Source organism: Thermothielavioides terrestris, chromosome 1 (genome assembly GCF_000226115.1).
Source record: "Thermothielavioides terrestris NRRL 8126 chromosome 1, complete sequence".
NCBI classification, from domain to species: domain Eukaryota; kingdom Fungi; phylum Ascomycota; class Sordariomycetes; order Sordariales; family Chaetomiaceae; genus Thermothielavioides; species Thermothielavioides terrestris.
In genome coordinates, this window is record NC_016457.1 from 8,047,323 (window position 1) to 8,302,903 (window position 255,581).

General features: G+C 57.9%; 76 protein-coding genes across 76 annotated transcripts; 40 read left to right on the top strand and 36 right to left on the bottom strand.

The window, feature by feature from the left end:
• Positions 1–1,618: 1,618 nt before the first annotated feature.
• Positions 1,619–1,909, top strand: THITE_2038798 (uncharacterized protein; the record flags this gene model as incomplete). Its single annotated transcript, XM_003650563.1, has 1 exon — positions 1,619–1,909. A coding segment is annotated over one exon (291 nt), but the record flags the coding sequence as incomplete, so codon positions are not given.
• Positions 1,910–9,289: 7,380 nt separating this feature from the next.
• THITE_2110249 (uncharacterized protein) lies at positions 9,290–11,460 on the top strand. Its single transcript, XM_003650564.1, has 2 exons — positions 9,290–9,632; positions 9,715–11,460. The coding sequence occupies exons 1-2, from the start codon at positions 9,534–9,536 to the stop codon at positions 11,053–11,055; spliced, it is 1,440 nt and encodes a 479-aa protein (XP_003650612.1). The 5' UTR covers positions 9,290–9,533; the 3' UTR covers positions 11,056–11,460.
• A 738-nt stretch (positions 11,461–12,198) lies between these two features.
• Positions 12,199–14,293, top strand: THITE_2042642 (uncharacterized protein; the record flags this gene model as incomplete). Its single annotated transcript, XM_003650565.1, has 5 exons — positions 12,199–12,384; positions 12,473–12,606; positions 12,717–13,639; positions 13,729–14,156; positions 14,252–14,293. 5 exons carry the CDS (start codon positions 12,199–12,201, stop codon positions 14,291–14,293), a joined length of 1,713 nt encoding a protein of 570 aa, XP_003650613.1.
• Positions 14,294–14,671: 378 nt separating this feature from the next.
• On the bottom strand, positions 14,672–15,930 carry THITE_2110252 (uncharacterized protein). Its single transcript, XM_003650566.1, has one exon. The coding sequence runs from the start codon at positions 15,917–15,919 to the stop codon at positions 15,734–15,736; it is 186 nt and encodes a 61-aa protein (XP_003650614.1). The 5' UTR covers positions 15,920–15,930; the 3' UTR covers positions 14,672–15,733.
• Positions 15,931–17,997: 2,067 nt separating this feature from the next.
• On the top strand, positions 17,998–19,416 carry THITE_2110255 (uncharacterized protein). Its single transcript, XM_003650567.1, has 5 exons — positions 17,998–18,034; positions 18,367–18,683; positions 18,737–18,812; positions 18,884–19,310; positions 19,378–19,416. The coding sequence occupies exons 2-5, from the start codon at positions 18,433–18,435 to the stop codon at positions 19,392–19,394; spliced, it is 771 nt and encodes a 256-aa protein (XP_003650615.1). The 5' UTR covers positions 17,998–18,034; positions 18,367–18,432; the 3' UTR covers positions 19,395–19,416.
• Positions 19,417–20,318: 902 nt separating this feature from the next.
• On the bottom strand, positions 20,319–22,192 carry THITE_2110260 (uncharacterized protein). Its single transcript, XM_003650568.1, has one exon. It carries the CDS (start codon positions 21,994–21,996, stop codon positions 20,470–20,472), a length of 1,527 nt encoding a protein of 508 aa, XP_003650616.1. The 5' UTR covers positions 21,997–22,192; the 3' UTR covers positions 20,319–20,469.
• A 952-nt stretch (positions 22,193–23,144) lies between these two features.
• Positions 23,145–25,948, top strand: THITE_2110261 (uncharacterized protein). The gene has a single exon (XM_003650569.1). It carries the CDS (start codon positions 23,253–23,255, stop codon positions 25,707–25,709), a length of 2,457 nt encoding a protein of 818 aa, XP_003650617.1. The 5' UTR covers positions 23,145–23,252; the 3' UTR covers positions 25,710–25,948.
• A 1,946-nt stretch (positions 25,949–27,894) lies between these two features.
• On the top strand, positions 27,895–30,138 carry THITE_2110263 (uncharacterized protein). The gene has a single exon (XM_003650570.1). The coding sequence runs from the start codon at positions 28,039–28,041 to the stop codon at positions 29,548–29,550; it is 1,512 nt and encodes a 503-aa protein (XP_003650618.1). The 5' UTR covers positions 27,895–28,038; the 3' UTR covers positions 29,551–30,138.
• Positions 30,139–30,379: 241 nt separating this feature from the next.
• Positions 30,380–31,729, top strand: THITE_2153539 (uncharacterized protein; the record flags this gene model as incomplete). The annotated part of the gene is made up of 2 exons (XM_003650571.1): positions 30,380–30,384; positions 30,460–31,729. 2 exons carry the CDS (start codon positions 30,380–30,382, stop codon positions 31,727–31,729), a joined length of 1,275 nt encoding a protein of 424 aa, XP_003650619.1.
• A 203-nt stretch (positions 31,730–31,932) lies between these two features.
• On the top strand, positions 31,933–33,320 carry THITE_2110264 (uncharacterized protein). Its single transcript, XM_003650572.1, has 2 exons — positions 31,933–32,324; positions 32,457–33,320. The coding sequence occupies exons 1-2, from the start codon at positions 32,171–32,173 to the stop codon at positions 33,248–33,250; spliced, it is 948 nt and encodes a 315-aa protein (XP_003650620.1). The 5' UTR covers positions 31,933–32,170; the 3' UTR covers positions 33,251–33,320.
• On the bottom strand, positions 33,321–34,828 carry THITE_2110267 (uncharacterized protein). The gene is made up of 4 exons (XM_003650573.1): positions 34,310–34,828; positions 34,038–34,236; positions 33,850–33,970; positions 33,321–33,784 (listed from the first exon to the last, which is right to left on the bottom strand). The coding sequence occupies exons 1-4, from the start codon at positions 34,601–34,603 to the stop codon at positions 33,391–33,393; spliced, it is 1,008 nt and encodes a 335-aa protein (XP_003650621.1). The 5' UTR covers positions 34,604–34,828; the 3' UTR covers positions 33,321–33,390.
• Positions 34,829–35,494: 666 nt separating this feature from the next.
• Positions 35,495–37,428, top strand: THITE_2110271 (uncharacterized protein). The gene is made up of 4 exons (XM_003650574.1): positions 35,495–35,726; positions 35,792–35,984; positions 36,049–36,190; positions 36,244–37,428. Exons 1-4 carry the CDS (start codon positions 35,574–35,576, stop codon positions 37,022–37,024), a joined length of 1,269 nt encoding a protein of 422 aa, XP_003650622.1. The 5' UTR covers positions 35,495–35,573; the 3' UTR covers positions 37,025–37,428.
• Positions 37,429–37,496: 68 nt separating this feature from the next.
• THITE_2110273 (uncharacterized protein) lies at positions 37,497–41,523 on the bottom strand. Its single transcript, XM_003650575.1, has 2 exons — positions 41,375–41,523; positions 37,497–41,303 (listed from the first exon to the last, which is right to left on the bottom strand). The coding sequence occupies exons 1-2, from the start codon at positions 41,377–41,379 to the stop codon at positions 37,832–37,834; spliced, it is 3,477 nt and encodes a 1,158-aa protein (XP_003650623.1). The 5' UTR covers positions 41,380–41,523; the 3' UTR covers positions 37,497–37,831.
• Positions 41,524–43,231: 1,708 nt separating this feature from the next.
• Positions 43,232–44,041, top strand: THITE_2126654 (uncharacterized protein; the record flags this gene model as incomplete). Its single annotated transcript, XM_003650576.1, has 4 exons — positions 43,232–43,403; positions 43,499–43,721; positions 43,810–43,877; positions 43,956–44,041. The coding sequence occupies 4 exons, from the start codon at positions 43,232–43,234 to the stop codon at positions 44,039–44,041; spliced, it is 549 nt and encodes a 182-aa protein (XP_003650624.1).
• Positions 44,042–44,661: 620 nt separating this feature from the next.
• On the bottom strand, positions 44,662–46,450 carry THITE_2042889 (uncharacterized protein; the record flags this gene model as incomplete). The annotated part of the gene is made up of 4 exons (XM_003650577.1): positions 44,662–44,824; positions 44,902–45,369; positions 45,438–46,161; positions 46,243–46,450. 4 exons carry the CDS (start codon positions 46,448–46,450, stop codon positions 44,662–44,664), a joined length of 1,563 nt encoding a protein of 520 aa, XP_003650625.1.
• Positions 46,451–46,962: 512 nt separating this feature from the next.
• THITE_123682 (uncharacterized protein) lies at positions 46,963–49,024 on the bottom strand (the record flags this gene model as incomplete). Its single annotated transcript, XM_003650578.1, has 3 exons — positions 46,963–48,649; positions 48,750–48,784; positions 48,845–49,024. The coding sequence occupies 3 exons, from the start codon at positions 49,022–49,024 to the stop codon at positions 46,963–46,965; spliced, it is 1,902 nt and encodes a 633-aa protein (XP_003650626.1).
• Positions 49,025–49,289: 265 nt separating this feature from the next.
• On the top strand, positions 49,290–52,076 carry THITE_2110280 (uncharacterized protein). Its single transcript, XM_003650579.1, has 4 exons — positions 49,290–49,474; positions 49,547–50,031; positions 50,088–51,856; positions 51,917–52,076. The coding sequence occupies exons 2-4, from the start codon at positions 49,707–49,709 to the stop codon at positions 51,974–51,976; spliced, it is 2,154 nt and encodes a 717-aa protein (XP_003650627.1). The 5' UTR covers positions 49,290–49,474; positions 49,547–49,706; the 3' UTR covers positions 51,977–52,076.
• Positions 52,077–52,385: 309 nt separating this feature from the next.
• Positions 52,386–54,313, top strand: THITE_2110283 (uncharacterized protein). The gene is made up of 4 exons (XM_003650580.1): positions 52,386–52,881; positions 52,976–53,537; positions 53,611–53,633; positions 53,700–54,313. Exons 1-4 carry the CDS (start codon positions 52,800–52,802, stop codon positions 53,930–53,932), a joined length of 900 nt encoding a protein of 299 aa, XP_003650628.1. The 5' UTR covers positions 52,386–52,799; the 3' UTR covers positions 53,933–54,313.
• A 1,089-nt stretch (positions 54,314–55,402) lies between these two features.
• THITE_2110286 (uncharacterized protein) lies at positions 55,403–56,150 on the bottom strand (the record flags this gene model as incomplete). Its single annotated transcript, XM_003650581.1, has 2 exons — positions 56,115–56,150; positions 55,403–56,050 (listed from the first exon to the last, which is right to left on the bottom strand). Coding segments are annotated over exons 1-2 (369 nt in total), but the record flags the coding sequence as incomplete, so codon positions are not given.
• Positions 56,151–59,372: 3,222 nt separating this feature from the next.
• Positions 59,373–61,106, top strand: THITE_2110289 (uncharacterized protein). Its single transcript, XM_003650582.1, has 2 exons — positions 59,373–59,467; positions 59,954–61,106. Exon 2 carries the CDS (start codon positions 60,076–60,078, stop codon positions 61,036–61,038), a length of 963 nt encoding a protein of 320 aa, XP_003650630.1. The 5' UTR covers positions 59,373–59,467; positions 59,954–60,075; the 3' UTR covers positions 61,039–61,106.
• A 511-nt stretch (positions 61,107–61,617) lies between these two features.
• THITE_2110294 (uncharacterized protein) lies at positions 61,618–65,973 on the top strand. Its single transcript, XM_003650583.1, has 9 exons — positions 61,618–61,762; positions 61,976–62,083; positions 62,182–62,357; positions 62,423–62,549; positions 62,613–63,205; positions 63,269–63,700; positions 63,768–64,018; positions 64,083–64,781; positions 64,843–65,973. The coding sequence occupies exons 1-9, from the start codon at positions 61,742–61,744 to the stop codon at positions 65,943–65,945; spliced, it is 3,510 nt and encodes a 1,169-aa protein (XP_003650631.1). The 5' UTR covers positions 61,618–61,741; the 3' UTR covers positions 65,946–65,973.
• Positions 65,974–66,561: 588 nt separating this feature from the next.
• THITE_2110299 (uncharacterized protein) lies at positions 66,562–67,853 on the bottom strand. The gene is made up of 2 exons (XM_003650584.1): positions 67,156–67,853; positions 66,562–67,066 (listed from the first exon to the last, which is right to left on the bottom strand). The coding sequence occupies exons 1-2, from the start codon at positions 67,820–67,822 to the stop codon at positions 66,915–66,917; spliced, it is 819 nt and encodes a 272-aa protein (XP_003650632.1). The 5' UTR covers positions 67,823–67,853; the 3' UTR covers positions 66,562–66,914.
• A 1,041-nt stretch (positions 67,854–68,894) lies between these two features.
• THITE_2110300 (uncharacterized protein) lies at positions 68,895–71,273 on the bottom strand. Its single transcript, XM_003650585.1, has one exon. The coding sequence runs from the start codon at positions 71,122–71,124 to the stop codon at positions 68,968–68,970; it is 2,157 nt and encodes a 718-aa protein (XP_003650633.1). The 5' UTR covers positions 71,125–71,273; the 3' UTR covers positions 68,895–68,967.
• A 532-nt stretch (positions 71,274–71,805) lies between these two features.
• On the bottom strand, positions 71,806–79,275 carry THITE_2094470 (uncharacterized protein; the record flags this gene model as incomplete). The annotated part of the gene is made up of 4 exons (XM_003650586.1): positions 71,806–73,763; positions 73,897–77,597; positions 77,702–77,833; positions 79,215–79,275. 4 exons carry the CDS (start codon positions 79,273–79,275, stop codon positions 72,129–72,131), a joined length of 5,529 nt encoding a protein of 1,842 aa, XP_003650634.1. The 3' UTR covers positions 71,806–72,128.
• A 15-nt stretch (positions 79,276–79,290) lies between these two features.
• On the top strand, positions 79,291–80,688 carry THITE_2110303 (uncharacterized protein). Its single transcript, XM_003650587.1, has 3 exons — positions 79,291–79,700; positions 79,764–80,096; positions 80,154–80,688. The coding sequence occupies exons 1-3, from the start codon at positions 79,449–79,451 to the stop codon at positions 80,439–80,441; spliced, it is 873 nt and encodes a 290-aa protein (XP_003650635.1). The 5' UTR covers positions 79,291–79,448; the 3' UTR covers positions 80,442–80,688.
• A 93-nt stretch (positions 80,689–80,781) lies between these two features.
• THITE_2110305 (uncharacterized protein) lies at positions 80,782–83,406 on the bottom strand. The gene is made up of 4 exons (XM_003650588.1): positions 82,882–83,406; positions 82,719–82,788; positions 82,398–82,618; positions 80,782–82,338 (listed from the first exon to the last, which is right to left on the bottom strand). Exons 1-4 carry the CDS (start codon positions 82,952–82,954, stop codon positions 80,936–80,938), a joined length of 1,767 nt encoding a protein of 588 aa, XP_003650636.1. The 5' UTR covers positions 82,955–83,406; the 3' UTR covers positions 80,782–80,935.
• Positions 83,407–83,602: 196 nt separating this feature from the next.
• Positions 83,603–87,859, bottom strand: THITE_135612 (uncharacterized protein; the record flags this gene model as incomplete). Its single annotated transcript, XM_003650589.1, has 3 exons — positions 86,767–87,859; positions 84,128–86,618; positions 83,603–83,636 (listed from the first exon to the last, which is right to left on the bottom strand). Exons 1-3 carry the CDS (start codon positions 87,443–87,445, stop codon positions 83,603–83,605), a joined length of 3,204 nt encoding a protein of 1,067 aa, XP_003650637.1. The 5' UTR covers positions 87,446–87,859.
• A 174-nt stretch (positions 87,860–88,033) lies between these two features.
• Positions 88,034–88,818, top strand: THITE_2110309 (uncharacterized protein). Its single transcript, XM_003650590.1, has 6 exons — positions 88,034–88,181; positions 88,241–88,309; positions 88,366–88,458; positions 88,515–88,518; positions 88,589–88,683; positions 88,735–88,818. Exons 2-6 carry the CDS (start codon positions 88,262–88,264, stop codon positions 88,753–88,755), a joined length of 261 nt encoding a protein of 86 aa, XP_003650638.1. The 5' UTR covers positions 88,034–88,181; positions 88,241–88,261; the 3' UTR covers positions 88,756–88,818.
• On the bottom strand, positions 88,819–90,266 carry THITE_2110311 (uncharacterized protein). Its single transcript, XM_003650591.1, has one exon. It carries the CDS (start codon positions 90,087–90,089, stop codon positions 88,881–88,883), a length of 1,209 nt encoding a protein of 402 aa, XP_003650639.1. The 5' UTR covers positions 90,090–90,266; the 3' UTR covers positions 88,819–88,880.
• Positions 90,267–90,319: 53 nt separating this feature from the next.
• On the top strand, positions 90,320–91,694 carry THITE_2110312 (60S ribosomal protein L8). Its single transcript, XM_003650592.1, has 4 exons — positions 90,320–90,505; positions 90,754–90,827; positions 90,890–91,400; positions 91,459–91,694. The coding sequence occupies exons 1-4, from the start codon at positions 90,503–90,505 to the stop codon at positions 91,657–91,659; spliced, it is 789 nt and encodes a 262-aa protein (XP_003650640.1). The 5' UTR covers positions 90,320–90,502; the 3' UTR covers positions 91,660–91,694.
• An 800-nt stretch (positions 91,695–92,494) lies between these two features.
• THITE_2110318 (uncharacterized protein) lies at positions 92,495–94,016 on the top strand. Its single transcript, XM_003650593.1, has 3 exons — positions 92,495–93,019; positions 93,109–93,219; positions 93,327–94,016. The coding sequence occupies exons 1-3, from the start codon at positions 93,007–93,009 to the stop codon at positions 93,911–93,913; spliced, it is 711 nt and encodes a 236-aa protein (XP_003650641.1). The 5' UTR covers positions 92,495–93,006; the 3' UTR covers positions 93,914–94,016.
• Positions 94,017–95,038: 1,022 nt separating this feature from the next.
• THITE_2040194 (uncharacterized protein) lies at positions 95,039–96,506 on the top strand (the record flags this gene model as incomplete). Its single annotated transcript, XM_003650594.1, has 3 exons — positions 95,039–95,273; positions 95,349–96,231; positions 96,293–96,506. 3 exons carry the CDS (start codon positions 95,039–95,041, stop codon positions 96,504–96,506), a joined length of 1,332 nt encoding a protein of 443 aa, XP_003650642.1.
• A 737-nt stretch (positions 96,507–97,243) lies between these two features.
• THITE_2110323 (uncharacterized protein) lies at positions 97,244–99,528 on the bottom strand. Its single transcript, XM_003650595.1, has 3 exons — positions 99,418–99,528; positions 99,252–99,357; positions 97,244–99,199 (listed from the first exon to the last, which is right to left on the bottom strand). Exons 1-3 carry the CDS (start codon positions 99,479–99,481, stop codon positions 97,600–97,602), a joined length of 1,770 nt encoding a protein of 589 aa, XP_003650643.1. The 5' UTR covers positions 99,482–99,528; the 3' UTR covers positions 97,244–97,599.
• A 410-nt stretch (positions 99,529–99,938) lies between these two features.
• Positions 99,939–101,132, top strand: THITE_2110324 (uncharacterized protein). The gene is made up of 2 exons (XM_003650596.1): positions 99,939–100,132; positions 100,194–101,132. Exons 1-2 carry the CDS (start codon positions 100,067–100,069, stop codon positions 101,040–101,042), a joined length of 915 nt encoding a protein of 304 aa, XP_003650644.1. The 5' UTR covers positions 99,939–100,066; the 3' UTR covers positions 101,043–101,132.
• A 167-nt stretch (positions 101,133–101,299) lies between these two features.
• On the bottom strand, positions 101,300–102,830 carry THITE_2110325 (uncharacterized protein). Its single transcript, XM_003650597.1, has 3 exons — positions 102,585–102,830; positions 101,708–102,524; positions 101,300–101,643 (listed from the first exon to the last, which is right to left on the bottom strand). Exons 1-3 carry the CDS (start codon positions 102,627–102,629, stop codon positions 101,558–101,560), a joined length of 948 nt encoding a protein of 315 aa, XP_003650645.1. The 5' UTR covers positions 102,630–102,830; the 3' UTR covers positions 101,300–101,557.
• Positions 102,831–104,315: 1,485 nt separating this feature from the next.
• On the top strand, positions 104,316–106,271 carry THITE_123702 (uncharacterized protein; the record flags this gene model as incomplete). Its single annotated transcript, XM_003650598.1, has 1 exon — positions 104,316–106,271. The coding sequence occupies one exon, from the start codon at positions 104,316–104,318 to the stop codon at positions 106,269–106,271; it is 1,956 nt and encodes a 651-aa protein (XP_003650646.1).
• Positions 106,272–107,326: 1,055 nt separating this feature from the next.
• On the bottom strand, positions 107,327–109,164 carry THITE_2110329 (uncharacterized protein). Its single transcript, XM_003650599.1, has 3 exons — positions 108,927–109,164; positions 108,728–108,819; positions 107,327–108,642 (listed from the first exon to the last, which is right to left on the bottom strand). Exons 1-3 carry the CDS (start codon positions 108,931–108,933, stop codon positions 107,482–107,484), a joined length of 1,260 nt encoding a protein of 419 aa, XP_003650647.1. The 5' UTR covers positions 108,934–109,164; the 3' UTR covers positions 107,327–107,481.
• A 371-nt stretch (positions 109,165–109,535) lies between these two features.
• On the bottom strand, positions 109,536–111,511 carry THITE_2110333 (uncharacterized protein). Its single transcript, XM_003650600.1, has 3 exons — positions 110,895–111,511; positions 110,028–110,809; positions 109,536–109,941 (listed from the first exon to the last, which is right to left on the bottom strand). Exons 1-3 carry the CDS (start codon positions 111,014–111,016, stop codon positions 109,808–109,810), a joined length of 1,038 nt encoding a protein of 345 aa, XP_003650648.1. The 5' UTR covers positions 111,017–111,511; the 3' UTR covers positions 109,536–109,807.
• A 1,632-nt stretch (positions 111,512–113,143) lies between these two features.
• THITE_2037683 (uncharacterized protein) lies at positions 113,144–115,079 on the bottom strand (the record flags this gene model as incomplete). Its single annotated transcript, XM_003650601.1, has 2 exons — positions 113,144–113,918; positions 113,983–115,079. The coding sequence occupies 2 exons, from the start codon at positions 115,077–115,079 to the stop codon at positions 113,144–113,146; spliced, it is 1,872 nt and encodes a 623-aa protein (XP_003650649.1).
• Positions 115,080–115,428: 349 nt separating this feature from the next.
• Positions 115,429–117,155, top strand: THITE_2040964 (uncharacterized protein; the record flags this gene model as incomplete). The annotated part of the gene is made up of 3 exons (XM_003650602.1): positions 115,429–115,757; positions 115,824–116,956; positions 117,013–117,155. The coding sequence occupies 3 exons, from the start codon at positions 115,429–115,431 to the stop codon at positions 117,153–117,155; spliced, it is 1,605 nt and encodes a 534-aa protein (XP_003650650.1).
• A 961-nt stretch (positions 117,156–118,116) lies between these two features.
• Positions 118,117–120,436, top strand: THITE_2110337 (uncharacterized protein). Its single transcript, XM_003650603.1, has 6 exons — positions 118,117–118,521; positions 118,667–118,797; positions 118,898–119,036; positions 119,107–119,232; positions 119,292–119,549; positions 119,615–120,436. The coding sequence occupies exons 1-6, from the start codon at positions 118,375–118,377 to the stop codon at positions 120,320–120,322; spliced, it is 1,509 nt and encodes a 502-aa protein (XP_003650651.1). The 5' UTR covers positions 118,117–118,374; the 3' UTR covers positions 120,323–120,436.
• Position 120,437: 1 nt separating this feature from the next.
• Positions 120,438–122,432, bottom strand: THITE_2110340 (uncharacterized protein). The gene is made up of 2 exons (XM_003650604.1): positions 122,132–122,432; positions 120,438–122,063 (listed from the first exon to the last, which is right to left on the bottom strand). The coding sequence occupies exons 1-2, from the start codon at positions 122,260–122,262 to the stop codon at positions 120,710–120,712; spliced, it is 1,485 nt and encodes a 494-aa protein (XP_003650652.1). The 5' UTR covers positions 122,263–122,432; the 3' UTR covers positions 120,438–120,709.
• A 1,552-nt stretch (positions 122,433–123,984) lies between these two features.
• THITE_2110343 (uncharacterized protein) lies at positions 123,985–125,090 on the bottom strand. The gene is made up of 2 exons (XM_003650605.1): positions 124,441–125,090; positions 123,985–124,342 (listed from the first exon to the last, which is right to left on the bottom strand). Exons 1-2 carry the CDS (start codon positions 124,989–124,991, stop codon positions 124,180–124,182), a joined length of 714 nt encoding a protein of 237 aa, XP_003650653.1. The 5' UTR covers positions 124,992–125,090; the 3' UTR covers positions 123,985–124,179.
• Positions 125,091–125,482: 392 nt separating this feature from the next.
• Positions 125,483–127,124, bottom strand: THITE_2110349 (uncharacterized protein). The gene is made up of 5 exons (XM_003650606.1): positions 126,890–127,124; positions 126,746–126,771; positions 126,613–126,686; positions 126,196–126,501; positions 125,483–126,136 (listed from the first exon to the last, which is right to left on the bottom strand). The coding sequence occupies exons 1-5, from the start codon at positions 126,930–126,932 to the stop codon at positions 125,593–125,595; spliced, it is 993 nt and encodes a 330-aa protein (XP_003650654.1). The 5' UTR covers positions 126,933–127,124; the 3' UTR covers positions 125,483–125,592.
• A 3,120-nt stretch (positions 127,125–130,244) lies between these two features.
• On the top strand, positions 130,245–131,235 carry THITE_62987 (uncharacterized protein; the record flags this gene model as incomplete). Its single annotated transcript, XM_003650607.1, has 3 exons — positions 130,245–130,763; positions 130,851–130,910; positions 131,049–131,235. Coding segments are annotated over exons 1-3 (279 nt in total), but the record flags the coding sequence as incomplete, so codon positions are not given.
• Positions 131,236–131,285: 50 nt separating this feature from the next.
• On the bottom strand, positions 131,286–132,167 carry THITE_127646 (uncharacterized protein; the record flags this gene model as incomplete). Its single annotated transcript, XM_003650608.1, has 1 exon — positions 131,286–132,167. A coding segment is annotated over exon 1 (388 nt), but the record flags the coding sequence as incomplete, so codon positions are not given.
• A 1,495-nt stretch (positions 132,168–133,662) lies between these two features.
• THITE_2110353 (uncharacterized protein) lies at positions 133,663–134,989 on the top strand. The gene is made up of 2 exons (XM_003650609.1): positions 133,663–134,303; positions 134,358–134,989. The coding sequence occupies exons 1-2, from the start codon at positions 133,890–133,892 to the stop codon at positions 134,802–134,804; spliced, it is 861 nt and encodes a 286-aa protein (XP_003650657.1). The 5' UTR covers positions 133,663–133,889; the 3' UTR covers positions 134,805–134,989.
• A 1,247-nt stretch (positions 134,990–136,236) lies between these two features.
• THITE_2110357 (uncharacterized protein) lies at positions 136,237–138,763 on the top strand. The gene is made up of 3 exons (XM_003650610.1): positions 136,237–137,448; positions 137,520–138,396; positions 138,477–138,763. Exons 1-3 carry the CDS (start codon positions 136,341–136,343, stop codon positions 138,649–138,651), a joined length of 2,160 nt encoding a protein of 719 aa, XP_003650658.1. The 5' UTR covers positions 136,237–136,340; the 3' UTR covers positions 138,652–138,763.
• Positions 138,764–141,145: 2,382 nt separating this feature from the next.
• Positions 141,146–143,528, top strand: THITE_2110359 (uncharacterized protein). The gene is made up of 3 exons (XM_003650611.1): positions 141,146–141,953; positions 142,016–142,463; positions 142,559–143,528. Exons 1-3 carry the CDS (start codon positions 141,407–141,409, stop codon positions 143,382–143,384), a joined length of 1,821 nt encoding a protein of 606 aa, XP_003650659.1. The 5' UTR covers positions 141,146–141,406; the 3' UTR covers positions 143,385–143,528.
• An 839-nt stretch (positions 143,529–144,367) lies between these two features.
• Positions 144,368–147,715, bottom strand: THITE_2110364 (uncharacterized protein). The gene is made up of 3 exons (XM_003650612.1): positions 147,433–147,715; positions 144,910–147,100; positions 144,368–144,852 (listed from the first exon to the last, which is right to left on the bottom strand). Exons 2-3 carry the CDS (start codon positions 147,078–147,080, stop codon positions 144,690–144,692), a joined length of 2,334 nt encoding a protein of 777 aa, XP_003650660.1. The 5' UTR covers positions 147,081–147,100; positions 147,433–147,715; the 3' UTR covers positions 144,368–144,689.
• Positions 147,716–155,732: 8,017 nt separating this feature from the next.
• On the top strand, positions 155,733–159,670 carry THITE_2110366 (uncharacterized protein). Its single transcript, XM_003650613.1, has 4 exons — positions 155,733–156,337; positions 156,397–156,608; positions 156,703–157,144; positions 157,198–159,670. Exons 1-4 carry the CDS (start codon positions 155,844–155,846, stop codon positions 159,536–159,538), a joined length of 3,489 nt encoding a protein of 1,162 aa, XP_003650661.1. The 5' UTR covers positions 155,733–155,843; the 3' UTR covers positions 159,539–159,670.
• On the bottom strand, positions 159,670–162,378 carry THITE_2110369 (glycoside hydrolase family 92 protein). The gene is made up of 5 exons (XM_003650614.1): positions 162,362–162,378; positions 161,330–162,299; positions 161,154–161,266; positions 160,943–161,095; positions 159,670–160,862 (listed from the first exon to the last, which is right to left on the bottom strand). Exons 2-5 carry the CDS (start codon positions 162,295–162,297, stop codon positions 159,802–159,804), a joined length of 2,295 nt encoding a protein of 764 aa, XP_003650662.1. The 5' UTR covers positions 162,298–162,299; positions 162,362–162,378; the 3' UTR covers positions 159,670–159,801.
• A 1,753-nt stretch (positions 162,379–164,131) lies between these two features.
• On the bottom strand, positions 164,132–165,096 carry THITE_2110372 (uncharacterized protein). The gene has a single exon (XM_003650615.1). The coding sequence runs from the start codon at positions 164,846–164,848 to the stop codon at positions 164,219–164,221; it is 630 nt and encodes a 209-aa protein (XP_003650663.1). The 5' UTR covers positions 164,849–165,096; the 3' UTR covers positions 164,132–164,218.
• Positions 165,097–166,784: 1,688 nt separating this feature from the next.
• Positions 166,785–171,644, bottom strand: THITE_115927 (uncharacterized protein; the record flags this gene model as incomplete). Its single annotated transcript, XM_003650616.1, has 6 exons — positions 166,785–167,455; positions 167,577–167,843; positions 168,153–169,935; positions 169,987–170,882; positions 171,101–171,125; positions 171,414–171,644. 6 exons carry the CDS (start codon positions 171,642–171,644, stop codon positions 166,785–166,787), a joined length of 3,873 nt encoding a protein of 1,290 aa, XP_003650664.1.
• Positions 171,645–172,179: 535 nt separating this feature from the next.
• On the bottom strand, positions 172,180–174,072 carry THITE_2110373 (uncharacterized protein). Its single transcript, XM_003650617.1, has 2 exons — positions 173,555–174,072; positions 172,180–173,484 (listed from the first exon to the last, which is right to left on the bottom strand). Exons 1-2 carry the CDS (start codon positions 173,926–173,928, stop codon positions 172,353–172,355), a joined length of 1,506 nt encoding a protein of 501 aa, XP_003650665.1. The 5' UTR covers positions 173,929–174,072; the 3' UTR covers positions 172,180–172,352.
• A 2,746-nt stretch (positions 174,073–176,818) lies between these two features.
• Positions 176,819–178,390, top strand: THITE_2042204 (uncharacterized protein; the record flags this gene model as incomplete). The annotated part of the gene is made up of 5 exons (XM_003650618.1): positions 176,819–176,894; positions 176,970–177,112; positions 177,167–178,071; positions 178,150–178,277; positions 178,356–178,390. The coding sequence occupies 5 exons, from the start codon at positions 176,819–176,821 to the stop codon at positions 178,388–178,390; spliced, it is 1,287 nt and encodes a 428-aa protein (XP_003650666.1).
• A 1,183-nt stretch (positions 178,391–179,573) lies between these two features.
• Positions 179,574–181,051, bottom strand: THITE_2142258 (uncharacterized protein; the record flags this gene model as incomplete). Its single annotated transcript, XM_003650619.1, has 2 exons — positions 179,574–180,053; positions 180,137–181,051. The coding sequence occupies 2 exons, from the start codon at positions 181,049–181,051 to the stop codon at positions 179,574–179,576; spliced, it is 1,395 nt and encodes a 464-aa protein (XP_003650667.1).
• Positions 181,052–182,078: 1,027 nt separating this feature from the next.
• Positions 182,079–183,140, top strand: THITE_2142259 (uncharacterized protein; the record flags this gene model as incomplete). The annotated part of the gene is made up of 2 exons (XM_003650620.1): positions 182,079–182,556; positions 182,821–183,140. The coding sequence occupies 2 exons, from the start codon at positions 182,079–182,081 to the stop codon at positions 183,138–183,140; spliced, it is 798 nt and encodes a 265-aa protein (XP_003650668.1).
• A 645-nt stretch (positions 183,141–183,785) lies between these two features.
• THITE_48562 (uncharacterized protein) lies at positions 183,786–189,263 on the bottom strand (the record flags this gene model as incomplete). The annotated part of the gene is made up of 6 exons (XM_003650621.1): positions 183,786–183,917; positions 183,978–184,928; positions 184,998–186,263; positions 187,326–188,022; positions 188,090–188,505; positions 188,601–189,263. The coding sequence occupies 6 exons, from the start codon at positions 189,261–189,263 to the stop codon at positions 183,786–183,788; spliced, it is 4,125 nt and encodes a 1,374-aa protein (XP_003650669.1).
• Positions 189,264–189,650: 387 nt separating this feature from the next.
• On the bottom strand, positions 189,651–191,552 carry THITE_2110382 (uncharacterized protein). Its single transcript, XM_003650622.1, has 6 exons — positions 191,473–191,552; positions 191,350–191,419; positions 191,259–191,287; positions 190,768–191,204; positions 190,427–190,703; positions 189,651–190,362 (listed from the first exon to the last, which is right to left on the bottom strand). Exons 2-6 carry the CDS (start codon positions 191,394–191,396, stop codon positions 190,187–190,189), a joined length of 966 nt encoding a protein of 321 aa, XP_003650670.1. The 5' UTR covers positions 191,397–191,419; positions 191,473–191,552; the 3' UTR covers positions 189,651–190,186.
• Positions 191,553–192,071: 519 nt separating this feature from the next.
• Positions 192,072–195,450, bottom strand: THITE_2110384 (uncharacterized protein). The gene is made up of 4 exons (XM_003650623.1): positions 194,920–195,450; positions 194,623–194,849; positions 193,893–194,562; positions 192,072–193,824 (listed from the first exon to the last, which is right to left on the bottom strand). Exons 1-4 carry the CDS (start codon positions 195,183–195,185, stop codon positions 192,498–192,500), a joined length of 2,490 nt encoding a protein of 829 aa, XP_003650671.1. The 5' UTR covers positions 195,186–195,450; the 3' UTR covers positions 192,072–192,497.
• Positions 195,451–196,004: 554 nt separating this feature from the next.
• Positions 196,005–198,514, top strand: THITE_2110388 (uncharacterized protein). The gene has a single exon (XM_003650624.1). The coding sequence runs from the start codon at positions 196,139–196,141 to the stop codon at positions 198,407–198,409; it is 2,271 nt and encodes a 756-aa protein (XP_003650672.1). The 5' UTR covers positions 196,005–196,138; the 3' UTR covers positions 198,410–198,514.
• Positions 198,515–199,613: 1,099 nt separating this feature from the next.
• THITE_2110392 (uncharacterized protein) lies at positions 199,614–204,314 on the top strand. The gene is made up of 4 exons (XM_003650625.1): positions 199,614–199,917; positions 200,166–203,828; positions 203,917–204,028; positions 204,199–204,314. The coding sequence occupies exons 2-4, from the start codon at positions 200,232–200,234 to the stop codon at positions 204,204–204,206; spliced, it is 3,717 nt and encodes a 1,238-aa protein (XP_003650673.1). The 5' UTR covers positions 199,614–199,917; positions 200,166–200,231; the 3' UTR covers positions 204,207–204,314.
• Positions 204,315–204,342: 28 nt separating this feature from the next.
• Positions 204,343–204,985, top strand: THITE_127653 (uncharacterized protein). The gene has a single exon (XM_003650626.1). The coding sequence runs from the start codon at positions 204,422–204,424 to the stop codon at positions 204,893–204,895; it is 474 nt and encodes a 157-aa protein (XP_003650674.1). The 5' UTR covers positions 204,343–204,421; the 3' UTR covers positions 204,896–204,985.
• A 785-nt stretch (positions 204,986–205,770) lies between these two features.
• THITE_2037048 (uncharacterized protein) lies at positions 205,771–208,460 on the top strand (the record flags this gene model as incomplete). The annotated part of the gene is made up of 4 exons (XM_003650627.1): positions 205,771–206,483; positions 206,544–206,984; positions 207,043–207,632; positions 207,688–208,460. The coding sequence occupies 4 exons, from the start codon at positions 205,771–205,773 to the stop codon at positions 208,458–208,460; spliced, it is 2,517 nt and encodes an 838-aa protein (XP_003650675.1).
• Positions 208,461–211,202: 2,742 nt separating this feature from the next.
• Positions 211,203–213,982, bottom strand: THITE_2110400 (uncharacterized protein). Its single transcript, XM_003650628.1, has 3 exons — positions 213,149–213,982; positions 212,675–212,833; positions 211,203–212,606 (listed from the first exon to the last, which is right to left on the bottom strand). Exons 2-3 carry the CDS (start codon positions 212,766–212,768, stop codon positions 211,504–211,506), a joined length of 1,197 nt encoding a protein of 398 aa, XP_003650676.1. The 5' UTR covers positions 212,769–212,833; positions 213,149–213,982; the 3' UTR covers positions 211,203–211,503.
• A 5,114-nt stretch (positions 213,983–219,096) lies between these two features.
• On the top strand, positions 219,097–219,441 carry THITE_2085839 (uncharacterized protein; the record flags this gene model as incomplete). The annotated part of the gene is made up of 1 exon (XM_003650629.1): positions 219,097–219,441. One exon carries the CDS (start codon positions 219,097–219,099, stop codon positions 219,439–219,441), a length of 345 nt encoding a protein of 114 aa, XP_003650677.1.
• A 2,044-nt stretch (positions 219,442–221,485) lies between these two features.
• THITE_2110402 (uncharacterized protein) lies at positions 221,486–223,593 on the top strand. The gene is made up of 3 exons (XM_003650630.1): positions 221,486–222,018; positions 222,096–222,162; positions 222,238–223,593. Exons 1-3 carry the CDS (start codon positions 221,957–221,959, stop codon positions 223,390–223,392), a joined length of 1,284 nt encoding a protein of 427 aa, XP_003650678.1. The 5' UTR covers positions 221,486–221,956; the 3' UTR covers positions 223,393–223,593.
• A 180-nt stretch (positions 223,594–223,773) lies between these two features.
• THITE_2085841 (uncharacterized protein) lies at positions 223,774–224,219 on the bottom strand (the record flags this gene model as incomplete). Its single annotated transcript, XM_003650631.1, has 2 exons — positions 223,774–223,887; positions 223,956–224,219. 2 exons carry the CDS (start codon positions 224,217–224,219, stop codon positions 223,774–223,776), a joined length of 378 nt encoding a protein of 125 aa, XP_003650679.1.
• A 2,349-nt stretch (positions 224,220–226,568) lies between these two features.
• Positions 226,569–227,888, top strand: THITE_2110405 (uncharacterized protein). The gene is made up of 3 exons (XM_003650632.1): positions 226,569–226,792; positions 227,077–227,424; positions 227,512–227,888. Exons 1-3 carry the CDS (start codon positions 226,780–226,782, stop codon positions 227,604–227,606), a joined length of 456 nt encoding a protein of 151 aa, XP_003650680.1. The 5' UTR covers positions 226,569–226,779; the 3' UTR covers positions 227,607–227,888.
• A 166-nt stretch (positions 227,889–228,054) lies between these two features.
• Positions 228,055–229,636, bottom strand: THITE_123729 (uncharacterized protein; the record flags this gene model as incomplete). The annotated part of the gene is made up of 7 exons (XM_003650633.1): positions 228,055–228,123; positions 228,209–228,424; positions 228,469–228,514; positions 228,573–228,793; positions 228,935–229,104; positions 229,171–229,459; positions 229,541–229,636. 7 exons carry the CDS (start codon positions 229,634–229,636, stop codon positions 228,055–228,057), a joined length of 1,107 nt encoding a protein of 368 aa, XP_003650681.1.
• Positions 229,637–231,373: 1,737 nt separating this feature from the next.
• On the top strand, positions 231,374–232,862 carry THITE_2110409 (uncharacterized protein). Its single transcript, XM_003650634.1, has one exon. It carries the CDS (start codon positions 231,775–231,777, stop codon positions 232,786–232,788), a length of 1,014 nt encoding a protein of 337 aa, XP_003650682.1. The 5' UTR covers positions 231,374–231,774; the 3' UTR covers positions 232,789–232,862.
• A 73-nt stretch (positions 232,863–232,935) lies between these two features.
• On the bottom strand, positions 232,936–236,156 carry THITE_2040561 (glycoside hydrolase family 55 protein; the record flags this gene model as incomplete). Its single annotated transcript, XM_003650635.1, has 7 exons — positions 232,936–233,453; positions 233,526–233,593; positions 233,660–234,656; positions 234,740–235,229; positions 235,293–235,366; positions 235,440–235,511; positions 236,081–236,156. Coding segments are annotated over 7 exons (2,295 nt in total), but the record flags the coding sequence as incomplete, so codon positions are not given.
• Positions 236,157–240,714: 4,558 nt separating this feature from the next.
• Positions 240,715–244,185, top strand: THITE_2110415 (uncharacterized protein). The gene is made up of 5 exons (XM_003650636.1): positions 240,715–240,928; positions 241,004–241,099; positions 241,411–242,595; positions 242,658–243,601; positions 243,680–244,185. Exons 1-5 carry the CDS (start codon positions 240,810–240,812, stop codon positions 244,090–244,092), a joined length of 2,757 nt encoding a protein of 918 aa, XP_003650684.1. The 5' UTR covers positions 240,715–240,809; the 3' UTR covers positions 244,093–244,185.
• Positions 244,186–244,831: 646 nt separating this feature from the next.
• THITE_2110418 (uncharacterized protein) lies at positions 244,832–248,050 on the bottom strand. Its single transcript, XM_003650637.1, has 6 exons — positions 247,907–248,050; positions 247,675–247,835; positions 246,824–247,606; positions 246,694–246,766; positions 246,420–246,635; positions 244,832–246,353 (listed from the first exon to the last, which is right to left on the bottom strand). Exons 1-6 carry the CDS (start codon positions 247,947–247,949, stop codon positions 245,239–245,241), a joined length of 2,391 nt encoding a protein of 796 aa, XP_003650685.1. The 5' UTR covers positions 247,950–248,050; the 3' UTR covers positions 244,832–245,238.
• Positions 248,051–250,870: 2,820 nt separating this feature from the next.
• THITE_2034396 (uncharacterized protein) lies at positions 250,871–251,062 on the top strand (the record flags this gene model as incomplete). Its single annotated transcript, XM_003650638.1, has 1 exon — positions 250,871–251,062. A coding segment is annotated over one exon (192 nt), but the record flags the coding sequence as incomplete, so codon positions are not given.
• Positions 251,063–255,581: the final 4,519 nt, after the last annotated feature.

The window sequence follows — 255,581 nt, forward strand, 5'->3', positions numbered from 1 at the left end:
TGCTACTAGCCTAGCTCTCCTTAAGTTTATTTAGTCTGCCTAGGTAGTAGATAAGCTGCTCGCTAACCTCCTATTAAGAGTCGACTTCCTAGATCTATATTAGGCCTCTATCGATTATAGTACGAAGATTGCTAGCCTATATAGTATCTTAGGAGGATTCGATATACTATTCGCTATATATACCTAGACGTTCCTCTATATATATAAAGTCAAGACTATATACGCTGTTACTTTATAGTCTAAGTAGGAAGTGTTTATCGCTATAGAATATAAGCCTCTTCTAATAGATTAGTCTATAATATTTAACGTTTACTATCCTGCTATACTAAATGCTATTGTTAACGCTAAGACCCCTAAAGTAGTAGCTCTTAAGAACCTAACTAAGGGAGTTCTTATTATTCTAAAGCGCTATCCTATTAGCTATATTAAAGATATTGATAATAGTAGTTACTTCGCTTGTTTATAGGAGATAGCCTTTATAGCATTGACTATAGCGACTGCCTTAATAGCGATATCTACTGCTATAAACCTCGGTTTAGTTCAAACTGCTGTTTAGTACACTAGCCCTAGCGTATCAACTGTATTCGATATATATAGCTTAGTTTATATTATTCTAAGAGACTCTACGCGACTTGCAAATGATGTTTTGTCCTAGACCCTATTATTTTTATAAGATTCGCTAGAGCTATCGACGCTTTATAGCGATATAGTGTATTAGCTAACTACTTTATCCGAATCTAGACCTATATTATACTAATTGGTGTATCCACTAGGCTAGCCTACCTAGCCTATATTGTACCAACCGATCTAAGATTCTAGTATTAAAGGCTATACCAATGGGTATAATCCAAGCTCTAAGCTTGTGTGCCTAAATTTTACCAATAGGTGCAATACGCCTCCTACGCTAGAGACCAATAGTTATACTGATAGGTGTAATTCTAGCCTAGAATTCTAGTCTAATGACTATAAGCCAGTAGTACTAGAGAAACACTCGACTCTAGGCCTTAAAATACCTACCGACTTACTAGAGATACTCACTTTAGAGGGCGTATATATATATACCTAAGATCGTAAGCTGGTATAGCGATTTATTAATATTGTTAAGCGTTATCCCTGCCTATAGAAAGATGAGGGCTAGATTGTCTAGGATAAAGAGGATATAATATAAGTACCTCTTATAGAAGGCTAGTAGCATTAGAAGATCTATATCCGCTAATACCCTCTAAGCGTTTACGATTATAAAGTTCTTAACGCTACTTTCGACGAACTATATCGACAAAAGCGCTTTGAGTAGGCTATAAAGGCTACTCCTTTTATATACCTAGTTTTCGTTGTTTAGTATACCTCTTGTAGTAAAATCAAAGGCTATATAGTTATCGATTTACATGCTTTTAACAAGGTTATAGTACCTAACAACTATCCTTTGCTACTATAGTTGGACATTATTATATGCCTATAAGGTAAGAAGTTTATTACTACGATCAACGCTATATCCTTCTTCTACTAATTTGATATATATCCTCTATATTGCAATTGCTTTACCCTAATTAGCCTTTGTAGATTGGAATAGCCGAAAGTATATCTGATAGGCTACTGCAATACTCCTATATATATCTAGCGCTTTATAGATCAGTTGCTTCGCCTTTACGCCTCTTTCGCCTATATATTTATCAACGATATTATTATCTTTAGCGATACTATAGATAAGTATACTAAGTACCTAGAAACTATCTTTAGCTTGTTCAAGAAGAAGAATATCTCTATTGTACTAGCTAAGTTATATATTGTATACCCTAGCGTAGAGCTACTTAGTTTCTATATCGATAGATTTAGACTAATTAATATAGAGTACTATATCGCTACCTTTAGGAACTTCGCCTTTCTAAATAACTTGAAGGCTCTAGAGTAGTATATTAGTATATTAGGATTTCTATACTATTTAATCCTATACTATATATAGCTTATCGAGCCTCTCTAGAATTATAAAACTGCTTTGTTTACAAAAGGCTAAGCTACTAGCTAGATATAAAATAGAAACCCTAGTAAGCGTGCTACCTATTGCGCTAAGACCTCCTTCGAACCTATACCTACTAAGAAAGCCTCCTTCGAAGCTATTTAGAATACTATCTATAAGCTAGACCTAACTATCTTAGTCTACTTCGACCCTAATAAGACTCTTTTCTTATAAATCGATAGATGTCTAGAGTATAGCTTTAGCGTTATAGTGTTCTACCTCGCTAATGGTTATAAGTAGAAGCCTAGGACTGTTATCTCGTCGACTTAGGTTTGGCCTATTATATTCCTAAGCTAGTACCTTACGAAGGAGGAACTCTAGTATAGGCCTTCCGAATAGGAAGTTGCTTACCTTGTTTAGGTAGTTAAGAAGCTATATACTATAATCTATTCGTTATATAAGCCTATCGTCGTCCTTATAGATTATACTTCTATAAAAGGTATTGTCAACTAGACTATTTTAGATATATCATCTACTAAGTAAGCTAATCGTAGGCTTATTAACGCCTCTATTTACCTCTTATAGTATAACTTGGAGATCTATCACCTTTTAGGCTGCTTAAACCTAGTACTTGATCTGTTTAGCCGTTTAAAAGCTCTATAGGATAATTTGAACTATAAGAATAGCTTCGGTAACAACGATATAGTCCTTAACAATATCTAGTTCGCCTTTATAAAAACGAAGCTAGATAACAACCTCAAGCTCGCTTTATAGCTATATACTCTTATAACGCTAAGTACGCTACTATTATTAAAGATCTTACTATCGAATTAGCTATTAAAGGCAATAGTAAGGTTTTCTTTTAGCCTAGCCTCCTATTTATCCTTATAGATAGCCTTCTCTATAACATTTGACCTAATGGATTACGCTTACTCTATATACCTTACAATATAATTTAGACTATCTTAGAAGCTACCTATAATAAGAAGCACCACTTTAGCATTGAGCGAATGTTATACGACTTACAAGGTATATCAATAGCCTATAAAACCTATAACATTAAGAAGTATATTAAACTATACCTAAAATACTAAGTTAATACGATAGATCGTTGCTCTGAACTAGGCAACTATTAACCGATTCGACTATCTAATACTTTGCTAATATATATTATTACTATCGATTTTATTCTAGGCCTACTAAAGGTCTTAGCTACTAGTTCGCCTTGGTAGCTCCTAAACTACGACTACTTCGATAGCTTGCTTATAGTATTTTATAAGTTATTGAAGTATACCTTCTTTATTTTAGGTAATTCTAGCTATTTAGCTTAAGAATAGAGGTATATTCTAATTTGCTAACTGCTTCTTAGCGACTAAGGTATACCTATTGCAATTATCTCCAACTATAATTATAAGTTTACTTCTAACCTTTAGTAAAGCATTTAGAAGGCTTTAGGCACTAAATTGCTAATAATAATATTCTACTACCTATAAGTGGATAGCCTTTTAGAGTATAAGAACTAGACTATAGAAATTACAATCTACTTCTATATATTTAAACACTTTAAAGGCAATTAGCTAGATGTTATTATACCTCTATAATAGTACCTTAACAACGCTTATATTAAAGCTATTAAATCTTTGTCTTATAAGCAACTCTTTAGCTTTAAGCTTCTTAGACCGCTAGAAGCTCTTACCAATTAGGCTACTACTAAGCCAGCTACTATTCTAGCTTTGTAAAATACTTTGCGTTAAGATGCTTAATTGAGTATAGACTTCGTAGTAATATACGCTAAGCGCTATTATAATAGTAAACATTGTAATATTGAGTTCAATATAGGCGACAAGGTTTATTTACGTCTATACTATAGTTACTATCTCCTAGGTAACCTGCCCTAGAAGTATTTATAATAGTACGCTAGGCCTTTTCTAATCAAGCGTTGCGTTAGGCGCTTAGTATATAAACTAGATCTCCTAGCTAATATAGGTATCTACCTAGTTATTTTTATTGCTTACCTTCGCCTAGCCCTTTAGGAAGAGAATCTATTTGGCTATAATACGCTGCCTCCTAGCCTAATTGTCGACTCTCAATCAGACTGCTCCTCTAATAACAACGAATTAGGTAATAAATATAAGGTTGATATAATCCTTGACTATAAGGTTATATACAAAGGCCTTAAATATCTAATTAAATGGACTGGCTATAGCTAAGAAGAGAGCGTTTAAAAGACTATATACGAGCTACGCTATATATAGCGCCTAATTAACGAATACTAGGCTTGCAAAGGCGATTATCTAGATCGCCTAGTCTCTTAGGAAGAGCCTCCTACACCTGATCAAGCACCTCAACTAGCCTATAAGCGCGGCTAGCCTTACAAGAACCCTGTTCTCGCCAACGATAATAAGATACGAAAGAAGTCAGTTGATCGCTATCTAGATCAATCTGGTACTGCGCTTCCAGCCCTACGTCGTAGTACTCGATTGAAGGGTATTTGACAATATAGAGGATCTAGATAGGTAAGGCAATGAGGGCATTACTATTTTTTCCTATAGGCCTAGACTTGATATAGGGTAGGAGGAATAGGGGGGTTATATAACCTATATATCTATATACGTAGATTAGATAAGAGTGCTCTACGCCCTGCGTTGTAGACTTTGCAACGCTAGGCCCATTTGGGCAGGCGGTGTATATATATATGTTCTGCCTTGCAGGCATATATTTCTTAGCGTACCACCGCCTAGATCTTCGATCTACCATCATTATCAATCTACATCTTGTTATTCTACGCATCTATAGCACTTCTCTACATCAATACACTTATATATAACCTCGTTATTAGAATATACCTTAATGCTCTAATTGGCTTTAGCCTATATAGAGCCGAACCACTTCTTAATTAAGGCGTCTAGCAAGCTATCAACAATAGCCTTCCCTTGTTTAATCTAGCTCGCCTACTCGCCTATCTCTTAAACAGTGATAGGAAGGTAGATGTTATCGCTATTCGCCTAGTAACAAAACTAGAGCTATATATCTATATCTTTACAGTAGTTACAATAGTATATACCTAGGCTATAGCGCTATTTCTCGCTTAGTTAGTGGAAATACGCCTTATCTAGCTCCTAGGGGTTATATTCTTATACCTCGTTTAGCATTGTATTTATAGGCGTCTTATATATTATTGTCAACCTCCTATTCTAGCTAATAGGCGTAGCTAATATAGCAAAGTGTATAGATTGACTAGCATTGGCTAGTACTATAGCGTTGTAATCGAATAGCTAACAAGTGGGTATAGGCGTAGAAGGCAAGGGCGTAGAAGCCGCTAAGGATCTTGCCTACGATAGTTTAGTAAATTCAAATTTATACTAGATATTAATAGAATAGTCCTTCGCTAGTTAGCTTAGCAACGCCTTTATTAGCCGATTAGTAGCAATGAACATTAGGTATATTGATAGATAATCCGCTCTCCTAGAATTCGACTAAACCTTCGAGTTAGCTCTTGAACTAAGGTAGGCTATAGCACTAGCTACGACGGTAGTATATATAAGTTCTATTTCAATTCTACTTTGTTGAACATTGCTAACAACTTCGTTGTATAGACTGTATATAGTATTTTAGATCTTTAGCCTTAAATCGTTGCTAATCCTCCTTTTATCGACCTCGCTTTGTTTAATATATTCTATAGCTACTTTACAATAATAGTTCTACTTCTATAGGAGTAGTAGTAGCGTTTAAAGACCTTAATAAAAAGGTATAGGAAAGAATCTAACGATATAAACGATATTAACGACGATAATACTAGGTAAAGTAGGTCTATTAGAGAGCGTATTACTTTAATAGCGAGGCGATTATAAAATATAAGCTAGTAGTATAGCATCTAATATAGGCAAGCGAGAGTAGCCTTTAGTTCAAGCCTATAATTATATTAGCAATAGCTATATATTTAGCAATTAAGAATATACTAGTAGTAGCGATAAAGCGAATATATTGATATTAGTATCCTTCTTTTATAAGCGACTTTAAAAGTATTCTACAATATCGATATTAGTATCCTCTTTTTATAAGTAGCCTTAGGTATACTCTATAGTATTAGAACCTTTCTTTAAATTAGCTATCTTAATTAGTTTAGATAGCAGTAGCTAGAAACACTATACTTAACGATCTAGTCAACCCTAGGATATAGAACGCGATTTCAAATGTACTAGGGGCTTTAAACAAAAGCTAGACTTCGATTAAAGGCATAAGCGAATAGTAGATATACCTATTTTACAAGACTTCGACATATTATACGCCTAGCGACGTTAGATCAGTGGTTTAGACGTAGAAGGTTCAGTAGAGGTAGCGACTAGGGCAGTAGCAAGGGTAGTAGTAGGAGCTTTAGTAGTAGCGGCGATAGTGGCTTTAGCGGTATAGCGCAATACGATCTTGATCCGCTTATTGCCGGTAGACGTTGCTACGGCTAAGGCGGTGGTAGTAGCAGCTTTAGTAGTACAGTACGATACGATCTTGATCTACCTAGCGGCTTTAAGGGGTTTAGAAGGTTTAAAAGCTTTGTAAGCTAGGTAGATACTATAGCGAGAAAGATCTAGTACCTTACTTCCTTATATAGGTATACGACTATACTTTGAAGGTATTATCGAGAATCGTACTAGGCTATATAGAGGGTAAACGCAATAGATTATATACTGTAGATCGCCTAGGCGCCTAAGAATAGAAGTAGGAGGTCGTAGAATAGGCTTAGCAACGCTAGGCTAGCTAAGAGGCATCGAGGGTATAATACTAAGGAATTCTATAGCGGCGCCTTCGTTGGTAGTTCTAGCAACATATCTATAGCTTTAGGAAGCCTAGAAGATGGCGGTAAGCCTTTAAATTGCGTAGAAAGGCTAGGAATAAGTCGGTGGCTAGGGTTTAGGGGTAAGTGCTAGCTCGTAGCACCCAAGATCTAATTGAACGCTAGCTAACTAAGCTAGAATACGCTATAGAGCTTCAATAAGTATATAAAAACACTAGAAAATGGCCATTTGGGCCGTTTTTTTGCAATATCTACAGCTTCAATACTGATGGCGATGATAGCACTGCGTTGTATACTGCGGCAAACTGGGTGTGCGGTGTAGCCATTTGGACCCACTTTCGCCTGGTGCTTGCAAACGACAACGAGTTATTCCGGGCCTCGCTCGAGTGCTAAGCGGTTCCGACGATGGCTTGGACACGGCTAGACGGATCTGGCCATTCATGCGGCTTCACCGTAGGTTAACTATGGGACTTCGAAAAACTCGATGTTTTCGCCGATTCGAGCTCTCCGCGCCTCCACGCCGAGTAAAAATGCGCGCCGAAACAACCACTTCTTGACAAGGGTGCAATAAGACAAGGTTTATTTATTAGCCGCCAAAGTGGTTAGGTAACGTTCTTTCATTCCATACCCACCCAACGGTTTACATGCGATTCGTAGCCAGCCCTAGTCCTTGGGAAGGCATGCAAAAAGAACGAACGCTTCGCTGCAATTTGGAGCTCCACCCAACCAGCTAGCTACAAGGAGGAGCAGGCGGCCCGAGCCATCGCTAGCCGTAGCCGAGTCCGAGCCAGGAAAAGACCGAGCGAGGTCGGAGTCTCCGGCGGCATGCGCCATACTGTAAGTAAGGGGCCTTTGCTGCGGCCGGTCGTCAGCTCCAGGGAGCGTTAACGGGTTACAGGTGGCTCTGTCGGCGGCTGCGCTTCACACTTACTGGAGAAGACCGAGGAGTGTGGCAGAGCCACACGGTCTTGTTGATGAATAGATGATCATTTTCGTTTCGGAGCTGCAAGGGGACAGAGGAAACTGGATGACTTACATCAAGCCCCGTGACGACAGAATAGCCGCTTGGAGGGACTTATGTCAATGAATTGGAATCCACAGAATCAACCAAACGGGGCACAGAATCCGGCGTTAGTGCTGTTCGTTGCCTTTCACTGGGCAGTTTGTATGTCTGATCAATGAGTGTTTGGAGGCCAGCGGCCAGGTATCCGTCACCACAAGGGGATCCGTCAGTAGGAAAAACATCGCATCCCTCTATAATAGTTGCCCAGCAACTTCGGCAGCTGGCTAGGGGCTGGTCTCCTGTGCTTGATTCAGCTGCCACAAAAGAAGCTTCTTTGCGCCCGCTTTAGAGTTGCGGTAAACCAAATTAGATGGACACGGACTACTAATTGAGGCCTCCATTAAAGCTCTTGATGTGTACTATATCGCGGCACAGTGAGAAATGATTCCGATAACAATGATACGTGACCACAGTAGGGGATTTTGAAGGAGATGTGTGCTCGCCGGAGACAGAAGGCATCTGGCATCTATAGGATGTTCTTTGCATCGCAAGACACCCGAGACTCAGTGTGCAAAAACATTTCAAACAATCGAAACAATTATATCAAGGAGCAAAACATCTGTATGTAAGATACAATAGGGTTTCTGGCTTACTGAATCAGTTAGGGTAGAAAACGATTGCTATCTTCTTTCCCCTCATACTGTCCGAGTTGACGGAGGGCACACACCTCGGTGAAGCGATTGAATCCGGGGCATACGGTCCCCCTGGGGTTATGGCTAAAGAGGTCCCGCCAAGACTAATTTCGGAGACTGCCGCTTACAAGTATTTACAATCGCCACGGGGTAAGCAGGGCCGCGACGGGGCCTCGACGACTTCGAGCAACATCAACAACGAACAATCGCAAAGACTCGTTGCAACAACTTTACGAAACCTCAACCAAATCGAAAAAAAAGAAAACGAAGTTAACCCTCACCCTAACCTTGACCCTTACCCTAACTATAACCCTCACCCTAACCAGCGGGGGGCTAGCGCCGCCCCCCGTACCCCCAGCGAACTAACCCGTGGCTAACCCGTGGCGATAGTGCAAACCCCTTGGCGGTCTTGGCGGGGTACTGACGCTGTAAAAACATTGCCGACAATTGGCCGAAATTAGTCTTGGCGGGACCTCTTTAGCCATCAGCCCCCCTGGGCCCGCTCACATAAGGTAACCAAGGCGCACCTGTCGCCGCATTAGTAATTGGCACTCTCCGCCCAACGGTCATCCCTTGTATTCCGTACTCATTTTCGACCTTCTCGTTCCTCTTCCCTATGATCACCCTCCATCTTCCTAAAGACGCCGCCGTCCCATGACCGCCCCGTCTTAAATTTTATATGGTCCTTCGTACGACACATTCGCCTCTCTTTGCAGCAATCTACCTCGCGCTCTGCTATTTCATGTCTTGCTGTTGGCAACTTGACTAACGATCATCAAATGCTCGAGGAACGGAACGCTGAAGAGGCAAAAGGAAGTCGAAGGAGTGTGAATTCGGACTTGGAGAGAGCCGTGGGCTGAGCGGGACCAAGGAGGGATTGTTTCGTTACTGCCCCCAACGCAGTGACGAAAACCAGCGAGTCAACCAGCAGCAGTTACTCGCTCTCAATTCCCATTTTCCGAACCTCTAGCACGACAACCATCGGAGGTTTCGAGGCACTGCCGCTTCGAGGTCCGCTTGATTGCACGCTTCGGCGGACTGGCCATGTTCATCACGTTACGAAATTCAGCCGGCCGGGATGAAGCTGGCGGCGGGATGGAGCAAGTTGCGCGACGCAACGCAGGTCCTGGAGTTTCCAGAGACCGCGCCCATCTCGCCCGCCGCCCGGCTTGTGTCGCCTGCCAGACCAAGAAGGTAGAGGTGCCCCTACTGCCCCAGTTTGCGCACCGAACCGCCTCCCGATCAGCTAACCGTCGCCTCCTCGGCACCTTCCTAGCTCCGGTGCACTGGCAGTCTCCGCAGATGTGACCGGTGCCGTGCCAGGGGGGTCGAATGCGTGCCCGCGCCGAGTTCCCGACGCAAGCGCTCGTCGCAGCCGAGCAGCTCGTCAAGGCCCGCCTTGGAAAAGCTTGGCGATGCGCCTCCCGAGCTGGTTGACCCTGTGCGATCATCCCATTCTGGCGATGTGTTTCCAGCGGACGGGTCAGATCTCCGTTCATCCAAGCCGCCTCAGCCGCCCGGCAGCACCGCCCTGGGGACCTCTGCCGGTGCTGATCTGCTTGGCGGCGATTCCTTCGGCTGTGGGTTCGCATTGGAGGATCCGGGTGACGAGGACTGGGCAGCGGGCCACACGGATACCGCGCCGGTGGGCGTGGCCGACCGCCTCCACATTGAGGGGGATGAGCTTGTCGAGGCTCAATCCGGCATAGGCATCACCAACAGCGGAGGCCGCGACATACATCAGCTGAACGAGTCACCCGAGGACGCCTTGGGCTCCTCCACATCCACTGCTGCAGCCCAATCTAGTGCGCTCTCGGGCGTGACGCCTCCGCCGAATGCAAACCGAACCAGTTCAGCGTCATGCTCCTGCCTAGGCGACCTGGTCCGCGTCGTGCAGCAGCTCGACGACGACGAGTTCCGCCTCAAGACCATGTCACTGGACCAGGTGCTGCAGCTGCAGAAGTGGCTCGTCTTCCAGTGCTGCAGGCCCCTCGACTGCCCGGACTGTCTCGATCTCCCCACCGTCCACACGGTGCAGCTCATCATCTGCGAGCGGCTGACTGAGATGTTCGAATGCATCCATCTGCGCATTAAGAGGACGGGCGCCATCTTGAGCGGACGCCTGCCGAGCAGCGACCCCAGCAGCGCCCAACCAACGCCGTCTCCGGACTCGCATACTGCTTCTGCTTCCGCATTGTCTGACCATTCCCACGACCCCGTTCCGCCCGTTCCACCACCGCCGCCACCACCATCAGCCTCGGCAGCGGCGGCGCGGGCGGCGTTTGGCTCCAAGCCCCTGCCAGCCCAGCTCTTCTGCGGTCTGTCCGGGCGCGCAGCCAACAGGGCCCTGTGCAGCCCGCTGATGTTCTCGGACGAGCTGCGGGCCCAGTACTCGGACGAGGAGCAGGCGCACATGATCCGCGTGCTCCTGAGGCTGCAGGTCAAGTACTTCCAGAAACTGCTGCTGCGAGTCGAGAGCACGCGCCAGGTCGCGGAGAGCCGAGCGCGCCGGTCGAGGGTGCAGTCCATGATGGCGCGCCTCGCCCAGGCGGCCGCGGATATCGAGGTCGCCTTGCGCGTCGTCTTTCAGGCCTTGTCCGCCGGCGGCGGGCAGTAGCTGATTACCTAGCGGGAGAGGAGGTCTGAGCCGTCAATTTGTTGGTAAATCGGTAACTAACTAATTCCAATATCTGTACCGCCGAGCAGTAGTCCCGGCGCCCTCACTTTCCTCCTTCACAGCATCCCGGCGGCGAATTCCAGATCGCACCACAAATCAAGCACCTTAAACAGTACATGGCGACACAATGAGAGCTCAGCCCCATCTGGCACCCCCTCTCCTGGCCTGAAAGGGGAACGCAGGCACTGTGCAGGACATTCTCAGGTCACCAACGTCTTCAACCCCGGGTCACCTCGAACAAAACACTGCCGAAAACGTCAACACAACAGCTGGCCGGAATAGGAAACATCAGGTATGCTCGAAGAGTGCACCCTGATTACGAATACATTCAAACTTCCAGGGACTCCGAAAGTGGAAATTCTCTCGGAGATCCAATCTTGGTTAGCGCGGTGACTGAATGACTCTCTGAATTATCAACTCATGAAGCTTCAACTGTTCCCAAATAGGAAATCCTCAAGAACAAACATGAGGGTCATCCTGCCTGCCTTCTCGGGCCGTCCTGGATGTCGTGGGGGCACCACCTTCAAGCGGGTACTGTGCGTGGCCTTCTCTAAACGCTGCTTGTTTGATGTAAGCAATGATTGCCCATTTGGGAAGTTGTATTGGCGCAAACTCCTCTGCCAGGAGGTTACTTGGACGTCGACCTTACATGCCTTGGGTAAGGTATTCTCGCTCACGAACCGATGCTCAGAACCGATTATCAAGCCTAATTTGCCAGGGAAGTTGAGCATTGAGGCAGACGAGATATGAGAGGCTTTATGTAATCCGAACTTGTCCCATTGCCAGATTCGCCGAGTGCTACCCCTGATCTGTGCTGTTTCTTAAAGACACGCACTCATGGTTATAGACTGATTGCACGTCTCGAGAGTCTCACGTCGGCTAGATCGCCTCTGGCACCAGGATTTCAGATCAGCAACCCAAGTGCCGACCCTTTTTCTTTTCACAGGCCTTCTCATACCAGCCCAGTCTCCATTCCCCTTCTAACCGAATCATCTTCCGCCTATCCAAGGTACCGTCTTCGACAGAAACAAACTCCTCGCTCCAAGAGAATCTCTCCCTCCCCCCGTGTCCGCCCGCCAAGCCATGTCATCCGGAGCGACGTCCATCACGGAGAAGAAGCCCGCCGATCCCGCGGTCGACGAGCTCTTCGCAGTAAACGGCCGCGGCTTGGATTCCAACCTTGAAGCCGCCAACCTGCCAGCAGACACGGGGAATGCGACAGCCGAAACGGAACCAGACGCATCCCCGAGGAAAATTCACGGCGTTCTGGTGAGGCTTACCGTGAAGACACGAGTGACACGTGCATTCGTGGTCGTTGAACAGTGCCTCTTGCTGACCTTGACCGACACTCACGCAGTGGGCTCTGGTTGTTCTGGCTATCTTGTCCAGCATTTTCCTGTATTCCCTCGACAACACCGTCGTGGCCGACATCACGCCGACCGCGGTCAATACGTTCGGCGATGTGCTGAAGCTGCCATGGCTGTCCGTCGGGTATGTTTCCCCCTTCGCTTCTCGCTTCTGCGTTTTTCAGTTCTCCTTGTTTGCTATCACCATCCCCTTCCCTGATCCACATGGATAACCTTGCCCACCGTCAACAACAGGTTTCTGCTCGGCGGCACCGGGGTCGTGCTCCCGTTTGGCAAGCTGTACGCCTTGTTCGACGCCAAATGGCTGTACATCCTCTCGTCCGCGCTCTTCAACGTCGGCTCGGCCCTCTGCGGCGCCGCGCCCAACATGGACGCCCTCATCGTCGGCCGCGTGCTCGCCGGCATGGGCGGCAACGGCATGTACCTCGGCGTCATGACGCTGCTGTCCGTCAACACCTCCGACCGCGAGCGGCCGGGCTACCTCAGCTTCGTCGGCTTGGTCTGGGGCTTCGGCACCGTCCTGGGCCCCGTCATCGGCGGTGCCTTCGTCGAATCGTCCGCCACCTGGCGGTGGGCTTTCTACATCAACCTCTGCGTTGCCGGTCTGTTCGCCCCCGTGTATCTTTTTCTGATCCCGTCCTTCAAGCCGCGCCGGGGCACCAAGTCTCTGGCGCTGGTGCGCGAATTTGACATCGCGGGAACTATCCTGAGCATAGGGGCTATCACGTCTTTGATTATGGCCACCAACCTCGGCGGCGCGCTGTATGCCTGGGACAGCGGGCAGATCATCGCCCTCTTCGTCGTCTCGTTCGTCCTCTTCATCGTTTTCGGGCTCCAACAGACCTATGCCATCTTCACGAGCCCCGCCACGCGCCTCTTCCCCGTTCAGTTCATGCGCAACTGGAACGCGGTGCTCCTTTTCTGTCTCGCCGCCGCAGTCAACACGGCCGGGTTTGTCCCGATATATTACGTCCCGCTGTACTTCCAGTTTACCAGAGGCGACAGTGCCATCACTGCCGCAGTCCGGCTGCTCCCGCTGATCTTCGTTCTGAGCGCCACAATCCTCGCCAATGGCCACCTCATGTCGCGTTTCAGCTACTTCCAGCCGTGGTATATCTTCGGAAGCGTCCTCGCCTTGATCGGAGGCGTGCTCTTGTGTAATTATTGCCCCAAGCAGACGCCATCTCACTTTCCCCAAATGCTCTCCCTCCCTCTATGGACGGAGCTGACCAGCTTGCCCTGACAGCCCGTATCACCACCCAAACGCCGGCGGGCCAAATCTACGGCTTCGAGATCCTGGTGGGCATCGGCACCGGCTGCTTCATCCAGGCCGGCTACGCGGTCATCCAGGCGGTCACGCCGGCCGCGGAGATGGCGTACGCCATCAGTTTCATGATGCTGGCGCAGCTGGCCGGGATCGCGCTGGGGCTCGCCATCGCCGGCGCCGTCTTCGTCAACCGCGCGGTCGCCAACCTGGCCGCCGTCCTGCCGCCCGGCGCCTCGCGCGAGCAGCTCCAGCTCGCCGTCTCCGGCACCAGCGGCGCTTACCTCCGCTCGCTGTCGCCGGCCCTGCGCGCGGCCGCCACCGACGCCATCGTCGAGGCCCTCCGTAAGGTTTTCATCCCTGTCTACGTCGCTGCCGCGTTCTGCCTGCTGCTTTCTGTCTTGTTTACGGTGAGTGATCTCTCCACCTCTCTCTCTCTCGCTCGAAAGGAGCTTGCCCGCTGTATTGTTAGAATATGCCTATTAACGAACTCGGTCGACGGCAGCAACGGAAAATGTTCAAGGATATCGCGGCCATCGCGGCGTAAGGCTTAGGGAGCATAACCGCCTCTGTCGCGTATCTTCAGGAGGATCCTGATGGGAAGGCAATAAAGAAGGTAAAAAGCTTTGGATGCCGACAATACAACGCAAATTTCTTTGTCGACGAGTTTCAACTGAGTCCAGATACACACCCTCGACTCCTCAACTGTGTTAGTATCAGATATCTTTGCAAATCAGCTCAGTACAGCATCAGGACACCGTGGGTCTCTCTGCCAACGTAACTGCTTAGCGGTTGAGAGACCTGGAAAGAGGGGAGAGAGGTGAATGTCGACGCTGGACCCCCGATACTTGGCTGGCGTCGAGACGAACTTCTCCAGCGGAATAACCGAGGCTGGCAGCTGGGAGCTTGATTAGCCTGCAGTTTGGCTGGTTGTATGCGAGCAGAGGCCGATCACGGTCGAAACAGTAGGGTGGGATGACGGCATAATAGAGAAGGAAGCGTCCAGACCTCAACGATACGCCAACGGCATGACGTCTAATGGAAGTTTCGAGTTGTTGCAATTGACTGTTCCGAGTACTCTGTGCTCGTCGTTGCTCCAAAGCACCCAGCAGACTCCCGCTTTGATTGCATCAATGCCCAATAGCAGTTTTCTACTCTAGCAGGCCGATCGATTGAATAGCGATAAAACGCACGGGCCTTGAAAAATTAAGTCAGGTAAACTAACGGGGGGTAGGGGGAACTATCCATAACCTCCAGCCTCCATCCTCCATCGCTGTCAACCCACCCCTGAATTAACAGATTCGACATCAGTAGGCTCATCGCCCTCAATATAAGTTTGGGGAGTGATTGGCCATTTCGCTACAAATATTGCACGGTGTTGAGCTTCAGTAGCCGGGAGGGTGTCATTCGACGCCGCCTGGCAAGCAATGCAGGCAGTCACGGGGGCGCGAGCGACGCGGGAACGCGACTTAACACCAAGGACGCGATATCTGGATCTATTGCCGTATTCGGATGAACTGGATGTCTTGGCATGCAGGCAAGTCTGGGTTTGCAACTGTACGCAGTACATAGTGTACACGGGCTTGCTAGTTGATATGTCTGGTGGGCCGTGTACCAGATTTTGGTTCAAGTCAAAGGTCGCGGTCAAAGGGCCTGACTTGCCTGGCTGCCTTGGTGGGCAGTCCGCTGGGCATCTTTGGAGCCCCGACGAGTGTACACTAGCCACCCGTTTTAAGCGCCGGGATATTTTGTGCCCAATAGGCCGCGGCAGTTTGGCTTTTTCATGCAAGCTTGCCGTGCTCTTCTCAGCTGGTTGGTCGGCAGGGGCCGCATGTCGAGAAGCGGCAGGTTGGTTGGCCTGCCATTTGACAAAAAAGGCCCAGGCGGCGCATTGGGCAGGAACAAACACAAGTAATCCCAACTGCAATCGGACGGCGGCGATGGGAAAGCCACACGGAAGGAACTTGTCTCCGGCTTCTTCCAGCGGCTAGCCGCGGAGCTCGTCCTTCAGACCAGATTTCAGGTTTGCCGCGAGGAAAGGCAGAACGCGGGAAGGGAGGGTGCAAGATGACTCACAGGCGAGGCTGGCGACTGAAGGCGGGAAGCTCGGGCGTTGCGGTTGGACAGGCTCGAGCCACACGGGCCACAGAGCTGCACGGGGCAACAATGCCATTTCCGCCCCTGCCCGGTACCGGTACATGACCGAGAGCGGCGCCAGAGGCCCCTTTTTGCCCCTGACAAACTCGTCAAGGTTGCCTCGCACCCGGCCCGAGAGACAACAGCATGCCAGAGGAGAGGAAGAGGCGCTCTCCGTGCTTCTGCTGCGATGACGGCGACGGGTCACCCCTGCTTACACGCCCGCCGACAATCGGGATGGTCGACGAGCTAGGTTCACAGGTCAAACAGCGCAGTTGAGGCAAGGCCGGGGACGGGTGTTGTTGCTTCCGCCACCTTTCCATGAAGCTTTGTTGGGGCCCCAAACACGTCGAGCGCCAGAACGAGGCTGTGTCCGGCATCGAGCACGATTTTCGAGCCGCCACAGGAATTCGCATCAATCGTAACTAGATTCCTGCTCTTGTCGGCGTTTTTGCAGAACGTCAACACCGGACATGTGTGTTTTGTTGTCGAAACATCCTTCGCAGTGTTGGTTTCCCAGCTGCGGCATCGGAATGCAGAATGAAGTGTGGAAGCCAGCCGCCTCAGGCGCGCATCAGTGCCGTGAGATGACGCGTCATTCCGACACAAGTGGCATAACATCGTGGCTAGAATATCGTGGACGAGGTCGCACTTTTTGAAGTAGGCTTCGGCTCGCTGTGCAACAGCAGTAGGGGAAGAGCTTCAAGTACGAGACTCGAGATGTTGTAGGCATGAGCTGGCACATGAAAACGATTGCAATGCGGCGACGTGGTTCGGTCGCTGGTCGTGGAAACAGTTTTATCATTTATTCAGTCTCGCCGTAGTGTAGTTATCGTTGAGCTGTGAACCTCGTCCGGTGCGTCCGGTGGACAGGTAGCATCGCTTGACTCGGAGTGGCGATCGCAATCCAACGACAAGTACAGCGTGGTATGGGAAGCGCAAACTCGCAGACTCGCAGCGAAAACCCATTCCGTTGGCGCTACACAGCAGTTGGTTCAGTGAGTGCGAGATAGCTTTTCTCTTCTTCGAAAACTGGAAGGCGGTCGGAGATGTAGTGTTCCGTTTGACGCTTTGGGCTTTCCAACAGCTCCCATTTCAGGAGCAAAGGGGGAGGGAAGCGTTTCAGGAGCGTGGCAACGGGCAAGGCAAGTTTGATCGAGAACGCGGATGGTTGGCTGGTGGGGTTCGGAGATCCAACAAGCTGGCCGCTTGCGTCTGCGCCGAGGTACCTGTACTTTTGGGCTGCTGCATGGATCACCCCTATGAGGACGGACGCGCCTGAGGTGGCTCTGGTTGGCCAAGCACAAGATAAAATTTCAGTCTCCGGGTTTCTGATTGGCCGCAGGCCAGCTTGCAACACATGAAAGACCAAGGGACCCACCGCCACATGATTAGCGTCGCTGCCTGAGGCGTGATTGCGCAATCCTGTGAAAATTATAAGAAGATGGTCGCCCCCCTCATTTGTTTTGAGGTCCCATTTTATGGAAGTCCCGACCGGCCGTTGCTTCCTGCGTCCGGCCACCACTTGCCCCCACACACACCCCCCCCTTCACCTCCATCGTCCTCACCCGGATCTGATCTCCACTTCTGACCGCGACATCATCGTCGGCCGTTGCAGTCATCTGCTTGACCGTCAACGGTTTTTCCTCAGCTGGTATCTGCGTCGTGTGGGCGCACCTCTCATTTAGAGTCGAAGTTAATCTGTCGACAGACGGGCGATCGTTCCCTCGTTTCTGGACTAGGGCTTGCCGCTCCTCCCGTCATTCGTGGCGCCCTTTGACCTCCAACGAACCCGGCGCCTGTCACCGTCGACTCATTAGTCGTCGAGGGCAATAAAAGATATCCGTTTGCACAAGTCACAGTGCACCTTGCTGTTCCATCCCGAACGATAAACCGTCCTGCCGTGCGTTGAAAGTGAGGGCAGTCGTCGCCTGCCCCGTGTGCCGTCGCATACCGTCTCAACCTTGAGCGAGCGGTGCTGTCGCCATTGCCGACGTCGACGAGACACCATCAGCACGTTGGTCTCACTGACAGCGCTTGCTGGAGAAATCCGATCAGGTCGTTGATCGAGAGATCACGACCACCTGGGAAGGTTCTCGCCGGTGGACAGCAGCCAAGGGGGACACATTCATTTGTTCTTCTCCCATATCCGGTATGCTCTCTCTTTCAAGTCTTTTCCATTTCTGCACACCCCGAGTGTTCGATTTCACGAGAGCGAGAATGGCTTTGTGTTCTCATGGCACGTGATCACGGACCATCACCGCCTCGAAAGATCAACACGCCGATAAGACCACGAACACGCCGATAAGACCACCCTCACCGATAAGCTGATAAATCAACTGGGGCACGATTTGTTTTGCTTACCCCTCCACCGATTTTCCATCGAGAATCTGAAATCTCCATCGCTACTTTGCGAGTGCATTTTGTTGTGCCTGTCGGCCAATTCGTTCTTGAGCCTCGATCTAACAGCTTGTCTGTCTGCAGCTCTGTTCGCGAACGCAAGAAAAAAACAAAAATCCCACAGTCGAGTCGCTTCGTCGACGTCTCAAGATGGAAGGCATCCACACTCACCCTTCCAACGCTGCGCAGGCCAAGGCCTTCACTGCGCCTGGCTCGCTGTCGTTCCCTGGCGGTGCCAATGAGATTGCGAGCACTACGGTGCCGACCAACGGTCCTGTGACCAACGGTGTTCCGCAGCAGGGCGTTCAACCCGCAAACGGTACTGGGGTGACTCCCGCGACCCCCGCTGCGACGCCTGGAGCTGGCCCTGCGGGGCCGAGTGGCATCACTCCCACGCTCCAGTAGGGAACCTCTCGAGTACTTGCGCACTGGGGCTGTGGGCTGACCCGTTCAGGAACATTGTCGCGACAGTCAACTTGGACTGCCGCCTTGACCTGAAGACGATTGCGCTGCATGCTCGCAATGCCGAGGTATGTGAGACTGTCGCTCGGGGTTTCTGTTCCCAATTTTGTCTTCGGCAGGCAACGCTGACATGACACAGTACAATCCCAAGCGTTTCGCTGCTGTCATCATGCGTATTCGCGAGCCCAAGACGACGGCCCTCATTTTTGCGAGCGGCAAGATGGTCGTGACTGGCGCCAAGTCGGAAGACGACTCCAAGCTTGCGTCGCGCAAGTACGCTCGCATCATCCAGAAGCTTGGCTTCAATGCCAAGTTTACCGACTTTAAGATCCAGAACATTGTCGGCTCCTGCGACATCAAGTTCCCGATCCGTCTGGAGGGTCTTGCTTCGAAGCACCACAACTTCAGCTCGTACGAGCCCGAGCTCTTCCCTGGACTTATCTACCGCATGATCAAGCCGAAGATCGTCCTCCTCATCTTTGTGAGCGGCAAGATCGTCCTGACGGGCGCCAAAGTTCGCGAGGAGATCTACCAGGCGTTTGAGATGATCTACCCCGTGCTGCAAGGTTTGTCGAAATACTTGTTGCATTTGTGTGTGCCGATTCGCCAGAGATGCTAACCACGGCTTTCCAGACTTCCGCAAGATTTGAGCTCTGCACTCGGCCAGCCTGAGGGGATCACTCCGCCCACCTCTCACCCAGAATTATCCGATTTCGGAATGTTAACGACTTGTACACTACACGCAACCCCCACCGGCCATGATTTCACGACAAAAGTCATTCCGACACACAAAAAAATATCCCGACCGGCATTGCACTCCAGCAAAGACTCGGAAGCTGGTGCCTCGGTCACCTGTATCATTTCGCGATGTGTTTCTCCGGTTTCATCACAGCATTGCACCGGCGTTCGGAAGGGTGGAGCGGAACATTAAACCAGGGTTTCCCGCGTTTCTCGCCTTTTGTTCCTTTTTCTCGCGGATGCGAGGCTGGCGCGCGCCTCGGGAAGTTACCCCATAGAGAGATTGCGCATCACGGCAGGTTGCGAGAAGCAACGTTTTTGCTGCCGTCTTAATGAGCCTGGCGGTTAACCGATCATTCGGTGCCGACCCTGCGGCCAAAGTGGGGATTCGACTGGGAATGGGGCGATGCAAGATGGGACAGGCGGTTATCACAGGCGGTTATCGTGGGAGATAACCGCATGCATGATTTTGAGTGGAGTTGGGATGGAAATTGTGAATCTGCGACTGCTCGCATTGGGGGAGATTCGGGATGCTTTCCGTCTTCTAGAAGAAAGCATCACCACCGACTTGCGGCAGACTTTCGCAGGGAAGGGTATCTGTCTGGGTTACAAAATCACACGGCACCTGCCGTGGGTACGGGGGTGTTCGAAACCTCGGTGGAGGTTGCGATGGCTTAAAGCTTAGCTGCTCAACGCCGAGCTCTCCCTCTTATTGCCAGCTTCCCGAAGCGGCTTACACACGGCGCCAGCTGGTGTCGGCGTGTGGGTCGGTCGTTGGGGGAATGGCGCTTCTTTCAGAGGAGACTCACTGCGTTCTTAGTCGTGGTTTTTGCTGCCATCGATTAACACCTCATTGATCAGAACCTGGCTGTACTGCCCCGTGAATTTTGTGGGTGTCGTGGTGTCGTGTGCGTGCTTGTTCCTTCTGCTCCCCGCGTTCTCCCCACTCGCCGTCTTTCCGGCTCTGGAATCGCAATGCCCACCGTGTCAGTCGTGAGCCGGCACCTCCTTCGGGGACTTGGCCAGCTCGTCAGCCAGCACGAGTCCCGGCGTGCCTCCTCTGCTCCCATCTTCCGTGACCACCGTCGACCACGCCAGAGAATCAGACCCAGACCCAGACCCAGCCGCTGACGCTGACGCTGACGCCGCCTTCCAGGCCCACTTGGCGCGGAACTCGGGCGGGCAGGCGCCCGCGATGCAGTCGGCGATCTTGTCGCCGATGACCGGCAGGAACTTGAACGCGTGCCCGCTGTCGCCCGTCGCCACGAACAGCCCGCGCCAGCCCGGGTGGTAGTCGATCAGGAAGTCGCCCGTCGCCGTGTCCGAGTACCAGCACAGGCGCGTCCGGCGGAAGGGCCGCGAGCACAGCGCCGGCCACGGGATCATCTCGCGCAGCGCCCGGCGCAGGTCAGCCGCGCCTTCGGCGGGGATCGAGAGGTTGCTGTCTATCAGGGATGTGCGCGGGAGGGATACGGTGGGGTTTGCTGGTGGTGGGTGCGTGGGCGAGAGCGGCAGCGGCGGGTGCGGGAGCGTGACCGGGTTGATGTAGCCGTAGGCGTGACGGGCGATCTTGAGCACGCGGTCCGTCGGCGGGATGATGAAGAGCCCCGTGGAGAGGTTCAGCACGACGGGCATGTTGGCGAGCTTCTCCTGCTCGGCTTCCGTGATGTCAATGTACCCCAGCACCTGGCCCGTGGCGACCGCCTGCCCGCCCAGGTCAACCAGCCCGCCGGTCCACGCGCCTGCGGCGACGATCACGAGGTCGGCGGACAGGACGCGGCCGTCGGAGAGCTTGGCACCGGTGACGGTGGTCTCGTCGTGCTCGAGCGAGACCACGGTGCCGGCGACGAAGTCCACGCGTCTGGTCTGCTGCACCTGGTCGAGGAGCCATGCCATCGAGGCGGTCGCGTCCGCCCAGCCGCTGTTCTTGTTGATGTAACCCCACGACCCGGAACTGCCTCCTGTCCCCAGCGCAGCGCGGATGGCGTCGGGATCGGGCAGCTCTTGGACGCGGGCAGCGAGCTCGGGGTTCTTTGCTGCCAGAGACGAGACATTGGCCCAGCTCATGCGAACGTAGTCCAGGCCGGTCAGCTTGGGTTTCGAACCCTCGCCCGCTGGGGCGGCGGCGGCGGGGGGCTCAGGCGGCGTAGCGTCGCCTACCAGGAGCAGCCCGGTCTCGTTGTAGCGGCCTTGGGCACCGAGGCTGGCGGGTGTGTCTTGCTTGCGCCATTCCGCCTGGGCCTCGTCGGCCAGGGCAGCGTAGGCTGGATCAGCGTAGTCGGCCCTGACGATGCGACTGGTGTCGACGCTCGCGGCGTCGGGCGAAGGAAACGCGCCGGGCTGGGAAGGGTCGGACCTGTCGACGACGGTTATTGAGCACCGCGCAAAGACATGGCGCCGGGCGAGGGCCAGGGCGGTGCTGAGCCCAAAGACGCCCGAGCCAACGATGAGGATTGAGGAAGGGGGCGAGAAGGGCGACGCTGAGGGAGGAAGAGAAGTAGACGAAGAAGCCATCTGAGAAGCGGCCGGCCGAAGAGACAAAGATAATTAAGGCAGCTGACGGTATTTAATTAAACACCGTTTCAGACGCGGGGCGGTACTGGGCGATCTAACCAGGGGATGGCCCCCTGTTGGCCGCGGCAGGCTGTCACCCAGATTAGTTTCTCGCTGCGAGTGTCTTCCAGCCTCGTGTGATTGCGGGTTTCTCCTGTTCCCGGACGCTTGTCGAGGAAAGACAGGACACACGTTGGCGTCGGGGGTCAACTGGGGTGTTCAAGAAATATGTGTAGTGTGAGTTGTGGAGAAGCTCTTGCCCTTGAGAAGCAGGGAATGGTAAACGGGCATCTTCGGCTCGGCTCCGTGTCGGTGCCAGGGCGGGGAAGGGCGCGGTTGTCAAACGGCAACGGATGAGAATAGGGACGGAAAAAGGGGGTCCTCTTCAGCTGCGAGTTGGAAAAAGGGACAATGCCACGTTAGTTGCACGGACTGTCTTCAAAGCTCGGGTTCGCCAACTGTGGACGTCTTTCAGTGATGGAGAATGTGAGAGAGCCCCTTACACAGTAACCATCCTTTGTTGAGGGCGCCGTGCGGCATCTTTTGAAGCATCCGGTGTCCGGCGATGATCAGGCTCCCCACTCCGCACCTCTGACACAGATCAACGGGTTTCTGTTCGCTGGGCCTCACAAGCAGTAACGCGGCCAGATTACGGATCACACTTGGTGCTGCTATTGATGATGGTAAGGTAGCTCACATGCTGTGTGGACCTTTGTGGCTGGCAGTTGTTCAACGTTGGCTCAATTTGACGGCGGGGGAGTTCCCGGCCTGCTTTTGACACAGTTGTCTACCACAGTAACGGGCCGTTATTTGTTCCAGCATTCCGTAAACCAGATTGTCGACGCACTGGAATGGACGCTGCAGCGATGGTGAAATGACTGGAACAAGTTTCCGTCGTGATGATGCGAAGTACGGAATACATAGGTCGTTACCGTTACGCTGGGATGGGCACTCCACCGCAGTGCGTAAGTTACGTATGAAGTTACTGTGTCAGTCTTCCACACTGTGTGCGGATAAATCCATAATGTATCGTGTAATTGCTTGGTTACTTCGTAAGATGGTAAGTTTGCGCACGGATCATGCAATCCCCCAGCCGGAAGTCAGACCCACATCCAACCAGCGACGGAAGTACACAGTCTGGAATGCAGAGCACGCGGCCACCCCAAGAACGAACGCGAGCCTCATCATGCGCAACCGACATCAGCGCGGGAGCCGAGATGTCGTCGATCAAGAAGATTGCCGAATTTCCTGACGTCGAAGCGAAGCTGCAGAAGCCCAGCAAGCAATCGGCATTCGAGCGGCAGAAGGCCGAGGCCGAGGCGAAGCGCCGACGAGAGGCTGCCGAGACCGCCGCCGTTTACGAAGACTTTGTCAAGAGCTTTGCCCATGATGAGGACGACGATTTCTTCCAGGGAGGGGGAGCAAAGCAGCCGCAGTCCCGATTCGGCGCCGGCCCGCCAGAGAGGCCTTCCTTAGGCGGCGGTCCGCCGTTGGGAGGCGGCGCGGGCAAGCGGCACTTCGGCGTCCCTTCGGGCGCCCCGCTGAAAAGCGGCCCCGGGAGCCTAGGGCCGGCGCCGTCATCGTTTGGGAAGAAGAGATCGTACGATGGCTTTCAGCGCGACACCGACGAGGGGCGCGGCAGACCGGGTTTCGGAGACCGTGACTCTGGCTCCTTGCCCGTCTCCAAGGCGTTCGAAGTCAGCGACGACGAGGGAGATGCCACGGTCGCCGACCGAGCCGAAGAGAAGGCGGCATCAAAACCGACTCTGCGCCTGGCAAACTTACCGCCCGGTACCTCGCCAGCTGTGATCAAAGCCCTGATTCCACCCAACCTGACGGTCGAGAATGTCAAGATCGTGCCGCCTTCGGGTCCCTGCGGTACCGAGCGGAAATCGATTGCCGCAATTGTCACCTTATCCAAAGAGACCCCGGCCGCCGACATCGACAATGCCGTGAGCGCTTTGCAGAACCGTTATCTCGGTTTCGGCTTCTTCTTGTCCCTGCACCGGCACCTTTCCTCTGCCGCCATCACGTCCGGTCTCACCGCTCTTCCCTCCTCCTCGACCGTGTCACATCCGTTTGGCGCCAAGAGAGTGGAAGAAGGGCCAGGAAAGGCCGGCCCACATTCCATCGGTCATGGACGCGCGTATGCACCGCCATCGTCGTACGGGCCTCCCCTCGGCGGTCCCCTCAACCGAGCCGGCATTCTCCACGTCCCTGTTCGCGCCCCGCGGGATATCAAGCAGCTGCGCATGATCCATAAGGTTATTGAAGCTGTGCTGGAGCACGGGCCCGAGTTCGAAGCGCTTCTCATGTCGCGCCCTGACGTCCAGCGAGACGAGAAGTGGGCGTGGATCTGGGATGCCCGCAGTGAGGGCGGGATCTGGTATCGGTGGAGGCTCTGGGAAATCGTAACAGGTTTGCAGTCAACTCGGGGCAGGCCTGCATATTTTCCTCTCTTTGAGGGCAGCCATGCTTGGAAAGCCCCTGAACGACGGCTGGCTTACGAATACATTACCGAAGTCGACGAGTTCATATCTGACTCCGACTACGACTCTTCTGACGACGACGAGTTCGAGGAAGAACAGGCCCGTCAAAACGATGGAATCGACCAGGAAGACACATTCCTAAATCCCATCGAGAAGTTCAAGCTGGCTCACCTGCTGGCTCGGCTACCGACGACGTTGTCCCGGATCAGAAAAGGGGACATTGCGCGAGTGGCGGCATTTGCCATCACGCATGCTAGCCGCGGGGCCGACGAGATCGTCGACATGATTGCCTCCAACATTGAGCACCCGTTTGCCTATTCTCCAGCGAACCCGGAGTTCCGACAAGGAGCAAAGGCAAAAGAGGGTAGAGAGGAGGACTCCCGCGATGCCTCGCCGGCGGCGGAGGACAAAGTGGCTTCCGACGCGCCTGATATGAGCGCGGCGCGGCTCCTCGGTCTGTACGTGGTCAGTGACATCTTGTCCTCGTCAGCCACCAGCGGCATCCGCCATGCCTGGCGCTACCGGCAGCTGTTCGAGACGGCGCTCAAACGCCGCAAGACATTCGAAATGCTGGGCTTGATGGCGGAAAAGCTGAACTGGGGCCGGCTCCGCGCGGAGAAATGGAAGCGCAGCGTCGGGCTTGTTCTGAGCCTGTGGGAAGGGTGGTGTGTGTTCCCCGCTGAGACCCACGAGTTCTTTGTCAACAGTTTCGAGAATCCGCCTTCGCTCAAAAAGGAGGCCCAAGACGCAGGACCGGAAAAGAAGGCGGGGCGTTGGAAAACTGTCGACGCCGGCGCGAGCGATGCCGGCAACGGCAGCGGCTTCTTACCGGTCTCGACGAAACCTGCCGCGGATTACGACTCTGCAGACGATTATGTCGAGGACATTATGTACACCGACGAGACCGACGGAGAGCTACACCCTGATCGTCTGCAATACCTTCCCGACTTGGACGAGGCCTTCTCGGACCTTGACCTCGATGGCGAACCAGATGATGGCCCCAACGGGGCGCCAACCACACCCCCGACACCACAAACGGAGGAGGCGGCTGCGTCGCACGCAGCCAAGAGCGAGATCAAATCCATTGGAGGCTTTCAGATGTCGGCGTCTAAGCCAGCGCCGGCGAGAAAACGGATGCGCGCCATGGACATGTTTGCGGATTCGGATTCGGACGGGGGCACATAGGGACATCCGGTGGAGACACTATTACCTCCTCTGCGCTGCACACATAGGATAAAACTGGCGACCAGCAGATGGCTGAAAGTTCCATCGGCCACTCGCGTCGAAACTGGGAAACCGCGCTGGTGAAGAGGGAGGAGGTCGGGGTCGGCAATGCCACCCACCCAGCCCGCTCAACCTCGCTTCATGCGTGCCATGCCACCCCCTCTCCACGTTGCTGCACGGCTCCCAGGAGACGCCGCGGCTGCATCGTCCCATCCGCGGACTGGGGTGCGGGGATGCGACATCAAGCCGGCAGTCATTGTGATCGGCTCGGCGCTATCGGTTTGCCAACATCCCGTCGTGAGCGATACAATGACACACTTTAATGCCGCGAATACCATATCATGAACTCTGTGTGATCCCCATTCGAGAAAGGCCTTTCTCTACCTGACCGAATCTCGAAATGAACGTTGGCTTGACCACACCGCAAACCCTACCGTACCTAGTTACCTATGCTAGTGTAGGTCACCGGCGATTCTCGCATCTCCAGTGGTCGGGAGTACTCGTCGTCGTGACTCACGCAGAGAATATCTACGCGTGCCAAAGTTCCGTACGCTGGGGTCAGTCCATCATCCAAGCACTTTGTGCTGGTAAACTCCACGCAGCACAAACACGACGTGATATTTTGGTGACATGCAGCCTGCTTACCTAAGGCAAGGACCGGAGCGCGGCATGGATCCGGTACGCCGGGCGGTTTTCTTGGACAACGGGCCATTCGACCAATAGAAACTTGCTCAGTTTTCCTCCAAAAACGCCGGGTCCCACACCTTCCTGCTCCTGCATCCGCATGCGTGCCGTCGCACAGGGCCATTTGGTCAAGACCGAACCAGGAAAAGGGACCCTTGACCCTGGACGAGGAAGGCATCACACAGACACACTCACGTTGATTGACTGGCAAAGCAGGAGCGAGGCTCACCTCACCCCGCGGTCGACCCGAAGGCGGCAGGGGAGCTGCTGCCGTCAGCAAGAATCTCACGTCTAACGTTCACTGAGTCGCCTGATCTCATGCGGAGGTCTGACGGTCAGAAACTCTCTCTTTCTCCACCCCGTGCCTCTCTCCCTGGCGAGAAGTTGGTCTGTCGCAACACAACACACGCCGCCGCCGCGGCTTCGGCCTACATACGAAAGCAAGTCCCGATCGAATTGGTTTTGCTCGGATTATTACGGCACTGCAACATCGGCCCGGTCCGCTGTCCTGCCTCGGTGTTTACACTAGGGTTGCTTGCTTCCTGCCCTGCTTGCTGCCTCGGAGCCTTCAGCCCCGAGCTCCTTCCAAGGCGGCCCTGGGCCGGCAGAACCTGATCTCGGATCTGTTGGTCGCTGTTTGTCTCTCTGTCATTCAGCTGCCTCTGCGCGCTTCACGACGAACAAGAGCTCGCACTGCCGTGGCCGGACCCTCTGCCATTTCCAACGGCTAGGATCGACTGTTGGCTCTGACGGCCTCAGTGCTGTTGGCGCACTGAGCCCGCCAACTCTCTCCTATTTGTGAGATTTCCTCCCTCGACTCAACTTTTCTCACACGAGTTGCCTTGGAGCTCTCTGTCCGTCGACCCCTCGACAACCTACCGGATACCGCATTACAATTCGCAAGCGCTGCTCGTGGACCGCCTCAAAAGCCCTTCGATTTCAGTGAGGCGTTTTCTTGTAACGCGGGCCAGACTCTCGGCCATTTGAGCCGCACGTGGGCGCATGCACGCTATATCTGGAAAACTTGCTCAATTTGCTCCCACTTGAACCCCGGGTGTGTCTCGGCCTGGCAGGATCGAACGGCCGCTTGCACCAGGCCGACGCCGATCGCCTCGCTTCCGCGTGTCCAGGACCCTCGCCGCGCACAGAATTGGTATGCTCCTGAACCTTCACGGTCATACCAGCTTTGCGAAGAAGCCACGGGACGGTTTGCCCAGACGCCCCGAGCATCCGGCTGGACCGCAGAACCTCTCGCTTCGTCCACGGCAGATGCGTGCAGAGGGTGGCGTCTATTTTGAGCCTTCAAGATGCCTATCATAAACGGCCAGAAGATGGCCTGGTACGTCTCTTCTTTCGCATCCTCTGCTCTTCACCACACCCCCCACCATCCTTGTATCCTTCGCCCTCTTCTCTGCTCCGTTCTCTGCTTCTTCTATCACCCATGCATTGAAGTATCATGCCACTGCTTTGTGCAACACGAACGCATCAACACACTGTGTTCGTAGCCACTGCGCGGCGCGACCCTCGCTGACGCTCTCGGCACCGCAGCGCGCCATGCATCCGTGGCCACCGGTCTACAAAATGTAACCACTTCTACGAGCGAGTGATGGTTCCTGTTCGGAAACCTGGACGACCCCTCAGCACCTGTCCCTGCCCTCCCGGACGACCATGCGCCTGCGGCGGCGTACGAGTCGCGATTCCAAAGAAGCAGAAGTGTGGATGTGGCGCTGAAGCCGTGGGTGAGCCTGAGGAGCGCAACAAAGGGTACTCTCCGGCTGAGACCCCGACGTCGCCGTCGCGGCCATCGTTCCGAGTGTCCAAGTCGAATGGCTCAAGGGCGAGCAGCAGGAAGCAGTCCTTCGACCCCGCCAACCTCGAGAGGATGGATCCGAGATCGATCAACCTAATCACGGCGCCGACCAGCAGCGGAATCGCGAACGGCATGGAAATGGCGGGTGGTGCAAACTTCCAAGCCCCCCACACGGATTTCGCCGCTTTCAGCCCTGGCCTAGGAGCCATCCCGGCTGGATCCGGCGGCACTTATGGGCCTCCGCAGAACCCCAGCTACCGGCCGCCGTTACCGTACAATCTGGGGTTTCAGTACTCCCCGCCGAACCAGCTTCCGCATGGACTTAAGATGGAGGATGGCGGTTTGTTCTCGGCTTCGAATGGGAGCTTCGGTGCGGCGATGCCGCCGCCGCCTTTCATCAATGGTAATCATACATCGACGGCTATCGGCAACCAACAACAGCCGGCAGTACCGAATCAGGCGACGCTGCGACAGACCAACGGTGCCGCGCAAGGGGGCTCGTGTTGTTGTGGCAGCAAAACGCAAGAAGGACCTTCGGTTCCAGCTCCGAATAAGGTCTCGGTATCCACGCAGGGATACGGGCAGTCATACCTGCCGCAGCTATCTGGAGAAAGTAATAGCAATGGTAGCAGCAACGGAAACGGCGGCGGCGGTAGCAGCTGCTGTAGCAGCAAAGCACAGGAACCGCTGCCGAACACCAGCAACAACCTGCCAACTTCCCAACAAGGATTTGGTCAAACGTTTCTACCACCGTTCCAATTTCCAACCGTGTTCACATACCCCGGCGACTACGGTTCTTGGCAGCACCCGATCGACCCTGTGATATGGCAGCAGGTGGCATCACAGACCGGCATGCCGCCGAACCCGGCGATTGCCCCCGCGGCCAATGAGGACACGGCCGGCAACGCCGGCACAAGCCACGAGTGCGGATGCGGCGAAGGATGCCAATGCGTCGGCTGTCTGGCCCACCCGTTCAACGCCCAGATGTTCCAGTACGTTAACAACGCCTACAGCGACAGCAACGGCAGCAGCCCCAGATCCGTGGACGCGAATGGGGCCGGGCAACAACAGGCGCCGTCTGCGGCGGGAGCGGCGGGCGGACAGGACTCGCCCGTGGAAGCGCCCACGCCGGCGGCCAGCGAAGGGTCGCCTCGCGGCGAGGAGCAGTCGCTGTCCACGATGGACTACTTCTTTGTCAACCTGCCTATTTCAGGTCTCTGCGGGGGCAGTATGGAGTCGTGCCTGTGCGGCGACAGCTGTGACTGTCCTGGATGTCTGGTTCACAACGTACCTGTCCGCCAGGGGTAGGCGGGTACTTTCTGGCGTCTGCGCGGGCGCGCGCGCGTGTTTGTCGATGATAATGGAGTAGAAGGGCGCATTGCGAAGACGATACATTTCTTACGGATTCCAGGTGCGGGTGAAGGAAAGGGTATGGCCGGATGGAGGTGTGCTATCATCAGAAGTCTGATGGGTTGCAAAAGATTATGGCTACTATTCCTTGGGCGGCTGCTTGTCGAACCTCAGATGCGCATTTGAGCATGAGATACCCATGGATTGCAATGGATTGCATGGCGATGGTTAGCGTTATTGCCCTTCACAGGGCAGTGTTGCCGGGCTTGCTGGGGCGGCGACGTGTGTTTGGCAGCAAAGTCTACAGAATAGCCCTTTAAGATTAACCAAGCTCCATGATTGACGAGAGTCTGCTCGAGTGGCTGCTGATATTGAGGTTGTGCGCGATCGCCAGGCACTTCTTTGTGAAGGACTTGGCATGTTGGTGGTTCAGGTGTGGGAGCCTCGGCGTCCTCGGCGTCCTCGGCATGCCTGAAACGGAGGCGGAACGGAGGCTAAAACGGACGCATTCCTTGTCGTTTCGCGCTAACAGCGCACGGTGCTTGGCTCGCCAACATTTCGCGGAGGGTTTTGGCTGGTCAGGGTTCCACCGTAACAGAATTCAACAGGCCGCACCGGCGGGACTCGACAAGAGCGCCGCACCTAAACGGTTATAAGAGAGACAACGAGTGGAGGACGCCAGACTTTCTAGTTCCATGAGGGCTTGTTTGTTTGAAGGTCGGTGTTGATCTTGGCGACAGCGGAGAAGTTGCAGCGCACTTGTTTGCACGGTGCAAAGGCAAGGGCCATGCCGCTATCGCCGTCATCAGCAGATCTTCATGTCGAACCCGGGCCAAAGAGTCGTTCGGGGTCGGGAAGGTTGGCTAGGGAGAGGGTCAGCTCCAGGTCGCGGTCCCCGCCGCTGGAGAGGCCAGATGGGGAAGGCTGTCCGGATGACAAGAGGAACCGGTGGCGGGGCAGGGATGCTGACGGGGAGACCACGAGACGACGGGATATGGGGCGAGATGGTTCGAGCGGGCATGAACGACCTCCGAAACGTCGTCGCCATGACCGAGATGATCGTGGGCGTGAGGGAGAACCAGCAGGTTCAGCTTCGCCGAGAGAGGATAAAGACAGGACTGAGTCCTTTCGGCGCCACCACCACCACCGACACCATCACCGACATCGCCACGCCGAGAAGCGAGATTCTACCGAGAGGACGGCTCCCGCCAAGGAGCTGCCTTTTGGCGCCCGTCAGCTCTCGCGCAGCGACCTGGTCGCGTTCAGGCCGCTGTTCGCCTACTACCTGGATCTGCAGAAGCAGCTGGACATCGACTCGCTCGACGAGACAGAGCTCCGCGGCCGCTGGAAGAGCTTCATGGGCAAATGGAACCGGGCCGAGCTGGCCGAGGGGTGGTATGACCCGGAGATCTTCCAGCACGCCGTCCGCGACTACGGGGATGCCGGCAACAGCGGTCGAGATGGCATGCCCCTCCCGCGCGCCTCAAGTGACCATCCCAAGCCGTCTGTCCCACGCTCCGATCCGCCCTCCACCACGGACCAAGAAGACAACAGCGACGATGACTACGGCCCCCCGCCTCCTCCGCCCGCCGGCCACCACCACCCCACGCCATCCCGGTCCACCCCGGCCCGAAGCACCTCCTCCCGACCGGCGGGCCCGTCCATCCCCACGCAGACGGACCTCGCCCTGCGCGACGAGGCGCTCGCAGCCGAGCGCGCAGCCGCGCTGGCCGACCTCCGCCTCGCGCGGCGCGCCCGCCGCCGCGAGGCGCAGGCGCTGCTGGAGGAGGCGCTGCCGCCGCGGGCCGACGCCGGCACGCGCGAGCGGCGGCTGGAGAAGCGGGCGGCGCTCAACGAGGCGCTGCGCGCGTTCCGCGAGCGGTCGCCCACGGGCGGCGGCGGCGAGGTCGACGACGGGACACTCATGGGCGGCGGCGACGCGCCGCCCGAGGAGGAGTACAGGGCGCTGGTGCGGGCGAGGGAGGAGAGGCGCCGGGAGAGGATCAGTCGGCGCGAGGAGGCCGAGAGGGCGCGCCGCGCCGAGAGGGAGGAGAGGGTCAGGGAGTATCGCGAGCGCGAGGAGAGGGTGGTGGCCGGGCTGAGGGAGTTGGCGAGGAGCCGGTTTGGAGTGCAGTAGGTGTCACAGGTGCCGGGGTTGGCTGGTGACCGAGGGGTTGTGCGCCTGGTTTGGATGGATAGGTCTCTGGGTGCATTCTCCGAAGGATCATCAACGTCTTGATTGCATAGCAAAACCAACCTGGACACTTAGAAAGTAGAGTACTCTCTGCCAACTTGGAGTCTCGCAGTGAAGCCACTAAGCTCGCTCAGCTTGCATTTGCATTTTCAGTGACTGGCCAGTCCCCAATGCCAAAAAGCATTGTACGTCAACGTTTACTGCAGTTTACAAGTCGGGAGGTTCGCTGGTGTGTTGCTGGCCGCAGAAAAATTTCCACACGCACTGCGGGTTCCACTCACACCCAACGGATCTCATTCAAACCAAAATCCAAGTTCATCTTTCATCTAACGCTGAGAACTCAATCCTTCCTTCCAAACTACTCACTCTAGACGAACCGGCATAATGGACCCCTCCCAGAACCACGACCCAGAACCCGACGACACCAACCTCAATCTCTTCGACGAGCCCCCCGATTACTACCCGCCGACCCCACCGCCGACAACCCAGACCTACACCACCCTGGCCGGCGACACCATCACGCTGCACCTCGTCGGCCGTAAGTCGTTCAACGCATCCATCAATCAGCCAGACCCCTACCAATCCCAACCCAACCCCCCCAAGTCCCTCCAACCCACAATACAAACCCAAGATAGTTTACTTAACATGCCTTGTGAGGGATATAAACAAGACTCCCCCCTGGAAGCACACCACCTCTGGAACGGCGCGCGGGTAGTGGCGGCGCACTTCGAGGCGGACCCGGCGCTCGTGCGCGGGCGCACGGTGCTCGAGCTGGGCGCGGGCGCGGGCCTGCCCAGCATCGTGGCGGCGGCGCTCGGCGCCCGCCGCGTCGTCGTCACGGACTACCCGGACCCGGACCTGGTGGCAAACATGTGGCGCAACGCGCGCGGCGCGCGGGCGCTGTTCCCCCCTCGTGTCGGCGGCGGTGGCGGCGGGGCCGGGCGCGGTAGCGGGGGGGAGAAGGGTGCTAGGGAAGGGGGGAAGGAGGAGGGGGAGGAGGGCGACGACGATGACGAGGATAGAGAGTTGCCCATCGTCGCGGAGGGTTTGGTGTGGGGCGCGGATCCAGGGCGGGTGCTGCGGCACTTGGACGGGTACGGGGACGGGGACGGGGAGGAGAAAGAAAAGGGGTTTGATGGGTTTGATGTGTTGGTTCTGGCGGACCTGCTGTTCCGGCACTCGGAGCACGGGAACATGCTGCGCACGGTGCGGCAGACGCTCAAGAAGAGCAGGGACAGCAAGGCGTTTGTGGTGTTTACGAGCTATCGGCCGTGGCTGCAGCACAAGGATCTGGCATTCTTCGACCTGGCGAGGGAGCAGGGGTTCGTGGTCGAGAAGGTGCTGGAGAAGAAGATGGACCGGCCCTTGTTCGAGAAGGATCCCGGTGACGAGGAGATACTCAAGACGGTCACCGGGTGGGTGCTGAGGTGGCCCGAGGAAGTGTGCGAGGGAGTCGGCAGTTAGAAGGGAGGGGGGGAGGCAGTCGACCGACGCGCATACATGGAGGGACGGTTGGCGAGCACGGAATTGTTATTATTAGGTGTCATTACACATCATAAAAGGGTAGGAGTAAACAGAAGCAGCCTCGTGCTTGCCGGGCGTCATCATGGCAGCGCATGATGTACGCTCGGCGGCCTGCTCGAGTACACTGGCGGCTCTTCTGGTGCCCGCCATCCGTCCGACACCAAGTAATTAGCGAGGCCAACAGACGAGACCGTCTCCATTGACGCCCGGCTTCCCGGGTTTGGGGCTGCTGCAACTTCGTCGGCCACACAGCCCAGATGCCCCCGAGCCAGCTCAGGGGCGAAAGGGTAGTGGTAAGGGGGCGGCGGCGAGTGTCGCCTCTGAGGGGTCGCTTGCGGACTGGGGTCATCAACAGCAGCACGCCGCGCCGTCCCTCGCTCCACGTCAGAAGCCTGTTCGACCTTCGCGAATACCGAAGGCGATGGCCGCCTCGCACGCCAGGCCGTGATAACGGCCGTCAGCATGGATGAGAGACTAATTCGAACTTGTAAGCAGGGCGGTCCAGCGAGTTCGGCAGGCGGTGAGGTGGGGATACACACATGACGAGCCCGCCAAGGCCAAATACCACATCCAGTGAGTGACAGACGGCCCTGTGTCTGGCCATGCCGTGAGGGAAGGGAGGTTCTTTCCCGAAGCTAAGCATGGCATGTGTAATCGAATCTGAGCGGTGTTAGTGGAACGGCGGCACAGCCAGAGCCCGGGAGACTGGGCCGCTGCCACGACGTACCATCACGTGGAGGAGGCCTATGGCAGTAGTGTTCGTGGGCACCGTCGAGCTGGACCATGATGTTGAGTAAGGCCACCATGGCACAGCCGTCGCCGAACAGGGTCGCCAAGCCCCGGAACGGCCATCTGGCGGGCCGCAACAGCCGGAGCAGGCACGGGACTGCGAGAGCGAAAGCGTGGTAGATTAAGATCACAGAAGCCTGGGACGGCGAGTTAGACAGGTCTTTCTTTGCCCTGTCACACGTTCCTCTGATCCGGGTCAACCAGTCGCACCTGCATGCGCGCCCAACGCATCATCCGCCTCGCGGAGTGCATCTCGCCCGGTGAGCGCGGCCACGGCCCATCCTCGTGGAAGTAGCTCGATCTCTGGAAGGCTTGCAGCGAGTGGTAGGCAAAGACAAAGTAGGCGAATTGGAGGAGCCTCAGAACGGTCGAGGCGATGGCAGACCAGTCCCGCCGGTTCCGAACAGGTTTCTCGTTGATGGCCCCGCTGGTCTCAGCAGCGCCGTCGACGTCGCTCCCGGCGCGCCGCGAGCAGATGCCGGAAACCAGCACGCATCTGCGCATTTCGACACCTCCGCGATGTCTGTCACGGGCAAACACGGGACTTGGTGTGGTGATGTTGGACAGCAGGAGCAGCAATGGCGGTCGTGTTGGCAGCAGCTGGGCGTTGCGGATGCCGGATCAGGCAGCTAAGTGATGGGATAAAAGAAACTCAGCACTTGTCCCTGGCTGCCCGTTGGGCTAAGGTACATAGTTCACTGTATGTACACTACGGTAGCCAATCGCTGCAAACATGCGGTTTCCTGTTGGGGCTGAGCATCCCCCCTGGCCGGGAGCCAGGCACTTTCATTTGCTCCCTGGCTGCCCGGCAATTGCCGATGACGCGTCCTCTCGTGTTAGTGCAGGGGGCTTGTGCCAGAACCGGCAAGCGCACGCCTTCCCATCAAGCTTGGTGGACTTTCCCCTCGAGGCTGGCTTTCTGTCTCGTCCTGGAAAAGCAGGCGCTGTCGAGTGACGGCTCTGAAACACAAACACGCTTCATTCCTTCGCCGTTTGTGTCCGTGGAACCGCTGTGGTAAGCTTTTACGCTTGGATCTAGCCGCCGATCGGGCCAGGAACGCCGTCACCAATGGAAGGCCCCACTCGGCCCGGCGCCGTGAGGGCACCGCCCCGCTCGTTAAGCTTCCCCTCCATGTGTTGCCCCGAGGATCCGATTGGGACCGGCTGGGCCGTGTTGACCGCCCTGGATAAACTGCCGCCCTCGAGGGGCACAGCACAGCACCCAGCGCGGTACACAGCCACAGCCTTCCAGGCTTGTGTCTCTCAATCAGCCCTGCCTGTGCTCATCATGAACTTGCTTGACCGTCCGTCGTGACTGTTGTTGTGTGTTGTTGTTTTCTCATCTCGGCCATCCATGAATTGACGCTGCCTCCGACACTCCCCAGCAATTGCAATTACTTGCAACTGCTTTGCGCTGTCTTCCAAGCGGAAGTCGGCTGCGGCGGCCTCGGCGCCCCCCCAAAAACCGCCGACGATGGGCTGGGAGCTGTCGACATGGCTGGCGCTCGCCCGCGCGTTCCAGCTGCTGGGCTCGCTGGCCGCGACCGTCATGCACGGCTACCTGACTATCCACGTCTACGTCAACAGAGACGGTCTCTCGGCGCACATGGTGGTCCTTGAGTTGCTGGTACAGAATGCCTGCTCTTCGGTCAAGACTCCTCTCTCCCTTCGTTCTGTCTGACTGCATGCCAGGCCTGCCTCCTGCTCGGCTACTCGACGCTAGCCATCGCGCTCCAGCACACCGGCCAGCGGTCCAGCAAGACCCCCTGGCTCACCGGCTTCGCCGTCTGCGACGTGTTGGTGTGCGCTGTGCTGCTCGGCATCATCTCGACACTTGCCCATGCTGGCCTTCCCGTCCACTGCGGCGGCATGACGCGGTCGAACTGTCCGTAGCCGCCTCGGCCTTGAGCGATTTGTTTGTGGAGCTAGACACTTACACATGCCCGCAGACCTACCGGGTGACAGACCCAATTTCCCCTCCTATGGCTACACCACGATCCGGTTCAGTGATGAGAGCCCCGGCCAGCGCGGTGAGCTCGACTACCTCTGCGGCTTGGACCGCTCATACTATGTCATCGCGAACACCCTGATGTCTGTGTCCCTCCCTCGCTCTTAGCGGCGCCGACTTATTAACCCCTCGACAGCTTCACCTACATCTTCACCATCACCGTGACTGTGCTTCGGGCACTGGAGAAGCGCTACACTAAGACCACTCGGGTCAACGAGCTGCTCGAATCGCTCGAGCGAGCTGAGGAGATCAGCCTCAAAGTCATGGAATCCCCGTCCCGGGCTCTCGACGAGCCCCCCAGGCCGAACCTCCCACCACCGGAAGCCCCCAGCGAGGGCATCCTCACGCGCAACCCCTCCCTCCGCAGCAACTTGACCGCCGCAACCGTCTCGGCATCCTCGCATGCCGGACCCCACGCCGCCACCTCCATCCCCCGCCGCCCGGTCCCGCCTCCGCAATCGCGCCGACCACGACCCTCCATCCCCCCATCCCCCGCCTCGCCGCCCGTACCCGAGATACCCTTCGTTCCCGTGCCCTTAGACGACGAAGACCCAGCAGAAGCCGCGCTAGTTGCAGACGGCATGCAGCACCAGCGTCCGCACCAGCATCAACCCCCCTATTACCAGCACCACCACCACCACTCCTCCTCCTCGTCGCATTCCCCCCCGCGGATGCTGCTGCCCATCCTATCCGAAGAGGTGCACCGGCAGTCCGACGCCGACGCGGACGCCGAAGCGGACGCCAACGCGGCGCTCGTCTCGGATGGCATGCGTCCGTCCGAGCCCACTCTGCCGCCCTACCGGCCCGGCAACCGCCGCATGTCCGGCCACGCGGCCGAGAGCAACGAGATGCGGCTGAGCGAGTACATCAAGGGGCAGACGAGGGCGCAGGCGCTGAAGGATTCGGGGAGGTATTAGACGAGGGTCGGTTGGTCTTTTTCTTTCTCAGTCTCTGGTGCGAGCGAGGTTGGGTTGTGGGTGGGCAGAAAGGGCAGGAATAAGGGGAATGTTTTTGGGTATTTCCTTTTTCTTTTCCCCTCTTACACCGTCTACTTTTCCTTCATCCCTTCTTGTTTATTGTTATCTGCGAGGCGGGGTCACGATGATATACGATACCATTTTTTCTGGCGTTTGGGAAGGAGGAAAATGGGAAGGAGGCCAAGGTGGTTATGGACGGGTTTGAATGAGATATCCCACCGTGGACTGTGATTTCAGTTTATATCGGCTGGTCAGAATCGCTAGCCATGTCGTGGTGGCATGGGAAATTTTTTTGTCATGGTTGCTGTAGTGTCTATTCCTTAATTCAACACTTGGACCACATCCACTTTCTTCCCCCCTTCCTTCCGTTCTGCAGCCTCATATACCAGCCGCGAACCAACCCTACCACCAGCTCCCGCCAGAAGCCCGCGTGGCTTAATGGCAGGAGTACGGTCAGCGCCAGTTTTCTGGCCGATACGGTTTCACATCCACAGTACTCGGTGAGGCTGGCACAGCGTAGTAAACACACCGCGTGTATAGATAGCGGGTTCTCATCAAGACATCATAGGTACCCAGACAACAAGGAAATGCCGAATCGTTGCCCAACCCTAGCAACCCAAACCCCATTAAGTTCCACCGAGTCCCATAATCCCAACCCTTTCCTTTACCCTCCTCCAAGCCAAAACAAACAAACAGACAAACTCACAATCACCCAGCAGGTAACCCCATCCGAACAGGACAGACAACTCACCAGCGCCGCCCGTACACCTCATGCTCCTTCCTCTGCCGCCCCGTCCCGCGCCTGGCCATCGCGGCCATGGCCCCGACATCGCCCACGACCACCGAATTCTGAGCCAAGCCATACGGATCGTCATACACGGCGCGCCCGCCGGCACCGCCGTCGGTGCGCGCGTCGTGCTTGAACAGCTCCAAGATCTCCTGCAGGCCGAGCTTGAGCTGGTCCTTGCCCCTGCGGCGGGCGGTGCCGGCCTCGATGGCGGCGTCGGCGAGCTTGCGCTTCTTGTCCTGCAGCTCGAGGATGCGGGCCTCGACGGTGTTGGCGACGGTGAGCTTGTAGACGACGACGTCGACCGTCTGGGTCAGCCGGTGGACCCGGTCGATGGCCTGCTCCTCGACGAAGGGGTTCCAGAAGGGCTCGACGATGACGACGCGCGTGGCCGCCGTCAGGTTGAGCCCCAGCGAGCCGCACTTGAGCGAGCAGAGCAGCACGCGCGTGTGCGGGTCGCCGCGCAGCGCGCGCAGCGCCGCCTCGCGCGCGTCCGCCGCCATCTTGCCGTCGTACCGCACCGCCTTGAGGCCCGGCTGCGCCCGCAGGAAGGGCTCGATCAGGTCTAGCATCGAGGTGAACTGCGAGAAGACGATGAACTTGTGCTCCGCGGCTTCCTTGCGCAGGATGGACAGGAGTTCGCGGATTTTGGCCGAGGCCACGATGCTGGTGCTTCCGCCCGTGCTGGCCCTAGCGCGCTTATTTCTTGATGAAGACTTGGCTGTCCCGCGGCCGTTGTGGCGCTTGACGGGCAAGTCATCATCATCTTCTGAGTCGGAGTCGAGACTCGAGAGCAGTTCGGACTCGGAGATGCTGTCATCTTCGTCCTCGCCCGAGGAATCTGCATCGCTGGCGGCCGCCGGCTCGGAGACGACTTGCGAGCGGAGCTTAGACACTGACACAAACGTCTCGTCGTCCGAGTCGGCGTCGGGGTCTAGCTCGGGCTGGTCCTCTTCCGGCACGTCTTCGTCCTTGACGATGAAGCTGTCGAGCTGGCTTCCATCCTCCTCTTCGTCAGACGAGCGCTCCGAATCCTCAGAAGCGATGTCTTCTCCCTCGCCTTCCGCGTTCTCGTCTTCCTCGCCGCCAGCCTTGCCAAGACGCAGAGGCCCGCGTTCGTCCTCGGGGACCAGCCAGCTGCCCTGCGCCTCTTCTTCCTCCTCGTCATCACTATCCGTAATGATCTTGCGACCTCGGGGTTTCCGCTTGTCCATCTTTACAATCTTGATCTCTTCTTCCACGACGCTCACTCTCTTCCCCTTGCTTTTCGACTTCTTCCGGTCCGTGCTATCGTTGTATACTTTCTCCAAGCTCTCGATACACGCGGTGCACCTTACATGCCCGGCAGCCACCTCCGCCTTAGTCAGATCGTTGAGGCACATCTCACATTGCTTCGTCTGGATGCCCATGCCTCCAAAGGCATCGGCCAGGTCATCCAAGTCGTCTGCCGCGCTTGCCTTGGGCTGCACAGCTGTGTCCGCCGCCAGGGCGTCCCTGTCCTTGTCGAGCTTCGCCTCGGACAGCCGCGGGTGGTTGCACGCCTGGCGCAGCCGCAGGAGCAACACGAGGGCGTTGGCGTAGTTGACCTTGCTCTTCTTCATCATCTTCTCGAGACTCCGGTCGGCGCGCGCCTCGAGCTCGTCGTAGAACTTGCGCTCGGCGGGCGAGAACTGCGTCTCCACGGTGACGACCTTGCGCTGGGTGACCTTGAACGCGGGGGTCGGTGCCTCGGTCTCTTCGCGACCCTCCGCCTTGGCCTTCGCGGCGGCCGCGGCCAGTGCCTTTTTGCCGCCGGCCACCAAGGCGCCTTCTTCCTTGAGGATGTCCTTGGTCCGCCGCTTCATGAAGCAGCGGAGGAGAGTGTGAAGCCGCCGGATGGCGATGTGGCCCTTGCCGCTCTTCATCGGGCCGTCTATGTTCGCCCGCCACTCAGCTAGGTCATCGTACGGCGGTATCCGGAGGAAATGGACGAGAGACTGGAGCTCATCGAGATTGTTTTGCATCGGCGTGCCGGTAAGACACCAGCGGTACTCGGCGCGGAGAGCGCAGCAGGCCTTGGTGCTCTTGGTGTTGCGGTTCTTGATGGTATGGGCCTCGTCCAGGATGACACGGAACCAGTGGATGCCGAAACAGCCCGCCTGGGGTGCATTTGTGGGGTCCGGATTGCTGTTTCCATGCTCGGATACCAATGTCTGATAGGTGGTGATGACCACATCGTGCTTGGCGAGGACCTTGGGATCCTTGGTCCGTTGGGGACCGTGATGGACGCAAACCTTCAGCTCATGACTCTTAGCCACCTTCTCCTTGATCTCGGTCTCCCATTGGCGGATGAGCGCCAGCGGTGCCACCACCAGCGTCGCGTTCGTGACTTGGTCGAAGTGCTTCTTCCACCCTTCGTCTTCCGGACCAGGCATCGGATTGCTGACGATCAGCGAGATGCTCTGCAGCGTCTTTCCGAGACCCATGTCATCGGCCAAGATGCCACCCTTGGTGACTTTCCCTCTCTTGTGGGTACTGACCTCGCGGCCCCGCATCCATTTTACTCCCTCGACTTGGTGTGGCAGAAGCTTAACTTTGATGCCTTCCAGGGTGCCATCCTCGATCGTCTCGGCTTTTGATTCGCCACCCCCAGGTTTGTCCTTGCCGTCCCCGTCTTTTTCCTCCTCTTCGTCATCCTCCATACTGCCCTCGAGCAAGGCTTTCAAATCCGCCGATGCCTTGGCAGGATCCGTGTAGAACACCGTATCCCCGTATGCCGATCCCGACGGCTGGCTGTATTGGTAGGCTGGCTGGGCGTCCTCGCTGAGCGAGCTAAACATGGGCAATGCTGGCGCTTTCCTGGACTCGGCCTTGGGTTTCAACGGACCTGAACTCCTATACATATCGCTGTGGAACTCGGGCCGGGTCTTGCGCTGAATGAACATGGAGTTGGTATCGTCTTTACGCGGGCCGAATCGCGCGGCCAGCTTTGTCGGGTGGCCAAAGCTGGGTTTCGGCGTGGCGGCGGCGGGGGTTCTGATGACGGGAATCGGGCTGTCTGTCAAGTCGACCACGTCGCCGTTTGGCCTGCCATCTGGCCTCGACGGCGTCTGGGCGGCGGGGCCAAGGGACAGGTTGGCCGCCTGGGAGCTGAGGATCTCGAGGTCGTCATCGCTGAATGATTCCTTGCGTAGGCGGGCCATGGTGTCTGACACCGGGCGGCGTGCCGGTCGGACTTGAGGGGCTTTGGGAGCTTCTGGGGCTTTCGCGGCAACCGACTTTGAATAACTGATGGTAGTGGCCTGGACCAGGTCGTAGAAACTCTGTCTCAGATCAGCTCGCGATTTGCGCGGCTTTGTTTCAATTCGTTCCTCTTTTCGTTCAGAGTCGGCTGCTTTGTCGCGCGACGCGAGACTGTTCTGCGGCTGGACTGCAAACTGGGAGCCTGGCTTTCTGCAGCGGAGATGTCAGTTCTCCCTGCCGCAGCGGGATGGTGATGATGGTTATGGCAGAAGGCTGCATACTTCATCTACGACACTCCCAAGCGGTGCGCACGGTTGCCCAAGCTGTGTGCGTCCAGAACGCGTGCAGGACCCGTGGTTGAGACGTTGTATCGGCAGATGCCTGCAGCCCGCTGCCCGCTGCCTTGCCTGCTGCCTGCCGCCTGTCCACTCAGTGTTTACGAAAGTGACGAAAACGAGACCCGGCTCCGAGGCAACCATTCCGCAAGACCCCACTTGCCTACCCTAACCCTGACTCTTCAAACCGGCACTACCACATACGGTTAGGTAGTTTACAGTTACAGTTACTCCACTGACACTGTCTGCCAATCCCCTGAAGCACTTCCAGGTTCCCCTGCCTCACAGTTTGACACTCTCACATGGACCTGCAGGGGCTACCTCCGTACTTCCATACTCCGTCGCTTGACGGGACGCATAACTCCCGGTTGATTTTGATCATGATCGAGTTCAGGTAGCGTAGGTGGTAAGAGCAGATGCGCTACCGTCCCTAAATCTACTTGGTTAAGTGTCAACGAGCACTGGTGGCACCTCTCGTGTTAAGTCCTGGCTCGCCTGGTATGTATTGAGCTGCCCATGCCTACCTTACCTAGTAACAGTCACCGACGGGGCACTCCGAACCTTGCCGGTACCTTTCGTGCAACTCAAGGACCCTTGGGCGGGCTCAACCTGGTGCGGGTTGATCTCGACCAAGCTGACGAGCGGCTGTAACTTTCAGTTTCACAGTCCGGTGCAACTGCAAGATCTAGAATTTAGGCGCACTCAACCTGCCCCCCGGGTTGTCCGGGTCCCTTATTCCGTAGGCTTGAGACGCTTCTAACGGGGGAACACGAGAGGCTCCCATGTCGCCTCGTCTAGCAAGGCCGGGGTCATTGAGGTCTTTCTTGGTTCCATTCCAGCGACAGACAGGTAATAAAGAAATCCAAGTTTGCCTCGGGAAGCTTCTCCAGCCGCTTTCACTCAGAGCTCTTCCGACACCCTTCCACAACGCTTCGGCCATAACACCCCTGCCTAGTCGTAACCGACAGGCCCAATTCTCAATGTGCCCCTGGAAACATAGAAACATTCGCTTCCCAGGGAAATCGAAAGACGCCATTCACAACCCTCCAGCGAAATCTTCCCCCGGACCGTAGTCAGTCTGTCAGTCTTGGTAACGGCCTGCTGACTGCAATGCCGGATGGACGAATCGCTTGTTGCATGCATTACAGGCTTGGAGCGGCCCAGAATGCCCAAGCGTGCAAATTGCGGACATGTTTGCTCGAGCTCGAAGTGTACAAACAGCGTCCCGCCGCTTGCTCGGTTCAAAGGTGCCAAGTAAGGCCTTGTTTGCTGTCAACTGCGGTGTGCTTGCGCCCCCTTTTCGTCTGGTCAGTGTTTCGTGCCTCAATCAAAGAGATTCGAATTCCAGCTCTCTATGATTGGAGCTTTGGTTTTCTGCGGCCTCTCAGCCTGTGCTTCCAATCATGTGGTAACCTTTTCTTTCTTTTCTTAGCCATATCATGCACGCCTATCTATTTTTCTTCAACTCCTGGAGCCGTCAAAGACCATGACATTGCCAGCCTCATCAGGGAGCCCATGCCCTCTTTGTAAACCCGGGGTACACTACACCACTTGAACATGGTCCAATTATCCGGCTTCTCCCACTTGGTCATCCCGGAGCACGACACCGGTGAGAGCGAGGGGGCAGCTGACGAGTCTTGCGCTCCCCAGGGCAGCGTCCGGAATGGAGCATAAAGCAGCTCGAGCCCGCCAGCTTGGGTAACTAAATGGGGCTGTGCTCTGTGTCCTCGAGCACTCGTTACTCACAGGGCAATTCTCTCCTCCTGGAGCCTCACGCTTTCTGCCGCTCGTTTTGTGTACGCAATGGCCAGGAGATTCCTTCTCTCGTTACTCATCGGGATCGTGTCCCTCGGCATGACCCTGGCGGCTCCCACCGTGTATCCGGAAGTGATTCCCGGCCCCGGCCTGCCGACGCTCGCCGAACTGAACCTGACCACGGCCCAGCTCTACGAGCTTGGGAGGCCCAATACTACAGGTAACGAACGCCTTGTACCCCGTCCGCCAACCACTTTGTCCCCCTCTTACTATTAGCTCTCTCTAACTCGCGGCTTCGCTCAACAACAACAACAGCCCTGCTGCGGCACGGCGTGACGCTGAGTCCGCGGTGGGAGGGCAGATGCGGGCCGGAAGACGGGGCGTACGCTAAAGTGGACGACGTCATCGCATGCTTTCACTACCTGCTGAGCCTGGACACGAGGCCCTGCAGGTCGATACACTATCCCAATAACAACAGGCTCTGCCAGGCAGGCGGGGCCCAGATCTTTGTTTTCACCACCAATATCAAGCACGCCGAGTCTTACTGGCAAGTTCAACTTCTTTATTTTCTGTCCTTAGAAGTGGACCGGCGTGATTTCTAACAATTCCGGTACCCCCCCGAACAGCTCGGATGTTGCCCGGGGCGCCCTCTGGGTCATCGACCACTGCACCCGTCCGGACATGACCAGCGCTGGTACGTTTCACCCAACATCTTCTGCGCTTCGAGCTGGGCTGGACCATTGACCATTGACGGGCTCGAATGGGGAAACAGGATGGCAAGCCGCCTATGGCAATGGCTTTCTCATTGTCAATGTAGCCAACCTAGGTTGGTTCAATGACCCGGACTGGACGAGATAGGGGAACCTCCATAATACTGGGACGAGCTTGAGTTGGCTTTTTTTTTTTTTTTTTTTTTTTTTTTTTTTTTTTTTTTTTTTTTTTTTTTTTTTTTTTTTTTTTTTTTTTTTTTTTTTTTGCTTCCCGTTGTGGCTCAGCGGGGTGCGTCCGGTCGACCTGAGCTGCGGAACAGGAGCGAAGCAGGGCATCGAGCCTGATCATATCTATTCAATGTAACAATACTGGCCCTTTTTAGAATTCGTTCATACCGGCCAACAGAGTTCGAGGGCTCACTTGCTCCCACAGGTAAAGGCATGGAACCAACTCACTCCGCATGGGAGGTGGGAGGTGTCCAGCAGAAGATGGCGTCGCTGCCAGCCCTCGATTTGGTTCTTCCATAACAGCTGCAGCAGGGAGATGAACACAAAGGTAACCAGCGGCAGCAACGCGCTGACCCCTGACCAAGGTATCGAGAACATGAACGCCGCACCCCACAGCGTTTTTGATGTGATTAGTTCGTCCTTCGCCTCAGCCCAACTGCGCTGAGGGCAGGTTCCTGGAACCGCCACTTCGGATTGGCCTGGTACACACGAAGAGGGTGTTCGCACATGCGAACGGCAAAGCCCCATGCCGGCACACCGTCATAGGACGTACCTGAAGTACGGGTTCTGCATGTCTGTCAGGTCCTGGAAGGCCAGCTTCGCCCGCTCTGCCTCGTCCTCCTGGCCGGCCGCCTTCTTCTTCCTGTTTGCCGCCGCCAGGACGGCGTAGAGAGTTGCCGACGCGATGATGCAGATCAGGTAGCTGCCGTCCATTGTTAAGCAAGGTCCTCATTTGGGTAGTTAATGAGCAAAGAGGAAACACGAGTAGCAACAACATACCAGATGATCAGGCCGAGCCACAGCTCCGGGTAATGCTGCGGCCGCGTCTGCGACTTGACAAGCTGGGGACCGACGATGTTGCCCACGCAGTAGGCGGCGAAGATGGTGGCCGCCATGAGGCTCTTCTTGGTGTGGCCCGCCACGTTCGACATGCCGACCGTGATGATGAGACTCACGGTGCCGCCAAAGAAGCCGGTGATGGAGTAGCCGACCACCGGCGCGGCGGCTCGGTAGGTCCACTCGCTCTTCCAGATGATGGCGCAGCCCGCGATGACGGGCAGGCACGTCAGGATGAGCATGATGAGGCGGATGTTGGGGACCTTGGAGCCCAGATAGCCCGTGGCGAGGATGACGAGGAAGCAGAGGCCGCCGAGCGGGAACTGGAACAGGATCGAGTCCAACGTGCTCCAGCCGAAGGTCGACACGATGAGCGGCCCGAATCCGCTGACGGCGCCGTTCATGGTATACCTGCCGATGCGTCAATCACGATACGGGTGCGACAGCAAGGGGGGAGCAGCAAGGAAACCAAGACGCACGCGGAAGCCATCATGACGAAGATCAAATAGAACTTGGCATCCAACAACGACTCCTTCACCTGCGCCATCTTGATCCTGGAGCAGCGCACGCCGGTCTGGCTGTACCGCAGCCTCTCGACGGCGGCAAATTTCTCCTCGGTAGTCAGAAACCAGGCGGTGACGGGCGAGCTCGGCACGGCAAAGCAGCACAGGCCAAACAGCACGGTCAGGGCGCCGGCCAGCAGGTAGATGTACTGCCAGCTGTGCAGGCGGCCGCCGGAGATCTGGGCGAAGCCGTAGTTGAGCGCGCCGCCGACGATGGTGAACAGGCCGGTGCTGCTGAACCACCAGCTCTGGCGCAGGGCCTGCTCCCGCTGGCTGTAGTAGCCGGCGACGATGCACATGAAGCCCGTCGGCACGACGCTCTCGACGAAGCCGAGGAAGAAGCGCTGCGCGTACAGGCCGCGGTACGACGTCACCGCCGCCGTGAGCATGCAGACAGCGCCCCAGAGCACGACGACGGCGCCCAGCACGCGGCCCATGTCGAAGCGCTGCAGCGCGAACGACATGGGGTACAGGCCGGCGAGCATGCCGAAGTAGAAGATGGACGTCGCCCAGGAGAGGCGCGAGCTGTCGACCGACGGCGGGGTCGTCGAGGTGTCGGTGACGGTGAGCTGCAGGTCGGCGGTCATGCCGAAGAGGACGGCCGAGCCGAGGATGGCCTTGTCGTAGTAGACGATGCCGTCTGCGGGAGGCGGTCAGCCAGCGAGTTCACGGACTTGTTCCGTCGGAACATGGGGTTATTTATTTATTTATCAGGACGCACAGCCAAAGATCATGGCGGGAATGAGGAACCAGTCAATCTTGCGGACGGCCCGTGCAACAACCACGGGGTCAATGGCATGCTCTTGCTCCCCGACCATGGCCATGGCCTCGTCCTTTGCGGACACGCTGCTGCTCTCATGGTCGTCGCTGGTGCGCGCAGCCGCAACCGCTTCCGGATCTTGGCCCGCGGCTGGCTTCTTCTCGCTCATGGTGACACTTGACTGGGGCAGCGAGCAACAGAATCGCCAACTTCCTCTTGCGGTGTATTATTGGTCCTTTGCGCAACATCATTGAGGAGATTCTGAGCAGCTATCAATGCAAGAAAAATTCCCAGTACCGCCTACGCTATTCGATTTTAGCTCGAGAATATTCTCATTCGTTGCCAGGGGTTATCCCGCGGGAGTTGGGGGCTTCCATGGGGGTTCCGTGGGATGTCGACAGCAAGGAAGCCGGTTTCGCGGGCCCGGCTATTAACGGAAACTCCACCACCTGTTCCCTTATTTGGCGCAGTGTGGAGATGCTGTTGTTATCACGTTTCCGTCTCTATGGACCTCTCTCAACACTGAGCACCTCCGCGGATAGCCCAAAAGGGTAACGAGACTGCGTGAGTTTGCACCTCGACTGACCGGAAAGGACACCTCGACACCCAAAGCTTGATGATGAGCACAGATTGGACGCGATTCTTCACATGCAACACTGCAGTTATCTTCGCCTCCACTACCTACTCTCCGCTCTGTCTCGGAGGGGTATTATCAGTGTATGGGTCGAACCCCATGCGCCGTTTCGCCTCGGTCCTCACCCGCCACTGTGCCTCGCCCTGCAGCCCTGTCGTCGACGTCTCGTCCAAGAAGAATGTCAGGATGTGATCCGGGACTGCCAGGTGGGATGTCTGCTGGAACTCTTGCAGGCTTGTGAGCCGTATGAGCATCTCCAGCAGGGAGAGGGATGAGGTGATGGACCCGAAGGGCGATCTCGTGACGTAGGATCCGGCTGCCTGCTCGTTCGGTTGCTGTGGTCGATGTTCAGCTGGCTGGCTCGCGAGGCGTCTGGCAGGGCTACCTGCCCCGATGGAGACGCGCCGGATTTGGGAGATGAGCTTGGAGTCGAGACTGTCGTGCGACACTTGAGGATCGTGAGTCAGCGTATCGGGGCCGCCTCCACTTCCGGCTTCGTTTTCTTCGCTGCCATCCTCTTCATCATCGTCCGCATCGTCGTCCTCAGCGTAAACCTCCAGCGCAAGCCACTCGGGATCCAGGGGCGGAGGCAGACGTGTCCCTTGCAGTCCGCCCATACTGCCAGGGGACTCCGCAGAGCGTTCCGTCTCCTCCCATAACTGCCGGTCAACGCTATCCTGGTCACCGGCCCGAGAAGACTCGGAGTCATCATCCGTGTCAGTCTTTGGTTCGCTTGCCTCCTCTGCCCCAGGCTCGTCGAACCACTCCTGCCGCATTTCCACCGGCGACTTGGCGTTGCTGTCCCTCTTCAGCAATAGGACCGGGTTGCTGTCCCTCTCGTCGTTGCTTCCAATGTTCAGGATTCGCCCGGTGTCCGTGTAGAAGATCTTGGAAATCTGGTATATTGGGATGGACTCCCGAATGCCAGCCATAGGCATGTCATCATACGGCTTGGGCGTGCACCCGTCTCCGTCATGGAGCCTTCCATCATCCAAGTCCTCAATGATCTCCAGGTGGTACGAGTACCCGTCTGACTGTCCGAGAAAAGGTGAAGTCCTGTTTCCAGAGACAGCTCTGGCGACGCCTGAACCGCTCACGCTGCTTGGGCGGTATCCGTGAGTAGCATCAAAACCCCAGTCTACAGGTATACGGCAAAGTCGGACTCGACATTTGTGCATCACCTCCTGCCATATCGGCTTCCGTTCTCCTTCCCCAAGGCCGTAGGGACCTTCGCTGTGGCTTCCGTCCTCTGAGCCGGCGGGAGCCAACGTGGAGGCGTCCCGTGCAGCAGGACCGGACGCAGCTGGTGGGGAGTGGCCGAGGAACAGCATGTAGAGTGATAACGTAAATGACGGCCCAACCTGCATGGGCGCGCCGGGATTCATGACGAAGTGGGCATCCGCAAAGGACAGCAGGGCACTAGCCTGCATCATCCGCGAAGGCGAGATGCCGGTGGTCAGAGTTGTCGACATCTTCTCGCCCGAGGCAGTGATGGCAAGTTGGAGCAGGGGAATGTCCCTGTCAATACGCCGTAGCAGGTTCTTAATGTCGCTGATGATGAGCAACAGTTCAGCGTGGTGTGCCTCCGACACTCGGCCCCTGCGGCCGGCGTCACGCGCACCCTCACCAACAGAGGCCGCATTGTCCAGCCGCTTCCCCAGGCGAACAATCTCACGATGGAGGGACTTGGCGAGTGGCGCCGCTGATTCCAGGAATACATTTCCCCGGCCTGACCTGCAGCTGCGTCAGTCTTTGCTGCCCGCCTCAGCTCTTACTCATTCTGGAGGGTGATGCAGAGGTAGGCATGTAGGCATGTAGGCATGTTGGCACGTACTTGAACTGGATCAGATCGAGTGCGGGTGAGATAATCTGGGGCGGACTCGGATTTAGCCGACGCAGTGACTGATGGGATTGTTGGGCGTAACCGACCTTTACTTTGTGGTCGAGAAGCTGCTGCAGCTCCTTGAGCTCAGTGCGGACCCTCTGGTCGTTGACCGACTTCAACAGCCGGGAGCATTGCTGCACCGCATATCTGGAGGTGAGTGCGATTCCCGATCTGACGGCGTAGTTGAAAGTCTGGACTCCAAGGGTTTGCAAGAATAAGTCCATATTCTCTCCATGAGTCCATGATGATGGCTGCGGGTGGACTGGCAGACCGATGTAAACAACCTAAGATGGATGACAGGTTGGGTAGGTGGTCCAGTGCTTCAGGGCAACGTGTTGGCGTCAGGTCTCAGTCAGGCACAATGAGGGATCCGTACAGTAAGCGTTACCTCCTGCTAGTCAACTACGCACTGTGCTTCAGGCGGTGACAGCAAGCTCAGGCAAATTCCTCTTCCACTGGCGCCCCCGCCAAAACCCGAGGAGGGGCAGACAGTGTGACCCATGATCGCTCACCGTAGGTGGACCAAAGCCCTTCTGTTCCCCGCCACGGGCTCGCAAATGGTGGGGCAGATGCCAAATCTTCCTTGATTCCCTTCTGACGGTTTCCTCATTGCCGTCGCTGAGAGAGGTCACGTTGAGCCATAAAGCTCCCTAACTGCCTAGAGGTATTCATCGGTAAGCACAATAGTATCAACGTATTTTTTTCTGCTTGACTACTGCGTCTCTGACATAGATTTCGCGACACAGTTGTCCCCTCTCGACTAATTCGCCCCGCCATAGCCCACACCGAGTGTCGTCCTTCGGGCTTGTCGCAGGAGTCTGGCCCGTCGACCTTGTTTCGTCGCACGTGCGGGAAAACACCAGACCATATTCGCCAGATAAGCTCCGCGACGCGCCGCCAAGGAAGATGTCAAACGTTCAGGATTCGTGGGAGGACGACCCGACTGCCCAGGACGAGAACCTGGCGCGCCAGACCCAGCAGCAAATGAATCTTGGCGCCCAGCGGGGTTTCCGCCCCGGCGCCGCTGCCTTCCAACCCACAGCACAGGCTTTCCAGCCAGGCCAGGCATACGGCGGTGGCGGCTACGGACAGTATCAGCAGCCCTATTACGGCGGCCAGGGATACTATCCCCAGTACGGCGGCGGCGGCGGCGCTCAGCATGGTTTTGGGCAATATGGCCAGCAGGGCTACGGCGCCGTCTACGGCCAGGCCGGTTACAATCAAGGATACGGTACGGTTGCATAGTTTATCTCGAGGTTGCGGGACAAAGGCTCATTCTGCCACTAGGTCAGTGGCAGGGATATCAACAGCAGCAGCAGCAGTTCCAGCAACCCCAACAGAACCAGGCCCAGCAACAGGCCCCCAAGCCGGCACCGACCATTGCGAAACGGCCGACTGATGCTCCGGCAACCGCGGATGCGCCGAAACCCGCCGTAGCGAAGGAGGGCGGCGCAAAGGTGTTGAGCATCGGTGGTGACGCTAAGCCGAAGGCCAAGGTCTTGTCGATTGGCACGACGGCCCCTGCCAAGGAGGAGCCCAAGAAGGAGGAGCCGAAAAAGGAGGAGACCAAGAAAGAAGAGGCGAAGAAAGAGGGCACGGCGGAAGCTGCTGCCAAGGTCACGGCAGCCAAGGCTATCGAGAAGACGGATGCCAAAGCGGCCAGCGGCAAGACCTCGCCTACTCCATCCTCGGGCCGGTCCAGTCCATCCCGGGGAGCCTCCAAGGGCGCCACCCGCGACGCCGATACCGTCGAGAAGGAACAGGCAGCGGACGTGGACGAAGAGACGCTCAAGGAGATCTACGGCAAGGAACACGTCAACATCATCTTCATCGGCCATGTCGACGCCGGCAAGAGTACTCTCGGCGGCGCCATTCTCTACGTCACGGGCATGGTTGACCAGCGGACATTGGACAAGTACAAGAAGGAGGCGAAGGATCTGGGCCGTGAGACCTGGTATCTGTCGTGGGCTCTCGACTTGACCAACGAGGAGCGTGCCAAGGGCAAGACGGTCGAGGTTGGCCGTGGCTTCTTCGAGACGGAGAAGCGGAGATACAGCATCCTTGACGCACCTGGGCACAAGACGTACGTCCCGAACATGATCGGCGGCGCTTCGCAGGCGGATGTCGGCGTCCTGGTCATCAGCGCGCGGAAGGGCGAGTACGAGACCGGCTTCGAGAAGGGCGGGCAGACCCGGGAGCACGCCATGTTGGCGAAGACCCAGGGTGTGAACAAGCTGGTCGTGGTCATCAACAAGATGGACGACCCGACCGTCAACTGGTCCAAGGAACGCTATATCGAGTGCACGACGAAGCTCCAGCAGTTCTTGAAGGGCACCGGATACAACCTTAAGACGGACGTCTTCTTCATGCCCATCGCAGCGCAACAAACTCTGGGCATCAAGGAGCGGGTGCCCAAGGACATATGCCCGTGGTACGATGGCCCGTCGCTCCTCGAGTACCTCGACAGCATGCAGGCCCTGGAGCGCAAGGTCAACGCGCCGTTCATGATGGCTGTTGCCGGCAAATACCGTGACATGGGCACCATGATCGAAGGCAAGATCGAGGCCGGCGTCGTCAAGAAGGGCATGAGCCTGATCATGATGCCGAACAAGCAGAGCGTCGAGGTGGCGGCGGCCTACGGCGAGACGGAAGACGAAGTGCCCATCGCCCAGTGCGGCGACCAGGTCCGGCTCCGTCTCCGCGGCATCGAAGAGGAAGAGATCCTGCCGGGCTTCGTCCTCTGCTCACCCAAGCGCCTCGTGCACAACGTGTCCAAGTTCGAGGCGCAGATCCGCATCCTGGACCTGAAGAGCATCCTCACGGCCGGCTTCAACTGCGTCCTGCACGTCCACGCGGCCATCGAGGAAGTCACGTTTGCTGCGCTGCTCCACAAGCTGCAGAAAGGCACCAACAGGAAGAGCAAGCTCCCTCCCTCGCACGCCAAGAGGGGCGACAGCATCATCGCAATCTTGGAGGTGACGGGCGGCGCCGGGTCCGTGTGCGTGGAGAGATTCGAGGACTACCCCCAGATGGGCCGTTTCACCCTGCGTGACCAAGTAAGCTGCCCCTTCTGTCAATTTTGGTTCTGCAACTGGTTTGCTAACTCGGACCGCAAGGGACAAACCATCGCCATCGGGAAGATCACCAAGCTCATCCACGACACCAACTCGGCTTAAGATGGACGAATTGGTCAGGGTTAGAATTTAGCATTGAGTATAGTTCGAAGTTACGATGATATAGAGTTTTACCCGTTTGGCGATTTGTTTCGAACAGAAAGTTGCCGCTGTCTTGGAAAGGGACTTCTGCATCCCGGATCTGCAACTGCTCTAGTCATCCGGTCGCTGATCTAGCGAGTTGCGCTGCGCGAGACGGCAAGATGGCTATGTGGACTTGCCAGACAGCTTCCCCTTGCAGCTGGCTTGCTCATTGCTGTGAAGCCTCGCTATACCGAGTTGAATGGAAAGGGAAAACATCGGTTTTCCTGGTTATAACAGTTGGCCATTGGCGATGGCCTCCAAGCGGGGCAATTACAAACAGTCACAAGGCGGGGCAGGCCGCCATCGGTCACGAATACCGTCAGCTCCCAACCAGAACAGGAAGGAGAGAAAGGACTTTGTGCTGTGCAAGCCCAGACAATGCCCAGCCTAGGATACAGAAAATTGTTTGACAGAGAATTAGCCAATTCGCTGCGGAGGTTTAGCCATAGAAAAGCCCCCGTTCTCTTTTTCATAATGTTAGCTGTTGGTCCCCAAGAGGGAGTTGCGAGTTTCCAATCCCTATCCCCCTCTGCTAGCTTCCATGAACCCCACCTGTTCAAATCAACCTCTCCTCCTCAGATTCCCAGAGTTGCCAAATCAGTACATAGTAACGGCAGCGTATGGGTTTCTTTACTTGTTAGGAATTCATTGTCCTGTCATATTACAAACCTGTTTCGTTGGACCAAGGAAAAAAGAAAATTCCTGAAAGTATCTACCCCCAACTCCACGCCAGATCCGAAAGATGGCGGCCCCGGCACCGGTCAACGTGGAAGCGCTCTTCTCTGTCAAGGGCATGGTCGCCCTCATAACGGGGGGAGGCACCGGTGAGTATAATGCTTCGTCCATGAAAATCACTAGTGACCTACCGGCAACATATCAGCGGTCATCAGCTTACGTGCCCCCCTTCCAAAAACAAAGGGATCGGCCTCATGATGGCGCGGGCCCTCGCCGATGCCGGCGCCGCGCGCGTGTACATCGTCGGGCGGCGCGTGGACGTGCTGCAGGCGGCGGCGGCGTCGATCAACCGGCCGTCGGTGGTCGTGCCGCTGTACTGCGACGTCACGTCCAAGGTCAGCCTGGAGAGCATCGTGTCGGTGGTCGAGACGGACGCCGGCCTGCTCAACCTGCTGGTGTGCAACGCCGGGGTCGGCGGCCCGCAGGTGCGCGCTCCCGTGCCGGGCGAGACCACGCTCGAGGAGTGGCGCGAGATGCAGATGGCCGGCAGCTTCGAGGACTTCACCAACACCTTCCGCGTCAACAGCACCAGCGTCTGGTTCACCGCCATGGCCTTCCTCAAGCTGCTGGACGCCGGCAACCGGAAGGGCAACCTGCCCGGCGTCAGCAGCCAGATCGTCGTGACGAGCTCGATTGCGGGGTTCAACAAGGCCGCGCCGGGCGGCTGGGCGTATGGCCCGAGCAAGGCGGCGGCGACGCACATCGCCAAGATGTTGAGCGTCGTGTTGCCTACTTGGGGGATTCGGTGAGAACTCCGTGCTCTCTCGTGTTGGTTACCCCAGAATTTGCTAACACGGGGGGGGGTTATCTCATGGAAGGGCGAACTGTATCTGCCCTGGCCGTAAGTGCTTCTTCTCCCGGTTACTCGACCTGGCGTGATCTTGGCTGATTGGCGTGATCTTTTCAGTGTTCCCGAGCGAGATGGCTGCCCCCATCGTCGAGGCCGCAGGGGGGTCCATGACCGGCTCCAGCGTGATCCCACTGGACAAGAATGTCGTCCCACTGGGCCGCATGGGCGACGAGGTCGACATGGCGGGCCAGATTCTGTATCTTGCCTCAAGGGCCGGCGCCTACCTGAACGGAAATACGATTGTAGTGGATGGTGGGCGGTTAGGGAAGTTTCCGAGCGCGGGATACTGACGGAGGAATACAAAGCTACACTGTCGGACAGATCCTGCATAATTGCAAGCCATCCATCGCCGCGTTCGTCCCGTCACCGCTCTGGACCGGAGCCTGGCTTGGAGATTGACCGCCCCAACGGTTTCACCACCGTCTGCTTCCTCCGATTTTGTTGGCATGTGGTTGCTGCTCTTATCTTTCAACTCTTTTCACCGGGCCTCGATCCACTCATGTCCTGAATAGGCTCGTTCCATTGGTGGAAAAAAGAAGGGAAAGAAAGAAAGAAAAAGAGAAGCAGACGCACCGGAGCGTGTTTGGGGCGCTCCGCGGCGGCTTCACGTCTCTAGATCCTCGACCGGAAAGTCGCGGCGGAGCATTTACGGTTTCTTGTGTGGCTACCGGTGGTCTGGAATCACGTTCTTTGTTGCTCTGTTATTGACGGACTTGGTGTTTACCCTGGAAGGGGCAGAGATCTTGGCGGCGGGTTACCGCTGCGTGGGCGCCCTGCACATGTAACTAACCCCAGTACGGAGACATGGGGATGACGGCCTAAATTTACATGACGTCAGTTATGAGCATGGTCCATGCGGTGTGCTAGGAACGCTGGGCGGCTTCGAGACAGAAATTTGGATCGTTCGCAAAAGAGGCTTGAGGTTCATGTGTAAGATTGTCCGAGGAGTTGCTTACAAGGACAGCAGCTTCCGATATTCGGCTTAGGTGGACAGCACAAGTTGGTAACTTGGAACGAGGGCTAGCCAGAGCACTCAGTTCTCCCGGATGGCCGTTCCTGTTAACGTCGCCCACACCTATGTCGGTTGCCCACGGATCCCGGCCACCAAACTGTCCCTAATCCAGTAAGCCAATTTCCATACAAAATTCAGGGGCAAGCTACAACACTAGAACAAGCATCATATACGAAGACGGCCCAAAACAGCTCAAAATTGAAGCTATTCGCAAGCTAGTAATTGTAGGCCAACTACTAGAAGATGGTGGTTTCGAAGCCCAGTGCCGGAAGCTCCTTATTAACCTTCTTTGCAAAGCCTACAACGCCCTGGATAGCTGCCTAGAATGCCTTCGCCTTCGCTACCTCATCTTCTATCTCCTACCTCTGCTATAGTTGCTCTCGAATAGCTATAACTATTAGTATATAGGCCTCGCCGAAGTGCTTCTTTATAGCCTTTTTCCTTCTTTCTAGCCTCTTCTTGACGAGAGCTTGGTTTAGCCTATTTAGTGTATTGTAGCTAGCTTGTAGAGTTAGATATTCCTCCTTCAACTGAATGATCTTCTATTTAAGCAGTGTAGTGTAAACCTTTAGGACCTTCTCTATAAGACTATCAATCTTCGAAGCTATAGCTCTAGTAGCTTCGATGCCTATAGACCGCCTAGAACTGTTAGTAAAGCTTATAAATAGGGGGGTCTTGTTACACGAACAAAGTGGGTGCTACCCGACCTCGTCAGCCAAGGTAGCGGAGCACTCAAACCAAGCAGGAGCTTCGGAGGAGTGCAAGATGGATGTATTGCAAGAGTGTAGAATGCGGGCAAGTGCCTACCTAAATACAGGAGTGTGGTGGCCTGTGCGTAAGGTGGCCTGTGCACTGTTGCGGGGCCCAGTGCTGTTGTGGGGCCTAGTGGGCCCAGTGGGCCCACACTTGCGCAGTTGGCTACAGGTGGCCACAGGTGACCCACAACTGCGTGTAACAATTGCCCCCCCTACGAACAAACAGAAAAGCTGTCCTCAGCTTGCAAGTCCATTGTATCTTGCACCTCAACCATCCAACCATTCAACCATTCAATCCACCTGTCGGGTTCCTTGATCGGGGCAACTGGCCGGTCGGGTTCTTTGATCGGGGCGACTGGTCGGGGCGGTTGATTGGAGCGATTGATCGGTCGGAGGTTGGAACGGTCGGAAGGATGGGAGCCGGGCCGGGGCGACGAGGTCTTGGAAAGTGGTCGCGATTGACAGTTGGAAGGATGGGAGCCGGGCCGGGGCGACGAGGTCTTGGAAAAAGTGGTCGCGATTGACGTGGTCTTTGGGAGCCGAGCCGGGGCGGCGACGAAGTGTTGAAGGTCGCGATTGACGTTGTTGCCCTGGATACCGACCTCCAGGTTAGGTCTCAGGAGCTCGAGGGCTTCGCAATACTTGGAGACCACCCAAGTAAGCAAAACCACAAGTGCTTCCTGGCAGGGCACTCGGGGCACCTGCGCCCGCATGTGGTTGCCTAAGCCACATGACGCGGTACTGCTCGGGCACGCTGTTGATGAACACTGGCTCCCTCACAAAGGAGTCTTATGGTTCATCGCACAGGTTCGAGTCCAGTAGTGGGCACCACTTGTTACACGAACAAAGTGGGTTGCTACCCAGCCTCGTCAGCCAAGGTAGCGGAGCACTCAAACCAAGCAGGAGCTTCGGAGGAGTGCAAGATGGATGTATTGCAAGAGTGTAGAATGCGGGCAAGTGCCTACCTAAATACAGGAGTGTGGTGGCCTGTGCGTAAGGTGGCCTGTGCACTGTTGCGGGGCCCAGTGCTGTTGTGGGGCCTAGTGGGCCCAGTGGGCCCACACTTGCGCAGTTGGCTACAGGTGGCCACAGGTGACCCACAACTGCGTGTAACAGGTCTTTAGGCGATAGTATACTAGGATTTTATTAGGGTTGAACAGTATTAATCTAGCTCCCCTCTATATACTAGTGATATTCTTATAAATCGTTTTATATACCTATAGGTAGATGATTAAGAACTGGAAGTTGTTGATCTAGGAGGCATCGAACAGAGCGTTTTATATAACCAATTAGCGATATCTCTATATTAGAGAACTAAAGACCCCTATATCAAGGGGCTATAGTTTATAGGTTAAATATAGTAGTAGGCAAAGCGGTATAATCTTGTTAGATTTATAATACTCAACGAACTATAGCGAAATATATAATATATAGCCGTTAAGGATCAATAGCCAGTATATATCTATAGTTCAAGGGCGGGTGTATATGTCGAAGTACTAGATCTATTCGAAGGCGATACTATAGTCTGTCTAGCTATTAGGAGAGACCTAGATGACTACGTCGTTGTCAAGGTTAGAAGGAATCTAGGCCTATTGAATATAAGTGCCTTCGAAGATAACGAAAGGTAGTAAGACGAAGCCATTGGCTAAGATATATTTGATGATCAACACCTAGTCGTAGTTGCTTAGCTAAATCGAATATAGTACTTCCTTACAGTATAGAACGATCACTATAGCATTGTCCCTAATCCCTTTTATATAGCCTTTTTTATCTATGTTATAGATATCGTTGTCGGCGATGCTATATACTAGGCGAGTGATCTAGAAGAGGTTAAACCACTAGGTAGCCGTCTAATGGTCTAGAGCATCCTTCCTCAACTGATCTAATACGTAGGAGTAGCGTATTCAAAGATCTAGATGCTAGGAAAGGAAGTTGTAGTACTAGTTCTTACCTAGAGGTTTATTATCGCCCTTAGTATATAACAGTTGTATACCTAGATGTTCAATGGCCAAGATAGACATCGGCTAGCCCTAGGCATCTAACTAGTAGATAGCCTTAACGACTGAGTCCTCCTTAGCAAGTGTAAGGCGTTGTAAGTGCTAGGCAACGGCCTAGTAGTTCGAAGTATAGCCACTAAAGCGGTCGGTAAGTGTAGAATGTAGGATATTAAAGAGTAGGGCGGCTTGTCGAAGGCTATAGACTTCCTTGGCTTAGAACGCTTCGATTGCAAGGCGAATTCGATCTTCTTTGCTAGGTTGGTTAACCATCTTCCTAACGTATCTGGAAAACAACAAACTAGCAAGATTGATCAAGGTTTAGTCGAAAAATAGGCTGGCGATATTGTTGTTGTAGTGTTCTGAACCATAGGAAATTGGTGGTTTGTGTGGCTGGCCGGTATCTGTGGGCAACCGACATGGGTGTGGGCGACGTTAGTTATCGATAGACCCGAAGAGCGTAGCATTGACCCCGCAATACTGCAGCTGTGGTCGGCAGCACGGTAGTGGGAATGGCCTCGGACCCACTCGGCACGCAGGGCCAGGGCATGTAAGTCGAAGGGACCGCAACCCAGTGAGATACAGATGGAGCTCGTCCTAGTCCTAAGGTACCTGATGCATATCCCATATTCTAAGCGGCTTTTATCATGGCAATCACGAGAAGATCTTCGTTGAAGCAGACAAGGTTGCTTGGCAGCCCGCTGTTGTGAGACCGCGCGACGCAGGCGATTGGCGGGGTACCTAGGCAGGCCGCATCGGTGCCGGCGCAAAATCTGGGCACCCACGGATATGGCATCGGGCTGGCAGAAGGGCTGCGATTCTGGCTTGCAGAAACTCTCCAGCCCACGTCTGCAGATGGTTGGTTGGCCATTGATCACAGGGAAGGAGGGGTAGATCCCGTTGGCAAGGACAGGAACCGCTCCCCTCCTTCCAGCTGTCACCCACCTTCCCCTCACATCCTTCATATGCTGTCCTCGGCTCCCTTCGATGTTCCAGCCGCCTCGCCAGCCGCCTCGTCCGAGGTATTCAACATGTTCTTTTGTGTGGAAAACACAGGGAAAAGACGGAGTCGTCGGAAAACATCTTCGCATATTTGCGCAAGCCGGACTGACGGGCCTGGGCAAGGAAGCTAAGGATCTCGTCGTCTTGTGAAGCAATGTGAACATGCCAGAACAACTACAATCTCAATGCCTTAAACCCCGCTCGGGAGATGTATGCAACTGCATTCAACCAGACGTGGACGACAGGGCCGTTTCCTACGCGAGGGGCGGCCCGGATGAGATGGGAGCCTGGGAGCTGTCTTAACCGATCCATTGACGGGAATGTTGTGTTAGCAAGCCCAACGCGGGGTTGGAGAGCACATCTACCGAGACATAGCGCCTCAGGACGGCCAAGCGCCCCAATGTGCAAGTTCGTACTTTCCCGTTGCGCAGGTGCACCTGTCGACAAGGACACTGGGGGCGAGCCCTGCTATGTTTAGCAGGTTAACACACTTGAACATTGGAGATGAGGAGTCGCCACCCCTCCCTTCGTCCTGTGACACGACCCTCACGCACCAGAGACGAACCGATCCGTGCTACCTAGGGCACATGCCATAAATACACAAGCATCCATCTTCGCTGGAGCTGGTGCCCCTTTCACATTCGGATCTTCGCTGACCTCGGTTCTAGGCTAGCATAGCTGGCCCCGACTTTTTGTTCGTTTCAGTGTTCCTTTTCATTTCCTCCGAGACACTTCTCCTTTCTCCTCTTAGACAGCACGTCTCTCCTAACAATACAAAAATAGAATCGGACAACTGGAATCCCGACTTCCTTTCCACCGTTCTCTTCCTACGTTGCGCACGGCCCGCGGTTATCTCGCGAGGTGCTTTCGAATGTGGGAGCACGCGACCCCGCACTGACCTGTCACTGTTGTAAGAATCACGTTAACTCTAGCGCCAGCGCTCGACGAAGCTACCGCCGACGCGAGACGCCAAACCTGGCCTCAAGACACTTTTGTGTGCACGCAAGCGAATCACTTCCCAGGGATTCATTCGGTCGTCTCACAACTGGGTTTCTAGAGAAGGCAGGTGTTGTGCCCCATTCCAGAATGGACCAAGATGGCGAATGCTTGCCGTTCCCGTTCCCGCCCGCGGCCCCAGGCTGGGGAGCTCCACAGGTGGAGCGCCGGACGGCCGAAGCGGCTTCCCAGTGCCCCATTGGGACCTCCACATCCCGCCGCGCTGCAGCCGGAGCTCCCTGCGTTTCCCGAGCTCTGCCCCAATCCGAGCTCCCAACTTGTTCCCAGTCCCCGATTCCAGCCGACTGCGTCGGCCAGACCCCTGCCGACCAATGCCGGAGATCTCGCCTTGGCGTCGTCACTACGCCATGGACCCTGGCACGCTCTCTGACCCCTGGCTCTGACGGCATCCGGGGTCGGTTGAGCGCTCTCCAGCCGGAAAGTTGGATATGGCTTGGCTTCATAGGACCCTTGACCAGAGAAACAGCACCCACCTTACAAGAGCCGACGGAGCAGCGAGCATTGGGCTAACTCCTCGTTCGCGGCATGCAGGTGCGAGATTCGGCGTGTCGAGGACTAAATTTTGGATATAAAGTTGGGGCCTAGTGAACGACCGAGCTGGTCAGCAGTCCCCTTCCGTCGTCGGTATATTTAGCGCAACCCGTGCATCAAGTATGTCCAACCCGGTCAAGCAGGCGGCTGAAGCAGCGCGGTCTAGGGGAAGCGAAGTGATGGGTACGGCCAAGACAGTCAAGAGCGACAGCGTCGCCGTTGCCAATGACTTCCTCCACACGCCATTCATGCGGGCGGCCCTGCCCTTCATCAACGGCGGAATCAGCGGCATGGTGGCCACCACGGTGGTCCAGCCTGTCGACATGATCAAGGTCCGCATCCAGCTCGCGGGCGAGGGCAAGGCAGGTGGACCGAAGCCGACGCCACTATCCGTCACGCGCGAGATCTTGGCCAGCGGCAAGGCGCTCGATCTGTACACCGGCCTGTCGGCGGGTCTGCTCCGGCAAGCCGTGTACACCACGGCCCGCCTCGGGTTCTTCGATACCTTCATGGGCTCGCTGACGTCCCGCGCCAAGGCGAAAGGGCAGAGCGTGGGCTTCGCCGAGCGGGCCACGGCGGGTCTCGCGGCAGGCGGCCTCGCCGCTATGATCGGCAACCCGGCAGACCTCGCGTTGATCCGCATGCAGAGCGACGGGCTCAAGCCGATTGCCGAGCGCAAGAACTACAAGTCGGTCATTGACGCGCTCGTGTCCATCGCCAAGAGTGAGGGCGTCGGAGCGCTGTGGGCGGGGGCGACGCCGACGGTGGTGCGCGCCATGGCGCTGAACTTCGGCCAGCTGGCCTTCTTCAGCGAGGCGAAGGCGCAGCTGAAGGCGCGGACGACGTGGTCGACCAACGCGCAGACCCTCAGCGCCAGCGCCATCGCCGGCTTCTTCGCCTCCTTCTTCTCGCTGCCGTTCGACTTCGTCAAGACGCGGCTGCAGAAGCAGCAGAAGGGCCCCGACGGGAAGCTGCCCTACGCCGGCACGGCAGACTGCTTCGCCAAGGTGGCGAAACAGGAGGGCCTGATGCGATTCTATCGCGGTTTCGGCACGTACTATGTGCGCATTGCGCCGCATGCGTAGGTGGCCCCCGGAGAACTGTGTTTTGCTGGTGGACGCCCGTTGTTTGCTGACAGATCCTCCTCCCCTCTGTAGGATGGTGACCCTAATTGTGGCGGACTACCTGGGATGGTTGACGAAGTAGACTGTGGGCTGTCGAGTTGGATTTCTTTTTGGCCGTGTTCTCTTTCGGGTTGAGTTGTCATCCCAGTTGCATAAGGGTGTTCTGGTAAGGGTTGGTTCTGGTCGTTTCACAGTCAGTATTACCTCGGCGTCTGAAGCGGCAAGGCATTCAGAAAGCCTGCGCGCTCGCGCTCAGTGTTGGTTGTTTTTTTGCATCCAATTTTTGTGTTTCTGCATTCTGTTTCCTGCACCTCTTCATCGTTAGTCCTGAGAGCGGCGCCGTGGTTGGTGAAGAGAGCGCAGCCTCGGGAAAATTGGACGAGTCTCAAATTGTGCTTTGTCTGGCCCTGATTGGGTTCACCGCTGGTGCTGGTGCTTCGGCGCCTCGTCGGCAGATAATTGATCCGTATTCCGCCGAACGGTCTGGGAGCCAACCAAACAACCAAGTCGGGCACCTAAGCTGCAAGGCTGAAGTGGGTTCCAAGTTGCACTGCGAACACCGGAAAGTAGCCCCACCGATTCTGGAGTCGACCACGGTGAAACTATCAGTTTGAGACAACTATATTCCCCTCGTCACCGTTGAAGATGTGCTTGGGAACTGGCCATGGATGCGGACTGGGACGAGGCAAGTTGGTCTATTTTTTTTTTTACCGTATCCCCGGAGCAAAGTGGGGTTGCGACCGTCGATGGCAGCGCCGGGGAGCAGCCGTGGTCGCAAGTCGAACGTACCCCGCGATGCTGAACCCTGCATCCTGTGTGCCGCCCACAGCCCGAATGCCCTCGTGCCCTCGTCGCCGTGACGTGTCTTCTTGACTGACCGCGCAATGATTCCGAACAGGTCACCCGCATCGCCTTCCCGGCGCCCGGAACCAATGACTATCCCAGACCGGCGACCACCCTCGCCTTCGACACCATCGCCGAGCTGCTATGGGCAGGAAACGACCGGGTACGTCGTCTGTTGTCTGAGGGCGCGCTTGTGTCTGCGCATACCTGCGATGCTCTGTTCTCTGTGTCCCTGTGTCTCGGCGTGTCTGACGATACCAGGGCCGCGTGGCCTCGTTCTACGGCCGCGACCTCCAACGATACACTGCCTTCAAGATTCAGCCGCCTTCCGAAGGTCCCGTCCGCCAGTTCCTCTTCCATGACAAGGGCGTCATAGCCCTCGGCACTCGGAGCGTTCACATGGCGATGCGGAGGGGCCCGGCTCTGTGGAATATCCGGTATGGCTGCCGCTGGACGGAGCAGTTGGACCAGCGCGTTCGAGTCGCTTACTGCGCCCCCACAGTCACGAAGACATGAAGGATCTGCAATGCATGACTTTTACCTCCAAGGGCGCCTCCGAAATCATCGTCGCCGGCTGGCAGGACACTATGTTCGTCATTGACGTCGTCAAGGGAGAGATTGTCAAGACCGTGCGTTCTACCAGGAGTCTCGTCCTCTCTCTCATCGGGCGTTCTGCTCACATACGGGCACAGGTCCCCACCGAACATCACTACACCATCATGAAGAAGAGCAAGTATATATGCGCCGCCACACGATCCGGCTGCGTTGACCTGCTCGACCCCGTCACCTTCAAGCTGGTTAGGAGCTGGCAAGCCCACGCCTCGTACATCAACGACATGGATGCCCAGAACGACTTCATCGTTACCTGCGGAGGCTCCCTTAAGCAGCAGGCAGCCCAGACCTACATGCTGGATCCATACGTCAATGTCTTCGATCTCAAGAACATGACCTCTATGAAGCCCATGCCGTTCCCCCCTCTCGCGGCGCACGTGCGACTGCATCCCAGGATGCTCACCACCAGCATCGTGACTTCGCAACATGGGCAGATGCATGTGGTCGACATCATGAACCCCAATACGAGCAATGTGCGGTACGCGAACGTCATGTCCTTCATCAACCTGTTCGAAATTGCGCCCTCGGGCGAAGCTCTAGCCATGGCCGACTCCGAGTGCAACGTCCACCTCTGGGGATCACCATCGAAGATTCACTTCACCAACATGGCGCTTCCGATAGAGCTGCCGAAGGCAGAAGAGCCCGCGCCGATGCTGGATTGGTCGCCTGACACGTACGGGCAGCCCCGCCGACGACGCTCTTCGTTTTCCCTTCGCGTTGCTGACCTTTTACATAGACCTCTGAGCTCGATCGGCCTTCCCTATTACCGCGAACCGTTATTCTCGGCTTGGCCTGCAGATATTATCTCCGACGTGGGCGCCCCACCGGTGCAGCTCGACCCAGGCTTTCTCGCCACCCTCAAACAGACTGACTGGGGCTTCTACGGCCGGAACACACGGGGCTTGCGGCGCAACCAGGTCGAGGATACGCGGGCGAGCACCAAGACCTCCGCTGCCATACAAGCGCCGAAGTTCTTGAGCGAGAAGGCGCGCGAGTCGGCCATGTCTTCCGGTGCGGACTCCGCGTCCGACTCTCTGGCAGGCCAGGGCCCGTCTGATCCTTCTTCATCGCCGACCGAGCTCGAGAGCTTGAAGCCTGAGGCGCCGCCCATGTACCGGAACCTAGAGATCAAGTACAGCAAGTTCGGGGTTGACGACTTTGACTTTGGGTAAGCTTGGGGCCTCGAACTGTCTGATGACGATGCACGGCGGGTGCTAACCATTTCCACTCGTTAGGTATTACAATAAGACTCAGTATGCCGGCTTAGAGAATCACATCCCCAACTCATACGCCAATTCCCTTCTGCAGCTTATGCATTATACCCCCCTTTTGCGGAATATGGCGCTGCAGCATGCCGCAACCGCGTGCGTAGGCGACCTGTGTTTGCTGTGCGAGCTGGGTTTCGTTTTCGACATGTTACAAAAGGCCGAGGGCTCTACATGCCAGGCAACAAATCTGTTCAAAGCGCTGAGCGCCACGCCACAAGGTTCGTCCTAGAACTGAGGCCTTCGGTCTACAGAAGGAGTAGGATGATGACTGACATTGCGAAGCTGCGCCTCTGGGCTTGCTGGAAGAGGAAAGCCATGTGCCATCTCTTTCGACAATGACCCAAGGACTGGGTAGGTTTCTGTTTGACCGGATCACCCACGAATACCGGAGCATCGCCCCAGCCTCAACCGCACTGGAGCAGGCCGTCTTCAACCTCCCACAGCCCCCGAACCCGGACGAGTTGGCGTCACGAATCCTCGCTACGTCAGCCGTGGTCATGATAAAATGTATGAATTGCCGGAGCGAGACAACGCGCCCCGGCACGGCGCACGTCAACGATTTAATGTACCCTCTACCGAAGGCCGGCGCGAGAGGCGGCAGAGCGACGAAGACGACCTTCTCACAGGTCCTCAAAATGGGCGTCGAAAGAGAAACGTCCTCCAAGGGATGGTGCAGCCGATGTCAGCGATACCAAAACCTGCAGATGCGCAAGACCATCCACAGCGTCCCGGCCGTTTTAGCTGTCAACGCTGCGGTTTCTACGGCCGAACACCGGAGGCTCTGGGCGACGCCCGGCTGGTTGCCAGAGGAAATCGGCATCATTGTTGATCAAGGGCAGTTCTTTTGCTTCGAAGGCGAAGACCTGAAGCTCCATCTCCAGCGGGGGATTCACAATATCACGGTTTACTCGTTGATCGGAATGGTCGTCAACATCGAGAGCAACGCGCCCCAGAAGACGCACCTCGTGGGCATGATCAATGGTAGGTTTCTTTAGCTAGGTGAGCCTTGATTTGAAGCTTGGAGTTGCTGACAAGTTTGTAGTTGCTCATGCGGAAACGACGCCTCCCGGCGAGAGCAAGTGGCACCTGTTCAATGACTTTTCAGTGCGGCCTGTCTCGGCCGCCGAAGCATTGAGGTTCAACGCGGCATGGAAGATGCCAGCCGTCCTTCTGTTCCAAATGAAAGCCGCAAACAACCAGAGCAACATGGACTGGAAGGCGAAGCTGGACACGTCGATTCTGTACAAGGATCTGAGCCCACACTCGGAGGCGAAGACGTACCGGGTGCTCGACCCAGAGACGGAGCGACCTGGCCCAGACACCATCGTGGCTCTGGACACCGAGTTCGTGTCGCTCAAGCAACCCGAGATCCAGATGAACTCGGACGGCGAGAGGGAAACCATCCGCCCCATGTCCCACGCGTTGGCGCGGGTGTCGGTGGTTCGCGGCCAGGGCGAGCACGAAGGAGAGGCGTTCATCGACGACTACATCGCCATCCGGGAGCCGGTGGTGGACTACCTGACGCTGTACTCGGGCATCACGGCCAGCGACCTGGACCCGCGGACCACCAAGCACAACCTGGTCTCGCTCAAGACGGCCTACAAGAAGCTGTGGGTGCTGCTTAACCTCGGCTGCCGGTTCCTCGGCCACGGCCTGCGGCAGGACTTCCGCGTCATCAACATCCAGGTGCCGCGCGCGCAGGTCATCGACACGATCGAGGTCTTCTACCTCAAGTCACGCCTGCGCAAGCTTTCGCTCGCCTTCCTCGCCTGGTACCTGCTCAAGGAGGACATCCAGCTCGAGACGCACGACTCGATCGAGGACGCCCGCACGGCCCTCAAGCTGTACCGCAAGTTCCTCGAGTTTGAAGACGCCGGCGTCCTCGAGCCCATGCTCGAGGACATCTACAAGGCCGGCCGGGCCACCAACTTTAAGCCGCCCCGCCGGGAGGACCAGGTCATCCAGCGGACGGACACGCCGCCCGTGACGGCGGCGTCGGACGGCGGTGCTGCCGGGGCCAGCGGCGACCCGTCCACGCCGGCGCGTAAGACGGCTGGCCTGGCCCTGGGCGCGTCGTCGTCAAGCACGCCGTTTGGCACCATTCCTGTGTTTACGCCGAGCAAGGGATCGCCGTTGCCGAAGTGAGAGGGCTTTTTTGAGGGGTTGTTGTGGGCGGGAGCCGGGCTTAAGGTGTCGGGAGTTAGTCTGGTAAGGGGAATATCGACGGCGGGTTGTGGGCGGCGGTATACGTGAAAGAGCCGGAGGGTCCGGAGGGACATGTGGAATTGTGCAGAGTTGTTTGTTGGCAGAAAAGAACAAGAGTCGAGGTTTTTATCGAACCGGCTGCCCGGTTTGTGTGCGGCGATGACCCTGTCACGCCTACTCTCATCCATGTCATGTCATGCCACCGGTCGCAGCTGTCTTCATTCATATGAGCGGGATAGCCCACGGCCTCCTCGTCTTCCCAACAATGGATAAGTGCTGTTCGACTTTCCAATTCTTCTCTGACTCCAGAGTGTTGGGAGCCCATAACTTAACTTCGAGTGTAGTGCTCCAGTACAGCTTAAACCTGACAGTAGCAACTGACCAGCACTCTTTTAAATGCGCCGTTGGCGATCTCCCTCCTCGACGAGTCACAGGTAGGCAGGTAGCGCTCGGATAGTAGCATGACTTGTCACAAAGTCGGCGGTGACTGATTTGAAACCAGGTACGCTTCCTCTGTCACTGTCGCCGTCGCCGTGTAATATACAATTCTCCGCCGCCGCCGCCGTCCCGAGCCCATCCATCGTCCACGGTTACCGCAACAACTAACCGCTGCGTCACCCGTTCCCGACACACCACTCCCACCCTCCTCTCGTCTTCACCTCAGGAAGAGATGCAGAAGCCAACAGCGACGGTGCCGAGCCAGCACCCTGCCCTGCTGTGTCTCGCTCGGAAAACAGCAGAGCACAGTTGACTTTTTTCTTTCACGCGTCCAAGACAGAACAGGGACATGGGCATAAGCATGAGCATGACAGGGTTGTCACCCCGACTCCCCCTATTCATCGTTTGTCCGTCCACTTGCCCCGTACATGTATGTACATACATACATGATTCCAATCCAGACTTTCTTTTCTACAGCAGCAGGACAGCGGCCACCAGCACGGCGGCCAGCGAGGTCAGGGCCGCAAGGGGCTGCGTGGTGCCCGCGCCGCCCTGGGCCACGCTGCCGGTGGTCGTGGTGCTGCTGCCGGCCGTGTCTGTGGAGGTGGAAGCCTGGCTTGTTACTGTGGGGAGGGGCGGGTGTTAGTACGCCTGATTCTTTCATTCTTTTTCTTTTTCTGTTCACCAGAAAAAAAAGAGAAGAGGAACATACCGTTGAGAGCGGAGCAGGCGCTGGTCAGGGTGCTGTTGCTCTGCAGCGCGGCGAGCTTGGTCTGCTCCTTGGCGGCGCGGTCCTTGAACTTCGCGATGGCGGTCTGGTTGCCCTTGAAGTGGTCGTCCAGCCAGGTCGCGTTGGCGGCCTCGGCGACCGTCTTCTGCAGGCGGGCCATGGCGTGGCAAATCGCCTTGGTCTCCTCGACGGAGCAGAACTGGGTCAGCGTGGCGTTGCCCTGCAGGCTGGACAGCGTGCCGGCTTCGGCGGCGGCCTTGGCCTTGAGCGCGGCCGCCTTGGTCGCGTTGTTCTTGGTCGCGGCGTCCAGCGCGGTGGCGTTGGCGACGAGGCGGGCCAGCCGCTCGAGCGCGGCCATGCGCGCGCACGACGCGCGCATCTGCTCGGCGGCGAAGACCTGGTTGCACGTCGCCATCAGCGTGGCGTTGGACTGCAGCGTCGCCAGCTTGGTGGCAGCAGTCGCCGCCTTGGCTTTGAGGGCGGCCTCCTTGGTCGCGTTGCTGTGGGCGACCTTGTCGAGCCGGGTCTGGTTGTTCGCCAGGTCGACGAGATGGGTCAGCTGGGCGACCTCGCGGCACTGCGCCATCGTGCTGTTCGCGTGCGTTCCGTGCTGCGCCGTCGTGCTGTTCCCCTGATGCCCCTTGGCCATGGCCAGCCCGGCAAGGGAGATCAGGGCGACGCTCAAGAACTTCATTTTGCTGCTTTTGGAAACAAAAATATATATAGTCAACCAGATGCAACGGACCGGCCGCTGGTTAGAATGGAACGGCGACCAAGAAGCCGAGAAAAGGGAAGACGGGACACCGGAGGGACACGGGAGTGGACACGGCAGAGACGAAACGGGTTTGTCGATCGCGGAGGAGGGAAGATGAGTTTGGGAGGGCGTGTCCTGGCCATTTTTAAATCTATTATAGACACACGGCGTCAGGTTCGCCGCTCGGGGAGATCCTGTTTCAAACCGCAAGTTGTTTATCCTAGCCCTGACTCGATGTCAAACGGGTTGCGACCGATCTCGTCAACCCGGAAATCCTGCAGCTCTAGGAGGTCCGGCCCCGGCAGCCGGCCTCGGCACTTGATTGCTTGGCACCCGAAACTCGGCGTGTGGGGGTGGTGGCACGAGTTCGGAGCAGCCCCTGGCACGCCGTTGCCTAGCGGGCCAATGGTGTGGAGGGGAGGGAGAGAAGAACTGGGTCTAGAATGACGCGTCCCCAAGAAGCTGATGTGTCTCTGAAACGCCTCTCCTAACAGACGATTAGTTATACATATACAAAAGCTCATCGATCCCCCCTGTTGAGCATTTCCAGCTGCAGCAACTGCCGCAACCGCTAGCATGGATTCCCGCAGCAAAAATAGCTTTCTGCAAGGGCTAGCGCCAAGGATCACGCCAGGGGCGCTGCCCATTGGGTGGGAACAGATCCGACTTGAAACCTCGCTCTCGACTCTGTCACGGAGGAGCAAGTAGGTGACGAAGTCTCCCTCTGTCAGTCATATGATGATGCCTCGCTCGTGGGGCTGCGTTGCATCACCGTATCAAGAACACACCAGGTTTCTTGCTTGGTTTCAAGTCAGCGTAATCCGCAGACTCGTCGACGGCCGGATCAGCTCGGGGAGAGAGTGTGTGTGGGTGTGTGTGTGTGTGCGTGAGTGAGTGAGAGAAAGAGAAAGAGTAATGAAAAACAAGGAGACGGGAAAATTACAATCCAAACATCTAGCCATCCTCCTGCTCGCAGAAACAGTGTGCCAGAGTAGGCCTCATCGACCTCCGCAAAATCCCGCCGCCGCCGGCCAAGCAGCTCAGTGAAGCAACAGCTGCTCGAACCGGAACCCGGGCCTGTTCAGCGCCTCGCCCTCCATGAAGCCGTGGACATAGCAGCTGCGGACCAGCTGGTAGCTGCCCGGGAACAGGCGGCTCTTCCGCAGCAGCAAGGGGTCCCGGCAGCCTTGGACGATCCAGATCTCGTCCGCGGGCTCGAAGCAGGACGGCAGACTCGCGAAGTAGCCCTTGCGGGTCCGAGCCGGCTGCAACCGTTGCGATACGGCCGAGTACTCAACGTTGGTGACGTAGCCGAGGTAGCTTTTTTTCGCGGTCTCGAAGTCGACCCCGAGGTGCCGGACCGCGCGCCTGAGAGCCCAGAGCACTGCCTGCTCGTTGTTGCGCGCGACCGACACCCATGAGAGGATATGGAACCCCGGCGTGAGCGGGGTGTAGTCCTTTTCGCCGTTGAGCCGGTTGCCCGAGATGAGGGTTGCACACAGCGCCGTGGTGAGGGGCTCGCCTTTGGCGTAGAGCAACGCGGAGCCGTCGCCGATGAGAGTCTTGAGTGCCAATGGCAAGTACTCCTTCATGGCGCCGAAGATGCCGCTGTCCGTGGACTCCATGCTGAGGAACCGGGCGGCGAGCGGCGCCGTGTCGACGACGTCGAGCCGGTAACCCCGTAGCATAATGAAGCAGGCGCCACCGGCTGAGTGAGCATCGAGCTCAGGCGCCAGCGCAACGCGAAACGGGCCGGGCCCGCCGGCCTGCTCGCCCATGTGGGTGGTAGTCTGGTCCATCATCACGATGGGTTTTCGCGAACCGCGGAAGTCTTGAATCCACGAGGGGATGCGAGGATCTTGCTGCTGCCACAGCCCGGCCCTGGCCAGCATTTCCTCGCCGTAGGGGTTCTGTATCAGAAACCTGCCTACCTGGATGATGGTGCTCTCGGTCGAGGACGCGTAATTGAGCTGCAGCCGTGGCCGGTGGCCATCCTCGCCCGTGCCGACGTCATCGACGACGCTTAGTAGCGCGAAGTACCGGTCCTTCTCAATGCTGACCTCGGAGATGCGGAAGTAATGCAACACGTCGACCAGGCGAGCTTCCTGGAACTTCCGCCACTGGTAGGCGGAGCTCTGCGTGCGCGCGAGGAATGCCCGGCCTTCTGCCGTCCTGCGCAGGACGCGCACCTGCCGCAGCACGCCCATGAACAAGTACGCATAGCGGCCCCGCACGCTGGCGCTGCTGTTGGCTAGCGGGGGCAGCTCCCCGCTGATGAAGCGGTAGATGCCCGCGAGAATGTTCTGCCACTTGTAGCGCTTGGTGCCGCAGATGACCGCTACCTCTCTCGCCAAGGCAAACTCCTGGATCACCCACGTGCGCGAGAACCACGGTCGCGTGAACAGGTGAGACACGGAGCGCCACCGAGGGTCATCGTCGGGAGGGAGTTCGCCAGGGCTCAGGCCGTTCTTGAGGCCCGGCAGGCTGAAGCGGCCATAGAACTCGGCTGCGAGGCTCGCCCAGCGGTAAGCCGTCAGCAACCGGCCAACGATGGCGTGCATCCATGGATACCCGGCGGGGTTCCCCGCCGTGGAGGATGAGAATGCTTCATCACCCTCATCACCCGGCTTCTCGGGAAGTACTACGCCGACCCACTTCGCAAAGTCTTCGGGCGGTAGTACGGCGCCGTGGATCTCAGCCAGGACGCCAGACCATACGTGCTTCTTCCAGAAGCGATCCAGCAGCTCCAATGCCAGCGAGCTGTCGAGGGTTTCCTCGCCGATGTCGACGTTAACAGTTGCGGCAACGGTGTAGATCCTGGCCATGAGCGCGATCTGGCGGCCCTTTTCATCCTTGTCATCCTGGTTGATGCAAATTGCGTCCGTCCACAGCCGTCGTCGCTCTGTCGGCAGCCGTAGCCGCTGCAGGAGCGAGGCGAGTGCTCGGGTGATGGGCAGGGGCGCCCCGTCAATGTAGATGACCTTCGGCTTGAGGTCACTGCCCCAGCAGTAGGACAGCGCTTCGAAGTACGACTCCGCAGATGCAATATCGACCGATTCGATCTCGGCTTCGAGTCGCATGCGGCCTGTTCCCGGGAGGAGGTGGAGGACCCGAATCTCGCCGTCCTTCAGGGGCTTGTAGGTGTACTCGGTCTCCCCGCGCCCAGAAACGCGCTGGAGGAACAGCCGTAGCGCCATGATGAGTGAATGCAGCTGACGTCTGACTTGAACATACAATCGCTCTGGTAGTCAGAACACAAACGAGACTTCGCGCCTGGTAGGGAACAGTATTTTCTCAGCCCGCCCTCGCCGGCAAAACCGTACAGGGTAAGCCGTCGAGTGCGGCTGAGCCAGCTAGAGGCTTGGCCTGAGGCCCGACTGGGCTGCCGTCGCGAGCCATCTGCGCCTTTGCGAGATAATTGCGAAGCTTAGTAAACGCTGGGTTGCGGGAGGAAAGGGAGGTGTGAGGGGTGAGGCCAGACGCTGAGCAAGGTGTCGCGGCGTAAGAACACACCGGACAGAGTTGATACGTTGATGAGAGCGAACCAAAGAGGAAGAAGATTGCAGGTTGTGTTTGGCCCCGAGGCCAAGAAAACCAAGCACAGACTAAACTTATTCGTCCGCTCCCGGGGCAGCACCTGCTCAAACAGACCACCAAAACCCAGGCAGCGGCTGTTGCCCTGTCAGACCAGCGCCGCGGGGTTGGGAAGGTGGCAGCGGCAGGGAGTGAGGACGGCATCGTGGGCATCCATATACAGCAGTACGGTATACAGCAGTACAAAACTACAGCAGCACGCAAGAAGCACACCGGCACACTCGACGACAGCATCGGACACCTACCTACTTACGATCACATCAAAAGACAGGTTGGGACAAGTTGGCAATCTCGCCGGTTATTAATCTACCTAAACAGCTTAACCCCTAATACTTCCCACGCAGTTTCTCCCGCCTGCTATCGCCGAACCGTGAACGTCCTCCGCATCGCCTCGCCTCACATCACATACACATGCTGCACAGTAAAATCCCATTCTGCTAAACCACCAAGCTTCCGCTTTCCCGCGAAAATTACCCTGTAACCGTACAAGCAATCCCTTCCCCGTCAAGCAATCCCTTCCGTGAAGCACTCAGGCATTCTCACAGCCAAAGACCCATTCCCCCCAAACCCTCTTCCACAAGGAAGAAACCCCCTCCAGCTGGCTAGCTTACGCAATGCTCTCCAGCGCCTGAGTGCGCATGTACTTGCCCCTCACGTCCTGCGGCAGCAGCTGGAACAGTCGCGGGTCGCCGCCCCTGCACCGGATCAGCTCCTCCGCCATGTCCGCGATGGCCGCCTCCTGCCGTATGTCCCCGTGCGTCTGCCCGCGCAGCGCCACCAGCCCGTCCAACAGCTGGCTGTCAAACCTGTCCGGCCCGTCGTGCCTGCTCTGCTGGAGCCGCGCCATCGGGTAGAGCAGGTACACGGCCGCGCCGCGGTCCCAGCAGCCCTGTTGCAGCTTGCCCTTAACCTTGAACAGGAGCTGCGCGAAGCGGAAGAGGCGGTGGTAGTCGCGCGCGATGACCAGGTCCGGGCCGACGCGCTGGACGAAGGCCTGGTGGGCCTCCGCGTAGTTCTGCGCCCAGACGAGCGCGAGAAACTCCTGCTGCGAGTCGCCGCGCGAGCGGAAGTCGAGCGCCTTGGCCTCCCAGATCCACGTCTCGGGCACGCCGAACTTGCGCAGAGCCGAGAACGCGCTGGCCGGGTTGCGGGGGGAGCCGATGCGGTGAGCGTGGCGTCCCAGGTGATCACGAACGGCCGCTTCGCGCGAGGCCCCGTCAGACAGCTGAAGCAAGACGAAAGTGGCCGGCACCCAGTGAGATTGAGCCGTGAGCGCCGCGGCGAAGGAAAGAGAGGCCATGTCGAGCTTCTCCGTCGCCTGCTCCCCGAATGAGACTTTGCCGGTAGCAAATATGGCCTTCGTCATGAGCCACCCGAGGCGCGTGTCCGACCAGTCAAACTCCTGATTGGCATATGCCTTGAGCAGCGACCACAGAGCGCTGTCGGGCTCCGGCTCCCTGTCCTGGTCGATGTCGGCCTGGAACGAGCGGACGGCCTCGGCAACGTTGGGCGTTGTCCTGGCGGTATAGAAGAGACGAAGGCCAAACGACCGCTTCCAGTCCAGACCGAAGCGCTGAGAAATCGTAAACGAAGCCACCCGGTTCTCGATAGGAACTCCTTTGACGCCAGCACACACCCCAGCATTGCCAGCCAGAAGCTCGTAGATGGCTCGAATGGGCTCCGAGAACTCGGCCAGAGCATTCGATTCGCGCCAGTCCTTCAGCTGAGCCTTGATATCGTGGCTCACCATGCCGATGTTGGAGACGAGCGTGGCCAGTCGAAAGTTCCCGGCAGCGAGGAGGTGCGCGCAGGCGTCAGCCACTCGGTTGCCAGCCAGGCAGAGGATCGCCTTCTCCTCGAGGCCGGACTCCTGGGCAAGAGCGTCGTCGGTGGCCGCGGACACCAACTGTTTCCAAAAGCCAGACAGGCCGTATCCATTGTCCTCAAAAAGGAGAGCCGCAAGCTCCCAGGTCGAGTCGCCGTGGGCCAGCTCTCGAAACTCGGGCCCGGCGACCGCGCGGGCACCTTCCTTGCTGGAATTCTTCTCGATATACTCCTGAAGCCGAGAAAGAGCTTCAGGCGATGCTACCGACTCCTCGGCAGCGGGTATGGTCGCGTTGACCGGCTGCAGGCTGGGTTCGCCATGGTGTGTCGTGACCAGCAGTTCATTGGGTCCCCAGGTGGGCCGCGGAACCGACGGGCCTTCTTCTGCATCAACCTTGGGACGCTGCTGATAAGGCCACTAGAGCGAGAAACAATCTTAGTTTGTTGTTCACAATACGTAGGTACAGAAGCCACAGAAAAAAGCAAAGAACAAGGCAAGGCTAGGCGGAAGGAGTCAAGCTCAGAGGCTAGGAGGCAAGCGGGACACCAACCTTCACGAAACCCGTGGCTGGTGACTCCTGTACCGGCTGAGTCGAGCCCTTTGCTTGCTCGAAAAGCGACTTCATCAAGTCGATGCTCGTGGCAAATCCCGTCCCGTCAGGTGCAGATGTCATATTCTTCTGCGGAGCCGGGCTGCCCCGATCCTTCATATCCCATACTTCCCCAGACTCGTTCAGCGCGCGCAGCGTCGCCCGATCCACCGTCCTCGGCGCCCGTACGCTCGCCTGCAGGATTTGCGTCCAGTCATCACCTCCAGCGACCTCGATTCTGGTCGGCGCCGTCGACTTCTTCAAGGCCCGCATGCGCGCCCTCAGGATGCCAGCAGGAACCTGGCTGTCGTCATCGGGATGACGAGAGAGCCAGAGCTCGTCCTGATCCTCGACAGATCCCTGCTGAGACGACCGCTCAAAGGTTTCGAGCTGGTATTCATCGCGTCCGTCAGCCATGCTTTCGTCTTCGGGCCATTCCCGTGACTGCAAGGGGGCATCAGCCTCCTGGGGTTCAGGAGACAGCGTACCCTGGCGTTGAGCAGCATCAGAAACCTCCTCATTGTCGGACAGCGCGGCATCGTCGAAGGCTCCGGGGACAGCACGACGGGAGCGCTTGAACTCGAAGGTGTCGTCGGGGTCGGAAGGGGAGGTGGAGTCCTTAACAATTGACGGGCTCGACACAGGGCGGCCGGTGGGAATCGCCTCGACATCAGTCTCATCATCGTCCTCGTCCTCGTCTCCTAGGCCATAGGTTGTGAAATGTTCGACCGAGAAGGTCCAAACTCCAGTCTCTTTGTCGTAGCTCTCAAAGGTCGTGTCTGGGATAGAAGTCTTGAGCCTCTCGATGTGGCGCTCAAGGCGGCGCCCAGAGGCCGCGGGACCGCCGCGAGGGTACGAATGTTCCAACGAGATGACGGCTGGAACGTTCAATCCCTTGCCGACAGGCGGCTTCTTCGCAGCGATCGGGTACACAGTCGCCGAGCGGGGCTCCAGGACAACGATACCATCAAGCACTTCGTCGAGGTTTATGTTGCTAAGGTCAACAGGAACCTTGAAAGTGACGCTCCCGACGTTTTCGCGACCGACAGTGAAGTCGGAAACTCGCTGGCGCTGCATCCGGTTCATGGCACGGATCTCTTCCGCGGTCGGCGACATCCAATAGGCGCCGGGCTCAATCGTCGACGCCTGCTTCTTCTCGGTGCGCACAGCAGCAGGTGACTCCTCTTCATGAACGACGGGCAGTTCTTGACCCTTGATTTGCTCCATCTCTGGGGTTGCGGCGGCCGGGGACGACGACTTGGCGCCATTAACGCCGTTGGTGCTTGGACGGCCGCTCGGCTTGAGATATCCCAAGTCGTCAGTGTTGGCCGTGTCTTCGGGGGCGGATGGGCGGCTATCCGGAGTCGCCTCGGCGGTGCTGGTGTCGAAGCTGACACGCTTCGTCAGCTTCCGCGAGCCATTGGCATCTTCCAAAGCCTGTGGTTTCTCCTTGTTCGGAGAAGTAAACAGGTCGCTGCGCATTTCCTTATTGATAATCAGCTTCTTGTGGCTGCCGGCGCCCCCCAGAAGGCGCATGCTCGAGTTGGCAGAGAAAGCACCGGGCTGAAGGATGCTATCCTCCACGTTGAAGCTGCGCCGCAGGTTACTGGCAGAAATGCTCTTGCTCAGACCGCGGTTGATGCTTCCGGCCAGGAGGCTTTGCCCAAACCCACCGGGCGTGCTCGACGCGCTGGATGGGCTCGCAGGAGAACCATAGGCGCTGTAAGAGAAGCCGAAACCCCTCTTTTGCGGGGTGATGAAGCGAGAGGCGTTCGCCGGGCTGAGCTTGTACATCGGCAAGATCGACCGGCTCTTAACCTTGGACTTGCCAGACAGAGGAGTCGCGAGCGGGCCGGGGTTTTGGATCTTGTCGTCTGGTAGGCCGGAAAACAATGTTTGGGCGCCGTATGCCGAAATGTCGTTGATACTCGTGTTGAAAGGTTGCTGCGGTGCCTGCTGGCCTTGCGACGCGCCAAGGAGAGAGTTGCCCAAGCCGCCTGTTTGAGGCTGCTGTTGGTTTGTGCTGGCACCGAACAGTCCACCGGTTTGCTGCTGAGCAGGCTGGGTGCCAAAAAGGCCGCCACCAGTGCTTGTCGAGGTGCCAAAGAGGGAAGGCTTGGCCTGTGCTGTCTGGCCTACGCCACCGAAGAGGGAGGAGCCCTGTGATGTCTGCTGGGTCTGAGTATTGGCTCCAAGGTTACCGAACAGGCCGCCACCAGTGGAACCGGTTTGAGTAGTTGTGCCACTACCAAACAGTCCTGTGCCAGTACCTGCTGGCTTGGAGCCGAACAAACCGCCCGTTGCAGGCTGGGTAGTCGTAGACGTCCCGAATCCGGTCGATGTCCCAGTGTTTGTGCCCCCAAACAGTCCACCGGTAGTCCCCGTATTTGCTGTTGTGCTGCCAAAGAGACCTCCAGGCTTCTGCTGTTGGGAACCAAACAAGCCACCTCCCGTCGACTGAGCTTGTGTCCCGAAACCCGTGCCAGTACCGAAACCTGTGCCAGTTGACTGCTGCTGTTGATTTCCAAACAGGCCACCGCCAGTGTTGGTGGTCTGAGTGGTGTTTCCGAATAAACCTCCGCCCGTGGTCCCGGTGTTTGTGGTGGTGCCGAAGGCGGGCGTCGTTGATGTGGTGCCGAAGCCACCGGTACTCGTGCCGGTGTTGCCGAAGCTGAATGCAGAAGGCTTGGATGTAGCCGTGTTCGCGGATCCGAACAGACCACCTCCTGTGTTGGCCGTATTCGATCCGAAGGCGCTGGTGGCTCCCGTGTTGGTAGACCCAAAACCGCCTGAGGTGCCGAAGAGACCGCCTGTCTGGGCCGGCTGGGAGGTAGCTGTGCTCCCAAAGATCCCTCCAGTTGCGGGCTTGGAGCCGAAAAGGCCACCGCCACCGGAGCCAAATCCTCCTGTGCCGGTCGTGGTGTTTGTCCCAAAGCCACCCGTGGTCGACCCGAACAATCCTGTCCCAGTATTGGAGCCGAACCCAGTGCTCGTGGAAGTACCAAAGCCACCAGTTCCAAAACCGGAGCTCCCAAAACCGCCAGTGCCGCCGGGGCTCCCAGTCTTGCGACCCTGGTTATAGTCTGCCAGCCGCAGTTCGTCGCTCGACCATTTCTTATAAGCGTCCATAAACAGAATGTTCTGGAACGCGTTGCTTTGTGAGGGGTTGTTCACTTCCTTCTCCACGGTAGCGGTGAAAGGAACGATAGCAGTGCCGGGCGGATCGCCGACGTTGGTCCCAATGCCAGGGTTGTTCGTGGCACCAAAGCCTGTCGTGCCGGTCGTTGTGCCGCTGCCAAAGAGGCCGCCGCCAGTGCCGCTGCCAAAAGTCGACGTCCCGGTGCCGAAGCCAGTCGTAGCAGGCTTCGTGTTACCGAAGAGCGACGTGCCGCCGCCGAAGGGGGTGCTCGTGGTGTTGGTGCTGCCGAAACCGCCGCTACCGAATCCACTGCCTGCTGTCGCGGTTGTAGATCCCCCCCCAAACAGCCCCGTGCCGGAGCTGGTGGTGGCCGGTGTGCCAAAGGCTGGTTTGGCCCCGAAGCCACCAGAACCAAACCCACCGGTGGTGTTTGAGCCGAACCCGCCTCCGCCGCCAAAGAGGCCGCCGGAGGTGCCCGTGTTGGCTCCCGAGCCAAAGGCCGTAGTTCCAGATGAACCAAATCCTGCTAGAGTTAGTCGGCGTTGTCGACGAGAATGGCAGCGAAAACGCGTGTGCGACGGCCAAGGAAAACAGCGAAGCCCGGGGGCGAATTGAGTTCGAACGTACCTGTGTTGGTGGTGTTGCTGCCAAATCCGCCAAATGTATTCGAGGTACTGCTCTGGCCGAAGCCACCGCTTCCGAATCCGAACGACGACATGATGGGCGACGTTGCGAATGGTGGTCGATGGGTGGCGGATGCTGCGAGATCAATGTTGTGGAAAAAGAAAAGAGCGCGAGGCACCCGCGCCCGACGCGAAGAAAGTCGGTGTCGCAAAACCTTTCCGAAGAAGACGTTAAACAAGGAAAACAAAATCGGGATTAGAAGACCTGATCAATACAAGGCCGCGCAACTGGTGCCTGCGCTGGACTGCAGGTGGCACCGCGTTCTTTCCCCTTCTTGTTCAGAAAAGCCGAGGGCGCGATGGAGGCGAAGTTTGGCAGCTCGCGCAAGTTGGCTTGGCTGGAGCTTGCCCAACCGTCGGGCGTGGAGCTTCTCAGCCAATGAGACAGCGTTGCAGATGTTGGACCGTGCGCCCTGTGTAGGCGGCGAGAGAAAAGCTGTGGCCGGTGAGCTCGACTGCACGGACCAAGTCGCGCGAGCCGTTCCCAGAGAAATGGCAAAGAGCATTCCCAGCACGCTTCTGCATCGCCCAGCTCCCACTCGCTGGCAGATTATTTATCAGCGACAGTCTGCCACTGAGTCGAAGAAGATGACATATTGCGAGGGACTCTGCCCCAAGCTGAGCCAGTCACGTGGTCGATCGGTTGTTGCTTGCGTTTCGATTCAGCTGTCTCATTGGCCTTGTCCTGTGCAGGTACGCCAAGCTGACTAATTCCACGGTCTGCCTTGCGGCATCCATGGTGTCGTCGTTGTTGTTGTTGTTGTTAGCGCTTAACGTCCTGGCAGGCCACTTGTGGCCTGCAAATGCCTGTGGCATGTGTGGACGTGCTAAGCTAGGACCTACGTACAAAAAGTACTGCCTATACAGCAACAGCAACTCGAGTGTCATTCGACAACTTTGACAACGCTCTCACTGCCTTGCCTATTACCCCCCCCCCCCCCCCCCGCTTCTCTTAACGGGGGCCCGCAACGCGTATTCAACCAAAACGCCCTCCTAACCTTTGCCCGGATTCCCGTACCCCTCCTCCCCTGACCTCTTGGTTGTCCTACGCCTCGGCGCTTCGGAGCCTCCGGAGGATCGAATCGAAAGAGAGGCATCGGCCGGAAAACTACCCTCCCTCCGCGAAAGGGCTAAAAACCGGCCAAGGCTCTGGTCTCTGCTTTTGGCCGACCGGTGGTTGAGTTCGGTAGGTGGCCAGTCGCCTAGGCTCTACGGGAGCCGGCCGTAAGCAGCGCGCGCAGGCAGTACCTTGGCCCTTCCCCTGGGCAGTAGAGTTGAACTACCGCCCGCCAAGATACTGTGCGCGCGATGGTCGTGATGGCCTAGTCGTCGAAGTCGTTCGAGTCGTTGGTCGTCGGTGCCCGTGTCAAAAGATGTGCGTTTCCAGTACTCCTAATAGGGTTGGTGGCCAGAGGCCACCTTTTCCTTGGCTATCCGGGTGGCGAGGCCGGACCCACTGTTAGCCCCGATAACAATGGGTGCCAAGAAAAATTTTTTCGAGGGGAAGGTGGCATCCATGGTGTCAGGAAGGCACAGCACACAAAACTTGCATGGGGCAGTGACCACCTTGCCGTACATTTCTGTCATGAGGTTGTGTTTCAACGCGTTACCGACTTGCAACTTCCAACCCACCATCCATCCACCGTTCCTCGTTGCTCCATGGCCCAACAAACCACCCACCCGCCGTGAAGATGGCGAGCAATCGATCTTTTTACCGAGACGTGTTTGTCTGGGATCTATCCCATGACAATGAAGACCGCGTTCCGTTGGGTGGTTTAACCGCCACACCCGGCATGACGAACACGGATTTTCATCAAATGCTCGAAATCTTACTCATTACCTCGGGTGATTGCATTGTCCAGGACGGATCTGGAACCGAAGTCCCACGAGACGACAAGCCTCTTCCCCCTGGAGATTATTTCATCGTTGCTGACAAGGTTGAGGTAAAGTTCCTACCTGCTATTCAGTCTTCTCTAAACGATGAGACAATTCCAACAACGTCATAGGTCAACAACGAGGCTGTCTATACTCGAGCGTGCTCTATCTCTGGAGGCGAACGAGTAAAGTCGTTTCGAGAGCAAGTCCAAGCTCGTGATGGCGGCTGCGTTGTTTCGAAGGAAAGAAATCCCACATCTGCGATCGGGTTGTGGCGGGGATTTGAAGCCGCACACATCTTCCCATTGGCATTCGAATCGCAATGGGTGCAGTTGAACTATGGCCGTTGGATCACGATTGATCCGCCTCAAGGGGGCAAGATCAACTCTGTGCAAAATGGCATCCTGCTTAGGACTGATCTGCATCAACTCTTTGATGATTATGAGTTCTCTATTAACCCTGATGTAAGTACCTCTAATCTAGTTTGTATGCTATATGCTAACTAGCTTGGTATACTTTAGAATGGGTACAAGATTATCTTCTTCTTCCCTGGAAGAGAGCATTTGGCTGGGCAACGCCTTGACAGTCGCCTGCTGAACGACCCTCGTCGCCCGCCCGACGCGCTCTTCCGCTGGCACTTCCGCCAGGCGGTCCTTACGAACATGAGAGGGATAGGAGAACCTCTTCATGAGCACGATTTCCCGCCCGGTTCAGATATCATGGGACAGATCCAGGCCGGGCCCAAGGCTGCTGAGCGGATGGAGTTCGAGCTCTTTGACCGGCTGGCTCACCACGTGGAGATTGTGTAGGGGCAAGGGAAGCGGGAGGGGGGAGAGGATGGGCGATGACATTGCCAATAGCGATAGGACATGGTTCAGAAAACACACAAAAAGCGAAGTTAAACCGCATTCGCAATGGTCAGTTGGTGCTTCGGGGTCCTTACTTTCTGGCAAATTTCAGTCATGCGCGCCAGAGAAACAAAACAGTAAACCTTGAACGAGTAAGTGATAAAGCGTAGCGATGAGAAAAGAAAGCCCTAGGTACGTCCGTCCGTGCACCATCATCACCTTGCACAAAGGAAAAGAAGCATAAGAGAAAGTAGGAGAAGAACCGTACAGCCTCCCGATCAATGAGCCTCCCTTTCCCACAGGTCTACTTGTGCTTGTCGCCCTGCCAGCACCGTCCTCCAGCTGAACTGACCGCATTCAACCCAGCCAGGCTTACTTACTCCCTCTCTCGCAGTCTCCCCTCCCACTTCCCCTCGTACAGCCTCCACCCCGCCAGTCCTTTTTTTTGGCCTTCTTCAGAACTGAATCAAATCTCCCTGCTGCCCACCCTGCTGCTGCCCCTGACCCGTGCTCGCCGCAAACGGATTATTGCTCGCACCACCACCCATACCCATACCCATGCCCATGCCCATCCCGGCAGGCCCCGTAGCAGCCGGAATCTGATGCTGCTGCTGCTGTTGTTGTGGCTGGCCGTAAGAAACGGTGGGCATACCTGTGAACTGTTGCCGCAGGAAGGGGTTGTTCCCCGTCGCGTCGGCCGTGAGCCTACCCAGGCCGGAGCCGGCGCTGTTCACGAACACGCCCGGGGCAGTGTGCTGCGCGGGGATGCGCAGGTTGCCCGTGTTGCCGAACGTGTCCATGCCGTCGCCGCTGGCTAGGAGCGCATTGAGCTTTGCCTCGTGCTCGCTCAGTTGCTTTTGTGGTTGTTGCTGCTGCTGCGGTTGCTGCTGAGGCGACTGGAATTGGGGCTGCTGCATGGTACTGAAGGGGGAGGAGGATGGTTGGAGGTGGGTGGTCTGGAAGGTCGAGAGGGTCTTTTGCTCGGGGAGGCTGCTGAGCGTCGTCATCGGCTGGGCTTTATATCCGGACTGCGGCCGCTGGGCGAAAGGGTTGTTAGAGCCGGTTGGTGTCGGCTTGAGAGACTGCAGGCTGTTGCTGCTGGCCCAAGGGTTGTTGCTGCCTGGTTGCGGGCCGGGTTCTTGGATCTGTGGCTGGAGGAATTGCTGCTGCTGTTGCTCCTGCTGCTGCTGCTGCATGTACGGGTTGAAGCCCGTCGGCTGGGGTTGGAACGGTTGCTGCGCCAGCTGCGGCTGCTGCTGCTGTCCATATGGGTCAAAGACTACCTGCTGCTGCCCAAATCCGTTCGCGTAGCCATTCGGGTACCCTGTCGCCTGCGTCTGGAACCCCGTGTACGCGTTGTTCATGTAGCCTGTGGGCTGGACCTGCATCTGGGTCTGGTCGATTGGGTTCGCGAAGAAATCGACAGCGCTTCCTTGCTGATAACCCTGATTGAACCCAGTGAACTGCGGTTGGCTCGTCTGCGTTGGAGTGTCGTCAAACAGGGAAGACGCATTGCTCTCCTCCAGCTCCCGCCGGCGCCGCTCCTCCTCCTCCTTGCTGAGCTTGATGGCCTTTGCGAGGTCGTCGTCCTCTTCCGCAGCAGCTCGGCTCTCGCGCTTTCTCCTGTCTTCCTCCTCTTGGTACTTGCTGGCCTCAATGGCCAACCTGTACTCGGCATCTTCGTCGTCGCTGTCGCGCCGATTCCGCTGTCGGTGGCTTTCCGGGCGGTGGCTGTGTTGAGGGGCGTATTCTTCCAGACCGTTGATACGGGACTTCCAGGACCTCCTGTCGCTCCGCTCCGCCCGCAGTCTTTCCTCGTCCAGGATCAGGGAGGTCAACTCCTTGGCAGCAACACGAACTAAACAGACACATTAGCTTGCCGCCCCAGCACCCCCACCAACGTCGGAATATGCGCACCGTTCTGACCAACATCCCTGCCTTCCTCATCAATGTATTGGAATTCGCGCAGCGTCTTGATGACGAATAAGTTCTGCTTGGCCCAGGTGACGACCAGCTCCGATCCCTCGTGCAAGCAGTAGTCCATAACCTTCAGCGCCTTGAGGACGTGTCGCCAGTTCTTGCCCTTGTCGTTGAGCCGCTTGTCGAGCATATCCATGATCTCGTAGAACTCGGTCGACCTGCGGACGGTAGACATCAGCAACTGACCGATCGACTGACCGACCGGACTGCAACAGCGCAGCCATCGGGCAATGGCCGCCGTTTTGCCGCTTAACTTACGAGTTGAATGTCAACTGAGCGATCTCGCTCATCTGCGTCCCTGTTGGGCCCCATGGGTCGTTACTCGTCGCTGGATCCCAGTGGCGTCAGTAAAGCAAAATCCTCTCCAGCAGCGCAGCACCCCGCGCGTCATGGCGAAGCCGTCCCCCTCGAGCAGACCCACCTTCTCGCACTTTGATCTGGACGCTGGAGTAGCCCTTTGTGACATTTTTGACGCTCCGAATGACTTTCGACATCTTGGCGACGGCGGCGGGTTGATGTATCGGAGGGAATCCGGCGATGCGTTGGGTCGTGCCGAGGAGAAGAAGACACCGGTATAATGTCGCAAGATGAGGTGTTGCGAGTCGGCGGGCGGGCCGCGCGGCGGTGCCGCTGGAGCTTGCTTAGCACTTTCAAGGAAGGCCCGCGCACCAATGAGTTCCCGCTGTTGGTCAAAGACCAGCGCGTGGCCGGCGAGACGCCGGAGAGGGGGGCTTGGGGATGGCGCGGTACGGCTCTTTTCAAAAGACGGCTGGCCACTGATAAACTCGGCTCAGGAGAAGGCACATCGGCAAACACAGCATGCGGATGCAAAAGCAGAAAGGCGGCTGGAGTGTGAGCAGCAGGAAGTTCAGTTGGCCGTTGTACAGAGGAGCGGGAGGAGCGGGAACCTCCAAGCAGGTTATTTTCTGGATTGACACCGTGCAATTTACGGTAACGATCGGAAAGGATAATTACCATACCCATAGCGAACGTTTCTTGCAATGACAACACTCGAGTTTTGCGCCGTTGGCTTGCCGCGGAAGCGGTATATATAGGTACCTTATTTTCTTCCCTTCCCTCCTTTTCCTTTCTGTGCTTCTCCTTTTTTCCCCTTTCTTGTGTAAGGTATGAAGGCCATGCGCCTAAACCCTCTGCTCGGCGTCCACTGTCGGAAAACTTTTAGTGTCATCAGAGCGCCAAGCCTATGGCCTTGAGAGACCCTGGTGCATTCGGAGTACCGGCGATCACAACAGGCAGCGATGTGCCAGGACAACAAACAGCATAGAAAATGGAACACCAATTGCTTGTTGCATCGATGCTCTACACAGTCCATACATAAGGTAATACAGGACAGTCCCACCAAAATAAACCATCAAGCTCCAGAGCACCGGGCAACGCCCTCTAGTGTAAACCGCTCTCGCAAGCCGCCCATCCGGGAGTATACCGCACTCATACACCGAGAACCCTGCTCCAAGTGAAAGAAACGAGGATAGGTATGAGTAAGAAGAAAGTGATAAGCGCGATGAAACAAAGCCCAGGATATTCCCCCAGCAAAAGCCAACGCCCCGAAACCAACAACGCCATAAGTGCCCCAAGCGCCCCCTCCGGCTTCTCATGCCTCGCCACCAGCATCCTTCATCACTACGTCCGTATTCCCCGTCCCCTGCACCGTCGGGGACTGCACCTGCACCGTATCTTTGACGTCCGCGCCCTCCTTCTTCCGCGCCGCCGCCAGCGCCGCCAGCCTCGCGCGCTCCGCGATCCAGGCCGGCGGGAGCCCCGGCCCGCTGTCGGCGTTGCCGTAGTCGCTCTTCTTGGTGCCCTTGGGCCAGCGCCCCGGCCCGCGGCCCGTCCCTCCCGGCTTGCGCTTGCTGCTGCTGCTCGTGCCGGTCCTCGGCCGGGAAGCGGCGGAGCGGCGGCCGCCGGCGGACCGCCGGGGCCGCGGTCGCGGGGTGCTGCTGGCGGGCCGGACGACCGGCGGCCGCGGGATAAGGGCGCGCGAGCGGTCCGCGCGGCGCCCGTTGACCGGCGGCACCACCTCGAAGCGCGTGGGTGGGATGTCTTTGTACTGCTGCATCCAGTCCTCGGGCCGGGGCTTGACGGGCTCGGGCTCGGGCGCGGGCGCAGGCGCGGGCGCGGGCTCGGGCTCTTGGCGCTTCTGTTGTTCTGCAAGGTCGCCGTCGGTGAGGATGCCGTTGGGCTTGCTGTCGTCGTTGGCAACGCTACCTGCGCCGGCCGTCTTGCCTGGCTCCGTTGACTCCAGAACCGCAGGCTCGAGCGTGACCTTTGCTTCCTCGGCGGGAGTGTCTTCCTGACTCGGCGGCCCTGTCCCGTTGACCAGTGGTTCCTGAGAGGGGACAACCGGCTTCACCTCCTCCTCCTCTTCCCGCGGGGCAATCGCGTTCAACGCCGGGCCCAACTCGAAGTTCGTCGCGTTGCTTCTACCCATGACGTACGGCGTCCACGTCAAAGCCTTCGGATTGAGCTGCACGTACTTCTTGGCCTCCCACTTCGCCACATACTCTCGGCAGTAGTTAAGGTCAACCCGGAAGGCGTATAGCTGTGTTTGCGGGTCCCGGACCAAGCATCTCAACCCTTCCAATGCCGAAATCACGTCGTCCGGCGTCATGCCGGTGTCGTCCGAGATCTTTTTGATGCTGAGACCCGTCTTGCCGGACTTCTCTTCGGAGAAATGCTCTAGAAGGTAGCGGCACATCACGAGCCGCCAGTAGTTCCGATACGAAACCAATCCCATGTCCGAGAGTGGCTTCTCGGGGGACCCCGTCTTCTTCTCCACTCTGGTGAGAAGATAGGAGAAGTCGATCAACAGGTTGCCGTATCCCTTTCGCTGGTGAATTGGGAGGGTAAGAATACAAGAGACGTTGTTCTGACTGCTGGCGCGCTTCTCCTTCGAAAAGTAGCCGACAAAGTGGTAGCCCAGATCGTCGTATTCGCAGAGCACATAGAAGAGGAACGGCTCCACGTCGTAATAGAGAGTCTTGGATCCGAGGAAGAGCTTCGCCAGGAGGCACAGATTCTGGCAGTAAACTGGATTCTTGCGGCCGTCAACCTCAAAGACCGAGACCGAGCCGTGCCTGTAAATCTCGTCCCCGGGGGGATGCTTCGCCGGACACTTCAGTTTGTGGCGCCAAGCCACGTAGTCCGAGTTCATGTACTTGAGGCAGAACTCGCAGATATAAAGGACGCGATTCCGGCTATACTCCTCGGGGTAAGGAGCAGCATACCAGGTGTCGATCTCCCAGCCGCCAAACTCGATGCATTCAATTTGGCTGGCGGGGCCGGATGCCTTCCTCGACTTCTTGACGGGCACCTCCACTTCAGCCTGCATCTTGAGTAGCCGCTGCCTCCATTCCTCTTCGGCTTTCTGTTTGGCTTCGTCAAAGCGCCGGCGGTCTTCGTTTGCTGGCATCGTCTTGGAGGTGTCCGCCTCCGCTTCGGTGAGAATCCCGCCGTACGGCTTGCCTTTCAACTCGTCGGTTTCCTTATCATAGAACGAGTAGAAGGGTTGCGAATAGGCGCTGGGTGTGAATGGTGTCGTAATGGCCGCCATGGGCAAGGGGGCGGCACGGGTAGACTCGCTTCTTGACGTCCGCCTCCTGGACCTGCTAGACCGTTTTTTCGGCCCTCTGGGATTCCTGGATAGGATCTGCCGGAGCGCGGACGGGTTCACACGGAACCTAACAATAATGCTATTGCGAGTGCTCTTGACGATGGTTGCCGGCGAATTAGGGATCTTGATCCGTAGAGACCTGGAAACCGGCCGAGATGAGTCGTCCTGTCCGGTTGCTGCACCCTCGTTGCTATGTTCCTCGGAGGTATTCCTACGCCGCTTCCGGAGGGCCACACCGTGTTCATCTGAGACGACCGATGATGTTTTGCGCTTTCTAAGCACACGGGATCCATCCATCGGGTCCTCGTCAAGAACCAGCTGATTGAAGACGGAGTGAGAGTCGGGTTTGATGGTCCCTCGCTGAGAAGGAAGCAAATCTCGGGCGAGCTTGGGTGCGCTTGCCCGCCTGGTTGCGGGAGAGGCTGTCGCATCGGTTATTCCGTCCATCCTCACTTCATCGTTCACTTCTTCAGCGGCAGCAGAGTCCGATTCGTCTGCGCACTTTGGACATCTCCAGCTTTCGGGACCTGAAATCGGTTAGAAACAGACACGAACTTCCAGACACAGGACGCTCACCATCCCCTGCAGACAGAGCTTCGTTTTCCCGCGCGCATTGTTGGTGTGCTGCGTTGAGTCAGTCCTCCGAACAGGACACGGGGTTCAAGTGAAGCTGACCGTTGTCCCCGCACTTGATGCATGCCAGGAATACCTCGAACTCCTCGGCTGGGTCGTGTTCCTCGTCCTGTTTACAGAACATGCAGTGGCCCGCGGTGTTTCCAGATTCCTCATCCTCATCGGCATCGTCGTTCTCGGCAGCGTCCCACTCTGCCTCGTCCTCGGATTCAGCATCGCTACTACTCTCCAGGCTCGCAGAATCCACACTACTCTCATCGTCATCGTCCGTCTGTCCCGGTCGTATTTTGACAGCACCGACGCCTTCTTCATCGTCGCCGTCGCCGTCGTCGTCTCCGTCTCCGCGGCCGTTTGTCATGCTTGCCGATCTGCGCAGCGGTCGGTGGCTCCGGGGCACTTGTTCATCGTCTTCTTCTCCCTCGGCATCCTCCTCGAAGACATCGTCATCATCATCTTCTTCAGAGCCATCGCTGTGGCTCTCGTCGTCGTGTTCCTCGTCAAGCTCGGATTCATCCCTTTGCCGCTCGTCATATTCCATATCTTCATCCCCATCACCATCCATGGATCCCGCACCGACATTTATGTGGCTCTGGGGTGCGAAGGCACTGCCGTCACCCGTCTCCAAATCCCCGTCCAAGCCTTCTTGGGCAGGGTTCGCCTCCCGCTCGGACTGCAGGGCGCTTTGCTGCAGCTCCTCCTCCATGAGCTGAGCGTCCGCCATTTTCGTAATATTGTTTCCCAGCTCGACCTCTGCGTCTGAAGAATGCGAGAACACTTGCAACACGACGGTCGGCGGGTTCGGTCAAACGGCGCAGCAGGACGCGTCGCGCATAACAAGCGGATGCGGGCAAGAGGGCGGCGGGGCTCTCATGCCCGGCGCATAATGCTCGAGGACTCCTCTAGGCCTCCCAGAATCGGGGAAGTCGTGAATTGCGAAACGAAGTCCTCGGTGAGACGGGCAAGGACCAACAGCAGAGAGGGAGTGTAGTCGCGCCGGGACGCGAGACGCGTCAAATTAGGTCTGGTCAGGACGCGGGTCGGTAATTTTGGTAGGTATTTTCGTGAAGCGAAATCTCTGACACGTAAAACTGGCGAGTTTTTGTCGTCAGTTGCTGTTTTCGTTGCTCGAAACCTGCCCTCGAAGCCTCGGTCTCGGTCTCCCAGGACTCAGTCTGCGGTGTCGCTGTCTATGCGACTTTCCAAAGGGAGTTTGGTCGCTGGTGGGGCCAAGTTGCTGCTTAGTCATCAGACCATCATTTTCGTGTAACCACTGCAACTCACGCCAGGACCCGATTAACGTTAGCACTCTCGTTAATTACGTTAACTACGGGAGCTACATGAATTTGTGCCTCAGGCATCAATATTCTGCCCGTTTCATTCGCGGCAACGGGAACCACGAACTGCGAGGTTACACCTTCCAGTCAGGAAACAGCTGGTAGCTTTTGCCAGGGCCTCGTGTACGACCACCTTGCGCCGTTCCCACCGCTGCCATCTCTCCACTAACGCGGCTGTTGAGCAGGCCAAGAATACCGCCACGATGCCGATTCCCTTCGAGACCCTGATTCCCTACGGAATCATCATCGCCGTACGCTGCGCCGAGCTTGCTGCGCGCGCGGGACCTGGCCACTGATGGTGTTGCAGATGTTTGGCGTCACGGGCGCTGGGCTGAACAAGATTAAGAACATGCAAAGTGGCGGCAAGAGACACAGGTGGTCAATTGACCAGTGGGACAGAGTAGGTCGTCATCGTGCTGCGAGGGACCGTTGAGCGTATTGCTAACTCGTTCGCAGCAAAGTACGCATGATCTTCCGGTTTCAGTGTGAGCCCACAATGGACGCAATATGCTGACAGTAGGACCCGGCAGTGATGGATCGCGACAGGAGGCTCACGGGGTATTTGCGAGGGCAAACAGACAACCCCATAGCGCCGCCTGGGTTCGAGCTGAACAACCCCTGGAGAGTACGTCCCCCAAGCAGCGAAGCAGGCATCCCAGAAGCTCACACATCTTAGGTCGAGAAACGGATGTCATAGAACGAGGAAGACAAAACAACTTGCTGTGGGAACGGTGCACTGTTATCCGCGGGAACCCCGAGAGACATTCACCAGCGGCGAAATCCTCGCCCGATACCCAGGACCTTTTAGCAGCGTGTAAAATGCTAGATTTGTATCTGAGCTCGATTCTTATTCAGACCCTCGAGGAGCATGCAGGCTTGACAAATCTCTTGACTCGACATGTACCCGCAACGCTTGCAGTTCCGGAGGACCTGTCTTGCGAACCCCTTCGACGGACCATCCCCGCTCCTGAGGGGAAGCTCCCGGTGCTTCTGGCCTCCATCTTTCTGGTTCTTGGCCATCGCCTTTGCGACATCGATTTCAAGGCCTTCGTGTGCCTCGTTCTCCCTGAGCTGCTTGTCCATCGCAGCCATCTCATCACCACGCGCTCGCCCGGTTTGTGAACCGCACCCGCCAATGTCGTCCTCGGCAAGTGCCATAACAGCGCTTGTCTGCCCCTTGCAAGCACACGAAGAAGACGTCTCGCCAGGTACCAGCCGCGCCATGTCCTCCCCACTTCGGACGATATCTAGAATGGCAGTCGGCCGTATCCTCTCCAGTTGCTTGACGAGCCCTCTTGCGCTGCCACGGAAGGCCTCGGGGCTATAGATGCACTCTGTACTGAAGTAGTCAAGCTTCTTGTAGTGAGCGTAAAGGACAATCTCCTTCTCGTAAGCGTACTTGAGCGGCTTGCTTCTCTTGACCTCCGACCTGCTGTCTCCTGTCACGATACTGGTACTTCGCGAGAGACGCGCCAGGTCGCCACGGAGGAGATTCATCAGGACCGTCTCGGCCACGTCGTCTGCGTTGTGGCCTGTCACCACGTGCTTGATGCCCAGCATCTTCGCGCCGCGGTCGAGCGCCTGCCGTCGGAAGACGCCGCAATACGTGCAGTTGCCCTTCTTCCCAATCGCCTCCACGACCTGGTCCATCGTCCAGCCGTACAGCTCATCGTAGCCGACCACCTTGAGTGGCATGCCGTACTGCACCGCGTTTCTCTTCACGGTCTCCAACGAGTCATCGCGGTAGCCCTTGATCCCTTCGTCGATGCTCAAAAGGACCAGCTCGAGTCCGTAGCCGTGACGCTCATTCAGCGTCTTCAGAACCGAGGCCAGGACGGTGGAATCCTTGCCGCCGGACGCTCCTATCGCCACCTTCTCGCCAGGATAGAATAGTTGCGATGATGTGATCGTGTGGTGCACTTCGTCCTCGAACAGCTTGATAAAACAACCCTTGCAAAGCTTCGCGTGGTTCTTGGGCCGCTTGATGAGCGCCCGCTCAGTTTTGCAGTTGGCGCAAAGTGCGGGTGCCATGTCGGCAAGGAATAGTGAGTGTGGCGGTTTCGGATTGATGTACTGCAGTCGGCTTACGGATTCCTCGAGGATTTGTACTGCCGGGAGTCAGACCACGTCTTTTTGCTCATCGCTCACCAAATCATCTCAGGCTTCATCCGGACTCGGGGAGTTTGACTCGTAAGACTCTCATGGAAGACAGTCAGTTGTCAACGGCTGCAAGTGGGACTATGAAGTTAGCGGCTATGTGAGCTATGACCCACACACACACTCTGCTGCCACGGATTTGCTCGTCTTACCCTAGCTTGTGGCCCGAGCGCCCAACATCCACAACTCGACCTTTTTTTCTTGTGCAGCTCCTCCAAAATTTCGGTCTCCGGAATTCTTCTCTGGTCAACAAGCTCCCGGTTCCTGAGCAATCGCCAAACGACAAAATGGTAAGCACTCGATCATGACGACAATGCTATTTGCAAGGCATCTCGCGATGTTGCAACATGCGCTCCGGCGATCTCCCCGCGAGGTCGCCTCGAGCCGCATGAATTTCCGCTTGCTGGTTGCAAAACCGCAGGTGATGAATGGCTTGAGCTGGCTCGTGGTGTGCGGAAACGCCGCCCGGCCGCTCTCTAGAGACCAGAAGACTACAGTCAATGGAAAACATTTACTGATGTCTTCTCCTCAATGACAGCCTCCGAAGTCCGGTAAGAAGGCCGCCCCGGCCCCCTTCCCTCAGGGAAAGGCTGGCGCCAAGAAGGCCCCCAAGGTGAGTAGCTTCCCCAGTCAAGCGCCTCCCTCCCGCAATCGCGTGTGCTGACATCCCTCAAGAACCCGCTCATCGAGAAGCGGCCCCGCAACTTCGGCATCGGCCAGGACATCCAGCCCAGGCGCAACCTCTCGCGCATGGTGAAGTGGCCCGAGTACATCCGCCTCCAGCGCCAAAAGAAGATCCTCAGCATGCGCCTGAAGGTGCCCCCCGCGATTGCCCAGTTCCAGCAGGTGCTCGACAAGAACACGGCCGCCCAGGCGTTCAAGCTCCTCAACAAGTACCGCCCGGAGACCAAGGCGGAGAAGAAGGAGCGTCTCCTCAAGGAGGCTACGGCCATCAAGGAGGGCAAGACGAAGGAGGACGTTAGCAAGAAGCCCTACGTCGTCAAGTACGGTCTCAACCACGTTGTTGGCCTGATTGAGAACAAGAAGGCCTCTCTGGTTCTCATCGCCAACGATGTTGACCCCATCGAGCTCGTCATCTTCCTGCCCGCTCTCTGCCGCAAGATGGGCGTCCCTTACGCCATCATCAAGGGCAAGGCCAGACTCGGCACCGTCGTCCACAAGAAGGTTCGCTTCCCCCCCTCCGCCTCTTACCACTACGATATCTTCTAACCGAAAACTGTAGACCGCCGCTGTTCTCGCCATCACCGAGGTCCGCTCCGAGGACAAGAACGAGCTGTCGAAGCTCATCTCCGCCGTCAAGGAGGGCTACCTCGAGAAGAACGAGGACGCCCGCAAGCGGTGGGGCGGCGGTATTATGGGCTTCAAGGCCCAGAAGCGCATTGAGAAGCGCAAGAAGGCCCTCGAGACGGCCATCAAGGTTTAAGGGAGCATTGCAATGGTCAGGTGGGCATGGTTGCACTCACGAATGGCGTACGGGAATACCAAAACCAGATCAGGGTGAATATACTGCTTGCCTCCGCCATACTCGGGCGTTGATACTAGGTCTTGTTTTCTTTCGGGTTGGGACGAATGAATGGATGCCATGGATACCCCACATGCAGGAGTTAGCTATTCCGCGTGCTGTGATCGCCTTTGTTGCGGGCCTCCCTCTGTGCGACATCTAATATGTCGCGGTGCACCCTGGTTTTGAGTTGCCGTTCTTCTCGACCGGTTGCCCTGAGTACTGTGTAGGTTGGTGGCGTTCCATCAAACGCGGGGAAGGACACGGGGTGCTTGTGAAGGGAGGGGTGATGTTGCATCATCCAGGGGTAGAGCTAAGTCGGGGTTCAGCAAACAGCGTGGACGTGATGCAACACCAGTGAAGGATCGTCAACCCCCCACTCACCTTCAAAAGAGTTTGAAAGAAATAAGCCAGGGCCGAAGATTCTTCAGAGCTTGGATTGCCGCAGGAGACGCCCCAAAGCCAACCCCGTACTGTAAATGCCCACGCCTCTGCCGGTCGGCCCGGCGACTGCAGGAGCGGAGTCTTCCGGGGACGACCAGGGGCAATGTCTGCGGCTGATTCACTCTCTCCGCTTCCAAGCATTGGAACGCATCCTGGGCAAGCCAGGAATTTTTAAAGCAGAACGCAAAGTGAAGCGAGCGGAGGAGGAGAGTTTCATCCCACACGTCAAACATGAGACCAGGGGTTGGTGTTGATCATGGTTGGGCACCCCTCACCGTCACACAAGCCCGCCTCGGGATCCGAGACCCAGATCTCCTCCGCTCGGAGGTGTACTGCGATAGGTATCGGGTCAATATCTTGTTGATGCTTATTAGAACGGCAGGACCGCACTTTCCCATTCCCGCTTCTTGGACCGACTGAGGACTCTGCCATCGTTGATCGTTGCTGTATGCCTTACCGAGTATTCCGCGCATCTCACGACCAACCAAGGAACCCCCACGCCAACTGCACTAACTGACGAACCCCGGCAGCTCGGCCAACACACGTGCAGCTTCGGCTCTGCTGCATCCCCGCGCCGTTGTTCCCCTCCGCTTGGTTGCTTATCCCGATCCGAGGAGGAGCGAGGAAGCCGGGTGGCACCACCGCTGCACCACCCTGGTAGCTGGGGAAGCTGAGGGGAAATCGCGCAGCGGGCTTGTAGCTTATACCGAGACTTGGATTCTGACTGCCATTGACGGTCTTGTTGGGCTGGCTTTTTCTCAGCTCGATCTGCTTTGGTTCTGCTTGTCTTCGACTGTCAGTTGGGCCGGTGATACCTAGACGAAAATGGCGGCGCAGGGTATGTGGTGCCATCCGTAACCCGTTTCGCCGAGGAGGGGGTAGAGGAAGAGATGTGCGTGGCTGACCGCGCAAACGGCCCCGGCACAGAAGACAGCTTCCTCTATGCCCTGAGCTCCAACAACGCCTGGGCGGGCTACAAGGCGCATCAGAACCCCAACTTCTTCCCCAAGCTCGCGAGCGGCCAGTCCCCTCAGATCCGTGAGTTCTTCTCACCCCCCACCAACCATTCCTCCTCCATTCACCCCCCCGCAACACCCTGAGCAGTCACTAACACCTCCCCCCTCCCTTCGGGCACAAAAATCAAGTCTGGCTGGGCTGCTCCGACTCGCGCTGCCCGGAGACGACGATCCTGGGCCTGCAGCCGGGCGACGTGTTCGTGCACCGCAACATCGCCAACATCGTGTCGGCGACCGACGTCAACACGGCGGCGGTGGTCGAGTACGCGGTGGCGCACCTGCGGGTGCAGCACGTCGTGCTGTGCGGCCACTCCGGGTGCGGCGGCGCGCTGGCCGCGCTGGGCGGGTCGCGCGTCGGCGGCGTGCTCGACACGTGGCTGGCGCCGCTGCGGGCGCTGCGGCAGGCGCACCGGGAGGAGCTGGACGCCATCCGCGACGACGCCGCGCGCGCCGTGCGCCTCGCCGAGCTGAACGTGCAGGCCGGCGTGGCGGTGCTGATGGAGAACGTGGTGGTGCAGGAGGCGGTCAGGGAGAGGGGGCTGGAGGTGCACGGGTGCTTGTTCGATCTTGCCACGGGGAGGATCCGCGATCTGGGGTTCGGGACGGGCCGGAAGGGTCCGAGCGGGAGTGGTGGGAGTGGCGGCGAGGAATTGGTGAGGGGGAAGCATGCCCAGTTGGTGTTCAGGGGCGGGAATGCGTCCATGACGGTGCGGTGAGCCCGTCGGGGCGGCGGCTGGAGAGAGCTGTTTGAGCCACGCGTGGTTTGGCTGCGTGGGTGGATTTTTGTGACACCGGAGCACCGGCCTGTGTTGGTTACATATCCGTGGCTCACGTTCGATCTGATGAGCGGCGTGGTAACTTGACGGAACTATTCCCAGTGTATCTCGTGCCGGAGGAGATCCACCGTTCGAGCTCGATGCCAGCCAGTTGTCGACACCGGCCGGAGTGACTGGCAGACCCGGATGTCTCGATGACAAGGGGGCGGTCGGCGGCTATGCCTCTAGTCGTGGTGGGCATAACGGCATCGATCAACCCTAACCAGACCTCACTATGGAAACCGTTCCACTTCACATCTGCCCCGCCTCATGTTGCCCGCGGAGGACAGCACCTTGCGATGCGAATTGCGAACGACTGAGTGCACAGCTGCCCAACCTCAGCTAACCCAGCCGAGCGGCGCCAACAGAAACACCAACGCGAGCCCCAGGCTGCATGCGCCCGAGTTCCCACCGGCAATTTGGTGGCGCGCCGATATCGCACAGAAGGATCTTGCGAGCCGAGCTCGTGGCCGTTGACAGCCGATGTGGTGAAAGTAGTCGCTGACTGGACCGTCGGTTCGTTGGGAGGAGCGCCACGCGGTTGCTGCTGACTGAAGATGGAAATCTTGAACTGGTGATATGTAGGAGGACTGAAGTGGATAACCTGCTGTCATCGAATGGAAGCAGCGAAATCCTTGCTAGGGCACAAGACGGAGGCGATTGCCTCCTGCCACCGAACAATTACCCCTTCTGCACACGCGGTCAACTGCTCCTAACTATGGGAAGTACGCAGTTGAACGTCCGTAGGGCTGCCATCTTGAACTGAGTGGATGAATTCGACCAAACTGGGCGTCTTTGCCCAATGAGAGGTCGATTCCTGCCTCCCGTCGCTAGTGAGTGACAGTCTGCGTGCCTGGACCGATCTCGGCAATTGACGGCCTTGACCCAGACACCAGCAGAAGCTTTAACTACTCCAGGACTGGCTCTTCAACTGTGCTGCGCCCGTGGACTCCGCTGATCGGGTAATCATCTCAAGTCTATGCAACGTAATTTACTCACTTGCACTCAAAACCGCCAGCAGCCAACATGACTCTCACCGTCCTCGCCGACGACCAGATACAGACCCTCCTGGAGAACCTGACACCAGCCGATCTGGAAGGCTTCCGCAATGCACTGGCCTCCGCCCTGAACGAGTACTCCGCCCGCAGGGAGGGTAAGACCTCGGTGCACCAGCCCGAGCGCATCTCCGTCCAGAGCGCCGCCACCGGGGCCACCACCCTGTTCATGCCCTCGTGCAACTCCGCCGGCAACGGCATCAAAGGTGCGCTTTCCTCTCCTCCTCTCCGCCAGGTTCGAGCATCATTCCGCTGGCACCGATCTAAGCTCACCATCCCAGTGATAACCCTCACCTCACCCTCGCCCACCCCCTCCAGGAACAACAACACCAGCACCACCATCCCCACCGCCGCTTCCACCACCACCACTAACAACGAAGGCGACAAGGACAACACCCCCATCCCCCCAACGGGCGCCATCGCCCTGTTCACCCCCGCCGGCGCGCCCCTGGGCCTGCTGCACGCCCGCACGCTGACCGCCTTCCGCACCGCGCTGGCCTCGCTGTGCCTGGTCGCTGCGCGCCACTGGGGCCAAGGAGGCGGCGGCGGCGGCCCGCAGCTGCGCGCCGCCACGCTCGTCGTCTTCGGCGGCGGCGCGCAGGCGTACTGGCACGTGCGGCTCGCGCTGCTTGCTCGCGGGGCGGAGGTGCGGAGGGTGGTGTTTGTGACTAGGCGGCCGGGGAGGGAGGAGGGGCGGAGCGGTGGTGGGGTTGGGGGTGGGGTTGGTGAAGAGGGGAAAGGGAAGGGGAGGGCGGAGGAGGTTGTGGGGCGGTTTAGGCACGGGATTGGGGAGGATGTGAAGGTCAGGGAGGGATGGGCTGGTTGTGAGTTTGACTGCGTGGTGAAGGGAGAGGAGGGGTATGACGGCAAATTGGCGGCCGCTCTTGTTGAGGCGGATGTGGTGTTCTGCTGTACCCCGTCGACGGAGCCGTTGTTTGATGGGCGGGTATGGGAATCAGAGGATGGGAAGAAGAAGGGGAGGTTGGTGGTGGCGATTGGGAGTTACACCCCTGAGATGAGAGAGGTGCCCGGGGAGTTGATCCGGCGTGCTCTTGTGGCAGGCGAGAGAGAGGCCGGAGTGGTGGTAGTAGACACGGTCGAGGGGGCACTGAAGGAGGCCGGCGAGCTGATTGAGGCCGGAGTGAAGCCGGAGCAGCTTGTTGAGTAAGTTGCAACCCTCTTCTTTGTTCAGCATACGCCGGGTAAGGTCGCTGATATTTTCTAGGCTCGGCGAGGTGGTGATGCCGCAGAGAACTGCGCCATACCAGGCCGACGGGGCCAAGGGACAGGACACGAGGGACCGACTTGCACAATGGCTGCAGACAGGCAACGTCATCTACAAGAGTGTTGGATTAGGACTGATGGATCTGTCGGTCGGCATCCATCTCAAAAAGTATGCCCAGGAGAAGGGCGTTGGCACCCACGTTCCGGGGTTCTGAAGGACAAAGCTCAGCTCGCAGACCCGAACAGCAGCCGTTTAAATTACACCGAAACCAAATAATAAGCATACCAGACGATTATGCATTTTTTTCTAGTTTCCTATAATTTACATACAGCTCCAACTAGAGAGGGTGTTTTGGGATATCTTCAGGGGCAGGATGCCCCAGCAACGCACCGCGTGGGGCAGGATGCAACTGAATGAACAAGATTCCTCCATCTCAATCCAACTGCTACCCGTTTCATCAACTTTCAAAATTGCTGATCATCCCCTTTGCCAATTACATCCAAGATCCCGTAGACAGTCAACTTGTGTTTTAAACAGCAAAAACAGGAGGTCCGCCGATCAACAATCTGGAACTACCTAGTGCCAGGTCTTGTCAAGCCCTCTTCCACTCGAGTTTCTCTACACCGTAGCTGACAGCACCCAGCTGCTTCACCATCACCTCACCGTGCCTCACCCTTAAAGTCGCCTCCAATTCATTCAATCAACCCCTAGGCAAGAAGGGGTTTCCAAATAGGGCGAAATTGAAGAAAAAAAAAAAAAAAAGAAAAAAAAAATGGCAGCCCTCCTCAAACCAGCCCTAACCCTGCACCTGCTAATCGAAACCCCCGCGGCGCTCTCCTTCCTCCTGGTCCCCGCAGCCCAGCTGCCCGCCGCCGCCAGCGGCAGCAGCGCGGCGGCCGACGACGCCCGGCTCGTGCTGCGCAACCTCGGCGGCGCGCTGCTCGCGACCGACCTGCTGTGTCTTGTCCTCCTCCTCGCGCGGCCCGCTGCCTCTGCCGATGACTCGCTGGTCGCGCAGGTGTGTCTGTGCCTGGGCACGTACCATGTCTGGCCCATCTATCGCGCCTGGGTGCGGATGAGGAGGAGGCGGGTGGGGAAGAGGAGTGGTGGTGGCGGTGGGGAGGAGGACAAGAAGGTGCTGGGCGGGCCGCCGGTGCATTTCGTGGTTCATGTAATGTGTTTGGTGGCGCTGTTGGGGAGTGGGTTGGCTGCGCTGATGGGGCTCTAGGGCTAAGGGCCGGAGGGACGGAGCCTGGATGGGAATTCGACCTCCTCTGTGCATTGTATCCTACAGGGGCAGATATACACTAGCTCCGGAACAGCCGCAGGCCCTCTTCCTCGACGTTGAGACCGTCCATCTCGTCATCCGACACCTCGTCCTCCTCCTTCAGCTCCATCTTCTGCCCAAACAGCGCCCCGAACAGCCTGTCTATCGCGTGCTCCTCCCAAGACCGGCGGTCCTCGGGCGCCATGAAGTTCTGCAGCTTCTCGTGCACCGTATACCTCAGCTTCCTTCCCTTGCTGGCCCGTCTGTCCACATGCTTCCTGGTTTTGCTCTCCTTGAGCGCCGCCCACCGGACCGTCGCCACCGTCTCTCCCGGGGCGCCCGTATCTGAGCTCCGCTGATCGACCAGCTCCTTGAGGAGCAGCTGGTAGAAGTCGGCGTCATCGTAGATCTCCGCGTCCTCTTCCACCTTCTTGGCCGCCTGGATGGGTGCACAGGAACGGGGCGTCCGCGCGCGCTTGATCAGCCGCTCCGAACCCAGCAGCTGCTCGTCCAAGGCAGAGACGAGGGTCTGGGTCTCTGAGCTGATCAGTTTCCTTGTCGAGAGCGCCGCGTTGCTCTTTTTCACTCTCTCGGACCACTTGTCCAAGACCTTCCGCCTGTGGGCGAGAGCGACGTCCTCGGCTATTTGCATGCTTTCCCAAATCTCTTTGCTTGCGGTGTCCACGTCAATCTCGCGCTTCCTCTTCTCTCCGATTTTGGCTCTGCTGCTCTCAGGCATGAATTTGTTCCGGACGCTGTCGATCGTGTTCCAGAGCTTGACAGCCGCCTCCTCGACCGCCTGATAGGCTTCCATGCCGTTTTCGCGGTCGTTGTCGACCACGTTGAATGAGTTTGCGGCCACCAGAGCCTTCTGTAGGCGGATGCGCAGGTTCAAGATGGAGTCGAAGGCTCGACGCTGCACGCGGACAGCCATGCCTTTTTCCGCATCGGCTCTGGCGGCCTGTGACATGGCCGCCAAGATGCTCTTATGACCTTCGGTGGCCATCCTCCGCAGTTGGGCGCGTTCGTCATCGCCGTCATCGTCTGACTTTCCACTAGCATCTTCCTCCTCCTCTTCCTCCTCCTCTTTCTCGTCCTCTTCATCTTCGGCCCCTTCAAGGTCCTCCCCGCTCTCTTCCTCATCTTCCTCATCTTCCTCGTCTCCCTCGTCTTCCTCACTCTCCTCGGCCTCCAAATCAAAAAGCTCCGCGCCGTCCTGTTCAAGCTCGGACCTTTCCTCTGACCCATCTAGCTCATCCTCTTCAGCATCAGAGCCGTCCTCTTGGGCGCTATCTCCCTCCTCTTCCGACGAAGACATGAAGTCTGCGGCGGTCGGCCTCCGTTTGATTCGCCCATTGGGCACTTTAGGCTTGGAGCTGCCGCGAAAGACGAAGCCCTTGAGATGCTCCTTGTCGCTCTCGCAGAGCGCATTGTCGCTGCTAATCGAAGCGTCATCGTCGATGCGGTCGGCCTCGAGGTCCGCCGTCTCCGGGTCGTCAAACTCCTCGTCGCCGTCTTCGTCCTCGTCATCGCCCCCGTCGTCTTCCCCGCTACTCGCTTCCAGAGCAGCCCTGCTGACGCGCGTCCCTCGATATTGAGGGCCTAATGAGATGGCCTCTTTTTGACGAAGCTTGCTCTTCCTGAAAGGGTGTCAGATCCAAGATGAAGAGACTGAACACTCATGCAGCTTACCCAACCGCGACATAATGTTCGGTGCCGGCGAGATCGTCGCCAGAGTCCTCGCTCCCGCTCCCGCTCCCGTCATCGTTATCGGGAACCTCGTTTTCGGGATCGTAGTCTGGAGGCTGCGTCAACGATGCATTCGTGAGTTAGCATAGAACATAAAGGAGCCACGAACCCTTCACAATCTTCTCGTCAAACTCGGCAAACCGCCGAGAGCCGCCCTTCCGTGTTGCCGGCATGGTGGGCAACCTGGATATCACTGTTGGAATCGCTCGTTGCAGAAAATACTGTTGATGGACGGTTACCCCAGATGGAAATTTTTAGATAAGGCAACGTTATCGGGACCCAGCGTAGCCCCGCCTTCCATTTTCGGCACCCACTCAGGCCTGTCTCTCAGGGTCACGTTAAGGAAAGGTTGAAGCAGCTGGCTCCAGCTCTCCACGAATTTACAGTACAGTATTTTGCGTACGTAGTGTCCGCACACCCCACCTTGAGATGTAATACTCGACCGTACTCAGGGCGGCCAGCATGTGTGAGTGCTGTAACGTACCTTCAGGAGTGCTGCCCGCGTGTATCTAGTGTAGGGGCTTGAGATGACAGCCTGGGAATTTTGGCGGTGGCGGCCGGCAGAACGCACTGCGTGGGGGGCTAGAGAGCGCAGCAGCCAACGACAAGGGTTCTCGCGGCTCAACCTGAGGCGGATCATCATCTCATGTGAGCTTGACAAGCGAACCTAAACAACCAACGGATACAAATCATGGATTTACTATGTATCTGAACCTAATTAGCTGATATATAATGCTATTATCGCAACATCCCCGACCATGAGACCCTTGATCCAGCGCCGGCTTATACACGCTGCCCCGGCCCTCCGCCATGAAAACCCGCTTGTATGTGTCGTCCCTCTCTCCCTCTCCCCCAGCCCCGCCCTCAACTAACACCACCCACCAGGGCCTCCCGACCAAGGGCAACATCCCCCGCTTCCAGCGCGGCCTCCCGCAAAAGCGGCCCATCCAAGGCGTCTCGCACATCATCGCCGTCTCCTCGGCCAAGGGCGGCGTCGGCAAGAGCACGATCGCGGCCAACCTCGCGCTCGCCTTCGCGCGCCTGGGCCTGCGCGCGGGGATCCTCGACACCGACATCTTCGGGCCGTCGATCCCGACGCTGTTCGACCTGGCCGCGGCCGGCCCGCCGCGGCTGACGCCGCACAACCAGCTGCTCCCGCTGACCAACTACGGCGTCAAGACCATGTCGCTCGGCTACCTCGCCGCGGACGAGGCCGCGCCCGTGGTCTGGCGCGGGCCGATGCTGCTCAAGGCTGTGCAGCAGCTGCTGCACGAGGTGGACTGGCGCGCCGCCGGCGGCGCCGACGTGCTGGTGCTGGACCTGCCGCCGGGAACCGGCGACGTGCAGCTGAGCATCGCCCAGCAGGTGCCCGTCGACGGCGCCGTCGTCGTCAGCACCCCGCACGTGCTGGCCGTCAAGGACGCCGTCAAGGGCGTCGGCATGTTCGCCAAGGTCGGCGTGCCCGTGCTCGGCCTGGTGCAGAACATGGCCGTGTTCCGCTGCCCGGCCTGCGGCGGCGAGACCGCCGTCTTCGGCGGCAGCGAGGGCGTCAGGCGGATGTGCGAGGAGCACGGGATCGAGCTGCTCGGCGATGTGCCGCTGCACCCGAACATCGGGGAGGACGGGAGCAGGGGGAAGCCGACGGTCGTGGCCGAGCCCGAGTCCGAGAGGGCCCGCGTGTTTATGGATGTTGCGAGGAAGTTGGCGGCCAAGGTTGGCCTGGAAGTTAGCTAGTCGAGGTCTGTGTCTGAACGGGCGACAGAAGGGCACCTTGACTCTGGTTGAGACTTGTATCTCTCATGTATCATCATAAACTGTACACTATTCTAAACGGCCCCTGGGAGGCTAGCGTCACTCGCATGGAAAGCATTGCTACCGGGCAGGGAAACGGCTTTGATCTGACTACAGGGTATCTTATTTATCACGGATTACGCCTAATTCTAAATCGTCCCTCAGCCACGTCGTTCGTCGAAAAAAGTCTCGCCAACTTAGTGCTGGAGTGCGTTGGAATGAGCGAGATTGGCATCCAAACCATGTTAGCCTCCATTGAACGGACAGGGGCAGCCAAGGAGAAGGAAGGTGAACTGAAGGCATCCCAAACCGGAACCCCAACTCCGACCTGTGGTGAGCCGCCCGCTTTCCGATGAAACCAATTGCCGGCGGCGTTTGCTCCGGATATAAGCGCGCAACGGTGTCCCGGCCACAAGCCCGTGACGAAGTCTCTGAAAGGAAAAAAAGACCAAGTTAGTCTAATCCAAATCGTCGTTGGGCTGGTAGATGTTGCGGGTTCTCGCAGGGTCTTTGCGCATGGGCTGGCCAGAGCCCGTGAATCCGACTGGACGAGTATCAGCGTACGATCCGGCGTCACAATATCCTACCGAATATCAAGGAATACTTACCCCGCCCGTGAATGCCCTCAGGAGTCCGGAACATGCTGTCTTTCTTGACCGCCTTCCCGAACTTCCCCTTGGTAGTGAACTCCTGCCATTTGTTCTTGCCGGCCTCGAGCTCCTTTGTGGCCTTGATCTTCTTGAACTTGGGTCGAGGCTTCTCGTCGTTGCTCTCGGCAGCCGCCTTGTTTGCTGCCTGCGCTTGTGGATACATGTCGGCGGCCGCGGAGAGGACGATGCCGTTGTTTGCCGCCGTCGGGGTCAGCGGGGACGGGTTGGCGGTGGCGGCGGCGGCCGACGGGGCGGAGCCGCCGGTGCCGGTGCCGGTGCCGCCGCTGGTGCTCGGCACGGCGGTGCCGTCAGCCTTGCGCTTCTGTGCGACCGGGCGGATATCCTTAGCACGCAGCGTCTCGACTGTATCATAGCTCTTGAACTTGACTGTGTAGATGGGTGCCGTGGACGAACCAGTCACCGCGGTGATGCGCGCCGGGTAGAAGCCCTTGTCGCCCGACACCCATTTTGCCATGACGTTGTCGTTGACCTGGTACGTGATATGCTCCGGTTCCTTCTCCTTCTCCTTCTCCTTCTCCTTCTCCTCCACGGGGGCTGCCTTCTTGAATGCCGGGTGATTCTCCCGCGACCATTTTGGCTCGGGAGGGGGGGGCGAGGGCGCGGGTTTCGGCGCCGCTTTGGGGGGTCCGTTCTTGGGTTTCAGCTCGGCAAGTGAATCGTCAATAAGCTGGATCATCTGCTCCAACTCGCTCCTGAGACCTAGCAGTTCGGCATTGTCGGGATCGTCCCTAAGCGATGTGATGACGAGCTCGAGCTTGCCCGCGCATGTCAGCGAGGATTCTTCGACGCAGCCAGGCCTTGGGGATGAACCTACCTGGCTCTGATATTCCTTGCGGTCTGCCTCAAGTTGCGCGCTCATTGTTGAAAATATTTGCAGGGGCTGTGGTAAAATTTGTCACGCAGCAGATATAAGCCGGTGTCCAATTTCAGGTGACGGGTATCGGTCTTGTTGAGCAATGGCGGGGGTTGAGGGCGACTTGCTGAAGACAGCAGATGTGAGGTGCCTGGCACGGATACCTGGTAACCTGAGTAGGTTATTGCATGGCACTGAAGAGTGGGGACGCTGGCACAGGTATAGTTCCGTACGTGTAATGCAAATGTTGTACGGAATACTCCGTACTCCGTACCATACATATTTCCGTCTAATACGATTACGATAGTTACCTAAGCAGTGTCCTTGCAGACACCGGGACAGCTCAACACCGGGACAGCTCCGTTTTTCTCGCCTGCGCAACTGCTTTTATTTCAATTCAAATCCATGTCTGGTAGGCTAAACACTGCTTAGAGCACTTGGTAATATTAATGGTTTCTGCTTAAGGATATTACATCAGGATAGCTCTTTGCCTCTCCATCATGGTATGCGACATTCGATATTATCCGCAGTATCTGAGGTACCAATTGGTGTGGCCACGAAAACGGTCACCTCAGATTCAAAGAGAGAATAAGTAGACATATGTTTAGTCACCGGGAATGAATCCGTTGCGTGGATCAAAGCACTGGATCTGGGCCCCTGATCTGGCGTTTCAACCATGCCAGTGCGGGCTGGGTACATGCAGTTTACTGTGTAGGTAGTGTAAGGTATGTACCTTAGGTACCTGGCAGTTGTGTAGATGCGACCCCAGGATGTGGTCAGGCCAGCGACGTATACTAGCTAAGTGGCAAACATCAAGCATGTCCCAAGGATCTGTTCTCCGGTTCCCGGAGAATACGAAGCAAGTCATCGAGAGTTCGATGTTCCTGCTCCTCAAGCCTGGTCCGCGCTTCCCCGCCATCAATAGCCCCTGGGGTTCATCTGTCCTCATAGCAGCCGGTCAAACTCCACGAGACACTACTGACTGGTTGTATCCGTACTTCCGCTGTAAAGGAGGAACAGGAGTTGAACTGACCAACGGAAGAAAACCGGCTTGGAAAGGTCTCGCCGCCTGGCCTAGCCCGTTGAGTAACGTTATGTAAGCCACCCTCGTTAAGCTGATGTGAGACGTGAGTGGAGCTGCGAACACTTCCGCACCAATCAGCGTCGAGGCTTTTGCACGCTTCCGTCACCGCCGGGCCCTACTCGGCAATCCGATACTTGTTAGCAAAGGACAAGAAGCGCTTCGACTCAAGCAGACAAGAGGATGGCCTCGTCCAACGACAACGCAATTGTACAATCTCTCTCCGCTTGGTCACAGCCCAGTTTCAATCCATTAGGAGCAATTGCCGATTGATTGCACAAGTGCCACCACCGACCAGCAATTCCTAACCTCGGTACGCGGCCCACGACATCCGTCGGAGGGACACGGGGCACCAATTACGACGAGTATTCCGTAGAATGACGATTTGGCCGAAACCGCGACGCTGATTCTACCGCCGAAAGCTGGGCGATCAACCGGAACGCGCTTCGCTTACGCCCTGGCGGATCGCTCGTACTCGAACACGGCGACACCCGTCCCGTCCCCAGAGAGCAGCGTGGACGACTCGGCGCGCTGCTGAACTCGGGAACTGGTCTCGTTGGGAAGCAATCAGGCGCGGCAGGCGGGAGAGGAACCCCCTGGCCTGGCCCGTCATGGCGAAGGACAGAGACGACGACGCATTGGGCACCAACCAATCAAAGAAGCCAGCAACGGCCTTTGTCGACTTGGGCGACCAACCACAGCACCCTCCGCCGCCGCACCAGCAGCAGCTGCATCACCGCACGAAGGCCCAGAAGCACCTGGTCGGAGGTGCCACAGGGGGGCGCGTGCATGCTCGGATCCCGTCCACGAAAGCCCTTCACAAACACCACGCCGCGACCTCCACGGCGAAATTGAATCGCAGGCACGGCACCTCGCTTTCCCCTGACCAAGGAGCTGGCCAGGCGCTCGCGTCGCATCACCACCACCGTCGAGCGACCTCCGAGCTGAAGCTGACACGCGACACCTCGTCGACCAATCTGAAGAAGAACGCCTCGCAGACGAACTTGAAGCGAAATCGTTCTCAAGCGGAGGTGGGGAAGAGGACAAAGTCGGCAACTAACCTTCACCGTTCTGCGTCCAATCCGGCCGTCGACAGGCTGAAACCGTTCGGGAGCTCCCGAGTCCAATTCAACCTCGGCGACGAGGCTCAGGACGACGGCGACCAGGACGAGGACGAGTGGGTGGACGCCAGCGCCTCTGCCTCGCCGCTCCTATCCCGCCGCGGTTCTGCCGTCAGCTCTGGCCATAACGCCGACCCTGGGGCGGATGACGAGGATTCGCCAGCCCCCTCGCCCACGCCGCACCGCGAAGACGAGCGGTCCCCGGGCCACGGTACACAAAGCGGCACAACGAACGGCGCAGCGAACGGCAAAGCGAACGGCACACAACCCGGCGCCCATAGCCTCCCGCGCAATCAGTACCTGACGTCCCGAATCTTGTCTCGAGCGCCGTCCCATGGTGCGCCGCCCATGATGTCGACAGAAACCGCGTCGGTCGGGCCGTCCTCCTCACGGCAACCCTCACCCCCAGACTCAAGCCTCGGCCAAGGTCCAAGTCCCCCGACTACCACCGGCGCTACGACCCAGGTCCGACCGGGCAGCAGCGGCAATGCCGAGCTCACGTCTCGGTTCGTGGGGAACAACAGTCAGGAGCCGGGGTCAGGAAATCCGAACGAGTCATTTATCCTGGCCGCGAACCGGGGCGGATTGTCCCGCGCGGCATTGAACGGCAAGGATGGGTTTGACATGCCCAAGCGACGGCAATCCCTGGGAGCGCTGTCGCAAGCCCGGGGCATCGACGCACTCAATGCTCGGCAGGCCGCGGCCGGAAACGATCACAGCGACGGGAATGACGACGACGAAGTGACCCCCGGCGCGTCACGAGCGCCGCGCAATGGCGCCTACGTGATGCCGCGAGAGATGAACAGGACCCAGCAGAAGCTAAACCTCCAGCGGGCAAGCTCCAGCCTGGAGCCAGCCCACCCCCATCCCGGGATAGGCATTGGACCGGCGGGGGTTGCGGTCGGCGGCGGGCCCTTGCTTGGCGTGCCGACCAGTTACGACTCTCGGGACCCGCGAATCGGCAAGATGTTGGAGCGGACAGGCATGGAGTACCTCACCGTGCGCCGGCACCTGAACCCCGTGGCCCGGTCCATCTCGCGGGTCATGCAGCTGCCAGACATCGAAAGCAGCCGGCAGATCCCGCGGCCCCGCTCGGCGGCCCACCACGCCTCGAGGCTCTCGGAGCAATTCAACCCGAGCCAGCGCGAGCCGCTGACGCGCGACTCCAGCATGGTGGACCTGATCAGCGGCCACGCCGGCGGCAGCGGCGGCAGCACCAGACGGCCGCCGACACCGCGCGGCAGCGGCAGCGGCGGCACCTTTTCCGGCCTGCACAGCGCCAGCTCAAGCCTCAGCACCGACGGCGGCGGCGGCGCAGGCAGGATGCACGAGCGCGCGGGCCTCAGCGGGGCCAGCCTGGTGAGCGGCGCCGAGGATGCCGAGACGATGGCGCTGCTGCGCATGATGTGGGACAAGAACATGAACCTGAGCGCCAGCCAGGACTAGAGGACTGGCCGGCAACAACAACAGCAGCAACAGCGCCAGCAGCAGCAGCAGCAGGAGGATGAGAGGGCCACCGAGAACCTGGCCGCGCCGGTGGCGGCGCGAGGGATGATGGCTGTGGACGACGCGCAGGCCGGTTCGCGCGCTGCGGTGCCCGGGACGGGAGCGGACGGTGCCTGCGAGCGTGAGGCGGCACCACGGGAGGCAGGGCCGAGCGGCTCACTGGGGCATGCCCCGGTTTTCAAGGCGGAGTGGGAAGAAGACAGTGGAGAAGGCGAAGATGAAAATGAAGATGAAGGCGAAAAAGAAAACGAAGATGAAGGCGAAAAAGAAAACGAAGATGAAGACGAAGACGAAGACGAATATGCTAACGAGCCGCCGGCGAGTCTGCTCGTTGAGGCGCCGAGGGAATCTATCTGACGATTGCTGATCAGATGAAAGGCGTACTTGTCGGCACCGGCACCGGCCCGAGCAACGGGCTCAGCGGACTCGCCGCTGTGGGATGGCGCGGAGTGTGGGACGCACACTGCCGCCGCCTTGTATCCGACGCGTTCTTCAACAGCACCTGATGGCTCGCCAGGCGGGGCCTGAGTTTTCGGAAGCAGCGTTTGGTTTCATGGGTTAACTGGGGAAGGGTTTACTTATGAGGGAACTAGAGATCCATGCACGGTTGGCTTGTTTATGTTTTGTCGAGGCGTTCTGGTGGGGTGCAGCGGGAAAGACTGGCCGGCCGGGATGAGGGATCATTCTGCAGGAGAGCAACGAAACCTCTGGAGAGATAGGGGCGCTGCGGGAGGCCATGGGGAGAACCTAAGATTTCTCTTTCTCCTTCTGGTGGAATCGGTTCAAGAGAGCTGGCATGGGAAGCGAGACAAGTGATAGAACAACAGAGCGCTTTGCAGTATGTATTTCCCAAAGCAACAAGCTAGCCATCAGCCTTCTCAGCATGATCGGAGTGAATCTGCTGGACCATCCTGAAATGAGGACGGGCAACAAGTGGACGCTTCTCGTCCACTTGTTTGCAGCTGTTATAGACCAGTCATCAACCTGAGCCCTGGGCGAGTTGACGGTCATGACCTGCCCAGGCATACCCAAAACCTGGATGCACTTCTTTTTGCCCTTTTTGAGAAATACACGGGCCATCATGTCATTAAACATAGATATACAAAAACATCCCCCCTAGCCTCTTTACCCCGGGCCCCCCCGGCTGGCCTTACTCGGCCACCCACACTGCAGCCATGCCCATGCCGGTACCGACGCACATGGAGGTCACGCCGACCTTCTTGCCCGTCCTCCTCAGCTCGTACAGCAGGGTCGACACCTGCCGCGCGCCGGTGCAGCCCAGCGGGTGGCCGAAGGCGATGGCGCCGCCCTTGGGGTTGATCTTCTCGGGGGGCAGGCCCAGCTCGTTGGCGCACCACAGGCACTGGCTGGCGAAGGCCTCGTTGATCTCGAAGATGTCGACGTCGTCCTTGGTGATGCCGGTGAGCTCGAACACCTTGGGGATGGCCTTCCAGGGCCCGATGCCCATCAGCAGCGGCGGCACGCCGACGACGGAGGCGGCGACGAACTTGCCCAGCACGGGCTGGCCCAGGCGCTCGGCGGTGGAGCGCTTCATCATGAGCACGGCGGCGGCGCCGTCGCTGACCTGGCTGGCGTTGCCGGCGTGGATGCTGCCGTCCTTGGCGAAGGCGGGGCGGATCTTGCCGAGCGACTCGGCCGTCACGCCGTCGCGGATGCCGTCGTCGCGGTCGACCACGATCTCCTTGGTCTCGCCCGACTTGGGGTCCTCGAACTTGACCTTGAGCGGCAGGATCTCCTCCTTGAACAGGCCGGCGGCCTGCGCCTTGGCGGCCTTCTGGAACGAGGCGGCGGCGAAGGCGTCCTGGCTGGCGCGCGTGATGTTGCGGTCCTTGGCCATCTGCTCCGAGAGCACGCCCATGGGCACCTTGCAATTGGCGGCCTGCGGGTGGCTCTCGAGCAGGTCCGAGAACTCGGTGACGGCGGCGGGCCCGTACTGCAGCGACATGCTCTCGACGCCGGCGCCGATGCCGACCTCGATCATGCCGGCGCGGATCTGGTTCGCGATGTCGACGCAGGCCTGCAGGCCCGACGAGCACTGCCGGTTGAGCGTGCGCACGGCCGTCGACTCGGGGAAGCCGGCGACCAGCGCGGCGGCGCGCATCTCGGTGGCGCCGCCGCCGGGGGCCAGCACAGTGCCGACGACGATATCCTCGACGAGCGCCGGGTCAATCTTGGACCGGTCGATGATGCCCTTCAGGGCGCCGGCCATGAGGTCGGCCGCATGCGTGTCCTTGAAGCCGCCCTTGCCGCCCTTGGTGATGGCTGTCCGGAGAGCTACCGTGACGACGATCTGGGAGAGAGAGAAAAGAGAGGAAGGTCAGCGGACTGATTGACTGGGCAATACTCTCGGTCGAAACCTGCCCCGTAAGACCTACATCGTCAGGGTGTTTCTCCAGAAGCTTGGCCCTGCCGCCTGCGATGGCGCCGCCGGAGAGCTGGTTTCCCAGCTGCGAAAGCCTGTCGAGTGCTGGAGAGAATTGACTGTCAGCAATTGACGGATACAGAACGGGATCTCGTTGCTCGAAAATAGCGTAGCCCACGATTGCGCCGAGAGAAAGAGAGAATCCTACATACCGCCCATCGTGGGAATTTCTTGTATGGGGCAATGCGATGTACAAAACAAAGTCAACGAGGAAGAAAGGAGTCAGGAAGGAGACAAAGTCTGGCAGCAGTTGAGATGGTCCGAGAAATGGGGATCGAAACGAACTCTCCGGGCCGTTTATAAACGGAACGACACGATTCCACACCCGGTTGCGATTACCTCGGAGCGGCGGCTCTTGGATCCATGCATGCTGCCTCTGACCCAACGAGTCGCGTTGAACCCGCCGGCGGCGGCGGCCTGCCAGGTGATGTCAGAAAGGGCCGAGGCATTGCCGCATGTGGCTTAGCGCCGGTTATGGCACTGTCTGCACTGGCTGCAGCGTTTCACATGCCCGTCTTAGCAGGCATGGCCGCCTGCCTACGCAGTCCCACGAATAGTAATCCTCAATCGCCGTTTCATGGTTTTCCTTCCCTCTTTGCATGACATACTGTGGTACAGTGAATATGATATCGGATTTTCGTCCTGGAACCCCCGCATGCGAACATGCGTTGTCCGGAGCCCTGGGACTTACAAATCGAGTGAATCAGGGGCCGTGGAGTCTCTTGCCACCGACCCGTGGAAACTGCCCGGGCGTTTAACTAAACGGGCCCGGGCACCCTGGGGCACCCCGCTTAGCAACGGCTTGAAATAGGGAGGGCTCTGGATTCATGGTACAAGTTGGCGGCTCTGCAAGTCTGCTTGCATGCGGAATCTGGCTGTTCGCAACGCAGACCAACCTGAAATTTCTTGGACTGGATGCTAACTACGGAATAATCAAGTGAGATATCCAACGGAATGCAGGAACCAGCCCGGCCAAGCCAAAGCCGACCCCCAGTTCACCAAGCATAATCCGTACTACACAACACAAGACCGCTCACTTTTTGTGAAATGCCTTGACCTTCTCGACCTCGTCATAGCTGCCCATGAAAAGGCCCGACTTGTCGTGGATATGCTCGGGCACGACCTCCAGCATCCGCCTCATGTTGCTGTCGACAGCTTGGCCACCGGCTAGACACAGCAGGGCATTGGTGTTAGTGTTAAGCTAAACTGCGGGATGGAAACCAGAGGGGGGGAAAGGTGGTTCAAGCTCTCACCATTCTCAAACACCATGGCCATGGGCGCGCACTCGTACAGGATGCGCAGCTTGCCCTTGGGGCTCTTCTTGTCGGCCGGGTAGGCAAAGATGCCGCCGTACAGCAGGGTGCGGTAGGCGTCGGCGACCATGCTGCCGATGTAGCGGGCGCTGTACGGCTTGCCGCCCTCGGGGGCCTCCTTGAGCGAGTTGAAGTAGGCCTTGACGTGGTCCTCCCAGTAGAGCGAGTTGCCCTCGTTGACCGAGTAGATGGCCCGGCTGCGGGGCAGCCGCATGTTGGGGTGCGTCAGGATGAACTCGCCCAGGCCCGTGTCGAGCGTGAAGCCGTTGACGCTGCCGCCCTTCATGGTGATGACCAGCTGCGCGGACGCGCCGTACATGGTGAAGCCCGCGGCCACCAGCTCCGTGCCGGGCTTGAGGATGTCCTCCTTGGTGCCCCGCGACCCCTCGGCCAGCTTGTGGATGCCGAAGATGGTGCCCACCGACACGCCCGCGTCCAGGTTGGAGCTGCCGTCGATCGGGTCGCACGCCACCGCGTACCGCGCGTGCGCGCTGTCCCGGAAGAAGATGATGTCCTCCTCCTCCTCCGACACGAGCAGCGCGCACTTCCCGCTCGACCGCATCGCCTCGATGAACAGGTCGTTCGAGATGACGTCCAGCTTCTTCTGCTCGTCGCCCGTCGTGTTGGACGAGCCCGCCAGCCCGGTCAGGTTGACGAGCGTCGCCCGCCGGATGTAGTAGGCGATCGACTTGAACGAGAACTGGAGCGCATGGCAGAGAAGGCTGGACAGCGCGGCGTGTCAGCGCGGGTAGGTTCCCTCCCCAATTGGATTTGGGAAATGAAGGGGTTTGGGGGGGCATGACATACGTGAAGTCTCCCGTGGCCTCCTTGTGCTTTACTTGCTCCTCGGTGAGGAACCGTGTGAGGGTGACGATGTGGGTGTTAACCTTCTCCGTCTCGGCCTCGCCGGTCCCGTTTACTGCTACCATTGTGGCGTTGGGTGTATGGACGTGTGTCGAATTCTCCTCCTATCCGTTGGATATGTTCGGTGGCTCTCGAATCAGAGAGGACAGAGCTTCGGTTTCCGGAGTCTTGCAGGGCTAGCTAGCAACCGGTACGCACCGGACGGCGTAGTAAATACCAAGTAAAGCGGCGGTTGTTTGAATCAAAGAGGAAGGAGGATGGCATGCACGGGAACCCAGAAGGAAGACCCAAGATAAACCAGATGGATGTCGTCAAGTGGGGAACGAAGGATCAAGTCACAGCCGAAGGAGGAGGAACCAAAGCTCGAGACAATGGGATCAACCGAACTTATCTGCCTCTCACAGCTCAGGACAGGGCAGTAGGAGTGTCCGTTACCCGGGCGGCACCGATGTACTGCAGTGTAAGTATTCCGTACACCCGTACCGTCCAGACATCTTGTGTTGCAATCGGCAGACAGCCTGCCCTGCGTTAGTTAGCGAGTGGGAATCTTCCGTCCATACAAGACCCGACCCTCTTGCTCCCGCAAGTGCCTGGGTGCGAAGTCACCAGCAAGTACTTCTGCGGTCCGCTTCTCGGGTTACTTCTGCCCGCGGGAGAGCTCCCCTCCTCGGCCGGCGTCGGCAGACGCACGGCTAATGGAGGCGTCTGGCGGGGAGGTGCGGGGCGGGTTTAGTGTCTGACATCAGAACCTCCATCTCCAATCTCCAATTCGCGGCAGGAAGGAAACAGACAGACAGCAAACCGAGACTTCACATTGCCGCCGCCAGCGACTTGTCTCTTTGCATATCCCGTTCGCCTTCATCAACTTCATCTCTGGAGATGCATGTGTGCTCCCCGCAGACACCAGCGATAGCATCTCCGGGCAAGAGGACTTGTCCAGAGGTGCGGATACACAGTAGAACGTGAACCCCCCGGCCCCCAGATCCCGAAAGAGGATTTCCCGGGATGTTTTGCGCTTTGTCCCGGCAAGGGACCCGCAGGCCTGCACCCGGCATTTCTTGGCCTTCGAAGTCCAGCCCCAGCCACGCGGCCCCAGCTGGGGAAATGCACGAATCGGCCGTCTTCGCGGTCCATTCGCCCATCGCCCTTTGTCCACAGCCCAAGGCAGATGACATGATCACCTGGGTCAAGCCTCGCGTTCCTGACTGGCATCCTCCGTCCTGGGGTCATTGCTTCGACTGGTTTCACAATACACTAGTCACTGGCTGGCCTCGTGACTTTCGACCTTTTTTTTCCCCACGGGGTAAAAACTCTGGCCAGTCCTGGAATTGGGGTTGCGGTTGGGGTTGACTAACATCAGTGTCAAGTGGACAGTGAAAGCCTCGTATTAGTTAAACCCTAACCCTGTAGAAGTGACGTCATGAGAGTTGAGAGCTTGTCAACATGAGCGTATCAACTCTTGTTGGAATTCCAGCGGCCCGGCCGTCATGGGAGAAGGTGTCGTGCAAGCGGATGAACTGAGAGGAAGCGTACGTGAAGCGTGCGTGCACCAGGATCAGGGCAGCTTGCATCGCAGTGTTTGCAGTTGGAGAAATCACAACAGTAGTGAGGAGAGGGACTTGCTCACCCGGCCCGAGAGCCCGGCTGGGCTGGCGAGGCTGAGTGTGAGAAGACAAGCCAGGCGAACGAGAAGATGGTTGAAAAGATGAGCATGGCGTGAGAAGTGATGGCGTGAGTTGAAGCAAGTTCTTGTTGTTCCTGTGGTGAGGGACCAAGGTTGGGCAGAAGAGGAGAAGCCGAGAAGGCACTCTGGGGTGGCCGGCTTCATAGCTTGCTGCGCGCTCTTCCTCGAGCTCCTGGTCTGAATGGCTTCATCCTTCTTACCTCGATGGTCAACGATGGGTGAAGATCACAACCTATCCGCCTGTTCTAGCCCGCATGTGTGACTCTGGACGGCACGTAAGAGTCTGTGATCAAGTCCGAGCCGTTCACCTGCGCGTCCGAGACTGCACGTAACTCGCAAGCTCCGCGATCCCGTAAGCAGAGGTGACAGCAAGGTGATATCAAGCCGTCACCGGAGAAAAATCATATCGACCTAAATATACTCCGGATCTATGCCAGGGCCTCTATGCATGAGCGTTTTCTCAACAGTATGGCTCTATCCATTCCCACAATGCTCTTTATTGCCGCTCTCATGAGAGGATTAGCCTGAAATCCGTCTCCTGCTGGTACCCGATATCCAGCCGATGGCGCTTCTGCAACCGCCCACCGCCTGCCGTCCACTCCCGCGGGCCGCGGTAGCGCAGCAAATTGGGCAGCACAATGGACCGGTCGTTCCCCTTAAACGAATACCCGTCGCCGGTCTCCATCAGCGCGGGGACGGCCGGCCTGGTCCAGTAGCCGCTGCCGGAGGGCGGCGGCGCCCTCCAGTCGGGGAAGCCGAAGTTGGGGTCCACGACGACGGCGCGCTCGGGCGCGTAGCTGTCGGGCGTCTGCTCGAGGCAGGCCTCGACGACGGCGCCCGAGACGCCGACGTAGAAGTGGGGCGACACGTCGGACGCCCGCGCGAGCGACCAGACGGCGGTGGTCCGGCGGTAGAAGTCGACCCACTGCGAGAGGAAGAACTTGGCGTTCGGCCGGTGGTAGAGCTCCGCCGAGAGCGCGTGCCAGTGGCAGGGCAGGCCCCGCACGTGGTCGCAACGCGCGCGGCCCTGGGCTGCGGTGCTGGGCGGTTTCAGAAAGGGCTGGTGCGGTTTTGGAAACGGGCTGCCGCCGTAGCATGGGAGTCCCGCCGTGTGGTGGTAGCTCCTGGGCCACCGGAAGTCGAACACCTCGATGGCGAGCCCGGTGCCTCCCGCGACGAAGCGTTCGGTGCCGTACGCCATGAGCGTTTCCGTGTTGGACCCCGGATCTACGTTGTTCTGGTAGACGGCGTCGAATGCCGAGGGGGTCCGAAGGTCCTGAAGTCTTTGCGTGAATCGCGTTAACTCAGGGGAACACATCCCCGGCCGGCATGTTGGGCTCCACATACCGTATGGTACCGTCTCTCCAGGCGCTGAGAAGCAAGCTCGTGCCTCGCCGGGCGCCTGGATGGAGATAGACGGGTTCCAGTGAGTTCGGGGCGATTGTCCGGTCATAACTGATGTTGAACTCCCTCGCCACTCGCTCGCTCTTCGCAGCTGCATGGAGGGACCAGCCAGCGGGGCTCAGAGACAGGTAGCGAAGGGGATCTTTGGAGCACACAAGTGCAAGGGCTATCGATGCACCCTGCTCCATCCACCTGGCGCGGCCCAGTTTCGCCGAGCTAGATGTCAACGCATCGTCCTTCAAGTCGTAGATCGTCACAGGGGCTGTGTCCATGGGGTCCCCTTCCGGCAGTTCGTAGATCCGGACGCTGGATTCCGCTGCAGCGGCGAGCAGCCTGCTGCCGCCAGTGTCGAGGACATCGAGTGAATTGATCGTCTCCCGAGCGGATGCTCGGTGCGAGTCAAAATCTGGATTGGCGGCCGCTCCAAACTGAGCGATGCACTCGCCGAAGCGGGCCGGGTCAGCCGAGAGAAGAGAGAGCTGGCCGTTGTACCGTCCCGTGATCAATGCTAATCCCCCGCCGTACGCGACGATCTTGATGGTCTTGATGTCGTCATAACCGGCGCGGAGGCCGAGATCCTCGCCGTCGAGCCGATGCCACGAGGTCTGCGAAGCCCGGCCGGGTCCTCGGCGCTGCCGGTACCGGGCGACGACGTCTTCCCCGGCTCCCCATACCACAAGCTCCTGCTGGCTGGCCGGGTCGAAGTGGGCATCAATAACCGACATGAAGTCCCCACTGCGCGCCGCCCGCATGGGATGAGGGATGATGGCCTGGAACTGCAGCGACCGTCTATCCCAGCACCGGCTCTGCCACGTCATAGACTCGGCCACCTGCTGCCAGGAGAGGTGGCCGGTGGCCGGAGCTGGGGCTGAAAGAGACGGAAATCGGTTCCTGACGAAGATGCGCCAGCCATCGCGCTGGACCAGGTGGTGCAGCCTCCGGCAAGTCCGGCTCAGCGCGCTTACGGACCGGGCGCTGTCCAAGTAAACAAGGACGAGGAAGAGGATGTCGTCGGGCAGGCTTGTGAGTAAATGTGTCATCCTATGTGTTGGGTGTTTTGTTGCGTTGATCTATCATGCACACTGACTGTTGTGGTATAATGATGAGGCTGCGTATTATTATGTTCCACTGGTCCTGGTATTGGCTGTTTGATACAGCGGGACGGTCCGTTTTCTTCAGGCGTGCTAACCGCCAATGGCAGCAAGGTGGCGCTGAAAAAAACACGCAGGTCGTTGCCTGGTTGGCATCCAGATGGTTACCGTATACACTCAAGCTCTCCTTTACCCCGCAACGCCAACCGTCGACCTCAATCAGCGTTGGACCTGGGATGCCGGCATGGACGCTCCGCTCCAGTCTCTTCACAGATTTGTAGCGCTAAAGAGATCAGAAATGATTGCTAGCAACGGCTGGGCAAGCGCGGCGGCCGCTGCAATCTTCGTGTTTCTTTCTTATCGGTACCTCGTCTATCCTGCCCTGCTTTCGCCCCTCTCCCGGATCCCCAGTGCGCATTGGTCCGCACCCTTCTCTCGCCTCTGGATTCTATGGATCCGCTTCGCACGCCGGGAGAACAGGACGCTCCTCAGTGCTCACCGCCGGCTTGGGCCTGTCGTGCGCGTTGGCCCTTATGAGCTGAGCATCAATGACACTGACAGCGTCCGCACTGTCTACCAGGGCGGCTTTGAGAAGCCCGCTTGGTACTCGGTGTTTGACAACTATGGGTACGGCGCCAGGCCCGAACCCGGACTGCATGCTTGGCATTCTGCTCACACGCACCGCGTCTAAAGCGTCCCCTGCATGTTCTCGGCCCGTCCCGCAGCTGAGCATTCTGCACGCAAGCGGCTAATATCCCGCGTGTACTCCAAATCGTACATCCAATCGTGCGCCGCCGCATCGGCCCAGGGCCGGGCGATTCTCTATGAAAGACTGCTACCAATCCTGAAGGATTCGGTGGCCGAAGCCGAGGCGCCCCATGGGATTGACGTCTTCTCCATCTTCATGGCGGCAACCATGGATTTCATCGCGTCGTACATCTTTGGCCTCGGCAATGGTACCGACTTCTTGGGCGACAAGGCATACCGGGAGCATTTTCTTGAGCTGTACAGGGCCCGTAACGATTACGGGTACTACGATCAGGAAATGCCCCGGCTCACCCGGTTCTGCCGGAGGATCGGCATCCCGTTGTGTCCGAGATGGGTGGATGGCGCTAATCAGGAGTTGGGGGCCTGGTGTCGGGGCCTTTGTGACAAGATGGAGCAGCTCCGGCACGCTGGAGTTCGGCCTATCCCAGGTACCCCTGATGAACCAGTTGTCTGGAGCGCGGTGGCGGATGGCTTGGCAAACGAGCAAGCGAAAAACGGGCGGGCCTCCGTCCTGTACTCCACCGCGCTCTCTAATGTCCAGCTATCTGTTGCTTCCGAGCTCTTCGACCACGTGCTGGCCGGCCAGGAGACCGCCGGCTTGGCCCTGACCTACCTGACATGGCGGCTGTCCCAGTCGCTAGATCTGCAGAACCGGCTCCGAGCAGAGCTCCTTACCCTTCGTCCCAACATGCAACTGGCTAGAGATGGGACACCATCGATGCCGGATCTCAAGCAACTGGACAGTCTTCCGCTGCTTCATGCCGTCCTCATGGAGACCCTCCGCCTTCACGCACCGATACCGGGGCCCCAACCCCGGCAAACTCCGGAGGCGGGCTGCCATATCGGCTCCTACCACGTGCCCGGCGGTGTCAGGATAGCCGCCCTGGCGTATACACTGCACCGCGACGAATCTATCTTCCCGGAGCCGGAGAAATGGGACCCTGATCGGTGGCTGCCCTCCCGTACTGACCCAGAGGACCTGAGGCGGCGGAACCAGCAGTTCTGGGCCTTCAGCTCCGGGGGCAGGATGTGCATTGGATCTAATTTCGCCATGCACGGTGAGGCCGAGTCCGGTTTCGCTCTTGAATATAGATGGCTGACGACGCTGCTCCAGAGATGAAGCTGATCATTACTGCCATTTACTCGAACTACACGAGCCACATTGTCGACGACGAAGGCCTGGAGGCCCAGTCGGATGGCTACACTGGCAGACCCGGCAGAGAGCGCTTGTTCCTCCGTTTTGAGAATGTGGTCTGAGTGCTCGTCAGCACGAACGTTCTAGACCGGAAGACGTCCCTGGAGTCCTTATCGACCGGGGAACTCAACGGAGCAGTGGTGGGACACGTACAACACATACCACGTGCCGTCGCTAGCTTGTGGGACTGGCGTCTCTCAAACACCGACGCCGACAACACGAACTAGTGTACACGACTCCGTATGCAATGCATAGTGTAAGGGTACAGTTCCAGATCGTCTCCACCCCGTGGCCCACCACCAAAATGTCGATGACGTTTCTTCCTCAATTCGAGGAGCACATGCCAGGCAAAGATCTTTGCCTCAATAGCCCCGCGATGCCAAGCCGGCGCCACGTTCTCGGCTGCATTAGCGCCAAAGCTTGTTTGGCAAGGGTCTGAAGGTCTGAAGCCAGTCGGCTGACCTCGGTAGCCCTCGTGCGCAGTCGCAGCCAATCAAGGAGAAGCAATCCGCATCGCTTCCTGCAAGGCAGAGACAGCTACTTGCCTAAAACGGCAGGAGGATCCAGTATGGAATCGGGCACTTTCGCGGCGACCAACTGCCACGCTCTGCCTCTGCCATGCAGCTGGCTGCACCTCCGCTGCAACGAAGTTGGCCCGATTGTCGGGCTCACCGAGGGAGCAGAGTGTGTTGCATCCACTCCACTCTGCACACTACAGTGGTACGGAGATCCCGAGTGGTGTCAAAACAAAGGATCCTGAGCGAACACCCCGCAGAACTGAAGTTCCCCCACGCCTCAACTTTCCCTGATATGGAGGCCGTAAACTGAAAAACTTTTTCTCTTCCAAACCTGTATATATCTCCCCAACTGTGACGTGAGACTGTGACGCCCACCAGCTTGCCTGGTCCTGCAAGTAATCCATCGGCTCACACACTCGCAGGGTCGTGACGTCTTGGGTTTACCTTTTCTTCTCCCCCCGCAACGCATCCGCATCTGCATGCGCCTAGCCTAACTGCGGCACACGCGCAGGAATAGCGCGAAGATTCACCGTCGCTACTCGGAGCGTATTCTCATCTTTTGTTTGAGTCCCAGTCTCTGCAGGGTGGGGGCTTTAAATTCCATATAAGCTCTTCCCTCCCGCGCTCTGGTCCTCCCTTCGTGTACATTCCGCGTACCGAACATACACCAACCTGCTTCTCGAGTCGACACACATTCACTCCATCTCTCGATCCGCGGATGCGACCCGACATCCTGACTCAAACACATCGCTCCATTGCAGCCATGTTCGGTTTCGGCAAACAAGACCCCGCTGCCGCCGTCGACCAGACGGCCGACCAACCAGCCCGCGAACAAAAGCCGTTCCGGAAGGCCATCCTGCCCGTCATCGCTTGCGGTGCGGGCTTGTTCTCGGATGGCTATATCAACAATGTGCGTTGCCCGGTCTCTCTTTCATTCTCTGTCTCACGTTCCCGGGGCCACCGCCGTGGCAACCGTGTCGAGTCGCGCTGGTCGTTGATGTCTCGCGCGATGATTGCGGCTTGTTTGCGTTGACACTGACGATCTGGGCTCTTAGGTCATCGGCTCAGTCATGACCCTGCTCGCCCTCGAGTACGGCGATGTCTGGAGCAACTCGAACGCCAAGCAGTACCTCGGCGACATTGCGTTCGTCGGCACGGTTGTTGGACAGCTTGCGTTCGGATTACTGTGCGTTAGTCCCTCTCGACTCAAGCTTGTTCCTTCTTCATGGCGCAAACCTGCACATGAGAGGAATGTCGGCTTTGCTAACTCATGGCCGGCTTCGTAGGTCTGACAAGTGGTCGCGGATGAACTCACTCATCACGTCGACGGTTATTTTACTCATCTTCACCGCGCTCTGCGCCGGTTCCTATTACCACGGCGATGCCGTCGGCATGTTCAACATCTTGACCGCGTGGCGCTTCTTTGTACGTCGACTCCCACTTCGCCTGCTATGCCGTCTATGGTGCCCGCAGATCTCTAACCTACTTCTTCTAGGTGGGCATCGGCATCGGAGGCGAGTATCCGGCTGGCAGCGTCAGCGCCGCCGAATCGACAAGCGAACTCAAGTCCGGCACAAGGAACATGTGGTTCATCATGTTCACGAACACGATGATTGACTGGGTCGGTTACTGCCGCGTCACACACCGCCGCCGACGCTCAGCTGACACATTTGAAAACAGGGCTTCGTCATTGGCGCTTTCGTGCCGTACGTCGTCGCAGCGGCCTGCCATAACGACCATCTCAGCACGATCTGGCGCACCAGTCTCGGCATCGGCGCCGTCTTCCCCGCCTTGCTCCTGATCATGCGTTTCTTCGTGAAGGAGCCTGAGGATTACCAGAAGAACTCGATGAGGCACGCCAAGACGCCCTACCTCCTGGTCCTCCGGTTCTACGGCTTCCGGCTCTTCATCGTCAGCCTGATTTGGTTCCTCTACGATGTAAGTCTGCCTGCCTGCCTCCGAGGGCGTGCGAGTCCATCCAGTAGCTGACCAGCGCGCCGCAGTTCTCGTCGTACTCGTTCGGCATTTACTCGTCGCCGATCCTGGCCAACATCTTCGACTCGGACACGGCGGCCCTCACCACGGTCTTCGGCTGGAACACGGTCATCAACCTGTTCTACATCCCGGGCACCATGCTCGGCGCGCCGCTGTCCGACTGGCTCGGCCCGCGCTACGCCCTGGCCGGCGGCGTCACGCTCCAGGCGATCGTCGGCTTCATCATGGCCGGCTGCTACGCCCGGCTGGCGCAGCCGAGCATGGTGGGCGCCTTCGCCGTGGTCTACGGCATCTTCCTCTCCCTCGGCGAGCTCGGCCCCGGCAACAACATCGGCCTGCTCGCCGCCAAGACGAGCGCGACCGGCGTGCGCGGCCAGTACTACGGCATCGCCGCCGCCATCGGCAAGATCGGCGCCTTCGTCGGCACCTGGGTCTTCCCCCACATCGTCGCCGCCGGAGGCGACTCGGCCACGCTGTCGGCCCAGTACCCCTTCTGGGTGTCCAGCAGCCTGTGCGTGCTCAGCGCCGCCCTCGTCCTCTTTGGCCTGCCCCACATCGGCCAGGACACCATCGCGCTCGAGGACGCCCGCTTCCGCCAGTTCCTCGAGAGCCACGGCTACGACACCCGGCAGCTGGGCATGAAGAAGGGGGAGAGCTTCTCGTCGCTGGAGAAGGGTGGTAGTGCTGTTGCCGCGGGGGAGAAGGCAATTGCTTGACCCCCGAGAGTTTTTGAATTATTGTCGATTCGGAGCGTATAGTTAGGCATCGGCACCTCGGCGTGCCACTAACTGAGAAGTGTAAATGATATCAATCATCAGTCTTGCAAATGGTGTGGCTTGTCTGCCTTGTGACTTGGTTCCAACTCGAGAGAAACACAAGAAGTTGTGTCGCGTTACCCAGGAACAACATCCCGCATCATCCGATCGTGACGTCACGACCTAGTCCACTACCTATGTTTGTTTACCCGTCCGGGCTCACCCTTTCGCCACAAAATCATCTTTCTGTTCTAATGTACACCTACCAAGTAAATAAATAGATAGCACTCAAATCATGCGCTTCTATGGAGCCACACAGACTCCTCTATCTACAGTACCATTGAATCCTCAATCCAGCTCCAACCCCTCCAACGCCTCGTTTACAAACGCCTCTTCCTCTCCGCGCTCTGTCCGACGCGCGTTTAATGGCCCCTTCCCTTCCCCACGCCCAGCATCTGATGCCCCTTCTCCCCGCAAGCTTCCCTCCGCGGCTTGATCAGCGCGGTTCGCCACCTCCTCCCCGCCCACGCTGGCCTCGTCCCCATCCTCGCTGCCCGCACCACCGCCCTCGCTCTCCGTCTCGGGCGGCGTCTCCATCCCCGGCCGCCGGCAGGCCGACCGACCGCCGCCGCCCAGATGCAGGTTGAGGTCCAGGTTCCGCCTCAGCATGCACATCTCGACGGCGATGCCCGGCCCGAACGCGCAGCCGACGACGTACTCGCGCGGCGGCCCGCCGCCGGGCGCCAGCGCGTCCATGTCCTTGGCGCGCAGGCGGTCCAGCACGCTGAGGATCGTGGCCGAGCTGCTGTTGCCGTGGCGGATGTACGTGTCGTAGCTGGCGCGCATGTGCTCGGGCGTGAGCCCCAGGGCCTGCTCGGCGCCCGACAGGATGGTCGCGCCGCCCGGATGCATGGCCCAGTCGAAGTCCGGGGCGGAGCGGTAGGATGCGGGGAGCGGGGGCAGGGAGGACAGGAGCGAGGCGAAGACCGGGGAGAGCACGGCTTGTGTCAGGGCGGGCACGCGCGGGGAGAGGACGACTTTCCAGCCTAGCGGGTCGACGTTGAAGCCGAGATCGGATTCGGTGGCCGGGATGGTGCGGTGCTGCCAGCCGAGGAGGGTGTAGATCGGTGGTGGCGGGGGCGGGGCGGTTGGGTCGGGGAAGGGGATGTCGTTGGAGAGCAGCAGGGCGCCGGCGCAGTCGCTGAAGAGGACGACGCCGATGCGGGTTTCTTGGAGGGCGTGGATGCTCTCGAGCTCGCTCCGGACCAGGGTGGTGCTGATTTCGAGGGCGACGACGAGGATGCGCGCCGGTTTTCGGCGCATGGTGTGCCCCAGACAGAGGTTGGCTGCCGTGCGGAGCGCGGCGAGGCCGCCGCTGCAGCCCACGCCGTGGAGGAGGACCTTTTCCGTGTTGTCGTTCAACCCCAGCTCTTTCGCGACAAAGTGGTCGTACCCCGGGTTCGCCGAGTCTGTACATGTTGTCGAGACCATGTGCGTCACCTGCTCAGCGTCGACATGCGCCTCGGTCAGCGCTTTTCGGGCGGCACTGACGGCTAACGGAACGCCGTAGGTCATGAAAGCGTTGTGGATGTCGGCAATCGAGGGAGGATTCGGCTGGTTCACGAGTGGGTGATCGGGCGTGCCTATTGAGGAGCGCTGGTCGATGCCCGTGTATCGGTTGATGGACAGAACCTTCTGCATGCTGTGCACGCGAACGGTAAGTCTCACACTCGCGATAGAGCCTGAGGAGGGGGGTATAACCCAACTCACGCTGGCGAGTCTGGATAGAAGCGCTTGCTCAGCACATCCAGCGACTTCGGCTCGAGCGCATGGGGAGGGTACTCGGCACCCAGCCCCAGAATGGAGAGGCCCAGGTCCTCGAATTCTGCCGCTGCCGCCATAGCTGCGGATTGCCGAGGGTGATACCGACGGGGCAACAACAGTGCGAGTCGATTCACGTTTTTTACGCCCGCAGCGCTGCTTTGGCTACCACGCCCAAATTCCAAATTGCTTTTGCTGGGCACCGAGGGGAGTCCGGCGGATCAGGTAGCTTCGAGCGGCGTCCACGTCAACAGACGGTCCGGAAGTTCAAGGGGAAATAGTCGACACCTCGATTGCGGCGGTCACGGCTCTTGGTTCCAAAACGATCGGGAAGAGGACAGAGTGGAGGCTGGCGGTCGTTGGTTGTGGTGGTTGGGGGTTGGTTGTTGGCTTACTGGAAACGGCAGGCAGGGGTGGATTGATGTTTGAGCTTTGCGTGCCAGAAGCAGGGCAGGCAGGCACGAGACACCTCGACCTGGAATCGGCGCCATTTAACAACACGGTGCCGGGGAATCGGCACTCGTTGATAAAGGTAATTGACCCCCCAGCGGCAGCGTGCAGACTGAAACAAGCTGGAAGCGACCCAAGCAACCAAAGCAGGAAAAAACCGAGCCGCTAATGCGCGGTCGTTCTGTGTGCCGTCATCACCTCAAGTTATCTGAGCCACATTGAGAACTGCAAGTCCGCAGTCTGCAGCATCTTCGCGTTGCGATCCGAGGAGCCCGCCATCGACAAGAATCGGATGTCAGCCGCAGTGCGCTGCGCTTGACATGCAGGGTTCACGTCATGTTCGTTCTGGCCCTCGGGCGTTGGAGCTGAGGCTACGCTCATGCATCCGAGACAGTGGGATCGACAGGGTAGACGTTAAAGAGGTCCCGCCAAGACTAATTTCGGCCAATTGTCGGCAATGTTTTTACAGCGTCAGTACCCCGCCAAGACCGCCAAGCGGTTTGCACTATCCCCAAGGGTTAGTTCGCCGGGGGTGCAGGGGGCGGCGACAGCCCCCCGCTGGTTAGGGTGAGGGTTATAGTTAGGGTAAGGGTCAAGGTTAGGGTACGGGTTAACTTCGTTTTCTTTTTTTTCGATTTGGTTGAGGTTTCGCGAAGCTGTTGCTACGAGTCTTTGCAATTCTCGTTGTTGATGTTGCTCGAAGTCGTCGTGGCCCCGCTTACCCCGTGGCGATTGTAAATACTTGTAAGCGGCAGTCTCCGAAATTAGTCTTGGCGGGACCTCTTTAACGTCTACCCTTTAACGACGACCATGGACAGGCAAGAAGGGGAAGGGGCCCAACAAATCACAAACGTCACAGAATCGCCCTAAACCAAATGCCCTTGCATCCATGGTTTGACGGGGGAATTTTTGGGTAGGACGGACAGGGGCTTGCCATTGGCCAGTCCCCGACCCGTGCTTGGCGGCGAACGGTTCCGGAGTGGGACCAGCCGCCGATACCGAGGCCCGAGACGGAAGGAGGTGGCTCCACCTTGCCGGCCCGCTGCCGGACGGGTGAGGGGAGACACCTGTACCTCCGTACTCCGTAGTCTGTTAGTCCATATTGTAGAAAACTCAACTCTTCGGGGTCCTGTCTGTCACACTCCATTATATCCCTAGGTCAGTAGTAGAGGCTAAGCAGCCAGCCGACTCCTTCTCCGCGTATCTGAACGGAAGCAGCCCCCGGGGTGGTTGGGGGATTGATTCCCACACTCATAGTAGCCTTGGACGTCCTTCTGCTGCTCACCATCGCGTCATCAAAAAGAACTGTGTTCGGAGAGCCTGAAAATACCCGGATCACCTGTTACTGCCAAGCCCGGCATTCCACATCCCTCCAACGAACGACGGACAGAATACATACATAGGTAGAGAGAAGAAGCACTAAAAAGAGGTATCAACAATGTCGGCCAGCGATCCCACCGCAATTCCGCAGCAACGAGGACGTCCCGCAATCGCTTTTCTGCGTTGTCGGCCGCCACGTCCAAGTTCTGCCCTCCCACCCTTCATCCTCACGCGGTCTTCTTCCACTGCAGATACACGCCGATCAAGCTGCTCACGGTGCCAGCAAGACCAACGATGCCGTCGTCGAAAGCGACCCAGTTGAGCGCCGACGCGGGGATCGTCAGATCGCAAAGGTCCGAAGTCAGCTGCAGCCGGCTGGCCGTCCTCTCCCTGCGCAGCAAACATTGAGCGGTCAGCCAAGCCCCCCTTCCTCCCCCCAGATCACAATTCGCGGGGGAGATAGCAGAAACAAACAAAACAAAACTCACATGGCGATCCTCTTGCTCTCCAGCACGCCCTCGCCCTCCTTGCGATCGACGGCGGCCTCGCGCAGGCGCAGCTGGCGCAGCGTGTACAGCTGGCCGAGCACGCTGAAGACGAGGCCGACGGCCCAGCAGCGGTAGGCCAGCTCCTGCAGGCGGCGCGCGCGGGGGTTCTTGCTGACGCCGAGCGCGTCGGGCAGGGTGGCCAGGTCGAGGGTGAGGTAGCCGGCGTAGCCGAGCTGGCGGCCGAGGGCGGCGTAGCGCAGCACGGGGTCCGCGGTGCCGGCGGTGTGCGCGTCTGCCGCGACCGCCGCCGCCTTGAAGTGCTCGACGTTCTTGCCCGCGCGCAGCACCTTGCGCACGAGCGCGAACTTGCGCTTGATCTCCTCCCACGGCTGGATCGCCGCCTGCGGCCGGTTCGTCCGCAGCAGGTACCAGGCGAAGAAGCGGGCGAAGTACTGCAGCGTGCGCAGCAGCTTGTCGCGCCCGACCGTCGTCGCCGTGTACTTGAGGTAGTGCGACACCGCCGGGTGGTAGACAAGTCCGTCGGCGACCATTGTGCCTCGCTCTGGTTTTTCTGGCTTGTTTTGGTGGGTTGGTGGTGTTACCGCAGATAAAGGTAACGGGGCGCCCGTTCGGCGGCTTCGGTTCGGTTATCGAGATCAGTTACGATAAATTTTAATTTCAGGGAGGTACCGAGTCATTGAGTCCGCTGAACTACAGGCGAGCGGCGGAAGCAGTTGAAGTCCGTTGGGATGCTGACAGGAAGTGGAGGCACACAGGGATGGATGGCGGGAACTGATGGGCTGGCGCGACGTTCGCGCACATGCCGAGGTTGCGCCTCTGCGTCGGATGCAGGCACTCGAGCCGTTGCTTGTTCAAGCCGAAGGCGAATGCGGGAAGCCAAGGAGCAAAGCGGGGCTTCTTTCGGCTCATCATCCAAGCCCCGAGGTGCCAGGAGCAATGGAGGGTTAGGGTTTATAGACCATGCGGAGGGTGAGCCCCTGAGAGGTTCGCTCACTATATGCACTCATTGCATCCCAAGTTTGAGAAATTCGAGAGTCCGAGAAGCCAGAAGCCAAGATTGCTGTGCTAGCAGAAAAACAAGCAGAGAAAAAGACAAGGCCTGCCCAGGTCTATAAACTCAAGAAAAAAAAATCACAGCTTTGGCGAAGGAGTCCACAGCCCCGTCGTCCGCCTCAGCGTCTCTTCGGCCTCCTTCTCGATCCTCGCCACCAGCTCCCGGCAGGTCGGGATGTCGTGGATCAGGCCGATGACCTGGCCGGCCGTCCAGACGCCGTACTCGGGGTCGCCGTTGACGAACACCTCGCGCCCGCGCTTGCCGCTGACGTAGGGCGCGATCTCGGCGAACTCGCCCGTCGGGCTCTCGCGCTCGACCTTGAGCGCCTGCTCGGTGATCCGGTTGCGGTACAGGCGGGTCGTGTTGCGCCAGCGCCGCAGCAGCAGCGTCGTGTCCGTCTCCTGTGCCTTGACGATCTGCTCCTTGATGTTGTGGTGGATCGGGCTTTCCACCGTGCAGAGGAAGCGCGTGCCCATGTTGATGCCGCACGCGCCCAGGCACAGCGCCGCCGCGAGGCCCTGCCCGTCGGCGAACCCGCCCGAGGCGATGAAGGGGACCTTGAGCGTCTGCCGCGCCCGGCTCAGGAGGATGAAGTTGGTGATGTCCGACTCGCCCACGTGGCTATTAATTTTGAGGATGTGAGTGTTGCGGCTTGTGGAGTAAACCTTGGCTCGACTCACCCTGCGCACTCAAACCCGTCGATGCTCAAGAAGTCAACGCCGAGCTTCACAGCAGACTGCGCGTGCCTGATGGTGGTGCACTTGTGCAGGACTATGCAGCCGGCCTTCTTGAGCTTGGCGATGATAGGCCCCGGCGAGTTGCCGGCCGTCTCGACGATCTTGATGCCCTCATCGATAGCGACCTGGGCGTAGGCGTCATAGTCAGGGGGTACCAGTGCCGGGAGCAAGGTTATGTTGATGCCGAATGGCTTGTTCGTCAACTTCTTGCACTTCCGGATCTCTTGGCGGAAACCCTCCGGCTCGGGCCTTATGTTCACCAGTGATGTCAGTCGCGCAGGACCTTGTCTCGGGAGGAAGGCCCGCTGTCTTGGAAGCGCGGATGGCTCCTGAGAGAGCCGCCGGCTGGGATGTAGTTACCAAATGAGTGATGTGATGATGCCCAGACCGCCCGCGTTGGACACAGCGCTCGCCAACTGGGCAGTTCCCACATGCTGTTGCGTTGTCAGTTTCGGCCGAGTGAGACCTGGGCGGATGCTGTGCGCGGACTTGCCTGCATGCCGCCTTGCACAACAGGGACTGCAAACCGTCGAATGAGACCAACGTCAGTTACATCCGTGAACGACATTCCGTCTCGTTCTGGCGACCGGTGCCCGGTGGCCAGCATCCGATGGTCTGGAGACCCGGGGTAACATACCTGCGATGCCGAGCCGGCGAGTAAGCTCCGTATCGAAGGGCATTTTTGCGGAGCGATGCGCAAGCTGAGCGATGGTGTCAACAATCAACAAGCGCGGCAGTCAAGTTACGACGGAACCCGACTTCATTCAACGAGAGACAGGCCGGGCCCGGAGGTTTCATACGGGCCATCGGCCAGGGCTGGTCTGACCATGTGCGGTCACACTGCTCGCAAGCCCCCCGGTTGCGTGGGGCTGGGTAGCCGAGGTAAGTTCAGGGAGACGACCCACACCGAGCTACACAGCAGCGTGTCAGTGTGATGGGTCGCCACCGCGCTTGTTAACGACCTGTGCGCTTTGTGGCTTGCGGAATGCAAGACAGACTCGGGAGGAACCCCACTCCCTGCATTGTCTTGCGGCAAGTGCATCTCGATCGCTCTCACTTGACCGTCGCCGCCGTGTCGAGTCCATCAAAACAATCCCGTCACTTTGTGGGGTCGAGATCTTGAGCAAGAGACATAGTAGTCCGCACTCTGGTGTCTCTCGCACGTCCTAATATCACAGCCAACTATCTCCGAGGGTCGGCCAGCCCGGGCTGTGCCGTTCACCTGCGGTTAATCCCCGACGACGCGTCTGGGTCTTTGACAAACGTTCGGCGCATTGCCATGCTTCGGAGGCCGATCGGAAGACAAAACGCGCATAGCAGGCATCCAGTGAACAGGCCGAACAGCCGCTGTGGCTTGCCATGGCAGGCTAGCTGAACGATCGCTGAGTAGCGTACTCCAGCTTAACCGCGCTGCGCAAATCGACGGCCAGACGAGCCCATTTTCGGGCTGCGATGCCTGGGCCATGTCCTAGCCTCTTGACTGGACAGCGCGGAGAGGTGAGTGAGGTCCGGGTGGTGGACAGTTACGGAGACAGATAGGCTACTTGTCTACCAAGACCCTTTGCGAGGTCCTTCTTTTCCCCCCAGCCAAAAGCCTGCCAAACCGACACGACGCAGATGGCTCAAGATGTGCCGGCCCATCCGTCCTCGGGGTGTACGGAGCGGCTCACGGCAGACGCCGCAACGATCTGAAACACCACGACGCCGAGACGTGGCAACGGCACTAGCCCGCTGCGCGGCTTCGCTGCCCTGAACCGGTACCCGCGCCATCAAGCCCAAAACGGAGATTTGCCCTCTCGACCGTTACACCCACTATGCCGGTCCGTAGGGCCATATCAACGGGCCGCGTGACACTGGTCCACACCCTGCATGCAGATCGATCGAGAGTAGGCCGTAATCGGGAGTGTGCAGAGTGGATATGGTAAACGCTTGCCCACGTTGGTCTTTCACCGCGGGGGGTCTGGGCACGAAGCGGCGATGCGTCCGGTCCCGTCCTACCACATGGCTGGGGAAATCCGAAAATGAGGCTAAAGAGAAGCTAACGGTAGACCCAAGCGAGGATACTTATCCCCAGAAGCTTGACCACTGTTGTTGTACGACGTTTGCCAATCATTCATTGTCTTGGCCGTCCTCAATGGTGCGGCGAGAGCTGTCGGTCTTCGCCAACTGTTGTGTTTGGCAGTGTGCTGTGGCGGACGTCCAACGTTGCTGCACAACATCCGGTAGTGCGCTCGGTAGTACTGTTGGAAGGTACGGAGGACCACAGTGGAGAATGAGTATTTAAGGCTACTGTTGGCTGGTTCGGGCAGTTGAGCAACCATCCAACCAACCCACCGCAAATTCAAGCCGTTTCAGCCGTCTTCTTCAGTACATCCTATCCGGGAGCCAACGTTAATCGCAACCGTCATTTGTGGAACCGTGCCGCCGAGACGCTCCCGGCGGGCCGGTACCGAGCGCGGCTCTCACCCTTCCGGGGGTCCCAAATAACTACCGGAATTCTCTCCGCAGATGCAGTCCGCTGGGCAAAAGGCGTCTCTCCGGCAACACAACACGCTTGTCGAAATTTGAAGGTCCGCGGCGTGGCGGCCTCGCTGTCGTTGTCAGACGGACAGTGGCAGCGTCAAATGCGTCCGGCGAAATGAAGCAAACATTCCATATCCAACCCGACGGGACCGATTGCTTTTAATTTGTGCCGCCGCCCGTCGTGATCTCCGTGGTGGACGGCACACGGACTGCGGGTCTTGTTGAACGCAGCGGGCCTACATCGCTGTCGAGCGCTGCGGCGCTCCGGTGCATCCGCGCCGATAACGAATTGACACGGCCACGTCGCGCATCCAGTGACCGCCACGGCAAGGTAAGCGTCTTGTCGCCGCCGCCCGATTCGTTCTGTTACTTTCCGATTCTGGCCTTCTGGATGTGTTCTGTCGTGTCCTGTGGCCTGCGGCTGCTCTCGATCTGGACGGCGGCGGTAATCTGACGTTGCACAGTATCCAACGGATGACTTCGATGGTTCGGAGTAGTATATTCCGTACTCCATTGGTATGAATCACAATGTGAGTTGCAGTGACAACTCAGACCTGCACTCGGCGTCCTTGGCACCCGATGAACTGGCATTTCTGATTTCAGCCCAGCGGGCACAGACCCGAGAGGACTCCTTCGTGGTTCGGGCCGGCAGCGCCAAGCAGATCGCTTTTGGGGAGTTGCTCAAGTGGGCTCGGGCACCCAAGCCTTTCCCCATGGCCGCCATGCGAGCTCACTGGTGTTGCATCCAGTTGCTTTTTGCTGCACCACCTGGCCTTGGGCTTCCGCCTCCGGCAGCGGGCGAAACAGAGCGCCCGGGCCTCCCGTACACTAAGTTGTCAATGCCCGGCAGCTGTCGCTCGGTATGTTACCGGGCTGGCATGCATTCACTCTCGCTTTGTCCATCGCTGGCACCGCGTTTTAGGCGTGCATGCAGACCCACAGTGCACAGTATCTGCAGCAGTTTTCCCCGTAATCTGTATGTAAGGTACCGTAATGAACTGATTATGGGTGTCGGGTGCTCCTCTTCGTGACCATGCACGTTAAACATTATGCACACACCATCAAGCGACTGATCCTTTCCCCCAGTCAAGCAGTGTCATGGCTTGCTCGAGTCCAATGGATCAGTGGCACCGGCATCGTGTCCGCCGGAGACTGGTGCCTTGGCACACCGGCCGTGGCAGATGGCCAAAAAGGAAAATTGGAAGAGAATTCCGTCAGTTCATTCCGTCAGTCCATCCACCGCCTTGGCTACCGAGAGAGAAAATGTAGCTGTTGCACCTGGACACGGCCGCCCACCAATCTCCACCGAGAATCGTGGTAGGTCCTGAAATACATGGCTATTTTGCCTTTCTCTCTCTCTCTCTCTCTATCTCTCTCCTGCTCCCCCAATCCCATCTGTGCTCCTAGGCCCGGGTTGCTTCCTGCTGCTGTCCTGTCTATCCGTCTGTCCCTGGCCGCGCTGCACTATTCCGTCTCTTGCTTCTCTGCTCGCTGTTACTGTTATCCTGCACCTTCGCGAGCAAACAAGTGAGGGAAACGGCACAGACCATCCGGTCAAGGGACATGCACGTTTATTAAGCCCGTCAGCTTTCTTCGAATCCCTTTCGGCCACATCAGCCTGTCTCTCAGACCTGTCGTCTGGCACCTAAGTGGCACCCTACCGCAGCGGACGGTTCCGAGGGTATAAAGACGATCGATCTCGGGTGGACAAGCAAGTTTACACTACACACACTCACTTGTTCTGCCATTCCCCTTACCGCCGACTATTTTGTCGTTATCTCTTGTCCACGACTCTATCTAGCCAAGAGGTCCTGCCGATCCCTGCCGATACCCATCACCTAGGATTCGAACCCACAGTCTTTGCCCTGCTACCTGCGAAATCGAATCCTCCTCAGAGGCCCGAGGAACGTGAATTCTCTTCACTGCGCCTTTACAAGTCACGCTCGAAGCCGCAATGGCATATCAAAGTTGGCAAGACAAGCTCGAGGGTAGGACATGCCTGCCTAAGACTACGCTCCTCAGCTCAGTCCAGTTAGCGGTCTCACTAACACGCTCGGTCCTGTCACGTCCTGCAGATGCCTGCCGTGAGTGGAACATCGCCGCCCCCGTCTTCCAGATCGTCTCGGACAGGCGAGGTAAATATAACCCCCTTCCTCCGCCCCGCCCCTTCCCCCTTACCCCTCTTACCTCTTTACCCTCTTCCACCCCTTTAACCTCCCTCCTCAACCATGACTTGATATTTTAAAACTCCTCGTCTTACCCACCAACCACAGGAGGCCGCACCGCCTGGTCCAGCATGGTGACCGTCAACGGCGCCGTGCACGCCGCCCGCTTCTGGTACGACGGCAAGAACCTCAACAACGCCAAGGAGGACGCCGCCGAGGTCGCCCTCGGCTGGCTCTACCAGTCGGCCTCTTCCTTCTCCGCGCTCTCGCCCGCTGCCTCTTCTCCCTCCTCCTCCTCCTCCTCCTCCTCCTCCTCCTCCTCCGCCGCCGCCTACGCCGCCTATGCCGGCGGCGGGTCCCGGTGCCGCTGGGTCGAGCGCCGCGAGCTCGCCTGCTGCTAGTCGTGGCGGGTGGTGAGGGCGAGGTGAGCGAGCGATGCCCGGCTTCGTCGTTTTCCGCGCATTGGCTTTGGCTTGGGTTGAGGAGGTGGATGGAGTTGGGTGGGTTGGTTGAGTTGGTTGGTTTGTTGGCGTGGGGGTGGTGAGAGGTTGAGGGAGACGCAGGGCGAGAAGGGGAGGAGTGGTGCGGTGAGATGAGATGAGATGAGATGAGATGACGCTCCGCGAGATGACGCTCGGTGATGGCTTTCTTGCTGTTATTGGGGCTTGTCTGTGTCTCTCGGGTGCGTCTCGTCTCTCGGCTCTTTCTTCTCTCCATGCCCGCCTAGCCTTCATGTTCACGGAGCCTTGGGAGTCTTCTTCTTCTTTTCCCTGCGCTGCTTCTTCCTCCTCTCTTCGCCTTTCCCTTTTCCTTTCTTCCTTTTTCCTTCTCTTTCTTTCCTCCTTTGTTGCGTTTCTTATGCTGATCTTGTCCTACCTTACGTGTACGATATTGATACCACTTTGTTGTCTCGGACTCGGTTTCTTTTGCTTCCTCTTCCCCCCTTTCCTCTTTCCTTTTCCCGCTTCCTTCGGAGTTGACGGAAATTGGGCATGCCACGCGGCGCATGGGGGAACTACTCACGGATGTCAATGGCTTCGGCGGGTGGACTTTGTTTCTTCTTTTTTGCTTGGTCGGCGGTCAATCAGTCAGTCAGTCAGTCAGCTGGTTGAGTGGTCATCGTTATCCCAATGGTCAACGGATTTCTGGCACCCCCCAGGGACAACCACTCCTTCCCCGGTGGTGATGTTGCGGCTCATGCATGGACAGTCAGGTGTGAGGCACCAGGGACGAGGGACCCGCAGGTCGACCGCTTGGGGCAGCGCTCTCGTTCTTGCTGGCGAGTTTGGAACGTCTGCCTGCTAGGTCTTCGGGACAACACAAGAGCGGTCTGCAGTTTGCTGGTCGAATGACCACCTGCCAGCGGGGCGTCGCCCGGTCAGGCGGACAGTCAAGGGGCGGCAGCAAGAAGCATTTTGGGGGGTTCGGATGGCAGACAAAAGTTTCTCATCCACGGTACCTCGTTATGCCGTGTATCTTGGGTGGGCATCAGTTGGGTCCAAGTGGGTTAGTTAGATTGGGCTGGATTGGATAGGTTCGGATTAAATTGGATTGGATCAACTGTTTTTGACTTTCTGGACAGTCCTTTCTTTCAGCGTTCGCTGGTTTTCTGCCCTGCGCCTGGGGATCGTGGGAATGCAATGGCAAGCTCTGATGAGGGACAGTTTTCCGATCCTGCGTCACTGGAATTTTTTTGACACTGCCGCTGTGCATCGGTGACCGGGATCGCTGATGGTGCCGGCGTTCATTGGGGGGGAGAAAAAAAAGCAAAGGTGGCGGACAATCCAAGACGGCTGATCATCACGCGAGCGTCTGTGGCGGGCGATCGGTTCATGCCGGGCAGCAGTCGTCACTCCAACACCTGCGCATGGGCTAGGATCTCACCGCCATCTTCTGTCCCCAATGCAGGAGGCCAAACACCAATGGGGCATTTCTCCTTCTTGATTTGCTCCTCCGGCTGCTGTAATTACCTTGTTATTGGCCGGGAATCTGGTCGTGCGTAGTGGTATATGGGAGATTTCCGGACGTATCCGTCTTGCGCGTGCTTCGATGGCCTTGTCACGAACCAAGGTTAGGAACCTGATGCAGAGAGAGCGCGGATCGTGGGAATGGGGCCAGCAAAGACAGCAGGCAGCCGCACCTGTTCCCGTGACCAGCGCCACTGGCACCGAGCCGGGGGGAACCCGCTCACTGGTGCAGTGGAGCGGTTCAGGCACCCATGCAATGCAGCGCAGCTCTGCAAAACTTGCGTGTAACCTACACGTGTAACGAGACAGCTCACCTTGTATTCCGTCCGGACGGGGTGTGCATGGGACGATAGTGGTGTATTCCGTACCACAGTCCGTTCCGCTGGACCAATGCCTCCAGGGCCCGTCGTGTTTGGGGAATGGACGATCTTCACGTCGATACGGAGAGCGTAACTTACGCCTGACAGCAGAATGACTGATTAACGGTCAGTCTGGGCCTGGTTCCAGTTGCTAGGTGTGGGGGCTGTTTCACGAAGTATATTCCGGGTATTACAGAGTTTCGTACATTCCAGGTTTCAGTCGTGTATGGAGTGCTCCGGAGGTACTCCGTGCATGTTTCAGACTGTGCGAATGGGGCTATGGCAAATAGCATTTGCCTGCGAACTTCCAGGCTCATGACCTTGCGGTTGAAGGTGTAGGGTACACGTGTATGTACATACTCAGTACACTAGAGATAAAAGGAAAATGAATTTCCACCTCCATGATCGATTGACGATCGACTGATCGACGTGGGCAGCATCAAGCCCCCTTGGGGTAACTATGGCACACAGTGCGCCGTCACTCAGATGTGGGAGACCGTGTAACCCCCGACGCGGCTAAACCCCGGCTATCCTCAATTTTTCGGGGACAGTCTGCGTTGCCGCGACCTCGACTGCAGCTCGAGGACTGATTGCAAGATCCCACCTCCCACCACGCCACAACGATGCCTCCGAGGTTGAACATCTGGTCGGCCTGCAGAGCTCTTTCGACCCGGGCCCGGGCGTTTGCCCACGGGCCGCACTCCGCACCCGCTGTGCTGGCACGGGGACTGGCCGACAACACGGCCTCTCGGTTCCCGGGCAGCAGTGGCGGCGACGGCAGCAACCTGCCCCCATCCATGACGCCAGCTAGCGAGCCTCCCGCCTACTCCAGCGAGGAGAACCGGGTTGCCCTGGATCAATTGCGCTTGATTCAGTACGGGATCAACCCCCTGGATCCCGCGCTTGAGGGCCACAAGTTTGGCCTGCCGGAACTGCCGCTGCCGCCGCAAAAGCACATCAAGCACAGATACAACGAGGTCGTTGAGCAGATCACAAGGCTGCTCATGAGGGATGGGAAACTGGCCAAGGCGCAGAGAGTAGGCGATCAAAATCTGGGGGCTTTTGAGCCTAACTGACGGCAACGCGTTTAGGACATGGCCATGATTCTCAACTACCTCCGCACACAACCACCCCCGAAGCTCGACCCGGCGAGACCCCTCCTCCCCGGCGCGCCTCCGGCACACCACCTCCCGTTAGATCCCGTCCTCTACTTCGGCCTCGCCATCGACTCGGTCGCCCCCCTGATCAAGATCCGCGCTTTCAAGAAGCTGGCGGGCGGCGGCAGGGCGCTCGATGTTCCCATGCCGCTGCGGGCGCGGCAGCGGCGGAGAATCGCCTTCCAGTGGATCCTTGACGTGGTCAACAAGAAGAAGTCGATGGGCAGCGGCCGGACCATGTTCCCGCACCGCGTGGCGGAGGAGATCGTCGCCGTCGTCGAGGGTCGGTCGCCCGTGTGGGACAGGCGCATGCAGGTGCACAAGCTGGGCACCGCCAACCGTGCCAACCTGAACCACTCGGGTGTCGTGGGGAAGATTTGAGAGAGCAGCGGGTGGGGAGGAGTCGGAAGGATTGGATCGGTGTCATACTCGCGCAGATGCTCTTTGCCACAGGACTGTCTTGCAACGAGGCGCGGCGTTGAGTTTGGGGCGCGAGTTCCAGTGTACTACTGTAGAATAATTGTATGGGTTATATGTGTAACAATTGCTTCCTGGACCGTTGTTTGCACGACCATTTCCCAGTCACGGCTCAGAAAGCCGGCGTTTCATGATGGCCTCCCCTGATCAGAGAACGTTAACACGGTTCCAATCGAGGGTCTGCTTCGCTACATTCAGGAGAAAGAGCTTGCCAGCTAGGGAGTTCATTAAGAGGTGCTAGGATGGTGTCCCAGCCTTATTAGGTGGTTTTGAATTAGGGCCTCCCTTTGTGATTCCAATCATGAATCATCCCAGGGGCAGGGCCGTGCAAGCCATTGCCTCGATTCCATGCTACATTCCGAGTACCACATAGCCCCCAGGGATCAATTTCATCGGTCTCGGACAGGGCTGCAGCACTTAGCACCCGGAGATATTTTCTGGGCTGCCTTCCACGTTTGATTTTAGAAGGTCAACTTTCGTTGCAGTCACTGCAGGTCCAATGGTCGGCGGTCCAGACCACACACCCACCCCATTGAGCATGCGCTAGGAGTGCGTGCGAGTTAACCCGTTGATGGACAGGGTCCTCGGCATTTCTCGGGCACTGCGGCGCCAGAGGATCAGGCACTCTCAGCGGCATGCCTCGATCGATCGAGCTCCCATGCCAGATCCACTTGCGCCAGGCAAGATCCACAAGGGTGCACCCCCACCCCCTCACATCATGCGGCGACCTGACCCAAGCTTCTTTAGTGTAGGGTAAGGTTAAGACTGGAAGGACTGCTAATGCCCAACTCGGGTCTTTTGCTGCTGCCTTGGTACCTTTTTTTTTTTTTTTTTTTTTTTTTTCTCGTGTCGTGTTTTGCCACAGTTCCCGGGCACAAAGAGAGCATCGTTCCTGATCCTCCAGCGCTCGGGCCCGCCCTTACTGCCATCATCGTCCGCGCCTGCCCATTTGGCTTCGCTGCATGCACGTGCAGCAGCTCTGCACGTGTAATCAAGCATCCAAACTGCAAAGGGGGCTTGGTATCTTGGCAAAACGGGGTTTCGAGCTCTCATCCTCTGCAAGCCCGGGTCTTGGCGACCAGCGCTTCTCGGCGAAAATCGCTGGGCTGCCGAGCGCCCCCGCCATGATCTGAGAATCTGCGAGGACCGCTGTCGCAGAAGCCGCGATGCTTTTTTGCTTTTTCTGCAACTCGCTTCCATCCAGTGCCGGTCTCATATCCTATCGCGCTGACGCTGACGTCGGTTCGTCAGTTCGACAGCAACAAGCTGCAATTGCTAAGTTGTGTTTGCCTTCGGTCACAAACCACCGCACTTCCGCCCGGCTTGAGTTATCTTACAATCCACCCCACGCACGGATACTCCGTCAAGTCTCCCGAGTGAAGCACACACCCAACACCGCCAGTACACTCAATAGAATCGACGCGGTCAGCGCCACTCGCCATGGCCCGTCAACCGATGTCGATGGAGGCGATGCTCGACGAGGAGCGGAGAGAAGTGCTTGCGCTGCTGGGGGAAACTTCAAACCCGCGACCCAGGCCTCCCAGCTCGCTGGGCGGCCGTTCCCCGTCCCCCTACACGCCCCGCTCCCCAGTTCGCAGCATGCTAGATATCGGTGATGACCCTGCTCTTCTCTCCCCATCCTCGCCGAAGAGTTATAGTACCAAAACCAGTGCCGGCCGCGCAGCCCCAGTGAGAAGCATGCTCGACGTGGACTGCTCCCCGGCGGCTCCAATACGAAGCATGCTGGACGTGGATAGTCCGCCCCCGGCCGCAAAGCAAGTGTTGAGCACGCCGTCTTCGCCAACCGACTCCAATTCCCGCGCCCACGCTGCCAACGCCGCGCATCCCAGGAGCATGTCAGACGCCTCCGCCAGGCCCGCCGATTTTGGGCCGAGGCTGGCACCTGCCCGCGTGGATCCAACTTCCGAGTACCAGTTCTCTGGAATCATCACGAACAACGTGGGCCAGGCCCTCCCAAAACGAGTCACCCAGGGCGGCAAGCGGTCCAATGCCATGGCTGAAATCATGAAGGGTAACGACGTGGCCGGCCTGGTCCTCCCTGGGGACAGGGGCCGTCATCATTCCGCCTCAGGACCGTCGGCGCGCCTGGGGAGCAAGTCCAAGTCGCCGCATAACCGACTGGCGATGCGCTCGCACTCCCCGCACGCCGCGGTCCTGGGACGCCCTTTGAGTCCCGCCGGCCGGACGGTGCCTAACGAGCCCGAGGGTCTCGACTACAACAACGCGTACCGGCGTCTCTCAGACGCCGCCCTGGCCCGGTCCGGTGGGAGCCTGTCCGTGCTAGGGAGACGGAAAGGTTCCAACTACATGACGGGCAACGGCAGGTTGGTTAAGGACTACCTGGGCCCGGACGGCGAGTTGCTGGTCGAGGAGAGCAGCGAGGACAACCGGAGTTCGTCTGACGAGGAAGGGCAGCGTGGGAGAAAGGCAGCGCGGAGTTCTGATAAACAGAAGGCGAAGAACGGCTCCGAATCGCCCGAGGCTCCGAGGCAGGTTAGGAGCCTGCTGGCAGCTGCCGAGGAAGAACGTAGGACTCGCCACCACTCCAAACAAGTGAGAGTGGCGTCGCTGACTGATCGCGCGGTGCAGGGGTCCAAGTGGCTTCGCAGCAGCCCCCATACCAATACAGATCGCTGTTGGACGAGCCGGAAATCACGGTGACAAACCCTTCTGGCGAGCGAGTCAAGACCGGCAAACCTGTCATACATCCGGCTACGAGCTTCGACAACCCGCCCGGGTCGGGCGTGCAGACGCCCATGGACTCAGATGCGGAGGCCGACCTCACCGACATCAAGAGGGCGCAGAAGCTGTCATTTGCCATGACGCAAATCATGGATACCCCGGAGGCACACCGCACGATCCAGATCATCACGCGGGGCGAGTACTCCAAACTCGTGCAGGAAGCTGAAGAGGAGCACCGGCCGCCTCGCAAGTACCTGGTTGCCACAGACTTGAGCGACGAGTCGACGCATGCGCTGGAGTGGGCCATTGGCACCGTCCTCCGCGACGGCGACACGCTGCTGGCCATCTACTGCGTCGACGAAGAGGCGGGCATCAGCAACGGCGACAACGCGCAAGTCCCCGACGAGCCTAAGGCGATGAAGGAGCAGGCGGCGGCGACCAACACGGTGGTGTCCAGCAAGACGCCCATCACGGCGAGCGGCACCAACCTGCCCCTGCACCAGCGGCCCTCGCCGCTGCTGCGTCACGTGTCGGACTCCGGGCCGGGAACCAGCATGTCCCCGGCGCCCTCGCTCAACAGGGAACGCAGCAAGGCCGAGGAGGAGCGGTACCGCGCCGTGCAGGGCATCACCGAGCGTGTCACGAAGCTGCTGCGCAAGACGAGGCTGCAGGTCCGGGTCATCGTCGAAGTGCTGCACTGCAAGAACCCGAAGCATCTGATCACCGAGGTAATCGACCTGGTCGAGCCGACGCTGGTCATCCTGGGCAGCCGCGGCCGGAGCGCCCTGAAGGGGTATGCACGAAATCTCATTTCCTTTCCCTGTCGAAGCCGTTGGAAAGAAGCTAACATGTCTTTTTCTCCCCGTCTCACAGCGTCATCCTCGGTTCCTTCTCCAACTATCTAGTCACCAAGAGCTCGGTCCCCGTCATGGTCGCCCGCAAGCGGCTGCGCAAGCAGGGCAAGTACAAGCGCCTGCCGTCGACGCACCAGGTCAATAACATCAATAATCCGACCGCGAGGAGCCTGGCCAATGCGAAGATTGATTAGAAACAGGGGATGGATGCGCGGCGGCGGAGAAGCGAGCTTTTGGGGAGGTACACGGTTGCGCCTCCCCCTTCCAGTTGCTGCTGCTTTTCTCAATGGCTAGCCGGTTTCTTTGTCTCTATTTTCTCTTTTTTCGATGGTGTTGGATGGCATGCTTTAAAAGAGCTTGAGGCCTGCGGAGTTGCGATGGATTTGGGAGGGCAGCGTCCGGAGTCGGTAATGAGAACATGATGACTACCTTGACTGACTTCCATGATATCATGATCGGTGGCAGGGAGGTAGTCATGTCTCGTACAGTGAACGGAATGAATACTCTTCGTAGACTGGGCCGAGGCAGCTACCTGCGCCGTGTCCCCATACCCCGATGTGATGTCAGCCTCCTCCAACTTCTTGGAGATCCTGTTCCACCACACCTCAGCCTCGTGGCCTCCCGGCCCGGCAGTGTGGTGGGTTGCACGAATCCACCCTCTCCCGCTAGTGCGGCGGCCTACCTCCGTACTACTTGGCCAAGAGATAGTGCAGTTGACGGTATCTAATATATATACTACACAACTAGGCAGGTAGTGCGATCCTCCTTTTTGCTACAAAACAGGGGTCTTCCTTAACTAACTGTTACTGCTCTCCACCTCTTTGGCCTTGCACTCCTCCTCTTTAGCCTTAACAAATAACAGATACAGGGTACAGAGCTGTTAGTGATTTTTCCTTCCCCTTCTATTGGCTTACAGCTAAATCGTCATTTCCTTTCCCCGTTGTTTTATTTTCCTTTTTCCTCCTTTTCTCTACGCGCCTGCATCGTGGGCTACGCGCCTGCACCGTCGAACCAGGGGAGCCGTACATAGGAGCCCGGGCAACTAGGCCAGCCGCGGCCAGGTGGGCAACCGGGGGAGCCGTACGCAGGGTATACCATGGGCGGCACCGGGGCTACAACGCGGGCACCGGGGCCACAACGCGGGCACCGGGGGCACAACGTGGGCACCAGGGCCACAACACGGGCACTGGGGGCATGCCATAGGCACCGGGGGCACAACGCGGGCACCACGGCCACAACGCGGGCACCGGGGGCACAACGCAGGCACAACGTAGGTACCTTAGGCAACTGTGGGAGCCGTAGGCCGGGAGGCAAGCCGTGGGCCAGCAGTTCGCAGGTAATGCAGGTAGCCAGTAGTAACAGTAAGCAAGTCATGTGATGTAAAAATGCAGACAAAACCCACGAGCCCGCGAAGCGGGCTCCAAACCCCTAGTCGTATGATACAGATGCGATGGTCGCCAGTCCTCGACAACATCCCTCTTGTCTCCATCATCCGACGTAGAAGAAGGGAAAAAAGAGAAAATCTGTTTGATCTTGTCTTCTCAACCCTCTTCGGTGTGCAGACCAGAAGCGTTTTTGGTAGTCCGTACCGTAAGTACACCCGTAAGTACACAGCAGTTACACGTCACAGCTTCGCAAAGGTGCATCATCCCGTTGCTCCCGACGAATAAAACACATGACCAACCACGGAACGACGGTTCCTAGGTAGTGTAAGTTGGTTCCGTACGGAGTAGTTCCGTACACTACGGAGTACGGAACTGTGTTAGTGTGTGGCTTCGAGTCGCCGCTTTTGCCTCGAGCAGCCCGCTTTAAGCAAAGACAGCGGGGTGGGGAGGCTTTTGGTTGGTAGTGTAACTGGGCCACGTCCGAGTTGCTTTTGGGGGTGGGGAGGGCGAGGACAGAAGGCCGGGGATGCATTTCGGGTGCTCCCAGCCTCTCGCTTTCTCGGGGGACCCTGGTCGGCGGGCGCATGGCAGGATGCACTAAGGCGGGGTGCCGGATGCGACCGCCCTCGCGATGCGATGCGGCCTGACGATCTTGAGGCACAACAACGACCTGTGGCTGGACATTTTTGGCTCTGAAACCACAGCCGAAAGGATCGCAGTTGGAACGCGATTGACCTTTTTGCTTTCTTGCATTCGCGTTACCGACTGCGAGTCGCGGCGGTTGGTGTGTTCATCTGCTGGTCGACCCTCGCGAGAGCTTGAAGTGGACTCGTCCCCTCCCTGGCATATCGCATCTGCCGCAATCAATCAATCACTCCGGCGCAACAATCAAACGTACCCAACACACCACGCCAGACCGCCAACGTCCCCAAAGGGCGTCACGCCGATCACTCGATCGGCCTGCCGTGCGAATTCGCGCATCGCATCGCCGCAAACAGATCCTCCGTCGCGGGCGACAACTCCCATCCCACCGTCAAGGTGATGCAGTCACTCTTCACCGTCAACAACAGCGTGTCGCTCATCAGCATCACGATTGCGCCAAGCGCCTGGGTCGCTACTCTGGTGCTCTCCCTGGTCTTCATCTTTCTATATCTGGCCTATCTGTCCCCGCTGCCCTCCGTCCGGTGGAAGAAGCTCTTCTTATTTGGGCGCCGCACGTCGCAAACTCAGCAGCCGAAGTCTGCGCCGCCCATTGTTGAGGAGGAGGACGACGACACTCTGTCGGAGGAGGAGGAACAGCAGCCCCGCCGACGACACATTGAGCACACGCCACTGCCGCCTCTGCTGGCACATTATCCCTTCGACGCCAGCATCTACAACTGCGACACAAGCGACACCGGCGACAGGAGCGGCGGAAAGCAGGAGAAACAACACCGCAAACCAGTTCTGCTAGGCAGTGACAAGGGCAGCAGCCGGGGCCGTAGCAAACGAACCACTACCAAAGGAGGAGGGGGAGGAGGAGGAGAAAGGAGGCCAGGCGACAATCGGCACAACAACAGCTACCATGGCGGGAGCAACAACGACAGAAACCACCAATCCTCTCGAGCAGCTCGACGCGTCGCTGGAAGAGTTCGCGCGCTCGATTGGCAACCCCAGCAACCGCCCGACCTTCGGCTACCCGCAGGCCAAGCCGGCCTTCCGGAGCGACGACACGGTGAGCGAGCCGGCGAGCGATTCGGACTCGGAGGCTTCCGCCGGTGGCTACAGTCCGCCCGCCTGGAGGCGCCTCGGCAACGGCGACCGCAGCAGCGGCTTCTGGCGGAACGGTGACGACCTGCTGGCCGAGTACGACAATGATGACGACGACCAAGGCGGGCCCTCGAGGGAGAGCAGCCCCGAATACGAGAGCGCCGACGAGGGCGACGAGATACTCGCCCAGGCCATGCGCACCAGGTTACCGACCGGCAGTCTGTCGCCGGAGAAGGAGAGGAGTCCGGAGCCCGAGTTCCATCCGGCGCAGCAGCATCTGACCGACGAGGTGGTGAACATCAAGCAGGAAGATGGGGTTGCTCATGCTTTGAGCGGCCTGAAGAAGGAGGTAACAGACAATTGTGTGTCCAACACGGCTTTGTCCCGCCTTTTGTCTAACCAATACTGATTGGTACCCTGCCAGTCATCCGCTTTGCCGTCCGGGCGGAAGTCCAGCATCGAACCGAGCCCATCGAGATGGCCATCAACTATGTGCGCAGGAGATTTCGCGCCATCACCCGCTCCTGGACCTCCATGTTCCTGTCCTTCATCGTCGCGACCCTGGCGTATGCGGCGCTACGGTGGCTTTCGCAGCCCGCTGCCATGCGGCCGGTGCCTGACCTGGTCAAGGTCGCCGGCGTGGCCCGCTCGCTCGAGCCGCTGATCTACTACTCCGAGAACGGGATCCAGCAGGTTGGCGACCTGCAGGCGACGGGCGTGGCAGTGTGGGATCTCGGCGAGAGCGTCCGGAGCAGCAACCTAACGTCGGCTCCCATCATCGTCAAGGAGCTCGACGAGCTCAGCGACAGCCTCAAGACGCTGGCCATCGAACTTACCAAGTTCTTTGCCAACGTCGACGGGGATATCGACGGGTAACTTTACCCCTCTCTTTGGCCATTTTTTTCCCTTCCCACCTCACCAGTGTGTCCCTCTCAGGCTAACTCCTCGTGTCCCCCCTCCTTCCCAGCATTCTCATCGTCATGGACTGGGCCCGCCGCGAGCTCTCCCAAGTCCAGCAACTGCCACCGCTCCCGCTCTCGTCCGCCTTCGACAACATCCACAACCTGCTCTCCAACGTCGGGATCCTCGAGAACCCGCTCACCGGCCAGCCGACCCGCCTCGGCCGCCTGGCCACCTCGCTCTTCGGCCAGTCCACGCCGCAGCGCACCAAGCAGACGCTCCAGCGCACGTTCAACGAGTTCCTGACCGTGCTCGAGGAGGCCGTCTCGTCGGAGCTGCAGCACTCGCTGGCGCTGTTCGCCCTGTTCGAGGCGATCGACCACCAGTTCCTCAACCTGGCGCGGACGGTCATCCGCGAGGCGTCGCTGCAGGACGAGGCGCACGCGGACCTGCTCTCGTCGCTCTGGACGCGCATCCTGGGGCCGCGCGCCTCCGAGGTGGCCAAGTACGAGCGCAACCGGCGGCTGCTGCTCAACGTGCGCGAGAAGACGGTCCGGCACAAGGGCCTGCTCGTCGAGCACAACCACAAGCTGCTCGCCCTCAAGGCCAACCTCGAGGCCCTCCGCCGCAAGCTCGTCTCCCCGCTCGTCCGCTCCGTCAACAGCAGCACCCTCGCCCTCGCCGAGCAGATCCGCGGCCTCGAGGACGTCGGCATGTACCTCGAGGGCGTCCGCATGCGCCAGAAGGGCAAGCTGCTCGAGATCCTGTACGGCAGCGGCAGCGGCAGCGGTAGCGCGAGCGCGAACGCGAGGCCGGCTGTCGAGGGCGGGGATGAGGCTGGTGGCGGTCACGGGGGACTGTTCATTGCCGGCGGGATGGGAGGAGGCAGATAAGGTTATCCCGTTGTGTGTAACGCTTTGTGGTTTCTTTGCGGCAAGGGCTTGGTTTCTTGGGGTGGCGTTTGTTCGCTTTTCTTTTTTTTCTTTCATTTTTTCTTTCCCCTCTCTCTTTTTTCTCCCTTTCTCTCTCTCTCTTTTCCCCCTGTCTATGGTCTTGTCTTCTTCCCCGGAAATGGGCGTTTGACGGTGTTTGTTCCCCAGAGTGGGTTGGCTGGCGCGCGCAGGGGGTGCTGGCGAAGTGGGTTGGATACATACAGGAAAGGGCCATCATCATCATCATCATCAATCATCATCATCAATCATCATCATCATCAGTACAGTACCTACACGGACGGCAGGCGGAGGAGCTTGGAGCATGGGAGTAAGGAAGTTCTACGGTACACTTGGCAGCGGAGCGTTGCTTGCTCACCATCAGTTGGCAGGCCGCTTCTGGGACAGGATTCGAGGCTGCTGACTCCGGCGCAACGCGGTCACGGTTGACACTGAAGCCCAGGCTGGGGTTTGAAGAAGCGGCGTCTTGCGAGCCGGGAGGGAAGGTCAGTCGCTTCTCTTGAACCAGATGTTTGCGGGTAGTACGACAGCTGTGATGCCGACGGCCATAGGCTTGAGTAGGGTTATCGGCATAATTACCATGCACCGAGATTTTGTGTAGCATTGGTCAGGAAATTCGGTGTGTTAATATAGCTCTCAAGAAGCTCGAGGTGGCCGCTACGAGTCTACAAGGGTTTTCACCTGTGATCCACGACCACTCACAGCCGCACAGCACACACAGCAATCGTGGAACTTTTACTCTCTATTAGCTAGTGCTCCTGGCTCGGGATGACGCCCAGCCGGCCCAAAAACTAAGAGACGTTCTCTGCGGCGGAGGCATCCCTCGCAGCCCAGGGTGTTTGTGTCGCTCAGCACACCCGTTCCTCTGAGTCCTCAAGCCTGCCGACGGGACGCATTCCCGAGAACCCGTAACCGTAACGCCGAGTCGGCCGATAACATCCCGCCCAGTCCGTGGAGACGGCCGCCTCCATCATACGCAAGTCTATCAAATACATGACCATGACGTAGCAGTGCCGTAGCAATGCCGTAGCAAGATGCCGTGATAATCCGTCGTCCGACATGTCATCGTCTTCCCGTAGCAATATGAGCCAGATACACCTGACCATGGGCTCGTATCCCGTCCGCATCGTGGTGCAGACCGGATACATCGTGCTGCTAAGCTGGTATCAAAACTTTTCCCGACCGACCAGAACCGAAAACGCATAAATAACCGGATTGAGAAAGACGAAAGACCCCGAAGGAAGGTCCTTAGGCCTTTTCCTCGGCCTTCTCCTCCTTGGACTTGTCGGCCTCAGCCCCGGCCGGCCCTGCGCCGGGGGCAGCACCCGCACCCTGCTGCGACTTGACGTATTCGTCGTAGACAGCCATGGCTTCGTTGACCTTGGCGAGCAGCGCAGCCTCGTCCTCAAGCCTAAAACTAGTTAGCAGCACGTCCGGGCAGATAGCTGGCAGGAACGACTAGACTTACAGGTGTACAAGCTCGTTGTTGTCCATCTCCAACAGCATGCCGGTGATCTTGCCGGCCAGCTCCGGCTGGATGGCCTGGATCTTGGGGAAGAGATTCTCACCGAGAATCTGCTTCTGCGCGTGAATGTTCGTGGTGGCTGCGAGCTGCGACTGCAGGAGGGCGGTGGCGCTGAGCTCGCCGGTCGCGCCAACAGGGCCGGCAGGGGGGACACCGCCACGGCCAGCAGCGAAGCTGCCGCCGCGGTTAGGACCGCCACGACCAGCCATGTTGCCGTTCTGGGGCCTACCATTCGGGGGGTAGCCGGCAAGGCCAGGACCGCCAGGCATGCCCTGCGGAATGGGCATACCCTGCATACCACGACCGCCAGGACCGCCACGTCCGGTGCCAAGGGCGGCGGCTTGCTGCTGGACCTGCTGAATGGCCGCAAGGAATTGCGGGTTGTTCGGCTGAGGATAGGTGCCGGGGGGGAACTGGCCGAGAGGATAAATGGGGAGCTGCTGAGGCATGCCGCCACGACCGCCCTGCTGGGCATAGGGAGGGAACTGTCCGGGGCGGCCGCCCTGCACAGCAGGCATACCGATACCGCCCTGCGGGAACGGCATGCCGCGGCCTCCAGGAGGCAGGAAACCGGGCTGCTGGCCAGGAGCGTAGTAGACGGGCGCCTGCATGTATTGCTGGGGCAGGCCGGCCTGGGCAGCGGCCTGCTGCATGCGGAGCTGGTTGCGAGCCTGAATGCTGGCCTCAAGTTGGCTCTTGCGCACGTCCTTGCGCTGAGCAAGAGCGACGTAGAGCGGCTTGCCATCGACCATGCGCTGGTTCATTTCGGCGACGGCCTTCGTGGCGTCATCCGGATTGCTGAAGCACACAAAGCCAAAGCCCTTGCTCTTGCCCAGTTTGCGCTCGACCTTCTTCTCGGTCTTCTTCTCGGCAGCCTCGCCCTCGCCCTCCTTCTCGCTCTCCTTCTTGTTCTCTTTATCCTTGCCCTCCTTATCGCCCTCGGAGCCAGCAGGGGGCTCGGGGGGAGCATCGCGCATCACCTTGGCGGAGGTGATGGGGCCGAACTCGGAGAACATCTGGCGCAGCTTGTCGTCATCGACATCGTCGGCCAAGTTCTTGATGTACAGGTTGACGCCTTGATATTTGTTAGCTTTCTCGAGGCGAGCAGCCTCGTAGGACTTCCGGAGCTCCTCCTCGCGTTCGTGTTTCTTCTGAGCACGGCCGACGTAGAGTTCCTGGCCGCGGAACTCCTTGCCATTGAGCTCCTCGACGGCCTTGGCAGCACTGGCGTGGGTAGTGAAGTTGACGAAGCCGAAACCGCGGCTCTTCCCCTCGTTGTCGCGGGCAAGGGACGACGAGGTGACCTCGCCGTACTTGGCGAACAGCTCGCGGAACTCCTCTTCGGTGACCTCGTGATTGATGTTCTTGACGTACACGTTCGTAAAATTGGCCTTCATCTCCTCGAACTTGCTCTGACGATCCTTCTTGGGGATGTGGTAGCCGACATAGACCTTCTTCTCGTTCAGGAGCATGCCGTTGACGTGCTTGATGGCCTGGGCAGCAGCCTCGTCGGTCTCGTAGTGCACGAAACCGTACCCCTTGGAGTTGCCGTTCTCGTCCTGGGCAACCTTGCAGCTCAGGATGTTGCCGAAAGCAGCAAAGGTGTCGTGGAGGGCCTTGTTGTCGATGGCGACATCGAGGTTCTTGATGAACACGTTGCCCTGGCCGGTCTTGCGCAGAGCAGGGTCACGCTGGGACCACATGATGCGGCACGGGCGGCCCTTGATGAGCGTGTAGTTGAGCTCCTCAAGCGCCTTCTCGCCATCCTGGGTCGAGTTGTAGTTGACATAGGCGTAGCCAAGCGAGCGGCGGGTGACGGCATCACGGCAGACGCGGATCGAGGCGACAGAGCCGATCTGGGAGAACAGCTCGAAGAGCATGGCCTCGGTCACAGACGGGTCCAGCTCGCCGACGTAGAGGGAGGCCGAAGACTGCGGGTGAGGAGCAGTCGAGCTCGGGGTCGGGCCGGCCGTGTCGGTCTCTGCCGTCTGGTACTCGCCAGGAGCCACATTGGTATTGATGGCCGGGGTGCGATTGTCGCCGCCATTGAGGCTGGTGTTGCCGAGATCAGCGGCAAGCCGGTCGACAGCGCCGGGGGCAACGGGAGCGGCCATTTCGATGGTATGGTTGAACTCTGAGGGTTCGAGCGATCGTCAGCGGAGCGGTTCTTGTAACTGCGACACCAGAAGGTCGCAAATCTAGCCTCTGCCACTGATTGCGAATGACGCCCGCTGCTGAATTGATCGACCGTATACTGAAGTGACGCGACGGCGCTAGGTCAGGAGAATGGCGAGCGCAGAGAATGCGGTCGGCAGACAAAGAACGAGGTCGCGATAAAGCCGGCTCCGTTTCTTTCTTGCAAGGAGCTGTGGGGGAGGGCGAGAAAGCTCGATTGGAAGGTTGTTCGAAATGCGGCTTTCGAACGGAGATACTTCACTGGGCAGACGGGGAGGGGGATTTCGTTACTTTTTTGGTTTTCTTTTTTTGGTTTTCTGGTTGATAGGTAGGTATCGGGATTTTTTTTGTGGTTTTCAAATTTTTTTGAATCAGATTTTTTGTTGAAAGGTCAGAAAGGAGCAGATGAGAACAGAACCAGTGACGGTTTGTCGAGCTGATCTGACTCTTTTCTGGAAGGGTTGGAAAAAAATCCGGGGGAAGACGGAGGGTTGTTGATCGTGCGATGGAAAGAGGAAGGAAGAGGGCAAGATGGCACCTGCAAGGACAGATTTTTTTTTCCGCAACGCGCTTGCACGCACAAACACCAGCATATTCACTTATCCGAGTGTCGCATATTCGCCTCTCTCTCCCTCTGTCCCTCTCCTGAATGACCCGTTGCAACAGTTTCGACCAGTAAGGTGCATGAGGGAAGGCATACATAAGGGAAGGCACTTCAGGTACCTACCTTAGGTAGTTACTGGATACGAGTTTTCTGCTTAAGATCCTTGGCAGAAGAAGGCTGAGAAGGTCTCGTTGAGATTGTTGAGCGTCAGCCATGGCACTCAAAGAGGGATTCCAGCAGCCAATGTCACTTGCATCGCTTCTTTCCATTTACCATGTCGACGAAATTCTCCCAGCGCACAACTTGATTCTTCAAGGTCCTCCGTTAGTTTAGTTATGGCGTAAGGGGACCAATAGAGGCATTCTCAGGCGGCAAATTGTGAGCATTCCAAGGTCACACATGCACATGGCTGTTGCAGGTTAGGAAAAGGAAATTTCCATTGTTAGGTAGGTAATGCACCGATAATCTGCTATTGATGTTTTGATGAATCTTGGCAGTCATTAACTATGGTTTAATGCAAATTTACGGAGTGCATGTGTGATCCATGCCTTCCCACTATGTAACAGTAACTAACGTACGGTTGATGGTGGCGGGGTGTGGCACAATGCTACGCAAATGCGTGTGATCTGAATGATAGATTGATGATGGTGGTGGAATCTCCACCTTTGTGTCTATCTTACATAAGTACAGTACTGCGTCTACGCCACTCTGGGCTATGGGGCTATAACGGATGCCCCTGCCCTAGTAATGATGCCTTAGATGCCTTGTAGGAAGTACGTCCTACAATCTGCCGCTATACAAAAAGATCGACGCCCTCGTCGATATAATAATACTATTGATGGTGTTGTCGCTATGCCTATAGCATCTATAGTACTGTCGTTGCTAAATAGTCCTCAGTGACCTACTAGTTGTACTCTTTGCCTAAGCCTTAGTATATAACCAAGTATTGTAGCTTGCTATTGCGTTTTTGTTGTATTGTAATAGCGTTGATATACAACTTGGCCAAGGTGACGGGATAAATAACTAGGAGCTATCTACTATATAGGTCGAACGTATAGGGTTCTAGATAGTTAATGCTAACTACATTGTAGATCTTCTATAATAATAGTATCTATAGTCGATAGGCGGATCGTCTAATATATTCTAGAATAGTCAAAGGTCTTATATATTGTTAGCTGAATTTGCTACTAATGACACTGGTTATAGGTATAGAGTAACCTTTATAGAGGTGTAACTAAACCTTGTTACTAACGTTAAAGAAGCGAGTATTATAGCGATAGTTGTAGTAGTACTTAGTGGTTATAGCTATAATAGCGATAGCATTGTAGGCGTCTAGGCGCATTTGTAGAAACGGTACTCTCGGCTTAGTATCGTAGTTAACGATAACGTTGGCAACGGTAACTAGGTTGAAGCCTTTAGTGACTTCGTTAGGCGATATACCGGTTATAGCTATATAGATAGTATTGTGTTCGAACTATAGAAATAGGATAACGTCTAGCTATTTATAGAAATTATCGAGTGCCTAGATATAGTACTAGAGAGCCGATTCAATAGTCTAGATTATCCGCTTAGTCTAGCCGTTGGTGGCTAGGTAGTATACTATAGTATATAGCAACTTAGTACCTAGTAACCGCTAAATAGTCTGCTAGAGCGCTATTATAAACTTTAGGTCTTTGTCGAAGAGTATAATCTTTAGGAGGCCTTAGTTCACTGTTATAAGCTAGTAGAGTAGATATTTGCCCTAGTCCTTAGAGGTCTATATAGTCTTGCTAAACACAATTTAGATTTCCTTACTAAGCTTATCAACGATGACTATAGCAACGTTATAGCTTTCTATCGACCTTAGGAAGCTGACGATAAAGTCGATAGTGATTATATAATATAGGCACTTATTACTAATAAACAGTTATAGAGAGCTATATAGCTAGTAGTAACGAATATCGTTAGCCTTGTACTTAAGGTAGACGTCGATATACTTACGTACTATCTATATAGGTTGATAAATAAAGAAGTTGCTAAGGCGTATTCGCAATACTTAGTATCTACAGTGGTTACCGTTGTGAATAGCGTTTAAAACGTTGGTTATATAGGAGTATAGGATATAGAGGCGGGGAACCTAGCCGCTTATCTTCTAGAGAAGGCTATAGTGTAGTTGGAATAGAAGATTCGCCCTATTTTCAAGTGTAAGTACGTTGTTCTAGTTGACTACCGCAAAGGTCTTCTTCTAGATAGGGTCTTCGAGATAACCCTATTGTAGCCACTTGACGAAGTCTAGGTAGATATTCAATATAACTATACCAAAGGTCGTACTGACTATAGGAATGCTAAGACTAATATCCTCATTGGTAGCTGGTTTAGGGAATGCCTAGATAGGTGGGAGGCACAACGGTTCACTAGCGTATATCGCCCAATGTTCTATATAGTCGTCTAGAAGGTTATTAAGGCCGCCTATAGCGTTCGGATCTATAGTGTTATTAGTTAATAGCATCTATAACAATATGTTGGGCACTATATAGTATTTACTAGGTTTATAGAGAATATAGAGGTCGTATTAACTAAGGTACTCTATAGCGTAGATAAGGCGCTTGTTTATTAGGGCGGAGGATATAGTAATGTCCTTAGTTACGTTATTGAGGCTAAGGATAGCCTTATAGTCGATAAAAACGTAGATAGGTATAGAACGTATAGCGGTTATCCACCTTTTATATTTCGTAAACGTCTATACTAGACTAAGGACTTCTATCTTAGTAGGCTAGTACTTTTACTCTATAAAAGACAACGTATAGGAAAGGTATACGATAGGCTAGATAGCAATGTACAAGGGATATATAGCGATAAGACCGTCCTTATTGAGGATTTTTCGTAGCGCTATTAGCTCAATATAGTAGATCTCAGTACCGATACTGTATTATAAGACATCGATATCTATATACAGGGGATCGTTGTCGTAGAAGAAGGTAATAGATATATTATAGGAGAGCACTGCCTTAACTACTTCGAAAGAGGCGAGTTCTTTGGCTATTAGCAACAACAACTGTATAGTGTACAACTACGATTTTCACTTGCCTTTACGGTTATAGGTTTTTAGGAGAGCTATCTTCTATCGCTATAATAGAGCGATAAGAATAGAATATAGTAGTATATTGTACTATATAAAACCGATAGCGCCGATGAAGTACTTGAGGTCCTTAAGGGTATACGGGAATTCTAAAGCCGTTATCGCTACTAGCCTTTCGGCTATAGTGGACATACCTATACTGTTGACCATTCAGCTAAGCACTATAGCACTAGGAAATACAATAAATAATTTGTTAGGACCGATAGAGATATTACGCTTATATAACGCCTCGAAGACGGTACAAAGGTAGGAAAGATGGCCGTTGGCAGTGCTGAATTCGCAGCTTCCAATGACTACGTCGTTGTAATAGGCGTCTATAGCGTCGATGTCCTTAAAAAGGAGGTCCATTTGCCACTATATATATACGTTACTATTACAGTAACCTATAACAACGTAGTTGAACGTATATTGGCCCTCGGTAGTGTTTATTGTAAATACCTAGTGGTTATATAGATCAACTAACCATTGGTAATAGAACGCTATAGCGTCTAGGATAGTAATGTATTTCGCATTGGCTAGCTATACTATAATGTCGTCTTAGGATTTAACGGGGTAAGCGTCAAGGAGGACTATCTTGTTAAGTAGACGGATGTCGACTACCATTTGGCCTTTCTATATACCATCGGGTATAGTATACTAGATAACGAAGATAGGGAAGGAAAAGGGGACCTAGAAACAGGTCTTAGTGGCCTTACTAGCGGTCTCGAGCTTAGTAACGGTATCTTTAACGATAGCTCTGTCCTCGGCGTTGATAAGATAAATATAGTATTTCTTAAGGATATAAGCCTCCTAACTAAGGCGTAGTTTAACGTATATCCATTGGTCTTAATCAAGGTTGACGAAGCCTTTGTCTTTAAACACATCCTAGTATTCTATTATAAATGACTAGATAGGTGCAAGCTCGTTGGATAGAAGGTTGTAGATAGTAACGCTATAGGGGTGTTTAACGGTATCGAAGCTAGCTATCGAGAGTCGTAGTTTGTCTATAGGTTACAGTAGCTTCTTAATAGCTAGTTCGACGGCTATAGGGTCCTTTACTATATAAGCCTGGTATCTAGGGGTAATGGAAGTCAAGGTGCCAATCCGATAGCCCTTAGAGACTATAACAAGGTTGCTAGTATTGTTCTATATAATAATAGAAGATATATAGTAGTTGGCTACTACTACGAAGACCGAAATATAGTTTACGATACTTAGTTCGAAAAGGAGGGCCTAGCCGTCGTCGATATAGATATTGTAGTTGACTAAAATAGTTGTAGTAGTATATAGTAGAATAATAAGATACTTCGTAGTAACGACTCACGAATAGTATAGTCTTCTATACCGTTTAGTAGTAACTAGTATCCAAATGCCGCTATACGAATTGATAATAATAGTGCTTTAGGACAGTAAGATGTCGAAGCCTTCAGGGGTTATACAATCTATACCTAATAATATATTGATATAAAGGTCGTCAACGATAGTTACTTCGTATATAAAGCTAGCGATAGCGAGTATACCAGAGGGCAGGGTGCCTCGGAAATTAAGATCAATGATAGTATAGTCGAGGCTAAAATATATATATAAACCGATGCTATAGACTATAAGTAGGCTAGCGTAATACCTAGTGATAGCATTAGGGTAATAGGTAGCTAACCATTGCTAGTCGACGAGTATAGCTATATAACCTATATATATATAGATCTATTGAAGGTCCTCTAGTCAAGTAGCATCTAGCACAATATTAATCTTTAGGTAGGTCTATAACCAGAAGCCGAAGCTAGCGCCTCGATTTAGTGTAGCATTAACCTTTGACCAAATAATAAGCATAGGCGACTACATAGCTATAGGCTATATTGCGCTATCCACTCCGCCTACTATAAATAGGGGCGCAACGTATTTTTTATATCAACGATAATATTAGAAAGGTATATCGGGTTATCTATTGCTAGCTAAGCGTCTATTATATTGGCGAATATAACCTTCTTACTAGGCCAAGGCTACTTAAGATAGTCGATATAGATATAGGCTATTAGCTTATTGTTAGAGGAGAAGGTCTTATTGCAATAGTAGTATACTAAGCTAATAGACATTATAGCGAACTATACAACGACCTCGTTGTTAGTAGAATCGACTAGTAAGTCCTCTAATACGTTAAGCTAATTGGGAGTAATAGGATATTCGCTATTAGGAAATAGGGCGTTGCTATAGAAGGAGTCCGCTAGGCTAAACTAATCTTCCTCTTCGAAGGTATCTTCAACGCTAGGTTGTTAATATATATCGCTATAAAAGGCGGGCGTAGGTTTGCTAGGGTATTACTACCTATTCTACTGCCCTTGCTAACGCTATAGCGGTATTGGAAAGCAACGATTCTCTAGAACTAGTAGCTACTATAGTAGCTAACTGTTTGGCCATTGGTTTAGCGGTCTAGGATCCTAGTTATACTACTATAGTAGCGGAGTTTACTAATATAGTTGATATAGCGGGCGGTATAGCTATACTTATAGGCTATTATCCGATTAGCGATATCCTTGCTACTAGTAGCCGCCTCTTCCTTAGAAGAGGGGTCGATACTATAGCTAATATAGTTGACGTAGAGGCTAATACGGTTAGTATAGAAATAGCCTTCTATAGCGTTGGGCACGTCGTTGAAGGACACTTTCACGCTCCTAAATTTAATAGAGGAAGGCGTCAACTTCGGTCGATGCTATAGACTTATCTAGTTCGCTTTAGATATCGCCGTCGAAGGCCTTGAATACTACAATTAATTGGCTATAGCGACTTATATTATATACTTTAGTGTAGCGCATTATAGTCTAGGTGAAGGCTATAATGTCCTTGCCGTTAATAACGTTGGCTAAGGTGAACTATAACTGTTTAAGTATATCGAGGGTAACCAAGTAGTCGATTTTAAAATAGCTTTTAAGCTTATTGCAGATAGCTATAATAGTTGCTATATAAAGGAGCTTATAGTCCTTGTCCGTTAGGATATAGGAGTACTATACTAGTATAGGACCTTATAGGCACTACGTCTAAATATAGTATATAGCATTGTCGCTATAGGTTATAGCTAAGTCGATAAGGCGGTTATAGAATAGAAATATATCTATATATTTATTAACTTTTCTATCGATGATAAGGCTAGCGTCTAAAGGATCTATAGTGGATAGGTCGAAGTAGCCTACGTCAACTAGCTTAAGGGTGCTGTTGGCTAAAGCTAGTTGTAGCTATTGCTCTATAGCCGCCGCTAGGAGGTTGCTTATATCTATATTTTAGTACTAGCAGTACTAGCGAAATATAGTAGCTATTAGCTCTGCTACAACTATAGCCGTAAAAGGGCCATTAGGCTCGACGTTGTTGCTACTACAGTTGTCGGCTATAACCTATAGATAGTGCTTAGGTTCCTTGCTATAGGTATTAGTGTCGGTAGATATACTATAGTAGTTGTAAAGCTTCTAAGTACTTCCTTTAGGGGTATTGCCAATAGATAAGCAGTCGTAGGCGGTAGAAGAGGTAGATAGCCGCCTTTGCTACAAAGTAGGTAGTGCCTATAGTTGATACTATAGGATATCGTTAGATATAGTAGGCGTCAATAGTGATAGTACAGCAAGTATAGATAACGTCGAAGTTATAGAAGGTGCTATAGGCTATAATGTTAAAGCTATAGAAGGCGTCGTAGATTATAACGAAGGTGCAAAAGGTACTATAGGCTATAACGTTGACCGTAATATAGTGGCCAATAACAATATCGTCGTCGTTGGCGTCAACGGGCGCTAGTTCTTCCACTAGCTATAGAAGGCGTTAAATAACTACTTACTAGTCTCCTAAGCTAGCGGCTAGAGCAGCAAATCTATAATAGTATAATATATATCTTCTATAAGCGAAAATATATATAATCGAGGTCTCTACAGTCTATAGTAGCTACGTAGGCGTATCCAGAGTCGTAGAATTAGAGTAGCTGCCGAGCTCTAAGCTATTTATCTACGATCTTGGTCGGTATAGAGGTAGGCAAAGGCTCGCTTGTATAAGATGCCGTTGGGGTCTAGCTTAGCTATATCGTAGGCTAACTGGTATAATGTGTCGCCAACTGGTGTACAGTTATAAGTAACCGGCTAGTGGCTAACAAGGTTCCGTAATACGAAGTGACGAACGCAAAGAAGCTCGTTGCCAAGGCTGTCGTCAGTTCGATCGTATAGTAGGCATCAAATTGTAGTACAATGCTACGCAAATGCGTGTGATCTGAATGATAGATTGATGATGGTGGTAGAATCTCCACCTTCGTGTCTATCTTGCATAAGTATAGTACTGCGTCTGCGCCACTCTGGGCTGTGGGGCTGTAACGGATGCCCCTGCCCTGGTAATGATGCCTTAGATGCCTTGTGGGAAGTGCGTCCCACACGGGGTTTCTTATCATTATCAGTGGGTCCCGCGATGACGGCAAGAGTGCGAGGAGGGAAGCTTCCATCTCAAGTGAGATGGCGCAAAGCCGGGCAGCTGGCAGCACGTTAGCTGTTAACGTTATGGCAAGAACACTTCATGCCTGCAGTAACCTTAGGCTCCCCATTGCACTGCACCCGGCCGCTTGGATCTAGCCTTAGAGGTGCTTCTTTTGTTCTACCGGTGGACCCATCGCACCTCCTGTGAAGTTCATGCTGGTTGGCCACGCGCACTTGTGAGGCACCTGCGCTGCTGCCTCGCCCACGGCCCAAAGTGGCAGACACTGCGACTCGATGAGAGCTTCTTTCTGCAGCGAGAACTTCAAGTTGGTGTGATCGCATCGAGCAACAACTCACAAGCGTCTAGGCAAGATTCAAGGGAATTTGTTGCGCTCTTTCTGTTTTCTCTTTCCTTTTGCCTTTCCATTGCCTTCTCGCTCTCTACCAGTGTCCGCAGACGACCTTGGTGCCTTTATTAAGGCCGCTTTTCCCGGCAGCATCTCCTGCCCGGCTCACTGCAGTTTATCAATTTCATTGCGACCCGCGACACCCGATCTTCTGAACAATGTTTCAGACCTTCACCGGAAGCTCGCGCAAGGTGCGAAACGTCAACCTTAGCGGCCAGAAACCGAAAAATCCATTCACCGGCTCGTCATCATGGACACCTGCTGTCGAAGCCGCCGGTGCCTCGAAAACGGTTGCGCATGCCCAGGCTGAGAGGCTGCAGAGGCAACAGGAGCGCAGCCGGCTGAAGGCTGCGCAGTGCATCCAAAGGGTATGGAGGGGTCATCGGGTAAGGCGTGTTCTGAGAAGCTCGCGGCGCCAGACCATCGATCAGCTGTACGCTGCGACAGGGCTGGTAGACCCTGGGCAGAGGGCGGCAGAGGCGGCACCCTTGGTCCTAGGAGTATATCAGAGCTCCAATGCAGAGGACCAGCAGCGCCTATGTTGGCTGGCCCGTGATCTTCTCCAGAGCAGGTTCTCCGCGTTCGCCCAGGGGGCCATTGAGCCGCCTCGCCTGAGCAAGCTGGCTCGGATAGTGGTTTCGGGCCTATGCCAGTGAGCAAGCCCGTTTGTCCCGTTACTCAGACGTCGGTCCGCTGACTCATCGATCACAGACTCGATCCCAACATCGCCCCTCCGCAAGTGAAGATCCTCTTAGCGGCCATCGTTGAGATCACAACAGCGAGACCTCAAGCAGTTCAGCCCGTGCTGGGCGAGTACTACAGCGTGCTTGGGCGATACTGCCGCATCCTTGGTCCAACGTCCGAGTTGGCTAGCTCCGTCCGGAGCGCAGTGTGTGCGCCACTAACTGCTGAGAATGCTCCCGGTATGTGCTTGCGTTGCCTCCCCGCAACACAGCTCCTCTCCTCTCTCTGCGGTGTTCATGTGTGGAGTGGACATTCCCTGCTAATTCGGAGTAGATTCATTCATCCAGACAGCCTATGGAGAATTCGCCACCTCCTTCTTGACCCAGCCTGATATCTCTCTGTTTGAGTCCGACGTTGGCTCTTTTGGCGCCAACGTGGATGTCGACCGTCTGTCGGTTTCTCTAGACGCCAGGAGAATTGAGACATCTGGGTCGCAGGCGGATCTCATGTGGCTTCTGGCGCACTTCATCGTGCTACAGAAGACGAGAAGACAGCTGGCATTGCATTCTCATTCTCTCCGAGTTCTTTACTCGCTCCTGTCTGTGTTGTCAAACCAGATCCGGGAAGCTTTTCCCGCATCCGACTTAAAGCCCTCTTCCGCGGCCTCTGAAATTGAAGAAGGCGTGCAGCCAATGCTGCCACCATATGTTTCCAGCCATCTCGCCTCGTTGACAGACAAAGACGAGATCACCGGGGTCCTTGAAAAGTTCACATCGTGAGTAACCTCCTTCTGAGATGCTTTAGCCCCATCACGCTGACCCGCTTCAGGGAGCGCGGTGCAACTTCTTCCTCGGAGCTTGAGGATGTGGGTCTCCTCGCTGGCTACATTCTCATCTTAATTTACTGCTTCCCGGCTCATGGCGACGAAATCCGGATGCGGCTGTACCTCGCAGATATTCCTACCGCTCAGGGCCCACTTCCCGCTATCAAGTTCTTCTGGAACGCGCTCAGCAGGACGTCAATATTCTCTCGGATTGCTTCTGATGCCGATGCCGCCCTGTCAATTCTGCGGCAAAGGCCCTCATCAGACGCTAATTCCCCCTGGCACCGAGAATGGAGGACGATACTGCTTTTCCTCGAGCTTTATGTGTTCATCCTCCGACTAACTGATGATGATGATTTTTTCAGCGTTCTGAAGGTCCCGATGAGTATCGAGGACTCCGGATCGCGATTGCGGTCGAGCGGCCTGAATCTGCAGGAGCTGAAGCGTTTCACGCTCTTCCTAAAGCATCTGGGCTTCACGCTTTACTACAATGCCGCCGATCTGCTTACGGCGGCGCCAGATCCTCCCACTACGCTGAACGCCGCGACCGAATCATCAGCTCGGTTTAAAAGCGCCGCAGGCAACAGTCGAGTCGGGGGTGCGCCGTCGCTTGCGCTGACCGCTGGCGTCGGGTTGGACGCCCTCAGAAGCATGGTTACGACCGCAACGAGGATGCTCTACGAACGAGACTCTCGACGCCCGTTCCTGCCGCAGAACCACTGGCTAATGACCGCAAAGCTCAACATGGACGAGTTTCTGACCGCAGTAGTCCTGGAAGAGCAGCGGCAGCGAGAACAAGGCGAACCCGAAGACGACGATGAGGACGACGGACAGGATGCAGAAGAATTGCCGACCGGTCTGCCATCGGCCGGTTCGAGGCTGTCTCGCCAAGCGCAGTTGGCACGGAACAGCGTGTTACAGAAACGAGCTGCGCGAGATAATCTCAGGGCGCTTTCCGGGCCCAGGCTAGAGATCCTGCGGAACATGCCATTTGTCATCCCTTTCGATGTGCGCGTCCAGATATTTCGACAGTTTGTACATCTCGACAAGCACTGGAGACGAGGAGGCAATATCGACCCGGACAGGTGGAGGTTGTGGGTGCTCAATCAGCACGGCGGGCCGTTTGAGCCCTCTCCGTCAGCCGCAAACATTCTCGGCAAACACCAGGCACAGATTCAGAGAGGCCGGGTCTTCCGGGATGCGCTCGAGTCCTTCTGGGACCTGAAGGAAGGGCTGAAGGAGCCGATACAGATCACCTTTGTGGATGAGTTTGGCATGACGGAAGCTGGAATCGACGGGGGTGGCGTGACCAAGGAATTCCTCACGAGCGTGACGACAGAAGCGTTCGCGCCGGAGCGGAGACTCTTTGTGGCCAACAGCAAGAATGCGTACTACCCAAATCCCAGCGACATGGACCAGCTTAAGCACTATCTCCGGGAAGCTCACGTCGCCGAGGGGTCGGAAGAGTGGACCGAAGCCATTGTCTATCGCCTCCGCGAATATGAGTTCCTCGGCAGGATCATCGGCAAGTGCATGTACGAGGGCATCCTGATCGATATCGTCTTTGCAGGATTCTTCCTCCTTAAGTGGGCGTCCCCGGCCGGCGCGCCCGACACGTACCGCGCCAACATCAACGACCTCCGCGAGCTCGACGAAGAACTCTACCAGGGCATGCTGCGGCTGAAGAACTACCCGGGCGACGTCCGCGATCTCTCGCTCGACTTCACCATCACGGACCAGATCTCGCGCCCCAGCGAGCCGGTCCGCACGGTCACTCGCAACCTCGTCCCCGACGGCGAGAATGTGGCGGTGACCAACGAAAACCGGCTGCACTACATCATTCGCGTGGCGCACCACCGGCTGGTCGTCCAGCCGTACGCGCAGACGCGGGCGTTCCTCCGCGGGCTGGGCACGATCATCGACCCGGCGTGGCTGAGCATGTTCAATCAGAGCGAGCTGCAGCGGCTGGTCGGCGGCGACAGCTCCGAGATCGACGTCGAGGACATGCGCCGCCACACCGTCTACAGCGGCGCCTACTCGATCGGCGACGACGGCCAAGAGCACCCCACCGTCCGCCTCTTCTGGGAGGTCATGCACGGCCTCGAGGACCGCGAGCGCCGCGACGTCCTCAAGTACGTCACCAGCACCCCGCGCGCCCCGCTGCTCGGCTTCGCCCAGCTCAGCCCCCCCTTCAGCATCCGCGACGGCGGCCTCGACCAGGACAGGCTGCCCAGCGCCAGCACCTGCGTCAACCTGCTGAAGCTGCCGCAGTACACCAGCGCGGCCGTGCTGAAGCGGAAACTGCTCTACGCTGTCACCAGCGGCGCCGGGTTTGATCTCAGTTGAGGGGTGAGATGGTGGGGAATCTGGGGCGTTTGCAGGGAGTAGGGAGTTGGGAGTAGGAGAAGACGCAAGGTATTTACTCTATCTGGCATGTAAATGGATGTGCAGTCATACATAGCAAATGTTAGCACTGCATGATTGATGAGACCGAATTAAACACCCATTCGCATCTGCTGCAGCAATCATCTCTCGTTACGTTGATGTATGTACAATATAACAATATAACAGATACCATGATACAAGTCCTCAAAAATACGCCCATCTCCTTAAACCTCATCCTCCCCTTCGGGCCCATGCTTATCCCACCCATCAGGATAATAGCTGGGCGGTAAATCGCCCTCTGCCGTCCCCCACTCACCCTCTTCCTCGCCCACCCACAACTCCAACAGCCCGCCTTTTGCAAAGAACTCATGCGTAATCCAATTTCTGGTGTAGATTTTCCCATTCAGCCTCGCCCGCTGGATATATATCCTCCTCCCCTGCTCGGGATCAAACCCGCTGACGACCCGGATGACGGCCCACCGGCCGTCGGCCCTCGCGCGCAGCCTCACCTCGGGGAAGAAGGGGGCGGTCAGCAGGTAGACGTCCTGGCCGGCGACGGGGAAGAAGCCCATCATGGCGAAGGCGCTGAAGGCGCCCATGGCGCAGTCGTCGTTGCCGGGGATGCCGCCGGCGCTGGCGTTGAACAGGCGCGGGATGTAGGCGTGCGTGAAGAAGCTGCTCAGCGCCGGGCGCGCGGCGTAGTGGAACTGGAAGACGGGCAGGAAGGCCTGCTCGTTGCCCATGTAGGCGATGCCGCTGGTGTGGAAGAAGCGCAGGCGCTCGGCGAAGGCGGCCGGCCCGCCCATCAGCCTCACCAGCGTGGCCATGTCGTGCGGCGCGTAGAAGCTGTACAGCCACGGGCTGCCCTCGTACGTGTCGAGGCCCGTGTCGAAGTAGCACGAGTGCATGTCCTGGACGGGGGAGCAGGCGCGCGGCGCCTGGTAGTGGAAGGTGCCGTTGAGCAAGCGCGGCTGGAGGAAGCCTTGGAAGGCGGTCTGCCTGACGGCGCCGGTGCGGTCCTTGTAGGTGTCGCGCTGGTCGGGATTCCAGTAGTTGCGCCAGTTGGCGCCGCGGCGGTGGTACTTGATGGCGTCGGCGGTGCGGTTGAGGCCGGCGGCCAGGAGTGAGATGCAGTAGTCGTCGTAGGCGTACTCGACGCCGCGGCTGATGCTGCGGCTGGCCGGCCCCGTGCCGTTCTTGTCCGTGTCGTCCCACGGGATGTAGCCGACGTTGTGCCAGCTGACGAGGTTGCCGCGGCCTTCGACGCCCCAGTTTTTGGGTTCGACTGTGATTTGCGATTTGCGAGGATCAGCCAGGTGTTTCAGGGGGTGAGCGGGCTCGAATAGGGCCAAGTGTTCAACCAACCTTCAGCGTCAGAGACGACGGCTTCGTAGGCGGCATCCCAGTCGACGCCTTCGGTCAGGTTCTTGATGAAGGCATCAGCAATCACCACGTCAGCGTTGGACCCGCCCTGGGTGAACCCCTTGCAGAAACTCATGCGGCAGTCGGGCAGTTTTCCTGGCCGCTGTCAGCATTATCACATCAAAGCTCTCCTGATCCGAAGTCACACACAAACCTTCATGCCTATAAATGTCAATCAGCGCCCGCACCATCTCGGTCTGCGCGGCAGGGTCGATGATGGTCAGCAGCGGGTGCTGCGCGCGGAACGAGTCCCAGATACAGTAGAACCTGGGTCGAGTCAGCCAGCACCAACAGGCAGACTCCCGCGATCGCCCGCGGCGGATAACCTACGAATCATAGTACGGCTCGCTCGAATTCCACAGCGGGTTCTCGCCGGTGTAGTTCTGCGGCGAAAGCATGGTCCGGTACAGGCCGGACCAGAACGTCGTCTGCAGTTCCTCGCTGACGCCCGTGGCATCCACCTCGACGGCGGCCAACTTCCGCCTCCAGGCCTTCCGCGCATCGCTCTCGACCCTCTCAAAGTGCCAGTCGCCAATCTCCCGCTCCGCGTTCTCGCACGCCCGGTCCACCGACACAAACGAGACGCCGACGCGCGCCAGCAGCGAGTTGTTCGCGGGCGGCGCAAACTGGAGCCAGACGCCGGCCGACCCGGTGGGCACATGAAAGCCGGGGCCCACGCCGTCGAGCGACTTGGGCTCCTCGGTGGCGTTGTTCGAGACGAAGGTACCCGTGCGGCGGATGGCGGCGCCGCGGAAGTCGGCGCAGAAAAAGGCGCGGTAGGTGCCGGCGCCAAAGGACGGCAAGTACCGCCCGTGGCCGACGACGCGGCCCGTGGCCGGGTCGACGCGCATGCTGCCGGCGCTGCGGCTGTTCATGAGGTCGACCAGGTCGACGAGGACGAGCGGGGAGTAGGGCACGCCGTGGAGGGGCGGGTCCAGGTCGGTGGTGTAGACGTCGACGGTGGCGTTACCCGAGAAGCCGAAGCGGTACAGGGCGGCGTGGGCGGTGGCGGTCATCTCGGCCTGGACCGTGTTGGTCAGGTTGATGCGGAAGTAGCCCGGGGCGGCGAAGACCGAGTCCGGCACCCGGTTGGTCGGGCGGTGCATGACCGAGTAGGCGCACTTGGCGAAGTCGTCGTCCGGGCAGCCCGGGTGCACAAAGAGCGGGAAGTTGCCCATGGACGGCTGGCCGCCGGTGCCGGAGTCGTGCAGATGCGAGAAGCCCGCAATGGGGTTCTCGTCGGTCACGAAGCCGGCGGCGTTCTCGTGCGACTGGGTGTCTGCCACGGGTTTCGCCATGCCTGTGAGGGGGGTAGGTGTTATTGTAAAAAAATACTGAACCAATGTGGACGCGGAGACTCACCATATGGCAATGTTGCGCCTGGAAAGACATGGCCTGTTCGAGACAAGGCGGGTGTGAGACCGCATGCTGCGGAACGACAAGAGCGGCGTCACGGATCAAGACACACTCACCTCCGTTCGCCGTCCCGATCAGGGGGTCAACGAAGTCTAGCACATCGAACCTGGGCCGTCCGAACCCCAGAAATGACAGCAAAGAAGCGCCGGACCGCGATCCAGACCGGGGGAGCAGCAGGACGAGGTAGATGGTGAGCAAGGCGCACACCAGCAGGCGGCTCCTCCGCGGGAGACTCCGGAGGAGGAGCGTAGCCATGACGGCGGCAGCCCTGCGGCAGGGCGAGCCTACGGCCGTCTACCACAGTTCGTAAGGAAACACGCTCGCTCTCAACTGTCCCAGCCACGGCATGATTGGCCAAGGGAGTAAGGGCCGGACGACTCTTTGCGGCGGCGGCTGCCCTCTTCCGTGCCAGCACCTACCAGACAACCAAGGCGCGGGAATCCGGTAACTTAATACCCAACGTGAAACTCAGGGTAGGATAGGCACCGGTCGATCAGATGTAAGAAGCCCGCGAAACGGAACTCGGGCGGGCCCGAAAAAGAAAAAGGAAGACCAAAACACTCAGCCGTGATCCTGGAATGCAGCCATGGCGGCGGCGTTTCGAAAAGGCCACTTCAGGAACGGAGGGAGGCTCCTCCACGCCAAGACTATAGTATAGATTAAGCTCGGCACCAGCCGCGGTCTGGAACGGAGCTGAGCTGCCAAGCCTACGGAACCCTCTCTGCCGATGCGAGCTGTCCGGCCGATTTATCCGTGGTCAGGTGCTAGTGTAATGTCGAATTCGCCATGTCACAATGGTAAAGCCGGAAAATAAAAAAAAGAACAGTCTCGGTGTCACGCCGACGCCCAATCTCCCTTCTCGCAACCTGCTCTCTCGGCCAGCGCATCCATTCGCTGCACTCGCAAGCACCCGCTCGCCCTCGCAATGATGTGCTCCCGCCAGCCGTCCAGGTAACCACGCGCGTGGAACCGTTTCCCCGTTCAGCCGCACAGCGTAGCGTAGTGCGCCGGCACCAGCAGGGCGCACGGCACGGCTCGCGCCGCCCGCCCGCCCGCCCGCACGCCGCGAAGCTGGGTTCGACGAGGGACAGCCAGCCGAACACGAACTGGTGGTTCGCGGCCGGGCCGTCGTAGACCACCCACCTCGCCGTCCCCCCCCCCCCCCCTTTGCGACGCCGCCCCGTGTGTGGCCGCGAGAGCTGCGCCGCGAAGCCCGACCGGCCCGCGCTCAGGTGCTGCTGCGCAAGGGCCTGGTAGTAGTCGGCGCGGCTCTCGCGCGCCATGCTGGCCGACCCGGGCGTCAACTGGCCGGGGTACCTGGCCGTGCTAGAGGTGGCCGGGGCGATGCTGGCGGTGCGGAGCGTGGTGCGGGCGGCGGAGTATCTCGGCGGGGCGGACGGGGTGGTGGAGGCACACGAGGTGGTTGTGTAAGTGTTCGACGCGGTGCCGATGTTGGCGGTCGGGGTGGGGTTCTTGGTGCTGCATCCAACACGGCTGGTGAGGGAAGTGGCGAGGTCGGAGGGAGAGGTTAAGGCCGGGGGGGGGGGGGGGGGTTACTGAGCTCAGGGGAGCGTCCATCGGTGTAGATTGTGGTGGCCGGGCAGGCGTATGAATGTGCGGCCCTAGACGGAGACCAAAGCGATGGACTACAGTCCTCTGACGCATAGTGCCGAGATGTAGGTTCATGACGAAGAGGGAGGGGAGTTCGCTGAGCAAATCATGTATGAGACGGATGTCGCTTTCCTGGACCTCTACAATCGACTGACGCCCAACTTCCCATCGAGCACGGAGGGAACGTGCTAATCAACTGCTCGCCCATGGCGCCTTCGTCACAGAAAACTGGTTGCTTGCTGTTCCCGGTGTGCCCCTGGGAAACGAGGCCGGAGGTGGCGGCCCAGTATCAGGGACCCCGCCCCTGGGCATCGTAGGCCCCGAGCTCCCCGTCCCAGCCCACGGCGCCCTCGAGTACGGGATTCCGGGACCTGGAGGCACGCCAGCCGGTCTGCCAGGCATTCTGGTCGCCTGCGCCCACGGCGCCGCTGTACCGGAACCGCTCCCAGCCGCAGGGACGTTTGATGTTGTCGCCTGCCCATAGGTCGCCACATGCACAGACGTCGCTGGCGCTGCTGCCTCCGGATCGAGGTCCCAGGAGAAGAGCGACCCGAACGGGAAGTGCTGCACGACGGGGAACTTGGAGAGCACCTCGGCGTTGAACATCTTGATCATGCCCTTGTTGATCTTGCCCCAACCGTCCTTGATGCCGGAGACGTCGAACAGGATGGGGGAGTGCTCCCAGAACGGGCCCTTCTTGACGTCGTTGATGAAGCCGATGGCCGAGAAGTACATGTTCGAGCCGCGGTAGAGCTCGACCTGCGCGGGCTTGGTCACGTCCGACGGCCGCGGGGCGCCGGGCACCGAGCCCTCCAGCGGCATGGGCTCCGCCTCGGTGATGGGCCGAGTGAACTGGGCCGAGCCGAAGATGTAGGGCAGAAACGAGTGGTCGTCCAATCCCCACACGCCGTGCGATCCGGCCGGCTCGAGATTGTACGTCAGGATCAACCGACGGACGACCTTGAAGTATCTGCATTCCCATCAGCACCTCTCCCCCTCCTACTCCAAATCATCAACACAGGTCGAAGGTCAACTCACGGCTCAAACACGCCGAGCACCACACGCCGCTCCACCTCCCCATCCTCTCGACCGTCGCCACCGCCGGCCCCAAAAACGCCCAATTTCCACAGCGCGCCCAAAAAAGCCAAAAAGCTCAGCTCATGCCCCGTGCCATAATCCAACCGCTGCGCACTGCCAAACGCCCCGAGCAAATACGCCTTCACCTCCCCCAGCCAGCCTTGCTCCTTCTCCTTCTCCCCTTCCCTTTCCTCCTCCTCCTCCTCCTCCTTTTCCGCCGTCCCCCACCCCAAACCAGCAACGATCCCGCCCACGGCATCCGTGAGCAGCCCGTCGACCCGTTCGGCGAGCAGGGCGTGCCAGCGGCGGAAGCTGGGGTTGCCGAACCGGCGCGGGCCCGGCTCCGGCGGCGCCTCCGAGACCATCTCCTCGAGCGCGCGGAGCATGTCGCGCAGGCGGACGACGGCGGGCGGCTCGGCGGTGCCGGGCAGCACGGCGTCGAGGGGGAAGGTGCGGACTTTGGGGCGGCGGCGGCCGCCCGCGCCGGCGCCGGCGCCGGCTTCGGGTGGTGGGCGGGTGCTGCTGGTGTTATCTGTGGCATCGGTCTTGCCGGTGTCGTTGCCATCTCCGGACTCGGGGTGCTGGGGTTGGATGCGCGGGCACAGCGCGCGGTTGAGCTGCAGGAGGAAGAGGCCGATGTCGCGGTAGGCGAGGGAGGAGAGGAAATGGGGGAGGTCGGCGCCCGTGTGGATCTGTTTGATGGGCGGGCGGAAGGTGTGGGACTTGGATGGTGAGAGGACGGCCAGCCCCGGGAAGGAGGGAATGGCGGGGGTTGTTGTTGATTTGGGAGTCGTGGATGGGGGGGTCGAGGCTGTGGTTGGGCGTTGCGAGTCGTTCGATGGCGGGGCTGGCGGCGGAGGGGGGTCCATTGCTGACGGCAGGCTGGTGTGGGTGCGAATTCGAGGGCTGTTGGCGGGCAATAAGCGTCGCGATGAATTGCGTACGGCAGTGGCTTATCGTTGACTATGCGTAAATCTGGGTTTATGAGCTTGTGTAAGTTGTCGATGCATCTGGTGTAGATGGTATGTTGTGTAGCACCACAGTGAGGCCAGGCCCACTTTCGCTGCCCCTCACGTCCATGATTGGCTGGAAGCTTGCCCGGCTTATGCCCCACATAGTGTTATTTAAGTTACCGTACTCCGTACTCTGGATTCCAGACGTTCGGTTACGTCGGTCAAGTTCAACCACAACACCGCACCGAGTGATGTCATAAACTAGCCCACGACCTTCCCACGGACCAGCCGACACTGAATAGGCAGCAAAACAGCCGGGAAAGAACTCAACACTCCTTTCACACTCGAAGGGATCCGAGCGAGTCGACCGCCCGAACTTCTGTCACGTAGAATGTACAGGACTATGTGCGTGACGGCCAGAACAACGCGGCGCGGTTGTCAGAAGATTCCCTGCACCTCGTAGGCGGATATGCTTTGAGGCTAGCTGCTTCGACCGACAGCGAGCAGCAGCTGAAATTTAGTCAAGGGGGTTGATCAGGTAACGGTGAACGTGAGCGCTCGGGGCTGTATGTTATATCTAATCCAGCTGGCAACGGCTCCGCCAGCGCCTTCTCAGCTACGTCGGGTAATTAATGATAGAGGGTGTCTGCATAGGAAAAAAAAACTGACTTTCTCTCCGCCCGTTTCCACAGCAGACAAGAAGAAAGAACCCTCGTTCAAATCCTCGCCTACTTTACATCCGCCGGGCCCCCTTCCCCTTCCTCAACCAGCCCCCCTTCCTCCTCCTCGTCGCCCTCTCCCACCCCCTTCCGGCCCTGCCAAAACCCCTTCCCATAACTAACCAACACCTCCTCGCCGCGCGCAATCCCGACCGTCCTGGCCCTACCGACGGCCCTCTTGCCCGCAGGCAGCACGAACACAGCCATGCAGCGCTCGCCGACGCGCGGATCCCAGACGACCCTGAACTCGGCGTTCGGCCTGCGCCGCTGCGGCCTCCCCCCGCTCCGGCCCCCGTCCCGGCCCTGCGCCCGGCCTAGACCCTCCAACCGCGGCTGCGGCTGCGGCTGCGGCTGCGGCAGGGGCACGCCGCGGTAGTCGTTGATGAAGCGCGCCTCGTTGCCCGCGCGCGCCGCGTCGACGGCCAGGTCGGCGTCGCGGTCCAGCCACAGGTCGTAGTCCGACGCGGCGTAGTCGTAGTCGTCGGCGCCGGCGCCGGCGCCGGCGCCGCCACGGTTGCAGTACATGTTGTCGCGTTTGTCGCGGTCATCGGAGCCCGAGCCCGATGGCTGGCGGCCGAACGGCGGCGTGCCGACGTGCACCTCGCCCAGGTAGGGCAGGATCAACTCGCCCGGCGCGAGGTCGCGGGTCGCGAAGAGGCCTGCTTGGCCGTAGGCGGGGTCTGGATTTGCACGTACAGATAGTTAATTTTTTTAGTGTCCGTTGATGTTACGTGGTTGAGTGAGTTACTGCGGAAATGGTGGGATTGGCTGGTGGGGGGAGAAAGGGTGGTGGTGGCGTACGGTTCGGGTCGATGATCGGGACGATGCGCACCGACGGGCACGGGCCCGGCTTGAGATTGCGGGGGATCTCCAAGACCGGGTCGGATGGGTCTGCCGCCGGCCGGGTGCGGAGGGCGCGGAGGTGGGCCGGGGTAAGATACGGTGAGTAAGAGGCCCGTGTGAGGTAGCGGATGTGGGCCGGCCAGTTGGCGGGCACTGGTGGTTGCGAGGGTTGGGTCTTCGCTTTGGAGCCCATTTGCTCTCGGTTCTTCAAAAATGGGGTCCTGTCTGGTTTTGTCGTTTTCATGATGGTGGCTACTTTAGTTGTAGAAAGAAAGCAGCCCACGGAGCAAGGATCCCGCACCGGAATTTTATCGGCCTGCCAAGGGGCCCGCCTGGTGACCAAGCGAGTCGAGAGTCTCACGGGTAGCAAGCAGGACTGCCCATCGGAGTGTCAGCATGTTGTCGGAAATGCGTCTATCCAAAACGCCAAGCGGCAAGCTGCGATCTAGCACCATCTGCCCGCCAGGCGCTGCTCTTTGGGTTCAGAAATTCGGATATCCTGTAATCATTCCACCAGAAATCCGCCGCCTCCACCGTCATCCGCGTCGTCCTCCTCATCCGGCACAAAGAACCCTCCACCTCCGACCTCCTCGTCACTCATGGCATCTGCCATGCCGACATCCTGCCCTTCCGGCTCTTTCCCCTTCCCTTTGCCTTCTGCTTCCCGCCGCCTCTCGGCTTCCGCCTCCGCCTCCTCCGCCTCATCCACCCCGGCCCAGATTCTCTCCCTGATCCTCAGCCCCTTCAAGAAGCGGCTCCACATGCGCAGCGCCGTCCTCGTCCTCCTCTCCTGCTCCTCCTCGGCCTCCATATCCTCCAGCCCCTGAATCACGGCGCGCACCGCCTCGGCGGCCTCCTCCGGGACCACCACGCCATTCAGCACCGCCGTGCCGTGCCTGCCCCTGAACTCAAACCCGGTCAGGGCAGGCGCATAGTCCACGCCCAAGATGAACGCCGCCTGCGCCGCCCGCTCGTGCGCGACATGCACGCCGCCGCGGGGGACCATGCTCGGCACGTACAGGTCCAGATTCCCGAACTTGTTCTTCGGCACCCGCCCGTTCACCACCGGCGGCGGCACATACGCCTCGGTCTGCTCCAGCAGGTACAGCGGCACACTCCCCGGCGCGGCATCGCCGAACAACCCGACCCTATCCGGATCATCATCATCTTCTTCTTCCTCCTCCTCATCCCCACCTATTTTTACCCGGCCTCCTCTCCTCTTCCTCACCAGACTCTTGACCGGCTCCTCCCCGTCCCGAACCACCCGGCCCAAGCGATACCAACGCTCCCTCGAGCGCGCCACCTTGACGTCGGCGCGGCGATAGATGCGCTCGAGCGGCGCGCGGGCGCCCGCGCTGACGGTGCCGATGGCCTGCGCGCCCGGCGCCAGCACCTCGTGGCGGCGCAGGTGGCGCTCCAGCGCGTAGACCGGGTGGTCCTTGAAGTCGGCCACGTTGCGCGGCATCGGCTCGCGCGCCTCCTCGGCGGCCAGCTCGTTGCGCTCGATCTGGTCCAGGTCGGTCGGCACGGGGCGGGCGTAGCGCCGCAGCAGGCGGTGGTACCAGCGGGCGTTGTCGAGGGGTGTTGGGTTTCCCGGGGTTGCTGTTGTTGTTGTTGTTGTGGTGGTGGTGGTGGTGGTGCTGACGGCGCCGTCGATGCGCAGCTTGCGGGTCTTAGAGTTGTACGCCTTGGCGTAGCGGCGGGTGACGTCGCGCGCGCTGGAGTCGGCTTCGAAGGCGATTACGTAGCTCAGGCAGTTGTTGATGTCGGATGCGGGCGGTTCGAGCGCGCGCGGTTTCCACTGCGTGCAGGTGACAAGAGGGTCGACCGGGTGCCACTTTTGGTGGGCGACGTCGAGGACTTCGACCCAATACACCGGGAAGGGAGACTCGCCGCGGATCTTCCTGGGAGTGTCGGGCGCGGACGCAGACTGAGAATGTGAGGGTCCACTCACGGATGGGATGTGGAAGGCGGCGGCGTGCGGGTGGCCGAGTCGTCGGCGGGGAGAAGGCGTTGTGGCGCCGGCTTGGAACTCGGGAAGCTTTGTCTCGTGTTTTGCCACTGCTGCTGCGTATAGTTCGGCCCTGGAGGGCTGTTTCTGGGGTGTTTGAGATTTCCGTTGCTTCGGCATTGAAGGGGCGCCGGGCGCGAAGGACAGAGGCTGCAGCGAGCAGACCAGTCGGGTCTCGACTCCGACGGATCGGAGCATAGCACAGAACAGCTGAGCACCCACGTCGCGGGAGCCCTGGAGCGTCTTGGCCGCCTCGAGGAAGTCACTCTTGTCTAGGGTGGATTCGATGTCGTCGGGGAGTTGGTACTGTAAAGCTATTAGCTCAGCCCGGCAAGGGCTTGAGTGAAGCCTACATACATCTTTGAGCTGTTCTTCATCCTCAGCCCACAGGGCCCTCCGCAACCCGCGCTCGGTGATGGAATATTTCAGCTTGAACAGGTCTTTCGCCTCCTGAAGACCTTTCCTCAACGACTCGGTGCGCCCGAATTGGTTGAGACTGGCTCGGGGGATTAAGGCGGCCACCGTCTTCTGGGGCAGCAGCGGCCGCAGGGCGTCCTGGACATCGCGGTCATTGCACCACCGGTTTCTGAGTTCAACATGTGCAAGAAGACAGGCCAGATGCATTTTGTGGATCAGGATGCGGCGCTCCTTCTCATCTTTACTGATGGCCTTGCGACGAGACGCACGGCGCGGGGCCATGGACGCCATGTGGGCGGATAGGTCCAGGTTCAGTCCCTGGGGCCCTCCGACAACCCCCGAAGCTGACGACGATACGGGCTCAATTGCTACGTCTTCGAAGTCGATTTCGTCGTCGTCCTCGTCGTCCTCTTCGTCGTCCGACTCCCGCAGGATCGTCTGGACTGCGGGCGTCGGCACGGCGACATCCTCGAACTCGACGAGGCCGTCATCGGAGGCATCATCAGAGGCCAGGTTCTCGGGATTTCGATTGCCGAAGTCGCCGGACTTAGCAGCAGTCGCCGTCGCCGTTGGCGGTTCGGCTCGCGCGGGGCGTCCCTCCCCCGGCCGCTTGCGTTTCAAGGGCCGCTGGGAGACCACGGGATCATGGGCGGACATCTCGGCCCTCGCGGCGGCCAGCATCTCGCGGTACACGTCAGGCACGGCGTCATCTCTGCCTGCGGTTGTCCGCCTCGGGCTGGACCGCGAGACGGCATTTTGGGCTGCGACCCTCGCGCTGGAGCGCGTGGTCCTTGGGCTGCTGTCGGCAGGCGCACTGCGCTTTCTGCCCGCCATCCCTCGACCAAGAGCAAAAAGATTGTGTCAAAATTTCGTCCGAGCGGCACACCGCCGTTTGAGTGGCCTTTGCGCGGCGGATGCTGCGCCGTGCCTGCTCTGCTCCGGGAGATGATGCAGCCACTGAGGCAGCGTCTCACGCGGGAGCCTCGCGAAATCACGTGGAGCACTTAAAAGCCTCGGCACCTTGCCAGCTGGCGTCGGCTGAAAAGTAACTTACGATGGGGACCATAATCCGTCACTCCCTCCGTACTTCACACAAATGCATGATACAGCAGTAACACTGCGCCGTAACGCCCATTCCAACCTCGCCACTGGGTATCCTGCAGGCTCATCCTTCCCCTTCCATCGAAGCCCATCATCAACCAAGAAGCCAAGCACACACACACACAGAATCACCACCCCGAATCCACATCCCCCTCCTTCACACGCCCGGTTCCCTTCCCACCCCCTTCCCCGCTGGCGCACGCAGGCCCAACCTCCTTCTCCTTCTCCTCCTCCTCCTCCTCCTCCTCCTGTTGCTATCACCTCACCCCGCTCTTCCGCCGCCGCCGCCGGAACGGATCATCCGTGGCCAGCGCCTCGTGCTGCTGCTGCTGCAGCCGCAGCTGGCGCGCGCGGCAGTCGTAGCACGGCGCGTCGACGTCGACGAACCGCTCGGAGCCGTCCGGGCCGAAGCAGCCGGCGCCGAGGCGCTCGCAGCGCTCGACCTTGTTGAAGCCGACGTGGCCGCAGGCGAACCGGTTCTTCCACTCGAAGCACATCCACTTTTTTGTTTATCTTTTATCTTTGTCCTTCTTTGGAAGTAGCTGCTGGATGCGCCTGGGTGTCATGCACCGCTTAGGGCGGTTTGGTGTAAGTGGCGTAGTGTATGGATGTATTGGTGGAGAGACACCGGTGCGAGTGGCGGGTGTTTTTGTGCCTCCGTCAGGCGCCTGGGGGTGGCGAGTTGGCTTAGTAAGTTCTGAGATTCAGTGGCCTTGGGTTGAAGAGTCCTGGTGCAAAGATGGAGGGACATGCGACGAAGGATGATGAACAGCGCCGGCAGATCAGACTGTCGAACCACGGATACGTAAGAAGCTGTGAGAAAGACGTGCAAAGTAACGTTTCTCGGATGATTAAGCATCCCCAATAAAAGTGGGATCGTTCACGCGGCAGCTTCTGCAAGTTTGCTGTTGGGTTCATTGCTTCGCTTCATGCTATAACAATGGGCCCATATTGGCCGAGGTATACCGGTGAGCTGTGAAGCCCGCTCGGAGAGTGGAGGAAACAAGAACGCAAGCACCGGAGTCGAATTGCTTCTTTCCAAATGTCCTATCGTTACACAGGGCGCCGTTTTCTTACAACTGGGTTGAGACAGGCGAAGCTTGGGGGTATATGTCCGCGTCCATCATATCATACAAGGGTCTATGCACACTCCCGGCACTGCGCCGGTGACGATCCATCGCCAACGACCCGCGCGCCGGCGCCGTCTAAGCGCTGTTCTTCTCGGCGATCCTCTTCAGGAGCTTCGAGCTCATGGCGTCCGCTTGCATCCTAGCAGGCGAGTGCAGCGCCTTCTGCACCAGCGCCTGCGTCGCCCTGGGCACGCGGAGGCGATGGCCCAGAACCAGCGCCCCGGTCAGAAGGCCTAGCGCACCCGCCTGATGGGCAGCCGCAAGCGAGATGGGAACCATGTACAGCAGCGTCCCAAGGCCGAGCGTAAGCTGCGTCAGAACAAGGTGCAGGAGGCCGGTAACGCCCCTGCGCACGTCCCTGGGCATCGCGGCCTTGATCCTGCCCGTCCGGCTGTAGGCATACAGCACCACCACGGCGGTGAAGGTCGTCATGGCGAGGATGCGGTGGTCGAGTTGGACGAGCGACGGGTTCTCGAGCATGTTGCGCCACCACAGGTCGGACCCGTCTTCCTTGCGGCAGTAGAATCTGTCGAAGAGCTCCGACTTGGGCGGCGCGTAGCCGTTGCCCATCTTGGGGAACTCGTTGTAGATAAGGCCGGCGTCCAGGCCGGCAACGAGGGCGCCCGAGAGAACGGTGGTGAAAATGAGCACCGTCAGGGCCGCAACAGATCCGCGAAGGACCCTCAACGTGGGCGATTGTAGCGCAGCAAGGCTCTTGGCGGCTGTTTCCGGGTCGCGCAGGAGCCGGTGCGTCCGAAGGACGCCGAGGCCAGAGAGAAGCATCCAGGCGTAACAGATGAAGGCGGTAGCGAGGTGCACCGTCAAACGGTACTGGCTGACGCGAGGGTGAGAGCCAGGCGCGAACAGATCATCTTTCAACCCGGACTTGACCATCCACCATCCGATGAAGCCTTGGAAGCCGATGAGGCCCGAGATACCGACAAGATTGGCGGCCATCCGGGGAGTCACCCGACGGCGGGCGATAAAATAGACGGTCGGTATCACAAAAGAGAGACCAATGAAGCGGCCCCATAGGCGGTGCGCCCACTCCATGAAGTAGATCTTCTTGAACTCGGCGAGGTCCATGTGGGGGTTGAGAAGCTTGAATTCGGGAGACGCGCGGTACTTGTCGAATTCAGACTGCCAGTCGGCGTCGGACATGGGCGGCAGAGCGCCTGTCACGGGCTTCCATTCCGTGATGCTCAGTCTACGCTCTCAATTGATTAGTCCCGTTCCTGGCCCCCACGCATACGCATTCGGGGCAGCCATCAACGTACCCGGACTCCGTCAGCCTCGTCAAGCCTCCCCAGACCACGATGCCGAAGACGCTCACGGCGCTGCCCACAAGCCAGTAGCCCACCACCTTCGCATTCGTCTCGGGAAAGGACGACGATTTCCCCGAGCTGCGTGCGGACGCTGTTTGCTGCGGTGGGGACCGCGCCGCCTTCGAGATATCGTTGGCCAGAGACCCGAGCGGGCTCTTCGGCTCGGTCGCGGTCGAGTTGAAGTGCCTTGCTGCTCTGACGAGCTTCAGGACGCGCGATGCCGGAGCGGCCGGAACCTGCTGCCGCAGCAGACACGGCCCGCAGGCAACTGCCGCCCTGGGCAGCTGCGCAGCGGCCCTGCGCAGGCCGAGCTGGAAGAAGGCCATGGTCGTGGCTTCGCGCCGGCGATGGCGGTTGTTGGTGGCAGCTCTCCTGTGCCGTGTCGAGCTCACATCGGACGGTAATCAGATCTTTGTTTTCCTCGAAAATCGGCCGGGAGATCAGCCCACCATTCGGAGAGCTCCTGCGCATGTCCCCACGTGGTGAGCCCCACTAACTAATGCCGCTGAAATTCCATTTCCGCGGCCTTTGTCACCAATCACGGCCCTTCAATTGGTGATTAGGTACCTACACTACCTGGTACGGAATACATTTCTCGCTGTTACGTCCTACACTCATCCCCATAAAGACTTCTCTGCCTTCTGCTTATCCCTTGGAGCGCGCTTCGTTTTGCTCAAATACTGCAAATCCTTGGGTTGACATTCAGAGCACAAACCTTCTTCATTTCTCCCCGAGTTCGCCGTCCACCTTTTTCTTTTTTTTCTTTTTTTTTTTTGTATTTTATGAGAGTTTTTGGTATTGGTTAGCTTCGAGGAGCATGGATCGAACTCCTCCCTTAATGATATCCTCGTGCAGCGTTCCTTGCCTACACGGTGCCTCACCTCACCCGAGGGCCGAACTCGACTTCAGAGGAGTCTGAAGTGAAAATACTGACGCCGTCGGTCGTGCCACCGAAGGTGCTAAGTCAATCATTGCGATCATTGAGGAGCCTGATGACGAAAAAATATGCCCGAGACCACACCGCAGGAGCATTGCGTGATTGGATCCAGCAACACCATGTCTGGGACGGCCTGTCGATTCTGCTTCGTCCGGATGCCAAGGTCGATCCGGCGTTTACATCCAAGACCTTCGAAGCCTTCTCAAGCAGCGTGCGTGTTCGATGAACAGAAATTCCAAATCGCGTCTTGGCGCAATCTGGGCGTCAAGTTTCAGCAACCACCAAGGGTGCGTGTTCTGGGCTTCCCAACTTCCGGGACCGCACGATTGAAGCCAAGGCCAAGCAACGGTGCTCGCCGGCGTGGTCGTGAACGACCCGATCATCCTCTATGAACAACCGAGTCACGTCCGTTTCTCGGGACACCGAGCACCACATAACCCGCGGAAGGCACCGAGAAGAAGTGTGCCTACCATGCATGGAATACTGTGTACTGTTTATAACGTTACTGTTCGGTCAGGTTGGTGCGGCCACAGGTTGTCTGAGAAGCTCCTCAAGCTTCCGTGCATGGAAGAGCCGTGACCTGGTCTGGTCAGTATGGGCCATTGGGTCACAGCGGTTCTATTCCTCCCAGGATTCCCCACGCGGCCGGTTCACCAAATGTTTCGACCGGACGGCAATGGAATGCCCCGAAGATTGTCTGTTGCACACGCCCACGGGATCTGCACCCGACAAGATGCCAAGAGTTACAGGTGAGCATTGGTCGTCTTGCAACTCGACAGCGTACACATGGATTGCAAATGCCGAGCCGGCTCTTGGTACTAATTCCCAACTGGTGGAGCGTTGGTTCCTTGGGCAAGCCGTTATTCGTCTTCCAGTTCGAGCCGGCCCTTGCACGGGCACGTACGGAAATATCGAGGGAGCCATCTTCACGCTGGCCGGCACATGCAGATCTTCCCCCTGCCGAACATAGATATCTTGCTGCAGTCTGGACTGCCTGTTCAAGCAACGCAAGTGTTGCCGGCTGTTCAACGGAGAGGCACATTGACTAAGAGGAACCTCTCGATGACGCGGATCTCCAAGCCAATTCAGGCTAGAGACGGCCAGGCCGATCGAAACGGAAATTTCCGTGACGCTTCGATGTTTTCTGTTGCATTGAGCGTTTGCTCGGCAGCACACAACCCGAGACGGCACGGAGCGGGCCCGGCCCCACTACCTCCGCATCGAATCGCCCCAAAATCGCCCGAGCGGACGACCGGCAGCAGCTCCCGAGGCGTAGTGGACAGTGAGTGTGCCAAAAAGGTGGGCCCGTTTCACATCTCTTCAAAACGCCTGCCAAATTCGCCATCTACAAGGTTCAGCCGCGCCACCACTTGCCCTGTTCTACACCAGCAGTCGACATGTGAAGACAGGCATGTCGAGTCCGGGCCTCGCCGAGCTTAATACGGCGGGGCCGGCCAACTGCCGCAGTAACTACCCTGGCCTTGCCGTCATGCCCGGGCCCGGCCTTGGCGATTGATGCTCGGCTGGCGTTTGGACTTTGGAAATGGGGAAACGCTTCCACATCGAGTTGAACTAGATGGACAGACGAGAGTCTCAAGAGCGTCCAAACTTCTAAGCCATGTATGCACGTACATCCAGCAGCAACGATATGTCCATCTCCAAGAGACAATATTCATAACAAAGTTTCTTGCTCTCCGTCCCTGCGCCGTGACCGCCGCCGGGGTGCTCGCTGCTCATCCTGTGACCGAGTTGCCCCTGTTGCTCGCAGAGCACCGCAGAGCACGACTCGCGGCGCAACCTGGCTCCTCCAAGCTCTGGCGATCGACGCCAAGATGCGTCGCATACTCAAGACGTCCAGGCCTTTCTTTCGCCTCTTGGCGTCTTCTTAGGGTCGCCCGAACTCTGACTGGCTCCGTCAACCAGGGCTTGTTTCTTTCCGCCTTTCCCTAGCCGTTTGTCTTGTTGTGCCGTTTGCCTTCCCGACCTTCCTCTCCCTCGTCTTCTGCCTCTCGCTGTCTCTGGATGGTTGGGCCGAACACTCCCGTACCGCTCATTCACTTTTTCTCTTCTCTGCTTCTCTTAGTTCGAAGCCGCTGGACGGCTTCGCTGGTCTTATTTCTCAGAAACACGGCCGCGTTTCCGTCCTGGGGAGGAGCCTGGAGCTGCCCTTCCCTCGCCGAAAATAGAGCACATCAACAACGCTCGTAACACTCCTTCAGAGACCGTACACCATGGCCGAGAGCATGAACATGACGATGGCGGACATGGAGATGGATCCCATGGGTGGGAAGCCGGCGTGTGGCAGCGGCAAGGAGGTGGGCGAGTACGACCTCGGCCTCCACGTTTTGGGTTTGTGTAAGTCAAGAAAAGACGGAGCGCGTTTACCCCCCGTTCACAGGTATAGGGGTTTCAACTGACATGCTTGTCCAGTCCTGGTCCTGGCGGCTTCGATAGCTGGCGCCGGCTTCCCCGTTGTCGCAAAGAAGGTCAAATGGGTCAAGGTGCCAACGAGGGTCTTCTTCGTCAGCAAGCACTTCGGCACCGGCGTCCTGATCGCAACGGCGTTCGTCCACGTGAGAAGCACACTCCCTGGCGGCGGACTGAACGAGGAACTGACGGTAGAACAGCTGCTCCCCACGGCGTTTGGCAATCTGTTGGATCCGTGCCTCCCGGATCTGTTCACTGACAAGTACCCGCCCATGCCTGGTGTGATCATGATGGCCTCGATGTTCTGCCTCTTCATCATCGAGATGTACCTCAACAGCAAGATGGGCGGTCACTCTCACGGCGGCCCAACGGGCTTTGTGACGCGTGCCTCTTCCCCGCCGCCGCGGCCTCCCAGGTACACGGCCAATTCGGATTTCGAGGTTGAAGACGTCGAGCTCGAGAAGAAAAGGGCACAAAAGATGTACGACGAGAAGGTCAGGGACCAGCAGCTCGCGGACCCGGTCGGCGATGGTGGCGAGTTCGCCGTCCAGTCCGAGATGCCGCCTTGGTTCGTCGTCTTCTACGAGCAGTACGTCCGGCAGAGGCTCGAGATGCTCAACATGATCAAGTCGATACGGCAGCAGCAGCAGCAGCAGCAGCAGCAGGCCGACGCGTTCGCCAAGCAGCAGCAGATCACAGTCACCGAGACAACACCGACCGCCGTCGCCGACTCGCCGTACATCGACCTGGAAACCGGACAGGCGGTGGACCCGCACGTGTACCGCATGATGTCGCTGAACATCACGCTGCTCGAGGGCGGCATCCTGTTCCACTCGGTCTTCGTCGGCATGACCGTCTCCATCACCATCGACGGCTTCGTCGTCCTGCTGATCGCCATCCTCTTCCACCAGGTGTTCGAGGGCCTCGGGCTCGGATCGCGCATCGCCGCCGTCCCCTACCCGCGCCGCAGCATCCGCCCGTGGCTGCTCGTCGTCGCCTTCGGCACCACCGCCCCGATCGGCCAGGCCATCGGGCTGATTGCCAGGGACTCGTACGACCCGAACAGCGCGTTCGGCCTGATCATCGTCGGCGTGTTCAATGCTATGTGAGTGGGGCCCCGGCCTTGCTGAAAACTCATCGGCAAACTGCACCGGCTTTTGTAGCTGACACGAGTCTTGTCCAGCTCGGCCGGCCTCCTCCTCTACGCTGCTCTTGTCGACCTGCTCGCGGCAGATTTCCTGTCCGAGGAAGCCAACGCGACGCTGACCAAGAAGGACCGGATACTGGCGTTTGGCTGTGTCATTCTCGGAGGTGAGACGCACCAAACTCCCTCGTGGCTTGCAGTACGGTTATCGCAACAGGAATCCTGACTTGTTTTTTTTTTTGCAGCAATTGGCATGTCCATCGTCGGCGCCTTCGCCTAAATCGCGGCGCCGATCTGGGAGCGCGCAGGTCTGTACCGTGTCAAAGCTGGCAACCCAAGGCCATACATAGTCAGAGCTCCTTTCTTTACTCGGCCTTCCTACCTACTGGCCCACCGCAGTGAGACAAGATCGGGAAATACGAACACGCTGTTGACGCGAGGCGCTCGTTCAGGACGAGCATTCGTTAATGGAGCTAGTATGGGGTTCTGGCAGCCGGTCCTTACCACTTTGCTCTCCTCTTCTTTCTCCTTCGGACTTTGTTGTAGTGCAAGCTCCATGAGAGCCGTGTCTTGTCTCCGTAACAGGGGATAGAGAGCCGACCAACATAGAGACGAGGATGCGGAACCATGTTAAACGACCAATAGAAGTTGAAATGACTCCGGCGGGCATAACAGTTCCCCATGTAGGAACAAGAGAAAGAAAAACTCGAATCAAATACAAGGCATTCGGGACCCTGGACAGAATATGTCTCGGTGTCTACACGGCACTGAGGTCATGCCGTAGTATGTACTCAGCCTCATGGCAAGCCACGAGACCCTCGTTTCCCGGAAAAGGAGGAGAAGGCGGAGAAGGAGGGTACGGCGAAAGCTCGGCCAAGCGAGAATACAGAGGCTAGGTGCGACAGAATGCTGACGGATTCACCAAGCATGGCTCGGAGTCTTTTCCCATCAACGCTCGCCGCGGGCGAGCGAGATGCCACGGTATCCTGGTGGTCACGCCTAAGAGAGCTCTCAGTCTCAGCCGGACTGCCTGATAATGCATTCGATGTCGTCTGCTTCGGGCTTAAGCGTATTTCTAGGGAAATACCCATGTAGGTTTTAGTCTGTAAGCGAAACAGGTTGCCTGGGAGTGGTGTTCAGGGGCAGTTCACCCTGCCTGGCCGAGGATGACATGAAAGATCTAACTCTCCCCAAGGCCGCTGATGAGCGTGACGGTCACAGATGTCCGCGGCGCCGTCGTGGTTTTACGAGCCTTGTGCCCGACTCGCTCTCATACTGCCGTTCTCTCCTGAAGCATTATGGTCGTGCGGCCCCTGTTCTGTCAGTAGTTGTCACGGATCAATCTTTAAAGGTCCTACTTCCGTTCACTCGCTGGAGGAGGTAGAAACGCAGCATTTCATTGAGCAGTAAGCGAATATTCCCTTTACTCATCAACATCTCGAACGCCTGGATACTCGTACAGCCTACACAACCAGAACGTCGCCGTCTATCTCCATCAGGTCCGCCTCCTCTTTCTCCGCCTCTCGATGCCGCTTCTTGAGCCGGGCGAGATTCTGCTTCCGAAACCAGATGTCGTCGAAGATGTCTCGATAGGACCGTCCGTCCTCGGTGTTAGCCGCCCAGTGCTCGAACCCCACCCAGGCCAGGTCCAGGACCGCACTCGCCCGCCACTCTTCGCTGCGATTCAACCGCAGGAGCAGCGAGGCCAGGTGCTTCAGACCCGCCGTGTAGCTGGCCAGCGGGCCGAAGACCTCGTCGGTGTTGACGTCCTCGACGCAGTCGTGGTCACAGACGCTGTACTCGGCCGCGTCGTTGTTGGTGACGTGGATGCACCCACAGTTGGGGCACTCCTCGGACGGCGGTAGTGGGCGGCCGCACATCATGTGGTAGAGCAGCGCCCCCAAGGCGAACAACTCGCTCCCCTGCGTGTAAGGGCGGTGTGACTGTTGCCTGTCAGCGCCGTGGTAAACTCAGGGGCCAAATACGCCCGCAAGGGTAAAGGGGTGTCAGAACAACGGACACCGACCTTATCCAGCCCCAAGCCGTCTCTCATCCACCGCGCCCTCGACTCCCTCAGCTCTCCAAGCGACACCTCATCGTCGCTCTCCATCGCCACCACCGGCGTCTCCCTGGACTTGCTGACGCTCCCGGACACCCAGCAGCGCGCAAAATTCCCCAGCTTCACCGCGCCGTACGTCTCTACGCCGCGCGGCAGCTGCAGGAACACGTTCGCGGCCGTCACATCGCGATGCAGAACCGGCATCCAATCCGGCTCGGGCGCCGTCGTGCCCCTCACCCTCTTCCACCACCTCTTCCTCCCGTCATACCTATCCCCCCCATCACCACCACCAGCAGCAGAAACCCCCGACGGCGCAACAGCAACAGCATCATACGTCTCCCTGATCCCCTCATGCAGCCACTGCAGTGCGCGCAGCAAGGACAGCGCGACATGCCAGACGAACGACTCGGGCAGGAAGCCGCCGGTAGCGGCGACCTCCTCTTCCCCAGCGGCGGCGTACCCATCCAACACGCCCTGCAGCGTGCCAGCGTCGTTCCAGTCCCAGAGGAGCATGCGCGTGGCAGTCGCGGCGGCGGGGTGGGGGTCTGGATCGTCGGCGGAGGTGGAGGGGGAGGAGAGGAAGAGCGGGAGAGAGAGAGGGCGGGAGCGGGACTTGGGAGCGGGGGGCGGGCCGCGGAAGGACAGGGTGACCAGCTCGTCGTGGATGGAGACGAGGTTTTCGTGGTTGAGGAGGTTGGCGGCGGGGCGGGCGGCGCCGCGGCGGATGAGCTCGGCGGTTTTGGCGCGGCCGGGCGTGGTCGGAGTGGGATCCGGGACGAGCGGCCGGCCTAGGAAGATGGCGCCGTCGGTGGTGCGGCGGACGAGGAAGTCGCCGTTGGCGAGCGGCTTGTAGATCGCGTAGGCGGGTTTGGAGGGCCCCATGGCTATTCGCTGTCTGTATGATGGGCAGCGTTGTCTTGGTGGTGGTGGGATATGATCCAACGAGCCGAGAAGGCCGCCTGGTCTGGTTCGAGCGGGTTGGAAGAGTGAGAACCCGGGAAGCTAGCAGTCCGCGTTGTTTTGTTTGGGAACTTCGAGGTGGGAGCTGTCGCCGGACTGGAATGCGTGCTGCTGCTTGCGAGGGCGTCCCTTTGTTTGCCTGCTTGCTAGCGGGCGACATTCCAGTTCCGGGAGCATGGAGACAATGGCCTCTATCCTGTAGGTCTTTACATCAGCAAACTCACTCGTTGATGGCGCATTGGTAAAAGGCTCGGAGTCGAGGCCATGGGACAATGCGGTGCAGACAAAGAGGTCCGAGTCACACCAAGCCCCCTTTCCCGGCACAGACGGTTGCGGTTGATGTGAACTTGGAGCGTCAACGGCTGTTGGCATTCATGTTTTTCCCTTCTTGTTTTGTCTTCTATTATGAGACCTAGTCGAGCCCCGTGTCCATCTGTGGCTTTCGGCCGAATCAAGCCCCTGAAGATGCAGCAGTCCAGGCATCGCGGAGTACAACATGTACGAGAAGTACAACTCGGTGCTGCAGCTCGCCTCTTCAGCACGTGCATCTCCTCCCTGGAGCTCCCGAAACAGATAAACAGGCTGCGTGGGATTAGCACGGGAGGAGTCATGCCTGGCATTAACTAGCGCGGTCCAAGAATGCCATGAATGGCGTTGATTCAAAACATCCGCAGCCTGTGCAGGTGGAAACATGACAGTGGTCGACCCGCCGCAAATGACACTGTGATGTGGGACCGGGGCTAGTTAGCGCCGTGCTATCGATAAGTACCCGTAGCCGAGCTCGCTCCGCTGTGGCCCCACTATGGCCCTCCAACCCCACCTCGAGAACACCTCAGGTCAGTGTCCTGACAACGGACGGGCAAGCGACAACGGACCACGGCCGTGGTACATTTATTCACATTCCTCCCACGCCCCGACTCCCGAGCCTCCTCCCGCGCAAGCCGCAACCATGTCGCGCACGACGCAGACGCAGATGCAGATGCCGCCGTCGCCGCCGCTCCTCTTAACGAAGCGCGTCACGGCATTTCTGCGCGCGAACCTGTCGGCCCACATCCACTCAGCCATGCTGACCACGCCGGCCGGCAGCCTGCTCGCCCACGCTAGCAGCCTGCCCGCGAGCGCCCTGCGCCGTCAGGCCGCCGTTGCGGCCTCGCTCTGGGCCCTCCAGGGCCCAGCGCACGCCGCGCCCGCCGCACCCGGCGCTGCCTCGGCGACGCTTCCCCCGGGGAGCACGGTCCGGACGCCCAAGAGCGGCAGGCACCCGCCGACGGTGACGGTGCAGCTCGACAGCGGCGCCGTGTTCGTCATTCGCCGCTTGCGTTGCGGCATGCTTTTCATCTGCATGGGCGGAAGCGAGGGAACAGCGGCGGCCGCTGGGCGGCACACGCCGACCCCGCCCACGCCGCACAACACCCGCCCCAGCCGCAGTCCCGTGCCGACGACGCCAACGCCGGACCAGACATCCCAGATCCAAGCCCCAGACGACGCGACCTCTCCCATCTCCCCGACGACCGCCGAGCAAGCTCCCACGACCGCCACCACCGCCTCCACCACGACCGCAGCCGCCTCCAACCTCCATCCCACCCCTCTGCTCTCCACCCCAGCCGAACCCCCACCGCCACCAGCGCAGCCAGCGCCCGCACGAACCCCCACAACCCCCATCCCCCCGCCATCAACGCTCGCCCCAACAGCAGCAGCAGGCTCCCCCTCCGAAGCCTCCATCCTGTCAACGCACACGGCAGGCGGCGCCTCGGTCGCCAGCGGTGCCAGCGCGGCCACCACCGTGCCGGGCAGCAGCAGCGGCGGCGGCAGCAGCAGCAGCAGCAACAGCAGCGCGGCGCAGATGCGGCGGCAGGTGGAGGAGCTGGCGCGGTGGCTGGACGAGCGGCTGGGCGGGCTGTACGTGCCCGAGGAGGGGATCGGGATTGGGATTGACAGCAGGAGCGGGAGCGGGAGCGGGGTTGCTGGGACCGCGAACGGTAGTGCGGCGGCGGTGGGAGTGGAGGGGTGAGTGAGTGATGCTGCGTGTTACACGGGAGGGATGGGGAAAATGGGGTTTGGATTACGAGGGTTTAGGTGGGAAGGAGGAGAAGAGAAAAAAACAAAAGAGAAGAGAAGGGGGATAGGGGGGTTGAGATGAGTTGGATTGATGAGCCGGGGGAATAGTGGTATAAAGCTGGTCGGATGGGTGCTGTGGGATCCGCATTGTTTAGGACACGGCTGCTTGATGGAGACGCTGTTGGCTAGGTTAAACAACCTGTGTCGGCTCCAAAGCTAGCTAGGTAGTTAAAGCGCAGCGAAGCGAGCGCAGAAGCTTGTTACATCTAACTACCGCCACCCGTTTGGACGACTAAGCCAAGAAACGCCCGAGACCACAACTGATGTACCATCTGTGTGACGCCTTCTTGAGGCAGAGTAAAGGCGCCAATAAAGCCTCCCAGAACCGGTGTAGCCAACGCCGTGAATGAACGCCGTGAGAAGATGACCAGGCCGACGAACGGAAAACCCACGCTCAACGCCATGTACGCCAGGCTCCTCCTCCGTTTGCGGATATATTGCCCCCGTCCAGGAGGAAAAAGAAAAAAAAAGTTGTAGCAACGACAACGAGACAACCGACCAAAGGCTCACTCACTCACTCACTCACTCACTCACTCACTCACTCAATACTAAGCCTCGTAATCCCGTCATTGGTCTCCGCCATGCCCTGGAACCCGACCCGCCCCTTCCCGCCGGCACCAGGCCCCGCAGCACCAGCCCGCCCGCCGCCGCCGCCATAGACACTCCCACTCTCACTCGCCGCCCCGCTGCTCAGACTCCCGCTGCCCCCGCCCCTGATACCGGCGGGCACGCCGGAGGTGCTATCCCCGCCGACGCTCCCGGGCCGCGACGCCATGCCGCCCCCCGCGCTGCTGCTGCTGCCGCTGCCGCTGCCGCTGCCGCTGCCGCTGTTGCTGCTGCCGCTGCTGCTGGCGGCGGGCGGCCCCCACGGCGCCGCGTCGCGCTGCAGCGGCGACTGCATGACGGGCGAGTTGTGCACGCTCATGCCCGGGCTGACGGCGCGGCGCTTGATGCTGACCGGGTCCAGGTCGTCGTCGGCGGCGCGGCAGCGCTTGAGGATGCTCACGCGCCGGTTCACCTCGGCCAGGCTGGGGGTGGTGGTGGCGGCTTCCCTGCTGTTCGAGAGAGGGGTGGTGGTGTGGGCCGTGAGGGACGGGGCGTGGGGTTGAGTGGTGGTTGTGGCTGGGCCGAGCGGGGTGCCGCTGCCGGAGCCGCTGCTGCTGCCTGTGGAGGTTTGCGTGCCGCCGCCGGGGAGGGCGAACGGGTTGGTTTGGCTGGCGCCGCCGTTGGAGCTGGCCGAGGGCGAGTCCATGTTGACGTCCTCGAGTGAGAGACCCGTCGAGGAGGCGCGCGCGAGGCCGGCCGGCGGCGGCGGAGGGGTGACGCGCTGCGTGCCGCCGCCGGTGCTGCTGGTGTCCGAGAAGGTGTCCCAGAAGGCCCTGCCCTTGGAGTTCTTCATGGCGTGCTGTTTGAAGGACCCGGCGAGCCCCAGGGCGCTGGCGCTCGGGTCTATCACCATCATGTCGTCCACCATCTCGTCCATGCTGTCGTGGGTTGCTAGATTAGGGCTCGAGAGCGCAGTCGAGGCTACCGAGTGAGGCGGCGGCTGTCGGAGCTCGAAGTTCCTGTCGCTCTCGCGGACCTGGCGGACGACCTCGGCCTCGCGGCGGAACTCGGCCTCAATGGGGGCGCTCTCCTCCGCAAGGGCAGCGCGGATACGCGCAAACCCCTTTGTTTTGGGCTGTCGAGGGTTTGAGGCTTGAGCTCAGAAGCCGAAGAAAGAAAAGAGATAGAGGGGAGTACAACATACCAACAGGTTCCCTCGCCGCGTGACGGCGCGCCGGACAATGCTCGGTCGCAAGGGGCTTTCGACGCTGTCCAGCTGGCGGCTGTGGTTGTCGTCGCTCTCGTTGCCGGATATGTGCAGTTGGTTCGCCGCCCAGCTGATGCTCTCGCGCCTGGCATGGGGCGACATGTCATTCGGCGCGAGGAAGCTATTGGGCGGCGACCTCGAAGTGATGCCGGGAGCAGCAGGCGACTGGAACCCCAAACCCAGCGGGCCGCGTACTCTCTTCCTGGGCGGCTTCCGCTGGCGCTGGCGCTGGCGCTGCTGGAAACTGGGCAGATTGATGACGGCGGGAGAGGCGGGCATCCACGGGGTGCCCATGGCGGCAGGCATGCCGAGCTTCTGCAGGCTGGGGGTGGTGACATAGGCGTCGTCCATGTCTTCATCCATCATGATGTCATCGTCGGAGCTGGACGACGAATCCAAGATGGCCTGGCTGGTGCTCCCCAACGAACTCGAGATCTGCATGCGCTCCTGGTCGCCCATCATGGACCACAGCGATGTTGAGCTCTGCTCGGGGCCGCCATAGTCGGCGGCGCGGGCGCCGGGGATGTTCATGGCGCGCGAGCCGATGGTGGGTGAAGAGTCGGGGGATGCCTGGTCGGCGAGAGTCGAGTGGTGCAGGCTGGTGGCCGCACGGGAAAAGTCCAAGCCACGGGACCGACGGGGCAGAAAATTCGTGGGCGAAGGCGAGGCGTAGATGTGCTCGAGTTTCGGCGACAGCGGCGCCACCGTTCTGACGTGGGCACCGGCAGGTTGACTTGCGGACGAGGCAGGTGCAGTGTCCAGCACGCCAGCCGGCTGCCGCAAGTGCAGCTGCTGGCCCCGGAGAGGAAACCCGGCGCGGACAGGCGTGGAGGGCAGCGAGGACACACTGTGTTCGTGGTGGTCCCTCTCAGAGCCACAGTCGCGATCACGGTCACGGTCGCAGTCACAATCACGGATGGCGATGTCGTCCTTTGACTGGTGGCGTGCGGCCTCGATGATGTGCGGCGCGGGTGAAAGCCGTGGTGTGCCTGCTCCGACTCCGACTCCGCCTGCGCCTCCGTCTGAAAGCGACCGTGTCCGCGGCCCGGGTGACTGAGACGGTCCCCCTCCCCTGGGCGGCCCGGGAAGTCTGCGGCCACCTTCAGCTTCCGCGTCTGACAATGTCGGCAAGTCCATAACTTTCTTTCTTCCTTTCTCGGCCCCAGGGAATCTCAGGCATGGTGCGTGGCGGTTCTCTCCCAGCTCCCCCAGATACGTTAAACCAGGAAACCCAGGCACGCGTCACACGTCACGTCACGTCACGCGTCACGGGCCAAGGGGGGTTGATCTGAGCTAGGATGGATTCGAATCGAGATGGCCAATGCTGTGTGGCCCGGCGACCAGCCCATGAGGCACAGAACACGACCGGGCGGAAATGGGACTGGATGTGCGTCTGTCATGGAGATGAGAAAGCGTGAATGAATTTACAATTGCGTCCCGAGACAGCGGCTCGACCCGACCTTACCCTGTCAGGGTCCCCTGTAAGGGTCCCGCCTGCCCCGCCTTCGCGTCACACATCAGGAGCCAGTAGCGCAGGAGTGCAAGCGCGCACAGTGCGATAGCCCTGAATGCGAGCGCTTACACAGTACTGTCCCTCGCGTTATCATGAACCAAAGAATGGAAAAGTTACAGAGTTCCCTTATCTTCCCCGTCAGCCATAGTCTTACGCTTTCCTTAACTACCTGTTCCGTACGTCCACAGGGAAGAATGCTCCGAAGCACAGTCGCATCAACATGCTGACCATATACTGTGTCAGTCACTATAGCAGCATGACTACTAGGCGCCCGTTCTGACTTTGTGCACACCACCAATGCTGCAGCAGAAAAAGAGAAAAGGAAAGAAAAAGAAAAAGAAAAGAGCATACACTACATCCGCTATAACCATGGGAAACCTGCCAAACATCTGCAAGCTCGAAGATTTCGATGAGCGAACCCTAACCCTTGGCCACTTACACTGCTCACTTACCACTTTCGTCACCATGTTGGGTCGTTGGAGTTGTATTTCAGGCGCTTTTGTTCGGTATGAAGCTGCTTCGGTAGTCTCATGTTGCCCAAGCCAGGCAGAGAGACAAAAAGAAAAAGAAAAAAAAAAATCAAGTTCGGCAGTTGAAATACCTAGATTCGTTATCGAACTCGGCAACAGACGTCGGGCAATCCTACCGTGAGTCGGGTTGTGTGATCTCGAGTCCAAACAAAAAACTGTTTGGAAGAATCCATCATATAGCACGCAGCCGCGGCACAGACAGATCTCGCGCTACAGTCGGACGAGGCTGACGTCCAGGATACCCTCGGACCTGCCTAGCTCCCCGAGCACCTCCTCGGTGACGTCTCCGGCCACGCCCAGGATCATGAGCGCCTCGTTCGCGACATGAGCGTTCCCTGATCCCACAGGCCCGTCCAGGACAGGAGCCGACTTTGCCTCGCCCTCCAAGGCCGCGACCTGCATGAAGTTGATGTTGACCCCGTGCCGGCCCAATACCATGCCGACGTTCCCGATCTTGCCCGGCTCGTCGTAGTTGTGCAGCACCAGCAGCGTGCCCTCGGGCTGGAAGTTGGCCGCGAAGCGGTCCAGCTTCGAGATGAACACGGCGTTGCCGCTCACGTAGCCCTCGATGACCTGCTCTCCCGCCGAGCTGCCGCCGGCCTCCTCCTCGGTGCGCAGGCTGCGCAGCGTGACGGCGCTGGCATACGTGGGCGCCGCCCCGACGTCGCGTACGTGCTTCTCGTCGATGGCGATGCCGCGCTCCTTGGCGAGGAGCGTCGCGTTGACCATGTTGACGTCCCGCCCGCCGAGGCTGCTGATGGAGCTCAGCAGGCCCTTGACCAGCGCGGCAAAGAGCGGCCGCGTCGTGCTCACGCCCGCCAGCTCGCCGCGGTACACGAGCTCGAAACGCCGGCCGCCCACCTTGCCGCCGCGTGCGCCGGCAAAATGCTGCGTGTAGAGGCTGCCCATGCGCTCGATGCTGTGGAAGGTCAGTACATTCGGCGAAAGGCGGGCAGAGGGAATGAGGAAAAGAGAAGGCAGCGTACAGTCTGACAAACGGTTGCAGCCGGCGGTATTCCTCGGGAAGGATCAACGGGGCATTCACCGCTGCCGTGGGCAGGCCGCCCCGGAGGACCTCGACCACCTGCTTGCACACGTCCATCGAGACGTTCTCCTGCGCCTCGACGGTGCTCGCCCCGAGGTGGGGGGTGCTTACCACCTTGGGGTGCGCCGCCAGCCTCGCCGCGACCGATCCCTCGACCGGCGGCTCCGACGTGAACACGTCCAGCCCGGCGCCCGCGATCCACCCCTCGTCCAGCGCCCTGAGCAGCGCCTCCTCGTTGTACACGCCGCCCCTCGCCACGTTCAGCACCCTCGCCGTTTTCTTCATAGACCGCAGCTCCTTTTCCCCGATCAAGTTCGCCGTGCTCGCCAGCAGCGGCGTATGCACCGTCAAGAAGTCCTGTTTACGCCACCGCGTCAGCCATGGGTACACTCCCATCCCCTGAGACCAAATCGGCGAGGGGAAGCAAAAACAACAAAAAGAAAACCACCCACCACCTCAGGCAACAACCCCTCCAACTCGCCCCTCACCTCGACGCCGACCTGCGCCGCCACCTCGGCGCTGGCATACGGATCAAACACCACGACCCTCATCCCCAACCCCTTCGCCATCCTAGCAACCTTCATCCCGACCTTCCCAAACCCGACCACACCAAGCGTCTTCCCACCAACCTCGACACCAACCAACTTGCCCCTATCCCAGCGACCAAGCTTCATGCCCGCATCCGCGCGCCCGACGTTCCGCGCGACGGCCAGGAGCAGCGCGACGGTGTGCTCGGCGGCGGCGCGCACGTTGCCGCCGGGCGAGTTGACGACGACGACGCCCCAGCGCGTGGCGGCGTCGACGTCGATGTTGTCGACGCCGACGCCCGCGCGCGCCACCACGCGCAGCCTGCCCAGCGGCGCCGCGGCCGCGGCCGCCAGCACCGCCGCGGTGACTTTCGTTTCGGACCGCACCACCAGCGCGTCGTACCCCGCGATCTGCGCAAGTAGCTCCGACGCCGGGAAGGGCGGCGGCGGGGTGTCCACTTGGTAGCCTTGTGCGCGGAGGAGGGCGAGGCCCTCCGGGGAGAGCTTCTCGGGGACCAGGATGCGGGGGGGAGAGGGGGGAAGGGGGTTGGTTGGGCTTGGGGTTGGGGGGAGGGCAGAGGGGGCCATTTTGGTGGGTGGGTGGTGACTGATGACGATGTTTTGGTTTGTGATATTGGTGTTTGGTCAGTTTTCCTGAGTTACAGCTTGCGTTCGACGGGGAGGTGCTCTTCAGACGCAGGAAGAGGATGACTTGGGTTATAAGTCGTGGGAGGACCGGGTCTCTGCGAGCTTGATCACCGCCAGCAGCCCACACTCGTGCTCTCTCTCCCCAGGGGATGTGACCTGCGCTACAACCCACGGCAGCTGCGGACGGCCAAATCCAGTGTGGAATACAGACACAACAGCTGCGGATGTGCGCGCGGCCGGCGCTCCCGGGGTGGGACGCTCGCAAGCGGCCGCGAGAGCGGGGCGTGACGCTTGGTCGATCTTCCATCCGATGAACCCATCCGATGAAGAGGACGACAGCATGACATAATCAAAAGGGGATGAAAAGGGGCACCTCTCGGACCATCCTCTCGGCCAGTCGGTGATTGTCGTCGCCCCGTCCCGTGTCCCACCCACACTCTATTATCCACTGGCAATTGTCATTGCCTCTCACGGACACGGCCATGCACGAGCGCATGCAATGGTGGACCTATGCGGGAGCTCTATTCAGATGCAGCTGGCATTTGAAACACGCCTCGTCCACACGCCGACCCCTCATTCCCCAACGGTTGGTTAATGCGGGCATCTGCAGCCAGTCGTCGAACGGGCAACATTACAACTCCCAATCTGTCAATCTGTCTGAGCACGCAGCCTCTGGTTGGCCGAAGCAGGCAAGCCCCTTAGCTTCGCCCTCCTGCAGTGCCTGTGCAGCTCAGAACGTGGGGAAGAGGACTCCTAACTGGCCATCATACATCGCCAAGAATGCAGATCCAGTCACGCGCCCGTCGCCCGCCATCAGCACCGCCGCGGAAAGCGCATGGCGTTCCCCGGCATGCGCACAAGATTTAGAAGTTCGCCTTGCCAGCCAGGCGCTCGTTCTGGACAATCTCGACCCAGTAGCCGTCGGGGTCCAGCACGAAGGCGACGTTCTTCATGCGCCCGTCCGTCAGCCGCTTCTTCCAGTTGACGTTGAGCGACTCGAGCCGGGCACAGGCGGCCTCGAGATTGTCGACCGTGATGCCTGGGTCGGGATTAGCAACAACAATTCCCAAGGCGAGATCCCCAACCGGCAGAGAAGAACTTACAGATGTGGCCGAAGCCCTGGGGCTCCTTGTTGCCGTCATGGTAACTGAAGTTCTCGTCCTTCTCCGTCCCGTGGTTCCACGTCAGCTCCAGCAGGCCCTCGCGGTCAGCGGTGCTCTGGCCCTCGGCAGGCACGCCCTTCTCTCCCGGGTAGCCCAGGAAGTAGAGCGTGAAGCCGCCCGCCTGGCTCTCGTGCTTGCGGAACAGCGACATGCCCAGGACCTCCTGGTAGAACTTGAGCGACTTCTCGGGGTCCTTGACCCGGATCATGGTGTGGTTCTGCGCCGGGGCGTCAGCTAGCACCCACGGGACGCCGCATCAGGGCAAGACGGAAGGAACAAACCATCCGGTACGTCTCGACGTTCGTCTCCTTCACATTCTCGGTCTCTTCGAGCGGCTTCTGCCCGATGATCTCGACCCAGTAGCCGTCTGGGTCCAGGGCGAAGGCGATGTGGCGCATGCGGCCGTCGGTCAGCTTCTTCTGGAACTTGTAGCCGGCGTCCTCGATGCGCTGGCAGGCGGCCTGGATGTTGTCGACGCTGATGCATGTGTGGCCAAAGCCGCGGTACGGCTCGACGTTGCCGTTGTTGATCTTGTAGTCCGGGTTGCTCTCGGTGCCGTAGTTGTGGGTGAGCTCGATCAGGCCTTCGCGGTCCCACAGGTTGTTGCCGCCCGACACAGCCTTGGGCGAGTCGTAGCCGAGGAAGTACAGGTCGAACTTGGCCTCGGGGAACTCAAGCTTCTTGATCAGGGACATGCCCAGGAAGGAGTAGAACTTGACTGCTGAAATTCAGTAGACCGTCCATGTCCGACGACGGGAGCCGGGATGCCCACCTGATTCCTTGGGGTCCTTGACCCGAATCCTGTCCGGTTCAATCGTTCAGCGTCACAGATCACGAAGCAAGTAAGGGGGTAAGCAACTTACATGGAGTGGTTGAACTTGTAGGTCTTGATATCCGTCGTCGACGCCATGGTTGCGAATGCCCTCCAGTTCACTTGCAACATCAGCCAACTGCAAAACACTTCACCCCGTAGATGACAAAATTACCTTGCCCAAGACTGAATGCGGTCCGTTTTTGCGGAGAGGGGAAGAGAAACCGCAGCCTCTGCGATGCCCGGAGTGAGAAACTCATGTGGCGCTTTGTAATCAGACACTGAGGTGTTCTCCCGCAAAGGTGGGGGAATGAAGCTATCCGCGATCGGCTGCTCGTGAGGAACAACGGGTGCGTACCGGTAATACAGCGCTTGCTTGTATGGCGTCGCTAACGGGGTATGGACAGTGCTGCTAGTAATGGCGTCTGGATATGCGACACGGCTCTGGAGTTGAGAGATCAAATGAAGCCTATGTATATCCAAACGTTGCAGAGGAACAGATAAGTGGGATCAATGTCGTAGATCCGTCGCACACTGCTCTCGATACCTCAAAGGCAGGTGTCAATCCACTGGGCATTGACAAAAGCGATACTGTACGGAGCACCTATCACAGCATTCCCCGGGTATTTACAACCGCGGGGTAGCTGAGGCAGCTGGGAGCTTGGGCCACGGCCGGAGGTCTTTTTCCCGGCACAATAGTGTAGCGTTGGGCCTCACTGTACTTCCGTACGGAATAATTAGCGAGCGAGTCGATGACGTCAGAATCCAGGTGCGGAGCAAACGAAAAATAGATTACGGTAACTATCTGGAAACAGCCATTGTTTACGGAGACCAAGAACTGTCCGCACCTCTGTTGTGTACTGAACACAGCCCACAGGACGTTCTTCACTTGAAACCACCCGAGCGTCGTGTGATGCGCTTGATTGCTGCTGTTAACGGTTCCCTAATCTTTCCATAGCATGTACACTCTGTTGTACAATGTTAAGCATGAAGAGCTTCCTGCCCTATCAACCGCTGACGCCTTCCCTCAACCCTCAACGAAGCCAATCTCCGTGAACCCGTTGATGCCCAACCCCCCTTCTCCCTGCCCCTCGGAAGCCTCAAAAAAACTGAGCCAACTAAAATGATGATACACGTATGCCGTACACGCTCGCCCAACGCTCAATGCAACAGCTCGATCAGCTCCAGCAACGCGTCCACCTACGACCTGGCGCCCCTGCGCTTCTTCCGTCTGTTCTTCCTCTTCGCTCCTCCACCGCTCCCCTCGCCCGACGGGCCTGCCCGAGCTCCCTGCGACGCGCCCTTGGCCGCAGCCTCGGCGTGCGAGCCGGGAGTCTCCTCGTCATCCCCGCCGTCGGGTGGCAGCAGGGCCTCCTCGTCTTCGTTGCCTTGCGGGTCCGTTTCCTCCTCCTGCTCCTCCTCCTCCTCAACCGTCTCGGGTGGCTGCCGGGTGTCCACACCCTTTCCTCCCGACTGCTGCTGCGCCTGCTGCGCCTGTTGCGGATCTTGGTCCTTCGTGTCGGCGTGCTTGCTGTCCCTACTGTCCCTGGCGAACAATCCGAATGGCGCCCTGCCCAGCAGTCGCGGCTGCTCTGGAGACGACGGGATGACCGAGGCGGCCAGCTCCTCGGCGTCGTCTGGTCTCGCTGTTTCGAGCACCACCTTGCGCACGCCGCGCGACTCGATGACGTTCTCCGTGATGCTGCCGCTGCGCACGTGCGACCGCTTGACGGAGAGGGTGTTGTCGGTCCTGACGGTCCTGGAGTTGTTGGCGCTCTCGCCGCTCGAGCTCGTCCGCGATTGTGGTTGCTGCGAGGCTGCTGCCTCTGCGGAGCTTTGGTCTGTCTCGCTGGCAGTGCGTGATGTCTGTGTTGCCTTGTCGGCGAGGTCACCCGTGTCCGCAGGCGGAGCCGACAGGCCGTTCCTTTGCCGCGCTAATTGCACAGTAATGGCGGGACTGACGGAGCCGTAGCTTTGCCGCAACGCCTGGATGCCGGATCCTGGGGTCTTTAGAAGGCTGGTGGTCTCGTCGCCTTCGTCGTTCGGGGTGGCATTCTCGGTTTGCTCCTCCGCTGTCGATGCAGCACGTTGATGGGTGGAATGTGTACCGCTACCCGGCTTGACTTTGACGGTGGTCGAGCGGGTCTTGTTCGGGTTCGTCGCTGGATTGGAAGGCCCAAGGTGCTTGAGGTGCTGCTTGATGTCTGCGAAATTCGCCCGCACGGGGACAGCCGTTCTCGTGAGCTGGCCATCCACGCCGGCCGAGCTCCGTCGCATCATTAACGTCGCAGTCTTTGGACTGGTCGCCAGCATAGGCGAATCACGGCTCGTCGCCCCAGCCGTCTGGCTTCCCTTCTGCAGGTCCGGGATGGCGCTATCACTGTCGAACTTCGGGAGGCCGTGATCATGAGATCTCCCGACGGGGTCTTCAGAATGTCGGCGTTGGACTCTGGCTTTAGGAGCTGGGTTGAGCCGGCGGATAGCCTTGTGGACATCAATGTACACGTCTGACTCATCAATGATTTCCCTGATGCCGAGTCAGCACCGAGTCAGCACCCGATGTTGCGCCTCAATGGACAGGATGATGCGGCTTACTCTCCGATCAATTCCTCAATCACATCCTCAAGCGTTACGACGCCGAGAGCGCCATGGTCCTCTCCCGGATACTGCGAAACGAGCACCATGTGAGACTTGCCTTCCTGGAAGAAATTGACAATGTCTAAGCAGCTCGTCTCTGGGCGAGTTTCCGGAAGCGTGGCCAGCGGGAAATCGCGAACGAGCTTGCAGTCCTCTGGATCGTACGTGATGAGGATTTTCACCAGCAGCATGCCCACAAAGTTGGTCGGATTCGCCGATTCGTGGATGGGAATGCGCGAATAGCCGGCAGAGAGGATCATGTCCATGGTCGGCTCATCCAAGACGGTATCCTCGGCCATGACGAAAACATCCTCCATCGGCGTCATCACGTTCGCCACCGGCTTTTCCTTCAGATCCAAGACCGCGCTGATGATGGTGACTTCGTCTTGGTTCAGACGCTGGGATGCTTCGCCCAGACTCTTGTGGAGGGTGACGAGAGTCTTCAGCCCGCTCTTTTTGTAGACCGTGCCGTGGTCCTCTCCAAGGAGCCAATCTAGAAGCTTCGCTGTCGGCCAGGCGATCGGCGCAAGTAGATACATCATGGCGAGGACCGGCTTGGACATGTATCCGCCAATCGGTAGGCCATGCCGGACGCAGATGGACTGGGGGAGGACCTCGCCGAAGATCACTGGGACGAACGGGTCAGATCAAAGTCGGCGATGCGGGGCTCAGACACGCCACCACATACCGATCAGAAAGGTCGAACCCACAACGGCGGCAACGCCGCCGCCGAGAGTACGGTCAAGAACCACAGGGAGCGTCTCGTTCACGATGACGTTGGCCAGGAGCAATGTGACCAAGACCCAGTGTTTCCCCTTCTTCAGCAGGTCGTAAACCCTCTTGGCATTCTTTTGCTGCGGCTCGCTCGGGTCGCCGGCCATGACCTGCAGATAGATCCCATCCTGCCCCATCAGGCTGGCACCGAAGTTAGCTGCCAAGCGCACGAGTGCAGCTGGTCGAAATGTCAAAAACGGAACCGCCTTACGCAATGGTTAAACCAGCAAATGCGCCGCCCAAGAGTACCAGAAACGCCGCAGCCCCATAGAGAACCAAGAGACTTGCGCCTTCGGCTTTGGGCGCGTCGCCGCCACCCTCGGCCCGCGCGGCCAGTGGCGCGGCGGACACCGCCGAAAGGGTCATGGAGAGGACACGCGCGAGCCCGATGGCGATCGAGCGGCCGGCGGAGAGGCCATTGGCTTGTCTTGATAACGATCGCGCGCGTGGCGGCGGGTTGGCTGTTGTTGTCGTCATCGCCCGCGGGCGGCGCAGCCGCGGGCACGCGCAGTTCAATTGAGGACGGAGGGAAGCTGTCGGTCTTGGCGATATGGATATGACTTCGCTGGCCCTGTTAGCACATTGTGCCGGGCGGTTTTAGATATGATTAATCCGGGACACGGCCGGTCGAAGGCGCCGGCATCGGAAAGAAGGTGTCAACTCTTTGAAAGAGGCTCGAAACGGAAGGCGACTCGACGACTCAACGGGGATTCGTTACGCTATCTTGTGCTGTGGTGGGGCCGGCGCGGCCGGCGGCCAGTTACTGGGCTGTGGAAGGCGTTGAATGATCAGGACAGTACACAGCATCACCGCCGATGAACCGGCAGCAAATGCAGAGGCTTGTCTAAATTCTACAATTAGATACCTAGTTATCTGATGCTAGGTTTAAATCGAAGTTCTCATTGTGTGCTCTGTGGCACCCTGTCTAAACCGACAATTGTGTGTGGTAATTACAGATACGATTATGGCCTGGACTCCAGCTCTCTCTGGTCTGCGGATACTGCCTTGGCAGCCCGTGGCAGGTCGTAATTTCGCATGTGATTTAAATCTGGTCACGTTCATTGCTGTCCAAAGCAGGATTTTTGCGGCATGCGCTTAGTTACACGTATTCTTGCAACTTACAGCGGTTGTGTGATCTGTCGACACCGAGGCGTGCAATATACCAGATGCTGAGTTGTACGATACATCGGCCGTTGTGTTTCTGTACTGTACAGTATTCCTCACCCAGGCCCCCGGGACAACGGCCCCACCGTTCCATTTCATCACATCGCGCTGACAGGGATTACGCGCTGTCCCTGCAGCAAACACGTGTGACTGAGCTTGAGCTTCAGGTTGACCCGTCTCTTCGCAATCCGTCTTGCCACGGATTGAATCTTTAATGGACAGCACGGCAATTGCGCTTGCGGCCTCAACCATAATTGCCAGTCGGAATGGTCACCACGCGGAGCGGGGCCCGTCGATCTCTCGAAGATGGCGAAAGCAGCTCTGGAGACGACACAGCTCGCAGAACCGCCGCGACGCTCAGACCAGGGAAGCGCGCGATCCCGGTCGCCTCGAATGCGAGACCTCCCAAGCGATTGCAACAAAGCCCCGGCCCCGAGGACGATAACGTTGACGCTGCCATCAACGTTACGAGCATGCGTCGTAGACCGATAGAGGTCGTTATCGGCACATCCAAAGGCCACAGCCGCATGAGCAGCACGGACGGCCAGGCTATCTCGACAAAGGTTCCCCATGACCCTTCCACCGCCGGTGTGCGCGGTGCTCAACCCCGCGCGAGGCGCCTAAACCGACACATTCAGAGCATTGAAATCCTCGATGAAGTTGGCACGCCACAACTACCGGCAACAAAGCGTGGAAATGCTGCTCGACTCGAGGTTGCGGAGACCCCTGAGCCGGAAAGTCGCGATGCAGCCCACAGCCAGCCCCATGTCGCTGGGAGGAACCACCAGGAGGTTCTCACGGGCGTTGAATCTCCAGATCAAGCACAGGGCAGCCCGGAACTGCAGTCTTCAGCCCTCAAACGTCGACCGGCGAAGCGACTTGCTAACATCTATGACATTCCGCACGATGAAGAGTTGGCGCCGCCGAGTCCGGTTGTGGCCCGACGTCCACGGACAGTCAACAGGTTGAGGTCTTGGAGCCGGCCCAGGTCACGCAGGGCGCCGTCACACGATCCATCCTTTGGAAGAAATGCGCGGCTCTCAGATATCCGCGAGGAGGAGCAGCCAGAGCCTAGCGTCGGTGATCGAGATGGCGAGGTCATGGAAGGCAGAGAGCGGCCGACATCAGGCCAAGAGAGTGATGGTTTCGAACGAGAAGAAGGATCTGAAGAGGTGGAAGAGTCAGAGGATTCGGACGGGGATCAAAGCTTGGTGATCATCCCAGTTCTGCCTTACAACCCCTCCATGCGCACCATCCCCATAGATCGCGTTCCGCTTGGCAAATTGCTGCGGCTCATGGGCCGACGCGGCTGGACAGGCCGAGGCAGGAGGTGGGAGATCGAGCTTCCCCGTTTGAGTGCCTCCAACCTCTGGGCGGAAATACCGACGCGCACGAGGTTGGGGAAAGGCTGTGTCGCAGCCCTCGGCCGCCTCAAGGAAGTGTTGGATGAGGTTCCCAATGCGCTCCACCTCCCCGGTCAATCTCGGTACCTTATCCAGGAAGAAGAGAGGCTGAATAAAGCCATGACAAGTGTCGACAACGCAGTGGCCAAGATCGAAGCAGTCTCAACCGAGCCCGATCGCCCTGCATCAGCAGACGCCCGCATTCCCGAGCCGCTGTTCAACGATCTCTGCTCTTGTGTGATCCCCATGCTCGTTCTGGTACTGCAGAGCGCCTTCGCGATCGGGGTCAAGAAGCCTGATGCCGAGGCGGGTAACCCGCTCCCGGAAGAAGGCGTCTTTACCGTCGCTACGGCGGAAATCTTGCAGTGGGTTTTGGAGTGGCTGTCCAACCTCGGGGAACTCTTGAAAGATGAAGTCTCGGACGCCGATCAGAGGCCAGACCCTGACAGTCCGGCACACGACCGCGACGATTTCTGCTGCGTGCTCGACGTGGTGAAGAGCCGGGTGAGGTTGGCAGTCGACAACTTCAACGAGGAGGAGCGGGAGGTCGAAGAGATGAAGAGAAAGGACATGGAGATCAAGGAGGCCAAACGGAGGGAAGAGGAGGAGCAACTGGCAGCCGCCACGTGGCAGGACCGGCTGTTCAGCTCATCGATCAGAAGTATCCTAGACCAACCCCGTCCCTTCGAGTTGCTGTGGCGAAAGTTCAATCCGAGCTGGTCCGGCGATGCGGCGCACAGCAGCCAAAGAACCACCACCACCCCCCCTTCCACCACCACCAACACCACTACCCCAGCCCGTCAGCGCTCAGTTACCACCGGCGCCGGCACCGGCACCGGTACCGGTACCCGTTCCGGGACCTCAGCCTCGGCCTCGGCACGCCCGCCTCCTTCCCCGCCGCGACCGGTTGCTGACGCGCCGTCGCCGTCGCCGTCGCCGCCGCCGCGCAATTACCCGCCCTGGGACGAGGAAGACACGGAGTGGTTCCTGCAGCAGCTGGTTCGGCCGGACAGGCGGAGCGGGTATCTGCAGGTATGCGCCGAGACGCTGCAGCGCGACGTCGATGACCTCCTGGCGGAGAAGGAGCGGTTGAAGAGGCAGGGGCGGTACCGCTCCCCTGAGTGGAGGCGTTGAGTGGTCTGGTGCTGCTGCTGCTGATGCGATGGTGGCGGCGGCGGTGGTGGTGGGTGGGTGTGGTTAAGGGGGGGTTATGAAGAAGGATTTCGCATGTCCGCTTGCTCATTATCGATGCTGTGATGATGGTTGGAAAGTCAGGATGCATTCTGCGGGGTGTTTTATTGGCCGTTGCTACAGAGAGATACCCATTTTTTCTTTTCAAATTGCATGGTTATGCCGATCAAAAAAGATTTGCTGAGTCCGCCAAGTGGTGTTGTTGGTTGCCGTCAGCCGTATCACTCTGCGCCTGCTAGAGAGGTGGTTAGCATATCATCAAGCGGTCCCCGACTTGTATTCCGTGGGTGGCCGTTCCTTGTATTGTGTGCACTATCAAGTCTCCAACCTCCATCGAGGACGTGCGTTAGGCCTGTTCCTCCCAAGCGCTGTCGGGTGAAGCATGGCCCAGTTCCTGAAGGTATTCTGTACTTGAGACGACGCAGCCAAGGGATCGGAGAGACCAACCGGGTCGGCCCCGTCCCAGTTCCCTTTTCCCGCAGCCGCAAGTCCCAGGATGATCTCCCAATATCCGACAGGTTTCTGTTTGAGAGGGCAGCATCCTGGGGTTAACGTAGATGCTTGCTCTTCTCTCCATGAAGGCTGCAGCCACGAGTTCCGGCTCTGACACGTCAGCAAACCGGAGATGACCGTCACTGTATCAAGCTGAGCAGCTGAGCATGACGATGGCTACCCTCGTGTGTTCCATATGGACCTTTGCAAACCGTTTACACTACGGGTTACACAACGATCCGTGCATAGGCACGGTATCTGGCAGCATGCACGCTATTCGCGAGCAAAGACCAAAAGCAAAAAAATGCCACCCGAAAAGGGCATCACCCAGAAGCAATGCTGGCGAATCGATACGCAACCGCCTCGGCACTCAGGCATTGGCGCATTGCATTGGCTCGAGGCTGGATGCAAGATTGACGAGACCCTGTCGCGCTCCTCAAGCCAGGGCGCCAAAGCAGGTGCGTCCTGCAACGGCCACGCCCTGACCTTGTCGATTCATTCGCTCCAGTCCACTTCACCTTCACAAGCATGGCCCGAGCATGGCCCTACCTAAGGGAGTGTAGCGCAGTGTGGCATGGCCCGCGCTAACCCGCGTTAAGGTGGTTATGCCCATTTTGGGCAGCTCCCATCCCAGAGAGCGCAGCTCGGCTCCTCTCTTTTCTCAACCTCTCAATCTGGGCCTCCTCTGGCTCCTGTCGCGGTAATTGAGCTGAACTTCCTCCCCTCCCGTCACCGCTGGGCGCCTTTGCGGAAAGGAGGTGTGCGTTGTCTGTTTGCTGCGATTGATCCCCGCGCCATACCGTCTTGTGCGTTTCGTTCCGAGTGGTTTTATTCCCCCCCGAGTCCAGCGATATCACTGGGGTCCCGGCCCAAGCTTCCAGCAGCGCGCCAGAAGCTTGTTGCGGTCTATTGCGGCCAAGGGAAGAGCGGGAAGTGGAGTGTCAAAGACGGGAGGACCAGTGAGTTGCAGCTTGCCCTTGACAGTTTCTCAGAAACTGCATATCATCAAAGTCGCAATGCTTGTTCCTTGACCTTTCGAATAGCCTTTTTGTCGCCTAGGGGCCCCGTGGCTACTAGTTCAAAGACACAAGAACGGCGTTGGGATTCTCCTTCGCAAGCCCCCTTGCTTTTTTTTCTTCCATATATGCAATTCCAAAGCTCTCCACCGCCACGTCGCTAACTTTTTGTCAATTGTACCCGAACACAGTCCCGTCGCTGTTTGAATATCTACCTTGCTTCTAATCCTGTCCGACGACGATTCGACTAGCCCACCATGTCCGACGCCGACAGTTTCGAGGTTGTCCAGCACGCGGATGCTCCTGCGGCTGCAGCTGCGGCTGCGCCCGCGTCCGAGCAGGAGCCGGCAGCTGCGCAGACCCCCACCTCACCGACTGCTACTCCCGGAAAGAAGGCGACCACGGCTACCGAATCTTCAAAGCGCACTGGCGCCCCTGCCGCCCCTGCCGCTGCATCTGCCCGCCGACCGGCAGCGACTGGTGCCGCCAGCACCAAGTCGGCCACAAGCTCGACCAAGAGCTCGACGACGACACGGACGAGCACCACTGCCGGCCTCAGCAAACCCCCGACACGGCCCACCGCAGGCACGACCGCTGCTAAGCGGCCGCCGACTGCTGCGTCGACTGTCTCGCACCGCTCCCAGCCGTCCGTGTCCGAAGACGAGAAGAAGCGGGCTTCCATCTCGGGGACAACTGGGGCAGCGCGCCGTGCTTCGACCGCGGCCAGCACTGCGGCCAGCTCGCCAACCAAGCCGAGAACCAGCAGTACAACCGCGGCTACGACTGCGGCTGCGAGGAAGCCCCCGACTGCTTCAGCTACCGCGCCCTCGAAGCCGTCCACGACTCCCTCGAAACCGGCCACCGCTTCCAAACCATCAGCCACGCCTGCTTCGTCCCCTGGTGCGACAGCCCGTGCTGCCCCTAAGCCCACGAGCACAGGAACCGTGGCCGAGGCGAAGAAGCGGCTGTCATCCGTCTCTGGAAGTACCATCAGCGGCGCGCCCCGTCACGCGCCTCGCGCCTCACTTGCATCAAACGCATCGTCCAGCGTTACCACTGCTGCCACTGACTCGGCCAAGGAGGTTGAAGAGTTGAAGGCCAAGCTTGCTTCAAGCGAGTCCGAGATTGCCGAGTTGAAGGCCCAAATCGAGTCATCCCAGGCCAAAATCACGGAGCTCACGGAGAAAGCCGGTGCTGTTGAAGGAGACCGGCCAGTGACCGAAGGCGCCCTCAGCAAGGAGGCCCTCGAGGGGCTGAAGGCGGAGCACGCGGCTGAGCTTGACGCTTTCAACAAGCAGATTGCCGAGATCCAGGAGAAGCTGGCTGCTGCCGAAAGCGACCTCGTTGCCCAGAAGACCGAACTTGCCGATGCGATCAGCAGCAAGGAGGCCGCTGAGGCCGAACTCGCTGGGCTCAAGACGTCGCTGGAGAATCTCCAGGCGGAACATGAGGCCAAGCTGAGCGAAACCGAAGCGAACCTCAGCAGAGCTACCGAAGATCACGCCTCTAAGCTCGAAGCCCTTCAAAACAGCCTGAAGGAAGAGCACCAGGCGGCTATCCAGGCATTGGAGGCCAAGCACGCTGAGGAACTGCAAGGCGGCAACGCGACACTCGTTGCCAACCACCAGAAGGCCATCGAGGAGCTCAACAGCGCCCACGAGGCTGCGATCGCCGAGCTGCAAAGCAAGATCGACGATCTGACAGCGGCCCAGGCAACGCTCGAAGCTGCTCACGCGGAGAAGCTTGCTGCCGCGACCGCCGCCGATTCGGCGAAGCTCGAGGCACTGGAGACGGAAATTAGCGAGCTCAAGGCCAAGCTCGACGCCGCGGAAAAGAGCGCAGAGGTCGCCAAATCGGAACTGGAGGCGAAGACGGCTGCCGTGGCTGCGCTGGAGGCTAGGGTTGCCGAGGTGGAAGCCGAACTCTCAGCTGCCAAGGAGGAGGCTGCCAAGGCCACCAGCTCACATGGCGATCTCCAGCAGCTCATCGACCGTCTCAACGAGGAGAGCAAGGCGAAAGACGCCACCATTGCCAAGATCAAAGAAGAACACGCCGCTGCGGCCGATCACCACCAGAAGCAGCTCCAGCAGGTCAGCCAGGACTATGAGAACGAGATTGAAAGTCTGCGGGGGGATGCCTTCTTCAAGCGGCGCTTCGAGGAGCTGGAGGTGAAGCATAACGAGCTCACCAAGGCCCATGAGGAGGCTGTCGAGAGCCATGCTAGGGCGCTGGAGGCCGCCAAGGCCGAGCACGACGCTGCCGTCAAGGCGTTGGAGATCAAGGAGGCGGAGCACCAGCAGGCCCTTGATGCTCTGAGGGCGAGCCATGCTGAGGAGCTGGAAGGGGCCAAGAGCTTGGCGAGGCAGGCGCAGGAAGCCAGTGCTGAGGAAATCCAAACCCTGAAGGACAGTCACGCTAGCCAGATTGACGCCCTGAAGGCCGAGAGCGAAACCAACCTTGCCAAGGAACTTGAGGCCCTGAAGGCGACGCATGCGGAGATCCTTGACACCCTGAAGAAGGACGCCGAAGCAGAGAAGGCGCAGCTGCTTGCCCGACATGCCGACGAGCTCGCCGCTGCCAAAGCAGCCGGCGATGACAGCCAGGCCACGATGATTAAACAGATTAGGGAGGAACTCGAGGCGAAACATGCCGAGGACTTGGCGAAATTGACCGCCCAGCTTGAGGCGACTAGCGGCCTGCAAAGTGAGCTCGAGGCGAAGCATTCCGAGGTGGCGAAACTACAGGCTGAGCTCGGGGCCGCCAGCAGTCTCAGCCAGGAGCTGGGCGCCAAGCATGCGGAAGAAGTCGAGAAGCTGACGGCGCAACTTGAGGCGGCTGCCGGCTTGAAAGAAGAGCTCCAGGCCAAGCATGCTGAGGAAGTAGCCCAACTGGTCGCTCGGCTCGAGGCTGTCAGCGGCTCCAAGGAAGAATTCGAGGCCAGGCACGCGGCGGAGATCGCGAAGCTGACGGCTGAGCTCGAAACCGCCAAGAACCTCCAGCAGGACCTCGAGGCCGCGCAAGCCAAGCTTGCCGAGGCAGAGGCTAGCCATTCGTCTGCCCTCGAGTCTTTGAAGAAGAGTCTCGAGGATGCGCACGCAGCCGAGGTGGAGAAGCTTATCGCGCTGAACAACCAGGCTCAGGAGGCCCTGAGAGCGGAGGGGGCGACGAGCACTCAGGCCCAGCTCGACGCCTTGCGACAGGAGCATGCGCGCCTGGTTGAGGAGCTGACTGCCAAGTACGAGGCGGATGCCTCGTCCAGGTCTGCCGAGTTGGCCAAGGTGGAAGCGGCCAAGCTCGAGGTCGACGCAGCTCTTGAGACCCTCAAAGCCGAGCATGCCAAGGCACAGGAGGAGCTCGACACGCTCAGCCAGCAGCTCGCGCTAGAGAAGATGGAGAAATTCACCGCCCAGGCTGAGCTCGACGCCGCGAAGAATGCCAAGCCCGACACCACCGAGCTGGACGCCCTCCGGGAGCAACTTGCCGTCCTCACCGCGGCCCACGAGAAGGAGATTGCTGAGCTCAAGACGAGCCACGAGGAGGCGCTTGGCATTGCCGGCGAGGCGTCCAGCAAGGCAGCCTCGGAGCTTGCCAGAGTCAGGGAGGAGCTGGCCATGACACAGAAGGAGTTGGAAGCCCACAAGCTCGAGGCCGAGGCTAAGCAGAAGACTTCTGAGGCCGATTACAAGGACATGCACGACAGCATGACGCAGCTTGTCGAGGAGGCGCAGAGCGCGGCGGCCGAGGCGCAGAAGAAGCTCACGGACGCGGAGCAGCGTTTTGCCGAGGCAGACCAGAAGATCGCGGAGCTCACGGCGCAGCTGAAGGTCAGGAATGCGGAGCTGGCCGAGGCTAGGGTATGTCCTTCTGCAGTTCAGCCTTGCCAAGCACTCGAGGAAGGCACCTAGACCGCTCGAGTTTGCTAACAACCAGCCCCGCTCACAGGCTCGGGCCGAGGCACCCAAAGGCCTCGCGGCCAGCCGGTTCGCCAACCTCCCCGACGACGAGACCAACAACAACAGCAACAACAGCGAAGGCGCTAGTGGCCAGGAGGAAGGTGAGGCCGAGCAAGACCATTCTTCGGCGGCATTAGCTTCGGTGCGAACAACCCTAGCTTATCACGCAGCATTCTTATAATAACCCTCCCTTTCTCTCTCTCTGCGCGTGTGTGTTTTCCCCAGTCTGGCTGACACTTGCGGGGCGGGGGGTGTGGCGTGTGATGAACAGCTCGCTAGAGTCGAAAAGTCGATCAGCCAGCTCAAGGACTTTGACGAAGAGCTCGCAAGCCAGCACCACCAGATGCTCAAGTCCATCACCGACTTCAAGAGGCCGTCTTGAAAAGCCCGACACATCGGATGACGAGATGCTTCCATGCCGTGCCGCCGTGAGAGGGGAGGGGGTGTGAGAAGCCGAATTCGCTGACGACGGCTGGCGGTTTGACACAGCAACTATGAGCCTTGGGAGCTGGGAACGAGCGACGCGGTGCTGCACAGGAGACTGGGGTTGGATGGGGCTAAGTGCTGAGTGCTTGGGGGGACAGGGAGGGGTGGTATCCATCTCATTTTCATCTCTTCGACCTGGATCATCTTTTGGAACCCCTACTTTTTTGCAACTTACCACTTACAAGCGGGCCCGGCGGAGGGTGCCCGGTTACCTTTTTAATGATGGATTCGAGATTCTTTTTTCTTTTCTTTTCTTTCCCCCCCTGAACATGTTCAACCGCCTTACGCAGTATGTCCACCTGATTCCTGATACCCATTTGGCTACCCACCTGCTTATTTGTGTGCCCCTCATCTCTAAGTTGGTACGTGTCGGTCTGGGGCGTGTACGGATACATCAGGAACGAACAGACAGGTACATTCCACCCACTGTTTACCTTGTACCCAGGAGGAAGGAGATAGGCCTGGTCGGCGGTGCAGATTGAGTTGACAGGGTTTCTTGTGTCCGTGGAGTGCGTGCGATTCTGTTTTGCTGCAGTACTTAGCCTTCGCAACCTGGAACCTTCACAATTGTGATTGCGTTCACCCTGGGAAGCTGAGAAGGGTCGATATGACGTCCGTGCGCCTACGTGGCCTGAGCGTCCCGCGCCAAAATTCCACTCACGGACCTTTCCCAAGCCTCAACCCATCGCTTCCATTTTCGCGTCCCCGCCAAAATCCTTCCCGCACGCGCCAGCAGCCGCGGTGAAAACTCCGTTCCATCCGCCTTCGCTCGGAGCCGTCAGTTCTTCCGTCCGCAGCGAACAAGTAAGCCCAGGTCCCCAGACCGGGGATAGCTTCCCGACCTAACAACCAAGAGGTATGTTCTCGGCCTTTGTCCAGGTTTCATTTGGCAACATTGTGCAATGGCATCTGCAACACTGTCGATGGCCGGAGACGGTACTTGCACGGTTGTCGACGCTGTCGCGATGATGAGTGCGGAGGTGCAGCCAATTTTTCATGTTTGGACATTTTGTCTGGTCGATGTCGTGCAGTCGACATGCACGTTGATAGCAACACAACACAACAATTGATCGCGTTTTCTAACGACCAACCAGATTGCCATCGCGCTACTATTTCGTGCGCATGCTAATGCTTCTGTACAGAGCGCCCAGGCGAGCTCTCAAGGTTCAAACTGTAAAGACCGTGTGAGAGACTGGGCAAGTGCACCCTCGCAACTCAACGGGGACGCCGTTGCTGTGGTCCTGATCTGGCTCTCAGTGTGAACCTCAGCACGGCTGGCTAGCTCGCTATGGACATCAAAAAGCCACCCCCGGAGGAGGAGGAGGATTCCGTGATGCAGCACAGCTATCCCTCCCCCATGGTCGACACCGGCGAGGCGCAGTATTATGAGCAGCTCGCTCAGCATCGGGGCGACATCGACCCCCAGTTGGAGCACCAGCCCAACATGTCCGCGCACCAGGAACCGCCCGAGCACCATGAACTGCACCAACTCCAGCGGCTTCAGGAGCCGCCAGCGCCGCCGCAGCAGCAGGATTCGCGTCCGCCAGTCAGCGCAGATGAGCTCCAGCTTGCCGCCCAGTTGACCCAAGGCCTCGAGCCTATGATGGCCGCCGCCGCCGTCCAGGATCAGGCGCAGGAGCAGCAGCCCATGTCGCAGCAGGAGGCGCAGATGCAGCAACAGCCCGACGCCGAACAGAACCTGCAAGAGCAGCTCGAGGCGTCGTTGCAGAACCACGACCATGATTTGCAAAACCAGAGGCTCCAGGATGTCCTGCCGCACCAGGGCCAGCCACAACCTGATCACTATCCCCACGACTCGCCGGCTCCCCCACATCTATCACACCACATGCCCATGGAACCCCTTCCCATGCAGCAGCAGTATCAACAGCATGGTGCCACTCCGCCACGCAAACGTTCCAAGGTGTCGCGTGCGTGCGACGAGTGCCGGCGAAAGAAGATCAAGTGCAATGCGCCAGCCGACTCCAGTGTGCAGGCCTGCGCCAACTGTCAGCGCTCTCACGCAGCGTGCTTGTTCAGCCGCATACCGCAGAAGCGTGGTCCCAGTAAAGGGTAGGTTTGTCCAGCTCATTTTTACTCTTTTCACAGGAAGGGCTCGCTGACATTTGTCAGTTACATCAAGGAGCTGGCCGACCGGATCAATACGATCGAAGGAAAGCTCAATACCACTGTCGATGGCCTGGACAGGAGGGCGTCGGCCGAAGCCTTTGCAACTCCCGGACTGGGCGACGAAAGCCGGAAGAGACCCTTTGCCAGCATCTCTGGCGACGGCTTTGCCGCCCCCTCTCCCAACAGGATGCCGGCCTATGCCAGCGAGCACCGCCAGATTCTGCCCTACGTGCAGCCCGATTTCCGCCCAGCCCCAACTGCTGGTACTCCAAATGACCTCGTCCCAAAGCCCCTCGCGCCGGCTCAGATCCCTGGTGCGACCAACGGCCTCGCTTTACAAGACCACTCTGAGATGATGGAGGGAATGTCGCAGAGCGAGCTGCCTCAGGGGCCGGGGCCTCAAGCAGACCACATACCAGAGATCGATGACACTGCATTCAACTGGTAAGATGCTTGCCTTTCCTTTTAGGGGTACACTTTTGGCCAACTGACCGGCTCTTAGTTATTTGGAAGTCGTGCACCCCACTTTCCCGCTTCTGGCGAGCACCAAGGCCAGAGTGCAATCGCTCTTCTGGCAGATACCACCGGCCATCCAGAGCGCGTTTCACAATGCCTTCCTTGCTATGGTCAACCCGTTCCTCCCCGCTTCGGACAGTCAGGCGAATGGCGACCCTGCCACGGCGTGTCGCTTGCTCAGTGAATGGGAAGCGGGACACAAGGCCGCCGGCTCGACCATCACCGACCTGGTGCGCCTGCAGACGCTCATCATGGCGGCCATCGCAGTGGATTGCCACGGCATTGCGTATTCCCAGGGGCAGCTTGGTGGTCTCTCGAAAGCCGAGATTCTCGGCCGAGCTGTCGGCCTCGCGTATTCGATGAAGCTCTTCGCCCGCCAAGTGGACTTGGAACCCAACCCGGAGTTGGATCCCAACTCGGACGACAATGTGGCGCTGCGAGCGTGGTGGGTACTCATCATGCTGGATCGGTGGAATGCCGCCGGCATGGGCATGCCTGCCTTGATCAGCAATGACAGTGTTGCGGTTGACCCTGGCTTGAGGCTCGTCGCCGGCGAAGTTGTCTTCTCGCTCATCCGTAAGTTCCACGGCCGCGCACATGGTTTACTATGCCAGTCTGACATCAAGCACAGATATATCGCACGTTCTCGGGCACATCGTACCTGTTGCCATCAATCCCGTGCTGGATCCCTTCGCGCCAGCGGGCTCAACACTGATCTCGATGAGCAAGATGTCCACCGGCATGCTGCCCTGGATCTTGCCCAGCCCACTCACCGAGCCCATGCTGCTCCTCGCCTATTGGCACGCACGGCTCATCTCCGAACTCCTTGCTCCGCGGCAGAACCCCGCCAATGTCCTCCAGGCGACCAGGAACCTAGTGCAGCTCCTCGGCGCCAACTACAAACTCGTCAGCCCCCTGACCCACCACTTCATCGCGCTCGCCGCGCTCGGCTTGCTGCAGCTGCGACAGATGGACGAAAGCCGGGATGAGGCCGACCGCCTGATAAACGACGTGCTGGAGTTCAGCATGGCGCCCTCGCCCTGGAACGACGCCGTCCGCGCCAAGCTCGCCGAACATCTGCCCCGCCCGGGCACGGCCGCGAGCGCGGCGGCCGACGGCCAGAACCTGCACCAGCTCGCGGATATGGCCGCCGCCAAGGAGGGCTCCGTGCCTGCTGCCGACGCAGATGGGGCGCACGGCGGGCCGAAGGAGGAGCCGCTTGCGTCTGGGGATGATGGCCCGGCGCCGGATGTAGATTTAGGCCAAGCGGAGCGGGACCGCGTCGCCGGCGGCGCGAGCGGTGGCAACCTGCAGCCGCCGGCGAATGTGGATGTGCGAGCGCTGCTGAGAGCTGGGTATCTCACTTGGTTTGAAGAGCCAGTTGAGGATGGGCTGGCTGAGTGAGTGAGGGAGGGAGGCGGGGTGGTGCGATTTAATTCGATGCCGGCCTTATGGAGGGATCTTACCGCCAGCTGTAGACCTGGTTGCAACGCTGTCTGCAAGCTAATGCTAGTTGAGGGTTGGTGACTGTGTGTTTTTTTCCTGTCTGGATATCTCTGTGCTGTTTACGGTGAGGGGGCGGGCGTTACGATAGGATGGGCTGGGAAGGGAGTTGTGGAAAAGTTGGTGTTTTGTCCTCCTGTACCTGCATTCTCAGTAAGAACAGCGACTTGCAGTTGGTCCTGTTCATGAAGATCTCCCAGGAAGCATTTCCCTAGCAGCTCTGCCTACCTAATGTGTATGTAGTGTACTTAAGATTTGTGAATGTGCTCACCCTGCTGGAGTCGCATGGACTTCGATCCAGAGCACCGCCCTGCACAGGTGAATGACCCCTTAATCACCCCCACATTGCAAGTCGTTGTTATGCAGTAGCGTATTACGACTGGCGTGCAGTACGGAGTAACTACCGTTACCTGAGTTTGAGTGCGGGTGGGTTCAGGGTGCTGTCTTCAGCGTTCTTCCGACATAACTACATCCTGAGATGCAGATTTGGCCTTGGGTGAATGTCAGGCAAGCTATTTACATGCTGCCGTCTCTCATGCATCCATTCTCGTCTTAGGTGAGTCCGGATGCCAAACGTCACATTATCTGTATGAACAGCTCGCACGTGCTAGTCGGGTTCAGCGCTTGTGCATAGCAACTGTGTCACGTAAAGGAACGAACTCCGTGACCGGAGTTGCGAAGTTCATCCCACTTTCCATCGCGAATGTTTAGTGTCGTTCATAAACTAAGTTAGTGGGAAGTGATCGGCAGGAGCTGCATGGGCCGGTTTATTTTCGGACTCGGTGACGTCTTTGGATCTGATGAGACGCAATGTCTCACATGCCATCTTCAGACTTTTACCTCCTTGGTTAGTGTGCACCAGTTGTCCATTTCCATATTGTAATGTAATACGCGAATCAAATCATAGGCGGAGGCAACTCCGCGCTAACTAACGCAGCACGCCTTAAATAAACCGCTACGCAGTAATTCTTCAATGCGGTGGCGGTCAAGCGGCCAAGCATTGATACCGGTGCCAGTTCTGCCACACCGACTCTCATCGGCGCTCCACATCCCTCACGTGCCCCATATGCAAGTCAAGCGGACTCCAAGATGACTCGCCGCCTCTGGAGGTCGACTGCAGTGTAATCAGTAGTGTAGCGCAGTGAGATGTTGGTATCCGTGGGGGTTCCATGCTTGGCCACCTCGCTTCCCCAAACCGGCGATTTCATCCAGGTAGTCTAGCAACCTCATCCAGCCCATTGGGCGGGGGCCAATGATACTGCACATCCTCTAGTTATTCGAGGAAGAGTACGGGATGCGAGGAAAGCTTAAACTAAACCTTACTACGATAACTTTCCGGCCGCTCGGCAAGTCAAGACTCACCGACCAACGCCGACCCCGAAAACCCAAACTGACGACTGCCGCGGAGCCGATGACATGCCGAGCACGCATAGTACATAAGGTACATACATCAGTTAAGGTTAAAAAACGAGAAATAAAGCAAAACCGAGTTATATCCGGGCCGGCCACCGAAGCCTCCGAGAGATGACACAACAACCAAGGTTCGCCTTTCTCTCCACTCCACCACCCTGGCGTCTCAATCTCCGACTCCACTGCGGTTGAAAGGAGGTGTGGTGATCCACAGGAGAAATGCAGCAGTACGTCCGGATCCGGACGGACGGACGGTGGCGGTGTGGATGAGGTGATGAGGAGGGCCAGAGGTACAGACAGCATGGGGCTTCCATCAAGTTGACTTTCCTCCTGGCCGGCTGAGCAAGAAAAGCTGACTGCTGGAACTACTGCGTACCGCGTACTGCGAGCGTGGTGGATGAAGGTCACCATCTCAAACATGAGAAAACGGCGCATGGGAGAAGAGAAGAGGCCAGCCAGCAGGGCTTAAGCTGACACGATCTTGCTCAAAGCATCTTGTCTATTGAAATGTATCTATTTGTCGGGTTTGCGTATATACTCTCTGTCTGCCTGTCTGCCTGTCCGTTCGTTTCGTCCACCTCCCCTTTCCCACGACCACCATTCCAAGTAGGCGGTGATCGTCTGCCTGCTCTTCTCTCGCGCTCTGTCCACTGTCCACGCCCCAAGCAACCTAAGCTCACCTAGAACTAGGCTAGGCGCCTAGAACTAGGCAAGGTATTTTAAGCTCCGCTAAGCGGCTCCGTAGTTGAGAAACGGTGAGTGCGTCGCGAACAAAAACGTGCATGCATCGGGTGTATGACGAGGCAGCAGTCCCAGCCAGACACACCAGACGTCAAGAAGCAAAAACGTATAGATACCTGGCAAGGCAGGTTTGAACTTCAAATAGCCACACAGGTTTAGCAGCAGCGAACCGTCCCTTGAGTGAGAAAGCCTCCACCGCCATGCCGTTGACGCGGAAACGAAACGTGGGAATAAACGAATCGAATCATAAGCAGCACTCCCACCGTCCGACCGACCATGAAACTTTTTTTTTCTTGCTCTTTTATGATCCCGTGAAACCGCGCTCAAACCAGGCGAAAATGCGAGAAGGGGAACGTAATGTAGTTAGATAGGTAGGCGGGGTAAGATTGTGGATAAGTTGAAGGATAAGTTGAAGGATGAATCAGGGAAGACAGGGAAATTGATCATCATGTTCGTTTGACTGTCATGCCCAGGATAAGAAAAAAGATGCAGCAAAGGGAAACGATACCGAAATGACGAGAAGAACTGCCTCCTGCGCCACCTAGAAGAAGAACTGACTCCCTGTCGCCGCCCCGTTTGTGCTCCATTCTCCATTCTGTGTAAAGCCGAGAAAATGCGAGCGAAATCAGAAAACGCCGCCGGACAAGGTAAAAAGGGGGACATATGCACGTGGCAGGCACGGAAACGCGTCTCTTCGCAGCTGATCCTAGCCACGGCGCCAGATTCCTCCCAGCTGTTCTGGTTTACCCCAGCGAGGCAAGCCATCTCCCCCCCAGCAACCGTCACCGCCGTGTTATTGGCCGTCCCAGAAAGACGGCAGAGTGCTCTCGGTCGGCGACTCGGTGAGGGTGGGCATGCCGTAGTCGTTCATCCAGAAGGCCGGGTCGTCCTCGAGCGAGGTGAGGCCGCTGAAGGCGGGGGCGCTGGTGGTGAGCAGGGTCGGATCGTCGCCCGCCATGGACGCCGGGTTCGACAGGAACCTGCCGGCCTCCTTCTTCATGAAGTTGAAATCCTCGAAATCCAGGCTCGCCAGATCCGCGCTGCCGAGCATGCTCGCCTGCGTGTGGCCGACTCCGAACCCGCCGACGGGGCCGCTGTTCTGGAAGGTGTCGAAGTCGTCCAGGGGGTTCGACAGGAAATCCTCCACCTCCGACACTTCGCCGGACGTCGACGTGGTGGTCATGGTCGGGATAGGTTCCGACCCGTTGAAATCGAAGCCACCGTAGCTCTGCGGTTGGCTGTAGCTCGAAGGGGCAAAGTCGGCCGCCTTGCTCGCCATATCCAGGCCCTCGTAGTTGCTCCAGTCGACCGATGTCGCGCTCAGGCCGGCGCTGAACATGGGCTGCTCGTAATCGGACAGGGCGCCAAAGAAGTCGGCGCTGTTGGGGATGTACGGAGGGTACTTGATACCCGAGAGGTCCAGAGGCGGCAGCTGCCCGTTGAGCTGCGCAAACGAGGACGAAGGTTCCAACAGCGGCGAAGCAGCCTCCGACTTGACTCTGCGCTGCGCTTGGGCAAGCTCGCCCGCTCCACTTCCCGCTGCAGAATCGCCGCTTGCGGCCGCGCCAAGGAGGTCGTCCATCGAGCGATTTCTCAGGCTGCTCGGGTTGGAAGCGGAGCTGACGCGGCTCAGCTGGTACGGCCCGCATTTCTGCGAGGCCTTGGCGTGCTTGTACGTTGGCTTGTGGTGGCCGTTGCCGTCAAACGGCAGCAGGGCGTCCGAACTCGTCGTGTGGGCACGGCGCCGGGCGCGCGAACCGGCCTTGGAACCCTTAGACTGGGCAGCAGCACTCTCGCCCTCGCCCTCATCCGAGTCCGACTCGGGCACCGTGTCGAGCTTGGGCTCCCTCTTGTGTGCGCAGGTGCAGCGGCCGCCATGATTGCAGCAGCAGCTTTCTGCAGGCAGAGGTCAGGCATCACGGGAGCAAGGGCTTGATCAATCAATCAGACTCGACGATGCTCACCCTTGTGACCGTCGATCACCGGCCTCAAGTGCACGCACTTGTGTGTCTTCTCGCCGCAATCGCACTTGACGTGCGCGGCGCGCGATTTGCGCATCGCCCGGCAGTGCTGGCATTGCGATACCGGCCGTCCCTTCTTGTTGATGTGCTGAAGGGGGCGGTCTGCGTCCCTCTGTTAGCCAACTGACTGGCGCATCCATATTACCCCGCGATGCGCGAGCGAGAATTTGGAGACGGTACGGGGGCAGACCGCCTGGAGCTGGGGGGCCATTGATGAGGGGAAGCAACCAGGGGCACCGGCTCGAGGCCCCCGCATCACAGTGAGCCCCGCTGCCATGCGCTGCCGCTGCTGGCGGAAGGCAGAGCTTCCGGTGCCCCTCGGTTGCAACCGGCCGAAGCAAAGCGCAACTGCACCCGTCGAAAATCGGAAAGGCGCCGAGCAGGAGATGCAGCCATAGGAGGGCGAAAATCACTCACCGTGGTGCTGGCAATTGCTAACGCGATGGCCTCTCACACAGGCCTCGCAGGCCCACTTCTCACCGTCAATGAGCATGGCGGACCACGGCGTGCGGATGCAGCCTGTCTGTCGAGACGGCTGCTGAGACCGAGGGTCGAGAGACGGCTCTGCGATGTCGGACAATCAAGAACGGTCCCAGTCGTCGTCGAACGCGCGGTGCCGTGGTGGGCGAGGAGATGGGCGGCGGATGCGCTAACCAGCCTGTCGCTGTGGGTGCTGCGGCGCCGGACTGCGCAGGGGAAAAAAGCAAAGCGCCCGCCCGGAGATGGCCGCACACAACACGGGAGCTTGTCGACACGAGGAGGGTCGGTCGCAGAATGCACCGCCTATAGGGTCATTGCTGGGGGTATCGGCCTGCCAAAAACATCGGTGCGAAGGTCCCGCAGACTCGGAGTCGAAGCCAGAAAACCAAACTTTGCTGGAGGAACTCCCCCAGGCCAAAATGGCGAGGGAGGAAATGAAAAGAAAAATAATGTGGGCTGGAGTGGAGATGGAGGGGTTGTTGGCGTGCAGAATCGTCTCCCGTCGTTTCGTTGACGGCTGCCCGGTGGAGCAGGGTTGCCCTGACCGTGTAAGTCGACGAGCTTCTTTGATGCGGGATGTGGGACAGGACAGGAGCTCCTCGGGCGAGGGATGGCTGGCGGCCGGGCGGCTGGCTGGGGACGCTGTCGCAGAGGCACACGCAGGCGCAGGCGCAGGCGCAAATGCAGGGCTAGAAAGAGGTGGGGTTTCCAGGGCACGCCGCAAGACAGGATGGCCTTGCTCCAGAGGGGCTCGCCTCGCGAACGGCTGGGACGCTGGGGACGCCGGCTCAAAACGCCACTCTCAACGGGCCTGGCGAGCCGGAGTCAGCAAAGACAGCACCTCCAGCTCAGCTGACGGCACCGACAGCTAACTCGGCAGCGCGACCTGGCCAGCAGAAGCAGAGCGCCCGCGAGACCGAAAGACAGCGGGCGGACTCGTTCCGGAGATCGTTGCAGGCTAAGGCCAGGTAATTATGTCGCAGATAGGTAGCCAGGGTAGCAGTAGTGTAGTAGATCAGTGAGTTGGAGCTACAAGCCCCAGCATGACGTGCATGCGAAAATGTACCCACAGCGAAAGCTCTGAGGAGATGTGCGAAGTGCACGGCGGGTATTTAGGTAGGTAGTGTAAGGACAGATCAGAATCAATGTCTGTTCACGAATAACCTCCGTACTGTGTAACAGAGCGAAGGCCAAAGGGGAAGACCAAAAAGCCTGCATTGCGAGAGCAGCCGGAGCATCGCCGCGAGGGAGGTGGGCTCCATTTATTTCCCAACGTCGGCCCGGCGTGGGACTGGGCTGGTGCACACTTCGTCCACATTAAGGGTCGCCGTGGGATTTCCCACTTGTGGATGCTTCGCGAAACTGGGGCGCTGGGGTGAAGGACGAGCGAGCGAGTCTTGTGCCTGCTCTGCTGCCCTGCCCCCGGCCTGCTTGGCTGGCGCAACAGCAAGTGACGAAACGGGGACTCCGGCCCAGATCGGGATGCCACAGCGCACCTTGGCGGAGGCATTGGCAGAGGTACGGAATAGGTACAATAGTTACAGGGGCTGCAGCCGCACTCCGTAGAAGGCCAACCGACACCGCCGACAAGCCGATGAGGCCGAGTTCCGGGTACATCAACGGCTAGGTCCCTCGTCCTCGCAAAATGAGTTGGCCAAAGCGTCGCATTAGGCGAGTAACGGGTTCACGGCTTTCCCTGATAGGATCGTTCCAGCGAGAACGGGGAAAAGGAGCTAACAAGGGCCTCCAAGTTTCGCCGAAACCGCAAGATCGGCGCAGGCGAGGCACACAACTGCGACCTGCCAGGAGTGGAGTGTCCACTGCGCAGCGCCGCGGGCAAGGCGTGGGGCGTGGTGGGGACAGTCAAGCTCCTGCGTGGGCCACTTACAGGAAATGGAAACGTGAACACTCAACATTCGATTGGAGGAAACGGCCGTAAAGTGGGCCGCGCCAATGCTTCAAGGGAATACACGGATACACGGCCTGTAGTGTACTGTACACTACGCTTTGCACACACTCCAACCTGCTGACATAGAGGGCGGGGCCTTAATCAGAATCTCAGACTCAGAGAGACAAAACAACAAATTGAAATGCAAAAACAATACCATTCTCAAGTGTATCTCGCCGAGGTCTCCTATATGCTCTATTTCCTTCCCCGTTCAAAACAGTCCCTGAGTTATTGAGCTGGTAGCTTTGAAGTGATACACCACAACCCTTGTCTTCTGTACTGAGGTGTCTCGCTACGAAACAAACCCGGGTTGTAAATGTAAGGTACGTACAGAATGCATACAGAGTAGAGGTCCCGTACGGAGTTGGCTCGTTCCTCCCTTGTCGGTCTACACTTTTGCCTGCTGCCACACGGAAGGGGCGCAAGAATCCGAGTCTTGCCATCCAACGTCGCTGCCCATCTTACATCTCATCCAAGTTTCCTGAAGAATTTGGGCAGCATCGGAAAACCCCGGCATCTGTGATATTGCCAAAGGCGCTGTCCTCTCCCCGCAACTTCCATCCCAGGACTCGCAGGCTTGCTCCCCTCGGCTCTGACCGTCCCACGGACCGGCGAGTTGCCGAGTTCTTGCCGCAAGCTTGGCGATTACACACTCGCTACCTCCTTTGATACGGAATAACCACGCCCAGCCCACTTGTGAAAGGTTCGGTCATCGCGGGCAATCCTGTGATAAACGGATCCCGTGGACAGGTGGGGTGCCTAAGACATGTCGTTCCCAGCACAACGTCTCCGCGGGTAAACCCTCCCCCGACCTCCCTCCCCGTCCCCTCCCCCACCCAATCGAAGGGTACAGGGCAGGATCGGGCCGGCCGCACATCAGGTACCGACTTTGCAATTTTCCGCGTGTTTATTTTTTTGCGTTCTCTTGTTACTACCTCTTACTTGAGTAACGAAGTAAGCGTGCAGGTTATCATGCTCGAGATGAGTGGTTCATCAACCGCGCACTTTGGGATGGTTGTGTCACTTCCTGCCTCGGTACCGTGGTCCCTGTACTTCCTACCTTGCTGCGATGACAACAATAGGCCGCCACACCACACGAACATCCACTCAGGCCACGAAACCAAGCCGGAGGCGGTCCGTTTTTTGACCTGTCAGGCAAGCAAACCTGCGTCTGTCGTGGCTTGTGAGACCTCGTTCAGCAACCCCGGGCTCGGAGGGCAGAGCGCCTGGAATGAGGGGCTCGGTGATGCAAGTCCCGCTCTGTTGGGAGAGTTGGCGACGGCCGCCTGCAGGTTGCTGGTCATTGGAGCGCAGGATTGACATCCCGCACTCGCCAACTGGAGCCGACTTGAGCCTATTCTGTTGCTGTGCAGCATGGGTGATGCTCCGCAGCCTCACCAGGCCAACAAGGCCACCTTATAGGCCATCTTGGCGACACCCGGCTTCTCTAAGAGACTCTGCAGCTTTGGCTCTTTGGGCTCCCCTGTTGCAGTCGTTTAATCAGAGGCAAAATGTTCAAGACGCTAACGTTATTGCCAGCCGCCGTGGAGCCGAGCCGGTCACGCTGCGGTGCCAGTCCCCTTGATGCGAACAACTGCGGGACGACTGCAGACTGAGTGATAGTTGAAACCAACGTCCGACAGGATTCGCCATGTCAATGGAACCCCGTGGCCGGCTTTCGGCCGGATTGCTGCCCACCTCTCAGCGCGGAGAGCCCAGCGCAGCGAAGATCGTCGTCAAGTCTAAGATGGCGCGACTTTGCCAAGTGCTTGGGATTCCCAGGCGCAGACTTGGCAACAGGCACCGTGTAGTAAGTCGCGGAGATGGTTGTGTTGCTGACCAGCCAATCCAGCTGCAATTGGACCCCAGCGGATCGAGAAATTGCCTTGGCATCGGCGTCCGCCGATCGGATCATTCCTCCGCCCAGCCATCATCACCCCCGCGACAACTTGGTGCTCCGGCAGCGTTGCGGTGGGGTCAGGGCCCGGTCTTCGAATCGGCCCTGGGAGCGCCACAAGTTCCATGGTGTGAGCGCCGCCGCCCCAATTCTGTAAAAATTTTTCACCCACCCACAAAAGTTTCTCGCTGGCTTCCCCAGCAGCCGTCTGCAGAGAGACAGTTCGGGCATTCGCCATGAATGCCATCCATGACTTTCCAACGACGAGACGGGCACTGATGACAATGCCCCAACTGGCCTAACCCCCCCTTCCCCCACCCCCGAAACCCCCCAACCCCGGGGTCCCGGATTTCGACCTTGGCCGTGCTCGACAAGACGTCGCCCCGGATTGGACCGACTAATGGTCAGCTGCAGCCTCAACAACTGTGAAGCCATTGGGCCCTCTAGCCGGTCGGCGGTCGTTTGGTGCGGCATGGCCACTCAGTCGCGGCGTACCCAGCACGGAGAGCTCTGCTGCGTAACGGCATCGGCATAACTAGCGTCAGCAACAATCCATCAACGAGTCGGACCTGCAATCGGGACCGTGAGCCATTGGACGGCGACTCTCTATCGACGCGCTCGGGATCTGAGTTTTGGGGAAAACCAGACAGCGCGGCGCAAGTACGGCCGGCTGAGCAGTCATGCGCTGTCACGATCTGCTCCGCGCTCAGAGAGACGACCCGAAGCTTGTGCGTGCGTACCGGGTGGATCAATCGTCGCGTCTTTCATTCCCTCTCTGTTTGCGGGAAAGTTCAGAGAAGTTGCGGTGTCTGACCGCCAGACAACATCGACTCCGGGAATTGCACCTGACCACGGCGTCACTGTTCCACGAAACGCGACCATGAGACATCACACCCGAGGTCAGCCTCCTTGTTGCGCCTGCAAGTGCAGGTCCGTGCAGAAAAATGGGAAGCTGCCCAGAATCTTCGTGTACCCAGTTAACTGCTTGTTGAGGCAGCACGCGACGCACCCGCCACACCACCTTCAAGGCCGTTGGTAACCCTGGAGTTCCCGCCATGCACCGTCAGTGGCCATGGTCAATTGTCCCTGCTCAACAACAGTCTTGGCTCCCCTGCTCGGATGTACAGAGTATCATGAGGGGGCGCCCGCCGCCAATATCAACTCGCCAGTTGAGCGCCTCGCTGGGTCTGGCGCAAAGGCGACACCCCATGGTCCGCTGCATTTGAGGCACTCCACTTTGAGAAACCCCGCCAGCAACCGGCTGTCCGACATACACACTCAGCAGGCAACTGACGGAGTAACTGCAAGGTCGGTTGTCTCAGCTGGAGAACCAATGGCCCGGCTCGCCGGGCTCGGACAGGTCCAAGTGAACGTGGGTGATTGCCCAATTTGCGCCATGATGACGGCTGAGCGGAACGTCTTTTTGGGGGGTGGGCAATGGAGAGAACGATCGGCATGCTGCTTTCCAGCAGCATCCTTCCGTCGGCCTTCTAGAAGCACGTTCCCAAGAGCGTGCTTGGTGGCTTGTGGCGAGAGCCGCGAGCGGCCATTTAGCTGGAAGATTTCGGCGCTTCCAAAGCAACCTCAAAGCTCCCAAAGCATCAGGGCGTCCCCAAGATGTCGAGATATCTTGGGCTTTTCCTTGGCAGCCCTCTGCCACATCACTAAATTAGGGAGCTGGTGCGGGTGGCGCCAGCCACGCCATGCACCTCCCGGATGCGGCGTCGGTCTGACAGATTTTCAAGCCCGCCAGCTCGGGATGCTTCTGACCACTGGACTTCGTGTCGCGGTCTCGGTCTCTTTCCAGTGCTGACTCGGAGTAGCCGTGGAAAGCTCATTTGCTTACACTTGACCTCCTTCCCAACGGCCACTAAACTCTCGAATTTCCAGATTGGGAAGTTCAGCGGTATTGGTTGCTCATCATTCGCCTTCCAGATCCAGCGAGCTTCAAGGTTATTTCCTTGCCTGGGCTTTCTTTGGAAACGCCATTCACGACCCCCACGCCGAGACCTCCTCGAAGACCCAGGTGGCGGCCACTCCATGCCTCTGTCGACGCCATGGCAGAGCACGCGCAGCACGGATATGGTGGGCAGCTTGCCGGTGAAGTCCGCCGGTCCGGGCTTCAACCTCGCCGTCTCTTGGGGTGTTACAGTTTTTCCCACCCCAGCAGTGGACGCACACGGTGGCTTGCCAGTTCATATGCAATCGAAAGCCAAGAGCTCGCCGCCCGTCGGCGAGATGTCATTTTGGGCTGCTCCGGCGTACGCGACCGGCGCCGAGCCCAGATGCTTCTGCACGAAGCCGACTTGGCGGTGGACTTGGCAGACGCGCGAGCCTGACTGCTTGCATGCCCGCAAGCGTACCTTGCGCAAGGTGGATAGTTGACGCCACCGATCGTGGGCTTCAACTGCACTAGTTAGGCGGGGGAGTTTGACGACCTGCATTGAGTGACACGCGTGCCTCGTCAGCCGCAATGGTTGGAGGCATCGTTTGGCGTGTCATCCGGGACGGTGAACGAGCAGAAGAGAGGCCTGAGACTTCTTTGAACTGCCATGGCGGGTACTCGCGACCTTCGCGTCTACCCACATCCGCCGTCACTGTCACCGTTGACGCGGATGGTGCGCCATTGGCAGAGATGAAATTTTTTTTCCTGACCCATTGCTGGGCGCCCGTGTTGAGACGTCGTCTTGATCCTCAAGGATACCCGGGAATCAGTAGAGGTTACATATGTATGAACGAAGCGATTGCAGCAGCCGTGGGTGTGACAAAGCTCCCCATCTCCCGCCCTCTTCCGCTCCCCCCTTCCTCGAGAGCATGCGGGGGCGGAAGGGCCAAACGTTATGAATGGTCGTAACCTCGGTTACTCCAGCCCAGCTTGCATATGCGCCCGCCATGTGTGGCGCTCGTGGTGCTTGTCTAGCTGGGCTCTCTCTCAGATGGTATTGGCGCATCGCGATCGAGCCTGGCCTGACTGAGCCAATGCCGATGAGACGACATCGGAGTCGTCCGTAGGTGTTATCCAGCGCGGCTTACATCGGAGGTCGCCGCCTGTGCGAACACCAGAGCAAACTATTGCTGCGACGACTCGACGACAAGTCGAATCGAATCGGATCAGGTAGGTTCGCCAGGTTTTTGGTGGCGCTGATGACGACGGGGAGCGCGGCTTGTGCTGCCGGCCGGTCGGAACGCAACGCAGCAGGGAGGATGGGAGGATGGAGGATGCTGTTGTCGTTGGAGTGTAGTTAGTTCTCCCCGTCGTAGTCGTTGTCGTACGGCGCGCCATGCCACGAAGAGCGATTCGGCGGTGAGTTGCACCAACGACTCCGCCGTCAAATGACGCGCCCCCTGCAGACGCGCTGCGCTGTTGGTCTGTCCTGGGAAGCACGGCAGAAGGAAGCACTGGCAGGTCTGTTTCTCTTCGCACTCAGCTGTGGATGGTCTGCATGTCCGGATGCGAGCTTCTGTGATGTGGATTTGGGATTGGGGGACTATCTTTTCTCCTGACCTCCTCCCAGCCCTGTCGGTAGTGGGCTTGCTTGCACTGCAGGACCGCTCGGCTGGTTTTCGGATTGTCACTTGTATTACCCATGAGATAACACGATATCAAGACTTTGCCTTGAACAAGCACCCGGTATCTGACATCTCTAGCTTTGCTGTTGGCGTTTCTTGGCCGGGTCTCGGCGATAGAGGAACTGCAGGACAGCCAAGACGATCTGCAGATCCCAAGCAAGCACAGATTGCGCATCTGACTTTCTCGGTTGTATCGTGCCTTGCTTGGCAGAAAGATGACCTCGATGATGGCAACACCGCGTGTGCAGTCTGCAGCGGTAAGATTCGGGCTGAGTGATCGCCGCGCCCTCTCCGTCGCCCGTCCCGTGCCGGCCCAGTGGGTTATGGCTAAAGAGGTCCCGCCAAGACTAATTTCGGAGACTGCCGCTTACAAGTATTTACAATCGCCACGGCGTGAGCGGGGCCACGACGGAGCCGCGACGACTTCGAGCAACATCAACAACGAACAATCGCAAAGACTTGTTGCAACAACTTTATAAAACCTCAACCAAATCGAAAAAAAAAAAACCAAGTTAACCCTCACCCTAACCTTGACCCTCACCCTAACTATAACCCTTACCCTAACTAGCGGGGGGCTGGCGCCGCCCCCCGCACCCCCGGCGAACTAACCCGTGGCTAACCCGTGGTGATAGTGCAAACCCCTTGGCGATAGCGAAAACGCCTTGGCGATCGGGGTTGCGTAAAAACGTTGTAAAAACATTGCCGACAATTGGCCGAAGTTAGTCTTGGCGGGACCTCTTTAGCCATCAGCGGCCCAGTGAGGGCTTGGAGGAAAAGGAGGTGCGGATCGCCCCACTTTGTCCCGTCCGCTCCCGAAGCTCTGGGGTTCTTGGTTCTCCATCTCTCCGGGGGGTAAGGTGGAGACGCCATGCTTGCTGCAAAGCCAACCACTCATTGTTCTCGAACTTCTGCGGGCATCGGATGACATGACGTGCTGGTACAGTACAACTCTGGGTTGTGCCTTTTCATGAACCTTTTGCTTACGGATACGCGACAACATAGGCAAGGTACAGTACTGTGCTTTTAGAAAGCAAAGGAATTGCTCACCGCCGTGAACTGTTGTGCACCCAATACAACGTTGTCCGGCAGTTGCAGGATCGCGGGGCCAATTGAGTCGGCGGGGAACGCAACAGAGCTGATTCCATTCGCTCGCTCGGGTAAGCAAGGCGAGTCGGGGTGCAGGTGTCGAAGCTTTGCCGTCTTACCTGCGATCGGGCCGAGTCGGGTGAGACATAGGTTGTTGCCGGCGACGTGCAGACGGAGAGCGAGGGATGCGAAGCCTGCGAAGCCTTTGAGTCCGAGTGCTGCGTCGACACTCGCAATTCGTGCAATGGGTGCCCCTGAGGCCCCCGAGGCCCCCGAGGCCCCCAAACCCGGCGCCGACCCGGAGAGGTACGGTGGTTATTGCCCCAGGGTGGCACAGCTCGTGAGGAGGACGAGTATGATGAGCATCAGGCTGACCGCAGCAGGCCGGTCCACATCGTCTTCGTCGGCGCCGGCGCCGTCGGCTGTTTCTACGCCTCACGCCTGCACCATGTAAGTCCGACGCCGGCCAGACCGGTCATCGCGGCATGAGATCAGCGCACTCACTGACTGACGCCACGCGTCCAGCCGTCTCACAACATCCATGTCTCACTCATTGCCCGCTCCAACTACAAGGCGCTCGCTGAGCACGGCGTCCAGCTGCAGACCCGCACCTTCGGCAACTACACCTTCCGCCCGCACGCCGTGTTCCCCTCGGTCGCCGCCGCCGCGACCGACCCGGGGCCGTCGGGCGCCGGCCCGCACGGCTGGGACTTCATCATCGTGACCACCAAAGCACTGCCCGACCGCTCCGACGACAGCGCGCTGATCGCGCCGCTGGTCGGCCCGCGCTCGTGCATCGTGCTGATCCAGAACGGCGTTGGCGTCGAGGAGCCCTACCGCGCCCGCTTCCCGACCACCCCCATCGTCAGCGCCGTCACCGTCATCTCGGCCGAGCAGACCGCCCCGGGGACGGTGCGCCAGAACCGCTGGACCCGCATCCACCTCGGGCCCTACTCCAACTCGGCTTCCTTCTCCTCCTCGCCCGCCGAGCCCGTCCTCCCGCGCGGCGACGACACCACCGGCGCGCTGTCCCCGACCGCGTCCGCCGTACCCTCCTCCCCCTCCTTCACCTCCTCCCCGCGCAACAACAGCAACGACCCCACTACCGCCGCGCCGCTCGACATCCCCGCCCTCCAAGCAGCCGGCGCTGCGCGCGCGGCCCAGCTCGCCGACTGGTGGACGCGGCTGGGGGGGCTGCGCGACGCGCTGGTGGCGGACGAGCTGGGCCTGCAGACGCTGCGGTGGCACAAGCTGTGCATCAACGCGGCGTTCAACCCGGCGGCGGTGCTCTCGGGCGGGCGCGGCAACGCCGACATGGCGCGCGACGCCGAGCTGCGCGCCCACCTGGCCGGCGTCATGCGCGAGATCTGGGAGGAGGCCGCGCCCGCCGTGCTCGGCCGGCCCTTCCCGCCCTCCATGGCCGGGCCCGAGCGCATCCTGGCCAGCACCGAGCGCAACGTCGGCAGCAAGCCCAGCATGCTGCTCGACTGGGAGGCCGGCCGGCCCCTGGAGATCGAGGTCATCTTGGGCAATCCCATACGCATCGCCAGGGCCAGGGGCGTCGAGCTGAGGCGGCTGCAGACTGTTTATGCGCTGGTGAAGAGTATGCAGGAGATGAGGGACAGGAGGAAGAAAGAGGAGAGGGCAGGGGAGGAGGGGACGGTGAAGAGCAAGTTGTAAGGGGGGTGTTTGGCGGGAGTCGGGGGGATGTAGATACCGGTTGATGTTGAGGCAGCATGTAAAGTAAATCTCGCTGTACCTTTGTCTGATGAGGCGGCGGGCGCTCCATGCTCAGCAGCTGCAATCTTGGTGTGCGATTGGCAAAGTAGCAATGTGGTGTCTCGGCTGCAAATCATCACCTGAACATACGGATCACCTGAGCAGCCGCAAGCTCAGGAAGGGCGAGACAGAACGCCTGCCGCGCCTTTATCCACCCCCCTTTGTCACCACCGGTGCAGGGATAGCTGGGAAGCTCCAGGCCGCCGCGTCTTCCCGCCCTCCTTTAGCTCATTCTGGATGATGTGACGTGCCATCCATGGGGTATTACTGGCGGTTGTCGACCTAGACCGTGGCCTCAGGGACTTCCTCGTTGACGCAGAACGGGAGAAAGGTCAAATACTCCAGGGCCTCGGCAACGTCGGGGTGCGGAGCAGGCTGGCCACGGGCGGGCAAAACCTGCGTGGCTGTCGTAGGCTGTCCAGGCTTGGCTAAAGGCCCGGGCGTAACCTTTCCTTTCCACCTACCTGAAGGCTTTCATCATCCTCGGGGCAGTTTGGACAATCATGGTCTGCTTGTTCGGGGCCCCCTCTGACGAGATGGGCATAGTGCTCGAATTCCGACTCGGCTGGGAAGATGCGCCTACGGAGCTGCTGGTGCCATTCACAGACCTCGTCAATGTTGGACGGGCCCTCGGAGCGAGGCCGATCCAGGGAGCGAGGCAGATCCCGCACGCCGTTCTTGGTGGCCTGCTTGACAAAAGCCACCCCAGGCGTCGTGGTTGAGGTCATCGAGGAGTCGTTCGCTTGCGGACACAGGAGAATAGGCTTTGATGACCACCACTCGGTCGCTTCTATCCTTTTTCTCTTGTCCTGTGCTCAGAACCTGTTGAAGAGGGCCAGAAAATAAGCAATGTGCCTAGGTCAGGAAGGGTCCGTACTTATTGTGGCTCCATGGGCGATAAGAAAGGAATTCAATAACGAGGATTTGCTAGAATCGTGCTCATAGTGTCCAATGGCACATTTGTAAGTAAACATTAGTGTGATTGCGATTCTGCATATAGTTTGAGTTTGGTAAGGAGAAAACAATATGCAGCTTTGCCATCTGTCCCCTTACCCGACATAGCCCTAGTCACTGCCAAGGTATGTATTGAGGGTTTACTGACCCAAGTAGAGGAACTCGTCCACTGGCACCCGTGCAAAGCCTGAGGGCCTCTCCCAAGCCGGGTCTGAGACCGACAACCCTTCGACCCGGACCGTATTCCAGCAGCCAGGGCGAGGTTAGGGACCAGGGGTTTTCCGTGGATAAAGGAGATGAGCCGATCCAAAACCTGCTGAAGGAGTATATAGTCATCATGTACATTGACGCCCCTGCTCGATGAGTAGTCTTTGTCATGCACCTCTCCTCTGTTAATGCGGAGTCTCCTCGAGCAGCGGGTCACATGGCCGCGATTGAGACAACCCCAGAGATAGTAGAGGATATTCTCATTGCTGTTGCTGGGAGGACCACTCACCGGGGGTTCCTGGCACAGCTTATCGCTGAAGAACGACGAAATGGAGCCGAGCATTTGCACTTCCACATAGTTTGCAAGGCCAGAGAATGTCAGTGTTTAATACCATGTGTTGACTCTGCGCCCGGCCTTGACTTAACCAATGTTCCACCAGGGGAGAGGTGATTCAGAGGATGGTGTCCCAGGGCGGCCCTCGACGCGGCAGATGTGCTCCCTTCACCGCCCTGCGCCTCCCTCCACGCACCCAGAGCAACGCCAACAAGGTGCAGGCTGTGTAAATCGTATCAATGGGATGTGGAACGAGAAAGCTGGGAATATTGTCACGAACACCGCTTCAAGAGTCCCCGCGCACTCCATCCGGTCTCCTCCTTTGATCGTTCAGACTCGGCTGCCCAGCATTTTCGCCTTTTCCGACCACTCAGAGTGCTATGGTTGCGCTGCACGACTGGGGGCTACCGTGTACTTAAGCCATGCATGTCGAATTCTGAAAGATGGAAGCTCGGGCCTAGGTAAACTTGGGGACAGCTTTGTGCGTGCCATTGAAGTCTAACAAGCCCCTGAAGAGTCATGCACTTGATCCTGCCCAAGGGATGCACAGCGGGGCCGCCGCAATATAATCCGTATAACATAAAAAAAAAAAAAAAAACCTTGATCATCTTGTTGGGAATTGTCATTACCTAGGACTTTTGAGAAGCTTACTGACTGTGTGCTCCAGTGAATGTCAACAACACGGGAACAAAGTGGAATTCACTTTTACACAAGAGTTCCTGATGTGTCCCACCCAGCTCCCTGAGTGGCTCCCTTGCGGGGTGTTTCACTTCGTCTCCTTAACTACTATAACGTTACTAAACCCCTGCAGTCGACTAGGTATGTACGTGTATCCACACACAAACTTAGGAGACGTTGACGGCATCCCAACAATGGGTCATGAACGGGCTGGGCCATGATCAATCAGGTCCATTCATTGTCCTTCACGTTAAGCTGCGAGAAAGCACATAGGACAACACCGGAACCAGATGATGTGCACGAGCGTGTACATGCACAACAAGACAGGCAGTTAACATTCACAAAGGCCAGCTGCCCGCCAAGCATCCCCACTCAGTATGAAGACTGAAGAGTGCCCCTAGTTACCGATCAAGTTACCGATCTACAGTGTACTCCGTCCCCTAAAATAAACCTTGGCGGGATCCTGGGGGGCTGATCCCGGTTGCGAGATGTAGTACATACACGTGTATTCCGTTTACTACACTGCAGTCTACTACGATGGCAGAGGGTGCCCTGTCTGTGGTGGTCCTGTCCCTGATTATCCATTAGTTATCCGTGCCAAGGCTTGCCAACGGAGATGGCCCGACTCGCGTACCCGTGTACCCGTCCCCTATTTAAATAGCATCCCAAGCCAGGGTCTTTTATTGCTGTGATGACTGGGCTCGTGTCTGTGTCACTCCCGCACCCTCCTCCCCCACACGCTCACGCACACCCCTTGCTTGGGAGCTTGGGACGATCTGCGAGCCAAGCTTGGCCGTTTCGATGTCTCAGCCACAGGGGTGTGTGAATGCGGCTTGCGAGGGGGAGGAGGAGGACCCGCGCGGCTTGTCACACGCTTCTCGGCGCCGCCATTTTATCTGCCGCAGGCGCGGGTCCCAAGCCCTCTCTTCCTTCTTTCCTTCCCCATCCCGCCGGAGAGAGTGACAGTCGCCGTCGACAACTTCCTCACCCGAACCGACACGAGAAAGAAGCGACGTTGTCAGCATCCTTCACTCTCTGCATCAGCACCTGCACCACGAGTGCCATCCAGTACCAACCTGCGTTTAACGTTTTGACCACTCATCAATACCGTCAAGATGCCCGGAATTCGTAAGTTGCGCGCTTCCTTGACTCTCTGTGACCTTGCTTGGCGGCCGGCGGGTCGAGTCGATCGGGTCGGTCGCCCCCGGCATAGGCCGGCCGACCTACCGACCGACCGACCGACCGACCGACTACGGCTCTGTCCGCCCCAGAAGGCGATGGAGAAGGAAACTGCGAAGGCGACGGCGCCTGGATCTCAACCAGCTAGCGCGCCGCGGCGACCGCGTGGCCGAAAACGCGCCGATGAACTTTAGGCGACGCGATGGCTGACTTTGCTTCGCGTTCTTCCGCAGCGCTTGGCGCCCTCGACAACCTGAAGGGCAAGCTCAAGGCCGTTTTCAAGAAGCGCGGCGAGAAGAAGTCCGAGAAGAAGGCCAAGGACAAGGCCAAGCAGGCCGCTGACCAGAACACCGCTGAGGGCGGCACGGCCGCTGCCGCCGCCGAGGCTACCAAGACCGAGACCGCTACGGCCCCCGCCGGTAAGTCGCCCCCCCCTGGTGACCTGACCTCTCCCCTCGACATTAGTAGTAGTAGGGCATTCATCGAGACTGACGGGACCGCGGTTTGTACAGCCGAGGCCGGTGCCGCTGAGCTGGCTGCCGAGGAGAAGAAGGTGGAGATCGCCGCTGGTCCTGGTACGGGTACGTATTCCGAGACTGCGCAGGGCGAGAGACGTGTTTTGAATCGCCGCCGGCAATCTTGCTGACGAGAAATTCTGGCTGCTGCAGCTACCGAGACCGGCACCGCGGCCGCTCCCGAGATCACTCCGGCTCCGCCCGTCGCTTCCAAGACCGAGGAGAAGAAGGCTGCTCCCACTGCCTAAGTCTGACGACAACTCCGGTATACGCGGCCAGATGACGGGCCAGAGGGTTGCCGGAGAGGCTGGGTAGCCCGCGACGGAAATGGGCAGCGATGCTTTTTCTCTATCTTTTCGTTTTTCGGCGATGGTTTTCGCAATAGGAAATGGGGGTTCGGGCTGCGGATGCGCGTACTAGGGCTTGATACCATCGATACCCCAGGATTGCTTTTGCTTGCGGGGGGCGCGTGGCTGGCTTGAGACATTCCATACTCGATACCACCGGTTAGAAGAACACGGTTCTTCAGACCCTAGATTCGTTCGACTTGCTACCCGAGGTGACACCGCGTGACTGATGCACGGAGAACGCCAAATTGGGGGAAGCTAAGCTACCAACCTATCCAACTCGAACCTACTCCAACTGTCACCCGACCTAAGCTTACCAACCAAGTCCGCACACCGAGGCTCGCGACCGTCACTCCTCATCCGACTCATCGTCATCGTCGCCGGGGTCGGGCATGACGATCCGATTCAAGTGCGTGACCTAACAAACAGGCACGTCAGCAGTCCGCAACACAGATCACGACCCATCATCGCAGAAGGAGGCAAGACTGAGCGCGGCCACTTACAAACCCAACCATAGCCCTTATAACCCGGGCCACCTCGTCCAGCCCCCCGGGCGACATAAACACGCTGGCATCCATCTTCCGGCTAACGGTGAAATTCCGCAGCTTCAGCAACTGCATGTCCCGATGGTCCGGCACGAAGCCCTTGGGCCTGGTCTTGAGCGCGCCCTCCTGGTTGCGCTCCGCAAACGCCGCCAGCGCCGCCGCCGCCGGATCCTCCTCCTCCTCTTTCTCCCCTTGATCAGCCCCCTCCCCACCACCACCCGCGCTCTTCTTCCTCCTCCTGCTCCCCGCTTGCCCGCTGGCCGCCTTACCAGTCCTTTTCCCAGCCCCAGAAGAAGAGGAAGCTGACGAAGATGACGAAGACAGCCCAAGAAAGACCTCCCGAAACGCAGGCTCGTTCAGCACGCGGCGCCAGCGGCGCGGCCGCTCGTCGATGCTCGCGCGCAGGCGCGCCAGCGCCGCCGCGCCCGGGTGCCACAGGCCGCCGCCCACGAAGCAGGGCGCGCCCGCCGGCTCGACGTGCACGTAGTAGCACGCGTAGGGGCCCTTGCGGCCGGTGCGGGAGAAGGCGGCGGAGAAGTGCGGCTTTTCCCGAGTTAGTAGTTCCCAGGAGGGTTGGGCGCATTATTTAGTTTGGTCCTAGGAAAGACCAGGAAAGGGCTTGTTTATATGAAGGTAGGGGGACGGTGAAAAGGGGGGACGGGGAAAAGGGTAAGCGGGTCCTACCTTGTACGGCGTAGGGTCGTTGCTGAAGCGGATGTCGCGGTAGATGCGGAAGTTGACGTCTTTGAAGGGCAGCTCCGGTATAGTCGGGTCCGCGGCGATGATGCGCTCGGTCAGCGCCATGACGTAGGTTTCCCAGTCCTTGAGCGCGCGGCGGTACTCGCCGTCGTGGGCTGGTCAGGTGGGTTAGCACTGCTGGGGAAAGTAAACAAATCAATAAGTAAACAAAGACAAGATACCCTTGAGCCACGACCGCTTGTTGTTGGCCTTCAGATCGGCAAGAAAGGCCAGCGTGTTCGGGTGCAGCCGGTCGTCGGCGTACTCGACGCCGCCCGTGTCGCGCAGCTTGGGCAGCGGGACGAAGGTCACTTTGGGCGGCGCGGCCTCGTCGAACTCGTCGTCGCCGCTCTCCTCGGCGGCCTTCCCTGCGGCCTCCTCCTTGTAGTCGTCTCCGCTCCCGTCGGACTCGGCCTCGGGCTGCGCGCCCTTGGCTCTCTTCGCTGGTCGTCTTCCCCTGCCACGCGCCTTCTTCGGCACGCGCTCGCTCTCCGAGGCATCCGAGTCCGAGCCGGCCTCGAAGTACCTGCTCTTCTGGGCCGAAGAGCTGACGCGCTGGGACCGTCGCCGGGACGAGGGCGCGTGCGCTTCGGGAGTGGCCGGCGCTGCTCCCGCGCCGGCCGCAGATTTGCGCTTTTGGGCGGCCATGGCGAGTTTTGTAGGGTCCCAAAGAGGATACGAACTGGTCTTTATGAATGCGTCGATTCGACGTTGTCTCCCCGCTGTCAATGACGTCGCTGGCTGAGGGCGACGGCGGTGACGCGTGGCATCAGCTTGGCTTGGCGTTCCTCGAGTCGCGAAGCCACGTGATCCTTAATGGAATAACCCCTGGTCTGGGGCAGTGAGTTCACATACAGTACAACCCTGGTTTGTTTGTTAGTTTGGTTCTTTGCCCCACTTTTTGACAGGGCCCTGCAGCCAACCAAAAATTGGCCGTTTTACCCACCTGTTCAGCTCCTGGCTCTGGCACTGCATTCCACCAAACCATCAAAAAAAGCATCACCACCATCAAAACCATCAAATCCTTCAAAATCGGCCAGGGCAGCCAAATCAGCCAAATCAGCCAGATCAGCCAGGTGACCTCAATCTTATCGAACATGTGTGAATTTGGATGACGCGGTGGATCGAACGCAACTATCCTACCTGGCCAACCGGCGAGGCATTGAAGGAAGCTATTTTGTAGGCGTGGAATGCAGAGCTCTCTGACTAACTCTCTGTTGCGGTTGGTTCATTCTATGCCAAGGCTGCTGGCGTAGCTGATTGAGAATCAGGAGGGGTACACAGGGTACTGAGAGTGACCTGTTTCGCTTCTGTTTTTCTATGGAAGATCAAGTACTGTACAGTTTTTGTAATCCATTGTTGATTGGCTATCAAGCCCTTGTTGTGACCCACCGCAAGTACAGTACAACCCTGGTTTGTTTGTTAGTTTGGTTCTTCGCCCCACTTTCTGACAGGGCCCTGCAGCCAACCAAAAATCGGCCTTTTTACCCACCTGTTCAGTTCCTGGCTCTGGCACTTCATTCCACCAAACCATCAAAAAAAGCATCACCACCATCAAAACCATCAAATCCTCCAAAATCGGCCAGGGCAGCCAAATCAGCCAAATTAGCCAGATCAGCCATTTGGATGAAGCGGTGGATTGAACGCTACTATCCTACCTGGCCAACCGGCGAGGCATTGAAGGAAGCTATTTTGCAGGCGTGGAATGCAGTGCCCTCTGACTATCTGTTGCGGTTAGGTGGTTCATTCCATGCCAAGGCGGCTGGCGCAGGTGACTGAGAATCTGGGGGGTACACGGGGTACTGAGATTGACCTGTTTCGCTTCTGTTTTTCTATGGAAGATTAAGTACTGTACAGTTTTTGTAATCCATCGTTGATTGGCTTTCAAACCCTTGTTGTGACCCACCGTAGGTACCAAGCTAACAAACAAACCAGGGGGGCACTGTACCAAACTAACAAACAAACCAGGGGGGCACTGTAGATGCTTAGGTCAGCCAACTTCGCAATCCAACCTCGCGCCGGCCAGTGCTTTGCGAGCTGTACAGAATAAGTGTAGTTTCATTCTGTATTCCGTATTGACTAACATTATCACTACTCCTTGCGCCCTCCATTCCAGCTTACTGTAGTGGCAATGTTGTCTTAGGCTGTTCTGCTCTGACTCGACAGACTCGACTTCTTCGATTGCAATTAGCGAAGCTCGCCGACGGACTCGGCGGCCTCGAAACGATTTTCTCGGAAGACGGCCTTCTAGCTCCCCAGCAGCCATTTAAGCTTGAGCCTCGTGCTTGCAAAACCCGAGGTCAATTAATCTCCCCACTCAAGGTTAGCTGCAGTCATCAAGTTGGCACAGCGTGGCATGCGAAACCGGATCACCCGTTGCAGACGCAACGTTGTACCCGAGCCTAAGCGGCCCCACCCGGAGGTGGGAGCCCACGGTGCCCCACATGTTCGGACCCGACCCCGCATGGAAATGCAGCGGCTGCTTGCTGCGGAGTGTGCTCCACACGAGTCCGGCGCAACTTTCCCATCACCGAGCACTTCTCATATCCAGGCCCGGAGGGTCCGACAGTGTACAGCACAGTCAGGCCCTATCTTAGATAGCGCACTTACAAATACCTTACCCTATCTGCTCACCTTCACTGGCCACCCCGCTATCATGCACCACCACCTAGCAACCCACGAGCAGCCCAGCTAAACACAGACCTTGAAACCCACCTAGATTCCGGCCCTCATCCACCACCAAACTTCCCTCTCACACACTTTCCGTTTCTGCAACCCCAGAAACCATGACCGCCGAAACAACAACAACAACCCCCTCCCCCTCCCCCGACCCGCACCCGCACCTCACCGCCCTCCGCCGCGACGGCTTCGTGATCGTGCGCTCGCTGCTGACGCCCGCCGAGCTGGCAGACCTGCGCGCCGCCGCGGGGCGCCTGACCGCCGCCGCGCGCGCGGGCGCCTGGCCGTATGTGCGCACCGTCGGCAAGCAGTTCCCGCCGTGGGACGGCTCGCTGGTGCCTTCGCGCGCGGGCATCTGGGGCGTGCAGCACCTCCTGCATCCGGACCTGCCGGTGCAGGAAGAGGGAGATCGGGGAGTGTTTGTGCGCGCGTATTTCCATGCTGGTGTGCTGCGCGTGGCGAGGGAGTTGCTTTCGCTTTCGGATGCCGAGGGCGAGGGCGAGGGCGAAGGGGGTGATGGGGATGGTGAGGGGGATGATGGCGATGGCTTGACGATGGAGCTGTTCAACATGCTGGTGCGGCCGGACGGCGGGCGGGGGTTCGCGCTGCGCTGGCACCGCGACGACATCCCCGCCACCGCGACCGCCGAGGAGGAGGCCGCGCGGCTGAAGAAGCCCGGCGAGCCGTACGTGCACACGCAGTGGAACCTGCCGCTGTATGACGACGACAGCTTGATCGTCGTGCCCGGCAGCCACGCGCGCCCGCGCACCGACGCCGAGAGGGCCGCCGATCCGTACGCCGACCCGCTGGAGGGGCAGGTCACTGTGCGGCTGAACGCCGGGGACTGCGTGTTTTACGATAACAATATCCTGCACCGCGGGGTGTATGACGCCGAGAAGGAGAGGATGACGCTGCATGGGTCGGTCGGGCATGTGAACGGGAGTCGAGAGCGGGCGCGGAACGTGCTGCAGCACGGCGTCGCCGAGTGGGTTGACCGCTGCGACTTCTCGGTGCTGGGTGAGGGGAAGAAGAGGCGGATGGCGGAAGCGATGCGCAGGAGGCTGATCGAGCTGGGCAGGGAGAACCAGGGGCGGGATGTTGGGTATTCGCTGGAGGGGTAGCAAAGTCGTCTCTATTTGTCATGGAGAGTGGTCGGTCGGTATGCGACAGGAAATCCGCACACACCTCCCTCGTACGTCCACATTTATGTACATGTATGTACACTAGTACCCTGCTACCCCCATGCCCGGTGCCACTCTTAGGAGGGCCTAACCGCTCTTATAAACCGCCACGTTCGACGCAAACGTATTCACATTGTCCGCGTAGTACGCCACCTGCGCGCCGTCGCGGTTGAGCATGCTCCGGGCGCCGATCGTGTTGAGGTTGTACACGTTGACGTTGGAGGCGGAGCCCTCGATCGAGGCGATGCGCTGCTGGCACGTCTCGCCGGCCGAGAAGGTCGAGCAGTCGGTGCTGTAGTTGTCGAAGAACGAGTACAGCCCGGCCCCGTACACGAGCACGTCGTGCGAGCCGATCACCCGCAGGGCCCACGCGTCCGCGCAGTTGCCCGACACGCCCGCGCACGACGCCGAGAAGTCGGGGTCGTTGAGCGAGCTCACCACGCTGTACGGCACCAGCGCGTTCGGCGTCGGCTGGAAGTACGGCGTCTCCGTCTGGATCTGGCCCATGAAGATGTTGCCCGTGTTGGCCAGCTGGTACTGGTAGAGCACGAAGTGCTCGACCGCCGTGCCCCACAGCCACAGGGGGCCGGACTGGGACTCGATGTCTGTTTTTCAGTTTTAGTTAGCGTCTGCTTGGCTGAGTGCAGGTGCATAGGTAGGAATGGCCAACCACTTACACAGTCCTCGCCCGCTGTAGAGGCTGATCTGCGTGTTCTGCGCATCGTCAATGTCGTGATCGGCAGTCCTGCGTCATCGTGTCAGCTTTGGGACCCGAGCGCCCCCCACTTTTTTCCCCCACAGGCAACCTTACCAGATCCACACGTTCTCCATGTACAGCCCGCTGGCCCCCTTGGTCACATGCATGCCCATGAACGCCGTCAGGCAGTTCGAGTTCACCGTCGAGCTCCCAGGTGTCTTGGGGCACTGCGCCACCTGCTGCTGCGAGCCCGTGTAGCCGCCGATGCGGACGTGGACGTCCCACATGCCGCTGGGCGTCCCGGAGCTCGCGAGGTTCCACTCGATGCAGACGGCGCCGGCCTGCACGTTCTGCGTCGACACGATGAAGTCGCTCAGCTCAACCTGCCCGGCCTGGCCCGAGCTGCTGCCGACCTGGACGACCGGCTGCGGGTTGTTGACGTCGTTGAAGAAGGCGCCGGACGAGAGGATGACGGGGAACGACTCGCCCACGATCTTGGCCCCGGGCGGGATGCGGATCGTGCTCGACACCCGGTACAGGCCGTAGTCGAGGAACAGCACCTTGCCCTGCGAGACGGCGTTGTTGATGGCGCTCTGCAGCGCGGCCGTGTCGTCGGTGGCGCCGTCGCCCTTGGCGCCCGCGGAGCGGGCCGAGAGGAACGACGAGGCCGAGAGGGTCTCGTACTGCGGCTTCGAGCGCGTGTAGTACCGCCCGTTGGAGAGCAGCGCCGCCGGGCGCGAGTTCGCCGTGATCGATCCGGCGAACTGGGTCGGCCCGGAAGGGGTGTAGCTGTGGCCGTTGCCCCAGGCAGCGATGGTTGTCGAGCCGGTGGTGCCGGCAAGCATCGTCCCGCTGGGGCCTTGAACTGCCACCGGGACGTTGTTCAGCGCGATGTTCTCCATCACCAGGCTGCCCGCCGTGGCCGGGTTGGAGCTCGTGGTCCAGGCAGTGAGCACGGCAACCGGCACGTTGGTGAAGCTGCTGTCGATGAGGGTCACGGAGCCGACGTTCAGGGCGCTGGAGCCCCCGGCCGACATATCGATGCCGACCTGGCAGTTGTTGATGGACAGCCCGTGGTAAGTCCAACCCCAGTTCCAGATTTGGATGATGGCTTTTTTTCGTTGTTGCCAGTGGTTAGCGTTCACATTGCTCGGGGGGGGGGGGGGGGGTGCGGATGACCGAACCGAGACTCACCGGTCTTGCAGTTGTTGAATTTCAGGTTCCGCATGGTATACTGCTGATTGCCCATGCTGGCGCCAGTCGCACCGCCGTTGAAGGTGAGGTCGGTTAGGAAACCTCCGCTTCCCTCCTCCATGAACAGCCCGACGTGGACTACATCCGAGGTAGCGGGCATGTTGAAGACGATGTTCTGGAGGCTGGTGGCCTGCGCTGTGGGCCAATGGATCCCTGTCGCGGCCGTTGCCGGCGGGATGTTCGTCGTGTCGATGACGAAGTTGCGCACCTGGCGGAAGAAGACGTTGACCGACTTCCAGTTGAGGGTTGACGTGTAGTAGGGGTTGCCATCGATGAGACCGAAGCCGGCAAAGTTCGACGTAGCCTTGAGGGTCGGCGGCGAGCTCGCATCACCAATGAGCTGGGTGAAGTAGGCTGGGATAATTGACGACGAGATCAAGTACGTGCCGGCTGGGAAGTACACAACGGCCGGGGTCATGGTCGTCGAGGCCTGGGAAGTCGTCAGAACCGCAGGTCGCAGTCATTTTTGTCAGAGAGAGAGAGAGACACGTACACAACCTCGGCCACAAGGATTGCCAGCGTTGATGGCAGCATTGATGGCCGCCGTGTCGTCGGTAACGCCATCACCTATTTTCCGTCAACAACAGTCCCGCCTCATGACCATCAGTGGCCCATAAGGGGGAGCTCAGAAGCCACGTACCCTTTGCGCCGTAGTCCTTCACGTTACGGAAGACAGGATAGTTCGAACCGGCAAAAGGGGCAAATCCCTGATCTTTTGCGTACCATTAGCATTGGCATCCTCTTCAATTCAAAACTTTACCAATGGTAGTTCTTACGAGAAATGTCCCCAAGCCAGTACCCCGTCACCGTCGACACGAGGCCGGCAGCAGCCAGCAACGCCGAGACGAAACGCATGGCCCGGCTATACGTTCCCAACTTCGCAGGACGACTTTGAGGCGAGCAGGGAGGAGGAAGGAATCCGGGCGAGGAAACGAGCCCGTCTCGCGCTGGGTTGGCGAAGCCTGGACGAAAACATAGGCGGGCCGTAGTCGGGTATTATATCCCCGTCGGCGGACAGCCCCCATTCCGCATGAGAGACAAGGAGCGCTACCCGCGAGACAGCACCACGTGCGCGTTTCCCGGGAGAAGGAACAAGGGGGGGGGGATGGGGAGGGCCCAGCTAGGCAGTGTGCAGCCGCGCGGTCCCCGGCCTTCTCGGAGCTGCACATCATCCTCGGGAGGGCTTGCAGACCCACGTACCTGGTCGGCCGGTTACCCAAAGGACGCACCATGTAACGTCGACACCCCCAGCAAAAGCACCGGGAGCCACGACGTCGTCACCAGCGCGACATCGTCCCGAGCCCAAAGGGCCGATTGTGTCTGGCACCACGGCCGGGCCACGGCGCCGAAAACAAGCCGCAAGGCCGGCTTGGGTAGCCACGGACAGCTACGACTATGCATATGTCCACTTGAATGGGCCGAGATGACTGACGTGGTTGGCTTGTCGCCGCACCTAGGGAGCGGAGGGTGGAAGCTGTTGGAATGCTGTTGCCCCTCTTAGCCCGTTTGTTTAGTGCGAGAGAGACGCCAGAAGGTCCGACTACATCGTCTATGCTGTTGCATTACATGCTACCCACTTGGCTAGACAACTCCTGGCTTCTCTCTAGGCAGACATGTCCAGCGAGAGCGTGCATGCCTCACAGTTTAATGAGGGTGCCGATGGGCGGGTCATTGTTCATGCGCCCTCAACAAGTCTTCCGGATACTACCAGTAGACTGCCCACTTGAGCATGTCTCAGGGAACCTTTAGGGCGGAAGATGCTCCTGATCGAGGGCATGTGATGGCCCTGATGGCGGCGGTAAAGTTTAACATTAGCGCCCGCGTGGCGTCGTGGCCACGCTATTCGATCTGAGGCTGTCTCTCTCCCCCTTGGGCGGGACTTGCAAGACCAGGGCGCGGGAAAAGCGGAAACAAGCGAATAGGCCGGAGAGGTTGAGACTGAGGCATGATGAAAGGATTCTAACTACCGTATGTAGATGAAAGGGGTCAGTCGCGCCCCCCCTGTGATGCGGCCGCGCGCTCTGATTCGTCCCGCCAGCCGACTAAGTCGGTGGAAGCCGAGCCGAACTGGGGGTTAATAGGGCCGGATGCTACCCGCCAACTACCGCTCCGCTAGCCAGTGACCCAGCGCGATCCGCAAATCGCTGGTCAGAATGGGGCGACCGTGATCTGGTGTGTCTCACATCTTAGGTGACCCCGATATGTCGCGTTGCCCGCATTTCTTGTCTCGTCAGGTTGCGAGATGCCCGGTAACTACTGTGATATGCTGTCGCGAGAAACTGCGCATCACAGGAGTCAGGAGCGAGACCCAGCGTGCGGCGGGTTCAATGAGTGTGACCTACTGTGGAATGCAGATCACGGAGTGCACGATTGCCGAGACCCGGATGGTACATACATACATACCTTAACTACTGTGAGCGTGCAAGTCATAGGCTCCTTGGATCCGACCAAGTTCCCAGGCGTCCGGGGTCAGGCCCGGGCGCAGATGACCTGCAGCGTAGTTCTTCTGGGGTGTGCGCTGGCTAGAGAGGCGGTGGTGACTTCAGGCCCCTGTTTGGCAACATCACTGTCTACCGCTAGAGGACGGCTTGGCGATCTTCATCCCACCAGTTGAGGTCCAAAGCCGATGTCCAACAATATAGCCATCTCCCACGACGCCTTGAAACCGGGTGGCCATGCTTATGAACATGAACCGATGCCGTGCCCAGTCTATCTATCTCCGACAGGAAGGGCTGGGTTGCGTGCACCGCGCCGGCGAGGATGGTGAGTTTGCGCTTGCATCGTTTCGTTAGTTAGCACCTCCACAATAACTACTGTGTAAGTTAACCAACCGATCACTAGCGCGGGCGCGCTGCCACAGCACTTGCTGCCGGCCTGTCCCGACATTGCTATGTCAGTGAGGCGACCATCATGGTAAAAAGACGTGGTGCCATGACGCCAGGTCGACTGAATTTTGCCTAATTCGGACCGTGGAGGACGCTATACTGCGATATGTGGGATGCGCTGTTGCGGAGTCCTGTGAATAAGCCCTCCGTACTTCCAGGTCGTAGACTTCACTATCGTGTGGGTCGGTGCCCCGAGACAACAGCCTGCCATCGCAAGATGCCCTCACAATCGGACGCGAGCGGCATAGGCGCTGCTTTTGCGGTGGTGCGGCGAGCGCGGGACGAGAGCAGGTTCATTGAGGAGCCTGAAGCGGTGAACGGGAGAGGAATGAGGGAGTATGCTGTCATACCCCCTATGCAGTAAGGTAGTTATATGCGCGCCTGGATCGCTCGGTCGATTGACTTGTGTCCGCAGAGGCACTAGGTAGCTGCTCCTCAAGCTTGCATCTTCGCGACTCCCGTTTCCAGTCGACCGAAAGATTCATGTTGTTGCCGCGGTGGGCGCACGAAGGGAAGCCCCAGCGGCGCAGAAATAGTGGAAGAAGAAGGGCTGCTGTGTCAAAAGCGAGGAGATAGAAGCAACGGTACATGACACTCCGGCCCGTGCTTGATGCTTGGCAGTGAAATGCTGCAGTTGCTTGGGCTTGCTTTCTGACGAAACGGGAGCTGGCCCTGTTCTCCGCACTTGCGCACTTTGCTTGTGGGGTGGGGGCTCAACAGGACAGGGGTGAACAAACAGCTTCTCCAGATCTCCAAACTGGGGGCGCCTCCATACCCCACAATCCTCGGTCGCGCTGCCGGGAGGACGCACAGGGTGAAGGGGAGGGAGGGGAAGAAAGTCAACGGGGAGTGATGTGCTAGGGAGCGAACTACGGATACACTAGGAAGATATTTGCGAATTCATCCACCTCGGACAGAGAGCCGAAAACAAGGAGTCGGGCATGGAAGCGGGAAGCGGTGAAGAGAATCTGGGGAATGCTTGAAAAAGCTTTCGTGCGCATTCTGGCCCGGGTTCCGAGCCAGTCGACCGGGGTTGCGCGCTTCCTCGGTTCCCGCGCATGCAATCGTGGTGGGTTTGGTGGAAACTCACCCCGCTTTTTGGTGTAACGTGCAGCCCTCGGCTCTTGGTGTCTTCCGCACCCCGTTCACAGTGACCTAGGTACACAGTACACCAATGTGGGCCATGCCTCTTCGGAAGCAAGACGGGCAGATCATCGATCAAAGAGCATCCAAGCGGTCCGCGCAAGGCTGGGCGGGGCGCCGTTTCGTCGTTGTCAGTGGGAATCTGAATTACTTGAGGCCAGGGAGGCAAAGAGGTCCAAACAGAAGTCTAACAGCGAGAGGTACCTCTCATTCCCTTGGTTAATGCTCGGCACTGCCAGTTGCCCGATAATGGAAAAGAAAAGACTTCCAGGTGGATACACACCAGGGACCTGCCTAGGCAATTTATCTCCTGCGGTGTCACGGCAGAGAGGCATCATTTCCAGCTACACGTAGAGATTGGTTTCAACACAGGCCTGAGCAATGTCGAGTTCAGTCGCTGGAACGCCGAACTGGAGCGGGACTTTGGGAGAGCTTCCCCACCCCCACACCCACACAACCTTACCCCGGGCGATGCGGAGATGAGAAATGAGTTGAGTGGGCGTTCCAATTGGGAAGGGGCAGGGTCCCAAAGAAACGCCCGTGCCCCAGCAAAAAAATGGTGCCGTCATTCTGGAGCCCCGCACCCGAGCCTGACTCAATCCGGGCAGTCCTGGAGAGACAACAAACGACAAAACCGAACAGCTTCCGACGACTTTGACAACCGCAACTTCGAGGATGCGCGGGTTCCAAAACAGCCTGTGGGAATGCAGGTTGTGACCAACGATCGCGATATCGCACAAGTTATCTACCTAGGTAGGTATCTTCGGTAGCCAAAAGATCTAGCAGGCTAGAAGCTACCTACCGTGTACCGTGCACGAAGTACCAGGTATGGATTACCTGCAGGTTAGAAAGCTGCCTTCAACCAAACTGGCAGGCATGCTTGGCTGTGGTCGTGCCTCCTCTTGCCAGGGACGGCCAGTCAGGCCCCATTCCCGTCAGGTTCCCCATTCCCCGCGTTTTGCTACCGCACCACGTCCCTTCAGCGACCCCCCTAACAGTAATCCGTACTTCCGTATGGTTCCTGAACCACATGCTATCGCAAATCGTTTGCCTCTTCTCCGCTCCTCCCCCCCCTTCTCCACGTCCTTGTCTTCCGTTGCCAATATTACTCCATCGCGTCGGCTTCCCTCTCCCCTCCTCATTCCTCATGCGGCGCCTGGATATCCGCATTTGCCCAATCTTGACGAATCGAACACCGCCCGGGCCGGAGGCAGCTGCCGGTTCCAAGCTGTGCTTGCTTCATTTAGCAAAGCTCTCCAACTGATCGTCTCCGAGTCTGCGCTTGCCGCCGCCGCGCAGCCCGCGTGGTCCACCGTCCACAGTCCACTTGCCCGCACTCAGGTGCCGCCTCTGCCCGCCACCCCCCTCTCCGCATTTCCTGGCAGCGCTCTGTTCATTGCCACTCATCCCACTCGATTCTCTACCTGCGGCTGGATCAACTCCTTGCCACGAGACCCGGTTTTGGCTGTAACGCAGGGCCGCAGGCTCGAGCGTCCGCTTTCCCTCCCTTGTCTCGGAGCGCCTGCGCTGCAGGGAGACGCCGAAGGCTGGGTGGGTGGTCCTCCAACGCAGCGAGATCAGCCAGCCCTCCCGAGGGCGGTGCGCTATCCGGTGTGCAGCGGCGGACGCATGGCCGTGGGCGCTGGTGCGTGCACCAAAGCAGGCGGCAATCAGGGGTACATACATGCAGACCTGCCAGCAGCCCGTCTGCCACTCGGTCAGCGGCCTGGTCCGGCGTGGCCAGCCAGCAGCATTGATATCAAGGCGGGCATGTCTTTCCCCACGCCCTGATACCCGACTGCCGGTGACCCTCTCCCGGAGCACGCACACCATCGCATTGTTTTTGTGTTCTTGTGCAGTGTTGGGCTGCTTGTTCCCCTCTTGCTCATCCCTCTTTCCCCCTTCCCCACACTCGAAGGCTGCACGACTTTCCCTCCGATAATTACCCCAATCGTATCAGGCATCCCTCCTTCCTTTGCGCCATGTTGCCGCTCCAGTCAATCGAGGCGTCACCCCCGTCGCATCCTGCCGGCGAGAACGGGGAAACCCGGCAGCAGAAGCCCAAGGCGCTGCCGTGCAAGTATTGCAGCAAACGGTTCAGGTCAGTTTCGATGGACACGCGCCCCGTCCGTCTCCTCTATCCTGTATATTGGCTTACATTGCTCTGTCATATTAGGCGTGTGGAGCATGTCCAGCGACACGAGCGAACACATACCAAAGAAAAGCCTTTTGCCTGCGGCTGGGCTCGCTGTGGCAAGACGTTCGGACGACGGTGAGCTAGCCTTGTTTGTTGCGCCCCCGTGCTCTTTTTGTACTGCATCCGCGTGGGTCTGAGTCCTAGCCTGTCCACCTTGGACTCCAACTTGGAGTGTCCTCCTCCCTACCCTACGGGGGAGCGGGCTTCCCTACGGTTGGCCGGCGCCCTGCGCCTCCACCAGTTCTCACAGGCTCCCACTTTTGCTCCCCCCATCTCCCCTCCATTAACTATCCCAGAGCCACCTTGTTCCTCCTCCCGTTTCACTCTTTCAGTTCGGCAACTTACTCCTGTCTCCGTGATGAAACATACGCTTATATGGACATCAGCGATCTGCTCGTCCGCCACGAGAAACTCGTCCATCTCAACGAAGGCAGCAGCAATAAGGATGGCAGCAGGCCACGCAAGCACTCGGGGGGAGCTGCTCTCGGCTCGGCCGAGAGCCAGGTCGATACCGAGATGCCTGATATGCAGCCGCAACCACAACATCACCCAAAGCTGCGGCCGCCGCACCAACATTACCAACCAGAAGCCATACAGCCGTCGGTAGTGTCGTCGGTCCCACCGGATTCACGTCTCGCCGCGCGAGCGCCTGCGTGTAATCTGGACCTGCTCTCCGATGCCGCGACTCGTCTGGCCTCGGGCGGGGAGGTCAACAACTTGCAACCGAACATGATGCAAGGCCTCACGGCGCAACCTGCAGCAGACCTGGCGCCCGTCAAGTCCTACCACGACGCGTTGCCGTACGCTGACCGGGTGCGCGACCAAGACCCGGGAGTCATGCCTCCTGGTTATCCTGCCCAGCCTCCCGCCCCGGCCTTTGACGACTATAACCTCTTCCTGGACGACTACGCCACGTCCTCTCACTTCCTCCCACCTTCGCTCGAAGCTGATCAGGGCTTCGGCATGTGGTCTCGCCCCCTGGGCGCGGACCTGGGACGGGGTCTGTCCAAACCGCCGTCGGCATTTCCGTCGAGGCTCCCGTCTTTGGCGCCCGATCTGAGAGACGCGCCTGGTGAGGGTCCAAGGATGCATGAAGATGGGGTACGAGTGCCGAACTGGAGGATATCGGCCATGGACCACGCCGTCATCAGGAACCGGCTGGACGAGTTCTCTTCAGCCCTTCCCAATGACTTCGTGTTTCCTTCCCGACACACCCTAAATAGGTTTCTCGAGGGCTATATCAGCGGTTTTCACGAAAACCTCCCGTTTCTGCACCTGCCCACCCTATCGCCCACCGATCTTTCGCCCGAGCTGTTGCTGGCAATGCTCGCTGTCGGGGCGCAATATCGGTTCGAAACGAACAGGGGCCATGCACTCTGGTACGCGGCAAAAGCCGTTGCACTGGAGCAGATACGGCGCCGACATAGCCATGAAGTGCATGGATTGCTTCCTACCCCGGCCGCCTACAGCCCCCATTCCACCCGCCCGTCACCGAGTGCTGGCTTCCGCCACTCTTTCCCTTCGGTCCATCACGACCGACCTACGACCCAGGACACCCATCGAGAGCCATAGTAAGACCCCCGTTTCTCATACCCTATAATGTGCCATCAGCATCACAAGCTCACGGTTCCAGCTCTCCGAATACGCCGCAGTCTCGGCTTGAGACCATTCAAGCCCTGCTTCTTCTGTTTGCCGTCGGACTGTGGAGCCCGAAGGCGATTCTTCACGAAGCCTTGTCCCTACAGAGTCTACTCGCTCTCCTGCTCCGCGAGGAAGGGCTAGGAGCTGAACCCAATCAGCAGACGACAGATTGGGAGACCTGGGTTCGCATAGAGGCGAGCACCCGTACCAAGCTCGTGGCTTACTGCTTCTTCAACCTCTGTAGCATCACGTATAACACGCCTCCGCTCCTGCTGACGTCCGAGATATACCTTTACCTTCCCAACCCGTCGCGGCTATGGAAGGCAGAAAACGCCTGGCAATGGCAAGAAGCGAGGCAGTCTTGCCCAAACATCGAAATCACCCTTCAGGAGGCCTTCGCGAGGTTGCTGAGCCGCCCGTCACAAGCCTCTCCCACACCCCTTACGTCGCTGGGCAACTACGTTCTCATCCACGCCCTGATACAGCACATCTTCCTGCTGAAGCAGACGTCCTTCTCCACCATGTCGCCATTCGGACTGCAGCGGGGCCTGAAGATGGAAGACGTTGAAGATCTCAACCAAGCGCTTCGCGCATGGAGCGTGGGCTTCGAGCAGCACCGCCAGCTCCGGGCGAACGAGATGGCCGCCCAGGGCTCGGGAGAGGGCTACACCGAGGGACAAGTTGCCTTGAACTCAACGGCGCTCATGAGGCTTGCCTACATTCGGTTGCACACTGACCTGAGCCCCAGCCGGAGCCTCGAGACTCGCGATCATGTGCTGATTGCGCAAACCTTGAGTGACGCTCCCCTGCTGGTACGGAGCCCTCGCCTCTGCCGTGCGGTGGTCCAGGCCATTCATGCCTTGTCCATGCTCGTCAAGATGGGAGTGAATTACGTGGCCAAAACCAAGTCGTTGGAGTGGAGCATGCAGCACTCTTGTAAGTCACTCGGTTCCACCGCCCAGCCTGGTGGGTACGCCTTTGACCAGAAGATCCGGAACTAACGTTGTATCCCAGTGTGCAACCTCGAGTGTGCCGTCCTCCTGTCCAAGTGGCTCCTCACGCTCGCGGCGATCGGCCCGGCCGAGCCGCCCCCATCAGCAGAAGAGAAGAACCTCCTGGAAATGGTGCGGCGCATGCTGGACGAGACCGAATTTGCCGTACCGATAGACCCGTCGCTGGCAGGTTCGTCAGGCCCCCCCGGCCCCGGCCACGGTCGGTCCGCGGATGTCTCAGCTACGGACAGCACCAAGCTCAGACAGCTTGCCTGCGCGGTCATCAGGCTGTGGGCCGAGACGTTCAAGGGCGCGCACATCTTCGAGATGGTGCGCATCCTCGCCGCGGGCCTGGAGGGATACGCAGATATGATGGAGAAGGGGAGGGACAGGACGCCGCTGGGGAGGATCGGCCCGAACCAAGGGCTTGGCTGAGCCCGGCTGCGGGTGGGTGGATTGTGCTTTTGTGACGCGTTTTCCGGCCACGGAGCAGGCGGGCCCGAGCCGCCGACGGAATGGATACCCCGCGCTTGTCCAGCGAATGGAGGATCCAGTTGCCGCGGGATCTGCATGGTGCGCCGTTGTTGCGTTTCGAATATGGGGCGGCTATCTGGAGTCAATCTATATCGGAGCCTGATCTTGTCGATCGTTTTTTTGCTGCTTGCTGGGCGGGTCACATCGGGCATGAGAATACCCCGGATCGTTGAGGGTTTGGATAGGAGCGTTTGACTCCGTGTCAGCTTGGGTAAGCCAATTTGGGCGATCATTTGTACAGACAGATCGTACAAGAAGAGGTGGAGGGTGTACGCTAATAACCTGGATCATGACTTGTGTCGTTCGCACTACGGTGTCATCCCGGGGGTGCAGAATCTGAGAAGACACGCACGTCGTCTTGTATGGAGTGTGTGGTCATGGTAAGAAAGCAAGCGCGCCTCGGTGCTCAGGCCGGAGACGGGCCGCGGGCGATGCTCTCCTGCTGTGACCTGCTGTGTCAAACACGGAGCATGCTCTCATTCTTCTTCATCACCAGTCAGCATCACCGGCAGTAAACACCAACACCAATGCCAACCACCAACCATCTCATGCCATATCAGGTCATGATTTCATGCAAATATCATATCACGCCCCCTCGGACGCTTCACCCAAGCTAGATACATAACTGCACACAACACAGTAACAAAGCAGCCCCCCAAGATCTCCCCGCACCACGCACCACCATCATTACAACCTCCTCCGGCTTGCCAAACCAACCAACTCACTTCCTAGCCCGACTCCAGCCTACCTCACGCCAACTTTACTGCAGCTTCAAGGGGGAAGGGGGTGACTTTGGTAAATAACATTAAGGAAGGTAGAGAAAAAAAAGTCCAGCACGTTCAATCCAAGACAAGATAAAGATCCAGCCCAGTAATCCCAAGGCCAACAACACAACCTCCTCGTCCTCGTCGTTGTCCTCGTCCTCCTCGTCCTCGTCCTCGTCCTCGTCCTCCTCCTCCCGTCTCTCACCACCACACACACAAAACACTCCCACGCAAGCCCAGAACAGAAGCACCCAACCCAACACCACACAGTACAATGACAGACCTAGTACGCCGCAGTGCGATAATACCCCTCCGCCACGCCAGCCGGCGCAGGCGAAGGCGCACTCACGCCCGCCGCAGCAGCAGCAGGAGGCGGCGACGACGACGACGACGAGCCCTGCGCAGCCCCTCCTCCGGCCGGGTCACTCCCCACGCCCCATCCTGACCCCGACCCCAACCCCAACCCCGACGCCTGTCCCGGTGCCTGCCCAGATCCGGGCGGCACATAAGCCTTGTACTGCGGCTGGCTCGGCTGGCTTGGATGATGATGCTGCTGCTGCTGACCCGCTCCGCCGGCAGCGGTCCTGCTGGGCAGCGTCTGGCGGGCGTCGTAGGCCGGTCCGCTCGGCTGCAGCGGCGGCGGGGAGAGCGGAGCCGGGCCCGGACCCGGCGCGGGGCGGGACTGGCCGTGCTGCTGGTGGTGGGGCGCGTGCGGATGCGGGCCGTCGGCGGCGGCGGCGGCGCCGTATGCTCCGCCGTACGCACCGGCCGCTGGTTGTTGTTGTTGTTGCTGTTGTGGTTGCGACGGGGCGTAGGGCGTGTACTGCGGCTGCGTGTGCGTTGGGGAGGGGAGGTGGCCGTATGACGGGTGTCTGTGGTCTGGGCTCGGGGCGGAGGGCGCGGAGACAGGCGGGGTCGTGACGGAGGGCGCGCCCGGCGGGGTGATGTTGGTTGAGGCCGCGGCGGTGTAGGGGTCTTCGTCCGGGGGGGTGTAGGCCGAGGACGGGTACGGCGCGGCCGGGTTGACGGTTTGCGGGGCGATGGGCGAGTCGTAAACGGAAGTGGAGAGTTCCTGGGGCCCGCTGCCGTAGGTGCTCTGGGGACGTGCCGAGGCCTGCGGGGCTTGGTAGGGGGTGTACTGCATCGCCGGAGGTGGCGACGCAGACGTGTGCAGCGGCGCTGGCTGTTTGCCGCCGGATGGCACCCGCTGTTCCGGCGGGCGCTGCGCATACTGCGGCTGGGGTGGTGGCTGCTGTGGGGTCTGTACTGGTGGATGGCTCGGTTGCGACGGAACCTCGGCCCCAGCTACGTAGAACGGAGCCGGGGCGGATCCGGGGCCGGGGCCGGGCCGCTGGAAACTACTAGGGGGAGGGGACGACGGTGGATATTGCGACGGCTCTATCAGTATTTACATCAGCGATGCTCGCGCACTCGCTTAGCTTCCTAGCTCAGCCGAAGGCGTACCTTGAGCAGGCGCCGGGTTGTAGAACCGCTGGGGATCTTGCGGTTGAGGAGGAGCGCCGTAGCCCTGTCCAGGGGGCGGGTAACCCTGAGGAATCTGCGGACGCATGGCGTATTGATGATAGGTCGGGCCCGGCGGATGCGACATGGACGACTCCAGTAGAGCCTCGTAGTCCCTCCTGGCCTTGATGAACTTCTCGTTGAGTTGGGTAAAGTCATCTGCAACAGGTCAGCACGGTCGCGCAGGGGTTGTCGCACTTGCAAAGGCCCAAAATACCTTTCTTCTGCGAGTACTTCTCGATCAGCTTGATCAGCTTCGGCCGGATAGCCAAGGTCTGGTGGTAGAGTTTCTGTTTCAGAGTCAGAAGGCCGTTCGGCGCATAGGTTGGGGTGGACAGCAAGCCTACCGAGATCTCCTCGTTATCCTCCTCCCGTGGCGCAGTGTTGCTCGCGCTGAGCAGCGTCAGAAGCTTTTCAACGTTCTTAATCTCAGCAAACACCTCGGCCTCCATCTGGGCCTCGCGCTGCAGCTCATCCGGGGTGGGGTCGGTGAGCTTTTCGACGTAATTAAGCGGGAAGATGCCGGTTTTCCCTCGGAGCGACCCCCGCCACCAGTCCTTGTACACGCTCTCGAGGACGGCGATGACGTCGCCCTTTTTGAACTCCAGCTCGCCGGGCTCCGACGGAACGAAGTCGTAGAGCGCCCTGACGCGGGACACGGTTGCGGCGGTGGTGCCGGACGGCACCGGCTGACCGGGGGCTGCCTGCTGCTGCTGCTGCTGCTGCCCTGAGCCTCCGACCGCCGCCGACGGTCCCGCTGCCGCTTGCGCCGCTTGCGCCGCCTGCTTCTTCCGCTCTTCCTCCTGCAAGCTCAGCTTGAGCGCCATCTGCAACTCCTCTTCCTCCTTCTGGCGGTCCAGCTCGGTGAGGCTGTTCTTCTGCGGGGCGCTGGGAGGCTGCAGGGTCGGGTTGCTCTGCTTGAGGCGGTAGTAGGCATCGTACATGATGCCGAGGTCCGGGTCCGACTTGAACATGTCGGACCATTCCTTCATGCGCTCGAGAATCTTGGCCTTGACCTGGTGGTGTGTGTTGCGGTCGTTGGCGAGCTTGAGCAGGGCATCGGTGAAGGCACGGCTCGACAGCTCGCGGTGCATGTTCTTGCCGCAGTTCTGGGAGAGCGCGTTGGCGACCTTGGCAGCCTGGTTAGTGTGCGGCGGCGAGGCAAGAAAGCTGAAACTGGGCGGGCGCATATGATTACCTCGAGTGTGTACAGCTGGACATTGGCATTGCGATGGGCCAGCCGCTTGATCAGGCTTTGAACCGACTCCTTCGGCCCGTTCTGGTCGCCGGAGACGCGGTCGCAGACCTCCATGATGGCGCCCCAGTCTTCCGACGTGAGGTTCTCGTCGGTTGCCTTGTCTGCGGGGTTCATCGTCAGCCGGGCGCGTCTCGACCTGCGCGAGGGGGGGGTGCTCATGGCGGCGACATACTGATGGCCTCATCGTAGGGCCCGGCGGCGGCCGCTCGGAACATGGCGACAGCTGCTTGTCTTGGTCTCCCGGATGTTCGGTGTCGGCGTGCTCGACTGATAGCTCTGATAGCTCTGACGTCTGCCTAGGTCTGCCTAGCTCTGCCTAGCTGCTTCGTTGCCCCGCTCGGAATCGCGCTCTCATAAGGGGATCGTTAAGGGGATGGGGAGCAGTCGGTGACCCAAGTCCGCTGCTCTTTTTCGAGCTTAAAAAAAAGCCAAGATAGAAGCTGCGTAAGCGTCAATCCAGGCTGTCGAGAGGAATATGGCGAAGGATGCGCGCTTGTCTGAGCAGGTCCGTGGCACGCCAGTGGATGACGGAAGGTGGGACATCGGGTGGGCTGTGCCGTGTGGTTGGTGCGCTCGTCTTCCTCCAAGCCTTCCACGCACGCCCACCCATGACGAACGCCCAAGCAGGCAGATCCGCCCCGCACGTGCAGGAAAGAAGCTTCCACCACTTACCCGTAGCGTACCCCCTGTCACCGTCCCTGTTCAACCGCCCTGAGCCATGCTTGGAGGAAACCGCTTACGCCCATTTCGTGTTCCTTCCTCCCTTTGGGGCTAGGGAGGCAACCTCGATGAGGCTGAGAGGAGTCTGCGCCATCTTTATTTTCCTTTTTTTTTCCTTTCTTTTTCCTTTCTTGTCTTTTTCTTTTTCTGTTTCTGTTTCTTTTTTCTTTTTCTTTTTCTTCTTTTCTTCTTATTTTTCTTTTCCTTTATTTCCTTTTTTTTTTCCTTTTTTATTCCCCCTTTTTTTTCTTGCTCCTTCCCGCGCTGTTTCTTGGGATGGAAACCTCGTCATTGTCGAGCTCGATCAAATCATTTCGGCTGCAGTAGGAAAAGCGACTGTATCTTCAAGAAATGGTCGCTAATAATCAGGTGCCCTGCCTGATATCAAGGCTGGGCTATTTACACCATCGATTTTCTACTGCTCGTGGGGAGATGGGTTTCTCACATATCGGTGAAGATTCAAGGCGAGGCTCAAAACACCGACACTGACAACACAGTCCGCAACGAGGAATGGGAATTGGCTGAGAATGAATTCCAAACGGGTACGACGAAGAGCCAACAAATCGTCAACACATTTGTTGCTGTCCGCGCATCAGCCGTGTCCAGCAGCAGAGCCAGATACTCCTGCCAATGGTCAACATCTCACCAACTCGCCAAATGGTCACCTCGCCAGAGGGCCCAGACCTTCCCGCGCTCTCGCCGACGCGGCGCGCGCGGAGCGCAGATGGAATCGGACGGTTTGGGACGTGTTCTTCCCAATCACCTTTCGGGAGCCCGAGAGGTCGCCAGACTCGCCAGCTCAAACTTCCCACTGTCCCGGCTTATTATGGCGCACAAGCTGCGCTGCTTTGCTGAGGGCAACCTGGTTGATGGAAATGACTCCTGCGTTTGACAAGACGCCTTGCTGGCGGACTAGTTTTGGCCGCGCTGACTCCGGTGTGATGGTCCAGAGGCTGAAGTGGAAACGCTCCTCGGTCACAGCGAGTCCTCGAATGCCGACTGCAGGAGCTCTCAAGGTCTTCAACCCGTGCGAGTATTGGTCGCATGTGAGGCGGGGTTAGTCATTCCTTTAAGTAGGCGCCGAACTGGAATTTCTAGATCCGAAATTGGGCCAGCATTTGACGACAACTCGTGACCATCTCAGAGGTCATCGAAATCTTTGCCCTTAGTGAGCGCTCCTCTCTGTTCGCCCGGCCTGTGTAGCATGGGCGCTCTGTCAAGAATCCGCGAGACTCGGCAGATGCCAGCCCACGTTACATTCAATGGCACTGACTTAAGAGGCTGTGAATGTGAATGGGACGGCAACGTAAACAATGGATTCAGTTAATGGCACCGGACACATTGGCCCAGAGACTCCTCGTCTAGGAGTCAGACTTGCCGGCGTTTTCGTTCACCGCGAGACTAATTATTGGTCAACATGGCTTGGCTGTAACGGGAGCGCCGCATGCAGGAGTTAAGGTGCCATTATGCAGGGAGCTGCAGTGAGTGGCGCAGCACATCTTGCACCGGCGGTCTGCCTGAGCTATCTTACCTATAGACACCCAACCTTGCGAGTATAGGACCGAACACATTGCGGAGACGGTTTCCATTTGTCCATCTGTCCATTTGCGATGCCTTCTCAACCGGCCCTTCCTTGTTCTTCTGGACACGCCGAGACGACAAATCAAACCACCACCACCACAGCCCCCCGACTCCCAGAACCATGACCAGCAACACCACCGCCGCAGCCTTCGTCGGCTGGGTCGCCGGCCCGCCGGAGCGCGGCACCTGGGGCCTGGTCTGGGGCTGTCTGGTGGCCATCTTCGCCAGCACCTGGACGGTGCTGCACCTCAACGTGCCGGCGCTCGAGGACGGCGCGTGGACGCGGACGGTGCGCAAGGCCAAGTGGATGGCCATCACGGTGCTGTTCCCCGAGTTCATCCTCGCCAAGGCCATCTGCGAGCTGCGCCTGGCCCTGGCCGACCTGCGCGACCTCGCGGCGCGCTACGCCTCGCCGGAGGCGGCGCGCTGGCTGAGCTGGGTGGAGGAGTCGCAAGAATCAATAGATGATCCCGTTGTGCGCATGCAGTGGAGCTGGTCGGTGGGATATGATGGCCGCGTCGTGCGGCTGCTGTCCTGGCTTTTGGGGCTGTCCGCGCCCGCAGGAGGCCCGGCCCGGAACCAGAGGGATGAAGAGGGAGCTACGAGCGAGCCAGGGAAAAGTGTGAAGTCGGAGTCGGCGGTCGACTTCGAAAAAAGACAGGTCTGGACGCTGACGCATTCGTACCTTGCCAACATGGGCGGTCTCGTCTACGTAAGTTCCCGCTCGGCGCGCGCACGTCGCGAGCAGGTGGCGGTCTATCTCCCCGCCACGGGACAAATCCTCGCGACCGGCTCGGGGTCTCCCTTTGAATTGCTGAGGGGAGTCATCCTTGACGAGGACGATATCAAAGACAAGAGCAAGGCCGACTGGCTCGGCCGAGGACTCGCTGTCGTCCAAACGACGTGGATCATCCTGAACGTGGCATCCCGCGCCGCCACCGAGCTACCCTTGACGCAGCTCGAGATCGCAACCGTGGCCTTCTCCGTCTTCGCCATTGCTACGTACCTGGCCAACTGGTGGAAGCCGAAGGACGTTTCGCGTCCGCACATTGTCCCGTGTCCGTCGTATGTGTCTTTCAGACCCCAAGCCGACATGTTTGACCGAATGCAGAGCTTCATGCTCAGGTTCTGGTCTCCGCTTAGGGCCAAGTGGGAAAGTGAGCTTCTAAAAGCACCCCTCGAGAGAAGAATAGCAAATGATCGAATATGGATGGATGGGGATGTTGGAACCGCTGCGTAGGCTTAGGAAGTTGAAGTTATCACGATACAAGTGATGTATATAACTGGGAACAATCGTAGTGTTGAAGATGTTGTATTGTGGGAGAGAGGCTCTTTAGGAGCCTAGTCTTAGGTGGCAGTTGGGCATTAAGCTAGTAGATCCTAATCTCGATGGGCTGGCCTAGAGCCCTAGGCCGGGCTACGTTCTAATATACCCCCCTATAGCCTCCGGCTCTAGCCTACTAAATCTAGTAATCTATAAAGCTATTCCTAGCACTACGTCCTTCCTAATCTAGCAATTCTATAGTGTTGAGGTCCCTTTGCTATCGCCCTAATCTACTAAGCCTTATACGCCTACCCTTCTCAATCCTATATATTATACTATAAACCGAACCTTCGGCTTAGCTAGAGCCTTCTTCTAGCCCTAGGTTTCTTCCTTCTATACTACTTAGTAGATATATATTTTAATAAGGGCCTAGATATCTATTAGATTAAGTATTTCTATAAACTTCCTATAGGGCTCTAGTTCTAACGCCTTTGTTAAGCTATTAGCTAATATTTAGTTTAAAGGTATATAATCTATACTAACCCTTTTATTTTAAGCTTTTTAGTATAGCTAGTAGTTATAAATATCGATATACTTTAGCTTCGTCTATAGTATAGGTATCTTAGCGTTAATTAGCTAAATTTATAATATACTAGCCTTATAGCGTCTGTAGATAAGCGTACAATGTTCTATTCAACTACCTTAAGGAAGGAAAAAGGAGAAGTATAGGCTACGGTCCTTATACACAGAGTTTTTCAGGGGCTCGCGAAGTAGGTTCGGGCCAACGTTATTCTAGGTGCGAGGCGGGCCCGCTATAGGTCCGTCTTAGGGCCACTACAGATCCTAGGCGTAGCCCTATATACCTAGCCTAGGTATAGCCCGGTCTATAATATACTCCCCCCGCCTAGATAGGGAGTTGGACTAGGGTAAACGCAGTGTAGCGTTGGGTATAGACCAGATCCGGTATAGGGTCGGTTATAGCGAATACTAGTACCTAGTTTAATATTTATATAGTCTAGTGTAGCTGCCTACTAGGCGCTCGCTACTTAGTAATCCTATTGCCTAGCTATAGATTGTTTATTTACATTGTTTTAGCAGGACATTGATTAGCCCCTTCCCTACCCTATACCTTTTTCTATAGTAACTGTACTATATAAGGCGTACCTATTGATTATATATAACTAGCCCCCCCTTGTACTATCAAAACCCCCTCTCCTCCGTAAACTTCGTGCCCTATGTTTTCTTCTCGCTTCTACTATACGCCCCTATCCCTCCTCTATATTCCTATCCTCTATCCTCTCTATACATTAGCTCTTCCTACCTCGTCTTTATCTTATATCTATTTCTCAACCTTCTTATATATAGCAACGTTTACGTTGTCTATACTATTTTCGCTATATATTTGTTCTACGCCCTATTAGCAATATTCGTCGTTTTTTATATAACTATTCTATATCTATAACGCTACTACTTTAACTTTAATATAAACCTAATAAGAACCTACTATATATTTAGTTTATTCCTATAACTCTTTCCCCTTATATATATTTAGCTTCTTACTATTTCCTTTATATATATATCCTATATATATCTTATCTACTTATTCTAACCTCTATAGCAGCTTTCTATCCTCTTTGCAATAGCAATATATTCTTGAAACTCACCTACTTTATTCTTGTCTATACCCTCTAGAATATTAACTATAATCGCTTCTCTTAGTAGTAACAAAGAGGGATATCGTCCTAGAGAAGACGACAACTAAAACTACAACGTACATTATCCCTTGTCGAGCCTACTTTAGCCCTAGGCTAGAAGCTAACAATGTCTTAGATAGAACTATAATAATTGTAACAACTCCTCTCGCTATACTATTGGCGGCTATATTGTCGAAAGCAACTTAGATAACAAGAATAACGCCCTTCCTAAAGAGGAAAGGGACATCTACCTAAACTATATCGAATAGCTTATATATAGTAACTTTGTCAAATACATTTAAAGATATAGAGAGAGCTATACAAAGTATACTAAGTTATATACTAAGTACTACTAGGATTTAATACTCTAAGCGACTAACCCCTCTCTATACGTTAGTTTAAAACGCTTAATCAAATTCTATACTAACAATAAAGCCGTTATAGAGCCTGCTTATAAGAAAACCGAAACTAAGCTAGCCTACTATACTATCTTAAAGGCGCTGTTTATCGCCTTTATATATAGCTTCTACAATGCAATTAGTATAGCCCTTATATACCGATCCCTAGTACACTCTACCTTCGCCTCTAACGTACCCCTAGTCACCTCCCCTACGCCTTCGACCCTAAGCTAACGAGGAGCCTTAGTTCTATACTAAGCTCCTTAGGACAATCTTGCTATATAGTACTATAGTCGCCTTATCAAATATATAGTATAACATCTTAATTCCTTCTAATAGGAGAATTAGTATATCGTAGAGGCTATCTATACTATAGTATAGTCTTAAGCAACTGTCCTTAAGACAAATTCACGTCTTATAAAATACGTTATTATATTTACTTCCCCTTCGCCTATCTATACTCCTTAGGGGTCCCGCCCCCGCTACTTACCCTATATGTATATATCCTTCTACGACCTACACTATAGACGACGCCTATCCTCCCCTATAAAGGACGTTTTATACGCTTATTAAGCGTATATACCGCCCCTGCCTCGTACCCCTTATACACCTATTCCGCCTTCGCGTATACCCGCCCTACCTATATATCCGTTTAAGGATAAAGAGAAGGACCTACTAGATATAGGACCCGTTATAGAGCTAGAGTAGATAGCGCCGCTTATACATCTTATTGTCTTTTTATATATAGCTATATTCTATTTAGTTTTAGGAGGATAACTAGACTTAGGTATATCGTAGTTTCTCTATACTTAGGTAGTTATATTTATCTAAGTTGTTAGTCTTTATAGGGTAGTTTATATATAAACATTTCCCCTTCCTCCTCTAGTTCGATACTAGCCTATCGTTGTACTATACGTCTCTCTATTCCTACTTAAACTTGTTAAGCGTAGTAGTATCTAAGAAGTTCTTTAAAGGCTTCTACATTAGTTTATTATAACTTACCTACTTAATATATACATTGCAGTTGTTCCCCTTTCCCCTTATATTCTAAGCTTTAAAGATCGCCTCTACCCTATACTCTTACTAGGGAATACCCTCCTCCGATATAACCTATATAGGGTCTAGTTGCTTATCTATAACTTTCTATAAAGGGAGTAGGTTAGAGGCTACTCGCTCGACTAGGTCAATATAGAAGGTTAAGTATAGGCCACTTAGTATATCGAGTATTACTATCAAGGGGATAGGCACTATAACCACCTTATATTTGGCATTTAGCTAGTTAAGCTTCTTACTAAGGTGGTTCGTCTTTATATTGTATAGAGAGAGCTATACTTCGTCCTTAACCTAGAACCGCTTAGCTAGGCAATAGGAATAGTTTATATTCGTCTACTATTGCTACTATATATATATAATAGCTACTTAAATCTACTCTATTCCTTCCTTTAAATAGCGGAGGAACCTAGTAGTATAGCCTTCTAGGGAAGTTGTAGACACTATTAAGATCGTAACAAGTTGTATAGAACTTATATTAAACCTATAAAGGAGGTAGTTTAGACTTATCCTAGTTATAGACGAGTCCCTATTGTTAAGTGTAAACTAGTAGGCTAAGAGATATTCTAGCTAATTGTACTATATAAAGGAAACGAAGATCTAGAGGATCGTCTATACCTTTTAATTGACCTACTCTATCCCTCTATTTGTCTAGGGATAGTAAAACGTCGACAAGAGCTACTCTACCTCTATCGCCTTATATAATATAGTCTAGAACCTACTTAGCTAATCCAACCTATAGTTAGTTATAATTTAAGTTGAGAATCTATAGAAGCGCTACTATATATTATAGAACTGAAGGGTATACTTTTCTACTCCTATCGAATATATTACCTTAAGCTATATATATTTAGAAAGATAGTCGATAATTATTATAAGGTAGCTAGGCGCCTCCTTATCCTTTATAGGGAAGTTGGTTATAAAGTTAATAGAGATCTACTTCTAAAAGCGATTAAAGATAGGCAAAGGTTATAAAAGCCCTTAGCATAGCTATTGAAAGATCTTGCTCTAACAGTACTAATTATAGTTCCTAATAAACTGCTTTATATTAGATAATATAAGGTCCTAGTAGTAATCTCTCTAAAGTATTTTAAATAGCCTATTACGCCCTAGGTATCTTAATATAACTAAGTTATAGAT

Excerpts from the sequence above, each read along its gene's own strand:
- THITE_2110359 (XM_003650611.1), top strand. The coding sequence starts at position 141,407 with ATGGCGGGAGCAACAACGACAGAAACCACCAATCCTCTCGAGCAGCTC. Across the intron at positions 141,954-142,015 it reads GAAGGAGGTAACAGACAATT|TCATCCGCTTTGCCGTCCGG; the intron begins GTGTGTCCAACA and ends GTACCCTGCCAG. Across the intron at positions 142,464-142,558 it reads GTCGACGGGGATATCGACGG|CATTCTCATCGTCATGGACT; the intron begins GTAACTTTACCC and ends CCTCCTTCCCAG.
- THITE_2110255 (XM_003650567.1), top strand. The coding sequence starts at position 18,433 with ATGGAAGGCATCCACACTCACCCTTCCAACGCTGCGCAGGCCAAGGCC. Across the intron at positions 18,684-18,736 it reads GGCATCACTCCCACGCTCCA|GAACATTGTCGCGACAGTCA; the intron begins GTAGGGAACCTC and ends TGACCCGTTCAG. Across the intron at positions 18,813-18,883 it reads TGCATGCTCGCAATGCCGAG|TACAATCCCAAGCGTTTCGC; the intron begins GTATGTGAGACT and ends GACATGACACAG.
- THITE_2110323 (XM_003650595.1), bottom strand. The coding sequence starts at position 99,481 with ATGCCGGCAACACGGAAGGGCGGCTCTCGGCGGTTTGCCGAGTTTGAC. Across the intron at positions 99,358-99,417 it reads TGACGAGAAGATTGTGAAGG|ACTACGATCCCGAAAACGAG; the intron begins GTTCGTGGCTCC and ends CGCAGCCTCCAG. Across the intron at positions 99,200-99,251 it reads GAACATTATGTCGCGGTTGG|GAAGAGCAAGCTTCGTCAAA; the intron begins GTAAGCTGCATG and ends ACACCCTTTCAG.
- THITE_2110252 (XM_003650566.1), bottom strand. The coding sequence starts at position 15,919 with ATGGCATTGTTGCCCCGTGCAGCTCTGTGGCCCGTGTGGCTCGAGCCT.
- THITE_127653 (XM_003650626.1), top strand. The coding sequence starts at position 204,422 with ATGAGCCTTGGGAGCTGGGAACGAGCGACGCGGTGCTGCACAGGAGAC.
- THITE_2110325 (XM_003650597.1), bottom strand. The coding sequence starts at position 102,629 with ATGAGCGCGCAACTTGAGGCAGACCGCAAGGAATATCAGAGCCAG. Across the intron at positions 102,525-102,584 it reads GCAAGGAATATCAGAGCCAG|CTCGAGCTCGTCATCACATC; the intron begins GTAGGTTCATCC and ends TGCGCGGGCAAG. Across the intron at positions 101,644-101,707 it reads TGAGGGCATTCACGGGCGGG|TCGGATTCACGGGCTCTGGC; the intron begins GTAAGTATTCCT and ends ATACTCGTCCAG.
- THITE_2110340 (XM_003650604.1), bottom strand. The coding sequence starts at position 122,262 with ATGGCGGCAGCGGCAGAATTCGAGGACCTGGGCCTCTCCATTCTGGGG. Across the intron at positions 122,064-122,131 it reads TTCTATCCAGACTCGCCAGC|CATGCAGAAGGTTCTGTCCA; the intron begins GTGAGTTGGGTT and ends TCGCGTGCACAG.
- THITE_2110366 (XM_003650613.1), top strand. The coding sequence starts at position 155,844 with ATGTTTCAGACCTTCACCGGAAGCTCGCGCAAGGTGCGAAACGTCAAC. Across the intron at positions 156,338-156,396 it reads GTGGTTTCGGGCCTATGCCA|ACTCGATCCCAACATCGCCC; the intron begins GTGAGCAAGCCC and ends CATCGATCACAG. Across the intron at positions 157,145-157,197 it reads GTCCTTGAAAAGTTCACATC|GGAGCGCGGTGCAACTTCTT; the intron begins GTGAGTAACCTC and ends GACCCGCTTCAG.
- THITE_2110415 (XM_003650636.1), top strand. The coding sequence starts at position 240,810 with ATGTTGCCGCTCCAGTCAATCGAGGCGTCACCCCCGTCGCATCCTGCC. Across the intron at positions 240,929-241,003 it reads TATTGCAGCAAACGGTTCAG|GCGTGTGGAGCATGTCCAGC; the intron begins GTCAGTTTCGAT and ends CTGTCATATTAG. Across the intron at positions 241,100-241,410 it reads GGCAAGACGTTCGGACGACG|CGATCTGCTCGTCCGCCACG; the intron begins GTGAGCTAGCCT and ends TATGGACATCAG.
- THITE_2110388 (XM_003650624.1), top strand. The coding sequence starts at position 196,139 with ATGGTCACCACGCGGAGCGGGGCCCGTCGATCTCTCGAAGATGGCGAA.
- THITE_2110261 (XM_003650569.1), top strand. The coding sequence starts at position 23,253 with ATGTCGTCGATCAAGAAGATTGCCGAATTTCCTGACGTCGAAGCGAAG.
- THITE_2110343 (XM_003650605.1), bottom strand. The coding sequence starts at position 124,991 with ATGGTCGCCGACGGACTTGTCTACCACCCGGCGGTGTCGCACTACCTC. Across the intron at positions 124,343-124,440 it reads GAGAGCAAGAGGATCGCCAT|GGAGAGGACGGCCAGCCGGC; the intron begins GTGAGTTTTGTT and ends TTTGCTGCGCAG.
- THITE_2110283 (XM_003650580.1), top strand. The coding sequence starts at position 52,800 with ATGGCGGCCCCGGCACCGGTCAACGTGGAAGCGCTCTTCTCTGTCAAG. Across the intron at positions 52,882-52,975 it reads CATAACGGGGGGAGGCACCG|GGATCGGCCTCATGATGGCG; the intron begins GTGAGTATAATG and ends CCAAAAACAAAG. Across the intron at positions 53,634-53,699 it reads GAACTGTATCTGCCCTGGCC|TGTTCCCGAGCGAGATGGCT; the intron begins GTAAGTGCTTCT and ends TGATCTTTTCAG.
- THITE_2110267 (XM_003650573.1), bottom strand. The coding sequence starts at position 34,603 with ATGCGCAGATGCGTGCTGGTTTCCGGCATCTGCTCGCGGCGCGCCGGG. Across the intron at positions 34,237-34,309 it reads TGCGTTGGGCGCGCATGCAG|GCTTCTGTGATCTTAATCTA; the intron begins GTGCGACTGGTT and ends TCGCCGTCCCAG. Across the intron at positions 33,785-33,849 it reads GGCCTTGGCGGGCTCGTCAT|TCTCTCATCCATGCTGACGG; the intron begins GTGTGTATCCCC and ends AGTTCGAATTAG.
- THITE_2110318 (XM_003650593.1), top strand. Across the intron at positions 93,220-93,326 it reads CGGCCAGTCCCCTCAGATCC|TCTGGCTGGGCTGCTCCGAC; the intron begins GTGAGTTCTTCT and ends ACAAAAATCAAG.
- THITE_2110329 (XM_003650599.1), bottom strand. Across the intron at positions 108,643-108,727 it reads TGGAGAAACACCCTGACGAT|ATCGTCGTCACGGTAGCTCT; the intron begins GTAGGTCTTACG and ends TCTCTCTCCCAG.
- THITE_2110400 (XM_003650628.1), bottom strand. The coding sequence starts at position 212,768 with ATGCGCAAATCGCGCGCCGCGCACGTCAAGTGCGATTGCGGCGAGAAG. Across the intron at positions 212,607-212,674 it reads GGTGATCGACGGTCACAAGG|AAAGCTGCTGCTGCAATCAT; the intron begins GTGAGCATCGTC and ends CTCTGCCTGCAG.
- THITE_2110418 (XM_003650637.1), bottom strand. The coding sequence starts at position 247,949 with ATGTTCCGAGCGGCCGCCGCCGGGCCCTACGATGAGGCCATCA. Across the intron at positions 247,836-247,906 it reads GCCCTACGATGAGGCCATCA|ACAAGGCAACCGACGAGAAC; the intron begins GTATGTCGCCGC and ends TGAACCCCGCAG. Across the intron at positions 247,607-247,674 it reads TCCAGCTGTACACACTCGAG|GTCGCCAACGCGCTCTCCCA; the intron begins GTAATCATATGC and ends CAGGCTGCCAAG.
- THITE_2110373 (XM_003650617.1), bottom strand. The coding sequence starts at position 173,928 with ATGGCCTTCTTCCAGCTCGGCCTGCGCAGGGCCGCTGCGCAGCTGCCC. Across the intron at positions 173,485-173,554 it reads ACGAGGCTGACGGAGTCCGG|ACTGAGCATCACGGAATGGA; the intron begins GTACGTTGATGG and ends TTGAGAGCGTAG.
- THITE_2110369 (XM_003650614.1), bottom strand. The coding sequence starts at position 162,297 with ATGGCGAAACCCGTGGCAGACACCCAGTCGCACGAGAACGCCGCCGGC. Across the intron at positions 161,096-161,153 it reads TGACATTTATAGGCATGAAG|GAAAACTGCCCGACTGCCGC; the intron begins GTTTGTGTGTGA and ends GACAGCGGCCAG. Across the intron at positions 160,863-160,942 it reads CGTCGTCTCTGACGCTGAAG|TCGAACCCAAAAACTGGGGC; the intron begins GTTGGTTGAACA and ends CGCAAATCACAG.
- THITE_2110311 (XM_003650591.1), bottom strand. The coding sequence starts at position 90,089 with ATGGCACCCGCACTTTGCGCCAACTGCAAAACTGAGCGGGCGCTCATC.
- THITE_2110405 (XM_003650632.1), top strand. Across the intron at positions 227,425-227,511 it reads CGCCGCTGGTCCTGGTACGG|CTACCGAGACCGGCACCGCG; the intron begins GTACGTATTCCG and ends TGGCTGCTGCAG.
- THITE_2110384 (XM_003650623.1), bottom strand. The coding sequence starts at position 195,185 with ATGACGACAACAACAGCCAACCCGCCGCCACGCGCGCGATCGTTATCA. Across the intron at positions 194,850-194,919 it reads TTTGCTGGTTTAACCATTGC|CCTGATGGGGCAGGATGGGA; the intron begins GTAAGGCGGTTC and ends CTTCGGTGCCAG. Across the intron at positions 193,825-193,892 it reads ATTGAGGAATTGATCGGAGA|GGAAATCATTGATGAGTCAG; the intron begins GTAAGCCGCATC and ends ACTCGGCATCAG.
- THITE_2110300 (XM_003650585.1), bottom strand. The coding sequence starts at position 71,124 with ATGGCGCTACGGCTGTTCCTCCAGCGCGTTTCTGGGCGCGGGGAGACC.
- THITE_2110312 (XM_003650592.1), top strand. Across the intron at positions 90,828-90,889 it reads GGCGCCAAGAAGGCCCCCAA|GAACCCGCTCATCGAGAAGC; the intron begins GGTGAGTAGCTT and ends GACATCCCTCAA. Across the intron at positions 91,401-91,458 it reads GCACCGTCGTCCACAAGAAG|ACCGCCGCTGTTCTCGCCAT; the intron begins GTTCGCTTCCCC and ends CGAAAACTGTAG.
- THITE_2110392 (XM_003650625.1), top strand. The coding sequence starts at position 200,232 with ATGTCCGACGCCGACAGTTTCGAGGTTGTCCAGCACGCGGATGCTCCT. Across the intron at positions 203,829-203,916 it reads CGGAGCTGGCCGAGGCTAGG|GCTCGGGCCGAGGCACCCAA; the intron begins GTATGTCCTTCT and ends CCCCGCTCACAG.
- THITE_2110289 (XM_003650582.1), top strand. The coding sequence starts at position 60,076 with ATGTCCAACCCGGTCAAGCAGGCGGCTGAAGCAGCGCGGTCTAGGGGA.
- THITE_2110305 (XM_003650588.1), bottom strand. The coding sequence starts at position 82,954 with ATGTCGAAAGTCATTCGGAGCGTCAAAAATGTCACAAAGGGCTACTCC. Across the intron at positions 82,789-82,881 it reads CCAGATCAAAGTGCGAGAAG|CGACGAGTAACGACCCATGG; the intron begins GTGGGTCTGCTC and ends ACTGGGATCCAG. Across the intron at positions 82,339-82,397 it reads CAGGGATGTTGGTCAGAACG|TTCGTGTTGCTGCCAAGGAG; the intron begins GTGCGCATATTC and ends GTGTCTGTTTAG.
- THITE_2110357 (XM_003650610.1), top strand. The coding sequence starts at position 136,341 with ATGGCCCGTCAACCGATGTCGATGGAGGCGATGCTCGACGAGGAGCGG. Across the intron at positions 137,449-137,519 it reads GGCAGCTGCCGAGGAAGAAC|TGGCTTCGCAGCAGCCCCCA; the intron begins GTAGGACTCGCC and ends CAGGGGTCCAAG. Across the intron at positions 138,397-138,476 it reads GGCCGGAGCGCCCTGAAGGG|CGTCATCCTCGGTTCCTTCT; the intron begins GTATGCACGAAA and ends CCCGTCTCACAG.
- THITE_2110249 (XM_003650564.1), top strand. The coding sequence starts at position 9,534 with ATGGAGCAAGTTGCGCGACGCAACGCAGGTCCTGGAGTTTCCAGAGAC. Across the intron at positions 9,633-9,714 it reads TCGCCTGCCAGACCAAGAAG|CTCCGGTGCACTGGCAGTCT; the intron begins GTAGAGGTGCCC and ends GCACCTTCCTAG.
- THITE_2110309 (XM_003650590.1), top strand. The coding sequence starts at position 88,262 with ATGCCGATTCCCTTCGAGACCCTGATTCCCTACGGAATCATCATCGCC. Across the intron at positions 88,310-88,365 it reads CCTACGGAATCATCATCGCC|ATGTTTGGCGTCACGGGCGC; the intron begins GTACGCTGCGCC and ends ATGGTGTTGCAG. Across the intron at positions 88,684-88,734 it reads AGCTGAACAACCCCTGGAGA|GTCGAGAAACGGATGTCATA; the intron begins GTACGTCCCCCA and ends CACACATCTTAG.
- THITE_2110372 (XM_003650615.1), bottom strand. The coding sequence starts at position 164,848 with ATGCCGCTGGAGGGCTCGGTGCCCGGCGCCCCGCGGCCGTCGGACGTG.
- THITE_2110364 (XM_003650612.1), bottom strand. The coding sequence starts at position 147,080 with ATGGCCGCTCCCGTTGCCCCCGGCGCTGTCGACCGGCTTGCCGCTGAT. Across the intron at positions 144,853-144,909 it reads AACAACGAGCTTGTACACCT|GCTTGAGGACGAGGCTGCGC; the intron begins GTAAGTCTAGTC and ends AACTAGTTTTAG.
- THITE_2110303 (XM_003650587.1), top strand. The coding sequence starts at position 79,449 with ATGGCGAGCAATCGATCTTTTTACCGAGACGTGTTTGTCTGGGATCTA. Across the intron at positions 79,701-79,763 it reads TCGTTGCTGACAAGGTTGAG|GTCAACAACGAGGCTGTCTA; the intron begins GTAAAGTTCCTA and ends ACAACGTCATAG. Across the intron at positions 80,097-80,153 it reads AGTTCTCTATTAACCCTGAT|AATGGGTACAAGATTATCTT; the intron begins GTAAGTACCTCT and ends GGTATACTTTAG.
- THITE_2110271 (XM_003650574.1), top strand. The coding sequence starts at position 35,574 with ATGGGCTGGGAGCTGTCGACATGGCTGGCGCTCGCCCGCGCGTTCCAG. Across the intron at positions 35,727-35,791 it reads TGGTGGTCCTTGAGTTGCTG|GCCTGCCTCCTGCTCGGCTA; the intron begins GTACAGAATGCC and ends ACTGCATGCCAG. Across the intron at positions 36,191-36,243 it reads GTCATCGCGAACACCCTGAT|CTTCACCTACATCTTCACCA; the intron begins GTCTGTGTCCCT and ends ACCCCTCGACAG.
- THITE_2110263 (XM_003650570.1), top strand. The coding sequence starts at position 28,039 with ATGGTTCCTGTTCGGAAACCTGGACGACCCCTCAGCACCTGTCCCTGC.
- THITE_2110294 (XM_003650583.1), top strand. The coding sequence starts at position 61,742 with ATGGATGCGGACTGGGACGAG. Across the intron at positions 62,358-62,422 it reads CCGGCTCTGTGGAATATCCG|TCACGAAGACATGAAGGATC; the intron begins GTATGGCTGCCG and ends GCGCCCCCACAG. Across the intron at positions 62,550-62,612 it reads AGGGAGAGATTGTCAAGACC|GTCCCCACCGAACATCACTA; the intron begins GTGCGTTCTACC and ends ATACGGGCACAG.
- THITE_2110337 (XM_003650603.1), top strand. The coding sequence starts at position 118,375 with ATGTTCGGTTTCGGCAAACAAGACCCCGCTGCCGCCGTCGACCAGACG. Across the intron at positions 119,037-119,106 it reads TGACCGCGTGGCGCTTCTTT|GTGGGCATCGGCATCGGAGG; the intron begins GTACGTCGACTC and ends TACTTCTTCTAG. Across the intron at positions 119,550-119,614 it reads TGATTTGGTTCCTCTACGAT|TTCTCGTCGTACTCGTTCGG; the intron begins GTAAGTCTGCCT and ends AGCGCGCCGCAG.
- THITE_2110280 (XM_003650579.1), top strand. The coding sequence starts at position 49,707 with ATGTCAAACGTTCAGGATTCGTGGGAGGACGACCCGACTGCCCAGGAC. Across the intron at positions 50,032-50,087 it reads CGGTTACAATCAAGGATACG|GTCAGTGGCAGGGATATCAA; the intron begins GTACGGTTGCAT and ends TTCTGCCACTAG. Across the intron at positions 51,857-51,916 it reads GTTTCACCCTGCGTGACCAA|GGACAAACCATCGCCATCGG; the intron begins GTAAGCTGCCCC and ends TCGGACCGCAAG.
- THITE_2110382 (XM_003650622.1), bottom strand. The coding sequence starts at position 191,396 with ATGGCGTCGACGACGGATATCAAGACCTACAAGTTCAACCACTCCAT. Across the intron at positions 191,288-191,349 it reads TACAAGTTCAACCACTCCAT|GATTCGGGTCAAGGACCCCA; the intron begins GTAAGTTGCTTA and ends TGAACCGGACAG. Across the intron at positions 190,363-190,426 it reads CCAGGGCTTCGGCCACATCT|GCATCACGGTCGACAATCTC; the intron begins GTAAGTTCTTCT and ends ATCCCGACCCAG.
- THITE_2110349 (XM_003650606.1), bottom strand. The coding sequence starts at position 126,932 with ATGCCCTTCGATACGGAGCTTACTCGCCGGCTCGGCATCGCAG. Across the intron at positions 126,772-126,889 it reads TCGCCGGCTCGGCATCGCAG|TCCCTGTTGTGCAAGGCGGC; the intron begins GTATGTTACCCC and ends GACGGTTTGCAG. Across the intron at positions 126,137-126,195 it reads GACGGGTTTGAGTGCGCAGG|CCACGTGGGCGAGTCGGACA; the intron begins GTGAGTCGAGCC and ends CAAAATTAATAG.
- THITE_2110260 (XM_003650568.1), bottom strand. The coding sequence starts at position 21,996 with ATGGCTTCTTCGTCTACTTCTCTTCCTCCCTCAGCGTCGCCCTTCTCG.
- THITE_2110353 (XM_003650609.1), top strand. The coding sequence starts at position 133,890 with ATGCCTCCGAGGTTGAACATCTGGTCGGCCTGCAGAGCTCTTTCGACC. Across the intron at positions 134,304-134,357 it reads AACTGGCCAAGGCGCAGAGA|GACATGGCCATGATTCTCAA; the intron begins GTAGGCGATCAA and ends CAACGCGTTTAG.
- THITE_2110409 (XM_003650634.1), top strand. The coding sequence starts at position 231,775 with ATGACCGCCGAAACAACAACAACAACCCCCTCCCCCTCCCCCGACCCG.
- THITE_2110324 (XM_003650596.1), top strand. The coding sequence starts at position 100,067 with ATGAGACCCTTGATCCAGCGCCGGCTTATACACGCTGCCCCGGCCCTC. Across the intron at positions 100,133-100,193 it reads TCCGCCATGAAAACCCGCTT|GGCCTCCCGACCAAGGGCAA; the intron begins GTATGTGTCGTC and ends ACCACCCACCAG.
- THITE_2110299 (XM_003650584.1), bottom strand. The coding sequence starts at position 67,822 with ATGGCCAAGGGGCATCAGGGGAACAGCACGACGGCGCAGCACGGAACG. Across the intron at positions 67,067-67,155 it reads CGCCTGCTCCGCTCTCAACG|TAACAAGCCAGGCTTCCACC; the intron begins GTATGTTCCTCT and ends CCCTCCCCACAG.
- THITE_2110333 (XM_003650600.1), bottom strand. The coding sequence starts at position 111,016 with ATGGTAGCAGTAAACGGGACCGGCGAGGCCGAGACGGAGAAGGTTAAC. Across the intron at positions 110,810-110,894 it reads GAGGCCACGGGAGACTTCAC|CCTTCTCTGCCATGCGCTCC; the intron begins GTATGTCATGCC and ends CGCGCTGTCCAG. Across the intron at positions 109,942-110,027 it reads GGCCATGGTGTTTGAGAATG|CCGGTGGCCAAGCTGTCGAC; the intron begins GTGAGAGCTTGA and ends TGCTGTGTCTAG.
- THITE_2110264 (XM_003650572.1), top strand. The coding sequence starts at position 32,171 with ATGGACCCCTCCCAGAACCACGACCCAGAACCCGACGACACCAACCTC. Across the intron at positions 32,325-32,456 it reads CACGCTGCACCTCGTCGGCC|ACTCCCCCCTGGAAGCACAC; the intron begins GTAAGTCGTTCA and ends GATATAAACAAG.
- THITE_2110402 (XM_003650630.1), top strand. The coding sequence starts at position 221,957 with ATGGGTGCCCCTGAGGCCCCCGAGGCCCCCGAGGCCCCCAAACCCGGC. Across the intron at positions 222,019-222,095 it reads CCCGGCGCCGACCCGGAGAG|GCCGGTCCACATCGTCTTCG; the intron begins GTACGGTGGTTA and ends TGACCGCAGCAG. Across the intron at positions 222,163-222,237 it reads ACGCCTCACGCCTGCACCAT|CCGTCTCACAACATCCATGT; the intron begins GTAAGTCCGACG and ends CCACGCGTCCAG.